This window comes from Ornithorhynchus anatinus, chromosome 16 (genome assembly GCF_004115215.2).
Source record: "Ornithorhynchus anatinus isolate Pmale09 chromosome 16, mOrnAna1.pri.v4, whole genome shotgun sequence".
Taxonomy (NCBI): domain Eukaryota; kingdom Metazoa; phylum Chordata; class Mammalia; order Monotremata; family Ornithorhynchidae; genus Ornithorhynchus; species Ornithorhynchus anatinus.
The window spans coordinates 34,983,199-35,258,476 of NC_041743.1; the positions used below are offsets into that span (position 1 = coordinate 34,983,199).

The following is a 275,278-nucleotide window of genomic DNA, read 5'->3' on the forward strand; positions in this document are numbered from 1 at the left end:
TTACAGACGAGGTACCTGAGGCCGAGAAGTTAAAGGACTTACCCGAGCTCCCCCATCAGGGGGGCAAAACGGGGATTAGAACTCAGGTCCTCTGACTCCCAGGCCCGTGCTCTTTCCATGAGGCCTGGCCGTTCCTCACAAACCCGTGGCAAGAAGGGCCTCTGCCCCCCCAAACGCCCGCCTGAAAGCCCCGCAGGGTGGGAAGGGGTCGAAGGTCGAGGCTCCACCTTGCTCCCCCCCCCAACAACCTCGGCCGCCCACGACAAAGATGGCGGCCGTCCCGGCTTCCCGGGCGGCCGCGTTGCCCTGATCCAAGATGGCGGCGCCGGCGGGCCTGGCGGGAGCCGCTCTGGCCCCCGCTTTGGTCTCGGTGGTGCGGCCGGGGGCGCGCGCGCGGGGCTGTACGAGACGAGGCGGCGCTGGCGCCCGGGAACGCAGGTGACGCCCCCTCCCCTCCCCTCCCCTCCCCTCCCCTCGCCCCATGGACCTGTTGCCCCCTGCCCGCCCCGGCTCCCTGGAGGCCTTTTGCCCTTGCTGGTCGACCCCCCTCCGCCTTGATGTGGTCCCGTTTGGACCGTGAGCCCGTCGTTGGGCAGGGATGGTCCCTCTCTGTTGCCCAATTGGACATTCCAAGCGCCTAGTCCAGTGCTCTGCACACGGTAAGCGCTCAATAAATTCATTCGATAGTATTTATTGAGCGCTTACCATGTGCAGAACACTGGACTGAGCGCTGATTGAATCCGCCTGACCAGCCCAGATCAACGGCCCACATCAGGTCCGACCCCCATCCTCCCCCCAAACCCTGAATTCTCCCGACCCTCATCCCTGCTGTCCCTGGCCTGACTCCCACCTCATGCCCAGGCCTGACTCCCACCCCCTAAGCTTCCCCCATCCTTCCAAAACGGTGAATTCTCCTGACTCTCATCTCTGCTCTCCCTGGCCTGACTCCCACCTCATGCCCAGACCTGACTCCCACCCCCTAAGTCTTCCCCATCCCCCCAAAAAACCCTGAATCCTCCTGACCCTCATCTCTGTTCTCCTTGGCCTGACTCCCACACCTTAAGCCTTCCCCATCCCCCCCAAAAACCCTGAATTCCCCTGACCCTCATCCCTGCTCTCCCTGGCCCGAATCCCACCTCATGCCCAGACCTGACTACCACACCTTAAGCCTCCCCCAAAAACCCTGAATTCCCCTGACCCTCATCCCTGTTCTCCCTGGCCCGACTCCCACCTCATGCCCAGGCCTGACTCCCACACCTTCAGCCTCCCCCATCTCCCCCCCAAACCCTGAATTCTCCTGAGCCTCATCTCTGCTCTCCCTGGCCGGATTCATTCATTCATTCAGTCGTATTTATCGAGTGCTTACTGTGTGCAGAGCTCTGTACTAAGCGCTTGGAATGTACAGTTCAGCAACAGATAGCGACAATCCTTGTCCAACAACGGGCTCGCAGTCTAAAAGGGGGAGACGGACAGCAAAACAGAACAAGTAGACAGGTATCAATACCATCAAAATAGATAAATAGAATCATAGCTATATCCACATCATGAATAAAATAGAATAATAAATAATATATACAAATATACACAAGTGCTGTGGGGAGGGGAAGGGAGTAGAGCAGAGGGAGGGAGTAGGGGCAAAGGGGAGGGGAGGAGGGACAGAGGGAAAGGGAGGGCTCAGTCTGGGAAGGCCTCCTGGAGGTGAGCTCTCAGTAGGGTTTTGAAGAGGGGAAGAGAGTTTGGTGGATGTGAAGAGGGAGGGCAATCCAGGTCAGTGGTAGGATGTGGGCCAGGGGTCGACGGCGGGACAGGCGAGAACGAGGCACAGTGAGGAGGTTAGTGGCAGAGGAGCGGACTGTAAGGGGTGGGCTGAGAAGGGAGGTGAGGTAGGAGGGGGCGAGGTGATGGAGAGCTTTGAAGCCAAGAGTGAGGAGCGATTCCCACCTCATGCCCAGGCCTGACCCCCACACCCTAAGCCTCTCCCAAAAAATGTGAATTCTCATGTCCCTCTTTTCTGCCGCACTCCGGCCTGACTCCTATCTCACGCCCAGGCCTGACCCCCACACCCTAAACTTCTCCCCGTCAAACCCTGAATCCCCTCACCCCCCAGGCCCCCTTCCTTTTCAGTCCTGGTTTTCTTCTATGCCCGTGCCTCTCCATCTCCCTCCAGCCTCTTCCCCGCCCCTGTGTTCATATCCTCCCCCGCCTCTGGGTTCCTGTTCACCTCTGCCTGCCGTGCCCTTTTCCCTGGCCCGTCCCATTGTCACGATGCTCCGCTGTCCCTGTTTCCGTAATAACTGTGGCTCACAGGCAGCAGCAAGGCTAGTCCTACTAAGAGGTGAGTGTCCTGCAGGCCCTGCAGTCTGCAACCGAGTTGTGGCTCTAGGACCTGACCCCCAGCCCAAATCATGGAGGCCTTTGAAGGCTTTATGAAACTATTAGTAGTAAGAGTATTTATCACTTCAATACTCACTGCGTGTCTAGGGCCGATCAGTCTACCAGCCCCTGAGGCGGACCGGGGAGGGCTGGGGTGGTGGTAGCCATGCGGGATGGGGACTGAATCGGGAGGTCCTGTATGTCACTGGCATTTAGGGGGAGGTGGCAAGAAGCTGCCAAGCCCCACCCCTGCTTCAGCCTTTGTCAGCTACCAAGGACAGCGTGATGTCTCTGGCCTGCCTAACCCCTCACCCTGCAGGCAGAATAATATGGGGACACTTACCTGGACACTTGGGTCACCCTTAGCCCACTCCTTTCACACTTGAGCCCCTTGGGCTTTTAGGGGCACTCCTCTGATTCGCCCCATTTTCCACCGACATGACTCCTTTTCTCCAGGGCCCCAAACACTAACAATCACCCATTACCGGAAGATGGTGATGGTATTTATTAAACCCTTACCAGGTGCCTAGAACAGTGCTCTGCACACACTCAGTGAATACCGTCGGCTGATTACCTTGTATCTACCACAGCTCTTGGCAGTCGATTTTACCCAGACAGTCCCTGCCCCTCCTAGGGCACATAAGTCTAAGATGATGGGAAAACAAAACTTTTATCCCCATTTTGCATATGAGGTAACTGAGGCACAGAGAGATGAAATGACTTGCCCAAGGTCACACAACAGGCAACTAGATTCCGACCTTCTGCTCCCTAGCCCAGCGCCCTTTCCACTAGACCCTACTCCCTGTCCAGCAACACTGTACTAGACAGCGTCAGCTCCCTTCCTTCCTGCCCTAGACTGACCCCAAAAGATCAATTCCTGCCCTAAACATTCATTCAATCGTATATCTTGAGCACTTACTGAGTGCAAAGCACTGTACTAAGTGCTTGGGAGGGTACAGTATATCAATAAACACACATTCCCTTGCCACAACGAGCTTACAAGTCTAAACGTGATCCCGTGAACCTGCTTCAACCCTAAAGATGTGGGCTCTCTCAAACCATGGATCTCTGCCCTGTGACATATAAACCTGTTCTAGGATCTGAATTGACGGATAAAGGGTGAAAACACCTGAACGAGAGGGAGATCTTTTCTCCTCTCTGGAGACTGGGTTTCGGCAACACCAACGTGTGGGTCCTCCACCCTGGTGAGGGTTGCTAGGCAACTAGCAACAGTCGGAATTTGGGGATAATCCAGCCTCCGGGGTTGATGTGCGTCAGTCCTGGAACTTTCCAGAGGAGCCGGTGTGATTCCGAATGAAGTAAATGGCGCCGCAGTATCCCCGGGTGGAGCTAACCCCACCCTGGCCCCCGTCCCTGAGCAAAGACCACAGTAGCGGGGGAAGGGATGGAGTAGAAAAGTAGGGTAAGGCTCAGTTGTCGTTGAATCGAGAGCTCTCCGTACAGTGGACTCTCGGTAAATATTGCTACAGGGCTGAGTGACTATTCAAAATCAAGGAAAGCTTTCTGGGGCATCAGTGAAGGTTTCCTCAGACCCGCTCTCCAGAGAAATTGATTTTTATCATTACCCAAACCTGTTCTCATGCCATCTTATCAGACCACAGTCACAGGGCTCGACAGCAAGCCTGCCTGATTAGATCTACCACCGTGCTTAGCACACTGTCGGCACGCCGACCAGAACCACCGGCCCTCTCTGCCGTCTGCCGCCCAGCCATATTGCACATGCAGCTTCTCGCGCTTCCTTTCTCTGCCAGGCGTAACTCTTCCTTCGTTCAAAACTGCTAAACACCAATCTGCACAAAACCTTCCCAGAATAACCCCATCTGTCCTTGGTTACTCTTACTCCTCCCAGTCCCCCGATCTGAGCTATTGTCACTCAAGAGAGCTCCTCTCTCTCTGTCTCCTCATGCAGTTCTGTTTGGGATCTTGGGTTTATTTTGTGCTTTTTGCTTCTCCCACTTGCACCTCATATTTTTCTATTTGCGCTTCATATTTAGCTGAATGTTTAGGTCTCTGTGGGCAGGAATCTTGTCTCTGCCTCTGTAGTACTATTGCTACTACTAGTGATGATAACTGTGGTTTTTGTTGAAGAGGTTCCTATGTGCCAAGCATTGGGCAGAACGCTGGGGTCGGTTCAAGACAATCAGGTTGGATGCAGTCCCCGTCCCAGATGGGGCGCAGGGCTGTATTACGCTGGGGGCTTTCGCTCTAGGCTAGTAACTGATGGGCTGTCTGACATTCCTTTTGCCCTTATCTAGAGCTCCAATGGGGCACGGGGGGCTGTGTATGGCCCCTGGTAGCCACGAGGCTACACCAGACCTAGAGGAATGAGGGGTTCCAGCCTCCACGCTGAGGGAAGGGCCCTGGGGATGAGAGCGACCGTTGGGAGAATTTGTGGAATATCGCTCTCGCCCTGGATCCAGCAAAGACCCTCTGTATGGGGTTGGGCGAGTGGGCAGCCTCCCACCTCCTGCCCATGGCGTGCAGGGGTCTGTGATTCTTAGGTCTCCCCCATCTGCCCAGAAAATGAAGTGGGTTGCGGTCTGGCCCTTGAGCCGGGGAAATCCCCGCCCTGGGGAGAGAACAAGGGGCCCCAGTGCCCACAGGATTCCACCAGCATTGAAGCATCGGACCCTGGGACCTTTCCTCTGTTGGCCGCGGGCCCTGCTGCCCCTGTGGTATGCCTTCCAGCTGGTTCGGAGCTAGAGGAGCTGCCCCTTCAGCCCACGCCTTAGCCACGCCTTAGCTGGGGCTCGGCGCCCCGCACCCAGCTCTCCTTTCTCCTGGCCAGCACTGGAGACACAGAGCCCCTTTCCCAACTCTTCCCCTTCTTCACGAAGGGTCTGGGCGGGGGGGGGCAGACGGCCTGAGGCCAGAGCCCTCCTGGGGAGTCTCAGCCCCAACCTCGACCCGTGAACCGCCGGTGAGGGTAAAACAGCGTCCCGCCCTGAGCTCCTCACCTAGAGGGAGAGGGAGGAGAGGCGACGGGCCGTCCATCTGGAACCAGAGTGAGGGGCCGAGCTACATTTCCAATCCCGGCCAGCTGCCAGGTGGCAGGTTGGTGGCAGGCGGTTTGATGCCAGGGGCTCTGGGTGAGGTTAGGCTGGCAGGCCCCCTCCCTTCCTGCGTACGGTAGAAGCTGGGGCCGGGCTGGGCTTTGGGAGCATCACGGTCCATTTTCCTTGTGCTCCAGGAGAGAGGAGAGAGCTGAGAGGCATGGAACTGGACAAGATCATCCGAGATACACTGACCAGCTTTATCCGGGCCCACGTCCCGGCAGCTGACCTGAGGTAGGCGATCGCTCTCCTGCCTCCCACTCCCCAGCCTCTCGCTCCCCGGACCTCAGATGTCTTACCGGTGTTCTTTCCTGTTTTGCCAAATCCGCAATCCGGCAGGAAGGAGGGAGACTGGCCGAGGTCCGGGATAGATTTCTCTTACGGATGAAGTAGTCTTTGGAAGGGGGAGCTGGGGCTCGAAACTCAGGACTCCTGGGTCCCATTCTCCTTCTAGAGGGACCCAGAGGGGCCTGAGAAGGCTGGCTGTTGGAAAGGCCAAGGAGGGGAAGACCATAAACGTCCAGCGTTTTCTGAAGGCAGGGGTGGGGTGGGGGCACAGATGAGTACAGACCTGCTACGCCCTGAGGGAAACGTGGGCTAAGGGCCAGCGGAAGCTGGAGGAGAGCTGGGGGCTCTGGGGGTCCTTCTGCAGTGGAGGGTCTCCCTGCTTCCCCACAGCGGCATGGATGAGGTTTTCTTCTCGTACATCACTGGGGTTTTGGAAGAGCTGGGCTCGCCAGGCGCGACCGAGGAGAGCTTTGACATGGAAGCCTTTGCCGAGGTGATGGAGGCCTTCGTCCCCGGCTTCGCCGAGATTAACAGGTACAGGATGGGACTGGTTTGAGGGGCTCCGGAGCTCTCCGCTCCAGGTAGGCGGTGGGAGGACCGGGCCTGGGCTCCTCCAGCCACGCCAAGTCCTGAGTTGGTGGGTCAGAGGGGAAGGTTGTCGGTGCCATTCACTGGATGGGCCCAGGATTGACACAGGTAACCTCCTGCTGCCCAGAGCCCGGGGCCGGATTCTCAGGGTGGGTGACCGCAGAGTCTCCCCGTCCTCCCGCTCGGGCAAGTTTCAGGGGCCGGGGTGCATACTGTGCTCCCACTGGACTTCCGAATGGGTCGTGCACGGCTGGGAAGGGAGAGATCAAAAGAGGGGGAACAGTTGTCCCCAGGAGCTGGGGGCAGGCTCTGTCTGGGCCGCCGCCCCTCCCCACCCCTCCTCCCGGGAAGCGGGCCCGGGTTCCGCGTGGCCCTGGCAGGTGGGATGGCCCCCTCAACTCCGCCTGTTTCCCTCACAGCGGGCAGGTGTGTGACATGATGTTTGTCCTCTCGGGCCAGCTCAGTGACGCACGCAACAAGGGTGAGTTCTCTGGTGGTGGGGACCCAGGACTGTGCCCCCTGCAACCGTGGCCCAGACCTCCCCCCCGCCCCCCGCAGACCAAAGCTCAGTGAGCCTGCCGGGGCAAGGGGCCCCTCGGGTCCGGCTTTGCCCGAGGGCTGGGAGAGGGCATCTCCATCCTTGAAACAGCCTCCAGGGCTGCTCCAGGGATATCGGGCTGCTCCCAACGTGCACGCTCTGCTTCTCCACACCCCTATCTGGGCTGCTAGTGAACTTGCCTGCCGTGTCCCTTTAAGAGAACGCTTGTCCCAAGACCCCGGAGGAGGCTCCGCTTGGCAATCCTCCAGCCACATCGGAGCTGAGCCCAGAGGAGGAAGCCAATGAGGCGGGGAGGCCTCGGGCACCCGCAGTTGAAGCCGCAGCTCAGGTAAAGGGCTCGGCTGTGGGCCGTCGGGGCCCGGGGAGGGGGCTTGAAGGAGGGGGCTCTCTAGTCTACCCCGCTTCGGCCTACCTGCTGTACTTGCACGGGAACCGGGGCGGGAGCGGAGGGGTGGGCAGCCCTACCCAGCCAGAGTGATCCCCTTGCCTCTCGGGGGTGCCGAGCAGGAGGCCGGTGGAGAGCTGCAGGACGGAGTGGAGCTGCTCCTGGAGATGTTCCCGGCTTGTACCGTGGGACAGGCCCGACGGGCGTTGACCAGGGCCCTGGGTGACCTGGAAGAAGCTGTGCAGCTGCTGGTAGAGGAGAACGTGGAGCCCCAGGCCTGCAGTGTCAACCCCAAGGTACCATCCTACTGCCCAGGGGGGCCACCGATCCAGTAACATAAGGAAGACCATGAAAATACTCACCTCCTGGCCCCTTGCCCCAGGCCCGGGCCCTGCCCTGCCGATTATGTCCCTGAAAAGCAATCCTGAATAGCACTTGGACCCTTCTCTTGGCAGTGGACAGGAGGCGATGGGATTGAAGAGGGAAAACCACCCAAGCTCACTCCAGGCCCTATCAGCCATCACTTCTGGTGACTCTGGCGGCCAAGTGTGTCTTTGGTTTTTGACGTTTATTTGGGTGCAGGCACTGGGCCAGGGAGGGGAGGGTTGGAGGGGAGCAAGCAGGCAGACTGGCCAGTTAGAAGATCACCTCTCCCCTCCTTCTTCTAGGATGGCCCCAAGCTGCAGGGAGCCCCCAGAAAGGAGGACCTGAAGCCCTTCATCTTACAGAAGTGAGTCATCAGAGGCAACAAGGACCTGTTCTGGGGGAGACCAGGGTGGAGGTGGGGAAGAGAAGGAGGGGAGGGGAGGAGGGCCAGGTGGAAAGATGGGGAGAGAGGTGAGGGAAAGGGGGTTGGAGAGGTGGAGGCACATTCCAAGAAAGGTGGAGACTGACCAGGCTTCCTACTGCGGCTGGAAGCTAGCTGAGCACTTTTCTCTGATGGTACTGACGGATTGGCAGGTACATGATGGTGGACAGCGAAGATGATCAGAAGACGCACAGGCCCGTGGCCCCAAAGGAGGTGAGGGAAGATGGGAGATGATCTTCCAGCCCCGCCTGCTCTGCTCTCCCTTTAGGAACCATTCTCTGCTCTTCTCACAGCCTCAACTGTTCTCCTCTTGGCCCAGGGAGTATGGGGGCAAGACGGATCCTTAGGTCCCGGCTCAATCCTAGGGCCCTGGAAGGGTGGGCAAATCCGGGCAGGATGGGAAGCGGGTGGGAGGGTTGGGTTGGGCTGGGAGAACCCCTCCGTGTTTTCTCCCCTCCGGTGGGGGTTGCCCTCTTGCTCAGCAGCACCCTGCTTGATCCCCAGGCCCCCAAGAAACTGATCCGCTATATAGACAACCAGATCGTGAGTACCAAAGGGGAGCGCTACAAAGACATGAGGAAGCCAGAGACGGAGGAGATGAAAAAAACCTACATCAACCTCAAGCCAGCCAGGAAGTACAAGTTCCATTGAGTACTGGCTCCTTGGACCCGCGCTGCAGGGATGGCGGAGGCCGGGCCGGGCCGGAGCTCGGACCTGCGACCAGAAGGCGGGTGGCGAGAGCCCACGTCTTCCTTACTCCACGGACAGGATGCCAGCAGCGGAGGGGAGAGAGATGCCGGGGGGCCGGCCAGGACACGCCAGGCGGCCTCCGTCTCCGGGCTCCTGGGCCCAGATCCGGGTTTGGGAGTTGGCCATGCGGCGGTCGGGCATGTTTTAAATCCTATCGGCTGTAGGTTACACAGCTGTCCTTGAGTAAAGCAGCTCTACTGAGGTAGTCCTTAGTGATGGTCTTTTGCAGCCGCTTAAAGAAACTTGCTCATGAATGATGGGATTTGGGAGCGGTCCTCCTGTCCTGAATTTGCAGGTCCTCCTCCTCCTCCTCTTCCTCCCTCACCCCACTAGCCTGGCTCGAGCCAGGAGCACGGCTTCCTCCGAGCGAGGCAGGCGATCCTGCCTGCCAGGAGCAGCAGGGAGCTACCTCCGCTCCCTGCTCTGCTCGGGGTTTAGGTCAGAGTCCAGCGTCCACACCCTGGCTCGCCCTAGACCAAGGGAAAGAGCAGGATCTCGGTACGTTGGGGTTGCCCTAGGCTCCTCGCGCCGTCCCTCCCCACAGGCCCACTGGGCGGGGAGGTCGCCAGGCAGGGGCCATTTAAGGGCAGCAGACCCTTGCAGAGAGCAGTCAGGCCAGGGTTGATTCAGCTGCTTTATTTCTCACTCACACATTCCTTGGGGTCGTGGCACACACGTCGCTGCCTCTCTCGCCTCCCCCTGCCCCGCAGGGCCCAGCCCCCGGATGGAGGTGGGGGACGGCACAGGCATTCTTGGGCCACCACGCAGGGCTCCTCGGGCCTGGGTCCGCAGCTCCACCGCCCCTGGCCGCCGGGGTGGGCCCCCGAGGAGGAGGGGAACGGAACCCAGGCCCCGGCCTGGGAGGAAGAGCAGCTGGAGGTTCCCTCGGAAACAGGAGAGTCCGGTTCCCCAGGAGCCAGGGTTTCGGCGGGGTCCCCTGGCTCCTCCCCGTCACCGCGCACGGATTCAGCTCCCCTCGGGGCCACCGTCCCCTGGCAGGGAGGGGACCGGCAGGCGGAAGGGAGACGGAGCCGACCCGGCCCGTCCCGAGATGGGGTAGGAGGGCAACCGAGGCTGCCTCCTCCCACCTTTCCTCCTCCTCCTCCGCGGCCTCCTTCCCTCCCTCCTCCCCCCGCCAAGTGGCCAGGCCCTTCAGATCTGCAGGTTGATGAAGGGGGGGATGCCAACTACGTCCTGCAGCAGCACCAGGGCGCGCTGCAGGGGGGGCTCCACGTCGACGTCCACACCGCGCTTGCGCAGGCCACTCAGGATCGACTCGGCCACGTCGTGACAGTGACGCACCCGCAGCGAGCGCAGCTGGGGGCAGTACTCGGCCAGGGTCCTGGGAGCGGGGAGGGAAGCGGAGCGCCCAGCCCGGCTCCAGCGTCACCTTCTCTCCTCCCCGCCCCCCAGCCCCCAGCAGCCTGACCGCCGGTACCCTGGGGCACGCCAGAGGCGGGGCGGCCAAGGGGTCTGCCCCCCTCCCGGCCCCCGCTTCCTCCCGCAGGGGACAACCCTGCCCCGCTCCTCCCTTGCCTTCCCTCGGCTCCAGTTCTTCCTCCACCTTCCTCGGCCCCCGCCGACTGCCACTGGGCCCCGCCTTCGCTCCCCGGCCCCCCTCTGGCTCTTCCCCCGCCCGCTCCCCGACCCTTCGTGAAGCTGCCCGGTTGGTTACCTGATGGCCTCGCTCTTGACCCTCAGGCAGCCCGTAAGGTCCAGGTGCTCCAGCCGAGGGCAGCTCTTGGCCACCTCTTCCACGGAGGCGTCCCCCACGTTGGTGTTGACGGCCAGCGAGAGGGAGCGGAGCCGGGAGCCTCGGCGCGCCAGGTAGCAGATGGCCTCATCCTTGAGCTGGCGGCAGGCGGTGAGGTCCAGGGCCTCGAGGGCCCGGCAGTGGTCGGCCAGGCTGCGCAGGGCCAGGCCGTCCACCCACTCGCAGTGGGCCAGGGAGAGGTGGCGCAGGCGGGGGCAGCTCAGGGAGATGGCCACCAGCGTCTGGCGGCTCAGCTGCCCACAGCCTCCCAGTCCGATGTGCTGCAGGTGGTGGTTCTGCCCGATGACCGGCAGCAAGTCCTGGTCGGTCAGCCAGTCCCGGCAACTTTCAAGCGCCAGGTGCTGCAGCACTTCTGTGTCCCGCAGCAGCTGCCGGAAGGCTATTTTAGGGACGTGAGGACCCACCTGGGGCAGACAGGAGAAGAGGAGCGGGAGGCAGAGTTAGGCCCGGGCACCTTGCTTCCTAATTCTCCCCCAGGCCCCAGGCCAAGCAGGCCCTCGCACCTTTCCCTCATCCCCAAGCTGCAGAGCGGCGGGGGCGCTTGCGGGGCCGTAGACCCCATCCCTCCACCTGCCTAGAGCCGGACCGTCACGCCCTGCACCCTTGAGGAAAATCGGATCTGCCTCGACTTGCCGGAGGCCATGGAGGACACCTCTCCTCTCCTATTTTCCAACCCCACGGGACCAGCCAGGACCGGACGGGTTTGGCAAGGCGAGGAGGGCGAGCCCGTTGTTGGGAAGGGATTGTCTCTATCCGCTGCCGAAATGTACCCTCCAAGCGCTTAGTGCTGTGCTCCGCACACAGTTTAGCGCTCGGTAAAGGCGAATGAATGAATGAACGCTCCACACACAGTAAGCGCTCAATAAATACGACGGAATGAATGAATGGAGCGTCTCCCACTCTCCTCCCATCCCCTGCTCCATAAAGGCGAATGAATGAATACACATAGTAAGCGCTCAATATATACGACGGAATGAATGAATGGAGCGTCTCCCACTCTCCTCCCATCCCCTGCTCCAAAAAGGCTAATGAATGAATGTTCTGCACATAGTAAGCGCTCAATAAAGACGATTGAATGAAAGGAGTGTCTTCCACTCTCCTCCCATCCCCTGCTCGACAAAGGCGAATGAATGCGCTGCACAGGGTAAGCGCTCAATAAATACGGCGGAATGAATGAATGGAGTGTCTTCCACTCTCCTCCATCCCCTGCTCGATAAAGGCGAATGAATAAGTGTGCTTCACGTAGTAAGTGCTCAGGAAATACGGTTGAATGGAGTGTCTTCCACACTCCTCCCATCCCCTGCTCCATAAAGGCGAATGAATGAATGCTCTGCACATAGTAAGCGCTCAATAAAGATGACTGAATGAAAGGAGTGTCTTCCACTCTCCCCCATCCCCTGCTCCATAAAGGCGAATGAATGCGCTGCACATAGTAAGCGCTCAGTAAATACGGTTGAATGGAGTGTCCTCCACCCTCCTCCCATCCCCTGCTCCATAAAGGCGAATGATTAAATGAATGCGCTGCACACGGTAAGTGCTCAATAAAGACGATTGAATGAAAGGAGTGTCTTCCACTCTCCTCCATCCCCTGCTCCATAAAGGCGAATGAATGAATGAATGCTCTGCACATAGTAAGCGCTCAATAAAGACGACTGAATGAAAGGAGTGTCTTCCACACTCCTCCCATCCCCTGCTCGATAAAAGCGAATGAATGCTCTGCACAGAGTAGGCGCTCAATGAATACGACGGAATGAATGGAGTGTCTTCCAGTCTCCTCCTATCCCCTGCTCCATAAAGGCGAATGCTCTGCACATTCTAAGTGCTCAATCGATACGATTGAATGGAGTGTCTTCCACTCTCCTCCCATCCCCCGCTCGATAAAGGCGAAGGAATGAATGAATCCTCTGCACACAGTAAGCGCTCAATAAATACGACAGAATGAATGGAGTGTCCTCCTCTCTCCTCCCATCCCCCGCTCGATAAAGGCGAAGGGATGAATGAATGCTCTGCACATAGTAAGCGCTCAATAAATACGACAGAATGAATGGAGTGTCCTCCTCTCTCCTCCCATCCCCCGCTCGATAAAGGCGAAGGGATGAATGAATGCTCTGCACACAGTAAGCGCTCAATAAATACGACAGAATGAATGGAGTGTCCTCCTCGCTCCTCCCATCCCCCGCTCGATAAAGGCGAAGGGATGCGCTGCATGTAGTAAGCGCTCAAAGACGCTTGAATGAAAGGAGTGTCTTCCACTGTCCCCCCATCCCCTGCCCGAGGTGGGGTGTGGCGAGTCCGGGCCGGGGTCCCCACCTGGGCGGAGTCGAAGCGGCGCAGGTTGGCCAGATGCAGCTGGACGAGGGCCTGGAAGGGCTTGCTGACCCTCTGCAGGCCGAGGAGCTGGCGCAGGGGCAGGCGGCTGAGGACGTGGGGCAGCAGGACGTCCTCCCACGGCAGGTCGAGCAGCTGGCCCCTGTGCGGGCCGGAGGAGGGGTGCTCAGCGGGGCCGGGGGGAGGCGGGAGGCCCGGCCCGGCCCGTCCTTCGCCGTACCTGGCGGGCCCGGGCGGCCGCTCCCCGCCGCCCCGCTCCATCCGCAGCTCCGCTGTCAATCACGGCGGCCGGCCCGCGCCTGCGCAGAACGGCCGGCCCGCCTCCCCCTCCCTCCTCCTCCCCCTCCCTCCTCCTCCCCCCTCCCTCCTCCTCCCCCTCCCTCCTCCTCCCTCCCTCCTCCTCCCTCCTCCTCCTCCCTCCCCCCCCAGACCCGCTCAATCGAGCGCCGTCCGCCCGAGCTCCGAGTCCCAGATCGATTCATTTATTGAGCGATTACTAGGTGCAGAGCAGCCCGGCTCCGGGGAAAGAGGCCGGGCTCGGGAGCCAGAGGTCATGGGTTCGAATCCCGCCTCTGCCCCCCCTTGTCAGCTGGGTGACTGTGGGCGAGTCCCTTCACTTCTCTGGGCCTCAGTGACCTCATCTGGAAAATGGGGATGAAGACTGGGAGCCTCCCGTGGGACAACCTGGTGACCCTGGATCTCCCCCAGCGCTTAGAACAGTGCTCTGCACATAGGAAGCGCTTAACAAATACCAACACTTCTCTGGGCCTCAGTGACCTCATCTGGAAAATGGGGATGAAGGCTGGGAGCCTCACGTGGGGCAGCCTGATGACCCTGTGTCTCTCCCAGCGCTTAGAACGGTGCTCGGCACAGAGTAAGCGCTTAACCAATACCAACTTTTTCTTTTTATTGAGCGCTTACTATGTGCGGAGCAGCCTGGCTCGGTGGAAAGAGCCCGGGCTCGGGAGTCCGAGGTCATGGGTTCGAATCCCGCCTCTGCCCCTTGGCAGCTGGGTGACTGTGGGCGAGTCACTTCACTTCTCTGGGCCTCAGTTCCCTCCTCTGGAAAATGGGGATGAAGACTGGGAGCCTCACGTGGGACCGCCTGATGACCCTGGATCTCCCCCAGCAGTGCTCTGCACATAGTAAGCGCTTAACAAATACCGACATTATTATTATTATTACTAAGCGCTTGGAATGTACAATTCGACAACAGATAGAGACCATCCCTGCCCAATGACGGGCTCACCGTCTAACCAGGGGAGAGAGACGGACAAAAACAAGACATCGTCACGATAAATAGAATCAAAGGGATGGACACCTCTTTGATAAAATAAATAGGGTAGCCGGGAGGGGTCTCGGCCCCGTCGGTGCCTTTCGCCCCCGCACCCTACGTCAAATAGGGCAAAGCCGCCTCTCAAACTGGAGGCCGAAACCCGCTTACCGCAGTCGCATTCATTCATTCATTCCCCATTCAGTAGTATTTTCTGAGCGCTTACTATGTGCAGGACACCGGACTAAGTGCTCGGAATGTACAATTCGGCAACAGAGACCATCCCCGCCCAATGACGGGCTCACACTCTAAACGGGGGAGACCGGCAGCAAAACAAAACAAAAGACATCATCGAGGTAAATGGGATCAAGAAGATGTACACGTCATTAACAAAATAAATAGGGCCATAAATAAAATATACAAATGAGCAAAGGGCTGAGGGGAAAGGAAAGGGGAAGAGCAGAGGGTGGGGGGGAGCAGAGAGAAAGGGGGGCTGAGTCTGGGAAGGCCTCCTGGAGGAGGTGAGCTCTCAATAGGGCTCTGAAGAGGGGAAGAGAGTTAGTTTGGCGGAGGTGAGGAGGGAGGGCATTCCAGGTCAGAGGGAGGACGTGGGCCAGGGGTCGATGGCGGGACAGGTTTGGTTTTGTTCTGTTTTCCTTTGCTGGCTCTCTCCCCCGTTTAGACTATGAGCCCCTCATTGGGCAGGGATTGTCTCTGTTGCCGAATTGTATTCATTCATTCAATAGTATTTATTGAGGTGCAGAGCACTGTACTAAGCGCTTGGAGTGTACAATTCGGCAACAGGTAGAGACAGTCACTGCCCAGTGACGGGCTCACAGGCTAAGCGCTTAGTACAGGGATGGTCCCTCTTTATTGCTGCATTTATTGTACTTTCCAAGCGCTTAGTACAAAGCAAAATACAGAGTAAGCGCTCAGTAAACGCGACTGAAGGAATAAGAGAACCTGCGGGAAGCTGGTTCTGGGGAGACAGAGACTTTTCTGCCTGGCCGTGGGAGAGACCCCATTCTGACCAGCAAAAGCAGCAAGGCTTGGTGGAAAGAGCATGGGCTAGGGAGTCAGAGGTCGTGGGTTCTAATCCCGGCTCGGCCACTTATCAGCTGTGTGACTTGGGGCAAGTCACCTAACTTCTCTGTTCCTCAGTGACCTCATCTGTAAAATGGGGATGAAGACCTTGAGCCCCAAATGGGACAACCTGATGACCTTGTATCTACTCCAGCGCTTAAAATAGTGGTTGGCACATAGTAAGCGCTTAACAAGTACCATCATTATAATTACGATGCCGGAGCCGAGCAGGGAGGGGCCTCCCTTCCCATACCCAAAGAGAGAGAGAGTGTGTGTGTGTGTGTGTGTGTGTGTGTGTGTGTGTGTTTGTGTCCCTCCCCTCCTCATCGCCCCGACTCGCTCTCTTTGCTCTACCCCCTGCCCCATGGCACTTGTGTATATATGCACATATTTATAATTCTACTTATATTAATGATTTGTGCATATATATCTATAATTCTCTTTATTCATTCAATCGATCAATCGTATTTATTAAGCGCTTACTAGGTGAAGAGCACTGTACTAAGCCCTTGGAATGTACAATTCGGCAACAGATAGAGTCAATCCCCACCCAACAAGGGGTTCACAGTCTAAAGGGGGGAGACAGACAACAAAACTAAACGAGTATTGATATTGATGCTATTGATGCCTCTTGTTCTGATGTCTGTCTCCCCCGTTCTAGACCCTGAGCCAGGTGTGGGCAGAGAAGCAGCGCGGCTCAGTGGCAAGAGCCCGGGCTTGGGAGTCAGAGGTCATGGGTTCGAATCCCGGCTCTGCCACTTGACAGCTGTGTGACTGTGGGCAAGTGACTTAACTTCTATGTGCCTCAGTTACCTCATCTGTAAAATGGGGATTAACAGTGAGCCTCACATGGGACAGCCTCATTACCCTGTATCTACCCCAGCGCTTAGAACAGTGCTCTGCACATAGGAAGCGCTTAACAAATACCAACGTTATCATTATCTGTTGCTGAATGGTACTTTTCATTCATTCAATTAATTCAATTGCAGAGCCCTGTACTAAGCGCTTGGCATGGACAATCCGGCTACAGACAGAGACCATCCCCGCCCAACGACGGGCTCTCATTCTAAAACGGGAAGACAGACAGCAGAGCGAAAGAGAACAAAACCAAAACAAGACAGCAGTATGGAGATAAACAGAACGAAGGGGCTGTACACCTTATTAACAAAATAAGTGGGGTCAAAATAACCAAGCGCTTAGTGCATTCATTCATTCACTAGTATTGATTGAGCGCTTACTATGGGAAGCAGCGTGGCTCAGTGGAAAGAACCTGGGCTTCGGAGTCAGAGGTCATGGGTTCGACTCCCAGCTCTGCCACTTGTCAGCTGGGTGACTGTGGGCAAGTCACTTCTCTGGGCCTCGGTGACCTCATCTGTAAAATGGGGATTAACTGGGAGCCTCACGTGGGACAACCTGATGACCCTGAATCTCCCCCCAGCGCTTCGAACAGTGCTCTGCACCTAGTCAGCGCTTAACAAATACCAACCATATTATTATTACCGTGTGCAGAGCACTGTACTAAGCGCTTGGAAAGGACAAAAGGGGAAGGGCTCAATCGATGCGATCGAATGAATGAGCAGGTGGGAGGGTCCCTCGCAGGGGGCCCGGTGGCGGGCCCTCCCTCTGTGGGCTGGGTTGCTCCCCGCCTTTCCTCCTCCCTCCTCCTCCTCCTCCCCCCTTTGTTCGGATCCGCCATTGCGCCTGCGCAGCGAGGCGGCCGGCGGGAGCTGTCCCTTCAGCACCACGCGGACCCCGCGCGCCCCCGGTGAGCCCCGCGCGCCCCCGCGGAGCCCCGCGCGCCCCCGGCCAGCCCCGCGCGCCCCCGCCCCCCCCATCCCCGTCCCCGGCCCCTCGTCCGCCCCGGACTCTGCCCCCCCCCCCCCTTTTCTCCATCCCTCTTGCGGAGGGCGGTTGCCATGGCGACGCGGGCCCGAGCTCCCTTAAAATAGACTCTTTCTCTCCCCTCCCCTCCCCCCCGCGCCCCCCCCCCCCGCCCCGAGCAGGTCCTGGGGAAGAGCGGAGGGGGCGGGGGGCGTCTCGCCCAGGACCGGCCGCCGCCCCGCGACCCCGCTTCCTCCTCGGCGCCTCACGACCCCCCGCTGGACGCGGCCTCGGCCCAACCCGGAGCGGGCACAGGGAAGAGGAGGAGGCGGCGCCCACCTGGGACGGACGGGGACAGGCCCCTGCCCCTGCCCCCCCCAGAACCCCTTAGGTCCCCCTCCTCTCCAAACCCCATTTCCTGCCCCTGCCCCCCCAGAACCCCTCAGCTCTCCCTCCTCTCCGAACCCCATTTCCTGCCCCTGACCCCCCCCCAGAACCCCTTAGGTCCCCCTGCTCTCTGAACCCCATTTCCTGCCCCTGACCCCTCCCCCAGAACCACCTCGGTCCCCCTTCTCTTGCCCCAAGCAAGAGGTCTGTGCCCCCTGCCCCTCCACACTGACAAGGCAGAGAGGCCACCCCAGTTCCCATCTCCAGCTCCGAGTTGTGGGCAACACCACCCTCTAAGGCAGCCGGGAGTCCCAGAGCAGGGGGTCCCTTGCGGATTTGGGGGAAGGGGGGAGGAGGCAGGAGCGCAGGCCACTTCAGTTTCACAGCCCCCCGCTCCTCTGGGCTGGGCAGAGACGAAGATGCCCCTCCAAACTGCCCGCTCTTACCTCGGCTTCCACCTCGGGCGGTTGGGAAGTTCCTGATGTCTAACCCTCATCCCTTCTGCTGCATTCCAGCCAATCTCCTGGGAAAGAGGTGAGGTGGTGGGGTGGACTTTTCTCGCCGGGCATCACAGCTCCATGGCAGGGGAATCCGATCGGATCTGGAGAGACTCCTCTGTTCACAGGAGTCCTGGGCTGGGTCAGAGGAGCGCTCTCTGGGATCAGGGCTTCTTGATTCCATTCTCAGCTCAACCCCCTGCAGCCCTCAAATCAAAACTGTGTCCCTTTCCACCCGGCTTGTTTCAGTTTCTCTCTTAGGAAACTGGAGGGGCCAGAGGAGCAGAACATATGTTTACGTGTGTAACTTAGAATGTGCCTTGCAGGTGGCATTATTAGCAAGGCACATGTGAGGGAATGGTGTATGAAATGGAATGGTACCTAACTCTTATATGTCAGTCATGTATGCACTTGAACTGGTTCATGTGTGCTGTAACTGGCCACGAGTATGATATCGAACTTATTTATTGAGTGTTTGTTGTGTGCAGAGCACTGTACAAAGCACTTGGGCGAGTACAATACAACAGAATTAGCAGACACGTTCCCTGCCCATAGCAAACTTACAGTCTAAAGGACTGTCAGCCCTTCATATGCGGTGAAACCTGTCACATCTAATCGGGCTTAGGAGTGTGGCATGTGGTGGGTCATGTGTGTGACCTACATCGAGATACATTTAACTTGGCCCTTGTATATGACAGTCTGGGGACTTGGTGCATGTGATGGGTATGAGGGCATGTGTGTGACTCATGAATGGCATGTTGTCAGCCACGTATACACTGGAAATACAGGAAGCTCTGGGGAAGAGGAGCCCCCATCCCAGTTCCCCTCCTCCCATCATGTCACTTACTGTTTCCCAGGCCCCCGGAGATCAGATTCCCCCACCCTGTAGGAGGGAAGCAGTCAGGGTGGGAGGGTGGGCAAAAAGGGATGACCCACAGATGGGCAGCCCAATTCCCATTAACTCTTCAGCACCCAGGCTGCACACTTACTGAACTCCCCCCAAAACAACTTGGAGTTGCTCTCCTCCTTTGCTCCTGGAAAAGACTAAAGGATCAGGGAAGGAGCAGAAAGAGATTTATTTACTTATTTATTGTGTCTGGGTGTTATATATATATATATATATACACACACACACACACACACACACACACATATATATACACATATATACATATGAGACAGGGAGAGAAAGAGATTAGTACTGTTGGAGGCTGAGCCAGAGTGTCGGGTGAGAAGGGGAGGGAGGAGAGTGGGGGAGGACGGGGGGAGGAGAGGAGGATGGGAAAGGGGAAAGAAAAGGAGGAGAGGCCAGGGAAAGAACCATTAAGAACTGAGACTCCAGCTCTGGTTCCAGTCCTCGAATGGAGCGGCAGTGAGTGGGGTCCACTGGAGGGGAAGGGGTGAGGGTTGAGGAGCCCAGAGAGTCATGGGGTCCTAACTCAGGGGCTAGAGGACAGAGTAGGGGGTGGCGGGAAGGATGTGATCAAGGAAGGGTGGCACCCCAGGGAAGGGCAGACAGCCTTGGAACCCCCCGACCTTTCCCCATAGAGGAGGGTGTTCTTTCTGAAGCCCAGCTTGTGTAAGGGGTGGGTGGGTGGGGGGATGGGACGGACTGGGGCTGGGGGCTTGTTTCCCCGTGTGTAGGCTCTGCTCTCTCTGAGCCGGATGGCTGTCATCTCCACTCAGCCCTGAGCCCCCATGAGCTGGGAGAATGGGGGCTGGGTAGAGGAGGAAGGAGCAGGGGGAGGAAAGGGGAATGCCAACCCCTTGTCAAGGCCCTAGGACAATGTATGTGTGTCTGGGTGTTCATTTTTAACCGGTGTGTGTGTACGCGTTTCCATCCTTCTGTGGCTCTAGGCTCTGGTACGTGTCCATGTGTGAAAGACTGCATGTGTATCCTTTTGAGTATGCTCTGTGTGAGTGTGTGTGTGTGTGTGTGTGTGTGTATGCGTTTCCGTCCTTTTGTGGCTCTAGGCTCTGGTACGTGTCCATGTGTGAAAGACTGCATGTGTATCCTTTTGAGTATGCTCTGAGGGGTGGGGGTGGGGGTGTGTGTGTGTGCGTGCAGATGAAGCAGAACCCCCACCTCACACCTTGGTGCTTTTGATCCCTTAGCTGTCCTCATGTCACCCTGCTTTCCCGGCCCAGCCTTCCCTCCTTCTCTCCTTACCTCCTTTCCTCCCTCCCTCCCTCCCTCCTTCCTTCCCTCCCAAGGCCTCCCGCTCCCACCCGGAGCCCCGCCTGACTCCCTCTCCCTCCCTCCTTCCCTCCCCTGGCCTCTAATGCTCTTCCCCGAGTTGGTGCCCTGGACTGGGAAGGACGGGAGGATGGGAGCAGCCGGGGTGCTGGAGGGGAGGCCTGGGGCAGGGTTGGGGCTGCGGGGATCTGGGTTTCCCACCCCGCCCCCAAGGGCCGGAGGTGGCGTACGGGGTTGGGGTTTGGAGGTCGGGTCTCTCAAGCAGGGCCGAGGCCAGAGCAGGGGCCAGAGCAGGCAGGGGACGGTCGGGGGCGGGGGGCGGCGGCTGTGGAGATTGCGGTGGGCTCCCCGCAAGGGAACCGGGCTTCTTCCTCACCCGAGCGGCTCTCCGGTTTCCATGGGTACCAACGGAGCACCCGAGATCCACATGATGCCCAAAATAGCAGCCCCGCCCTGACGGATGTAGGACCCTCCTCCCCGCCCCCCTCCGCCGAGCCTCTCTCTCAAGGGGACGAAGGCCAGGTTGGGCCCTGGCCGCCCGAGGCCCCCGCCCTCCCTCCCGAGCCCCGGACTCGGCTTCTCCTTTGCCTCTCTGACGACTCCAGGGACCCCGAGCCTCTAGTCCTCTATTTCGCCCGCAGACGGTGGGTAGCCGAGGGAGCCATCCCGACTCGTGGCGGAGAGGCGGGCGGGGGGCTCGGAGGAGAGAGCGCGTGGAGATCTCGCCCCTTTCCCCAGCCTCTCACCCTGCCATTCCGCTCATTCTCCAGCCTCCGGGCCCCCGGTTCCTCCCACCCGCCCTCGGCTTCCCCTTTTCCCCCCCAGACCCCCCACTCCGCCGCTCCCCGGTGTCCCTCCTGGCCCCCCGCCCTCGGCCGCTTACCCTTTGCTTTTCCCTCTCTTGCAGGCCCACGTGAAGAGCATGCCAGCCCAGTGGCCTTGACTTCGTCCTCCCGCTCCCCCGTGGCCTGTGCCCACCTTGTGCCCCCAGCATGGCTCAAGGGGCTCTGCGCTTCCGCTCGGAAGGCGACTGTGCCATCTCCCCCCCGCGCTGCCCCCGGCGCTGGCTGGCCGGTGGCCCGGTGCCCCAGAGTCCCCCGCAGGGCTTCGCGCGGGGCCCGGGGGCGGGACGGGCCCCGAGCCCCGACGGGCGCCGGGCCCAGCTGGGCATGTACGGGAGCACGGGGTCCCTGGTGCGCCAGCTTGGGGAGCCGGGGCCCTTCGGGCGGGACGCGGGGCGGGTGACGGCCCCCTGCACCCCGCTGCGGGGCCAGCCTGCTCCTCGGGGGCGCCCCTCGCCCCCCGTCACCCCCTCGCCCCCCGCCGCCTCCGCCGCGGGGCCCCGCTCCGTGGTGACCTTTCGCTTCGTGGAGAAGGCCAGCGTCAGGACGGCCAACGGGCTGCCCGAGGGCGGGGGGCAGCGGGGCGGGGGTCTGAGCCGCAGCCTGGACCTGGGGGGCCCCCCGGCTTCCCCGCCCCAGCGCCCGGCCGGGCAGTCCACCCCCACCCCCGCCGGGGCCTTGGGGCGCAAGCTGAGACTGGAGGCCTGCGCCTCTGACCCTTTCCCGGCTGGGGGCAACTCCCTGCCGGGCCCCGCCCGCCGCCCCAGGCCCCCCAGCCCGCCGCCCAATGGAGAGAGCCTCTTCTCGTCTCTCCCCAACGGGCTGGCCGGCCCCACCGATGACCTGGTGGCTTTGCTGAGACATCCTGGGGCCACGGAGCCCCCATATCAGGTTCGGACACACCCACTCCCCACTCCCCGGAACCCCCAAGCGGCAAGCCGGCATGAGACCGATTGGGTCCGGGAGGGGGTAGGGAGCGTTGGTGGACGCCCCCTCGAAGAACTCTGTCCGTCTCTCTCCTCGCTTCATTCAATCTCTGCCTCGTTCTCTGTCCCTCTCTTTCCTTTTCCTTTCTCTTCCGATCCTCATTTCCCTCTCCTTCTCTCTCTCTCGTGGTCTCTTTCTCCGTTCTCTATCTCTGGATCAGGGAGACTCCCGGTTCTCTCCCCGGGAGGCCTCTGCCCATGCCCAACGCATTGCCCGAGCCAAGTGGGAATTCTTCTACGGCTCGCTGGACCCTCCCAGCTCAGGTAACTATAGACTAGCCAAGTCTGGGAGAGGGACGGGAGAAGGTAGAGGAGGATGGGGGAGTGTCCGGTGACAGGGGGTGGGGGGCCTGGGTCCCAGGCTGGGAACTCGGGGTGGGGGTTGGGGTAGCCTCATCTAGCTTCTTCCTCTGTTAGGTTGGAAGGTAGGAGACCGGGGTGGACAGGGGTCTCAGGGGTAATAATGTTGGTATTTGTTAAGCGCTTACTATGTGCCGAGCACTGTTCTAAGCGCTGGTGAAAAGTGAAGGGAAATAAGATCAAGGTGCCTAGAAAAGAGGCGGCTGGGGGTGGGGAGAGGAGATGATTCAGATGGGCAAGTTTCCATAGGGTCATTAGGCGGAAGCCACTGGCTGGCTGGTCCCAGATCCTCTCCGGGCTAGAACAAAGGAATAGAGCTGATCTTGCAGCTGGAAGGGCCGCTGTTAGCAGGAAGAACTTCCCGGCTCAGGGCTGGGAGACCAAGGAACAGGGCAGAATGAGGGAGGCCAGGGGACTGAGGCCAGGGGACTGACCGCCTTCTCTGAAGATCTCTGAATGCTGGAGACCCCACCCGAGTGGGGCCGGGTTTGCAGAAGCAGAACTTCAGGACTCTCCTCTGCCCCTCACGCCCTCTCCCTCTCCCTCTCCCCTCTGTGTTGCAGGCTCCCGGCCCCCCAGCTCCCCTTCCCCGCCCCCAGGACGGAAGCGGCCGGCGGAGGTGGGAGGCTGGGGTGGGGGAGGGCCGGGCCGAGGGCAGCCGGTGGCCAAGTACTCGGAGACCGACCTGGACACTGTGCCACTGCGCTGCTACCGAGAGACCGACATTGATGAGATCCTGGCTGAGCGGGAGGAGGCTGACTCTGCTATTGAGAGCCAGCGGGACAGCGAGAGCCAGCCCAGCTCCGGGGTTCGGGTCGGGGGCTCCCCACCACGGGCAAGGCCCGCCCCCGCCCACGCCCCGGCCCATGTCCCCACGCCCCGCCCCAGCAGTCTTGGCAGTGCCAGTGAGGACGACGAGGAGGACGAGGAGGAGGAGGGGGAAGATGAGGTGTTTGAAGCCTCTGAGGTGGAGGAAAGGGCCAGGTGAGGGGGAGAGAGAGGTGGAGGTTTGGAGGCAGGTGGGGAGGGCAGTGGCGAGAGGTGGGAAGCAGGGAAGTTGGGGTGGGAAAGGCAGAGTCCTGGGGGTGGTGGGGCAGTGGGAGGACTGTGGGGGCAGAGAGGTGAGGGGTTGAGGGTGGGAGAGTGAAGGGAAACCGGGGGAACGGGGATAAGGTTGTATGGTATCGGTTCAGCACTTACTATGTATCAAACGTTGTTCAAAGCGCTAGGGTAGGTTCGAGTTACTTAGGTTGGACATAGTCCCTGTCAGCATGGGGCTTGAAGTCTAAATAGGAGGGAGAACAGGTATTTAATTCCCATTTTACAGTTGAGGGAATGGAGGAACAGAGAAGTTAAATGACTTCCCCAAAGTCACACAGTAAGCAATTGGCAGAGCCGGGATTCGAACCCAGCTCCTCTGACTCCCGGGCCCAGGTTCTCTCTGCTAGGCCGCGCTGCTTCTCCAGTTGAGAGCCGGAGAGCAAAGGTCAGGGAAGGTGGGGATGGAGAGAGAGGGTGGAATGGCACCCCCGAAACCCCAGGAAGGAGAGGAGCAGCACAGCTAGGGGCTGGGGCTGGGAGAGAAGCAGAGCAGAGTGCTTTGGTGATGGGGGGGGGGTCTTGGCTGGAGATCCAAACCAGGGGCTCCCTCCAGGGTGAGGAGGGGCTGGGGAGGTTGAGGGTAGGGCAGGATGGGAGAGGAGGGGCCTGGAGGAGGAGATGGGGTAGAAGGAGGCCAGAGAGGAGCTGATCCGGAGGGGTGAGTGTTGGCTCCTGCCCACTCCCCGACCCCCATCTCTCCCATTTCCCTGCAGGCCAATGGTCCCCCTCTGTGGCCCTCTCAAGTCTCCTGGGCCCTTCCTGCCAGGCAGCAGCCCCTCCCCAGAGGGCACCGATTCCTTCAGTCACCACTTTGAGAGCATTATGGAGTCGCACCGAGCCAAGGGCACCTCCTATACCAGCCTGGACTCCCTGGAGGGTTTGGGCTCCCCTGTCCCCACCCAGAGTCCCTATTTCACCTTTGAACTGCCTGCACCTGTTCCCACCCCCTGGCCTGCCCCTGCCCCCTGCCTCACCCCCACCCCCAGGCCTGCTTCCCCTGCTGCTCCTCTTGCCCCTCTGGAGCTGGACTCAGGGGCCAGCTCTGCGGCTGATGCCCCCTGGACCGAACAAGAGGAAGAGGAGAAGGTGGCGGAGGAGGAAGAGGAAGAGGAGGATGAGGGAGGGGAAAAGGTGGGGCTCTCCATGGGGGAGCCAACGAGCCCCTGCCACTCCGAGGACAGCTTTGGGCTGCCAGTGCCCCCTGAGAGCAGGTGAGTGACTCCTGTGGGTATGGGGGGATAGCTGTGGATCCTGCCCATGGTCCCTTCCCAGCTGGACCCAGGCCTTGGAAGGGTCTGAGCCTGAGCCTCATTGAGGTTTGCAGGGGTGGCGTCCCCATGGGCACTTTGGGGAGAGACCTGCCTGGGTCCAGCCCTGGGATGACTGGTGCAAGCCCTCTGGGGAGGGGAAGGGGGGTGTGGGGAGGTGGCAGCATCTGGAGGAAGAGGAGAGGAGAGTCGGCTTATTGGTTTATTCATCAATCACCTGGTTTCTGGTTTCTCTGCCTGGGTCTGGTTGCCAGCATTGTGACCCAGAGGGGAGAGGGAGTAAGAAGGGAAAGTGTGTTTTATTTTGTTTTGTTTTCTGGTATTCGTTAAGCGCTTACTATATGTCAAACACTGTTCTAAGCACTGGGGTAGATACAAGTGAATTAGGTTGGACACAGTCCCTGTCCCATATGAGGCTCTCAGTCCAAGTAGGAGGGAGAGCAGGAGAACTGAGGCACAGGTCACACAGCAAGCATTTGGCAGAGTCAGGATTAGACCCAGGTCCTCTGGCTCCCAGGCCCACGTTCTTTCCACTAGGCCATGCTTCTTCCCCCCGACCCATCTCAGCTCCATCTCCCCACACCAGGCTTGCTTCCCCCATCCTGAGACCCCCCTCCTGGAGCCAGGACAGCAGCCTCCCCATGATACTGGGAGGGGCCTGTCAGTGCTCTGGGGGGAATCCCACTCTTCTATCCTGTCACTAGACCATTAGGACTGCCCCCAGTGCATGGTAAAGACTCTTATCAGTCCCTCACAAGGTCACTGTGATTCCTTAAAGTCCCTGAACTAGGGAAGCTAAGAAGACATTGAGCTGTGGGGCTGCTATCCCTGTTCTCGTATCCCTGGGTGCTCGGAGAGAGAGAGAGAGTGTGTGTGTGTGTGTGTGTTGGCGGGGGAGGGGGTAGGAGGTGGTGAAAGGTTCAGCAGAGAGCCATGTCTATGTCTCCATCCTCTCTTCCTTCTGGCACAAGTCCAGGGAGATAGCGGGGAAGTGTGGGGTGGAGGCAAGGGTCGGGTAGAGGCAGTCAGGACCAGCCAACACCCTTTCTCAACTCATCTTCCAAAGAAACGGAGAGCGGTGAAGGAGCAGTTCTACATCTTTGTCCCATGTTAGCTAAGCTGACTTCCTGCCCACCCCGGGGTCTCCTCACTGGCCCCACAGCCCAGGGCAGGAGGCGGTAGGCCTGATCCCCTCCAGAGCTTCCTATCTGTCTGCAGGATGGCCATCTTTGTCCTTTGAAGTTAAGGGAGAAGCTAAGGCATTGAGGGGGAGGAGGGGAAAGAGGAGAGAGTGTGTGAGGAAGGGATAGAGGAAGCATCACTGAGGAAGAGAGAAGAGGGAGAACGGGGTTGATCTAGAACCCCTGAGAGAGGAAAAGATGGCGGGGGGGCAACCTTTGGATGAAGACTGAGGGACTCCCAGTTTCCTCACCAGGGCTAGTTATTTCTTTCCCCTGGTCCCTGTTTACCCACCCTTCCCCCTCCATCCCTTGCTCCCATGACAACAGAGAGGAGGTGGTCCAAGAGATGACATCGCTTAGCAACTGGGAGTTTCCGGGTTGCTCAGTTCCCAGGGTGACAGGTGGCATCATGAGTAGACTGCTGAGGGGAGAGGAGAAAAGGGAGAGGTGCCCTCCCCATTGTCCCCTTCCCTCCCCGTTTTGTCAGCTCCCTCCTCGGCCCGGGCCAGTGAGGTATGGGGAGAAATGGGAGGGGAGTTCGCTGCCTCACCTCCCTGAGCACAGCAGCCCCTGGTTCTCCTCTCCAGAGTGGGGTGGCAACCCAGCGGTTGGGTGTGGGGGGGGGGAGACCATTATTGCTGGTCCTCCTGCCCCAACCCTAGGTTGGGGCTCCTGTGCTGGTCTCCCCGAATGTCCTCCCTCAGCTTTCCCGCTATGACTGGAAACACCTATTCCTATCCTTTCTGGGGAACCAGAAGACTTGCTCTTCTAGAGAATTCCGGTGGCATCCCTGCTCCTTGGATGTCAGCCCCGATTAAGATCCGGGGGGCAGAGGAGGGCCGGAAGTGGCAGGGGTGGGGCACAGGGCCGATGGGGCTGGAGAACAGAACCGAGAGGGGAATGCTTCAAGAGGGCAAGAGGAAATGGACCGATGCAGCAGCAGGAAGAATTGAGGCTAGACATGAGGAAGAACTTCCAGTCAGGATGTGAGGTCCGGGGGCAGCCCGGGAGAGACCCAGCTGGCACAGGGGAGACGGCAGGAGGGCCTTGCTGGCTCCTTGAGAAGTTGGCCGCTCCCTGAGCCTCCTCCGCTCCCCGCCTCAGCACCCACCCCCCGGGCCAGCTGGTGTCCGACTCGGATTCGGAGCTGGACAGCACGGAACAGCTAGCCCTCGGCAGCACGGACACGCTGTCCAACGGGCACAAGGCCGACTTGGAGGCTGCCAAGCGGCTGGCCAAACGCCTCTACAACCTGGATGGCTTCAAGAAGGCAGATGTGGCCAGGCACCTGGGGAAGAAGTACGTTTGGCACCCGGGACCCGGGCGCCAATCGCCTTTGGGCCCCAAGCCTGGGGAAATGGGGGATGGGGCCGACGGGGGATGCTCACCTTCTGAGGGGGGAGTCACATGGGATGCTCACCCAGACCCGTGCCCGTGAGGTAACTGAAGCCGTGAGAAGACAGCCCCTCTGCCCTTGTCCACACCCAGCACCCATGACTGTCCTCAGAGAGTCAGCAAAACTCCTCCTTAATAAAAATCATGATGGTATTCCTTTGGCGCTTACAATGTGCCAAGCACCTTGCCGAGCCCTGGGGTAGATGTAGGATAACTGGGTCGGACACTCCTCACCCCCAACACACTCACCCCTATCTCCCCTTCAGCAACGACTTCAGCAAGCTGGTAGCCGGAGAGTACCTCAAGTTTTTTGTCTTCACGGGCATGAGCCTGGACCAGGCTCTCAGGTGGGTAGCAGCACTGACAAAGGGCTTGGCCAGCTGGAGCCCATGTGGAGGCTTCCCCAGCCTCCCTAAAGCCTCTCTCCATTGAGCCCAGAGATGGCCCCTTCCGAGCACCCAAGTCGGCACACTGTAGCAAGGGGACACTTCGGGGCCTTGAACGTGGGGCCCGGGGCCCCTCCGGCCCGGCGGTGAGAAAATTGAGGGTGGACGAGACAAGAGACTCCCTTCTCTGGATGACGTCCTCGTTCCCCTGCCGCAGGACCTTCCTGAAGGAGCTGGCACTGATGGGGGAGACCCAGGAACGGGAGCGGGTGCTGGCTCATTTCTCCCAACGCTTCTTTCAGTGCAACCCCAGCAGCACCCTGTCTTCAGAAGGTGAGGGCTGGGGGGCATGTGGTGGGGGGGAGAGGGAAGAGCCTGAGTGGGGCGATGCTGTCATCCCATCCCTGCCTGGATGGAGTCCACCATGTGCACGAGCATTGTGCTGGGCTCTGGGGAGGGGTTGGAGGGAGGAGGAGAAGGTCTAGTATCTGCTACAGCCCTATACAAGGTGGAAATCCAGTCTAGGGCAGAGTTGGGGTTGGACTAGGTAGTAGCCTTTTCGGGTATCCCCCTTGGCCTAGCAGTAGTGCCAGCCTGACTTGGCAAGTCCCTTAGCCTGGTGGTAGTGCCAGCCTGACTTGGTATCCCCCTCGGCCCAGTAGTAGGGTCAACCTGACTTGGCATTCCCCTTGGCCTGGTGGCAGGGCCAGCCTGGCCTAGCATTCCCCTCGGCCCGCTGGTGTTGCCAGCCTGGCCTGGTATCCCTCTTGACCCAGTGGTTGGGCCAGCCTGGCCTGGCACCTTCCTTGGCCTGGTGGCAGTATCAGCCTGGAAGTAGCCCCAGATTCATTTCCAGGGGCTCGGTTGGTTGCCCTGAGACACTTCCAGGTCGCTGTTGAGTGTTTTCTTTGGGGGCCGCCGAGCCAACACCTCCCATTTTACAGACGAGGAAGTCGAGGCACAGAGAGATTAAGTGACTTGTCCGAGGTCACGGAGCAGGCAACCGGCAGAGCCGGGAAGCAACGTGGCCTAGGGTCTACCCCTATAGGCTGTGAGCTCGTTGTGGGCAGGAATGTGTCTGTTTGTTGTTATATTGTGCTCTCCCAAGCGCTTAGTACAGTGCTTTGCACACAGTAAGTGCTCAATAAATATGATTGAATGAATGGATATAGCACAGGTCTGGGAGCCACATCTCTGCTGTGTGAAACTTAGTTCCACTACATCCCACTGATTATTTCTGTAGCGGATGCGCTAGAGTTTTGGGGGTTTGGGATCTGCAGCAGTTTTCAAAATGATATCGTTGCCCACAATTGTGACTCAACTTCCCAAGTGCAGGAAGCTGTTAAGATCTGCAATCCACACCTCTGGCGGCGGCCTTTCGGAAACCTCTCTCCCTCTCGATCGTGACTCGATTGCCAAATGCGTCCTGCCCTTAAAGGTGGGCTTCCTGTCCATGTTCCTTTCTGCTCAGTGCATAAATGGTCCCTTCCCAACTCACAGGCCTGGGCCTCCATGGTTTCTGTTGCTCTGCAGATCTGAGATCCTAACCGATCGTCGATCGATCGGTCGATAGATGATCTCAAGTTACGTCCCCTCGCTGCTGTCGCCTCTCTCGGAGGGCACCGCTGGGAGCCCACTTGAGAACTGTAAGCAGGGTTAACTCTGGGTCAGACCACGTGTCTCCATCTCAGCAACAGGAGGCTCATCGCACGGCTGATTAAATTGTTCTGGGCTTCTTCGGTTCTGTGACGTGCTTACAGCTTTCTCTGTTTTCAACGGCTCTTTGCGCACGCCTTGAAGTCCTTGAGCTGCTTGAATGCCTCATTCTTCTTAGATGACAAGAGCCTCCAAAGTTGGTCAATATTTCCTTTCGTTGCCAATTTTCACCTCTCAAGTTGAAAAGTGTTGAAGTCTCGGGTGCTTCCTCCCCCTCGAAGTGCAAGAAAATGGAGGATTTTCTTTCCTCGCTCCTGCCATCAGCCTGCCGGCGGCTGCTGCCTACAATTTGTCCTTTCACCTGAATTTTCTCCAGTTTTCTGGAAGACATTCTGAAAAGCGAAGGCTGGAGAGGGAAGACATTCAGACTTACTGTTCTTGCCCTTCCCCCTTCTCAGAGTCCTGTTGGGTGGCAAGAACTCTTCCTTCTCCCTGGGGGGTTCCTCTGGAGTCTGCTCTGCATGGGTCCCTGCCAGTGGGAGCGCTCAGGCTTCTTTGTCGTTCCCGTTTAGCACTCTGGGGTTTTTTGTTGTTGTTGTTTCTATGGTATTTGTTAAGTTCTTACTATGTTCCAGGCACTGTACTAAGTACTGGGTTAGATACAAGATAATTGAGTTGGATAGTCGGTCAATCTTATTTACTGAGAGCTTACTGCATATAGAGCACCAAGCACTTGGGAGAGTACAATACAACAATATTATAGATATATTCCCTGCCCACAACGAGTTTACGGTGACACAGTCCCTGTCCCACATGGGGCTCACAGTTTCTATCTCCATTTTACAGATGAGGTAATCCCCATTTTACAAACGAGGCAGCTGAGGCACAGAGAAGTTTTGTCCCCACGGGCTTCCCTGAGGGCTCTGGGATCCCAGACCCATAAGGACGGGCAAGAAAAACAACGTGGGCGGAGAGCTTGCTGGGCGGACCGATTTCCACTTCAAGTTAGGGTCCGGGGCCTCAATTCTGATTCAATCAATCAATCAGCCATATTTATTGAGCACTTAATGTGTGCAGAGCACTGTACTAAGCACGTGATTCGACTCGATCGGTCCCATCTAAGAGACACTTCTAAAGAAGAACTTCTTCGGGTCATCGGATCAGACCTGAGCGGACTCTCAGGTGAGGGGTGCTCTGGGCGCCCTGCCATGGCCCCTGCCCGGCCCCGGGGAGCCGATGGGCCCCAGGGCTGGGGAATGGTGGTCTGTGTGTGACCCCCTGGCCCCTATCTTTGTGGAACTGGCAGTCTGAGGGGGGAGTAGGGGTGGACACTCAGACACATCTGCACTCACAGGCAGTCAGACGTCAAGCCAAACCAACAAAACTTGTATCTGAGCACAAGGCAAAGCCCAGATTTACGACTTTAAGATTTACAACCTTAAGATTTTCAACCTTAAGATTTACTACCTTGAGAAGCAGCTTGGCCTAGCAGATAGAGCACAGGGCTGGGAGTCAGAAGGACCTGGGTCCTAATCTCAGCTCAGCCACATATCTGCTGTGTGACTTTGGGCAAGTTACTTAACTACTCTGGTGCCTTGGTTACCTCATCTGTACAATGGGGTTACGACTGAGCCCCATGTGGGACAGGGACTGTGTCCAACCTGAGTAGCTTGTATCTACCCCAGGGCTTAGGGCAGTGCATGGCATATAGTAAGGGCTTAACAAATACCATAAAAAAAGATAAATTACATCACCACAGAGATCCTGGGGATGGGAGGGGGCTGGAGCTGCCAGAGTGAAATGGGGTTAATCCGAGGAGGCTTTTTGAACAGGCTTAATGGAGTCGCCCAAGGTGTTGGAGCAAAGAGTGAAGGTGGGGTGTCTACATACATGGATATGTGGGGACACATGAGTTTAGGTACTTTGGGCTGCCCAAGCATATACCCGTGTCTCTGGGTGCAAAATGGTGAGCAACAGTGATCTCAAGACTGCAAAGGACAAGGTGTGTGTGTGGGGGGAGCATTTCTCTCCTTCAACTCCTCCCTGGGGCCTCCATTCCTTGCCTCCCCTTCCCTGGACTCAGGAGTTGGTGCCCCCTGGGGCAGAGCTGCAGCCTGAGGAGGCCATCAGGCCTGGAGGGGGTGAAGGGATGAGCCGGTCTGGGTCCCCGGCCTGGGTCCCCGGCCTGAGGCCGGCCCTGCTGACCACCACGACCCCCCCTCTATCCTTGCAGATGGAACCCACACATTGACCTGTGCCCTAATGCTGCTCAACACCGACTTGCATGGCCACGTGAGTGTGGGGTTGGGGGGAAGGGGAGCTGTTGCCCTGAACCCCCCTCCCCACCCCCCACAGGTTTGAGAGACCCTGCAGAGCAGGAGCCCAAGACCCAGGACCTGTTTCCCACCCCAGTGTCTGGGAAAGGGAAGGAGAGCAAGAGGAGGGGAGGGAAGTAGGGCAGGAAAGGGAGGGAAGTAGGGCAGGAAAGGGAGGGAAGTAGGGCAGGAAAGGGAGGGAGGGAGGGGAGGAGAGGGTGAGAGAGAAGGAAAGGGCAGACTGGGGAAGGGATGGGGGGGTGGGAAGAAAAGCAGAGAAGCAGCATGGCTTAGTGGAAAGAGCACGGGCTTGGGAGTCAGAGGTGATGGGTTCTAATCCCAGCTCCGGCTCTAATCAGCTGTGTGACTTTTAGCAAGTTCCTTCACTTCTCTGGGCCTCACTTCCCTCACCTGTAAAAGGGATTAAGACTATGAGCCCCACGTGGGACAACCCGATGACCTTGTATCTACCCCAGCTTTTAGAACAGTGTTTGGTATACGGTGAGCGCTTAGCAAATGCCACTATTATTATTAGAAAAGAGGAGAAGGGAGTAGCGAGCCAGCAGTGGAGGGGAAATAAGGAAGAGCAGAGAGTGTCAGTTGGCTGGGTCTCCCCTGCCCCCTCCCCCAGCTCACGCTCCCCCCAATCCCTCCCAGAACATCGGGAAGCGCATGACTTGTGCTGACTTCATTGGGAACCTAGAGGGACTCAACGGGGGCAGTGATTTCCCACGGGAACTGCTCAAGGTAACGATGGAAGAGGACCCCCTCCCCCTCCCGTTCTCCTGCCCCCTTTCCCCCTCCCCCCACCACGTCCTGCTGGCTCTGTGAGGGGCAGGGGGTTGGAGATGGGGGGGGAGGGAGAGAGGAGGGGAGCTGTGACGGCAGGGACTCACCACTCTGACTCAGGCTCCGAACCGGTTCCCTTCCAGCCGGTTCCCTTTTTCCTCCCCCTCCTCTCCGGCTCCGCACACACCCACCCCCTCAGCGCGTCCCCCTCGGGAACACGTGCGGCCTACGTGTACATGTGAGCGCAGAGAGACACGGGGAAATGTACACCGCTCAACACGCCCCACCTACCCACGGACACAGACACATTCCCGCAGGGCAGACCGATGCGGGCCTCCCCACCGGTGCCGGGAGAAGGGGTGGGGGGGAAGACCATGCCCGCCCCCCCCAGTCCCCTCTCCATCCAGCCCCCCGTTTCTCAGGGAGCTCCCGAGTCCGAACCTGCGGTGGTCGCTGCAGCGGTCAGTCCCGGGTGTCCCACGCCTGGACAGAGCTGGAGGCCGAGCTTCAGGGGACGGAGGGGGGCCTGGGGCAGCGGGCTGGGAGAAGGGGCACAGGAGGGTTGGGGGCTTCCCACTCCCTTAGGCCTCGCCTCCTCCTTCCCCTCTGCAGCTCAGGCTCAAACTTGCCAAACTGCCCTCCCGAGGAGCAGGGGAGCGGAGGAGGTCTCTGCGGAGACATGGGGCATCTGTCACCACTGGGAGAAAATGCCCTTTGACCCCTACCACCCCCTCCCCCCCACACAAACACACCTCACCATCAGCAGTACGTCGTTTGCCTGTGTCCAGCTGTGTGCCTGTGTGTGTTGGGGCGTGGCGAGGGTGTGGGTCTGTCTGGGAAAGCGGACACGAGAGGCTGGAGCTGGGAGCCCCTCCCTCGCCCCCCCTCACTCCTCTCACGTTGGAGAAGCAGCTGGGCCTAGCGGCAAGAGCCCGGGCCTGGCAGTCAGAGGTCATGGGTTCTAATCCCCTCCTCTGCCGCTTTGTCTGCTGGGTGACCTTGGGCCAGCCACTTCACTTCTCTGGGCCTCCGTCACCTCATCTGTAAAAGGGGGATGAAGACTGTGAGCCCCGCGTGGGACACCCTGATTAGCTCGTACCTACCCCCGGCGCTCAGAAGAGTGCTTGGCCCTCAGTCAGGGCTCTAACAGAAACCGTCGTCGTGCCTGAGTTCTCCTCCCCCCACGGCCGCCCCGCACTTCCTGGAGGGTCCCGGGCCCGGGAGCGCATGAGGTTGGCAGCAGTCGGGGGTGGGGAGGGGGCTCAGGGTGGCAGCATCGCGGGGGGGGGGGGGGCTCGTCCTTTTCCTGCCAGGAAGCCTTCCCTGGAGCTCTTTGCCAGGCTCAGGGACCCCTCTCCCCTCTCCCCCTCGCCGTCACCCTCCCTGGGTCCCTCCCACCCCCACTTTCTCTCCTTGAACCCCCCTCCCGCACCTGGGTCTCTGCCCGCCTCCTCCTCCGGGGAGCCCTCCCTGCCTGCCCCCCCGGGCCGGTGGTGCCCCCTGTGTGCCCGCCCCGTTGCCCCCCGGGCTTGGGTCACATGGCCGCGGCCCGGAGGAGCCCCCGCTCCTCCTCCTCCTCCTCCTCCTCCTCCTCCTCCTCCTCCTCCTTCTCCTCCTCCTCCTCCCTCCGTGTGTCCTTCCCCCTCCCCGAGCTGGCCCGGCTCCCCGCCCCGCCCCGCCCCCCCCCCCGGTGCTCGTGCCCGTGCCCGGCTCCCCGCCCCCCGTGCCCGCGCCCGTGCCCGGCTCCCCGCCTCCCTCCGCTTTTGCTGCAGAGCTGAGCGCGCCGCCGCCGCCGCCGTCCCCGCCGCCGCCCCCGGCGTCCCCGGCTCCCGGGCCGGCGGTCCGGAGGTCCGGAGGTCCGGAGGGTCGGTCCGGGGCTCCGCCCGCCTCGTCTCCCCGCCCCCCCGCTGACCCGCCTCCGGGCCGGGGGTGGGGGCCGGGGGCGGCCCAGCCTAGCCCGGGGACAGCGCCGGGGGCGGGGGGGCTCGGTCTTTGCTCCGGAACCCGCGCCCGTCCCTCTCCGGACAGCGCCGGTCCCTCCCCGGATAGCGCCGGTCCTCTCCGGACAGCGCCGGTCCTTCTCCGGACAGCGCGGGTCCCCTCCGGACAGCCCCGGTCCCTCCCCGGATAGCGCCGGTCCTCTCCGGACAGCGCCGGTCCTTCTCCGGACAGCGCCGGTCCCCTCCGGACAGCGCCGGTCCCCCTCCGGACAGCCCCGGTCCCTCCCCGGACAGCGCCGGTCCTTCCCCGGACAGCGCCGGTCCCCGCCAAGCATGGTCGGGCTCGCTCGCTGCTGAGAGCCGGGACCCCGGTCCGGGAGGAGGGAGGCGAGGGGGTCCCGGTCCCGGTCCCGGTCCCGGTCCCGGTCCCGGTCCCGGGGAGCCGCCGGCATGATCGGGGTCAACAGCATCCACAGCAGCGCGGGCCGCCTGCGCTCCCGCTCCATGTGCTCCGTGCGCTACGGGCGCAACTACCGCGGCGCCGAGACCTTCTGCTACGGTTGGCCCCAGCGCTCTCGCACGCTCAAGCCCGTGCTCTACACCGACCTGGTGGTCAGCCGTCTGCAGAACCGCAAGAAGAAGAAGAAGACGGTAAGGGGTGTCCGCCCAACCCCGCGCAACGCGCCCCGACCTGCCTCCCTCTCCGGGCCCGGCTCGGACCCCCCTCCCGCCCGCCCTCGGACCAGGCCGGACTCTGGGGGAAACTTTGGGGGGGCCGTCGGGGAGGGGAACTGGAGGTGGGGGGGGGGCTCCACCGGTGGCCACGGGTTGGACTTGGGGGTGTTGGGTGGGAGGGAGACAGCGGGGAGCTGTGTCTCGGGGCCTCTGTGTGTGTGTGCTTTCCGAGGGCCGTACGTGTGTGTGTAGAGGGGTGTTGTGAGAAGGCCCATCTGAGCAGACCGTGTTTGGTGGTAGAGGCTGTGCATGGGAGGAGAGGGTGTTGTGGGTCTGGGAGATGTTGGAGGCTGTGCGTATAGGGCGACGGGGATTTGTTTGTCTCCGAGGCGTCGGAGGCTGTCTGTCTAGAGTGACGGGGATTTGTTTGTTTGTGAGCTGTTGGAGGCTGTGGGTACAGGGCGATGGGGGTTGTGTGTCTGTGAGGTGTTGGAGGCTGCGTACACAGGGTGATGGGGGTTGTGTGTCTGCGAGGTGTTGGAGGCTGTGGGTATAGGGTGATGGGGGGTTGTGTGTCTGCGAGGTGTTGGAGGCTGTGTATACAGGGTGATGGGAACTTGTGTGTCTATGAGGTGTCGGTGGCTCTGTGTATAGGGTGATGGGGGTTGTGAATCTGTGAGATGCTGAGGCCACGCGTGTGTCTGTGGAGGATGTTGGAGTTGAATAGCATCACATACCATATACTCAGACGTCACAGAGGCACCGCACTCTGCGTACACACCACATCACGTGCGCACGCACCCCGCAACCCACACGGAGCATACGTATGACACAGAAGTGCACACAGGTGCGCACACCCCTGCCCAGATACACTCGCGATGAACACATATACACTCATGGACACACCCACTCACCACCTGACAGACGCTCTCTTACAGAAACCCCCACAGAACACACACACTCACTGACAGATGCTCCTCCACGAGTCCCTCATAGACACAGGCGCGCACAGAGAGAGCCAGGCTTAGGGACACAGATATAATCACATACACGTGCACACAGATCTTCTCGTGGAGGCACAGATGTACCTCTCGGACTGACCCCTCCACTCAGACTTCCAGGCACCTTTGTGAGCTCCCTCTCCGCTCCCCACTTTGGAGTCTGTGGCACTGCCCATTCAGGGCCTTCCCCCTTAGGGGAGTGATGCGTGTGTCCCAGGGAGACTAAGCCTCTGGGTGGGGGGAGTGGCACCTAGTCCTTGGTCTCTGCGTGCCAGGGTCGAGCCGGGTGAGAGCTGGCACAACAACAGCGTGGGGGACCCTCGGGCGGCACAGAGCGGCCTTGTTCTCCGACCCTCCCAGGCCCCTCCTGGTGCCGTGAGCCTAGGCCAGGCCGGGGAGTCCGGGGCACCCCTTCCTCCAGATCCCTGCCTCAGGAGGACCTCGGTTCTCTCCTCCCTTGGTCCCTGGCTCGATGGACCTCTCCCCCATCCTTCTCAGGGCCTTCTGGTGGCTGGGGAGGCTTGCCTGACTTCTTCAGCAGGTCTGAGAGAGCCTGGTGGAGGCACGGGAGCACCACCCCCAGCCCTCTCCCCTCCCGGCCTCTTCTTGCCCTCTCCCCAAACTTCCCACCTCTGCTCTGCTGTTGCTCCTTCTGCTGCAGTTCCTTTTTAGGCCCTAACCAGCCCTGGGTCCTAAATCCTGCATCCCTCCACCTACTCTCCTCTGCCCTCTCTTCTCTCCCCCATCCCACGACTGTTCTCCTTGTCCTGCTCCTCTATACTGTCAGTCCATACTCCCACAGCAGTATATTATTTTTATTATTATTTTCTATCTGCTCTTCTCCGCTTCCCCCTCCCTCCCGAGCCTGCTCAGATTCTCTGTGGGACATGGGGTTTGGGTTTTTGATGCCTATGGCCGGGTCCGTTTCTCCCCCACTGTTCGGCCCAGGCCTGACACTGCTCTCCACACGCTCTGACTGGAGACCCGAGGGAGGATGGACTGCTTTGGGTGGGTGGTGGGCACTGCCAGGTGGAGCCCAGTAACTGGTTTCGACACGGACCCCTCTCTGGGGGCCACCCTGACTTCTGACCTTCAACCCCATCTCCCCTCGTCTCCCCCCAGGCTCTCTACAGTTCCATCAAGAATGAGAAGCTGCAGTGGGCCATGTGAGTGCTGGGGGGAGGGGGCAGGGCTGGGGGTGGCCAGCGGCCAGGGCGAGAGGGAGGAGGAAAGGCACAGACTAAGGGAGCAGGGAGGACCAGGCAGCCAGGAGGAGATGGGGAGATGGGGAGGTGTGGGGAGGCAAGTGACTGCCGCTGCCTTTCTCCTTCTTTGGCAATGGCGTGGGGCCCGGTCCTGCCTCTCGTCTCCCTGGCTTGTTTTGACAGTGGCGGCTCCCGCTGCCCCCCCCCTCGCCCCCCCCGACTCCTTCTCCAGACCTGGGCCCCTCCCCCGGCACAGCAGGGAGCAGGAGTCTTAGGGTGGGCCGGGGGGGGCAGCAGCGGGTCCACCTCTGCTTGGACCCTCTGGGGCGGCGGAGCCGGGGGCAAGGGTCGGCAGTGTTGGAGGACGAGTCCGGCTGGTCCTCTAGGGTGGGTCCGTAGCCTGTGGCCTGGGAGTCCTGGGGCTGATCCAGACTGGGTGGTCTCGGCCCCGTAGTGACGAGGAAGAGCTGCGGCGCTCGCTGTCTGAGCTGGCCGACCCCAACCCCAAAGGCATCAAGCGGATGAGCAGCTGCTCCAACCCCTTCCTGGACTTCTCCCCCGAGCCTGGCTCCTGCACGTACAAGCATGGCCCGCTCGTGCGCAAGGTGCATGCCGACCCCGACTGCAAGAAGAGTACGTGGGGGCGGGGGCGGGGCTGGGGGGCGGGGGCGGGTCCCCCAAGAACCGGGGGCGGGGAGGCGGGGGGACTGAGGGCCAGCCGGTCCGGGGTTCCCCGGCCCTGGCCCCCTCGGGGCTCCCCAAGGTGACGTGGGAGGCCCAGAGAAGGCAGCCCCGGAGGCAGGGTATCGGGGGTGGGTCCGTCCGGGGGAGGGGGCCGAGGGCCGCCTGCTGGGGCCCCACTGATGGGTGTCCAACCACTGGGCTCCCCAGCACCGAGGGGCAAGCGGGGTTGGAAGGCTTTCCACGCTGTCCTGAAGGGGATGATCCTCTACTTGCAGAAGGTACCGGGCGGGTCGCGGCGCGGCGGGGCAGGACCAGATGGGGGGGTGGGGAGGGACGGGCGGGACAAAAGAGGCCATGGCAGGTCCAGAGGGGGGACAATGGGCACAGAGTCCACGACGGGTCTGGAGCAGGTCGAGGGGGTGGGTGGGTGTGGGAGGCTGTTCAGTTCCCCTAGAGCCAGAGCCGGTGGGGATGGAGGGAGGGGAGGAGGCTCTGGGGGCCGCGGTCCCTGCTGACAGGGTCCGGGGGGCGGGTGGGCACAGGAAGCCTATGAGCCAGGGAAGGGGCTGGCAGAGGAGGAGCTGAAGAACGCCGTCAGCCTCCACCATGCCCTGGCCACGCGGGCCAGCGACTACAGCAAGAGGCCCAACGTCTTCTACCTGCGTACGGCCGACTGGCGCATCTTCCTCTTCCAGGCGCCGTGAGTGATGGACTGCCCCTGCTGGGGCACAGCATCCTCCCCTAAGGCACCGGTGCCCTCCTCTAAGGGCACAGCACACTCCTCTAGGGCACAGCGCCCTCCTCTAGGGCATCAGTACCCTCCCCCTGGGGCACAGCGCCTTCCTCTAGGGCAAACTACCTGCCAGGCCGGGCCCAGGATGCCATTCCCCGCCAAACTGGGTCACAGCCTGTCTCCCCCCCCTTGATGGGAGGGTGGGGAGCCCAGATCCTGCCCCCTTCCCATGCCCCAACTCCTCACATCCTCAGCCATCCCCGGCCACACTCCCACGGCCCCAGCCCGGCCCCCGGGGCCCTGCCCTCTCCCCTCCTGCCCACAGGAGCCCGGAACAGATGCAATCCTGGATCACCCGCATCAACGTGGTGGCGGCCATGTTCTCCGCACCCCCTTTCCCCGCAGCCGTCAGCTCCCAGAAGAAGTTCAGCCGCCCCCTCCTGCCCAGCTCCACCACTCGCCTCTCCCAGGTACCCCCTGGCCCAGCACCTCCCCGTTCCCTGCCCTCCCCCCTTCCAGGGCCAGGAGCCGCAGGGTCTGGGGGGCGGCCCCCGGTCTCTCCCAGATGGGATGATTGATGCGGGGGCTGTGCCTCGCCAGGAGGAGCAGGTGCGCACCCACGAATCCAAGCTGAGGGCTGTGGCTTCCGAGCTGCAGGAGCACCGGGCTGCCCTGCCTGACAAGAAGGGCAAGGGCAAAGACAGCGAGGAGCAGCGGCAGAAAGAAGCCTACTTGGAGTTTGAGGTCAGTTCTGGGATTGGAAGGGGGAAGGGCGTGGACTGACCTCCAAATCCCCCCACTCTCAGGGCTAGGACCCCGTGCACAGTCCCCCCACCCCCTCAAATTACCAGGAGTTTGAGGTCAGATCTGGGGTTTGGCGGGGCGGGGGAGGCGTCCAAGTCCCAGGTCCAGGCCCGCGGTCATCCGCCGTCGTCGTCCCCCTTCCCCCGGCTGCCCACAGCTAAGGTTTCGGCGAGAGACGGGGGTCCAGGGATCCCTCCTTAGGGCCCCGCTCCGAGTTGTCGGGGGCCAAGCGGGGTCGAGAGGGAGGCGGGGGTGAGGGTGGGGGGGGTCTGAGGGGAACAGGGGAGGACAAGCGGCTTTGGGGAGAGGCCCAAAGTGGGGTCTCACCCCACTCTCTCTCCCCACACCCCCAGAAGTCCCGCTACGGCACCTACGCGGCCTTGCTACGAGCCAAGCTCAAGGCGGGCACGGAGGAGCTAGAAGCGGTGGAGGCCGCCCTGTGCCAGGCAGCGGGCAGGGTAGGCGAAGAGGGGCTCCGGCCCGGGGCCGCGGCCCCGACCAAGCCTCAGCGCCACGGCTCGGAGCGCCACAGCGCGGAGCACCGGGGCGGGGAGCACCGGAGCGGGGAGCACCGGGGCAGTGGCGGCAGCGGGCGCCAGAAGCCCTGAGTAGGTTGGGGCCGGGTCACTCACTGAATGCCCCCCGGTCAGGCACCCGGCGGTCCCCGGGGGTCGTGGAGTCGGCCGAGCCTGCCACCGACAGGAGGCGGCGGGCGCAGAAGCCAGTGTGGAGGGGCGCCATCCGCAAGCCATGGGCCTGACCGCGCCGGACGCGGGGTCCCCGAGGCCAGAGTCAGGGGGGAGAGGGGTGTCAGGGCTCCGGGGCCGGGGGAGGGGGAGCCAAACTCCCACCCTGGCCTGGGCATCTTCCCCCAGAAACCATTTTGTGATACCGTTTTGCACTTTTTCGTACGGGGTGGGTGCTGGGGGTGGGGAGGGGACTTTTTGATGCTTCGTGGGGAGCGGGCTGTGAGGGCGGGGGGGAGGGGGGGCGATGCACGGCCGGGGCCCTCGCTTTCCACCCTGCTGCCCTCGGCTCCTCCAGACACCAGCAGTGGCGGCCTGGCCGCCCTCCACCGGCGGGACCCTCCGCCTTCTCCCCGCTGCCTTCCCCTCCTCCCGCCCCGGTCGGGGCTCCTGAGCCCGGGGCTGCCGGCACCGTGGCCGGGGGCCTCGCAAGCCTGGCAGAGGGGTCGGGGCTTTGGCCCCGGAGGGGAAGGGTTACCAGAGGGGCCCTTGGCGCCAGGATCTGAATTTCCTTCTCTCTCTTCCTCCAAGGGCTCGCTCCCTTCCCAGAGCAGGGGCAGGACCTGAATCCAGGTGTAAACCCCACCCCGGGGGAGAGAGAGACAAAGGGAGAGGGCTCTGCCCCCCCTGGGCTCCACTTCTCCCTCCCCCTCCCCGCTGTCACCCCCTGGCTCCACCCCTCACCCCCGCCACCCCAAAGTGGATAGCAGTGCCATGGGCAGGTGGGCGAGGGGGCTCTCCCCAGCATGCAGGGGCAGCAGCGGTCAAGATAACCCCTTTAGAATCTGCTTGGCACTGCCCCTGAAGAGGGAGGCAGGCAGACCGGCAGGCAGAGCCCTGCTCCCCTTCCCCGCCAGCCGCAGCGGGCAGGCCCCGGCTCTGGGTGCCGCGTCTCCGCCCTGCCCTTTGTACACAGCCTCCGCCTCCGCCGCCGCCATTAAACCCTGCTCTGGAGCCCCCGCTTCTGTCCTGGTTCTTTCCCTGGGCCACAAGTTGGCCCGGGGGCAAGGGGGCAGGGAGGAGTGGTCACGCCCCAGGGCCCCACCAGTCACTGGCCTAGCAGGGCCTGCCCCCAAGGCAGGTGAGGCACAGGCCCTGGGCCAGCGGGTGAGGGGCAGGCAGTGAGCGCGGAGGCAGAGGAGTGCCGGCAGGGAAGGTGGGGGAGGCCGCATCCCTCCTCCCCCACCGCCACCTTTATTCACTCGATCTAAGACGCCCGCACTGGGGACATTAAATAACGTGGGCACAGGCAGAGGTATCTGTACAGCAGGGAAGGGAGTGTCTGTACAGCAGGGGTTGAGGGGATGGAGGGTGCGGGTCCGTCGGGGAGCCTGGAGTCGGGGGGCGCGGGAGGCTCCATCGACCCCGACCCGGCACCCCCCACCGAGTGGCACAAGAGCGCACGGGGCTGGGCTCAGTGCACCTGCTGCTGGGGGTGGCCGTGGGGAAGCGCCCCCGGCCCGGCCGATGATTTTCCCAGCTCCTCTTCCTCCTCTTCCACAGACTGGCTTCCATAGGCGCTGTCCTCTTTCAGCTCTAGATGGAGCAGGGGTGCAGGGGCACAGGGCCCGGGTCAGAGGGCCCAGGGCAGAGATGAAGGGTCAGAAACCTCAGGGCAGAGGGAGTAGGGGCAGAAGACCTGGGGTCTGAGGGGTGGGTTCGGGGCCCATTCCCCGTCCCCCAGGGCCGGCGGCCCCCTTACCTGTACTGGGCAGCTTGTCCCCAGACTCAGCCCCGTGCAGGAGCCGCACACCCTCCTCCAGGCCCATGGCCGCCAGCGCCTCCAGCAGCCCGGCCAGGTCTCCGCCGGCCAGCTGTGGACGCAGAGGCCGGGGTCGGGACTGGGCAATGGGACGAGGGAGGGGAGGCTGGGGGGGACGGAGGCAGTTCTGGACGTGGGGGTAGCGGGCGGGAGGGAAGGGCGGGGAGTGGGGGTCAGGGATCGGCGGGGGGCGGTACTGACCTCATAGCTGCGCAGGAGGCTCCCGCTGGGCGAGCTCGTGCCACGGTAGGTGGGGACCAGGCTGCGCAGGCCCAGCCGCTCGGCCAGCTCTGCCCAGTCCCCGCCCTCGGACCCGCCCGGTCCGTCCAGCAGTCGTTCCAGACCCTGCAGGGCCGCGCCCCCGAGAGACAGCACCGGTCCTGGGCCCCGACCCCAGACGGACAGACAGGCAGACACACACAGAGGGGGAGCTGTCAGCACCCTACCCTCAGGCTGCTTCCACCCCAGCCCAAGACCCGGGGTGGGGGGTGGTGTCGGAGAGGTGCCATCAGAAGCTGACACCTCCCCAACCCAAGACCCGGAAGGGGAGATGGAGAGATGCCATCAGGGGTGCCCCTGCACTGTACTTGGGGTCCAAAGCCAGAGGCAGTGGGAAGTGGTCAACTCTGAGGCCCGGGGGCCCCCAGCCGCAGGACATGTGCCCAGAGTGGGCGGGCAGGGAGAGGAGGTGAGTCAGAGCCCCTCTCCGTCTCCTCACAAGGGTGGGGTTTGGAAGTTGGGGGGGGGGGGTTCTCACCTGTGGGCAGTGGGGGCGTCGGGGGAGGTTCCTTGGTGGCTTTCAGCAGCAAAGACTTGACCTGGACAGAGCTTGGGGTCAGCAGGCCCAGCCCCCTACTCCCTCACCACCCCCCACCAACACTCCCCTGTCCCTCCACCTCTCCCAGCCCGTCCTTGCCAACCCCAATCATACTTTGGCGCTGCGGGTCAGGTCGAGGGGCTTATGTCCACAGCTGGGCCGGCGGGTTGCCCTCGGCCCTTCCCCTTCCGCTACTCCGTCAGGTCTGTCCAGGTCCGAGTCGCTGCCCGAGGTCGGGGGAGAAGGGGACGGGCACAGGGGCTCCTCGTTCTCTGCATGCACATCCGCGCCTGCAGACAACAGACAGGAAGTGGTCGCGGGCGCAAACCCAACAGCCAGCTCGCAAGGACTTGAGGCTGAGGGATGGTGGTGGCCGGCTGAGGCGGGGTTGGGGGGCGGTTGCGGGGAGACGTGTGTGAGTGTTTCTGTCTGCTTGTCCGATGGGGGTGGGAGGGGCAGTGAGAGGAGGGAGGATGGGGCAGTGTAGGGGACTCACCAGCCTTGAGCAGCAGACGGGTGAGGGTCGGAGAGCCCAGTCCTGCTGCCAGGTGCAGGGGGGTGTTTCCAGCGAAGGTGCGGGCATTCACGTTGGCGCCCAGCTGGGTGGGCAGGGGCTCAGTTGGAGCGGGGCCTAGACTGGCCCGGCTCCCCTGAACCCAGCCCCGGAGAGCCCTCCCCGCTCTCCCCTCAAGCCCGCACCCCCTCAAGCACCTTAGTGACGAGGTGGCTGACCAGCCCCAACTCCTCCATCTCGGTGGCCAAGTGCAGGGCCGTCCGCCCACCCTGTCGCTCCGCCGTCTCGATGCCCGCCCCGCTGGCCACCAGCAGGTCCAGGCACTCTGGGCTCCGGGCACGCACCGCCAGGTGCACTGGGTAAAACCCTACAGGGAAGGAGGGTGGAGGAGGAGGAGGCGTGGCTCAACCCAGAGGAGGGGTTCTGGGCCCCTTCCTCGGTGCCCATCTTTCCTCGCCCCCAGGCATCCCCAGCCTGATCAGAAAGGGCTTCCCCTCTACTACACCCTCTCTCCCTCCCTCCCTTCGCCTTGGGCACAGAGATGTGGGTGCTGAGGTCCCTCTCTACACCCCAGCCCCCGCAGGCATAGCGTCGGTACAGTCACGAGGGGCAGGGGCTCACCTTGGTAATCGGGCATGGTCAGCAGCTGGAGGAGGGCCGGGCCCGGGTGGCCCAGGAGGGTCCGCAGGAGATCGGGGCTGCCCGCCCGCAGCGCCAGATGCAAGGCCGAGTCTCCGTGCCGGTCCAGCAGGGTGGGGTCCGCGCCCACCTTGAGCAGGAAGCCGACCACAGCGCACTGCCCCGTGATCACTGCCAGGTGCAGGGGTGTCTGTGGGCACGGAGTGCGGGGGGTGGGGGTGGAAATCGAGGGTCAGAGCGAAACCCCGGTCCCCATAGAACTAGCCCTCCCCTCACCCCCCGGGCCCACCTGGTGCAGGTAGTTGGTGAGGTTAGCGATTCCCAGCTGAGGGGCCCTCAGGATGATGTGCGCCAGCTGTTCCATGACTCCCGTCTGCCCGTGAATGATGGCCAGGTGCAAGGGTCTGGCGGGGTGGGCAGGGGAGTGGAGAAGGAAGCGGAGGATAGGACGGGACTGTTCCCCAGGACACCCGTCCCCTCTGCCAGCCACTCAGTCCTACCCCCCACCGTGACTTCCGTCCTCCCCCGTCCCCCACAGCCCGGGCCCTCCCCACCATCGTCCCAGCCCCTGCCCGTACGTGTCTCCGTTCTCATCCTGGGCGGCCAGGAGGTGGTACTGCCCGGCCAGCAAGGTGCGGACGTCGGCGGTCACCCCGTAGTCCAGCAGGGACCGGGCGCTGCGCTGGGCGAGTGCAAACATCTGCAGGCTGTACCGCTGGGCTGCAACACAGGTCGCCCCGGGGAACTGAGCCCCCGGCAGGCGGACGCTCCACGGGCGCCGGGCCCGTCCACGGTCACGCGGCTACTCCCCGCCCCACCCCCACGGGGGTCCCGCTGGGCACGTCTCCGCCCGGCACCCCTCACCTTGGCTCAACATCTCCTGGCAGCGAGGCGGGGGTTGGGAAGGGTGGTCGGGGCAGGACGCGGGGTCCTTGTCTGCCTCCTGTTTCCCAGGCTCCTCTTCAGAGAGCGCCTCCCTGTGGGGCTGGGAGGCCCAGCTAGTCCGCGACCCCCCGGCCCCCGCGTAGCCACTCATAGGGTGAGGCTCTGCCGGGTACGGGCTGCTGTAGTTCAGGGCTGGGAAGTAGCCGAGACCACCACCTGGAGGGGGTGGGGGCGGGGGGGGGCAGAGGGGAGTCAGGGAGGAGCTGGAGGCGGGGGGGACTGGGGTGGGGGGAGTGGTGAGAGCCACAGTGGACGCTCTGCCCTCTTACCTCCCCCGCCGGCTCCTCCTGCTCCGAAGCCCCCCGCCGCTCCCCCGCCGGCCCCCCCCATGTGGGAGCCGCCCCCGAAGTGCTGGGAGAAGGCAGGGAGTGCCTTCTTGCGCTTCCGTTGCACCTCTTCCTTATCTGCAGGGGAATGGAGTTGGGGGTCAGGGTGTCCGGGTGCCCCAGGCCGCAGATCGCCGCTCCCAACTCCTCTCCACCCCCCACCCCCGCCACGCACAGACCCGGTGCCCCTCACCCCACCCTATCCACCCACCCACCTTCCACCAGCGGGTAGTACGTGAACTGCTTGGAGTCAGAAACATCCCCTCCACGCTTGCGCTTGAGCTGCAGGAACACGGTGACCGGCCGCTCGATCCGCATCTTGTGGTACGGTGGTGTCCGGAACACGATGGCGTACTGTGGGGGCGGGGGGAACGGATCAAGGTGGCCCCCCACCCAGTGCCTGGACCCACTAGGAGCGGAAAGGGACCCTCCCCAGACCCCAGCCTCTGCTCTCACCACATCCGCCCCCCCCACCTCCCGCCCTCGGTCGGATTCTGTCGTCGTCGTCGGGACTCCCGGCCTCGGGGGTACCTGCTTGTGCACATCGGTAGGAGAGAAGTCCCCAAACGCCTGCCAGCCATTCTCGTCGTCCTCATAGAAGCGAACTTCAATGTCATCTGGGGGCGGGCAGGGAGAACTCAGGACCCCCAGTTCCCTGCCCTTGGCCCCATCCCATCAGCCCCTTGACCTCCCCCTGCCCCGGCCTCACCTTTCTGCACCTTGTCACAGAGCAGGTAAACCTCATCCCCTCCTCGCACCGACCCGGCCGTCTTGTCCATACGTGAGATCTTCAGGTTGGAGGCCCCGGGAGATTCTGGGGAGGGAATGGGACAGGATGGGAAGGGCACAAGGGAAGGGGGAAGAGCTGCCCGGCCACTTGGCTGACCCTCGAGGCCCCACGCCTCCCTCCCCTCGACCCCAGCCCCCAGTTGGGGAGTGTGTGTGTGTGTGTGTGTGTGCACATGTACATGGCTGCAGGTGAGGGTCCCCACCCCGGGGGACCAGACCCACTCACTGCTGTCGTGGATGGGCTGGGAGATGACCGGGCACAGGGGCAGGGAGAAGCTACCATCACTGGCGCGCAGGAAGGCCGAAAAGCGGAGCCGTACGATGCTGAGATCCATAACCTTCTTCAGCTCCTTGGCCTCCTGCTCCAGCTCCCGGCGCTCGGCGTCTGCAGGGTCGGGGAAGGCTCAGAGAAGCGAGGCTGAGGGTGGCCGGACCACCCCCTGCTTCCCCACCCTGCAGCCTACGGTCCCAAGTGGCCCGGGTGTTCCGGCCTGGGACAACCCAGCCGGAGGGGAGAGAGAGGGGCTCGAGATGCTCTGCTCCTTCCCTCCTTTGGCCCCTGCTGACCGCAGCCGTCAGAGCCCTACAGGCCGGGGGCTACAGAAGGCGCCGGGTGTAGGGCCCAGGGAAATTAGCTCGACCGGCTCTCCCCAGCGTTGCAGCCCCTGACGCTCCCCAGTCTGCCCCTGCCCCGTGCCCCCGGCCCCGTACCCGTCAGCCCTTGGGGTCGCGTGCGGAGTCGCTGCCGCTGCAGTTTCTGCATCATGATCTCCATCATGTTCTTCTTGGTCACGTGTAGGACCCCCAGGTTGTTGAACCTGCACGTGGGGGAACAGTTAGAGGGTCGAGGGCGGGAGGGGTTACCGAGGTCAGTAAGGAGGGGAGTCCGGGAGAGCGGCAAGGGTGCCGAGGCAGGGGCGGGAAAGCACGGGACGGGAGCCGGGGGCTGGGGCAGGGGCAGATCCTCACGCACTGGGCGGTCATGTCCTTGGGCCCCACGGACACCACACAGACGCCCAACTCGGTGCACTGTTTGCCCACCAGGCTGTGGGCATGGGCCCGGGGGGGATCGCTGTGAGTCACCAGGTCCACCTCGATCTTGGCCAGGCCCACGTAATTACAGATCTGGGGAGGGCAGGGGACTGTCAGGAGGCGGCCTTCGGCCCCGCCCCCGGCCCCTCACCCGGCCCCGCCAGCCTCCCGGACCTCTCACCTTGACCGTAGGGTAGGTCTTGCGTCCCTTCTCGCTGGAGGCTCCGGGCAGTCCGCCGTGGGACGGGCCCTCGCAGCCATAGCGGAAGCGGAATCCACGCTGGGGACCAGAGCTCAGTGTGGACTGCCGTCTCCGGAGCCTCCCGCCCGCCGCCCAGGGCCCCGCCCACCCCACCCTGGGCGGGCCGAGGGACCTGGGTTCAGGGAGCGGGTGGGCTCATCGACATCACCACCGGTAGCATCGCTCCAGTGGGTGCCGAGCGCCGTACGGGACACTTGGGAACAAACGAGAGGAAGAAAACACAGCCCTGCCCTCACGGAATTTACAGCCTACTCCAAATGTACAGTGGGTAAGACGGTAAGAACACAGGCTCAAATGGGCAGACAAGTGAGTGGCACACTAGACGTGGACGTGAGGGCTGAGGACTCACCTGCTTGGGCTGCTCCACAATGACCAGGTAGGGGCCTTCTGCTGCAGGAGGAGATGGGGCTCAGCTCTTGCACCATCCCAGCCTCCCCAGCCCCTCTTCCAGACCTCCCTGACCCAGCTGTAGGATCAGTGGAAACTGCTCCCAACCAGGGCAACCTGGGGGCCACCCGCCGGCCCAGTCCTTCCCCGGGGCCCTCCCCCTAAACAAGCCCTGCCCCAGGGAGCCACCCCCTCTCCCCAGGCCCTGCCCAATCCTTCTCCGGGGCCCGCCCCCGATCCAAGTCCTGCCCCAGGGGGTCACCCCCTGACCGGCCCTGCCCCCGGGGGGGGGGGGGCGCGCCTATTCCCCAACCCAGCTCGGCTCCGGGGGACCCCCCCCCCGCCCACCGCAAAACAAGCCCTGCCCCAGGGGGCTACCCCTCACCCAGTCCTTTCCCAGGGGCTGCCCCCAACTGAGCCCTGCTCGAGAGCCACCCACTGCCCAAATAAGCTCTGCCCCAGAGAGCCACCCCTTCCCCAACCGAGCCCTGCCCCAGAGGGCCACCCCCTCCCCCCCCCAGGCCCATGCCCTGCCCCAGCGGGCCCCCGGCAGCCCGACGAGGCCCAAGCGAGGCGGGTGGAGGGGGTGGACCCACTGACCCGTCTCCATGGGAGGCTCCTTGGGCTCCATTATGGACGAGTGGATGTGGAAGTCATCGTAGTCAATGCCATCCAGGCCCTATGCGGGGCGGGGGGACAGGACGGGACCCTGAGCGGCCACCCGGGGGGACCCCCCACCTCTCCCCCAAACCCAGGGCCCCGAGTCCCCCGCACGGCCGCACCTGGGGCCGGGGCGGGCCGGCCCGGGCTCCGAGCGGCGGCCAGAATGACCGCAGGACGGGCCACCAGTTGGACGGGCCACCAGTTGGACGGGCCACCAGTTGGACGGGCCGGTGGCCCGAGCGTGGCGGCCAGACAAAGACGGACCCACAGGCGGTGCCCGGCGGGCGGGCAAGGGGGCGGCCCGGCGGCCCGGGCCCAGGGGGCACCGAGGGCCGGGCCGCCAGCCGGGGGACAACGAACGGAGGGGTCACTCACGGCGCCGTAGGGGTCCTCCATCTCCGCGGCGGGGAGGGGGGGGGGGGTCTCCTGGGGCCCGTCTGCTGCCGCCCCGGCGCCCACCTGCGCGGGGTCAGGGGCCTCTCAGTGCCGGCCGGGCCGGAGGGAGAGAGGGAGGAGAGGAGCGGGCGGCCCGAGCCGGGACCCCGGAGCCCGAGCCCGAGCCGGAGCCGGGGAAGGGGTGGGGGCCCGGGCGGCGCGGGCAGGAAAGTTAGCGCTGCTCAGGAAAGTCCCGAAAATACCAGCGGGGGGAGGGAGGAGGAGGAGGAGGAGGAGGAGGGAGGAGCAGGAGAGGCAGGAGGAGGAGCCTGCAGCGGGGAAGGGCGGGGGCAGGGGCTGGAAATGACGTGCCCCGGCCCGCCCAGCCCTCGGTCCGGCCAGCAGGGAGGGAGGAAGGGAGGAAGGGAGGCCCGGGCTGCCCTCCTCTCCCGTTCCCCTCCGCCCCCCTCCGGGCCTCTGGCCTTTCCCCTCCGCTCCCCCGGTGCCCGGCAGGACCCGGCGGCTGACTCAGCATCCTGGGGGATCTTGCCCGCTGGAAACCCCCTCCCCTCCCCTCCCTTCCCCCTGACGATCCCCCCCCACGGCAATTCCCGGGGCCGAGGGCAAGCGGGCCGGGGAGGGAGGGGGGAGGCTCTCGGCCCGGCTGTGCCGCTTGCCCGCCGGCTGACCTCGGGACGGGCCGCCCCATCCCTCCGGGCCTCCCTGCCTCCTCCGTGGAGTGGGGAGCGAGTGGCCATTCCCCCTCCCTCTTGGGGCCCGCCTTCGACCCGTGTCTCTTTGATCGAGCCCACAGCGAGCGCGTCGCGGGCCACCCTCCCTAGCGCCCTTGTTAGGGTCGCCGGGGTTAGGAAAGTGGACGGGGTGGGGTTGGGCCCGGCCCGGATCCCGGGGCCCAGGGCTTCCCGCTTCTTGGTGGTGGGCTGGGCGAGCCAAACGTGAGGCGGGGGCAGCCGGGGCGGGCAGTCCTCTCCTCCCCCTGTCCCCCCGCCCACCCCCCACCCGGCCTGTCGGTCCTCCGCCCCGAGATGCCGGGCCTGCGGAAACCCTGGGGTTTTCTCCAGAAGCCGGAGGCCGAGTCCCCCGGGTTGGGGTTTTTGAGGGTGGATTCCTTGAGCCCGGGGCTCTCCTCCCTCGGGGTCGCCGCCCGGATCTCCGGGCCCCGGAGTTTCCCGGGGTGGAGGCGCCCAGGCCCCGGGGCGACTCCTCCTCGCCCCCCTGCCCACCCGTCTGGCTCCCCGGCCCCGGGTCCTGGCCCTCGGGACCTCCGTCAGGCCCGCCCTCTGCTTCCTCCCGGGCGGTGTGTGCCCGGCTCTGCATATTCGTGTCATTGGCGTCCGCGTCCGGGTGACCGCTTAGGCACCTGCTCGCCTGACTGCGTGGAGCCGGCCGGAGCCCCGCGGACGTCCAAGGGCCCGGGGGGGTGCGTGGGCGCCCCCCGCCCCGCGTGTCTGTGCGGGTGCCCCTGCCCGTCTGGGCCGGGCTGCCCGTGGGCGAGGGCGCGGCCCCGGGCCCGAGTGGGGGGTCCCGCCCCCTCCCCCCCCGGGAGACGGGAAGCCCTTGGGCCCGGCGCGATGGGCACTCACCGCCTCCCTCGGCTGCAGCTCCCAACCGGTCCCGAGGCCCAGGCCCGACCCCGACCCCGGCCCCGTCCGGCCGCCCGGTGTCCCCTTCGGGAAAGCCCCTTTTCCGCCCCCCGAAGGGGGGAATTCCCATGACGTCACGTAGAGCGGCGCTCCCGACGCTTCCTCATTGGCTCCAAGTTGCAGTCGGAGGGCCAGCGCGGCCGGGGGCGGGCCGGGGGCCGGGCCCACGGGCTCCGGCTCTGCCCTCCAGGCCCCTCCGTGGGACAGGAGCCCTCCCCCAGCCCCCACTCCCTCACCCCTCCAAGCCCTGCCTTCGTTGTTCCTGCCCCCCCGCAACCGGCCCCCAGCCCCAGCGGTGCCCCCCGAGCCGCTCTTCCTCCCCTCCATCTTTTCCCCTCCGCCTGCTTTGCCCCAATAAACCCAACACTGCAGCCCCTCGTTCGCTTCCGCTGGATAGGACCCGTGTCCCGGGGGCGACGGGCCCGGGGGGAGCGGGCGGAGGGCGGGATTCTCATTGCCAGTTGCCCCACCGACCCCCGTGCTCCGGAGGGGAAAGGTCGGGCAGGGTCTGAGGTGGGAGTAGCCACGGGGGCATCTCGGGCTCTCGCCAACCGGCCCTCCCAGCTCCTCCCGGCCCATCCCACGGGAGAGGGGGGAAAAGAAGTGGAGGGAAGAGGGAGGGGCCGCGTGCAAGGTCCACGGGGACACAAGGAGCTGAGCGGAGATGGTCTCTGGGTGGCCCAAGGGGCTCCATCCTCCCGGCACGGGCTGGCCAGCGACTACTGGGGGATTGGCACTCTCCTCCCGCCCTGTGCACGAGAAAGCTGGCATCACCCCGTTCCTCTTGGGGGAGCAGGGCAGAGATGGGAGCACCTGCTCTGCCTCACCCCCGAGGACCAAGGATGGGGGACCGTACTATTAAAAACCGTGGAAGCCGTGAAGTACTTAATACGTGCAAAACACGGCCCTATGCACTGGGGTGGATACAAGAGAAGCAGATTGGATTGTCTCTCCTATTCCCACAGGGGGCTCACAGTCTTAAGAGAACAGAAGAGAGGTACTTTAACCCCAGTTTGCGGATGAGGAAACCGAGGCACAGAGAAATTAAGCATCAGAGCCAGGATGAGAGGTCAGGTCTCCTGTCTCACAGCCCCGTGACCTTAGGCGACGCTGTGGAAGTGGAGGGCTGGGCGACGAGACTGACGGCGGGGCCGGGCTCAGACCGGAGGGGGCAGGTGGTGAGGGGCAGTTAATACCGGCATAAGTCGGAGAGGCCCCCGCTGCCGCTCATTCCCTCCGCAGGGGTCGGGGAGGACATGGAAGAGAGGAGGGAGCGGCCACCACACACCACACACAGCATGGCCACGAAGAGGAGCCCACTGCCAGTGGCTTTGTGAGAGTGGATCTTAGGGCAGCAGGCCAGGGCCGGGACATTGGGGCTGAAGGTGGGTCGAGGGAGGAGCTCCAGGACACAGGATCAGCATTACCGAGTGTCTGTGCGCGGGACACTGGATTAGCTGCCTGGGAACGTGTACTCGATGTAAAGGCCGTGGGCGAAGTGATGGTCCACTGAGAGAGAGAGACAACCCAGACATGACAGGACCGGAATGGCCGGCACAGCAGTAACCGGGACAGCGCAGAGGGCAGCGGGGTGGGGATTGGGCACATCTAAGGCGTAGGGGAAAGCCGCTGAGGCTTATTCCTCTCATGTGGCCCGGGAAGAGGAGGGCATAGGAATTCCAGCTCCGGTCTGCCTTACTCTGGACTACAGCTTGGGAGTTGAATCCCCATCCCCCTGCCCAGTTCCCTCCCCCAAGCCTGGCTGTGAGGTAGTAGGGGGCATCAGCGTTGAGAAGCAGCGTGGCTCAGTGGAAAGCGCCCGGGCTTAGGAGTCAGAGGTCATGGGTTCTAATCCCAGCTCCGCCACTTGTCAGCTGTGTGACTTCGGGCAAGTCACTTCACTTCTCGGTGCCTCAGTCACCTCATCTGGAAAGTGGGGATTAAAAGCATGAGCCCCACAGGGGACAACCTAATTACCCTGTATCTACTCCAGCGCTTAGAACAGTGCTTGGCACATAGTAGGCGCTTAACAGGTACCAACATTATCATCATCAGACACAGCTGTGAGGCAATAGGGGGAGCCAGACCGAAAGAACAGACCCTGGAAGTGGGCGGGGTGGGGTGGGATAGAGGACGTTGGTTCTAGGACATTTATTTCATCGTAAAAAGTCAATTGTCATTGTCCCCATTTCTCTGTACGTACACGCTCGCGCCAACCCAATTAGCGCCCCCAATCGACTGCTAATCAATCAAAGAGGAATGCCCGGAGATGGTGGCGGCAGCAGCGGCTCGGGTCCGGGGGAAGGGGCGGGCGGAGAAAGGGAAGCAAAGTGCAACGTGGCTCTTGGAGCCGGGCCCGCTCCGGGGCGGGTGGGGCGGGAGGGCGATGGCCGCTCCGATCCTGGGCCCCCGCCGCCGAGGCCCCGGGCCCCGCAGGGTGGGCCCGGTCCCGCCCCGCGGCCGGTGGTCTCTTGGTGCGGCCCGGGCCAGAATTCCCAGGAAGTCGGGGGCGGGCGGGGGGCCCGGGCGGCGGGTCGGGGGACGGAGGCAGGCCCGTCCTTGTCGCTGAGGTGCGCTCGTCCCACCGCGGTGCCCTTCCCCCGACTGCAAGGAGAGAGGCGGGGGCGGCAGAGGCCAGGCCCAGGCTCGGGCTCCCGTGTAGTGTGAAGAACGGAGCCGCCTGCGGGGCAGGCGCCCGGGTTGGCGCGGGCAGGCGGGGCTCCACATTCAGGTCCGGCCGGGCCCTAGTTGACCTCGGAGGCGGGCATGGGGTCGGCAGGGCGCGGAGCGGCCAGCAGGGGCACAGGTGACGTGGCCTCGATGAGGGCAGGGTTGAGGATGATGGGCAGTGTCATGGGGGGCACGCCCACCTGCAGGGGGGAAGCCAGAGGCTGCAGGATCAACGGTGGCTGGGCCAGGGACGTGGGCCCGTCCGGGGAGGGGCTCAGCTTGCCAGGGGCTGGGGCGGCCAGCGTGGGCGAGCCGGGGAGGCTGTTGGAGGCCGAGTCCGAGCCGGCCGGCTTCTCCGGATCTGTAGAGGGAAAGGCACAGACGGTCAGATCCCGGTGTGTGCCCCTCCCTCTCCCCGGCCCCCACACATCTTGTCTTCGAAACAGAGTTCCCAGGTCATCCTGACCGTCATCCTGACCCTCCTCCTGCCTCCAACCAGCCCGGAGAGGCGGGAGTGTCCTCTGTTTACCGAAAAACGAAGGGTGAGCCAGACAGTCTGGGGCGGCTTCCTTTCCTTTCTAACCCCCCCAGCTCCCCTGGAGGGCAGCCCGGGTGGCCCCTGCCGCTTAAAGGCTCCTTGAGGATACACGGGGAGAAGGAGGCTCTGTTCTCTCAGGCATCATAATAATAAGAAGGATAATAATAACAACAACGGTACTTGTAAAGCGCTTACTATGTGCCAGGCACTGCTCTAAGTGCTGGGGTAGATACAAGTTAATCAGGTTGGACACAGTCCCTGTCCCACATGGGGCTCACACTCTTAATCCCCATTTTACAGATGAGGTAAGTGAAGCCCAGAGAAGTTAAGTGACTTGCCTAAGGTCACACAGCAGACATGTGGCAGAGCCAGGTTTTGAACCCAAGTCCTTCTGACTCCCAGGCCCACGCTGCCCCCATCCTTTCTGGGAGAACAGCAAGCACAGCCCACCCTGGGGGAGAGGATGACGCCGATCCGGACGGTCCCGGGCCTCCTCCCCATCAGCAGCACTTCTTGGGTGGCCGATTCCAGCTTGACCCTCTGGGCCCCCAATCCTCAGAGGCCACTGACCATACTGTCGGGGGGGCGGTAGCCCAGATGACTCACCACAAGGCCCCAGTTCTGCAGGCGTCTCAGGGGGCAGCGGGTGGTTGACGGCTCTGGTGTCTCCAGCAGCAGGCGCCAAGTGGGCAGAAGCCAGAACCTTCTGGGCATTGGGCTCCAGGGAAACACTGGGCACGGGGTCTGAGGGCCAAGAGACCCCGGGCCCTCAGCCACCAGGCCTCTGACCTTGGACCCTCAGCCAGCCCCAGCCCTTCTCCCTACCCCATGTTCCTCCGAGGAAGAGGGCTCAAGGCCCGCTCCGGGCCCCCCGATCTTGAGGTCGGTCACCAGGGGACCCTGGGCTGGGACACCGGGCTCTGGCTGCAGCGGGTGCTCCCCTTGGGGGGAGGTTCCAGCCTCCCGCCTCCCTCACTGCCCCCAGGCCTTCTGGCTCCCACCCTGGCCTCCCCGGCCGCCCGGCGGCTCCTGTCCCGTACCGGGGATGACGGTCTGCTTGAAGAGCTCGTCGCGCAGCCGGGGCAGGAAGCAGTCGATTCGCTCCCAGGTGATCTCCCAGAGGGCCGAGGAGCCACTGCGCGTGTCAGCACTGTGGAAGATCTCGGCCGTGTCCATCACCAGCAGCATGTTCTTCAGAGACTCAGGGATGGCCTCCGCCTACGCGGGGAGCCGGGGGAGGGAGGGAGAGAGGGACCACGTTAGACCGGAAGCCCCGCAAAAAGCAGGATCGCGTCTCTGGCTTCAGGTGCCAAAGCAGCCAACTTTCAGTACAGTGCTCTGCACCCAAAAGGCACTCAATAAATAGCGTCGATTGAGAATTAGTTGCCAGCTGTGGGGCCACGAAAACTCGGTCGTGCGGTGGGGGCGGGAATCAGAGCCACTGGAAGGTTGGACGATCCGTCAGAGCCTAGGTGTGGGTGTTTCTGAGCGGGGGCCGGGGGAGCTGGGGGGAAGGGGAGGCCAGTTCTCAGGGTGGAGGAGGAGGAGGAGAGGGAAGGGACATACCAGTAAGTCACTGGAGCCAGCATGCATGTACTTGTCCATGAAGTCTAGGATGGTGAGCCAGAGGGCGGCGAAGGTGGAGAGCGACAGCAACGGGGACAGGTGCTGCAGGAATACCTAGGGCCCGCCCCATCCCCCAACACCCGTCAAATTGCTGGGGAGACCCGCTCAGAGTCGGGTGGGACGGGGCAGGGGAGTGTCGGAGGCCCCAGCCTGGCCCACTTCGGGGCCTGAGTATGGCATCCCCTTCAGGTTCACAGCGATTCAGAAAACCTGCCCTTGGGACTCTAGGCGCTTCCTAGTAGGAGATGCCCGGGCGGGAGGCCCAGCAGGGGAAAAACCCTGAGAAGTGAGGAACTCTGCCCTTTGGAGGAAGGTGGGCACAAGGTTGGCGGGAAGCGAAGACCAAGAGGGGACTGGGAAGGAGAGGGGGCGGTGGGTGGAAAGGTTAAGTCGGGCCTACCGTGGACTAGAGAGAGCCGGGTGACAGGATGGCTCTGGGCCGGGGGCGGCGGGGTGGGGGTGGGGGGCCCGGGAGCGGGGGAAGGGGAGCAGGAGGCAGAGGAGGAAGAGGAGGTTGCTGTACCTTGGAGAGCAGCGTGGAGGCTCTCATCCGAGTCTCCTCCATGCCACCGACATCTGCGGGGCTGATGTTCTCCAGAAGCTTCGTGAGGAGGGGAAACAGCACCTGTCGGGGCCCAAGGGTGGGTCAGGGGGACGCCGGGGCCCCGAAGAAAGGGAGGACCCGAGGGGGGCCGAGGCCAACGGCGAGACGGGGCCGCGCGGGCGAGGTCGGGGCTCTCGATCTGTAACCGGGCCCTCGTCCCGGCCTCGACGGGGGCTTCCTCGGGCGGGTGGGGGGCGAGGGATGGGGCAAGGGGCCGGGGAAGCGACCTGCCCTCCCCGGCCTCGGAATCGTCACTTCTCCCTCGGGGCCTCCCCTCCGGACGGAGCCCGGGCCCGCCCCAGCCCCCGGGCTCCCCACCTTGTTGAAGCAAGACTCCCACTCCAGGGCGTCCAGCTTCTGCAGGTCGTGCACCAGCAGCGCCCTCTGCAGATAGGTCAGCGCCTGCATCCGCACTTGTCTCCGGGCATCACAGCACAGCCAGGCGATGCCTGGGGGACGAGGGGAGGAGGAGAGGGAAGACGGGGGAGAAAGGAGGGGTTTCGGTGCCCGGGGCGGGACCCCCTCGCGAGGCCCGCCCGAGGTCGGCTGCCCCCGCAGCTCCGCGGGGAGGGCTCCGGCCCCGGGCCCGTCCGGGGTCCCTTCGGCCCCCCCGTGCCCCCGTCCCTCGGGGTTACCCTGCAGCAGTGGGCACCAGCAGTGGGCCCAGAGGGTGCGAGAGTCGGCCTCGATCCGGCGGGCGCCGGTCTCTAGGTGGCGCTGCTCCTCTGCCCAGGAGCTGTAGATGGTAGCCGCCCGCGTGTGCAGAGTGTGCATCAGGTCCAGGAGCTGTGAGCCCGAGGAGGAGGAGGAGGACAGACAGGACAGGGACAGGGACCTTAGCAAGCCCTCCGGTCTTAGAGACCCAGGCCGCCCCGTATCCCCTCTCCGTCCCTGGCCCGGGATCCCGCCCGCCACCCCGGCCCCTCCGCCTCTCCCTGCACCGACCCCGCTCACCCTCCCGCACGCTCTTCCCCATCTCCCCGGCCCTGACCCTCCCAGCCCCGACACGCCCCGGGGCGACGTCGCTGAACGTGGAGGAGGAGGAGGAAACGACCATACTTACGTCCTGACTGACCTGTAAAGACACCGTGTGGTAGCTGGCGGGCACGCCCTCCTCCTCTTCCTCGTCGCTGTGCCCGTGGGCCGCGTGCTGGCTGGGGGCGCGCGAACGCCGGGGGGCCGCGCCCTCCTTGGTCTTCTTTCTGAAGCGGCCGGCTCGGCTGTCGTACTTGTGGCCCTTGCTCCGCTTCTCCTGTGACTTACACCCTGCCGAGACCCGGGCGAGGTCACGCTCCCCGCTCCCTCCCGCCGGCCCGCGCCCGGCCTCCCCGGGCCCCCTCTGCTCACCGCCGTTGAGGCTGGCCTCCACGAAGATGCGGATGGTCTTCACGCAGAGCTCGAAGTTGTCGGGGGTGATGTGGGCGGCGTCCCGCACGATGAAGGACAGCGACTCCACGCACTTAAGCAGGGACTTGGTGTCGTGGGGGCCCAGGTCCAGCCCCACCGTCAGGCTGTACTGGTTCACCAGAGGCGAGGGGCCCGCCCGGCCCGGGCCCGGCCCTGGCTTGGCGCTCTCCAGGTCATCCTTTCCCACCTGCCCAGCACACGGCGGGGAAATGGTCCGGCGGCATCGGCTCCTCCCTCCCTCCCTCCTCCGAACTCCGGAGCCGGCGGGTCCCACGGGGCGAATTGCCCCTGTTCAATTTCCCCGCCCGCCGACCACCACCAGCCCACTCACCACCAGCCAGCCGCTGTTGACCACGTCGGCGTCTGTCGCCGAGCGGTGTATCTTCCCCGGCTTGCTGTGGTCGGCGTAGACCTCCGAGTCTGAGGTGTAGCCCCGGTCCAGGCTGACGTCACTGGGGTGGCAGGAGGAGGACAGCTCGCTGTCTGACTGAGCACCTGGGCCAAGGGGAGGCGAGACGTAGAGTTGGTGGGGCGCGGGGCGGGCCGGGGGCGGGGGATGATAGAGGGGGAAGAGCCGGGGGGCTGGGAATCAGCGTGGCTCAGTGGAAAGAGCACGGGCTTTGGAGTCAGAGGTCATGGGTTCGAATCCCAGCTCGGCCACTTGTCAGCTGTGTGACTTTGGGCAAGTCACTTAACTTCTCGGTGCCTCAGTTCCCTCATCTGTAAAATGGGGATTAAGACTGTGAGCCCCACGTGGGACAACCTGATTCCCTTGTGTCTACCCCAGCGCTTAGAACAGTGCTCGGCACATAGTAAGCGCTTAACAAATACCAACATTATTATTATTATTATTAATCAGGGACTGACGGGTGTCAGTAGGCAGCTAGGCGGGCTCGGTGACCCCTCGAGGTCCCAGCGCTAACCCTCCTGACCCGGCCCCCCTCAGCCCGGCCTCTCTCGGACCACATGGGTTCCTGTCCACGCTCAGGGAGAAGACGAGTGACAGCTGCGGGCCCGGGGGGGGGGGGGGGCCCCCGGCAAAAAGGCACCGCCTAGGCGACAGCGACCCCAGCCCAGGGCCCTTCGCCCATCCTGCCCACAGTAGGCGCCTGCCTACACCAGCGGGGAGGGGCCGGTGGAGCCGAAGGCCACTCCACAGTGCAGCCGGGTAGGACGGGAGGGGAGAGAAGGGGCAGCAGGTGGTGGGGTTTAATTTGGCTAATGCAGCTGACTCCGAGCCTTGTTTTCCTGCCTCGGCTGGCTGGGGGACGGGGAGCCGGGGACGGCAGCTGCTTATCTGCGGGCGTCGGGTTTCCGGGGCGGGGGCGGGCGGGGGCGGGCAGGGGCTGACCGGCATCACTGTCGGCCCTGGCCGAGGCCTGCAGGGCAGCTGGGGGGGGCTTCACTCCCGAGCCGATGCACTCCAGCAGGGTGAAGAGCGTGGCCCAGTCGTCCCCCGAGTGGATGTTGGCCGCATTGGTCTTGAGCAGCTCGTGCAGTCCAAAGGCCACTTGGTGGCTGACACGTGACAGCACCCCTGGCTTCATCAGCAGCAGGATGCGCAGGGACAGGAGCACCTGGGAGAGAGAGGGGCAGGGAGGGAGGTGGAAGCGGCCGGCCGGGGTCTCCGTCCGCTTCCCCCATGGCCCGATGCGCGGGGAGGGGAGGTGAAGAAGGGCCGGTGGCTCAGGGATCTCGCTGAAGGCCATTAGGGGTTTCTGCTGCCTGGACCACGAGGCTCGAGAGTGGGACGGTGGTCCCTGGCCTCAGATCGGGCTTCTAAGAGCTGTTTCGGGACCAGGCGTGAGTTCTCTCCAGCACCAAGAGGAAGGCTCCCCGAGGTCTAAAAACGAACCAGACTTCCTGCCCTGGTCAGTTCCCCCCCACCCCGCCAGGACTTGGCACAGCTCTTGGGTTTGACTCCGCGTCTCCCCGAGAGGCTTTCTGCCCCTCCGCTCCCTGCATTCCCTTGCTCAACTCCCCGAGTTGGGGCTGGGCTCGAGGCCAGGGCTCCCCCCACCTGGGCACTGATCTCCTCCCGCCGCAGCAGCCGGATGGCCAGCCGTAGCAGCCCCACCACCGCCCGCTCCACCAGGAAGCAGAAGTCCAGGGCCTGGACGCAGAGGTGGTACAGGTGGTCGCGCACTGCCTGCCACACACAGCCGACACGGTCCCTGTGGGCCGCGAGAGGAAGAGGGATCAGTGAGGCAGTGAGGCAGAAGGGCCAGGCTCGGTCACGGAGGAAGCCAGCCACCCCAGGCCCCGGACCTGTAGCCTCCTCGGTCGGGATTCCTGAGCGCAGGACAGAGACATTAGCCTCTCCCGGGCCCTTCCCCGGCAGCAGGGCTGCCTAGGGCCTGGAGGGGCGGGGGAGGAGGTCCAGGGGGTGGCCGCCGCCTTCCCAGCCCCCTCCCCTTTCTCCCACCTCTCCCACCTGTTCTCCAGCACAATCCTCAGCAGCATCTCCAGGCAGAAGGCAGAGTCCTCTTCGTCATAAGTCTCTTCGTCCGGGGTCACGGAGATCAACGCCTAGTAGGAAGAGTGAGGGGGTGACGCAAGGAGCGAGGGTGAGGGTGAGGACAAGATCAAAAGCTGGCTTGGCAGCACTCCTCCCTGCCCCTCCGACTCTGGATGGACTCTTCCCTCATCCCCTTCGTGGCCCTCAGGCCACCCCAGCCCGTCCGTGGCCCTCACCTTCATGAGCTCTTGCAGGGATTCCAGCTGCAGAAACTTGCTTTCGGTGATCATCTTCTCCGGGTCGCATTGCTACAGGGAGAGGAGGTTAAGCCCTCTGAGAACTGGGGCTACCCCTCCTCCCCGGGCTCTGTGTCTCCCCAACCCCTCTCAGGGAGGGGAAGGTAGGATGAAGCTAGGCTGACTCAAAGCCACGCCTTGCCCCCTCCTGGACGGGCAGGCTGGGCACGCCCCAAGGGCCCCGGTGCCCGGAGAAGTGACGGGCAGAGACGCAGAGCGGGCCCCGAGACTGGAGAGGGAGGCCGGCCGGGCTGGGCCGGGTCGTCAGGCAGCAAGGGCTCTGGAGGGAGATGGAGGCCCCTCGGGGCTTCCTGAGCTTGGCTGCAAGAAGGGTGGCCTGGAGAAGGTCAGGCCTCAGTAGGCCTGGGGGGAGGGCAGGTTGGAGAGTTGTGGAGGAAGGGAGGGAAGAAGAGAGGCCAAGCTGGTCAGGGCCCCATGGGGTACCTTGATGCAGTCCAAGGCCATGCGTTTGGCCTCCTGGCTCTCAGTGGACGGGCCCCGCATGCTGGACTGCTCGGGACCACTCAGGGTCAGCCAGCTTACAAAACTCAGAACGGTTGATTCTCCCCTGCAGTGGGAAGGAGTGAGGAGGCCCACCTGGGTCACTTGAGCCCCTGGTCACTCCCCACCCCCTAGACCAGCAGCCTCAAGGTCACCTTTAGCCTCACGATCACCTTCCCGCCCCCAACCTTCCCTCCCGTACCGGTTGGATGGCATCTCCTCCCGCTGCAGAGAGATCTTGCCGTTTGGATCCACAAAGTCTTCCACCTGGTAACATAGCCGGGGTGGGGTTGGAGGGGGGCAGAGGCGTGCCAGGAACAGGGATGGGATATGCCTTTCAGCATGTCTCTCCTCCAGAGCCACCACTTCTTCGTGGCCCTCTGGCCTTCCTGCTCTTCTCTACCGGGTCCCCGCCTCCTCCCCTGTCCTTGGGACCAACTTCCTTATCCCTTAATCCTCCCTCCTGGGACTCTCGATCATCCTTGTTTCCAGAACCCCAAAGAAACTGGGAGAACTCAGAGTCAACTGTGGTTTTTGTACGACCGGGGTCTAGTGCAGTGAAAGCCTAATAACCAACCAGGAACCAGAGTGACAGCTGACCCTGCACATTGCACCCCCTTCCCCAAACCTCCTCTCTGTACCGGTCCACCCTTCCTCTTTCCCTTTCCCTCGATTGCCCACTCTGCCCCGGCTCCGCTCCCCGTCCCCATCCCCGCCTATTGTGTCCAGCCGGCCGGCAGGCCAGTACCTCCACCATGGCCTTGGGCAGCAGCTGGGCTCGGAAGAGCTGCAGCATGGCCTCCATGATGTTCTTCCAGCCCTCCCGCAGGATGTCACCGTGGCGATGGGCCAGGTGGAACACAGTCTTGGCTGCGATGTGGGCCTTGGGGTTGCTCCCAAACATGCTGGGCAAGTTCTCAATAGACTGTGGAGGGATGGAGAGGCTGAGCACCCGAAGTCCCCGAGGAACCTCCCTAACCCCAATTTCCCCCACCGGTTCAGGCAGCCCGGTGCCTGTTAGCCTGGATCTGTCCCCATTACCTCCCCATTTGTAGCATGGGAACCCCTCACCCACAAGGACTGCTAGAAAAATCACATAGGGCTTGGGGCAGACTGGGTGCCCAGCCTGGGAAGCTGCCTGGACTCCCCTGGGACAAGGCGCTCTGCCCTCCAACCTCCCCCAAGCCCCTTGACGGCAGAACCTGGTGACGGTCTGGTAACCAGAGTTCCCAGAATGCTGCCTGAGGCCACTGCAGACAGAACAGCAGGGCCACATACCACTGGCAGTTAGGAAACTCACCTTGGTCACCCTAAGGGGCTGGGGGCAAACACCAAGCCATGCTTCTTCTGCAGGTCTCATGCTGGGCCCAGAGGCTCAGGACCTCCAATTCCCACCCTCCCGCTGCCGCTGCTCACCTCACTGCTGAGAGCTGTGAATTTGCACAGCGAGATGATGAGATTGTCAAATACATCGCTCAGGCCGTAGTGAGCAGAAATCATGGCACACTTCCTGCGGAGTCAATCAGGGCAGAGAAACTGGAGAGGCTGACGTTCCCATAGTCCTGGTACTCGTCGGTGACCAGGATTCTCCCTTTGGTCAGCTGGGCGGACAGCTCCCCCAAGCCGCTGGGATTTCCCGGGCTCGGCCAAGCCTGTCCAGTCTCGGGAGGCTGGTTTGGAGTGGGCCGGGGGTACAATTGTGCACCGTGGTAGTTTTGCCTGGGTAGAGGGATCCCTCCGGGGAGCTGGACTGGCACAAAACCACCTGGCAGTATATGCTGCTGGGCGCCCCCAGAGCTGTATTTGTGAGGCCCAAGTTCAGACAGTTCTGCATGGACCCAGGCCAGATCCGGTCACTGTGGATTTAGGGCTCCCATTTGGTCTGGGACTGAAAGAGTCCTGGGCCGAGGGCTTTCAGCCCACAGGGCCGTACGTCCCCTGGCCTGGCTCCTAGTAGTCCCCATCTCCAGAATGGGTTGCGCCCAGGTCTGCTTGGCAGGGCCGGGCTCAGGATTTAGGAACTTAGCCATGCTGGCTGAGGGCCCTGTTCTGTCCCGTTCTGTCTGGCAGCCGAGGCTTGCAGCGGGTGAGGGGAACGGAAGAGTGTCAGTCAGTGGGGGCTTCGGAAATGGGGGCGTACCTGAAGCCCGAAATGGCCTTCTGGATGATCGTCTCCTCCAAGCTCTTGTCAAAAACATAGGAGAGGGCAGCGATGGTGGGGCCCCAGGTCATGGTGAAGAGATCAAGGTCGTAGCTGCCAGGGGGCACCCGAAGGAAGATCCCCTCGGGGGTGGCGCCTCGGTGCAACAGCACGTTCCACACGTAGTTCTCCCGCACGAGGCCTGTCTGCTCCTCGGGCATCACGATCTCATCGTTCCTGCCAGGATGGAGGTGGCGGGGAAGCCAACAGAGCTGACTCCTTGGCAGCCAGCTTCGACCTTTCTGCCACAACCATCCAGGGTATGCCCAAGCACCTGACCCTTGCAAGATGAACAAAAACAGCCCATCTCCTGCCTAGAATGTAGAATGAAGCTGGTGGGAGGGAGAGGCAGCCGAGGGCTGAAAGAGAGTGGCCTTAGGGAACCACCTCTCCAAGAAGGTCACAGAGCCTTTCACCTTCCCTCTCCCTTAATCTCATTCCTCTTCCAGGGCAGCTGTCCCGGCCCCCGGCTTCTGGCTTTTCCCAGGGACAAAATCGGTACTAGCCTCTATTCCTCAAGACGGGGTCATTGCCACCAAGAAGTGGGAGGTGGGGGTCGGGAGAAGAGGTGAGGGGGCCCGAGGGGTGAGTGGAACGGAAAATTTCTGAGGAGGCAACAGGAAGCCTGCAGGGCCAGGAATGGGGATAGCGAGAGGCCACTTCACCGTTCCTTCTAGCTCGAAGTCTCGCAGTTGGCCGGCCTGAGGAACATTGGAGCCCTTTTCCCCTATGAAGCCAAGCCCTACCCACTCACTTCATCCCACGTCACATCACGTCAGGCACGGGGCCCGGGGGGATTCCCATGGCCCGCCCTGCCACTCAGAGCTGCCTCCCTGGGTCTCCAAACTGGCTGGGCCTCAGGCTCAGCCTCTACGGCCCAGCCCAAACTCTGACCCAAGACTCTCCTCTCTCCATGCTCAGTCTTGGTGCGATGTGGTTGCCAGCCCCAGTGACCTCTACCTGTTTGGGAATCAGGACCAAACCTGATCCGGGATCGGTAGGGAAGGCCAACTCCACAGAGGAGAGAGACTCGGTCTGAGGCTGGGGCCTTGGGCCATTACAGGAAACAAACCCTTGAAGGCATTCCTTGCGAAGGGAGGTCAGGGAGCTGTCTCAAGTTCCAGGCTGGGCTGGCATGTTGAGGGTCAAAATTGGGAAGGGGACAGAGAGGGACTCCCACACTCCCGGAGCTCAGGGGAAATCACATCATGGAGGGGATCCAATCAGACAGGCCAGGCACAGCCGGAGCTGGGGGTGGCAGAGGCTGTGGGGAGGGCAGGCTCTTGGGGGCATAGTCCCACTCCAATCCCCGGTGGCACACTCACTTGATGGCATGGTACATGTCCTCCAGGATATCCTGCTCAAAGTCCTTGCCTCCATTCACCCCCTTCAGGTTTTTGCGGAACTCCTGGGGACAAGTACGTCAATTCTTAAGTATTCCCCCAAGTGCTCAGTACAGTGCTTTGCACACAGTAAAGCGCTCAATAAATATGACTGTAACTGAATTCCCTTCCACCTAGACCCCCTGTTGCTATACCCCTTCCAAAGCTTCCATGTCTCAGCCCTGGCAGCTGATTCAAGTTTTGCCTATGGCTCCTAAGATTCCTTTGATTTCTGCATTGCCACCCCTGCCCGGCCAGAGGGCAGCTCGGGTCAGTCCCCACTCTATTCTCCCTCCCTCCGGCCATCACCCATGGCCTTGAGCCCATAACCCATAAGGATTTAGGAACCCCTCCCATTCCCCTCACAGTACAGATGTCCATAGCCACTCCTACCTGTAATTTATCATTACGTCTACCGCTCCTGCTAGACTACAAGCTCCTCGAGGGCAGGGATGGGGTATACTTGCTCTCTTGTATTCTCCCAAGTGCTTAATACAGTGCTCCGCACATAGTCCGTGCTCAAAAAATATCACTGATTGGCGACTGATTAATTTGAATCCCCCAACCCCTTTCATCCTGTTTTCACCTGCTCCGATCCCCCTTCCCTCCCAAGCTGATGTTTCCCCGTCTCCTCCCGCTCAGGGAAGGACCCGGCAGGAGGAGCTGTGCAGACCGGACCGCAGAGGGGGCAGCCTCCATCTCACCTCCAGGGTCATGGGCACATTCTGTTTGCGGACATTGTGGTTATGCTGGTCGGTGTTGAGCATGATGACGGCGTAGGCCAAGGCGAAGCAGGCGTCGCTATTGGCGAATGGGGATCCGTTACACTTCTGAAAGGAAAAAAAAAAATCCCCCCCTTTCCTGGGTCAGTGCTCTTTTCTCACCAACAGAGAGCTGGGCTCACTGCCCCCCTCCCTCCATCCCCCCCACTCCCCAGCCTGCTGGCCCAGGAACTGGGATCCCCTGAACTAAGACCCTGCCCAGAGGCAGCACTGTGGACAGATGTCTGACCTCCCTCTCCACAACCCCAGGGGAACGGTAGTAGTAGCGGTGGCAGCGGCTGCTTTGCCGCTCCTCGGCTAACCGCGGGCACAAGAGGCAGAAGCTTAGCCCAAGCCAGCTGGGCTGTCGGGCACGCCCTGCTCTAGAACCCCACCAACAGCCCAGGCCCCGCGCTCCCCGACACACCCGCCAGTGCTCCGTGAAGGCCTCCAGAAGCCGCTGAATGACCGGCGCCTCTCCGGGCAAGCGGAAGGCCTCCAGGTAGAGGCGGAGAGCTTCGTCTAGTCGCAGACCCTGGAAGCTGAAGGTGCTGGAGTCCACGGAAAGAGGAAGAGAGGAAGCAGAGAGATGTGGAGGTGGTAACAGAGGGAGCAGGGCTACAGGTTCTTCAATAAAACAGCTGGGAACAAAAGCAGGGAGGCCTCCCTGGCCTGGCTGGGAGCAAGTCCTTAACCCCAGATCAAACTCCTTTGGCCATGGGCTCATTTGCCTCCCCCACCTACTGTCCAAAGACTTGGACTAGCAGAGAGCGAGCGAGCGAGCGAGCTATGCTCACCCTTTTACCCTCTCTCCTTCCCTCCCTCCCTCCCAGCAGCAGTGGGAGTGACTGTGGCCAATGACACCTCCCACCCACTCCTGGGTGGGGGTCCATGAGGAAGGTCTCCTTAGCAGCAGGGGTCCACAATGCCCATATTTCCCCTTCAGGGTCCAGAGGACACAAGAGGGAGCGGGAGGGAGAAAGCCCCGCTGGATACTGGCCAGCTGGAGTCAGAACTCTGAGCCTCTCGTCAGACCCGGAGGGCGCTGAGGGCTTGGCACATGCCCGGGAGCACAGACTTGTAGCCTAGAGGCCCTGGACCACTAGAGCGGGTGAGCACCAGGGCCGGGGGCTGCGGGCAACCAGCCGAGGCGAATCGGCCCCTCACCCCTCTAACCCCAACCGTCGCCCCTCTGTCAGAACCCTCAGAGGATCCCGCTTCTGCCGCTCACCCCACAAAGCTCTCCAGCAGGTCGATGTTCTTGCGGTCACTCACAAACTCCCCGATCATCTTCTTGTCCAGCCGGGGATTCTCCCGCAGCCACTGGGCCACCTCCTTGTTGTCCATGGGAATGGTCAAGAGGTTCTTCTCCTGCAGGAACTGGATCCCTTTCTTGGGTTTCTGATTGAACTGCTCTGTGCCTGCGATCAGGAGCTGAGAGACACCGCATATGACACACCTCAGTCCCACGACCCTACCCCGCCGTGCCCCGTTCTCGAGCCCGAGGTCAGCTTGGTGCTAGCCCAGAGCAGAGTCTGCCAGGCTTCAGAGAGTCAGCCTTGCTCACAAAATCCAAGGGGTTGGCATGGATCCCTGCCAAAGCTCCTCCCTGGGCTCTCCCTTTCCAGCCATGCCTACAGATAGAAAACTTCCCCACGACATCAAGAGTCTTCCCTGGCCAAAATTATGACAGTTTCCCATTTCCTGAGCCCTCCCCATTGGGCTGGCAATAAAGAGAACGGTCCCCAGACTGGCTCACGGCCTCCATGAGAAGCCAAACTAACACAGAGGTGAAATTAGAGAGGGGTCTGGGTGTGAAGGAAGCGCGACAGGAGATTGTGAGGCCTTCTCCAGGCAAGTGACAACATTCCAGTCTCCTTGCCGCCTTTGCTTCCCCACAGCATCCCATGTCCCAGCCCAACCTTAAGAGCCCACCCTCCCTTTCTCCCTATTTCTTTTTGGCCCTGGGCCCTAAGACCTGGGGCTCCAGTTGGAGGCTCGGCCGATTGCCAGTGAACCTGATTTGCTCCCCATGTGCCTGCACACGGCCCCAGAGCAGGGACCCTCACAAGCCCAGCACACTGCCTGCTCAGAGGTCCAGAGCGGGCCGGAGGAGGGGAGGGGGTTAAAGGACCATTTCCTTTGTGACAAGAAAACCCAAAGCACAAACAGCTACATGAACTTTACTAAAGCACCAGAATAAATGTCAATTCCGTGATCGTTCCCAGCACCACAGAGCCGGGGCGACCCGGTGAACCTCGTCTGTGACCAACACAATACCAACTATTCCCAGGGGCTCCAACTGCCTCCTCCGTTCCTCGGCCCTAGGTATCTGGGCTCAGCTCCAAGCCCAGGATCCCTGACATTTGGAAGGGTCCGGGAACTGCCTGGTGGGAAAGAGGGTTTGGGCTGGGGGTCTGAGGAAGTGAGGCCTTATCTCTGCTCTGCCCCAGCCCCCTTGTGTGTGGCTATAGGCTTCTCTACTTAATCAACAAATAGCCTCTGGGAAACCATTACTGAGCTGCCTGCCTTCCTCAAACCCCCCAGGGTTCTTCTCACTGCTGAAAGCTAGACAGTTTCTTCCTTACCTCACTATCCTCCAAACACAGATAAGAAATGTTGGAGAGCCAAACTAGAAACTTTGGGAAGCCACCATTCCCGTGTGAACTCCAACCCCGAGACCTTCTGGCCTCACCAAGCTGATTCACCTTCTCTCTGAGTTTCATGTCTCTGTTGTCCAGTGGAAAATGGGCAATGAGGAAACATCAGGTAGCCTTGGGCCCACTCGGCTGTCCAAGGGATCAGAGAAATAACTGGCAGAAGCTTCCCATCTCTTCCCTCGGTTGGGTGGGGTGGTGGGATGGTGGGAAGATGGGGTGAAGCGTTCCTCTAATCTTCACCTTCCCACCCCTGCTAACTCAGAGAGCACCTGTTGTTTCATAAAGTGGGCTAGTTCAAGATCAGAGCCCAGAGGCCCATCTGGACCATAGGATCGAAGGTGGGTCACTCAGTCGTCCCTCCGATCTTCTGCCCCCGCCTCCCCGGCCCCAAGCACCCAGGCCCTGGTCTAGGAAGGGGAAAATGAGTCTTGAAAAGAAGCCAGGTCTGAGAAGGAGGAACAAGAATGAGAGGCTTGTGCTGTCTGTACCTTCTTTTTGCTCTTAATTTCAATCAGCTCCTGTGGGTCTGGCAGGAGGCAGGAAAAGCGAGGAGGCTTCCGGGGAAACTTCTTATTAGCTAGAAAAGAGAACAAGATAGACTGTGAGTCAGCAGGTGCTTCCCCTCTTCCTTTTCTTGACCTGTTCGACCCTGGGTAAAGTAGGCGGGAACTTTCTCCCCCAGGGAAGCATGGGGCTCTTGCAGCCCTAATCCCTCAACTCCTCAGCTCTAAGGTCATGAATCCATCGGTGGTATTTACTGAGTATCTGCTATGGCCAGAGCCCTGCACTGAGAGTTTGGGACAGTAACACAAGAGGTAGTTGACACAACCCCTGCCCTCGGGAGTTTACAACCCAAATACTCCTTTTGGCCCCAGTGAAGCTCCCAACTTCCCTGGACAGAAATGGACCCTTCCTCTGGGTCAGCAGCCAAGCCTTTTTCCCTCTTCCAGAAGTCTCCGGAGTTCCCCATGCTTCCCCGAGGTTCTGAAGGGGGCCCTGGTTGGGGGTTACTACCTGCATCACTGCTGTCCTCCAGCTCCGGGCAGCCCTGCTTTCCTGGCTCAGGTGCCATCCTCCCACTTCCAAGGCAGTGCTGCCCTGGGAGATCCAGAGCCACTCCGGGCACCTTCCCATCGCTGGCCCCCAGCTCACTGCCTGCTGGCGCTGGTGGGGGAGACAGGAGAGAAGGGCAGAGCAGAATGAAGTTACATGGAGGACCTCTGAACCAAGGAGGCCAAGGTGATCCCTTAAAGAGCAATGGGAACCCTTCAAATCCAGAACCAGCTGCTCTGGCTATAAGCCAGACCAAAGGAAGAGTCATTCGGGAGAAGGAACGGGGTCTAGTGAACATTGGGACCCAGAGAGGCTGCTGGGGCTTGAGGTCTATACTGGGTGGAGCTTCCAAGGGGAAGGTCACGGGGTTTCACGCTCCAAACCCTAGATGTGTGGAGCTGTGCAACCTTGAGTGAGATGAAAGGGGAACGAGGGCCAATGGGAGCACAGCGTGGGCAGTCAATCAAATCTATTGAGTGCTTACCGTGTGCAGAGCACTGTACTAAGCACTTGGGAGAGTGCAAACAACAATATAACAGACACATTGCCTGACCACAATGAGCTTACAGTCTAGAGGGTGAGACAGACATTAATATAAATAAATTAATTACAGCTATGAATACAGGTGCTGTGGGGGTGGGGGTGGTGAATACATGGAGCAAGTCAAGGTTTCTCAGGAAGGAGTAGGAAAAGAGGAAACGAGGGCTTAGTCAGGAAAGGCCTCACAGGAGATATGCCTTCAATAACACTTTGAAGGTGGGGAGAGTAATTGTCTGTGGAACATGAAAAGTGAGGGTGTTCCAGACCAGAGGAAGGATGTCGGTGGCGAGGTAGACGAGACTGAGGTACAGTGCGGAGGTTGGCATTAGAGGAGCAAAGGTTGCAGGCTGGGTTGTAGCAGGAGAGCAACAAGGTGAGGTAGGAGTGGCGAAGGTGATTGAGTGCTTTTTAAGGCTGACGGTAAGGAGTTTCCGTTGGTTGCGGAGGTGGATGGGCAACCACTTAGAGGTTCTTGAGGAGTGAGGAAACATGGCCTGAATATTTCTGCAGAAAAATTATCTGGGTAGCAGAGTGAAGTATGAACTGGAGAGGAGAGAGACAGGAGGCAGGGAGGTCAGCAAGGGGAGACTGATACAGTAATCAAGGCGAGAGAGGTTAAGTGTTTGGATTAAAGGTTGAACGGACAGGATTTGGTGGGCAAGGCTGGGAACTCCTCTCACCACCGCTGGCTTCTTTGGTGGGGTCCATTGCCTCAAGGCCGGGCTTGCCAGCTTCCTTTTTCTCCTGCTGGCTGTGGCTGTTCAGGACCTTGGCCTGGCAGTGAGCTTCAGTGCTGTCAATTACTGTCAGCAAGGCATCAAGAGACAGCAGGTGTGTGGTATACAGCTGCCCAGAAACAGGAAAGGCATTCTGGGAAATAAACACAATGACGGGTAAGGGCCTTGGCTCTGAACTACCTTCCAAGAAAGTGACTTCTTTGGATCAAGGAAACCCACTCCATTCCAAATAGCTCAAACGCCACCTCCGCTCCCTGAATTCACCTTTCCCACAACTTGGAATCTCCCGGTTTCCTCACGACTCCGGAACGTGACCCAAGAGCCCTCTTCCTGTCCCTGGCTGGGTCACCTACCAAATCGGCTCCCCACCTCCCCCTGCCCCTTCCCCACTTTCCTGAGCCCCAACCAATCTGGCCCTGGGAGGTTGCCAGTCAGGCCCAACCTTGGACAAAAGTTTGGTGAGGTCCTCAAAGAGGTTGGAGCAGTAGTAGTCACAGTCATAATTGATGTAGAGCTCGGTGACAAAGCTGGGAATCCGCCACAGCTGGACCACAGCCTCTAGTGCCATCTCTTTCATCTCATAAGGCATCTTGGGGTTCTCCACAGTAATGATTTCCATCAGCTTCTTAATGTACATCTAGTGAAAATGGGTGAATCTGAGTAAAGGGGAGGTAGAGGGAGGAAGGAATTGCAAAGGACATGGGATGTCTGACCCACACAAGGTGGCACGAAAAGAGGGGAGGCCAAACACAGGGAGAAACCCACCCACTGGGGAAATCTGGGGACAATTCTCCCCCACGGCCCAGTTGTTCTGGCCCAAAAGCCCCTAGGCCCAAGCCTAGATAACTCACCTCCATCTGGAATTTGAGGTGTTCACGCATGCTCTCGAACAGCAAGAAGCACACACGCAGGGAGGCTGCGTACAGGTTCAGGCGCTCTACACTCAGAAGCTAAGGGGAGGAGAAGGGGAGGAGGCTGAGTGATTTCCCCTCATATTTCACCAAAGACATGAGTGACAGGGTCTACCTCTGGGGTCAGTGAGAGAGAGATGGTGAGGAAGGGATCGTTGACGGGCCTCGGGTGAGCCCAGGATGTGGCCATTCCCAGCCTAAGGTGCCCACTTCTCATCCCTCCGACTCCTATCCCATATAAGTAAGTCCTGCAGGGTCACCCATCAAGGAGTTGGGGTGGCGGCAACAGGCACCTGTTGGGGAGGCCCGAGGGTCCACTTCCTTACAGAAAAAGAGTGAACCTCTCCCACTCCCTCCAGGCCACCGTGTTCTGCAGATCATCGGGGCTCACCTGGAACAGGTGCCGGCACATCTCATCTTTGACGAGGCCCAGTAAGGTTTGGCACTGAGCCACGGGGGCTGACTCAAGGGCCACAGTCAACAGCTGCAGGCCCATGTGGATCATGACTTCAGAGTTGTGGCGATCGTGGGGATTGGTGAGAGAGATGAGAAAGCGGAAGAGCTCTCGGATGCAAGGAAGACCATAGGGGACCAGGGCTGTGCCTGGAGCGGGAGGTGAAGAGAGAAGTTTGAGACTTATTAAGAGAACCATGTCATTCCTGGCAAATCTCCATCCAACACAGGTTCATGCTAGTCAAACTGCAGCCAGGAGACAAAGGGTTTTCCCAAGAAGGCCAAGGGAGCAGCCTCACTTATCCTTCTTCCCTTCTCCCCAGCCCACTTACCCCCTCACTCTCCCAAATCTTTTGCAGCTCTTTCCTCCCCATGTCTGGGGGGGCAACCAGGAAGTCCCATTGAGCAGTGTAACCCACACAGTGCCGTCATGGTGACGGGCAACTGTGATGCCAGGGCAGGGTGTTGGGAGCAACTCTGCTTCTCCCATCACCGCCATCAGCTGAAGAAGAGTGGAGGTGTGCACAAGGAGGAACATGGAAGATAAAGGAACTTATGGGAAAACCCCAGGAGAAGGGGTCAGCCTCCGAGGAAGGGGGAGATTAAGTCGTGCCCACCCCCGGCCCCTAGTTCTGTTCTGACCCCCAACTGAAGCTGCTGGAGTCTGCACCAATGAAACTTCTAATGCCCTTGATCGACTGGGTTGCGGAGGACTCAAGTTTGTCCCCGTGGGCAGCTGTCACTTTATTCTTCGGACACAACCTGGGCAGAAGGAGCGTGGCAAACTCGGGGCGAGCAGCTCGCCTGACACTGCTCACCTTCTTTCTGGGAAGACTGCATGAAGCGCACGCCACGGGGGTTGACGTAATCCATGTCGTGAACAGAAGCTGAATCCAAGGGGTCGGTGGGGGTGGTGCACTCCTCTAGCACCTCTGGGATTGATTCCACTGATGTCGACTGGGGCTTCTCTACACGGGATCCTTCGGACTACGACGCGGCGCAGGGGTTGGGGGAGATGGCGTGGGGAAGGCGACCAGTAAGGGCAGAGAAGACCTGGGGACTCCCTCCTCCCCTCCTCCAAAGCCCTCTTGGAAAGCTATGGACCCTTCCCCAAGCTTCTCCAAGGTGACCAGAGGACAGACAGGAGGGAAAAGCTGATGGGGGTAGGCCCGCAGGGCTTCCAAGAGACAGACAAAATCTCTCTCCAGTGAGCCCTGGAAAACGGCCAACACCAGGAAGTGCTCTGGTTCCAGGCCTTCCATTCCCTCCTACAAGTGCTATATCCAGCTCCAGGCTATGACCCAGGGCCACCCCAGCCCAGCCATCCCTTTCCTTTGGTCTCCTCCTCCCCTGCCAGCGGCCCAGGCTGCAGGCTGGGGGAACCCACCATGGGCTGGAGGTACTGGTAGGGGAGGGGTGGAGGGGAGCCATCCTTCCAATCGTTCCCCGTAAATACAGCTCCGCACAGGGGCAGGACCAAAAAGAGGAGGCCCATTCCCCAGCTTGAGGCAGAGGTTGGTGGGCCCTTGTCAGTAGCTCAGGACACACCTGGGGGTCAGGCTGCTCAGGGGATCCCGGCTCACTGGTTGGTCCCAGAGTGCCACCGGGGACCAGGGAGCCAGCCTGCTCAAGGTCGGTGAGGTCTTCCTTAGAGGTGGTGTGGGAGGAGAGTTCCAGGCCGCTGTCGGTGGAAGGGCTGACAGTCACGGAGGCAGCTTCCGAATTCGCAGAAGGGATGGGCATGGGGGCTTCGATGAAGGGCACACCACCTGTTGGGTTGGGGGAGATGGGGAGTGATAGTGAGTTGAATAGATATGGCATAAGCAGCCCCACACTTGAGGGGAGATCATTCCCCCTGCCAAATCCCGGGGTCCCTATGTCACCTGGGTGGCTCAGAGAACCCCCGGGCCCCTTCGACATTTGATCCAAATGAGAATGTCTACCTCTGGCCCAAAGGCTAAAGCCAATCCAAACCCAATCTTACACTCCCTTGCCGGGAGAGGGGTGAGTTGGAGTTGCCATTTAATTTTTCCATTCTGAAAGCTCTGTTCCCACCTCAGTCAACCTTCGAGCCCAAGTACAGTGAGGGGCCCTACCCGAGGCGCTGGAGGTCACGGAGGCTCCGTTAGGAGTGGGAGGCTCAGATCCTGGCACGGTTTTGGTGGCATGGCGTGGGGGCCGGGGGGATCGCTTCTGTTTCTTCCATTTGGATGAGTCACTCATGCCTCCTGCTCGCATTTTCAGCTGTAAATACCACACCTGGTTAGTAGAGTAGCAGAGCGACCAAGTCCGGGCTCACATCCCACAGATCAGTGGCTGCCCTCTGTGCCGCCCATCCAAAGAAGTCCCATCTGTCTGCACGGAGCAGACTAAAGTGCACTTCTGTCCTCTGGCCATCACCCCTGCTCCCCCAGCAAAATTCTAAAACACTTGGGAACGGCCCACATCATTTTCCCCAACCAAGCCTCCCCACCCAACAACCCCAGGTCCGGGGTCTCCTGCCAGCCTAGTACCTACACCTGTGGGCCCAGAGGTCTCAGCTGTTAGCTCCCCTGCTCTGGCTGGGAAAGAAGTGGCCCTAATCCCCTTAAGACACCTATACCTCCCAGCTAGGACTACAGGAACTTCTTCCAGAAAAGTCTGCTCTATGGGCCAGTGGGATAAGTTCCTAGGTGTGGGGTGAGGAAGGCAAGAAGGAAAAAGCCAATGTCCTCATCAGAAGCAATGCTACCAGCCCTGAATCTACCTTTCCAACCTCTCCACAGAGCTAGTTAGTTCCTATCTGGCTTGCTGAGCCTAGCTCCTGCCCACCAAAACCCCAACCTCATGCACTTTTTCTCCCCCAGCCAACACTAGTGTCCTGTCCCCTCCCTGACCTTCCGACTGTAGCCTCACTACTCTAACTGTACATGTAAAAGGCGCAGTCACGGGACGTGGTCAGGACACATGAAACTCCTAGATCCAAATCCAACTCAGTGCCTCGAGGAAGGGACCCACTGCCTCTCTGGGTCACAGTCCCATCATCCTAAGAAGAACTGCGGGGTCGGGGAATTGGGGAACGTAACACAGCATCCCTTCCCTATGACCTCCCAGATTCTCTAGAGCTGCAACTCTTCTTAAAATTTCTATAGGAGCCAACAGAGCAAGGGCAGGACTCCTTCAGAGGGCTCCGAGACTCTCTCAGGAGCCTGCCCATATCAGACGTCGCCAGGCCCAACCTAGGTCTCCTGGTTCACCTGGTTCCAGATTGTGGGCAAAAAAAGGCATCAAGAGGGAGGAATCAGGCAGACTTCCCACAGTGAAAGATGTCTACGGAGATCAGCACGGGGAAAGAAAGAACGGGAAAAGAGCTGCGGCCAGGAGCTGTGTCGGGGATCTTGAAAGGCAGCAAGCAGCGAGGCCTAATACCTCACTCTGACATCCCCCTTCTTCTTTTGAGGACTCACCATACTCCCTTGGTTACCATTGAAACTTAGCACTCAAACAGAGCATGCTAGGTTTGCAGGTTAGACCGACAGCTCTGCGAAAGCAGGGGCCAAGACTTTTCCTTCCTACGAACAGGGTCGGGACACACGGTTAGTAACCATGGCAACATACTAGGCCTAGGCACCTGAAGGAGCAATAGTGATTCTTGTGTAAATATTCTTATACCCTATAATTTCTCCTATCCCTAAACAATTTTAATGTCAGCCTCCACTCCTGTAGACTGTAAACTTGTTATGGGGAGGAATCAGGTCTACCAACTTTGTTGTATCATATTTTCTCAAGCGCTTAGTACAGTGCTCTACACCCAGTAAGTGCTGAATAAATACCGCTGATTGATTAATCAACTGACTGATTAACTGACTGACGGATACCACAAAGAGCTCAAGACACAACAGGCAGAGAGAATGCAGGCGCTCAGTCCAGTCCCAGGACCACACACTGCGCAGAACCCAGTTCCACCCTCCCTCCGTTTTAATGGGCCTATCCTGAAACCTACAACAACATCTTCACTTCTGCCTGTGCCTGGGAGACCCCGGAGAACCTGCCCTCCCTAGCTTAGGTTCAGTGTTAGCCTCCACCAGGGCCTCTGTCTCTAGTAGGCCCAAGAGAGAGACTCTTTTCAGCAATTGGATCCAGGGGGTAGGGCCATCAGGACTCCTGCCCCTTTCCTTCCTGTCTCCTGCCGCAATCCAAAAGCCCCACTCTGGCGACTGCAAAGGTGGCAACGGGACCAGGAGTCCAGACCCTGGCCCCATGTCTCCTCTTGAATTGGCAGAGCTGATCAGAAGAGATGCAGGGAGCTCTGGGTCCATTTCTCTCCCTCAAAGTCTAGGGGAGGAAGAGGAGGAGGAGAGGAGGAGGAGGAGGAGGGCGACCATAATGTGGAAGCCTGCAGCTGCGATCCTCACCATTCAGCCAAGAAGGGCCCCGTGCCCTCGCCATGGGGAAGGGCCTCTCTGGGACCCTTCTGCTCTGCATACTGCCACTCGAGATAGCTTTGTTCTCCTGCCTCCAGCCGGACAGCCGGGACCATTCCTATTAAGCTTCAATTGCCTGCACCCCGCCAACCCCCGTAAGCCATGCTGTGGCCCAGGTCACCAGGGTGGGTGGGGAGAGTGGAAGGGTGGAAAGGGCGGGGGGCAAGGGGAAGGGGTCCAGCCACCCCAAACAACTGTGACCCGCGTGAAAACTGGAAAAGCGGGAGCTTGGGAAAGGGAGAGGGAGAGAGAGAGAGAGACCTTGAGGTTCTTAAAGAGCAGTACCCTCTCTAACTGGTTCAAGGCTTTGGGCTGCTCCCCATTACTTAGTTCCAGTTTGCTGAGGAGACATGGAGAGATCTGTGAAAGACAGGCAAATGTATGGTTTAAACAAAGGAAAATCGACCCGGAGAAACATCAAGAGGGGCAGCATGCGCCAAACACAAACAGGCAGAGCTTTGGGGCTGCATGGGATGAACCACCTCTCTCCTCCCTGAGGGAGAGGGCCCAGTGTGGGAGGACGAGGGAGGGGACACTGAGCTCTACAAAGCTGGACTTCTTACCCCAGATAGAAGGGGCTTGGGCAACTGCCAAGAACCGCAAGAGGCCCTGAACCTGACTCCAGAGCTACGCTCCCCAGGTGCCCTCCCTTATGAACCCCAAACTACTGAGGAGCCTGGGCCCACCATCCCTCGATAAACCCTCTAAGGAGAAGCCTAGTGTATTCATTTGGGCCAATACAATTCTCTCTCTCTAGCCCAGCCCTGGAGCTCTGTTGGGTCATGAGTTGGCCTCAATTCCTAGCCAGGGGGAGGGATGGCCTAGGAAGGGAAGGAAGGGAAGTGGTGTGTGCGTTGGGGTAGGATCGGGGGGTAGGAAGAGTGGATATGGGAAGCTGAGGGGGCAGGGACAGGGGAGGAGAAAGAGGCAGCTGGAGGCAGCAGTAAAGTTACCCCCGGAGTCTAGACCCTGTGTTTAGGAAGGAGAAACTCTAGAATCTAAGCTGCCTAGACTAGTCAACCAAAGTACATCGCTCTGGAGAGTGCAACAATCCAAGAAAACCATGGTCATAGAGCAGAGGAGCAAGCCTACGGGGTGGCAGGGGGCAAGTGGGCTGACTCAGGGGAGCCTTACCTTCTTCATGTTAGTCCCCACATAATTCTTGGGCTCTTCCTTAAACTGAGGTAACCTGAAAGACCAAGAACAACCTGGAATGAGGGGGGAGTTGGGGAGTGGGGGCTTCTCCCTTCTCAGTGCTGCCACAGGCCAGATCCTGCCTTGCTTCTGCTGCCATTCTGGGGTGGAGAGGAGAGGAAAAGCCTGGAGGAACCACAGCTGGAGGCCTCCCTGCCCCTTCCCCCATATCCCTCTATCCTGTGAACTCCCTCTTTCTAGGGGACCATAATCCACCCTTAGACTGGATGGGGCCCTCCCTTTCTAAGCTATTCAGATTTCCAAGTTTTGGGCAGTTGCAAAACAAACCCAGAAAAGTCACGGCATCAAAGATAAAACTCTGCCCTCCTGGCGCTCAGAGGCCCTTCTCTCCCCTGTGCTGACTCACGTCGCCATCCACAGAGCTGGCATGGCTGGTTCTGAGTGGAAGATAGGGGAGGAGCACATGAATACGAATGAATGGGCCCAAATCCTGGCAAGGCCATGAGACTATGAAGCTGGAAATGGACGGTGGGGCAGGAAGAGGGGGCTCTAGGGATTGAAAGCCTGAGGGTTGGTGGAGATTCTGAAAGGACCGAGAGGGAGGAAAAGGCTGGAGCTTGGCATTTCCCATTTCTGTGAATGAGTCTGGACACAGATGTGCTGGGCAGTGGTGCACAAAGACTTCAGGCAAATGTCTCTGGAGCTGGGAGAAGACAGGAATCCCCCTGAACATCCGAGAAGCTGGAGCAAGGCAAAGGAAGCGAGGAAGGTGGCAACCGACTGCAGCCCTGAAGGGTCAGGGAGTCAGAGGTGACTGACTAGGTTGGGCTTCACAGTCACCTCCTCTAGACATCAACTGGAGGCCCCAACCCTGGGTCTTCCCCCTCCCTCTTCTCCCCTCGGCTCCTCGCACTCCAGTTCCGATCCACCCCGCTGCCACTGCAGGTGGATTTTCTCAGCTGTCTCCGGCACAGGAACTGGGGCTGCTTTGAGAGTGGGAGGAGGAGGGGGCGGGGAGGCAGAATCGGCACTCTCTGCTCGTCTGAAATAACCCTCTCCCGGCCTCCTCTCAGAGGCTCCGAAATCACTCTGCCCATGCCAGCTTCCTCCCCCTATCCCACGCCCCCCCGGCTCCCCGCCACCCCTGACCCCGGCTCCCCGCTCCCTAAATCCCAGTGGCATCCGATGGGGCCGAAGAGCTGACTGGGTCCCAGAAGTGGGAGGGTGAAGCAGGCGGGCCTCGGGGAGGCTGGGTAGCCCTGCCGAGGCAAACACGAGCAGGTTTACCTTGTGAAGAGCAGCTGCACCATGTCGACAAGAGTGTGCTCTGCGGATTTTCTCAATAACTCTGCGAGGGCAAAAACAAATAACACAGGTGTCATTACTCGCGGTGATATTATCAGGAGGCTTCTCGGTGCAGATTCCCCTCCGAATCTTGTTTACCGAGGATTACGCCAAATTTATTAAAACCATCCCCAACTTGGCCTCACTGCAGCGCGTGAACACGAGGTGGCACCATGGAGTTTGAGAAAGGAAAAAACAAAAAAAAGAGAGACAGGGTAGTGGGCTCACTCCTTCTCCTTCCCTCCCCCCTCCGGGGCCCTCCCAAACACAGAGCCACGGAACAAGAAGTGAAATAGGGAAATCAGATCGGGGCTCACTGGCCTAGAGGAAGCCACTTCGGAACCCACCAAACCCCTTTCGCTGGTGATTTCCCTATTGGCCCCGGATCACACTCAGACCTGTCCTGGGCCCCAACCCCCCAAGCTCCAGAAAAGGGCTGAGGTGCTCCCCACTATCCCCAGCTTTGGGGAAGTTGAGCTGCAGACGGCTGCTGGAGGACTCCCCTCTTAGGGACTGGATTAACCTCCTTAAAGGCTTAGAAGGCACCTATCCTCTGAGAGGCCTTCCCTGACTAAGCCCTCGTTTCCTTTTCTCCTGCTCCCTTTTATGTTGCCCTGATTTGCTCCCTTTATTCCTCTCTAACCTCAGCCCCACAGCACTTTAGTATGCATCCATAATTTACTTATTTTAATGTCCATCTCCCCCCTACACTGTAAGCTCACTGTAGACAGGGAATATGTCTGTTATATTGTTACACTGTATTCTCCCAAGGGCTTAGTACAGTGCTGTGCACACAGTAAGTGCTCAGTAAATAAGATTGATTGACTGAGTGGAGAACTTGGCGATAAGACCACAGAATTTAGGTACGAATTCTTATAGTTGCTTGCTTTCCGTACCTGTAATTTATTTTATTTATATTAATTTATTTATATTAATGTCTGGTTCCCCTTCTAGACCATAAGCCCACTGCAGGGAGGAAAGGTGTCTACCAACTCTGTTGCATCATACTCTCCCAGGCACTTAGTACAGTGCTCTGCACACAGTAAGCGTTCAACAAATATGACTGAATTTAGTACCACTGATTGACATTTGTGTGTCCCCCTCTAGATTATCAGCTCCTTGAGGGCTGGGATGGTGCCTACATACTCAGTGGTACTCTCCCAGGTGCTTAGTATGGTTCTCTGAACCCCAGAAGTGCTCCATAAACACCTGACGGATCGAGTCCAGGGCCCTGCTAGGGACCAGGCACCTACCGCTGAGTCGCATCTCGAAGCAGATCCGGAAGCAGGACTGCATGATCTCACACACGGACTCGTTGGTCAAGTGGGCCCCCACTGGGGTCAGCAGCAAGGTCCGGAGAACCTACCAGAGGGAACCGGGAGCGTTCCTGATGGAGAAGGGTGGGGCAGACCACTGCCCAGTGGGCAGAACGGGGAAGCCTGGCCCGCCCTTACCAACTCCCCCACTCCACGGCTGCCTCCATGGAACAGAAAGCCAAGGCCGGGGCACGCGCAGCAGACAATGTGAGTGGGTTCCCTTTGGCCGAGCTTTGTCTCCCTAGCTGAGGGCAGCCGGGATTTAGAGCCATTTTTATTTCTCATTTCTGAAAAACGTTCCCAACTCTTACTGGAGCCCTTCACCGGGAAGGGGCATTCCTTCCCCACCCCCCATCCTGGGATAGCAGAGGCCCTCGGGTCCAAGAAGAAAGACAGCACAGATCCGGCTTCGGGGAGCCTATGGCTCATCAAGGGCTTCCGGTGCCTGAAATCCATTTGTTTAAAGCTTTTAATTATTTTTGTTTGAGAAAGCTTTTACCCCAGGTACCCGAGCTGCCTGTTTCAAAATAAAGTGGGTCACTAAGCTCCCCAGGAGTCAAAACACAGTCCTCTCCTGCCCGGGGCCCCGGGTAACCAGATCCGAGCGGCACTGGGGCCTACCCATTAGCTTAATTGCACTTCCCCGCCTCTGCTTACCTGCAGGATTTTCATCAGGACAACCTCGTCGCTGGCAGGATCCGTGCCCACGAATCGGGCATGGGTGACGGCATCTGCCATGTTCTCCATGCCCTCCGCGGTGCCCTCATGCGTAGGGTCTGCCCGTTGGAAAAAAAGAGAGATTGAGTGAAGCGCTGCAAAAGCAGGAGGAGGTGGTCTCCTTGGCAGTTCCCAGTCATCCCCTTTACCCATTCCCTTCCCTGTCCTCCCTCACACAACTCTAGCACCCTTTCCCAGTCCACCACCCCACAGCATCTTTGGGGTTCCCCAATAAGGTGAACCATTAATTTTGGCAAGATGCTTGGAGAACTGGGGTTGGGACAGAGGAGCGGCACAATGAATCCCTGCTCTCAGCCTTCCACCTCTCCCTCTGGACTGGAACTCCCTCCCCCTTACAACCCGACAGACCACTACTCTCCCCAACTTTGAAGCCCTACTAAAATCCCATCTCCTCCAAGAAGCCTTCCCTAACCTCTCACCCTCCCCGGTAATTCTCCTTCCCTTCTCTGGCACCTATGCCCTTGGGTCTGTATCCCCTCTGCATTCCCATACCTCCAGCCCCAGAGACCTCTACTCTATTCCTTCCTCTAGCTGTAATTTCCTTTAATGTCTAACTCCCTCTAGACTTTATTCTCCCTATAGGAACGTGTCTACAAACTCTGTTAAATACTGTACACTCCCATGCAGTTAGTAATAATAATAATAGTGGAATTTGTAAAGCGCTTACTATATGCCAGGCACTGTACTAAGCGCTGGGGTGGATTCAAGCAAATCGGGTTGGACACAGTCCATCCCACGTGGGGCTCACAGTTTCAATCCCCATTTTACAGATGAAGTAACTGAGGCCCAGAGAAGACCTGCCCAAGGTCCTACAGCAGCCAAGTGGCGTGGCCAAGTGGCACAGCCGGGATTAGAACCCATGACCTTCTGACTCCTAGGCCCATGCTCTATCCAGTATGTCATGCTGCTTCTCAAGCGTGTGTATGCAGTAAGCACTCAATAAATACCATTGATTGTATGCTTCTAGAGGGCAGGGACCAGGTCTACTCACTCTACTGTACTTTCCTAAGCACTTCAGTATAGTGCTCTGCACTCAGGAAGCACTCAAATACCACAGGTTGGTTGACTGATTGAACTGAGTGGGAGCTAGGCTCTCAATACCAGAGCAGCAGCAGCCTTCTCCCTTCTATCTTTCCATATGTCTCTCTCCTCTCTCTCTCTGGGTCCAGGAGCCCAGCAGCAGCTGCAGGGGGATAGGAGTGTGCTGTGGTTTGGTGTAGGTATATATATAAATAACAAGATTCAAATATATATATATATATATATATATATATATATGGGGGGGTGGCAGTCGGGGAATGCAGCAAGAGGCTGTGCTTGGAGAGGACAGAGACAGACACAGAGATTGATGCTGTAACTGTATCTGGGTCTATAGTACAGTGGCTTTAGGAAAGCTGTCCCTGGCTTCGGTTTCCTCTTCATTTCAAACAAACCGCGCCAAGCAAGAATCTTGTTACAGCCTTAACCAAACAGACTTTAGGAGGGAAGGGGGACAAACTAAACACGAGTTAAGACCTCACTAATTAGGGAAGGGGAGGAGAGTTCTTTAACTCAGATTGAGGGGAGGCTGGGTAACAAGCTGAGACTTCAGGAAAACCAGAAGAGGCTGGCCCTCCTTGGTGTTCCCCCGCCTATCTCCAATAGCCTTAAGGCCCAGGCAGGAGACAAAGGAAGAACCCTCATTAGGGCAATGGGGCAAAGCTGCCCCTGGGCCACAATTCCTATCCTGAGGGGTATTTATCAGGTTGGCAAGGGGGCTCCCTTACCCCACTGCTTGGGATACCCGACTGAAGATCAGGAGGGTTGGGAGCAGCAGGAGGAGCAGTGTGGCCTACTGGAAAGAGCACAGGCCTGGGACTCAGAGAAACTGGGTTCTAACCCCAGCTTTACCACTTGCCTGCTGGGGGATTTTGAGCAAGTCACTTCACTTCCCTGTGCCTCAGTTTCCCAAGCTGTAAAGTGAGTGTAAAGTCACTTTGCTTCCCTGTTCTCCTTCCTACTTGGACTGTGAGCCCCATGTGGAGCAGGGACTGCGTCTGATCTAACTTGTATCTATCCCAGCACTTAGAACAGTGTTTGACACATGGTAAGTGCTTAACAAAAACCACTATTGAAATAAAAGTACAAATCTCAGGGTCAGTATGAATTCGGGGAAGAGAAAACTTTTCAAGATTGTTACCAGCATTGTAAACCTAGGTAGAATCCTGTCTGACCCAAGACAGTCCATAAGGAGGGTCCGGGCCAGATTCTTGCCCAAGAACTCATTTACTGTTGGCCTTAGGTACAGTCTAGTCCTCCCTAGAAATCCAGAGCTCAGAGAAAAATGAAGAGATGACTCTCCACAGAAGGTACGTTGGAGGAAGCACTGCCAGACATCAGGGTGTGGATCTGATAGTTTGCTTCCACTTAACTCCATCCTGCTTAGTAGAGATCCTGCTTAGTAGAGATAAAAAACTCCAATAAAAAATTCAAAATGAGGCTGGGCAGAAAGATATTTGGGGGCCAGAGTTGACTACAGGCTAAATGGGTTAACAACTTATTGTCATTATTAAAGAATCCAAGAAGATTCTGGGATTCTGTGAAGCAGCATAGCCTAGTGGAAGGAGCATGGGCCTGGGAGTCAGAGGGCATTGGTTCTATTCCCAGCTGTGCCACTTGTCTGCTATGGACCCTGGACAAGTCACTTAACTTCTTTATGCCTCAATTATCTCATCTGTAAAATGGGGATTATATCTCTCTCCCTCTGACATAGACTGTGAGCATCATGAAGGACGGGGGCGATGTCCAACTTGGTAATCTTATATCTACCCCAGGGCATAGAGCAGTGCTTGACATGCAGTAAGCCCTTAACAAATATCATAATTATTATTATTTATTAAGGGGAGAGTGACCTGCAAAGACTGCCAAACTATCCTTGGCTCTCTACTCTGCAATGGCCAAACCCTTCTTGCTTCTTTGTGTCCTGTTTGGGTCACTGTATTTAAGCAGGCTGGGGAGAAACTGAAGAGCAACAAAAATGAATAAAGGAAAGGAAAATGAGTCCTTGACAGAAGGGATAAAGGAACTGCAGTTGCTTAGCCTGGAGAAGAAAAAGCTAAGGGGTGACTGCCTTGAGAGAAGGAAGCACTCGCCATGTTCTCAGACAGACAAACAGGAAGAATGAGTTTAAATCAGAGCAGGTGAGATTTTGGTCGACTGAAAAGTTGACTGTGGGGTGAGAAAGCCCTGGGACAGACGACCGTGGGAAACTGCCGAGTCTCCATTTCAGCAGGTCTAAGAAAAGAAAAGTCAGTTCCGGTCTGTCGTGGATGATTTAGGAAGACACCTGTCTGGAGGACGGGAGCTAGACCAGATGATTTGTAAAAGCCCTTCCAGCCCTGGATTCTCTAAGCCCAAAGGCTATTTGCATTGCTTCTTCATCCTTCTCCCCATAGGCCCCTTGGAGATGGGCAGACAGAGGCCAGAGTGAAGTATACCTTCCCCACCCCCTACCCAAAGAGGGGTAGAACGTGCTGCTGAGCGGGTCGCTGGGCAGGCCTCACCCAGCCTTGGACCAAGGACTAAAACTCCATTCCCCTTCCAACACTCTGCAGGGATACTAATTTTTTTTATGGCTCTTGTTAAGCACTTACTATATGCCAAGCACTGAACTAAGCACTGGGTAAGATACAAAATAGTGAGGCTGGACATAGTCCCTGTCCTACTAAGAAGGATGGGGATGAGCCCCATTTAAAGATGAGGTAACTGAGGCACAGAGAAGTTAAGTGTCTTGCCTAAGGTGACAGAGCAGGCAAGTGGTGGACCTCAAATTAGAACCCAGGCCCTTCGACCCCCAGACCTGTGCTCTTGCCACTAAGCCATGCTGCTTCTCTTTCCTTAGACTCTCTTTTTCTTAGATTTGCAGAGATGGAGGCTCCCCAGTTGCCCATAAGATACTGATTTGCTTTTGTCTCTACAGTGCTCCAGAAGGAGCTGATGCAGCAGTAGTATTTATTAAGTGTTCACTCTGTGCAAAGCACTGTTCTAAACTGCAGGCTCCGCCCCAGGAACCCTCCCCGCTACTCCCCTGGTGGCTTTTCTTCTTCCCTTCTTGGGGGTATAATCCCCTTATCGCTCTGGGGCATTCAGTACTCAAGCTTGAATGAAGCAGGAGAGTACATTTCCTCTAAAGGCAGGTAAGAGGGATAGGGTCTTAGCCCCCAGTGCCAGGAAGGCGAGACGGGTGGTCAACAGAGCACACCCAGCCTCACGGCTGTCTGGAATAAAGACCCAAGGTGGATCCTAGCCGGCTCAGGACCTTGGAGTTCTGGTGCATCTTCTTCTGCCTGGTCCTTCTTTCCCTCTCTCCAAGGGCCAGCAACTAGGCAGGAAGGCCACTCTTCTGTTCTCTCCAAACCCTTCAATCGGCTTGCCCAGGCCAAAGGAAAGAGTAGCTGTACCAAGTACAACGGTTCTTGGACTTTTGCTTATCACCCCTTGCCCAAATCCTCTCCTCCCAGCCTCGACCAGATGAGGGGCATAGCTGATGCCTGCTCCCCACGGAAACCTGAAGTGCCTCATCTCTGGCTCGACCAACTCGCTGCCCCTTTGAGCTCCGATGCTTCTTCATACCTTCACCCTTAGCTTCCTCACACAACCTCACTGTGACCATCGGCCAGTACCTTTCCAGGGTGGCTTAGAGGCAAGAGCCGGAGCTTGGGAGGTCGTGGGTTCTACAGGCTCCGCCACTTATCTGTGCGACTTTGGGCAAGTCACTTCACTTCTCTGTGCCTCACTTACCTCATCTGGAAAATGGGGATTAAGACCGTGAGCCCCACGTGGGACAGCCTGATGACCCTGCATCTACCCCAGCGCTTAGAACGGTGCTTGGCACAGAGTCAGCCCTTAACAGATACCATCATCATTACTGTCTACTCAGTGAGAGGTATCCTGGAGGCCACCAACGGCTTCTGTCCCCCAGCCACACGTGCCCCCTCTGCCCCGACGACCTCCATAGTTCGCATGCTCTTTCTCTTTCCGTATCCAGTGCTAGTGGGCTGGGGAAGAGCGGGCAGCAAACGGGCTCTTGGGCGTGAGAGGCAGCATCCTGCAACTGTGTAGAAAAATGGCCTGTAGATGGTGCTCCGTGCAAAGAGGCCACAGCTAAAGCCAGCTCTGGCCAGGAGAAGGGCTCCCCAGGGGGTCATTTCTTCAGTGGAGAGCTGCTAGAGGTCACTGAGAGAGGCGGCTGGCCCCACCAGTAGAGGCCTTAGACGACGGCAAACCGGGTTGCCGGCGGGGCTCAGGTCCCGGGGCTTCAAGAACCACGAACCCGAATTCCAACTCTGTTCTTTCTGAACTTCACAGATGGGGCAAAGTGAAATTGAAGTAGAAAGCCTGTGGTTTGCTTACAGGTCATCGAAATAATAATAATGGTGATATTTGTTAAGTGCTTACTATGTGCAAAGCGCTGTTCTAAGCACTGGGGGGATACAAGGTGATCAGGTTGTCCCATGTGGGGCTCACGGACTTAATTCCCATTTTACAGATGAGGTAACTGAGGCCCAGAGAAGTCAAGTGACTGGCCCAAAGTCACACAGCTGACAAGCGGCAGAGCCGGGATTAGAACCCATGACCTCTGACTCCTAAGCCCGGGCTCTTTCCACAGAGCCACGCTGCTTCTCCAAGTAAACCTCTAAGGAAATGCCCAGTGTCCCCCACTACTCCAAGGCCACTCACGACTGCCCCTGTCAGCACTCTGGGACGAGCACTCGGATCTCACCTCAGGAAGCCCCACACAGTGCTGGGCTGCCAGGAAGAGCCCTACTATTATGGGAGAACTCAACTCGGTCAGCTTTTTGAGGAGGGGCTGTCTCAAAGCTTGGGGCCTGCACTACACGACACCCATACCAGCTTGCGTCAAGTCTTCCCTCAGCCTGACCCTCTGGCCTGGGAACCCACGCTAGGCTGGCTTGGCTTTTCATCCCTAGGCTTAGTTCCCTTCTTTACTCCTGTGACCCCAAGATTGTGCCTCTCAGAGCTAGGCCACTGGCCAAGTAGCCGGCTGGGGGGGATGTGTGGGGGAAGGGAGTAGCCCTCTACTCCACCCCTAAGGGAATAAGAGTTCCAAAGTTCTTTAAGAAGCAGTTCCCTGTGGAGATACCCCGCTTTTCCCTATTTCTGTCGCTGCCCTTTCCCAAGCCCCAGGAGAGCCCAGTCCCCTCTGATGCACTGGAGAGGCAGCAGCTATGTTACAAAAGTCCATTAGTCTCTCCTAAATTCCCGGGCACTGGGATGATTTTTCTCCTCCCGTCCGCTCTTCTTTACCATCAGCTCAGGGCTCTGACTACATCTTTGCCCAAAGGCTAGGCAGGATGGAGTAAGGGCCTGCCTCTCTTTCTGCACTCCTACCCAGTGAGAGTAAAGCAAAGGAGCATTGTGGAAGAAAAAATGTCCAGTAAAATCCAGTAGCCTGGAGCAGATACAGTGGCTAACAGGATTAGGCTTGCAGACACTGTGAAAAGAGAGAGGGTCCTCCTGGTCTGGGCTTGCCTACAGAGGAAGGTCCCACCAACTCTTAGAGAAGCAGCATGCCCTAACGGATAGAGCATGGGCCTGGGAGTCAGAAGTCCTGGATTGTTATCCCGGCCCCACCACTTGTCTGCTGTGTGACCTTGTTCAAGTCACTCGATTTCTCTGTCCCTCAGGTTACCGCATCTGTAAAACGGGGATTAGGATGTGAGCTCCGTGTCGGGCATGGCCTGTGTCCAACCTGATTAATAATAATAATAATAATGATAATGATGGCATTTGTTAAGTGCTTACTATGTGCAAAGCACTGTTCCAAGCACTGAGTAGCTTCCATCTACCCCTGCACTTAGTAGAGGGCCTGGCTCACAGTAAGCGCCTAACAAATACCATAAAACAAACTCTTCTGACTCAGGCTGACAGGTCAGACCCTAGCCCTGACCTTCAAAGAGTCACAGGGGAAAGGAGAAAACTACTCCAAAGGGAGAAAAAGAAAGGGGAGATGAGGTCATGTCACGTCCAAGGGCTCGGTGGAGAAGGGGCTCTTACCTATGAGCGCGTAGGAGAGGAATTTGTTCACAGAGGTGAGTGCCAGGCCGGTGATGGGACCGGTTGTGTCCTCCGAGCGGATCACCTCCAAGAAGGGGCGAAGAAAGACATTGGGCTCGATCTCGGAGAGCTCTGAAAAATAAGATGCCAGCAGGTGAGGAAGGGACTACTCACCTGTCCTCAAGGCTCCTCGGGCTTCCCCAACAGTGTTCTTCTCGCTTTTGGTATACGTCCACAGAAGACCCCCGGCCACAGGTCAAATGTCGGAAGAGAGTTCCTCGATCCCTGAGCTCTCCTAGGAGAACCCTGCCTGTTCTTTCCAGCTGCTAGGCAGAGGGGCTGACCTCTGACCCAGCCCAAGGTGGCTAAATACCAACTGGCTGAGAAGCCTAATGCCGCTGATCCCCACCCAGTCCCCAACATCCCTGGCATCCCCGAGACGGGGAGAAGAGCTCCACACATTGGCATTTTGCCCTCTTGGCAGATCACAGGCCAAGCCAAAAGGGGAGGGAGAGGAGAGGTGGCCACTGACCACTTGGGGTTTTGATCCATGAGATCTGTACGCCTTAACCTAGGCCACGGGAACTAAAGCCTGTATTTCCGGAGAGAGGCTTTTAGGCTACTACCACCACGGGCCAGACTCCTCTTCCCCTCTATCCTGGGTTTTAACGCTGTTCCTCCCGATCTTAGCTCCAGATTGGTTTTCCAATCTGGCTCAGCCCTGATGTCAAGATCTAAAGCACGGGCCCAAGAGGCAGCCCATCGGGCTGTCAGACAAAAGGAAGATGGGTTTGTGAAGCGCCTTCATTCTCATGCAAATGTAGTGAGCATCCCTGTAGCCTTCTGGAGCCTCCTTTAGTGAGGGCACTGGGTAAATATGCCGCCACTGGCGGCTGCTCTTTAAATTAATGCTTTAATTAATTGGCAGGTTTTGCAGCATTTTCCAAGGTTTCCCGTACCACGCTCGCATCAGCTGTCAGAAACCTGCCTCTCCTCCCCCATTCCCTCCCACCTTCACTGACTCTCCACATCAGCCCTAGGCTGGACAACCAGCTCACTCTCTTCAAGAGGGGCATCTCTATTCCCTGGCAGGAGAGTGTGCTCAAGACTCATCCCTCATTCTTAAAATTAGGGAGTCACATGACTCCCCCGCCCCTCCAGAGGTTGGGGGTGGGAGGGAGATGACACTGGACAAGAGGACTGGATGACAGAGAACACTGGTTCTTGGTTTCCTGGGGATGCCCTAGAGGAGGCAGGGCAGTTCTTGCTTGGTCTAAGGTTTCTGGAGCCATGCCCAGACACATTGGACAAATGAAGCCCCAGCTTTTTAAGAAAGTGAAAGGAAGCCCTGAGCACCTACGGCACAAGAGTAGGCTCGAGTGACAGACTGTACAGGAGGACTGACTCTTTGAAGGCTGGGAATGGTGTTCAGCTCTGCTTTGCACACAGAAAGCCATCGATAAATACGACTGACTGACTGAATGAATGAATGAATGAATGAATGAGATCCAGGCAGGCATCAAAGCTGACACCCAGGGCTGGCTATCTGCAACCTGTTCCTCCGGACAACTGCTGGACATCTATAATTGTGGTATTTATTAAATGCTTACTCCAGGTCAAGCACTATATTAAGCACTGGGAAAGATACAAGTTAATCAGGGCTCACGGTCTAAGTAGGAGGGAGAACAGGTATTGAATCTCCATTTTGCAGACAAGGGAACTAAGGCACAGAGAAGTTCAATGACTTGCCCAAGTTCCCAGGGCAGAGAGTGGCAGATTCAGAAGAGTGCAATATAACAGAGTTGGAAGAAATGTTCCCTGTCCACAAGGAGCTTATAGTTTAGAGAGGGAAACAGACATTAAAATAAATTACAGGTAACTTCATTAAGTGCTTGTAGGGATGAGGGTGGAGTGAATAAAGGCCAACTGCAAGTGTGATGCAGAAGGGATAGGGAGTAGGGGAAATGAGGGCTTAGTCAGGGAAAGCCTCTTGGAGGAGATGGGATTTTAATATGGCTTTGAAGGTGAGGAAGGAGATAAGAAGCTAGTGGGAGTTTCAGGCTGGAAGGAGGACTTGGGGGAGGGTTCAGCGGCAAGACAGATGAGATTGAGGTAGAGGGAATAAATTGGTGTTAGAGAAAAGGGGAGTGAGCTTGCTGGGTTGAAAAAGGAAATCAGTGAGGTCGGATAGGAAGGGGATCATCAGTCCTCTGCAGATCTACTAGTCAGAGTTAAAACAGCAGGGTCACCTGGTGGGAGCAATGACTCTGGGCTGCTCATTTGGCCTCTGAGGACCACAGCTTTTCCAGACTGCAAGAAAATGGTCCATCTCTGTATAGTGTTCTGCACAAAGTAAGTGCTAAGTAAATACGACTGACTGATTGATTGATCTGTGTAACTGATATTTGAAAACCATCTTTCTCTCTGGGGCTCTGTATTTCTTTTGAGAATAGGAACTCCACCAGGGAGGGGATGCCATTTTTCTGGATGAACTTTCTACTCAAGAGCCTAGCACTGGGCCTTGCCCTTCTAGGGATTCGAAGCTCATATACTCCATCTTCCATGTGATAATGAGGAGGGAAGGAAGGAGGGAGGAGAGGAGAGATGGGGAGGAGGAGAGGGGAAGAGGGGATGAGGAGAGAAGAGGTGAGAGAAGGGGAGGCGAGGAGGGAAGGGGAAGAGAGGAGGGATCACATGGAGTCTGATTAGGGTCGAGGTACTGACTGGAGAGGTTTCAGGGTGCTGTCCACCGGGAGTGGCCCAGAATATTTCACAACACACAGGACACCTGACACCACCAGACAGCCAAATCCCTGGCTTGGAGCGCACTCAGCTGCAGGGCACAAACAGTCCAGTAAACAGAGAGCAGGTCGGGTGGAGGGGGCAGTGGAGGTGACCGCTCATGTTCTTGGTGGGAGGGGACAGGAGTAGAGGAAGAGAGCAAAGAAGGGGAAATCCAGCCTCCAGCTGGTGCAGGAGAAGGGGCAAGAAGAGGGGTATGAAGTACCTTCTCAATATTGGGTGACCTACTTCTGGTGCGGGCCCCAGCCCCACCTCCTAGCCACCCAATGACTAATAATAAGAAGAAGAGTAATAACCCAGACTCTTCCCTCCTGGAAGCCCAGCCTTCTTGCCGATGTTAAACAAGGAGTACAGCTCTCTAGAGGTTTCACAAGCAGCAGCAGCAGGAGTAACGGTATTCATTATGGATCTCCTGGGTGCAAAGCACTACACTAAGCATTAGGAAAGAAGGATACAGATGAGACATAGATATGGTCCCTGGTTCCCAAGGGGCTCACAATCTTAAGAGTAAAGAGGGGGAGGTGGGTCGGCCACAGACCCCTGAGGAATGAATGAAACAATTATATATATATATATATAATATATATTAAAAAAAGCGATAAAATACCATGAGGAATAAGGCATTGGGGGCTAGAAGAGCTGGGTTTCGGATTCCTCATGATGTTTTCTGACAGTCACAAGTTACAGACACAGCCTTCCCTCCCCATGTTGTAGAAGTTGAGGAGATCCGTCCTACCGGCCACGTTTGAGGCCCTTTTAGGTCTGCAGCAGGAGTCAGATGGGGGGGTCTGATGGCACAGAGGAGGGGGTGGGGCTGGGGAAACAGCTTCTCTCACACTAGGTAAGCCGTGGTGGTCTGCCACAAGGGTTCAGCCTGCTGTCCCCTCTTTGCCACCTGGGAAGGTAGGCGATCAGTAGGCCTCTCCTCCTTTCCTTGAAGGATTAAGTCGAGACAGCCCTGGGCTAGCTTGACCCATTGTCATCTTGAGGGTGAAGGGCAGAGCCAGAAATAGCCCCCACATCTCCTGATTCCTAAGGCCAGGGTCCTTAACTGAACCGGAGCCCTACAGGATGTTGTTTGTGGACGTGTGTGTGTGTGTGTGTATACACTGTGTCCCTCCCCTCTTCCCCACCGTCTCTCTTTTTACTTTCCAAGAAGTACAATAACAATAATAACAATAATAATAATAATAATAGTGATAATTGTTAATGGCTTACTATGCACCGAGCCCTTTACTAACCACTGGGGTAGATACAAAATAATCAGGGCCCAAACAGGGCTCGCAGTCTAAGTAGGAGGGAAAACAGTTATTGAATCCCCATTTTGCAGATGAGGAAACTGAGGCACAAAGAAGTTAAGTGGCTTGCCCAAGGCTGCACAGCAGACATGTGGAAGAGCCAGAATTAGAACCCAGGTCTTCTGACTCCCAGCCACATGCTCTATCCACTTGGCCTTGTTGCTTCTCTAAGGATGGAAGATTTCAACCTTGCCATTAGCCCAGAGGTACCATGGCCCATTCACCCAATCCCCTTCGTGGGGGTCGGGGCCCACCCTGTCCAGGGCCAACCTCTTCTCTTCTAGCTGAAACCCGGCTGGCACATTCCTGATCTAAAACGCTCACATAAGCTGCTTTTCCTAGTGGGGACACTCTTCACTCCTGAGTGATTCCTATCAGGGGCGGTTAGGCGTTCTCAATCGGATTAAATGGACAAGAAAAAATGGCCTGTGACGTGTTATTTCAACAGAGTTTAGCCCCAGGACAGGCAACTGTGACCCAGAATCACTCGCTTTAGCCCTTTCACACAGCAAGCTGTATGGCCTTTGACCTCCCCACCCTCACCCCATTCCAGTCAGCTCATTCTGTTACTGAAGGGCCCAGGCTTCAGGGACCCAACTAGGGGGTCTAGTCTCAACTGCCTCACCAATAATGGACCAACTAGTGGATGATCCTAAAGATGGGCTTGTTTTTGGTTTACTCTTCAGAAAGCTCTCCTTGCCCCCAGTCTTGAGATGCAGAGTGAAATTCTATTTGGGGACGAAAGGGTTATTTGATTTGTTTTTGTCAGGGGAGTGGGGGCTCTTCAGCCAGGGATTGTGCTTTCCAATCATCTCAATTGCGGTGAAGAAAGAAGTCCAGATCTCATGAGGTATAAGGACTGTTTCCCATGTGACTGTATTGCATCTCCCTCAGAGCTTAGCATATGGAAAATGCTTAAAAATCCAGTAATGAATTCCCTTGAACTTCAAATGCATGATCTCTAAGGCACTGGGGTTGATTAAAGTCAGGGACCCAAAAGCACTCGGCTACCCAGCCCAACTTCCCCCTGACCCTGTAAACACACCCTCCCTGGTACGCAGTACCTCCCCTGTTGGACAAAACTCTATTTATTTTGACATCGTCCTTCTTTTGCGGGGATCCTTGTACTGTGGGGCTGTTTTACGTGGAATTTCTATCCCTGTCCCAAGGCCTCCTTTCCCAAAACAGTCTCTTGGTGTCCCAAAAAGACCATGAAGAACACAATTCCTAAAAATCAGACCTCCAAAGATGTACAGCAAGCCCCCCTACCCTGTTTTCCAGATGATCACTCAGACCTTTTCAGGATGGAATCACATAGAAGAGTTGAGTTTTCTGAGATGCATGGTTGCTACAGAATGACTGGATCATGAATAGGAAGCTTACAACCCCCAAGGTGGCAGCTGGCAACATCTAACCCAAGACAAATCACACACCTGGGGTAGAGGCGTCTAATCCCAAACAAGAAGTTTACAGGGTGCCAAGGGAGGGCTGAAAGGTTCATCCCTAGCCTTTGGCAGTAACTGTATCACCCACCTTCTCCCATCCTGCTTGCCTAAGCATCAACAGAGGTGTTTTCTAGCTCCAGCCTGGGCCTAACCCTCTGTACTCCCCAAAGCGCTTAGTACAGTCCTCTGCACACAGTAAGTGTTCAATAAACACCACCGACTGATTACAAGAGCACAAGTTGGACGTTAATAACTGATACAGCTGCAGGCATCTGGTATAGTGGGGTCCATCCCAATTTGCCTCCTTTCCTGACAACTGCCCCAGAGCTTCCATCTCTCAGTCTTTCTTTCCCAAATGTCTGCTTCAATAGCAGCAGATCTTAAGGGACTCTGGAGCCATGACATGAGGTTCAGCTTTTGACACTTCGACTTCTAGAGTTCGGCTGCTTGTGATGGTTTGATCGCGACTGGCCGCATCCGAAGACTGGGTTCTCCTCGGGCCGAAGACTTACGCCGACACAAAACCAAGCTCTCAAACACCCCGGTCTCTAGAGATACTTTTAGAAGTCTTAAGTATTGAAAACAGCTTTATGGGACCACAGTCTGGATATTTATGTATCAGAAAGTAATAATGACAAAAGAATGAACAATTCCTAAACTGAAATTGATCTGGTTTGGCCCGGGGCACTCCAGTAATGGAGAATCGCTTAACACATAGTAAGCCCTTAACAAATGCCACAATTGTAATTAAACTGTCACAAACATATAATTAGCAAGAGGTGGTGTCCAGCAAATGCCAGTCAGTACTTGGGGTGACAATTCGTGTGTTGGCTGGTTGGAAGTTCTCACTTTACATCATCTCCTTAAGGTCTCGGGAGAGGAGCAGTTCTTTGCACTAGGTGAATTAATTATTAATAATGATTACAGTATTTAAGTTTTTATGTGTCACACACAGTACTAAGCACTAATAATAATAATTGTGGCATTTGTCATGAATTTACTAGGTGCCAAGTCCTGTAATAAGCACTAAGGAAGATAGAGTATATGTTAATTGGACATAGTCCAGGCTCAGTGTGGGGCTCATAATCTAAGCAGGAGGGAGAACAGATACTGAATCCCCATTTCACAGATAAAGAGGTCCAGAGAAGTTGTCTTGTTCAAGGTCACACAGCAAGCAAGGGGCAGAGCTGGGATGAGAACCCAGGTCCTCCGATTCCACTAGGCCACACTGCGTCCCCATAGACTAGGAAGCCTCTTCTAGTAGTTCTGGGGATGTTGCTTAAGAAGAGCCCATAAGGGCTCCGTTGGAGAGTGGGCTAGCTAGTTCCCAACAAGCAGGGGCAAAAAGGGATTAAGGCCACTCTCCATCACTTGTGCCTGGTTACAGAGAAAGGAAACAACTCACTTGAGAGTTGCTGGGAATTTAAATGCCCTCTCCTCTGAAACTCAGTCAAGTTCCCCATCCTCTCTCCCCAACACCTGCCCCATGAATCAAGCCTGGCACCACAATCAGCTCTAGTCACTCCAACTTCTAGCCACAGCAGCAACATGTGGACAGACCTAGGACCATAAATGAACTAATTAAATCCACCTAAATCAGAACAGAAAGAACTACCTCCTACCCAGTGGATCTGCCCAAGACTAAACACCGACAGTTACTGATTTCTGGGCATTAACGAATCACAGCCAGGTTTCCCTAGGTCCCTCCAAATCCAGGGAAGAGAAAAAGGCAGCTCTAACGAAGCAAGCCAGGCTAAATAAAACCCCCGGGAAATGGCCACATGCCCAACATCGGGGCCTGAGCACCAACTGATCCGCTCGTCTTACTGACTGTACAGTTTGACGTGTGTCAACTCTAAAGAAGTTTCTCAGTCTGCTCAAGAAAATTGGCACATGTTCGAGGGAAGGTGATTAGGTTGTAACCCGCTAGCAAACCCAAGACTCTTGTAATCATCCTTCTGCTGTGGTGTTTTACAAATGGCACAGACAATACCGGGTCTAAACTAAAGCAGGCAATTTGAAAGCCCAAGAGAAATTAAAGCTTCTGCCGCTACACTTTAAAGCAGAACTCCTCTCCACAGCTTTACATAGCCCCTGCTCTCAGAGTGCTTTCTCCCTGAAATTCTCCAGAGAGCCTGCAGGAAAAGACCTCCATTTCAGAGAGGCATATAGATTTTATTATCAACTACTTCCCGGCCCACTCCCCTCTTTGGTTTCCTCTTCTCTGCGAGAAGCAGCATGGCCTAGTGGAAAGAGGACGGACCTGGGAGTCAGAGGACCTGGGTTTTAGTTCTGGGTCCACCATTTTTCTGCTGTGTGACCTTGGGCAAGTCACTTAACTTCTCTGTGCCTCAGTTACCCCATCTGGAGAATGGGGATGAAGACTGTGAGCCACATGTGGGAAACAAACTGTGTCCAACCTGATTATCTCATATCTACCCAGAGCTTAGTAGAATGTCTGGCACAAAGAAGAGCTTAACAAATACCCCTTTTTTTTTAAAAAAAAAAAAGAGGAGAAAATCCAGTTAAGGGCAAGGCAGCACTCAAAGAAATGAAGATGCTGTGAGTTCTGATTCTGGATCAACTGCTTGTTTGCTATACGGCCTGAGTAAATGGCTCCATCTCTCTCTTTTTTCTCTAATAATAATAATGAATAATAATGTTGGTATTTGTTAAACGCTTACTATGTGCCGAGCACTGTTCTAAGCGCTGGGGTAGACATAGGGGAATCAGGTTGTCCCACGTGGGGCTCACAGTCTTAATCCCCATTTTACAGATGAGGGAATTGAGGCACAGAGAAGTTAAGTGACTTGCCCACAGTCACACAGCCGACAGGTGGCAGAGCTGGGATTCGAACTCATGAGCCCTGACTCCAAAGCCCGTGCTCTTTCCACTGAGCCACGCTGCTTCTCTAGGCTGTAAGCTAATTGTGGGCAGGGAATGTGTCTACCAACTCTGTTATACTGTACTCTCTCCAAGTGCTTACTACAGTGCTCTGCATAATAGTAAGTGCTAAATAAAGATGACTGATCGATTGCTTGCGCACCACAGCCTCCATCTAAAAATGGCAATGGCCCCTCCCAGGGCTGTTAGGGGGACATGTCTCAGACTTGTCAGTGAAATCTTTTGCAAACCCAATGGGCTCACCTTTCAATAGCTCCACTGCCAAAAGATGACCTTCTTACTGCTTGGGAAACTATATTTTAGGCAAGAGTTCCAGGGCCTAAGGTCTAATACCACCATTAACTTTGCTCTCTAAGAGCAATGCTCTGCGGGTCTCAAAAGACCCTAGAAGCTTTTGAAAGTTCCCAAGTTGCAGTTGGGTCTTAGTAGGCCCAGAGACAGGAAAAGGTTGACATGGTGGTGGTGGTTAAAGTGACACTCACAAAACCCTGAATGCCAAGATCTAATTTGGGGGGGGAGGGGGGGCGGTGTTTGGGGAGGGAAGGGATGACTCCCAAAGTCTTATGTTCCCATTTGGCCATCTGACCATCACTGAAGGCAGCATGGTCTTGTGAAGAGAATCCTGGGTTTGGAAGAGTCCTAGATCTGACACTCACTGAGGTGACTATGGTGAGACTTAACCTCTCTGCTTTAACTTCTTCTGTGAAACATAGATTTCTTATTCACTCCCTGATTCCCTAGGATTTGGCCATAAGTAAGAGAGCTAGAGCAAAGTGCTTTGAGCTCTTTAGAAGAAAATTCCAAGAAAAATCCAGGGAGTTATTTGCTTTAAGCTAGTACAAAGCTCTTCTGCAGAATAAAAAGCAACTCAGCAGTTCTCTAGGACTCGGCAAACATGAAGAATGGATTCATAGGATTTGAGAGTTCAAAACACTCAACACATTCTCTCTCTCTCTCTCTCTCCTCTTTCTCCCGAAGACAGGCTGAGCAAGGTGGAGAAAGCAAGACTCGAGTCGCCCTACCTTGAGGGTAGACCAGAGGGCTGAGCATGCTCCCTAGACTCACTCACCTAGGATCACTAAGGATCATTTTACGCCTCACCACTTGAATTTCAAGGAGGAACACTATTGGTGGCTAAGATTAACAGTGACAGCACAAAAGTCCAAGGAGAAAAGGATGCACGTTTCCTGGGGTCAGGATAGCTTTCACTTCCCTTCTGGCTCATTCCGAGCCCCACGCATGGAATACCTCGGGGAGATATTCCAAGCCATTGCAATCTATATATCTTCAGCTCTCCGGTGACAGGTGAGCGTGGACAATTGCAGCACGAGGGTCTGGGGCCAGGGAAAACTTCAGGGAGAAACAAGACAAGGGGGAAAAGAAGTCCAAACAAAAATTCTCATTGTTGTTTTTCTTGGATTCAGAACTCCGTTTCACTGGTTCCGGCAGCAATCTAACTTTTAGAAATTGATAACTGCCAGCCCATACCACTCTAAAGATTTGAACATCGGGGGATCAGGAGGGCTAAGAAGCTTGAGTCAAGTAAATTTAAACTTCCTTTTACTTCTCTTCAAATCCACCTCATAAGGCCATCGGTCTAGCAGTAGAATTATTGGCATTTATTGAGCTTCTAATGAATGCAATGCACTGTATTAAGCACTTGGCAAGTACAATAGAAATATGACAGGTACCTTGACCACAAGGAGTTTGCCCTCTACTGGGAAAAGTGGCCACAGAAATATTCACCAGCAGTGGGAGCAGGAATAAATAAAACTGAAGTTCAATTTAATATGCCTCTCTACACACAGGCAGGGAGATGGGGCATATATAAAGAAATGCACAAGTGCGAGAGGCAGCTAAGGGTTGATAAGATTCAGGATACCGGATAATTGCCCTGGAAGGCTTGTTGGAGGAGGTGGGATTTCAGCAGGGCTTTGAAAGCGGTAAAGGTTGAGGTGAACAAGGGGTCAGAGGTGAGGAGGACTCCCACGGCTTCCTCCGACCCCTCTCCCTACGGCCCTGAGCGGTTTCCGATCTCTTCTACCACAGCTTCCACAATCAGCTCCATGAGGTGGGGAGGAGCTGATGACAAAAGCCTCAAGGGGTTAACTAAAGATATGTTGTTGATTGCCTAGATTGCCACCCCAGGTAGCCCACTCGGCCCTTAAATTAAATTAATATCCACCCTCCCAAAATGCCTCGGGGCAGTCCCCCAGAGAATTGCCAAGTTTCAGAGCCACTATGCCAGGGGGATGTTACCACACTCCCTTGGAGCCTCACCAGGGTCCAGCAGCCCATCCCTGCCGGGGTAAGCCCAGGAGGGCTCTGAAGCGTGGGCTGGAACGGTGAAGGTTTGGGAATGAGGATCCAGCACCTGTTTCCCTCAACAGTCAATCTCCTCTTTTACTTTTTTTTTTTTTTTTTTTTTACAGACTTTATACAGAAGCTGCATTATTCCAGCAAAGCTGTACTCTTGCCCAGAGTGTGGAGTTAATGTTTTTCACAGCCTGTATCCCTCCCTGTGATGGATGGCCACTTTCTAATGAAATTCTTTATGCTCAATCAACTTCCAAATCAGAGCTGTTCATCATCCAGCTTTAAAACTCTGCCAAACTCAGAGGTATCCCCACAAAAACAGTAAGCGGAAAATCCTAGAAACGATGAAGTGGGATCCACTTTAAATCCTTTTCCCTCCTCCCTGCACTTCCTCATCAAGAAGACCAAACCTAAAGATGAGTTAGGACCTGTAAAGCCAGGGCCAGTCCTGGCCCAGCACTCTCTGAGAAGAAACCCTGGTTTCTAATCCTGGCTTCACCACTTGTCTGCTGTGTAACCTTGGGCACATCGCTTAACTTCTCTGTGCTTGTTACCTCACCTCTAAAATGGGGATTAAGACTGTGAGTTCCATGTGGGACAGGGACTGTCCCCAATCTGTTTAATATGTATCTAACCCAACGCTTAGTATAAGGCCTGGCATACAGTAAGCACTTAATAAATACCATTAAAAAACACACACACACACCATCTGATGAAATCTGACACTGTTACCTCGATCTTCAAGGCGGCTTCTGAAGAGACATTCAGATCTGGCTTAAAGTACATAACCATACAGGGGCAATGGATTCTTCCCCCCGCCTCCCAAGAATTTATGTATACGTATCAATAATTTATTTTTATTAATATCTGCCTCCCCCTCCAGACTGTAAACTGGAGGGGGGGAAAGTGTTTGTTATATTGTGCTGTATTCTCCCAAGTGCTTAGAACAGCGCTCTGCACACAGTACGTATTCAATAAATACAACTGATTGACTGATGTGCTTCCTTGCTGTACTGCCTTAGAAAATGACTCCACCTCTCTCTTTTTTTCTAGGCTGTAAGTTCACTGTGGCAGGGAATGTGTCTACCGACTCTGTCATTTGAATTCTCCCAACTGTTTAAGACAGGGCTCTGCATATAGTAAGTACTCAATAAACACCACTGATTGATAGACCAGCCTGGAGATGATTTCAGTTTGAACCAAGTAACGGTAGTTAAGATGAAGAGGATGGGGCAGATCCAAGAAATATTACAGAACATCTTACAGGGCAGAGAGAGACTGACCATGGAAGGCAAACAACACGACACGTTAAAAATGACAAGTGGTGATTTTCTGAGACCGGGAAAATATTCATTCATTCATTCATTCAATAGTATTTATTGAGCGCTTACTATGTGCAGAGCACTGTATTAAGCGCTTGGGATGAACAAGTCGGCAACAGATAGAGACAGTCCCTGCCGTTTGACGGGCTTACAGTCTAATCGGGGGAGATGGACAGACAAGAACAATGGCAATAAATAGAGTCAAGGGGAAGAACATCTCGTAAAAACAATGGCAACTAAATAGAATCAAGGCGATGTACAATTCATTAACAAAATAAATAGGGTAATGAAAATATATACAGTTGAGATTAGGCAATGATGGGAAAGATAGGAAGAGGAGCGATTTAGGAAGGAAGATGAATTTAGTTTGGGATATAGTGAGTTTGAAGTCCTGGCGGGTCTTCTAGGCCTACAGGCAAGAAGGGATTCAAGATTATAATGAGGGTGAAAGGACTGGAGTCACAGATATGTGAGTTATTCCCATTAAGGAGGGAGCTGAAAATTCCCGGCCTGTTCAGAACGTAAGAGAACCAGCAGGCACCTGGGCCCTGGAAATACCAGGATAAACGGCAAGGCCTAGTGGAAAGAGCTTGGGCCTGGGGGTCAGAGGACCTGGGTTTTAATCCCAGCTCTGCCATGTATCTGCTGTGTGACCCTGGACAAGTCACTTAACTTCTCTGTGCCTCAGTTACTTCATCTGTAAAATGGGGATTAAGACTGTGAGTCCCTCGTGAGACATGGACTGCATCCAATCTGATTAGCTTCTATGTACCCTACACTTAGAGGTACAGTGCCTGGCACAAAGTAAGTGCTTAACGGATACCACTAAAAAAAAAAAAAAGATATGGAGAGACTCTCTACCAAAGCTCCCCTCCCCTCCACAGCCCAAAGACACCTCAGGACCCCAGATCTTACCAGACCAGACCCCTGGAAAAATGGGGTGGGAAGCTGGCTGTCACTTCCCACAGTCATTCATCACCTTCCACATTAGCAGATGACACTACTCCACATGTGTAGGTGTGGCCGAAAAGACCGATGTGCAGCCAACAGTCCTTTCCATTCTGGGCACGCACAACTAACTCCTTCACTAGGACCTTTTCGGCATTTGCCATTTAGAGTGCTCGGCACTGCTTCTGACTTTCTCTGCTTGACTTCTGGAGCGAGCAGAGCCTCCTCATTTTTTATGGCTCTTCCCTCAGGCTGGTCTCTCTAGCGCTGATGCTTCCCAGCAATTTGGAGCAAAGCTGTTTTGCTTGAGGTCATGTTTTACTAAGCTTTCAGAGCCCTCAGCTCAACGTGGATCATGACAGCAGGCAAACCTTTAGACTCCAGCAACAACCTAAAGTCACCAAGGCACAGCACCTCACCCAGCCTGACTCGAGTTCTCCACAAGCCAGGCCATCTTCTATCAGTAATTCATTTTTTGGTTTGGGGCAGCGTGGAGTTTAATGAGATATGTTAAGTGCTTACTAGGAGCCAGGCACTGTACTGAACACTGGGGAAGATACAAGATAATCAAGTTGGATACAGTCCCTGTCCCACATAGAGGTTGCAGTCTTACTCCCCATTTTACAGATGAGGTAACTGAGGCACAGAAAAATCAAGTGACTTGCCCAAGGTCACACATCAGACAAGTGGTGGATTTGGGATTAGAACCCAGGTCCTCTTGACTCTCAGGCCTGTGTTCTTTCCACTAGGCCACACTGGTTTTCAATAGCTATTGTAATAGGTGCTTACTGGGTGTAGAACACTGTAGTAAGTGCTGGAAAAAAATACACAGGTGGAAATTAGACCCAGTCCCAATGATTTCCATTCTACAGGGCCACACAACACACCTGATGCAATATCCCAGGCACATCTTTGACCCACGCATGTCCCAATCCCTCACCCCCTAAACCCGTTCTGAATCTTCCAGGCCTGGCACACGTCAGGATGGTGGAGTAGGGTTTCTCGCACCTGCTCCAACTTTTAAAGTGTCTGATTCAGGCTGTTGTGATCTGGCAGTGGAGACCCTGCTGATGTGGTTCTCCCACTCTGCCAAAGCTCAGACTTAAGAATGGCTTTCTCCAGAGAAGCAAAGGGGACGGCAGGGGATTAGGGTACTGGGGCGGGGTGGGGGTGGGAAGGGGAGGATCACCCTCTGATGGCACCAACTATGGGGGAGGAACCCCGGAGGTAGGAAGTCCTGCCCCATGGGGACAGAACCAGAGGTTTTGCTTCCAGATTCTCCCTGCTGCTGGGCGGGGCTGACTGGTCCAGCACAGCTGCTGTGTTCCATCGCCACAGAGGCTCCGGCAGCCAGCTGGGCCTGCTGTCTCGGGGCTAATGTGGGATAGGAGAATTCTCCCCCAACAAAGCGGCGTGGCCCAGTGGAAAGAGCACAGGTCTTGGGGGGAGTCAGGGGACCTGGCTTCTAACCCCCGCTCTGCCACTTGTCTGCTGCAAGTCGCCTCACTTCTCTGTGCCTCTTACCTCATCTGTAAAGTGGGCTTAAATCCTTCTCCAACTAACTTGGACTGTGAGCTCCATGTGGAACAGAGCTTGTGTCCAATCTGATTATCTTGTAACTACTCCAGCACTTAGTAAACTGCCTGGTAAGTGGTCAACAAGTACCATTAAAAAAAAAAAAAGGCACTGCATTGCTCGGATCAAGCCTCTGTCAATTCCAAGATAAAAGTCAGGGCCAGGTGCCACCAAACTGCCCTTCTTCAAGTAGGGCCCAGACCCAGGGAGTGGAAGGATTAGGTACTGTCAATTCTAACAAGGTGCTAAGCAAATGTTCAGGAACTAAACAGCCCCTTGGGAATGGAAGGAAAGGGTACTGAAATTACTTAGAAACTCAAGTTACTTGGCATTCACGAAGGGACTCTTCAAACAACCACCTCCCCAAAAACTTCACCTCGTCAAGCTAGTGTAATTGAGAAACCGAGCAAACCTAATAGCTCAGGTTCTGGGTGAGCTGCTGGTCTGAAGAATATAAGTGAGGAATGCAAGAGAGGAGCCTATTGGAGTTATACAGCGCGGGCTGATAATAAGCTCCTAACTATCACAGACACCCATATCCAGATGACTTAGAGATGCTCGGAAAAATCAAGGAAAACCCAGTATCTCCTCCTGTTCTCCCACTGCCCTTTGGGTGTTAGCTCGCTCTTTCCAGGCATGCTAGGTGGCTAAGGGAGAAAGGGTTAACCCCACAGCTGGGGTAGAAAAGATTTCCTGGAAAATTGGAACACATGCTGCAGCTCTGACTAAATTTCACACTCGTTAGGTTGAGCAACATTTACCCAGGGTGTGTGAAAAGATGAGCCCCCCCCAACCCACCCACCCTTCAACACACACACATACATCCTTCCCCCCAGTCCCCTTCACCTGCTACTTTCCTTCAGTCCAACTCGGCCAGCTCTGGGAAGGAAAAAAACACTGCTCTGCTTGTTCCACTCTGAAAGCCAGGGGCCACCAAGGCTGAGAGCGGGTGAGGGTGCCCCTGCCTGAGACAGCACAGAAAGGATCTCTGCCCCTCTCTTTCTACAGCTGTGGAGGAGGAAGGAAATGGACTGTTTCTCTGGCAACGGTGTTTCCTAAAATGGCGTCTTAAACTTGGGGGTGAAGGGGGGGGGCCAACGAAGGGGGTCCTCAGAGGCTGGAATTGCAAAGTTCTAAATGGTTTCATTTGGTGAGAGTCAACGAGAAGTGCGGTCTGTATAAATGAGGTGAGCTGCCTTCTACCTCCCAAGTCCACTAAAATACTTGGGAAGGGCTGGACTGAAGGAGGTAGGGCCCAGAAGCCAACTAATAAGCCAACTGACTCAAAATCCCTAATTCTGGATAGATTTGGATGGGTTCACGGGTCCTATTTTGGACTGGGGACAAGTTAGGGAGAAGAGGAGCTGGCTATTATGGTTTCCAGTTGCAGGACAGGCAGCAGGCAGGGCTGTGACCTTAGACTGTGGTGCTCACGCTTAGGTTCTGGGGTCAGAGCTGCACCTCTGTCAAAAGTATTTGAGCACCAACTGTGTGCAGACCACTGTACTACACATTCAGGAGAGACCGACAGCTGACATGATTCCTGCCCTCAAGGAGCTTTTGGTTTCTGTTTCTTTTTTATGGCACATGTTAAGTGGTTACTATGTGCCAGGCACTGTACTAAGCGCTGGGGTAGATCAGGTCAGTCACAGTCCATGACCCATGTAGGGCCCACATCTCAATCCCCACTTTTACAGATGAGGTAACTGAGACCCAGGGAAGTGAAGTGACTTGCCCAAGATCACACAGCAGAGAAGTGGTGGAGTCGGCATTAGAACCCAGGTCGTTCTGACTCCCAGGCCCGTAGAGATAGAGATCCACTAGGCCACACTGCTTACAACCTAATGAGTCCTGCCCCTTTCTACTATCTTCACCCAGCACTGACCAAAGTCTTCCAAGGTCACCTCAGGTGCCTCCTCTCAGACATTAGAGCAGCACAGAATTCAGGAGTGGAGGCAGCCTTGGAGGCAGCTGCACCGCAGATCCAGCTGCCTCTGGGAGACGAGTAAATGCTCCCCTCTCTTCCCCTCTGCACTGGCACGCTGGGGAAAGAAGCAGGTGGAGGGGTGTAAAAAATTTTTAAAAATTAAGTTGTAGATGCCTAGCCAGCCAGGAAATGACTGAAATTGGGAAGAGTGTGTACAGCCCACTGTGTGCTCTTGGGGAAAAATACTAATAGGAGGTCTTCCAGACGTCAGCTGATTAAATGACTCCAGCAAGGTAGGTGTTTTTCAGACCCTGGCCATTCTCTCTCTGCTGAACAAGAGCACACTGGGGAAAAGGGAGAAAAAGGGAAGCAAACGCTCCTGGCTAAAGACATCTGAGTGAACCGTTACCACATGGGCCCAACACCCTGAACGAGGCAGGGGCGCTGCCGCCGCTTACTGGGCTGGTGGCTGAAATAGGAGGCGGGATTAGCTGACAGGACTGTCTGGCTGGTGGGGCTCCACGTGTAAAGCAGACTGCAATGTGGAAGCCGGTGTCCTGCAAGAGGAGGTTCCATCCCACCCCTTACTCGCCCCCCCCCCCCAACAATACCACCACCAAGACAGAGAAGAGCAAGGACATGACTTAGCCACCTTCTGAGCTGGCTGGGTCTGATGCCAGCAGATGGGAAAACTTCAATGAAACGGGGGAAGATAAACATCATAGAAAATGGAATTTGGGGGGTTACTTTGACTTCTTTAATATTATAATAATAATAGTGATAATAATGATATATGTTAAGCACTTACTCTGGCCAAGCACTATTCTAAGCACTGGGTATATATAATGTAATCAGATTGGGCACGGTTCCTGTCCCATATGGGGCTCACAGTCTTAATCCCTATTTTACAGAAGAGGTAACTGAGGCCCAAAGAAGTGAAATGACTCACCCAAGATCACTCAGCAGACATTTGGCAGAGCCAGGATTAGAACCCACAGCCTCTGACTCCCAGGAACCTGCTCTTTCTGCTAGGCCACAGAAAGGAAAGCCAACTGGGCAACAGATGGGTTTAAGGGACTTGCTCCTTCTCTCGTATGTACAAGTATCTTCAAACCCTTTACCCTAAAAGATACCAGACTACTAACAGTGGCTCAAACTCCGCTCTCCCAGCTTCTTCGCAGCCTGGCCTGCAATTGTGTCCCAATCTGCCAGCATTAACACAGATACACAGAGGTATTTATTTGATGCCTATTGCGCCTGGCTGTATTCAGGCTAAATCCTCCGTGTGTATTTAATAAATCACACTAGTTAGGTGGGCAGGATTAGTTCCAAGTCACCTAATGACTATATCATGAGCTGCAGTATTAAAGGGATTAATATTAATCTTGGCCGGGGCAGTTCAGCGGGAAAGGCCGGTGCTTGCTCTGACGGGCGCCGCGGCCGACGAGCGGGGGAAATCCTAACCGAGAGCAAGGAGATTAATGAGGGCTTCCGCATCCTGCCCGTGGATCTTCACCTAGCGGGGCGCGGGGTACGGAATCCTGGCCCAGGCGGGCTCATAAATAACGCACGATATCCTGAGCGTTTGGGGCAGCTGAGCCGTGGGGAGAGCCACCTCCCCCTTGGGTAACTCACACCACCGAGCTGACTCCGGAATCTTACAGGTCTGCCACAGGGACTGGTTCTGTTTTCTTTCACTTGAGGGCACGCATCTCGTAAATCACCTCCTGGATGTGAGAAAGGGAAAGCACTAATTGCTGCCCTGAGTTGCCTGGGCTCAGGGGAGGCCGGGGCTCCCTGTTCCTGGGCCGGCTGCTCTAGAGAACAGGGAAGAGGAGTTACCCCTCTGACATCACAGGGCTGGGTGGCCCACAGATGGACCATCAACTACCGTTTGACTTAAGACACATCAGCAATCTTTATCCACTTTTTTTTTTTTTAAACGGTGCTCGCTATGTGCCAAAGCGCCGGGATAGATACAAGTCAGACACAGTCCCTGTCCCTAATGGAGCTCAGTCTACTCGTCGATGGACGCATTGGCTCGACTCCTGCTTACTTCTAGACTGTAAGCTCGTTGTGGGCAGGGAATGTGTTTACCAGCTCTGTTACACTGATATATTGTACTGACCTGAGCACTTAGGACAGTGCTCCGCACATAATAAATATTCAATAAATTTGACTGATTGACTGAAAGGCTAAATGAGGTGACCAACCAGGAAAGCTCATTTCCTTTGATGTCTATGACCCCACTCTTCTCATTTGTAGTTCTACAAATCAAGCTCTACCTGGCTCCACTCCCTAGCTGGCAGAACCGTTCCAGTGGGAGCTGGACGGATAAGCAGAGCGGGAATGACTCTACCCTCAGTTCGACTGCTCCAACTGGAGACAGGGAGCTTCTCAGGAAGACAGCGAAGGACGGTCTCAAAGGTGTTTGCCGGGGCAGAACATCCCAGGAAAGAAGGATCAGAGTCACCAAGAGGGCCTTCCTGACTTTGAAGGCCCACGTTCCGGTTCTCTCTAGGGCCATGGAGTTCAGTCCCATGCCCTACCCACTAAGCCACGCTGAGAGCTCACGTGTCTGCTGTGTGAACTTGGGCAAGTCACCTAACTTCTCTGTCTCAGTTGCCTCATCTGTAAAATGGGGATTAAAAGTGTGAGCCCCATGGGGGACAGGGACTGCGTCCAACCTGATTAACTTGTATCTACCCCAGCGCTCAGAACGGTGTTTGGCACAGAGTGAGTGCTTAACGAGTACCGTAATAACAATATATATTATTTAGGAGAAGTAGAAGTATCGGTTCACCCCAGCTGATCAATAATCAAACGATGGGCCTCCCCCCAGCCCAGGGCGCAGGCACTGTCCATCAAGGCCTGACATCCAGAGCCTTGGCGAGCGCATGACTGCCAATTCATAGGCAGGGTGAAGGCCGCGGCGCTTGCTGAACAAAAGGTTGAACTTCGAGAACACGAAAACTTAAGTGAGCTGAGGGCCTGGTGCCAGGTTAGCCCAAGTTTATAAATGAAGTCTCGGCAGCCAGACTGAGCCCGGAGCTGCCGTGGCTGCAGCTGAGCAGCTGGGAAGGGATCCATTAGGTGCATTATCCTCCAGCCCGCGCAGCAGAACAGGGGTAGAGGAGGAGCTGACATTTGCTGTGTTTGTAAACATTCTGTGGCACCTTCACAGGAGAAATGTCTGGCGAGAAGCTGGGGGACAGCTCAAACTCTGTGACCTGGAGAGTGGGGAGAAGGAAGGAGCACTGTGTGTCAGGGCTGGGATCCTCTAGATCCCTTTGAGACACAGGGGAAGAAAACCCTCTCTGGGGTCTGTTGGGAATAGCTCCAGGGACCTCAGAGGAGTGTTAACACCTCACTTCCAGCTCCTGACCCTACTGGATTCTGCCGCCTACGTGGGAAGGAGGAAAATACCAGGTTTTCAATATTCAGCTCAGCCCCCTCGAAGGGTGAAGGAAACACTCCAGGCTGACAACGTCCTCACTGGATCTCGCACCTGCTGACCTCTTCTGCACCAGCCGGCTCAAGGAAACACGCTTTTTGGACTACCTGTCCGAGAGAGGACGGAAACGCTCATCGGTCCTCCCGGCTCGCAACCACGGTTCGCCGGGGCTTGCGACTATTCGATCCCCAGGTCAGACGCCTAGTCGATGAAGCTCTTTGCGATTCCCAATTCACCTTCCCTTTCTACCCTCTCCCGGAAACAATGGCAGGAAGTGATTCATGAGAGAAAGCTGAGAGATGGAACTTCTGCTCTAGCACAGTTGTGCGAGGCCCAGCCTTCTGAACTGCGCTTAGTAAAGTACCTGGTCACCTGGGTATTCTCTCCCAGCGCTCTGCACAAAGTAAGCACTGAATAAGTACTATAACTATTACGATAGGCAGTGTTTAATAAATATCAGAACTAACCTCTAACCCCATGCAGGAAACCTCTAAGAAAAGGAACAGCCATCTCCCCTCCCAAAGTTCTCAGCCTTCTCCTCTCCCTTTTTTTTTTGGTTGTTGTTGTTGCAATGTTTATTAAGCGCTTGCTATGTGTCAAGCACTGTTCTAAGTGCTGCGGTAGATTCAAGTTAATCAGGCCAGATACAGTCCCTCTCCCACGTGGGGCTCGCAGTAGGACGGAGAACAGAAATTGAATCCCTCTTTTGCAGTTGAGGAAACTGAGGCCCAGAGAAGTGAAAGGATTTGCCCAAGGTCACCAAGGGACTTGCAGGCAAGTGGCGGAGCCAGAATTTGAACCCGGTCTGTGCTTTAACCACTAGATCACAGTTGCTTCACCTCGGAGATGCACTAACTAGAATCTCGAGTCAAAGGACTCAGTCGGCTAGGTCATTAATCGGTAAGTTTACCATGTTAAGACAGTGTGTATTCATTATGGCAGTGTCCTTAAAGCTTCGACTCTGTTTCGGAGGGGCCAGAGTATTTATACTACTTTAGAGCTGAGCTGGCTCGCCCCGGACATTCCTCTCCCTCTACTACCAGGCTGCAACCCTACGAAAAGATGCTCTCCCACTCCAGGGAACCAGTGTGAGCCAGGCTGCAGGAGGGGACTTTCTGTGGATGGTAGCACATTTCTTTCTCTCTCTCCCGAAGCACTCTATAGAGGAAGCTCTCCTGTCCACTGCTGTGTCCACAGTCGTCCGGCGGGCAAACGCAGGGCTGGGCCCATCCAGCGGGAATGCATCAGGCTCCTGGAATGCTGAAGTCCACATATTTGCCATTCAACGCCAAAATGGCTTTTCAAGTTCAATCAGCTATAAATGTTGCTTTGTTTTAATTTTCCACTGAACTTCCTGGAACCTATTATCCAACTGTCAGGGATGTATATTTAGCAAGAGCAACACGGCCTCTTTGCCGCTGCCCCACTGCTCATGTCACCTCCAATAAATAGAAAACAATCCTACTCTCCCCCACACCCCTCACACCCCCAGCAAATGGGCTCTTTTTTTGCAAGCTTTTTACTAGTGGCCTGTGTGTGAAAGCGGGGGGCATCTAGCAGCGGGTCTTGCCATCTCAGGGTGCATTTTAGAAAAGCGCCTTGCTAGGCTGGGTACCGAGAGTTATCAGCCCCCTGCTAGATGGCGCTGAGGCCAGCTCTCCGGACTGCTCTCCCAGCCACAATTCAGAACGCTAACTTTTCTGCACAAGAGCAGCCTCCCCACCTCTGAGATCAATTTATTTTAATGTCTGTCTCCCAGACTAGACTGTAAAGCGCCTTGAGGGCAGGGTTCATGACTGCAAATTCTACTGTACCCTCCCGAGCACTCAGTACAGTCTCTGCACACGAGTTATGCGAGCCCTCCAGCACAATGAAGGCACATCTCCAGGAGGCCTTCCCTTATTAAGCCCTCATTTCCTCTTCTCCCACTCCCTTCTGCATCGCTCTATTTCTCCCTCAGCCCCACGGCACTTATGCACATATCCGTAATTTGTTCATTTATATTTATGTCTGTCTCCCTCTCTAGACTGTAAGCTTGTTGTCTACCAACTCTGCTATACTGTACTTCCCTGGTACTTAGTCAGTGCTCTGCAAACAGCAAGTGCTCAATAAATACATTTGATTGATTGAATAAACACCATTGATTGCCTGACCAGGACTCCAAGAATTGAGACATAAATGGAGGCAACGGCTCCAAAATGTTTTAAGTTTGCAAATGAATCGGTGAATAGAAGATCTGAAAAACCAAAGGTAGGGCAAAAAAAAAGAGATAGAGACAGAGAGTGCAAAGGCAATATTTTGGCTTCAAATTGGTGATGATTAGATAACTAATGGTCAGACACCAATATATTGATCAGTGAATAATAAAACCGGCAGTCTGGAATCTAGCAAAATTATCTTTGATATAACAAGCTAGGTACCACGACTGAATTTGTTGTCATGGGACATTTCATTTTGACATTTTGACATTGTTAATAATTCAGACCGGTTAATGATCGACCACTCTGTTCTTCAAAAATTTGTCACTCTACCTGATCCCCGCACTGGAAAATACTGTCCAAAGAAGAGCACTTCTCTGTACCTTCTGAGGACACATTCCTCCCTAAACCCGCAATGTATTCCAACCCTATGATGACTCTTCTAACACCAAGGATATCCAAACAAGCTGGAAGTAGAGAACAAAAGCATAAGCACACGTTCCCAGGGAAAAGACTTCTACCACAAAGCAATCAAAGTCTTTAAGCATTCAAGTAGCCTTGAACTGACTCCATGGTACCCAAAATGGCTCTTCCAACATTGGACCAGGATGCCTAGGTGCTTCTGTTAAACAACTGATTAATTATACTCATCCTCAACACTTTTTTTTTAATAGTATTTGTTAAGCACTTATTATGTGCCAGGCACTGTACTAAGAGCTGGGGTAGATACACAATAATATGATAATCAGGCTAGACACAGACCCGGCCCACATGAGGCTCACCAGTCTCAATCCCCATTGTATAGATGAGGTAACAAACACAGAAGTTAAGTGACTTGCCCAAGGAAACTCAACAGAACTTATGCATATACTGTTTTTCACTTATTTTGATTACTTTGTAAATACTTTTATGTCTGTCTCCCCCATTAGAGTGTAAGCTCCTTGCAGACAGGAAATGTGCCATTTGCCTATTTTGTACAACCCAACTGTTAGAACAGTGCATTGCACCAAGTGGGAGCTTCTCACACTCTATTACTACTCTTGTCCCAGGAACCAGATAACTGACTCCATTCAATGGAATTAATTCACTAGCCAATAAATCCCACCTCAAGTTCTTGTCTGAAAGCATTAACCTCTGACCAAATAGTCTCCACTGCTAGCAAGAGTCATTAGCGCTATTTTAATGCTTATTTTAAACCACCAACAGATTAAAGGCATCAACAACAGTATTTGAAAGAGAGAAAGCAGAGGGAGCTCAGCAGCCCTGAACCTTTGCAGGTCTTGAGTAAGGACTGGGAGCAAGAATGGGCCTCTAGATTCTAAATAGGAAGAACATTTCCTGAACCTCAAAAACACTCCAAGTTAATGGGAAAGAGAAAGGAAGTGGAGGCATGGAAAAGGCTAAATTTGGAAGGCCAGTCTTGTATGTACTTCAGTGCTTAGAAGAGTGCCTGGCACATTATACACTTAAATACCTTTAAAAAGGGGTGGGGGGCAAGAATTATCAAGAAAGAGGACCTCTCTAAACAAATACAGCCTGCTAGCAAGTTGATAAATTGCCTTCCTCCCCCAACTCCTATATGCTATTTGATAAACTTACCAGGTTGGGAATGAAATTGTATTCCTCTCATGAAACTAACTGATTTCTGCACTTACTAATGTAATTTTTCTGCAAATTTTCCTAAGCATTGCCAATATAAATCGAACAGTGAACACAAAGCAGAAGGGTATCTTCTGTCCTGAGGAGGAAGTGAAAGAACAGATCCATATATCTTGGGCCTGTTTAGTACACACGGGAAGGAGAAACCCAAATCCCATGGTAGATGAAAGAATCTGTTAAAGAAACTTCCCTAAGTCCTCTAATTCCCACTGTAAGGAGCTGGCTGACTGATACTTTCTCAGTTGTCTCCAGATACCCAGCAATGCATGTCAACCAATTATTTTAAAAAATTGGGCTCTACAGGGGTCACAGTAACTCAAAAGAGAATGGTTCCTTTAGGTCCCTGAGGACACCCCAGGAAGGTTGGGTATCCCTTGCTTCAATTATCAGAGGTAAAAACTCTCTCTCTAAAGGAGCAGCGTGTCTTAGTGGAAAAAGCACAAGTCTGGGAGTCAGAGTATCTGGGTTCTAATCCCCACCACCCAATGCTTGCTGTGTGACCTTGGGCCTCAGTTACCTCACTTGTAAAATGGGGATTCAATACCTGTTCTCCCTCCTACTTAGACTGGGAGTGCCTGTGAGGGACAGGGACTGTGTATGGCCTGATCCTGTTGTATCATCCCCAGTGCTAGGAAGAGTGCTTGATGTGGGTTGTGACTCTCCCCTTCTGGGCCTGGGTGGGGACAAGCGCTCCAGGCCTTATGGACCTCACCCCAGTGTGCTAAATGAACAACTGGCCTTGCTTTCCAAATTCTTCTCTCAGAAAAACAATAACAAAAACCCTCACCTCCAACCGATATCTTCTGCTATTTCAATAAGAAGCCTGAGTGTCTGGGATCATCATTCATTCATTCATTCAGTAGTAGTTATTGAGTGCTTACTATGTGCAGTGCACTGTACTAAGTGCTTGGAATGTACAAATCGGTAACAGAGACAGTCCCTGCCCTTTGACGGGCTTACAGTCTAATCGGGGGAGATCATCACCCCCAAGGGCTTCCGCTCCCAACAAATCTATGCACTGATGGCAGCAATGAAGGGTGGAGAGCATTAGGCCCTCCTGGTCCCTTAACATTCCCAGGCCAGCAAGGTCAGGTAGAGACTGTAATAAAGTTCTCGGACACGGAGCCCCTTAAGAGTCCAAACAGGCTCTAGTAAGCCTGATCAGCATACAGAAATTCTACCTGGACCCTGAATAGAACCTCTTTCAAATAATTTATAGCTGAATGTCAGCTAAACTTAGTCACCCCGCTCATTTGTCCATGGCAAGGAGATCTCTGGCTGGCTTTCCGCCTTCATTGCAGGCATTCTTGTCAATCCCATAAATGTGGTGTGGCCAATCAACGTGTCAGCACTTACCTGTTGCCCAACACCCCAGGCACGTGGCCCGTCACATTGGTTAGTGACTGACAAGGTGCAGAAATGAGACGGGACCCTTCTTTACTGCCCAGATTTGATTCAAGTCTGAGCCTGGCAAGCTCCGAGGCCTTGTTAACGGGGATCGGAATCAGTAAGGGACAGCCTGATCGTTTCGTCTGGACAGACGCCTTCCAAGGTGGCGGCTTTCCCCGGTACAGCAGCAAAAGCTGCCAGCAGCAGGGAGAAGCTTGAAGAGATGGGCTACGGTTTAAGATCTCCAGAAAATGCCATGGGAGTAACTGAGATGCTTCCTCAAGAGTGGCTGCTCAGGCAAAAGCAGACAGAGCTCTTCCAAAGACAAAGCCACCATCCAGGACTGAAAGAAGCATCGCTGGAAGTGGAAGGAGAACTGGACACGCAGATTCACTGCTGTTCCACTATCTGCTCACACAAAGGCCACTCTGCCCCTGGGATTTGGGCTACAGTTGTGGGGTCCGTCCAAGTGGACCAGTTCCCATGCAGAAAACTGGGGAAAGGCCCAGGAGTTTCTAGAGAAGCAGCATGACCTAACAGAAAGACCATGGGCCTGTGAGTCAGAAGGATCTGGGTTCTAATCCCTGCTCCACCACTTGTCTGCTGTGTGACCTTAGGCAAGTCACTTAACTTCTCTGCGTCTCCCTTAGCTTATCTGTAAAATGGGGATTAAGACTCTAAGTCCCATGTGGCTGATTAGCTTGTATCTACCCTAGTGCTTAGTGCAAAGCCTGGCACTATATTAAACGCTTAACAAATACCATTAAAAAATTAGAGCAGAGAAAAGGCTCATGCCTCAGGACTCCTCCAAGAGATGTCAATCACTAATCTAGACATAAACTGAAGCAGGGCCAATTATACTGGGAGATTTGGGTGAGAAGGAGGGGGGTAGCAGAGTCAGAGAGAAACTCTTGGGCCTCATTTCAGGTGACCAAAAGGGAAAAAACATGGGGAAACAGAGTCTCTGGAAGGCTTTCCAAAGGAAAGAAGCATGGAACTGTTGTCTGCCAGAAAGGCTCAAGGTCCAATAGGGTGATTTACCAGGCAACATCCTGAATAGCAGCAGATTTTAGAGGGGCAGTAACTTCTGGGTTAAAGTTAGGCAACCAGGGTAGGCAAAGATTCCATCGTACAATCGCTACAGCGGTGGAAATCCTTAACTAAGTAAATGTTGGTTATCCATTTATAACCAAAGATGTGCCTGTGTAATCTGAGAGAGTGGGACCTACTATTTTAAAATGTGCCATTTCTGAGAGGAGTGGGGTTTTGGCATTTCTCCCTATGTCAGCAGCCAGCCTTTAAGGTATAATATAGGCTGGCTTAATCTCAGGTGCTTCCCATGCCTTCTGGGGATTTCCAAATCTCAGAGTCACAGAAGGGTAGCAGGAAACAGCTGGGGCGATCTCAGGGTGAGCTAGTGTGGACCCCCAAGGAAGTCCCTACCCAGGCTGTAAGTGGTCATGGAAATTAGGGCCCTAGGGCTACCTGGGCAGCCCACCTCAAAACGAGTCTAGAAACATCACTGGCTGCTAATTCACTCATCTCAGACAACGAATAAGCATTAGGTAGTGATCATTTTCAGCTGCTGCTAAATTCAATAAGGATTTGAGCCCTACTGGGCCAGATTAAAATCTCATGGAATACAATTCACTGAGTAGAGTGATGCCAAAATTTTTAGAAGCTTCTGAATTCTGGGAGCTACCTTTACGAAAAAAACACACAAAACCCTCGAACCCCCGACATCTTTATTTCTTTAAATACACCCTTGGACAAAAGCCTTTACCATGTGATGGTCTTCCCTAAGTGATCTCACCTACAGTCTCTACTCTGGGATTTACATTTGAATGCTGGGAGATGACTGGGTATATTTTAAATTTCCACTCGATGCCATGGATTAGCTTCATCCCTACACTGAAGCTCCAGCAAATGGAATGGATCCTATAAATTACATAACTGATCATCCTAAATTGTGGAAAAAAACCACAGTGCTTGACTTTGGTCCTTGCTTCTAAGAGTACCAGCCAGCAAGTTCCCAGGGACTCTGGAGTTTGCCTGCTGGATTTTCAGCAGGACCAGACTATTTCTCATAACCTCACTCACACCATGCCTGGGGGCTGCCTTACCTTCAAAAGCAGTTGTATTATAAAAGGCACTTTTTACCATATCCCTAACTCCTCTTGCCCCATCCCATGCTCAGAGGGTCAAGCAGATCATTATGATGAATCTGAAAAACTCACTTAATCCCCTAATTACAGGTGAGGTAACTGAGGCAGAGAGAAGTGAAGTGACTTGTCCAAGCTAACACAACATACAAGAGGCAGAGCCTAGATTAGAACCCAGGTCCTTCTGACTCCCAGGCCCATGCTCTATCCACTAAGCCACGTTGCTTCTCCAATGGAAGAGAATTAGTAAACTTGTTCCCTACCCATAAGGAGTTTACAGTCTAGATCACTGGTTCTGAGATCCAGTTCTATTTCCTTCACTGGCTAGTAAGATTCTCCAGGTCCCACGTGCCCTGCACATCAGCTGTAACAGTAATGGGAGCAATGATTTTTATTTATTGAGAGCCTGCGTGTAATCCACTCTACCATACTCAATAAGACGAGACTAACCCCAAGACTCTGGAAGGTCCAAAAGCTAAATTAAAATAACATCCAATAGCAAGGCTGGCCCACCACCATTAGGGGACTCAATGAAAACTGGCAGCAAGTGCTACAACTAAGCTCACCCTTGGGATCTGCAGCCAGTTCTAATTCTTAAAGGGCTTTCCTTTAATGGCTCTTCAAGACTTCCATGTCCTTTCCCCCAAAAGTGGATTTTCTGGCTGGAGACTGAAGGGAGCTGTACAACACAGTAAAAAGCAGGCTCTGGACCAGCTTGCCTTCCACCTTCTTCGTTCTATAATGAGGCAGAATCTAGGAAATCTTCCCAGGAATTCTGTATTTGATGTGCAATCGCCATGAATGTGGTGGACGATGCCCAAAGAAGAGCCTTGGATCGGTTTGCCACCTTCTGGGCTGCTTGCTCTGGAGGAAGAAGAGTCTTGCCTTGAAAACCTCTTGTAGTTCAGTTACGACTCCAGATTATCCCTGCTGAAACCAGGGACTTTTATTTAATAAAAGACTGTTTTGAGATTCCCCACCTTTCCTCTACCCTTAGAGCTGCTAGCCAGCAGTAAAAGAGAACACGAGTCTAGCAATCCAAATGGGTGATTCTACTACTATCCTGCCTCCAAGAGATCCTCTGGAGACAAGGGATCTGGTTCAGGCCTTGAATTTGTCGTTGATCCTGCACTTTCATGCCTTCTGCTCCAAGTACTCCACTCCGCCTAACTTCCAGCGTTAGCTAACCAGAGACAAACATGTTGATCCTAATGATCTCCGACACCTAATAGGAATAAAGAAACACAATGGGCTCCAGCTCTGTGCCATTTGCCGGACGGTTATTTCGATAGGACTGCCTAACTCCACACAACCTTATCCTGGGCCCCTCACAAGTGCTCTTTGCCCAACAAATTATTCTTCATGTAGTACAAGATTCGTTGGCACTTTTGGAAAGGTATAAGAATCCATTTTAAACCTCAACTATAACTTTCGAGGGGTGAAAGGATTCGTTTGAAAGGCAGGGGTGTCAATGATTAAACAATACTGTAAAGAAATACAAAATAATTTACTTCTCATTCAGGGCACACCCCCTTCTAACCCACCCACCTCATTGCAAAAGCAACTACTCTCACACAACGATAACTTTACAAACCTTGTACCAGTGCCAAGAAATTTAACATTAGGTCTCTGAGGCTGCTCCCACTGTGCATTCAAGTTGAAGCCTAAGCAAAACCAAATCATCTATTATAGGCTCCGGCCTCCAGGTTCTCTTTCCTTAAAAAAAAAAAAAAGAATAGGGGACAGCCAAGTGCACCTCCATATCTGAGATTTTCTTGCACTGAATGAGCATTTTAAAGAGACCTGACCCAGCACCCCTCTTCAGGAATGTTTTTGCAGTTCACTTTCCGTGGTGGCTGGTAACTCATGAATCTAATTTCACTAGATTCCCCAATCCTCTTCACCTCCCAGAAATTTTCCATTATGGTCTACGGTGGGTTCTCGTCTCTTCTGATTTCCTGCAGCCTACCTTTTGGTCGTTTTACTACTTTTTAAGCAACCCCATCAGAGGGAGAAGTGGGGAAACAGAAGTCCTTTTGAGAAAATTTCTTATTAGGTACTCTGCTTAAAGGCCTGGAGATTGAAGATGCTGAAATTATTGGAGACTGTTGAAGAAATGGATTACCTTTTTGTGTACCTATATAAACTGGCAGACCCAGCTAACCACTGGATAACTGCTTTTTAGACCTCTACTAGCCCAGCTGGTGGAGACTCAATATAATGATGCCATCGTGGCTGTGTCTGAGAAATCATTTTTCTTAGTGTCATACACCCAGTTTCTGTCGGCACCTCGTTCTGATTAATTATCCTCATCTGGGACCCTTCATCCACTCAGCACATTGTTGAAAGTCACTAAAGCAGAATAATAGTTGTACTCCTCTTCATACCAGGTCTAAGTCAAAGCTGTCATTCCCTGTTTAAAGTGCTATCAACTGGCCAGATTTACAGCTCCTTCCCGGCAGTACCGAGGCAGGTCTTGACAATAGTCCCTATCCATCACTGCCTCTAACTTCAACCAGGGGACCTCCCCTCCCTGCAGCCGGAAATGAAGACATAGCACGCTTTCCCATGGTCAGCGGTCTCCTCGTACCGCTTTGGTTGAAAAAGTATCAGTAAACTGACTCCAGGCTCTTGCAGGGGAGAAGAAGCCATTCTCTCTCTCTAGCAGGAGTAGCTCCAGAGAAGATATTGTGGGGGAAACTAATAAGGAAGCAAACTGACCTTGTGGAAAGAGCCTGGGGTCTGGAGGTCAGAGGATCTGGGTTCTGATTCTGGCCCTGCAACTTGTCTGCTGTGTGACTTTGGACAAGCCACCTAACTTCTCTGGGTCTTAGTTTCCTTAACTGTAAAATGGAGATTCAATACCTGTTCTTCCTCCTATTTAGACTGTGAGCCCCATGTGGGACAGGGACTGCATGGCTCAGTGGAAAGAGCCTGGGCTTGGGAGCCAGAGGTCATGGGTTTGAATCCTGGCTTTGCCACTCATCAGCTGTGTGACCATGGGCAAGTCACTTCACTTCTCTGTGCCTCAGTTACCTCATCTGTAAAATGGCGATTAACTGTGCGCCTCAAGTGGGACAACCTGATTACCCTGTATCTACCCCAGTGCTTAGAACAGTGCTCTGCACATAGTAAGCGCTTAACAAATACCAAACAAATACCAACATTATTATCTGATTGATTTGTATCTACGCATCCCAGAGCCTAGAACGGTGTTTGATACATAGAAATGCTTAACACACACCATAAAAAAACTCCATAAAGAAATTCCGTCAGAGTTTCCCAGAAGGACTGATGGGGTCCCACTCTGGAAGCTCCCCTTAACTACCCTAACCCAGCCTGGAGAGGGTGGATTATGGGGAGAGAGGGACTGGGATTCAAGTACCTCCTCTAGACTATAAGATCGTCCTCTAGACTGTAAGCTCACTGAGGGCAGGGAATGTGTCTTGCTTGTTGTTATACTGTACTCTCTGAAGAGCTTAGTACACTTAGTACACTCTCTGCACTCAGCAAGGGCTCAATAAATATGACTGAATGAAAGAATGACAGTCTACTGGGGTGGGGAGGGAAGAAGGTGTTTGCATCATCCTTGATACTCACCTCACTCATAGCTCCACAGCAGTTATGCAAATATCTCTGTACTCTGTCCCCATCTTCCATGTGTAACTTCTTTAAATAGATTGTAAGTTCTTTAAGGTCAGGGATCATGTCTATAAACTCTATTATATTGTATTCTCCCAAGCATTTAGTCTGGTGCCCTGCACAAAGTAAGTGCTCAATAAATACCACTGATTAATCGATTAATTGATCCTTCTCTTCATCTTTCATTTTCCGGCCTCACATCTATCTATTCTCTTAATGGTCCTTTTCCTGCACGGTGGGAGACTCAAGTGGATTACTTACATCAGGTCCTCGATTTTGTTAGATTAAGTCAGGTGTTTGATGCAAAAATTAGCTTTCCAAAGCAAATAAAGATCTTGATGTTAGCTTTCCAAAGCAAATTAAGATCTTGATGATCTCCCACCCACCCATCTCAAATGGCCATTAAGAAACCCTCTCTCCTGGAGTCAAGACCAGAGAGGATCCATCAGTATCAAAAGCATTTGTTAGCTGCTTACTGGGTGCAGAGCACTGAACTAGATGCTTGGGAAAATACAATTAATGTGCAATACACGATCCCTGCCTTTAAGGAACCCAGGTCCAAGAGTACCAGAAGAAATTTAAGTGACCACGGACAAAACTGAAGCATGACTATTAAGGTGGCTAATGGGGTAGGCTGACTAGGAAGGCAGAGAAAACATACAACAGGTTCACTCCAGTCAACTCACGTTCCACGCAGCTGCTATCTGCCTTGCTAACTGGAAGAAGCAACCCTCTCTCCCCTTCCCCATCTCTCCCCTTCCCCATCTCTCTCTTTCTCTCCCTTTTCTCCTTTCCCTCTCACGACCGGATAAGCCAGAGGCCCAGGGAAAAAATGTTCCCTTGCTCGGGAATTAGACCTGTGCAAACAGTCGAGCTGGGACAGTTACTGAGCACCGTGTCAGGTAGGGCTCTTCAGGCTGCTGTGAGACTCCATCTGCCCCTGTTCCTGCAATTGTCCCTGTCCCTCCCACCTCTGTCAATTCAAGCCTGCTTGTGACAAGCAGGTGATGAGTAACATACTACTGCAAGTGGCTCTCAGCTCAGCACTTCATTCCGCAGTTTTCCATGGGACCTCATTTGGCGGGCTCACAAAAGCCTATTTTAGTCTTCAAGGGGAGACCACCCAATCCCCACCATTTCAGGGCCTCGGTTCGGAAAGAGCTAGAAACACTCTCATTTGGAAGATCAAGGAGTCTAGCAGCAGGGGATAAAGGAATCTGACCCAAATCTCTTAAACCAAGGAGTTAAAGTCTCTCCCTACTCCTGGCTCTGTACCCTTGGGGAAGGCTTTGGACCTTGGGGGTAACAAGGTCAAAGGAGAAGCAGCATGGCCTAGTGGAAAGACCACGGGTCTGGGAGTCAGGGGATCTAGGTTTTAATTCCAGCTCTGCCAATTATTTGTTGTGTGACTTTGGGCAAGTCATTTCGCTTTTCTAGGTCTCAATTCTCTCAACTGTAAAATGGGGATTAAATACCTGCTCTCCCTCCTACTTAGACTGTGAGCCCCACACAGGATGGGGACTGTGTCTGACCTAATTAACTTGTATCTACCCCAATGCTTAGAAGAGTGTTTGACACATTATAAGTGCTTAACAAATACAATTAAAAAAGGACTTCGGAGTGGCTGGCTGCCTGGATCCAGCATAAGACCTCAGTAAGGAAAGACCAGTTTGGTTTTCTTAGCTTAAAGATGAAAAAAAATGTGCTCTCTCTATCTGCTTTAGTAACATGGGAGGAAATGGGTAATTAGAAGCACTTAAAGGGGAAGCTTCATCACCCAGAGAAGCCTAGATAATACCAAGAGACATGGCAGAAACATGGTCCTTCATTCTCCTCATCAAAACCATTTACAGTATGAAGCAACTACATGCACATGGTGAATAATAGATTGAACGAGAGAGGAGTGAAAAGAGTTTTCCAGAAAGTTGAAGAGGGAAGAATTTTATCGGGAGAGGGAGTAGGTCAATCCAGAAACATAAGCATTATGTTAACTGAGCAACAGATGCTAGGATTTTCTGCTTCACTTCTTCAAGATCAAGCATCCTACAGGACAACAAACTATCCACCTGAACAATTATTCCAGGAAATCAAATCCCCTCAGGAGCACCAAAAACTCAGCCCTATTGGAGAGCAATCAATGGCATTTATTGAGCAGTTACTATGTGCAGAGCACTGTGCCAAATACTTAGGAGAGTACAATACAGAGTTGGTAGACAGGACCCCTGCCCACAAGGAACTTACAAACTAGAAGAGGAGTTTGCAGACTAGAAAAGCAGTGTGGTCTAGTGGAAGGAACACAGGCCTGGGAGTCAGAAGACCTGGGTTCTAATCTCTGTTCTGCAACATGACTGCTGTGTGACCTCCTCTAGACTTACGTTCTCTATGCCTCATTTACCTCATCTATAAAATAGGGATTAATCCTAATCCTTCCAATTTAGGCTGTAGCCCCTTATGCGACAGTGTCCAACCTGATTAACTTGTATCTGCTCCAGCACTCAGAACGGTGTTAGCACTTAACAAGTACTAGAATTATTATGAATTATTAGAGAATTGGCAAATGAACCAATTTTTGATCCAGAAAAGGGGCTATGAAGACATTCTTGAAGAAGTTCTTTTAGAAGGAGTGATCTGTCTTCCAGTTCTACCCCTAATTTCAGCATTTACAAAGCTGGACCCCACTGGATCAACTTAACTAGCTTAAGCCCCTCCACCCCGCCAGCCTTGGGCCTTGAACTGCTCTGGTTCAGCTTGAGAGAAAATGAAGAGCTCCCCACTTACCCTGAAAACCAGCCCCACAGTTAAAAAGACGAACCCTGCCCCACTGAAATGAGCCCTGTCCTGCATTGAGTTGGGGTCCCCAAGGCTCTCTGAAAGCTAGCTCCCTCCCCGAATCCTGGGGCGACTGACCCTCACTAAACGCCGATATTTGTATGAATAAAAATGAAAGGATTTAGCAAATCTTGTTCCTGCACACAGTTGTCAAAAAAAATCTGACCTTTACAACAGGAAAAAGAGGGGGGATTTAAAGCTTTAAAGAAGAGGCAGTGGATGCCTGATCTATAACAAACCTTTGAAAAATTACGAAGCAGTGAAAATCCCCTTCAGGTCCCAACAAAATGTGTCCAATTTGCATTCCGGCAAGCCTTCCATACATACCCCTCGGCTCCTGTGTGTACACTCACACAAATAAATCCCCAGGAATAATACAACTGGGACCTGAATCTGATCTCCGGTATATTACTGCTCCCGAGCTTCAGTCCAGCATCGGCAAACTGCCTTTTTGGTTCCAGATAACTAAATCAAAGCCGTCCTGATAAGCTTTGAAAACAGGGAATGTGAGGAGTGGTTTAATGAATGTTACAACTCAACCTATTACGGGCTACATGGCTTTACCAAAGGAGAGGAGAGAAAGAGAGAGAGGCGTCATGCTCCTATGTCCAAGGGTCTCATGGTCAAATCCAGACATACTTGGCATTCTCCACTTACCAAGCCCCAATTCAATGTGACAGAGAACATTTGGGAGCCCAGAAAAAAGCAGGGAATAGAGAAGAAACCCTACTCTGGTCCAAAGCTGTGTGAGGGAGGGTACCAGTAGAACAGGTGGAAAGTAGGGGCAGGAATGAGCACTGGGATGGAACAGAACTGAATCCTCCGAGAAGAATGAGGCCTTGACATCTAGGAGTGATCCCTAGGAAGTGTCTGGGAGTCAGGGAGTCCTGGATTCCAGGCTCGGCTCCATTATTTGCCCCCCCCCCCCCCCAAAGGACGGGCTTAGTCTTGAATTCCACTTTTGTCCCCTACCATTAGGAGACACGATACTCTCAAAGATGAGAACCAAAAGAAACCTTCTGTAGTTGAGAGGACAGCTGGGAAGACAACAAGGAATAGTGAAGAAACGGCAAAGAAAACAGACTCAGGAGCTAAGCACTTTGGGAAGGAGGATACTCGAGGCAGTATGTGATGTCAGAGGGAAAAGTCAGCAAAAAGAAAGCAGTGATCCACTTCTAGGGGTCTGCCCTTGGGCCAAGTCATCGGGAGGCCAGGGAGGTCTAGGGCAAATCCACCAGATCACCAGAATCCAGCACCGTTCTCTCCAGGGTGAGTGCATCTGTCATGGCCCTCTTCCACAGGTTTTATTTTTAATATCTGTGCAGCAGAGCACACAAGCGGTAACATTTGAAGTCGACCCAATGGCAGAGTTGTGGACAGGGCCACAAAGCTGCTTGGGATCTGACTCAAAACCTTAGTCCAGGAGGTAAATACGACAGCAGTCTGGAAGGAAGCTGAGCACCAGTTCAGAGCTGTGAGAAACATCCTACTCAGCTCATCTCTTCTGGTGGCTAATGACAAGAAGGAACGCTCAATCTACTCTCCACATACAGGCGGAAGCTAAATGATTTTTTCAGGCCGAGCGGGAATCCACCAATCCAGAGAGGGCCTTATGACACACCTGGGATTTCCGGATGAGCTGCAGATTGTCAAAGACAGTTGGTCACTCTTTAGTCAAGAGCCGGGCCACTGATACCTCATTTGGTCCAGATGAGTCCCGCGATACTTCAGGGGAGAAAGCCCCAAGCTCACAGAGCCAAAACACCCTGAGGGACTCTCTTACTATTAACAAGGACCGGTTCTATGTAAAATGTCACTTGAAAATTAAAGGAAAGGTGCTCCCGTACCTCCGATCTCATCTTTGTTTTTCTAAGGACTGTCACTAGGCCAAACTCAGTTATGCCTACAGAGTTCCCCTGTAGCTTCCTTCATCATGAAGGTACCTCTTGGGCAGTTCTCTGGTCTCCACTGAAGGGAAAGATCATTTAGGAGCTCGTCACTCTATAAGATGCAATATTAGCTGCTACTTGAGGGGCATGAAATGCACATTAGTACATCTTCTCCATCGGCAATTCTCACATGCCCCATTTCCCTAGGTCCTGTGAGTTAAAGCTTGGAGGAGTTCCACCTCTTCTTCCTACATGGTGCCAGCATCTACTGAAACCACACAAAAATCCCCTCCTCCCGTCAGCCTTTCGAGTCAAAGCTGGGCAGCAGTGTGGCCTAGTGGAAATGGCCTGGGAGTCAGAGGACCTGGGTTCTAGTTCCAGCTCTGCCACTTCATTCAATCGTATTTATTGGGCACTTACTGTGTACAGAGCACTGTACTAAGTGCTTAGTGCCACTTGCCTGCTGTGTAGCCTTGGACAAGTCAATTAACTTCCCCGGGCCTCAGTTACCCATCTGTAAAATGGGGATAAAGACTGTGTGACAATGTGGGACAAGGACTCTGTCCAACCTGATTATTTTGTATCTCCCCCAGCGCTTAGTAGAGTGCCAGGCACACAGTAAGCATTTAACAAATACTATTTTTAAAAAATAGTTGCCGAGAGACTTGGGTGCTCCATTTCCTCCTGGCCTGGGCAGTCTCTGGAATTGATCCTCTCACCTACAGTGGTCAAGAGCACAGATTCACTGGCTTGTCTGAACCACAGGACTGGGTTTGAGGGTGGGGGTTTCTCCCCCCCGAATGGAAAACGGTTGTTCTCTAAGTCCCTGTTTCAGATTTCTTCACTTTCATTTCCTTGGCATACCAATCCACCCGGATCTTTTCAGAGGGACTGCCGCAGTTTCACAACTGCACTCTGAACCCTGTTCGGTTGGCTTAACCCTGTGGAGTGCTCGCACAACTGTCCCCAGCACCAGCCTCTGAGAGCTTGTGATATCTCTCTGGCTTCTTAAGGAATTTTCAGCCTAACTCTGGGGTAATCAACAAGACTTTCCATCCAAGTACGGCGCTTGCAGCTCTTCCTCTTCATTCTGGAGTTGCCCAGCTCTCGGGGCCATCACTGAGCTGGCCAGCTTTCTTCCATCCCAAAGTTAACCTAAGCGGGCGGTAAGCGCTGAGCGCCAAGGACGTCGCACACTGGCCTCTGGATCCAGTTGCTGCATATCACAAGAGCCCGGGCAGAGAATCATCCTTTCTCTTGCCAATTCCAAAATAAACTCCTCTCAAGAAAAAAAAAAAGAGGCTGTTAATGGGATCAACAAATAGCTTTTTCCAACCAGGACCTCTTCGTTCTCTACTATACTGGCAGAATGTATATGACCGGTCGGTCCTCTCTGAACAAACCGGACACCTTATAAACCAATGCCAGGCAGGCTGTGCGACACGAGATACATTTGCTGATCTATAAGCTTTTGTGGTGAGACGCTTTCTATCCCACAGACTCCTTTCCTCTGAGATGATCTTTTAATAGCACTGAGGATCATCGTTAAGCACCCGCCTTCACCTCTCTTCACCTCTCATCCTCACTTATCCCTGTGGCTGGATTGTTCAGAGCCAGGAATTGCCACGTCCTGTTGATTTTTAATCACTCCACCACTTCTCAGCACTATCAATTCTGTCAATCTCCTGACCCTGAGGCAAAAATTCCAACGTGCCCATTTTAGCACCAGCATTAAGAGAGCTGGATATTTTATTCCTAGTTCCACCCACCCGGGGGAACAGCTTTGTTACACAAATACATGTCGGCTGGCTTGGCTCAACTCATGCTTTCGGCTAGGTCCCAGCCAGAGACTGGATCTCTGACACCGGGGTGTCATGAGATCAAGTGGAATAGAATGAGGGGCCCTTGGGCCGGTTAGGCCAGGCAGGGGCTCCAGATTTTTCAGAAGTGGCCAGTAGGTTTGGGGAGAGATTCACAGCGCTCCGCAGCAAAGATAGCAATGGAAGGGATTTCCCCGGGGCTCCCTGGTCTGGTTTACTGTTGAATCACTTGCATCCCAGAAGGCTAAAAATTCCCAGAACTGCAATTCCCTCTATACCCTAAGCTCGTCCTCTAGTTTATACACTCGTTGTGGGCAGGGAAAGTGTCAATCAAGTCCGTTTTATTGCACTCTCTCATGCACTCAGTACTCTTCATACTGTAAGCGCTCAATAAATACTTACTGATCAACTGAATGATTGAATTCCCATTTCCGCCTCTGCCCCCACTTCCTCTTCTACAAATGCCGGCATCTAAGAGACAGGGAGGATGTCAACCCTGCCTACCTCCCCTTTAAAAGCGAATAATCTTATTGCAAAGTGCTAGCTTTCCCAACAAGTATGAAAGTTGGGAGTACTAGAGTTCATAAAAGTTACAGACTAAACCATGATTTGAATATTCTACAGGTTCGGAATGCCTGTAGTTTGGGGTAAAGGGGAACCAGGAGCCTCCTATTGCCATTGTTCTTGTCCGTCCGTCTCCCCCGATTAGACCGTAAGCCCGTCAAACGGCAGGGACTGTCTCTGTTGACGACTTGTTCATCCCAAGCGCTTAGTACAGTGCTCTGCACAGAGTAAGCGCTCAATAAATACTAATGAATGAATGAATAATAATTATTACTATTATGGTACTTTTTAAGCGCTTACTCTGTGCCAAGCACTGTTCTAAACACTGGGTAGATAGAAGTTAATCAGGTTGGACACAGTCCCTGTCCCACATGGGGCTCACAGTCTTAATCCCCATTTCATAGATGAGGTAACTGAGGCCCAGAGAAGTTAAGTGACTTGCCCAAGGTCACAAAGCAGACACGTGGCGGAGCCGGGATTAGAATCCAGGACCCCCCCAGCCCTGTGCTCTAAGTAGGTTGGAGGTGGCTGAAGTCTGAGCTCTGGTGTGGTTGTAACCATAAATCTAATTCTTAGAGACACTATCACAGTTCTCTTTAGGCTAGCACCTTACACGCAACACTGACTAAAGCAAAACTTCCTTCGCAAAATCAGCTTCCTCTCCAATCCTGTTTGTCTCACCTCCTAAAGCAGTTCATTTTCTGAAGAAACTAAACTGATCTGTGCAGTAATTCAAGAACCTGCAGAATGGGCTGCAGGGCCCGGATACGGTTCTCTCTTTAGTCTGTCCCTAACAGACTGAAACAAATCTGATTTCTGCTCCCCACCCCAAATGCAGAAAAGAGACAGACACCCAGAGATGTAATACAGCAAATGTGCCCGGTCCCTGCCAACTCCTGTTCGGCCCTGAAAAAAAGAAGAAAGAAAGAGTCCCAGAAGTGCAGGAAATTGTTTCTCAGACGAAAGACAACACTTCCTTTCCCAGAACAATCCATCTCCCACTCTGACATCCTGCTCCTGCTATATTTACCCAACCCAAATTTGCCGATGATCTACATCCAGCTGCCCTCCCGCCACATGGTCCCGTCACTCAGTCCAGGCACACAGAGAGGAATCTGTACAGGGACCAGCTCCTAGAAATCACTACACGCTAATCCACGCTTCCTCTGCTGCTTGTCTTCAGAGTAAAACGAGACAAAATGTGGGCAGCATTACTCCCTGCTTATTTTGGAAGCAGAATGGGGGGTGGGGGTGAAAAGGGAGGTGGGGGGGTGGAGGTTGGGGAGAGGGGAGGAAACACGAGAGACGAGAGGACAAGAGGTACTTCATTTAATACAGCTGCTAATTTCAACTGCTCGCATGGAGGGCACTGGGGACACCTGAACAATGAGGGATTTGAGATGGGCAGTTAAAAATAACCCCGTTAATGCCAGCTGGCCAGAAAGCATCTCTTAATAGCTTCTCCCCAACCCAACACACTGGGACACTACGCTGAGAATGAGGCTATCGAGTCGCAAGGTGGACACCTTCTCCGGTGGGGAGAATCCCATGAGACGGAGGTCAAGCCCACTTCACTGACCCAACCAGAAAGGGTTGATAGCCAAAAGGCCACAGGGAAGAGTCTGACCACTGGACAAGTGCAGGATCTTTTGGATCTTACTTCCATTTCACTTACTGTCTGTGGTTGTGCGGCATTGGTATTTTCCCACTTCCTTAACAAATCTCCTCACCTGTCCCTCTCTCTCTCTGCACCATGACCTCCCCTTGCTTCTCTTTTCCCTTCCTAACTCGTTCAAATTTATCTTTTGTAGGAGAAGCGCCCCCTCAGCTAAGTGGTCGTGTTCTCTCTAATTCAGCTTTCATCAGCACTGGACAAGTCATCTGCCCCATCTCCAAAGCAATAGGCCCAGGGCTCAAGAGCTGCGGATAAAATTTTCCTGCTGAGGCAACCCCAAACCCTCCCTCCTCTTTTGTTCTTTTTAAAGATGCTTGGTCACGCAGAGGAACAAAAGAAAAGTCAAGGCCAAGAGAATGATGCAGAAAACCTGGGGGAGGGAGGGAGAGAGAATGGAAGAGTGAGTCGGGAGAAGAATGAGAAAGTAGCTATCTTGAACTTTTCCCTCTTTGGTTCCTTTCTCCTCTTGAAGCTCCTGGAAGGCAGTCACTTTCAGCCTTTTCAGATTCCATTTCAGAAGCTTAAGTGAGCATTCTCACAGCACAATTTAGCTTTTTAAATAAGACAGCAAAAGTTGAAATGTGCTGTAACGAATTCAAGGCCAACCCAACTTTATTAAAATTGAGGGCTGAAAAATCTTCTTCAGGAGGTATTAACAATAGGGTCCGAAACCAAGGACTGCTGCCCGTTATTGGTTATTACATCAGAGAACAAGCTCAGCTGAAAATTACACTAACTGTGGTATTTATTAAGCACTTACTATGGGCAAAGCTCCGTATTAAATTCTGGTTTAGATACAAGAAGTCAGGTTGGAAAGCCATTCATTCATTCAATCATATTTACTGAGTGCTTACTGTGTGCAGAGCACTGCACTAAGCGCTTAGAAAGTATAATTCAGCAATAGAGACAATCCATGCCCACAACAGGCTTACAGTCTAGAAGAGGGAAAGAGACATCACAGCAAGGAAACAGGCATCAATACCACCAATATAAATAGAATTATATATACTCATCAAAATGGGGATCACATTCTAAGTAGGAGGGAGAATTGGTAATGAATCCCCATTTTACAGTTGAGGAAACTGAGGGAACGAGGAGTGAAGCGACTTGCCTAAGGTCCCACAGCAAGTGAGTCGGGGAGCTGGGACTAGAACCCAGGTCCTCCGATTCCCAGCTCAGGCTCTTTCCACTAGGCTAGCTGCTTCGCCAAAAGCTCTCCACATCCTAGGAAATTAAGAAGCCAGGAGAAGAACCTGGACACTAAACCTCTCCCCTCCGTTTTAAAAAACTCTTTTTCAATTGCAGATCATTCTGCAACAAACGGGCTCCCCAAAGCCTCCATAAAATATAGATCCTCAGGGCGTGTAATTACATTTCTAACAGCGTGTGAAATTCTGTCAGCCTTAGCAAGCTGGAAAGACAGTTTGTGTACTCACCAACAGGGTTTCACACAGTATTTCGACAGTGTTAAGCAACCGTACAGAATTTACCATCGATTGATTTGATTAAATGGACTGAAGACTAATTAGAGGGAGCCATAGAAGTAAATCCATATCCTGGGATTCCAAGAGCCCAGTGAGAGGGCAAAGCCAACCTGCTCTTTCCCCTTCAGAATCCCTGATGCACAGTCAAATGTGAGCCAAACAGAGAGAAGGATTAACTGGTGAAATCTGAACACGGAAAGCTCAAGGATCAGTAGATCCAATCAACAAATATTCCCTCAATCAACTAGCTACGGGTCACACAAACCAATTCTGTATCCCTGATTCTGAACCAATTTCAGAGAAAGGGACGCTTGCCTGTGTGTTGGGAAAACACGTTACTACTGAAAATTTTTGAAAACTTCAGTTTTCTGTGGTCCGTGGATATCATCCGTGGATATCACATTTGAATTTCCAAGATTTGTCATCACACACCAAAAAATAAAATAATTTCCCAAACTATGACTTCACCAAAATTAATGACATAGTCCAATTCATTTTTCGGTCTTGATCCACTTTGGAACCCGGAACTGCACTTTCAATTCTTCAAATGGTCAAAAGAATTCTGCATTTTTTTTAAATCACGGTTACTGCTAAGGGAATAGAAAAGCTCGCTGAACTAAGGCTGATTAAGATGCTAATCTCGAGCATGCTCAGGAGGATTAATGAGACATATTTGGATTCGAGCAACAAAAATCCATTCCCTTTCCTTTCCTCTTCACAGTAGTTTCTGGACATGTAGGCTATACCAGGACTTTGGCCCTTCTCCACCCAGAGGAATGCCAGGATCGCCTGTTCGGGACACCAGGTTCTGATTGTGGAAAAGGTACCAAACGAAAGGAGAGCAATGCTGGCCTCTAATTCACCTTTTAGAGAAAGGACAAGGTCTGGGAAGAAGAATTACACTTGCAATTCAAAACAGAGTGGGGTGAAGGAAATGACAGTCCATGACTTCTCCTGTAAAAATCTCTCACTGCAACATCTTTTCCAAGTTCCTTTTAGACAAGCTCAACTACTTTTGGTTGCTTCCCTTCTCTCCTCTCCCTTTCTTTCCCTCTCTCCTCTCTAAATACCTGCACCACCTTCTAAGGACAAGCGCCTTCTAGAGAAGCAGTGTGGCCTAGTGGAAAGAACACAGGCCTGGGAATCCGAGGACCTGAGTTCTAATCCCAGCTCTCGTGTGACCTTGGGCAAGTCACTTACCTTCTCTGAGCCTCAATCGCCTCGTCTGTAAAATGGGGATTAAGGCACGATGGACTGCGTCCAACCTGATTATCTTGTATCTATCCTAGAATTTAGTACAGGGCTACTGGGAGATGAGGGCCACTTCCCCTTCCCCACCCACCCACACACCCCTGCTTGCCAGTGACTGAACCCGGGCAGGTGCAACATCTTTCACTTGTGTTTCTAGATTTACAATCTCTGAGTCAAAGAGTTGAATGTAAGCAGAAAACGAAGCCAACCTCAAAGGGCTTGAAGAGGGGAAAAAAAAAATACACAAGTTGGATCTGATTGTAAAGGGCAATCAGCCAGTGGTGTCTCCTTCTATGGCACGGCCACAACCACTCCAGTACCGATACCTTGGCGGCAGAGAATAATCAGAGGCCAATCTAAATGGACTAATCCAACCCAAAAGAACATCCAAGCTCCTCAGCGCAGTTAATGAAGCTGCTGAGTAAACAGCATTTCCACGGGCACTATCTAGCAGCCAGACTAGGACGACATCACCCTCACCCCCACCTCCTTCTCACCAGTCTCAGAGTCCCGGAATACTGAACACCGAGTGAGAACTGCACACAAATTTATCCTGGAAATTAAATGCACATTCAAATCCTACAGCTATTCAGCTCCTTAACCGCTCGGCCCAGGGGAAAGAGCAGGGTCCTGGGAGTCAGGACACCTGGATTCTAATCCTGACTCTGCCACTTGTCTGCCGTGTGAACTTGGACAAGTCACTTAATCTCCCTATGCTTCACTTTCTTCATCAATAAATGGGAGATGAAATACCTGTTCTCCCTTCTGCTTAGACTTGGTTACCCCAAGTATTGACCCGATTATCTTATATCCACTCCAGGTTTCAGTACTGTGCTTGGTACATAGTAAGTACTTAATGAATGCCACAGTTATAATTATCATTATTAATAATAATAAAACAATCACTCATATAATAAAAACCTCTACTCTGTAAATATGTCTTGAAGAGACCTCTGGGCAAGAGGCCCTCAGCATGCTGGAACAGATATTCGCCCCATGCCCAGCTGCACAGCACTTAGGTATATATCCTTACATTCTGCCCTTTCCCCTGTCAGTAATTTATTTCAATGGATGTCTCCCGCTGTAGACCGTAAGCTCCCTGTGGACGGGGAGAGACCGTAAGCTCCTTGTAGACAGGGATCGAGTCTACCAATTCTACTGCACTGCACTCTCCCATGAACTTGATACGGTGTCCGGCAAACAGCAAATACCATTGATTGCACGATTGAATCTCATCCTCCCCTCTTCCAGCTGTGTTTCATTTCCAACAGGATGGCTCCTTTGCCAGCCAATACACAGGGATAAGTCAGTCATGGTTAAGTCAGACTGTCCCTGCCCAACTGCTTCAGGAGGGAGGTTGCTCACCATGAACTCTCCCAGGGGCCAACAGGCCCAATCCCTGGAAGGCCAATTCATGTGTCGATTCCCGTGGGCCAATCTGCGGGAGAAGCCACCCCTTGTGATGGCCTGATGCGCTCAATTTGGAGGTGGGAGGAACCCCTGGGGTTTAGGAAGGGGCTGAATGCCCGAGGGTGTGTTCAGCTCACTTCCTCAGGGGACGCCAGGAGGGTCTGAAAAGAAACGCAGCCCAATTTAAAAGGTAGCCCAAAGGCAGAGCAAGGGCAAGAACCCAGGTCTCCTGAGGCCCAACTCCAGGTTCTTTCCACTAGGCCACATTGCCAGATCAGATCAATGGTCCAGCCAGGCCAGAATCCTGTCTCCAACGATGACAATGGGACTTTGGGACAAACCATGCAACGGCTGCCTTCTTTTGACATCCATCTTAATTTCACGCTCTTGGGCTCTCCCAGGGCAATTTTACCAATAAGTGCCTCGGACATCAATTCAGTTATTCCCGCTCCTAGAGAAATAAGAGGGCCCCTTCAGCTAAGGAGGAGAAAGTGGCTGCACGAGCACGACAGCCGGACTTCCAAAAAATTATCTCAGCCAACAGAAACCCCAAAATCTAACTGCTTTGATGATGATATTCTATACCCTGGGGGGGGGGGGGAGGAACACTTGCTGGAAAACTCAGGTTCCCACTGGAAGTCACAGAAATTTTACTGCCTGTCTCCTTGCAGAGGGTTCTCTGAGCCCTTCCCAGGAGACAGAGGAGACAAAAAGTCCCTATGAAACTGCTTTCCCCGGTCTCCGATGCCCAAGCTGCGGTCAGCACACAAACACCTGGAAGCAAGCAGTCCTGGCGGCCTATAGGGGAAGCTTGGCTCCCACGAAGCATCTGGCCTTGCCTTTCCACCAAATCCAAGAGCAATTTATCGCCCTCCGACGGACCTTCCAGCAGGCCGCTTTCCAGATGACCCCACTTCACAGAGGGGCGAGAGCTCAAGGAAATAATGGAGCGCCCCACGAATGGGCAAATCATTGCTAAACAAGCGTGGAACAAGAGAAGGTCAGTTGCGATCTTTGCACATGTGGCATCCCTTCAGAGCGCCCGGCCCTGCAGTGGTAACAGAGGGCTGGTGTTACAGCACAAGCACGCAGCGGGAACCCGGCCAACCGGCCAGGAGTGCTTGTCCGTCTAAATCTCCGGGATCTCTCAGGGGCAGAGGGCAAGAAGAAAGAGGCTTCCAACGGCTGCAGCCGCACCTTCTCTTCCTCCTCCACTCGGACTTACCGGCCGGTCACCTTCCACCCTCCTTTTCCCCACTAAAGTCGGCTGGGCAGTGGGGGGTGGGAGACAAACCTCTGCCCCGGGCATCAAAATCCCCTTGGAAAACTGGGAGGGTCAGCGGTGCTCTGAGCAAGACTTGGGAGTGTCGGGTAGTAGGAATGAAATCACAGTCGCATCGACTCTTCCTTCGCTAGCTCCGTCCCCATCTTCTTCACCCCTGCCACCCCAAACCCCAACTTCCCACGGAATCAGAAACAGTTGGCTTCTCCAGAAATGCTCTTGGCCCTCGCCCCTGACTTGAGTGGGTGGAAGGGGAGAGGGCCTCCCTCTGCCTTGTTGAAAACAAAGCAGCAGCTGGCTTTCCTGCTCCCCTTGCTCATCTTACTTGTTGCCATGGCAAGCCTGGCACACGACCATAGAAGCCCCAGGCCTCGAGAGGTCGACGTACCGAAGTGGGCACCGCCGAGGCTGGAGGCGGCATTGCCTCTGCCGGGAGAAGCCGGGATCCCTAGCTTTTAAGTTAATCCGCTCCCCTACAACTTCTTCCAGGCACAAACCACCCGATACTCAAATCCCAACCAACAGAGATCTAGGCTTCCGGTGGCTGAAGTTGAGTGGGTGTTGGAGAAGGGAGGGAGGGAAAAGGAACGGAGGAAGGGCTACGCCGGGAAGAAGTCGGACTATTCTGGGCTGCCTCCTGTCAGTTCAGCCTTCATCTACCAGCCTCAAGGGCACAGGGATCATCAGCCTAACCCCTCGGTTTAGAAACAAACCCAGAAAATCCCAGGATCACTTGGGAGAAAATCCCGGGAGAAAGAAACAGTACCAGTCATCAAGAAAAGCAGTGTGGCCTAGTGGAAAGAACATGGGCCTGGAAGTCAGAGGACCTGGGTCCTAGTGCCGGCTCTGCCACGTACCTTAACTTCTCTGTGCCTCGGTTCGCTCATCTGTAAAATGGCGATTCAATACCAGTTCCCCCTCCTATTTAGACTTAGTTCCTGATGATCTTGTGTCTATCCCAGTGCTTAGTTCAGTGCTTGGCACTTAGTAAGCGCTCGACAAATACCACAATTCTTATCAAACATTAGGTCCCCCGGGGCTGCCTCACTGAGTTTTTCCAGGCAGGGGAAGTGAATCCTCCGTCATCCGGCTACCGAAAGGCAGGGGAGTTCTAACCAGCCCCGGGCTCCATCTCAAGCCTCGGCCTCGGGAAACCCAGCTCGATGGTCTCCAACGTGAACTACTCCTGAACTTCATCTGAAAACAGGAAGGCCAGATTTGCTCTCGAGGGCAGACCCAGGTGCAACCTCGGACAGTCTGCCCCACTCGCAATCATCAGGTTTGCCTTCCGACTTCTCTCCCGCTTAATCTCCTGGCCTCCTCACTCCCCTCCGCTCCCTCGGTCCTCACACAGTGCACCTCCTGTTGTAAGAGGTCAAAGCGTTTATTGGCCTATTCATTAAATGGAGCTATTCACTTTTTGTACCTGTGGTACATATACATTCCTTTTGGTTCCCACTGCACATAAACTCTTTGAATCCGTCTTCCCCATTGGACTGTAAACCCCTCAAGGGCAGGGACTTAGCTACTTTTACTGCATGGTCCCAAGTGCTTTTTGGAACAGTGCTTGTGTCCCAGTCAGTGCTCAGTGAATACCGATTATAGTGATGATGATTTATCCCAAGGATTTTTGATGATGATTTATCCCAAGGATTTTGACTAGGCCTCAGTGTACCCCTAACAAAGACTCTTGGGGCATTGGCCCAGCTAAGGGTCAAAAGAGCAGGGAGAAATGGACATGACCCTGGAGGGCAGAGCCAAGGTGGCCAAACCTGGCCCAAAAGGGAGAGGCAAGAGGGTGACAGCAACACCAAAGCAGCAGAAAACCCAGAATTCCAGAGATTCCCAGAAACCTTACCCAGGTTTCTAGGGAGCCTCCTCCACCCTCTACATACAAGTGGATCCCGAGGCTCGTACTCTGAGGCCGTCCCGGTCCCTGCCTCGGAGTCAATCAACGCAGCTTCACCACGTAGGCCACTGGACGCTCTATGGGCCGCCCTGCCCAGGGTCCCACAAATGCTGGATTCTCCGCCTTCTGGACGCAGTCAAGCATCTCCCATCCTTTCCTCCCCAACCCTGCCAATCAGACCCTAGAGACAGAGTGGGAGAAGAGTGAGTGCCGGGGGATCTCTAGCAGGGGGGAATGCAATGGGCAAGCTGGACCCCCGCCTGAGACGGTCACTCCTGAAGCTGGGTTCGGGGAGGGAGGGGTTTTGCCGCCCCTTCTCACCCCGGGCCAGGGCACCCGAGCACTGCAGGCACAACAGAGTTAACTACCCATCAGCTCTGAGGAGCGCAAAGGTACTTCACTGCAACATGCCTAACATTTACATTGCCTCTCTCTGCTCATTAAACAGGTTTTGGTTAAATAATGAACAAACTGTATTACAGACTCCGATGAGAATTCCAAAATTATAAATCAACTGGGAAAGCCCAAAGGGGAAGGCAGAGAGGGAGGGGGGGAGAAGGATAATATTGACTAATATAAAGGGCGCAGCTTGACAGTGGATATTCCTGCCACACCTGATCAAACACTCTCCATGGGGGGAGGGGAAGGAGAGCAGGAGAGGGGAGACGGGACAAGGCTGCCTGAAATTTGCATCCGGAAAAGATTAAAACGGATTCTATGGGGATGGAGAAAATACATAATATATATTACTATAAATGCAAAACTGTACTAAAAGCTAACTTAAATGTCAAAGATTACAGCTTGAATAAATTTAAATAGAACAACCATGTGCTTCACTGAGTTAATGAGAGAGACATAAAAGGACAAAGTGGGCCCAGAGGCTGCGTCTGGCCTCACGGTGCCTGCACCTAGCAATGGGCTCAGAGAATGGTGGGGGGCAGAATGTGGCGGGCAGCAGCTGTGGCCAGAAGCTCTCCCAACACCCCTAGACCAGCTGGCAACTTGGGAATTGCTGTCTACCTCCCGACCTATGGCTACTTTGCAGGGCCGAAGCAAACACTGGGGCTACTGAGAGGAAAAACTGACTTTGGACCAATCAGGACCACAGTCTCAGCTCTCTCACTAAGGGGAAGCCAATAGCCTACTCCAAATTTCACTACTTATCCACCTCATGAGGATCTGGAACCTACTTAGACTGAAGGAATGGGCAACACCAAAATATCCCCAGAAGTCTTGCCAACCGCCGTGCCTTCAAGGAAACCATCTTGGCTTTGGGCAACTCTGACCGTGACCCTGGGGCTTCTTGGTCTGCCTCGTGTTCGTGAGCACACGGGTAACCTCTTGGACAGAGAGGAGACTAACAGGATAAGCTAGATTTCCTCACCACTTTGAGTCCCTCCCTCTAGGCCCGAAAGCCTGTTAGTGGTTCCCCCGTCTGATCACGTCAAAGGCAACTAGGCAAGCAGTCCCTGCTGACCCTGCCAGTCAGAGAAATCCGTTTGCTTCGCTGGAAGGAAAAAACATTCGTCATGGATTGTAAGAGTCCAGGACCACAGGGGCAGCTGAGCCATAAACCTCCTCCTGTAACTTTCCAGAGCTTGGGGGGGAGGCCAGAACAGCATGTTTTCCAGAAGACCATGAAACCCTCTTGGCTTCGCACGGTCGTTCACCCAGGCAGGTATGGCTCTAGAAGCCCCAACAGGGAAGTCTTGGCAGACTGAGCAGTTAACATCTGTTGCAGCTGCTGCCTCCCTCTCCCTTTGGCGGAGAACTTGGCTGCAACCAACAGCGTTCCCGTCGCCACCTGACAGAGCTGGCTCCTCACCCCATTTTGATTTTCATTAATTCCTAGCAGCAGGTGAGCAGACCTCCAGGCTGGGGATGGAGAAGAAACCCGGGAGAACGCTTGGCCCACTGCCTGGCTGCCTCCCACATAACTCAGGAACAAGAGCCCCCTGAGCTGCCACGCTGCGAACATGTTCTACGCTATAAGCTATGGTCTAGACTGTAAGCTCGTTGTGGGCAGGGAATGTGTCTGTTATATTGTACTCTCCCAAGCCCTTAGTACAGTGCTTTGCACATGGTAAGCACTCAATAAATACGACTGATGCAGCCCATAGAGTAGGAGGTTTATTATTTTAAATATCTTTAAGGAGCTGAAATGTGCAAAGAAGATGGGGAAAATAGGAAAAACTGCTGCCAGAAGATCAGCAGTGCAAGTGAGTGACCGGCCCCCAACAACGCTGTCTTGGATAGATAACGGTTTGAGAACCCTCAGAGGTCATGCCCTATTTGAAATGTATTTTAATATCTGTCTCCCCCTGTAGACTGTAAGCTCCTTGTGGGCAGGGATCGTGTCTACTAACTCTATTGTCTTCTCCCAGGTAATTATGAAAGTGCTCTGCACTCTGCAAGGGCTCAATAAATACCATTTATTGATTGAGTGATACCAGATCTAATCACTCTTCTGGTCATACAAACGTGGACCTCACCCACCCCTGGGAGAAGCCACTGTATTTTGGGATGGTTTCTTCCTCATCCAGGTAATTGTGCACATGACCTGGCACCGCAAAGGCAGTTCCAGGGGTTTGCCGGCCAATCAGACCAGCATCCAAAGCCCCAAATGCTAGCAACTCTCAGAATCGTTCCCCATCTTCTCTCTCCAACCGTCCAACTTTTCAAACTTTTCAACTCCAAGGAGATTTTGTTTCAGTGACTGGAAAAGTGAGAGGACAGACGGTTCTGAGGCAGTCCAATCCAAGTGCAAGAATAGGGGGGAAAAGAAATCATCCTTTCTTCAATACAATCATTCAATACCACTTCCAGGGAAGCACAAATCTCAGAACCTGGCTTTACTTCTCTTCCCCTTTTTTAAAGCACCTAAATGCACATCTAAACACTTCCTCTCTGAAAGGGAGACAGGAGCACAGATCACTTTACTGTATTCACCTTCCTTTGACTATGGAGATGGAAATCATCTCGGAAAACATGCAGGGCAACGGAAAAAGGGATTATGGAGTGGGTGGTGACTAGAGATGGCAGAGACTCTACTTCGGTACTACTTGGTACCTGGTTTACATATGAGGAGAAAGAAAGGCTACAGAAATCACAACAAAGATATAACTCACATGAGACTGATTCGGTGGCCTCCAACAATCGGAACATCCCTCTCTTACAGATTTTACTGAGGGGAAAGGGAAGAGTGGAATGAGGCAGCCTTTGAATGGACTTCACCTATAAATTAAGAAGCAACTCAGAAGGGCAGCGTGGAGCGTGACTTTCATACACCAACTAACGTACTGAAAGAACGAATAAGACATGACTCTGTGCCCTCTGGGAGCATGGCACTGTGTTATAGAGGCGTAAGGCAAGACATCAACCCCATAGCCTAGACGTATATTCATTAGAGTAGGGATCGTGCTGTGTGTCTGTGTGTGCATGTGTGTGAATGAGTGATTATAAGGCGGAAATTTACCTGTGATATTATTTAAAACTTCCTTTAGGTGGCTGAAGCTGTGCAGCAGAGGGTCCCGTTCTTCATCCTATGCAGTACACAGGGAGATTTTAAAAAAAATGATTATCTTGGCAAAAAGAAATGTGGAAAAATTCAGCAAGGAAGTCCATACTTTGGTCCCCTCCTCCAGGTATGGCACAAAACTCAGTGGAAAAGCTATATTCATTCTGAAGAAAAGTTACCTCTGGCCCAAGCCCACTTTTTTTCCTCCTCTCTCTGAACAGCCATGTAAGGAGAGAAAGGGTCAGACATTTTATGTGAGATATCAGGATAAGCAAGACTGGAGGGGAGTTGGCAGGCGGTTGGGGGAGGGCAAATCTGCTAAAGAAGCCTAAGGGATATTTATCTTAAGATTTTTCCCAATCTTCTTCAGAGGCCAGGAGGCCTTAGAGAACACACCACATTTTTAAATAATTCAGTAATTACACAGCTTAATGGCAAAATTATTGGTCCAAATCTAGCCATGAAAGTAAGCTACTCTCTGGGTGAAAGTGAGGCCCTCTGCAGGATACTGGCCTCTTAATAACCTTAAAGACTCACCTGGGCGCCAGAACTGAAGGCTCTCATAAGTACCTGGAGGGCCTTGGATGAGTTAATGCCCACTCGATTTTATGTCCAGGAAGAAGCTGACTCATAATGGAGAACTTGCACATTCTAAATGTAAAGTCTACAGACGTCAGAAATAAAGTGTGATCACAAAGTCCACTAGAGTTTATCCCATACCATGAGGAAAAAGAATTCTACATGCTACTCTCAACCCTTTCTTGGGTGCAGTGGAGAGCTCTTCTGCAAAGAATCCTGGGTGGCTTCTAAATGGAAAACTTGATTATCTTCTGAGAAAATATCTTTAGGTGGGGGACCGGGTGGGGAGGTAGGTAAAACCGCCAGGATAACTTGCCCAGGACCTATAACCTACCACCTGCTTCCTTGGAATGAGGGGACTGCACTAAGGCCCCCGCTGTCAGTGGCTCAGCATACAGAACTTGAGCTCACGGCAATTTCTGTCATTCTCGGATCCTGAGGGAGCCTCTTGGGGGAGGTCTAAACTCAGTGAGAGAGACTGCCTTCAATCAGGTTTTGCCACCAACTGAAACCATCCTTTAACTAAGAGGCAAATCTGATGACACTCTGGAAGTAAGATTCTCCCTCCCTAAGGCTTCAGGGCCCACTTTCAGACTTCTCCTGGTCTTCTGGTTTGACTACTAAGAGTTTGCCAGAGATGACGCTGGGGCAAAAGGAGAAGCATTAAAAGCCAAGCCATATTTTTTCTCCTAGTGAAAATTCTTCAGCCAAGCCCATGAACAGAAGTCCCTCGTGACAGGGACTCTTCACCTGCGTTTACATTCTGAACCGTACTCTGGGTCAGAAGATGCACTTTAAGTTATCCTACATACTCCAAATAGCTTGCATGTACAGCAAAAACCAGAGGGGAGATGGATTGTGGCAATCTTCTGCCCCCCGGAGCTGGAAGTAGAGAGGGGTAAGTGCCCTTCAGGTGAGTCACTTTTGAGAGAAAAAAACTCAAAAGTCTCCTACAGCAGAGACAACTCTGAACATGGGAAGCCACATTTACAAATCCCTCAGATAACCGAGGATTAGAAAAGCTCAAATGGGCCCGAATTACTGGTCTGCCACTTGTCTGCTGTGTGACCTGGGACAAGTCATTTCACTTTTGTGGGCCTCAGTTCCCTCAACTGTAAAATGAGGATTAACACTATGGACCCCAAGTGGGACAATCTGATTGTCTTACCTCTACCCCCGTGCTTAGTACAGTGCCTAGCACATAGCAAACACCATCAACACCTTAATAGATACCACTAAACAAATTCAAAATGGCATCCACTAAGTGGAGGAAGAGATACAGATGATGAGAATTACCTGGCCCCAGATTATCATCCACTCGACAGCATATGCCAGACTGATTTCTGGGGGCCTGAAACTTCTAAATTTCTTTTAGCCACAGACCAAGCTCCCAGCACTCTGTTACTAGAGACCCTATCCAACTGTAGAAGGTTTGCCAGCTCACGCTTTGGCACATTCCCCAGAGCAGACCAGTGACCAGCTTGGCTCAGCTTTCCCTGCCCGTCTCTCCACTTACCAGTGGGGTGTGAGTACTCCATCGCGCATTTCGTTTTATGGCCCCCACTACAATGTTGATTTCCCCTTGGATGATGTAAATGCTCTTATCCACCATCTTGGCGATCCTATCAAGAAAATCAAGAGAGAAGCTCAGTTAATGCCCAGCCATCCTGTTAGGTGCCCGCACGGCTCTCCGAAATCAGGTGGGGAAGTCACAAAAGCTCCAACCGAGTGGGGCAGGAAACACATGGGATGTGGCTTTCAAGGTGGAACAAATCCTCCAGCAGGATTGGAAGCTGCCTGCCTCGATGGAGGATGATGGCAAGGGTGTGGGGGGTTGGGGAGCGGTGAATTTGGAGAAAAGTTTGCCCTTTGTCTAAAACGAAGGAGAAATTGGATCTTTGGTGAGCTACACCCTGACTTCTAATTTATTTATCATTTACTGGCCTACTAAAGCCCTCTTGCGACCCATTTGGGGAAACTGCCTTCCAAACTGTATTGGCTGAGGTTTGCCATTATTCGGTTATTCCTTCACCATTCTTCGGACTTTACATGTCACCTCGGGGAAGGGAACCAGGGTGTGGTTTGGGTAAGAGACTCAAAAACAAGTAGGCCCTTCTCCACTTACTGGCACAGAAGCAAAGCCCAAATGAGATGGAGCCAAGACAGGAGAGTGACAGGAGGATCAGACAATAGGGGTGCAAAGTGACCTGGGGCCTAAGGAAGATACAGTCCCCATCTTTTGCCTCTCATAAAGAGCCAATGAGGAGGTGAAGGCAGGAGAAGAATATTAATGCCTCTCTCCCAATAGCTCTCCAAATTCAACCAGCACCATAATCCCAACTGCTTTGCTTCCCTCCCCACTTTACAAGCATCTGAATCACAGACAGTCCTAGAAAGGGAAGATAAGAGGGGATCCCCAACTTTCCAACTGAAAGTACTCTAATACCTAGAATTTTCTGAAGAACTTCCATTCACTTCTCATTTTCCCCTCCCAGGTGGCAGGGGAACAAAAAACAGATTATTATCCCCAATTTACCCAAGGAAACTGAGGCACAAAATGGTGGTGTGTCCAAGGACGTATCTACCAACTCTGCTGCATTGTGCTCTCCCAAGTGCTTAGTGCAAGTGCTCTGCACACAGTAAGTACTCAATATATACCCCTGATTGATCACAGCAGACCTGTTCCTCGACTGCCAAAAGTTTTCATTAGACCACGCCACTTCCCGATTAGCGTGGCGCAGTGGAAAGAGCACGGGCTTTGGAGTCAGGGCTCATGAGTTCAAATCCCAGCTCTGCCACTTGTCAGCTGTGTGACTGTGGGCAAGTCACTTAACTTCTCTGTGCCTCAGTTCCCTCATCTGTAAAATGGGGATTAAGACTGTGAGCCCCACGTGGGACAACCTGATTCCCCTGTGTCTACCCCAGCGCTTAGAACAGTGCTCTGCACATAGTAAGCGCTTAACAAATACCAACATTATTATTATTATTATTAAAATTCCCCCACGTCGGAAAAAACTCCACCACACATGAAGTCAGTCAGTCAACTGTATTTACTGAGCACTTACTGTGCGCAGGGCACTGTAGTAATCGCTTGGGAGAGTACTATATAACAATAAACATGAAGACTCTAGCACCTGCTCCAGGCACACCCCACCCAGCCTCCTGCCTCTTATCCCTGAATGCAGAGCAACCAGCATTTGGGTCAGTGGACTGAAAGCCAGCCTGATTTTCATGTTGCTTCAGTGAATGCCCCAGATCTGTGGCTGAAATACCATTTTACCCTTTCAAGTGTAACTCCTGAATGTTTCCTCCTAGGATTTCCTCTACTTAAGACTTTAAGCTCCTTGTGGGTAGGGATCGTATCTACTTACTCTATTATATGTACTTTCCCTAGGGCTTAGTACAGTACTCTACAATATGGGTTCAATAAATTTGATTGATTGATTAAACTCTGAAGGGTTCTTCTTGCTTTTGTCATAGGTGGAAGTACAAAAAGCAGACAGAGTTCATATTGAGGCCAAGGGAAACCCAGCAGGCGTACTGTTCTAACCTCTCAGTTACTTTTGCGTTCTTTAGAGGCCTCAGGCTAATTATCATACTAGATCAGCAAAGCAAAAGTGTAGCGCTAGGAAAGTTAAGAGAAAACTGCCAATTGAAAAGGGGAAAAGGAAGAGTTAGTTGCAGGCGGCCGAATTTTTGGTTTTGTTTTTGTTGCTTTTATGTATATGTAAAGTGCTTTGTTTGTGCCCGGCACTGTACTAAGCACTGAGGGAGATACAAGCTATTCAAGTTGGACATAGTCCATATCCCAAGGTGGGCTCACGATCCTGATCCCCATTTTCCATACGAGGTAACTGAGGCACAGAGAAGTTAAGTTCGAATCCCAGCTCTGCCACGTGTCAGCTGTGTGACTGGGGACAAGTCACTTAGCTTCTCTATGCCTCAGTTACCTCATCTGTAAAATGGGGATTAAGACTGTGAGCCCCACGTGGGACAACCTGATTCCCCTGTGTCTACCCCAGCGCTTAGAACAGTGCTCTGCACATAGTAAGCGCTTAACAAATACCAACATTATTAAGTAACTTGCCCGAGGTCATATAGCAGATGAGTGCCGGAGCCGGGATTAGAACCCAGGTCCTTCTGTCTCCCTGGCCCGTGCTCTATCCGGTAGGTCACGCTGCTTCTTGTGAGCTGGCCTTTGCTTTGAAAAAAGACCCTGCCGGAGCTAAGACTATAGCCCTGAGAGCCTCTGAGGGGAGAATCTCATGCCCATTTTGTCCATGAAAACACAACAGAGCACTTTTCTGGCCCCTCGCCAACTGGGTGGGCGAACATTGCTCAGACACCAATGGTTAAGGGGGAGAATGTGTGCCCTCCTGCCGGCAGGCCATGCGCTTGAGCTGTTTTTACAGGAGGGGTTAGGGTTCGCCCTGGGCCATCCACGCTGTCTCCAGGTCCTCTCTATGCCTAAGGGCTCGCCTTGCAAGATGGCTGGTAAGGAGAAGCGGTGCATTCTGTGTTCACGGGACAGAATAACTCTCGTGATTAGAACAGCAGCAGATGATTAGAACAGCAGCAGACATTACTGTGCCCTCACCTGTTTCGTAAATGACTGGTGAGTGGTTTAATCTGCTTATATACATGCTAATATACTCAATTATTCCCTCTAGCTGTTTGTTTATTTGGTGGTGTCTTGCTCCCCTGGTAGACGTACATTCCTTGAGAGTAAGGATTGCGCCTCTACTGTAGTCTCCTAAATACTTAATACAGAGCTCTGAACACTCAATAAAGCTATCGAGTAATTGATGATGGGGGGCTAGGGAAAATTTCTTTTCTACTTTCTTCCCGAAACTGGAGTAAGCAGTGTGACCTAGCGGATAGAGCATGGGCCTCAAGTCAGAAGGACCTGGGTTCCAATCCCGGATCCGTCACTTACCTGCCATGTGACCTTGGGCAAATCACTTAACTTCTCTGTGCCTCAGTTACCTCACCTGTAAAATGGGGATTAAGACTGTGAGCCCCATGTGGGACATGGACTGTGTCCAACCTGATTATTTTGTATCTACCCCAGTGCTTAGTACAGTGCCTGGCACCTAGTAAATACTTAACAAATACATTTAAAAAAATAAAATAATCAAAGAACCACCAATCAGTGGTATTTATTGAGCACTTACTATGTGCAGAGCATTGTACTAGGCACTTGAGGAAGTACAATCTAAGGGAGTTGGTCGACTCGTTCCCTGCCCCTAAGGAGCTTCAGTCTAGAGAGGCAGAAAAAGAAAAATCAAGCCAATCCTGGTTCCCACTTCCAGTCCCCACAAGCTCTAAGAAGCAAAGAATGCTGGCATAGTTGCCTGCCCAGCTCTGAAAGAATCAATGGAGGCAAAGCAATGGCCACCTTCATCTTTATAGAGCTGGAATTCGAAAGTTAAACTGCAGAACGTCTGGCAAGATGGGTATCTGTTATTAGACAAAGCCACTGTAGAGGAGGACTGACCAAATGTCAACGAAAACCCCAGCTAGAAGAATAAGAATTTTGGTATTTGTTAAGCACTTACCTGGTGCCAAGTACTGTTCTAAGAACTAGGGTAGATACAAGATAATGAGGTCAGACAGAGTCCCTGTCCCACCTGGAGCTCAATGTCCAAGAAGGAAGGAGGACAGCTATTGAATTCCCACTTTACAGGTGAGCAAACTGAGGCACAGATAAATTAAGTGACTAGCCCAAGGTCATAGAGGACACAGGTGGTGGAATCAGGATGAGAACCCAGGCCGCCTGACTCCCAGTCCTGTGCTCTTAAAAGGAGGCCATGCCGCTTCGGGAAATGCTCTGAAAGTGGCCTTGGAAATCAAGGATTAGTGAGGCTCACTTCTAAACCTAGCGATTTGGTAAAATCTAAATGAATGTTTTGACTAGCCCAACCTGCTAAGATAAAGACAACAAGATTTCTGAAAGAACAATCTACTAAATTTCTCTGCAGGAGACAGCCAGCACATGGATAAAAAAGAGCCAAAGGTCCTAGTCTTCAAATATAAAAAAAAATCTTTTCGAAAAGCTTTCCCAGAACGCCAAGTCATAAAATCCTCCACTCATCTCCAGCACTTTATACCCATCAGGAGCACCTCTGCCTGCATGCTATTCAATTGTACATTGTTACTTAGTTTGATGTCAGCTCCTTGAGGTCAGGGATCATGTGTCTACCAAGTTCATTGTATTTCCCAAGTGCTACGTCCAGTGCTCTGTACATAGTAAGCACTCAATAAATGCCACTAATTGATTACTCTATTTGCAAATACTGCTTATGTCCCTCTCCCCTTGTGGGCAAAGTTACTTCTCTGTCTTGTGCTTTCTAAGGGAACTGCACCCAGCTGGTGCTCAATAAATTCTCACTACTGCTGCTAAAAAGTTCATCCAGTTTTCTGGATAGACAAATATAAACAGTAGTGGGGGGGTCCCTCGGGATCACCACTCAAACTGGTTTTCGTCTACATTCTAAGTGAGACGAGAGTGCACGGTGAAGTCTTCAAGTTTAATAGACGACACTAACCTCTTCCAGATAGTGAAGTGCCATACTGATGGGGATAGATTGCAAGAAGCTATCGCAGAGATGGGTGAGTGAACAGAAAAGGGGCAGATGAGGCTTCAGTGTGAACAAGTGAGAGGTAATGCAGTTGGGGGAAAATAATCCCAACCACACCGCCTGGCTTTTGAGTTCGGAGTCAGGAGTTATGACTACAGAAAGGATTCTTGGAGTCACTGTTGATTTTTCCCTTGGCTACAATTCCCTCAAGTCAAACACACAGCGGCGGCTAAAAAGACCAGTAAAATGCTGGCCATGAACAGAAAGGTAATTGACAGCATAGTTTTACCTCTACATAAAACCATGGGATGACCATACTTGGAATTTGTGCAGTTCTGCTTGACATATCTTAGGCTGGAAAGGCCTAAGAGTGCTAGAAAAAGAACATCAAAAGACAACTGAATGAACAAGCGGCCAGAGCAGCTTCAGAATAAACCTAAAAGATTTAGGACTCCAGCTCAGAAGGATGAAGGCAGAGAGGGGATAGATTTAAGGCTACACAATCATGAAGGCTATGGCAGAGGGTGAAGACGACTGGGTCAAATTTGATTATCTTGTAACTATCCCAGTGGTCGGCACACAGTATGCATCGAATAAATACTCTACTAGAATCAGAGTGGCAGGCTCATGGCAAAATACTACGAGACAGTTCTCCACCCAGGTAGTAAAAAGCATTTAGAATTCATGACCCCCAAGAAGGTTTGCAAAAAGAAAGTATCAAATAATTCAGAAGGGTTTCTGGGGATGCACGGCACAATAGGTCCGTGATGGCTTATTACTATGATTATTTGTTATACTGTTCTCTCCCAAGCACTTAGTAGAGTGTTCTGCACACAGTAAGTATGCAATAAATACAAGTGACTGACTGACTACTAAAAAGAAATGACAGGTCCATGATGACTTCTTATTAGAAAGAAAAGTTAAGGAATGTAGAAAATGCTCCTTCTCACTTCAAGGACAGAGAACAAGGAGGGCAGTCATCATACTGTTCCTCCAAAAGAACCTTGGATTGACACTGTTGGAAGAGAGAGACAGAAAACTGGATGGACCATTGGACCTTATCCAGTTCTACCATTTTTATGATTGGTATGTGGAGTCTATCAATACTAACTACCTGAAAGACACTACAGAAGCAAAAATGTCCACACAAGTGCTCTGCTCCATGATGAGGAAGCAGGGAGATCTGGAGGAAAAGGAGTAGAAGATAGAAATGAGAAAGAAAGAAATAAGCCCAAAATGATCAAAGGAGACAAGTGACAACTAACTCCCGAGATTTAAACTAAAGTTACTTCTCAGATCTTTTTTTGGTTTAAGTGGGCCGGAATGGTACCAAGACAATGGCTGGCAGAGTGAGTAGCTTAGGAGAGTTTGCCTTTCAGCTTTCCAGCCTGGGAGCTCTAATCAGCATCTATCCATCCTCTGGCAACAGTAACTAAGCTGCAGGCAGGCAGTGATGACATAAGCCTGTAAGACCACAACCAGGGACGCACACAGCCTGCAAAGTTGTCGGAAATGCACGGCAGCAGGGAGCTCCCTTCAACTACGGCTTGCATCATCCTGCCTGATAGGATGAATGAGGGAGAAGAGCCCATTCTAGAGCCTTATCGCATCAATTACCTCATTTAACCCCACAACACCGCTCAGTGACAGGGACAGGCATTACTGCTCCCCAGCTACAGCTGGGGGAAACTGAGGAAACTCAAGACTAGTGGTCCAAGGTAACAAATAGATATGTGACAGAGAGGGCATCAGAAGCCTGGGCTTCTGATTTCCAGCCCAGCATTCTTCCCACTACAGCCTGCTGCCAAATGAATTATCCTGCTCCACCCTGGCTGGCAGGCCCTGAGCAGAGAAACTCCAGCAAGACAAAGTAGCTACAGCCTAGCACAATTTCCTCCTTCCAGTCAAGGCTGTCACCCCAGCTTATCGGAAGGACAACGAGAGGGGCCCGGGAGAGTTTCGGCCTCTGTAGGGGCATGGAACATCCAATGGGAAGGGTCCACAGGCCTTAGGATGAGTCTGCCACCTGTCATTCCCACAAGGAGCCCACAGTCGGCCTAACCTAAATGCCCTGAGAACTTCCAAGGACGAGGAGCATGTTTAATGTATATTCTTAGCCTTACAATTCCTTGGTCAGTGCTCTGCACCTACCAGCTACTCAATTAATCCTTGATGACATATTTGGAAATAAAAATCCCTTTAATAAACAATCAGCTCAGGCATTAGGCTCATTACTGCTCAGAGTCGGTAGGAAACACGTGCCTTACCCTCCTCAAAGAGGGGGGGAAGGACAATCAGGCTGAAGAATTCATTCATTCAATAGTATTTATTGAGCGCTTACTATGTGCAGAGCACTGTACTAAGCGCTTGGGATGAACAAGTCGGCAACAGATAGAGACAGTCCCTGCCATTTGACGGGCTTACAGTCTAATCGGGGGAGACGGACAGACAAGAACAATGGCACTAAACAGCGTCAAGGGGAAGAACATCTCGTAAAAACAATGGCAACTAAATAGAATCGAGGCGATGTACAATTCATTAACAAAATAAATAGGGTAACGAAAATATATACAGTTGAGCGGACGAGTACAGTGCTGTGGGGATGGGAAGGGAGAGGTGGAGGAGCAGAGGGAAAAGGGGAAAATGAGGCTTTAGCTGCGGAGAGGTAAAGGGGGGATGGCAGAGGGAGTAGAGGGGGAAGAGGAGCTCAGTCTGGGAACGCCTCTTGGAGGAGGTGATTTTTAAGTAAGGTTTTGAAGAGGGAAAGAGAATCAGTTTGGCGGAGGTGAGGAGGGAGGGCGTTCCAGGACCGCGGGAGGACGTGACCCAGGGGTCGACGGCGGGATAGGCGAGACCGAGGGACGGCGAGGAGGTGGGCGGCAGAACAGCAGAAGAGTGAGCTAGATTCTGAATGGGCCTAGCCCCCACCCGTCCCAAATTGTAAGCTCGTTGTGGCAGGGAATGTGCTTGTTTATCGTTGCATTGTACTCTCTCAAGCTCTTGGTACAGTGTTCGGCACACAGTAAGCGCTCAATAAATACAATTGACTAACTAGGCCTAGGCCTGGCCCACAAGCCTCCCCGTAAGGGATGGGGGAGGGTGGGGGCATCCCCACCACTCCCATTAGGCCCCCAGAAACCAGGAGAAGGGAAAGTGGACCGTGGGCCCAATAACTGCAATGACATCATGTAATCATGCATGCACAGGCATCCACATGCATCTGCTGGGTGGACAAAGGATGACCATGGTCTAGTGAAAAGAGCACTGGCTTGAGGGTCAGAGGACCCGAGTTCTAACCCTGGCTCCCCCACTTGCCTGCTATGTGATCGTCTCTGTGCCCCAGTCTCCTTATCTGTAAAATGGGGATGAGATACCTCCTGTTTCTCCCTCCTACACAAACCATGAGCCCCATGGGCGACAGGGACTGCATCCAACCTGCGTAAACTCTATCGACCTCGGTGCGAGTACAGAGCTTAACACATAGGAAGCACTTAACAGACACCACATCATCATCATCAGCATCGTTAGTGCATATATAATACTCTGTAATAATAATATTGGGGTATTTATTAAGTGTTCCCTGGGTGCCAAGTACTACATTTAGCACTGGAGGAGAGAGAAGATAAAAAGGTAATCTCATGCACATGCAATCTTATACCTATTCTAGACCAGCAATCTTATTCCACTTCTCCCAGACCTCTTAAAACTCAAGTCAGGCCCATCCAAACCAGTCAATCAACAATAGCTATTGAGGGCCTACTGTGTGCAAAGCACTGTACTTAACACTGTACTTGGAAAAGGACAACAGAGTTAGAAGACCTGGATCTTTGTCCTTAAGGAACTTAAAATCTACTGCTACCGTGTTAATCCAAGCACTTACCCTATCCCACCTTGATTACTGAAGCGTTGTGGGGCTGGGGGGTGGGGATTAAGGTTGGCAGGGGTGTGAATAAAGAGAGCAAATCAGGGTGATGCAGAAGGGAGTGGGAGAAGAGGAAATGAGGGCTTAGTCAGAGAAGGCCTCTTGGAGGAGATGTGTCTTCAGTAAGGCTTTGAAGTTGCAGGCCGGAGGGAGGATGTGATCAAGGGTTGGCAGCAAGACACAAGATCAAGGTACAGTGAACAGGTTGGCATTAGAGGAGCAAAGTATACGGGCTGGGTTGCAATAGGAGGTGAATGAGGTTAGATAGGAGGGAAAGAACTGATTGAGTGCCTTCAAAGCAAATGATCAGCTGGCTCCCGGGTCAGAGCTCTCTCTACTAGGCCATGCTCCCTTCCAGAGACAGGCCTGGGCCCCAGATTCCTGGCCCCGGGAAGCCCAACAAAAACAAGCACTAGGCCGAAGGAACACACGTTCGGGGTGGGGGTGAGTGAAAGTCCAGGCAGGGAACACATCTACCAACTCGGTTGTACCATACTACCCCAAGCACTTAGTACAGTGCTCTGTATGACAGTAAGAGGCTCAACAAATCAATGGTATTTATTGAGTGCTTACTGTTGTGAGAGTACAACAGAATTAGCAGACACATTCCCTGCCCTTCCCAAGCTTACAGTTTTTAGAGGATACCTCTGATTGACTGAAACAGCGGACCCCCAAAGATGAGAGCAGGAAAACCCTTCCCAACCTGATGACTGTTCAGGTGCCTGGCGCACCCCTCCTACTCTGCCGGTCCAACTTTCCCAGGCCGGAGGCTCAGCTACCAACTTGGAAACAAACTGGAACTCGAGCCACTTGGAGACTCCTTTCCAGGGCGGTACTCCAGAATAATAATAATGATGGTGTCTGTTAAATGTTTACTATGTGCCCCGCACTGTACTAAGCGCCGGAGTGAATACCAAATTCGGTTGGACGCAGTCCCTGTCCCACGTGGGGCTCAAAGTCTCAATCCCCATTTTACAGATGAGGGAACTGAGGTCTAGAGAAGTGATTTGCCCAAGATCACAGAGCAGTCAAAGACCAGACAGATGGGCCAGGATTAGAACCCATGACCTTCTGATTCCCAGGCCCATGCTCTATCCACTATGCCACAGCACACTTTCTTAGGGTATTTGTTAAGTACTTATGTCAATTTATTATATGTATTTATTATATGATGGATGGACTTAACGATGCTCTGTTCAGCACTGTCGTAGCTCCTGCCCCAGGAAAAATGGATTGAGCCCCTGCAGGGGAACTGCCCACCTCAATCAACCAACCCATCAATGGTATTTACTGACCGCTTCTGAGGTGACAAACGAGCCCTGTACTTGACACTTGGGAAAGTAACAATAGAGTTGGTAGACCCGACCCCTGCCTATAAGGAGCTTAAAGTCATTCTTCTTAACTAGTAATTCCTGCCAATACCGTACCTTTCTCCACTCTTTTTACCAAGTTTCCACAAAGAGAGCCAGACGAGGGTGAAGTAGTAAGCCTAAGCAAGCCAGGCCCTGGGGCACTGAGTCCTTCAACCACGTCCCCAATCCGGGTCATGCTGCCTTTGAAGAGGTGAAGCAAAAGCAACACAGCAAAACCACTCTCCCCTACCTCCAAAAAGACACCAGAGAATAAGATAATAGGGAGAAGAATGGTCCTGTGATACTGAAGTAGGTAAGGAAACTAGAAATTAATTACAGGGCTCCTTTCCCCTCCTTTATATCTTACTCAATAAAAGAATCTAATGAGAAGGTAATTCTGAATTGCTAAAAATTATACCTCTATACCTCTCATTTTCACCCAATTAAAAAAAGGCTTTGAGCACCCTGACACAGAGGAGAGGGATTGGTTTTCCCTTTATAAAATCCTTTTACTCTGAAGGATCTCGAGGCCTCATTCTCTGTACCTTCAGAGGTCCCTCTCTCTGTCTCTCTCTCTGGGGTGACAGGAGAGTGAGAGGTGGGCCAGACAACAGGGTGACACCATTCTGTGCCCGTCTTACTATGCCAGGAGGTAAGGAGCGAAGAATGAAAACTGGCATCTATCCCTGAAGAAATAAGAGGAATGGAGGGTGATAGGACAATCATCTGTGAGGGTATTCTGCCACGACAATAGGGCAAATTCCTCTTAAAAGAAAAGCCAAAATGAAGAGTAATGCTCAGAGGATCTGAAGATTTGTAAATCAAGCCAGGGCCCAACTACAAAGTGAAATGACTCTGATATGGGTATCTAACAGGCCAGATAGCTTGAGTTTAAATATTCTGTACATGTGCCACTGGTGTTTCGAAGGAAGCTCGAGCCCAGAGTAAAGAGGAGTAATCAGCCTTCTGCAGCAAGAAAAAGCATTATTCCCAATCTAGATTTTTCTGCAAAACACCACATACTTCCCTAGCCACTGCACCAGCCCTGCAAAAAAAGTCACCAGCTCCTCTAAAGTGGCTGCTAGACAATCTTGTAACATATGTCAGCCTAACTGGGTAATATCACGGCCAAACAATGAAGACTAGTTCATTCAACACACTGAACTAGCTGGTTGATTTCCTCTATCAATGCACTTTAATTCCTAAGAATTTCTGGAACTCAGAATACTGTATCTTCACTAATCGATTTCCTGCTGCCATTCACCCATTTCTCTTTAAAATCGCTGGATGTTATTTCTGCTGAGCCATGGGCTGAATGAGAAGCGAATTAACCCTTAAAATTTCCATAGAAAACATTCCTCTGTAATTGTTCAGTTCACTATTGTGTTTTATAGATACCCAGTCTCAGACTAGGAAATTTCCATCCTTGAAATCCCAGACCTGGACTGTGGCTATTAACTTCTGTTCTCCATCTGTTATTTCTAAGAAGAAATGATGTAGATGGGATACACGGAACTTCCAGCGATGTCTTTATATTCTCTGGGAAAAAAAAGTGTCTATTCCCTAACCCTCTCCATCACACACTATTTTGCCTGCTGCTCCAATCCTGTTAAGCCAGTTGCTGCTCTGAGCTGTGACAGCAATTCCACAAACATTTTCTTCCGAAGGACCAAACCTCCTGAAGGCATGCTTTTCGGAAGAGTGGCCTTCCGTTTATTCAATCCGATTTTCTTTCCACTGTCCTCCCCTCTCTGTTTAAACCCTCACAGATCTCTCCTTCGTAAATCACTGGAAAGGACAGATTGTTAGACCCCAAATCCACCAGCTCCCAGTTTCCCTCCTTCTCCTGGTTGTGCTTTCCCTTCTCTGGTAAGAGACAAGGTAGGGATGCGCCAAAGGTGACGGAGAAGAAGGAAGAGGCAGATGTGGATGGTACGTTAAAAGGAGCAGCATTCAGCCCTGCGGACAGAAACACTCACCAGAGAATTAAAAACCGGTTGTGGAGGGAAGGGGAGGGCACCTAATAGTCGTGTATACTCTGAATGATCACAGAGATACACCAGCTCAGTTCGGCCCAACCTCCGGCCCTGGTCCCCGAGGTTAGCTCCACAACTGCAGTGGGATGAGCAGGACAACTGGACAATGGACTCTGAGCAAAGACCCGGCTCCCAGGTCTCTGACATGCCCAGGGATAAGATGATCGAAGATCTGACCCTGGTTTATTAGGCGCTCAATCGATCGATCGTATTTCCTGGGCATTCAATAGTACTTATTGAGCGCTTACTATGTGCACAGCACTGGACTAGGCGCTTGGAATGTCCACTTCGGCAAGAGAGAGACCATCCCTGCCCAATGACGGGCTCAAAGTCTAAACGGGGCAAAGCAAAACCGAACAAAACAAGACCACATCAGCAAGATAAATAGAATCGAGGAGATGTACACCTCATTATCAAAATAAATAGGGTCATAAATAATATATACAAAGGAGCACAGCGCTGAGGGGAAGGGGGAAGAGCAGAGGGTGGGGGGAGGGGGAGCAGAGGGAAAGGGATTGTCTCTATCTGTTGCCGAATTGTATATTCCAAGGGCTTAGTACAGTGCTGTGCACATAGTAATTGCTCAATAAGTACTACTGAATGAATGAATGAATGAAAGGGGAGGCTCAGTCTGGGAAGGCCTCCTGGAAGAGGTGAGCTCTCAGGAGCGCTTTGAAGAGGGGAAGAGCACTGTACTAAGAGCTTGGGAGAGTTCAATATAACAACAATCCCGGTATTCGTTGAGGGCTTACTGTGTGCCGAGCACTGTTCTAAGCGCTGGGGTAGGTACGAGGCAAGAATATAATTGCGTTTAACAACGTGAGAGCTATTTCGGGGGAGGGGGGGAGCTGCACCAGGCCAAGAGGAGACCTGCTCCTCTGTGCGTCTGGTGTGTGGCCTACTCTCCCAAGCGCTCGGTACAATGCTCCGCACGTGTGGGACAACCTGATCACCTTGTATCCTCTCTAGTGCTTAGAACAGTGCTTTGCACATAGTCGGCGCTTAACAAATGCCATCATTATTAGTAGTAGTAACAAACAGTAGTAGTAACAAATGCCATCATTATTATTAGTAGTAGTAAGCAGGGTCAGCTGACCGGTCCTGCTTTCGGAGAGGAGCTCCAGGGGAGGGAAGCGCGTGTAGCAGTGTGGCTCAGTGGCAAGAACCCCGACTTGGGAATCAGGAGTCATGGGTTCTAATCCCGCCCCTGCCACTTGTCAGCTGGGTGACTTTGGGTGAGTCACTTCACTTCTCTGGGCCTCAGTTCCCTCATCTGGAAAATGGGGATGAAGCCTGTGCGCCTCATGAGGGACAACGTGATTCATTCATTGTATAGTATTTATTGAGCGCTTACTATGTGCAGAGCGCTGTACTAAGCGCTTGGAATGGACAATTTGGCAACAGATAGAGACAGTCCCTGCCCACTGATGGGCTTACAGTCTAATTGGGGGGGGGGGACAGACGGACAAAAACAAGACAACTTAATCACGATAAATAGAATCAAGGGGATGGACACCTTATTAACAAAATAGGGTAATAAGAATATTCATTCATTCAATAGTATTTATTGAGCGCTTACTATGTGCAGAGCACTGGCCTAAGCGCTTGGAATGGACAATTCACCAACAGAGAGAGACCGTCCCTGCCCATTGAGGGGCTTACAGTCTAATCGGGGGAGGCAGACGGACAAAAACAAGACAACATCATCACGATACATAGAATCAAGGGGATGGACAGCTCATTAACAAAATAAATAGGGCCATAAAAATATATCCAAATGAGCACCGAAGGGAGAGGGGGAGGAGCAGAGGGAAAGGGGGCTTAGCTGAAGGGAGGTGAAAGGGGACAGAGAGAGAAAATAATAATATAACTATAATAATAATAACAAAATAAAATAATATTTGTTAAGCGCTTACTATGTGCAGAGCACTGTTCTAAGCGCTGGGGGAGAGACAGGGTGAGGCTCCCAGTCTTCATCCCCATCTTCCAGATGAGGCCACTGAGGCCCAGAGAAGTGAAGTGACTCGCCCACAGTCACCCAGCTGCCAAGGGGGGCAGAGGCGGGATTCGAACCCAAGCCCTCGGACTGCCGGGCTCTTTGCACTGAGCCCCGCTGCTCCCTAAGCTCAGTCTGGGAAGGCCTCTGGGAGGAGGCGAGCCCTGATGGCTCAGTGGCAAGAGGCCGGGCTGGGGAGTCAGAGGTGGTGGGTTCGAATCCCGGCTCTGCCCCTTGGCAGCTGGGGGCCTGGGGGCCAGTCACTTCTCTGGGCCTCAGGTCCCTCATCTGGAAAATGGGGGTGGAGACTGGGAGCCTCATGGGGGGCCAGCTGATGATCCTGTCTCTCCCCCAGCGCTTAGAACAGTGCTCTGCACTGAATAAGCGCTGCACAAATACCACTCTAATGATGCTTATAAAAAGGGGCGGGAAGGGAAGGAGCGAGGGGGGCCTCCTCCTCTCCTCTCCTTCCCTTTCCGTCGGCCGCGCCTCCCCGTCCCCGCACCGACCTGTCACCGGATCCAAAATGGCGGGGGCTAGTCCCAGGGACGGCGGCCGTTGCTCATGTCCGGCCCAGGACCGGGCGGCGGCGGCTCCGAGCGGCTCCCGGCCCCCGACGGGACGGACAGCGGCACGGAGATGATGGCGGCGGCCGCGGCGAGTTGGGCCCCGGACCCAGGCGGGGGAAGCCGGCTCCTTCCCCTCACCTCACTGACGTGGTAACCGGCCGCAGCCTAGCCTGCTGCCTGGTAACTGCGCCAGCCCCCGCCCCCCCGCTCCGGCCGACCAATCGCCGCCCGATCCGGCCATGAGCGGCGGCCGGGAGGTCCAATAGGAGGAGAGGGAGCGGCCTCGGGAGGCGGGGCCGACGCCCCGAGGAAGCGGGCGGGGAAACGGAGCGGAAAGACGCGCCAGGACGGCCAATGGGGGCGAGGGATTCCCAAGTGGCAGCCGGGGCAGCCAATGGAAGGACAGAATCGCTGCCGGCCGCGTTGGGGCGGCGAGGCCGAGTTCGGTTGCGCGGTGCGGCTCAGCTGAGAGGACGCGGGGGATTGTGGGGAGGGAGGCGGGCTCGGGCCTTAAGGGGACCTGAGCTGACTTACTATGTGTCAAGCCCTGTTCTAAGCGCTGGGGATTGATACAGGGTCATCAGATGGTGCCACACGAGGCTCACAGTCTTCATCCCCATTTTACAGATGAGGGAACTGAGGCCCGGAGAAGTGAAGTCTTAAGAGGCCCCTTCACCCCCAGGGGCCACTTTAGGTCAGCCAGGCCTGAGGCCTGTAATAATAAAAATAATAAATATGTTGGTATTGGTTAATAATAATAATAATGTTGGTATTTGTTAAGCGCTTACTATGTGCAGAGCACTGTTCTAAGCGCTGGGGTGGACACAGGGGAATCAGGTTGTCCCACGTGGGGCTCACAGTCTTCATCCCCATTTTACAGATGAGGTCACTGAGGCCCAGAGAAGTGAAGTGACTTGCCCACAGTCACACAGCTGACAAGTGGCAGAGCTGGGATTTGAACTCATGACCTCTGACTCCAAAGCCCAGGCTCTTTCCACTGAGCCACGCTGCTTCTCTAGCGCTTATATGCAGAGCACTGTTCTAAGTGCTGGGCAGATACAAGGTCATCAGCTTGTCCCACCTGGGGCTCACAGTCTTCATCCCCATTTGACAGATGAAATCACTGAGGCCCAGAGAAGTTAATTATCATAATCATGTTGGTGTTTGTTAAGCACTTACTATGAGCACTGTTCTAAGCACTCGGGGAGATCATCAGGCTGTCCCATGTGAGGCTCACAGTCTTCATCCCTCTTTTACAGATGAGGTCACTGAGGCACAGAGAAGTGAAGTGACTTACCCACAGTCACCCAGCTGACAAGTGGCAGAGCCTGGATTTGAACCCATGCCCTCTGACTCCCAAGCCCCTGCTCTTTCCCCTGAGCCACGCTGTACTCTGTGTATATCCCATAAACAAACCCCCTCCTCACCCTCCATCTGACTCCCCATGAAGAGCACCAGCTCAGTCGCACACGTGCCTTGCCCCAGTTATTTAAACGACAATTATGGCATCAGTTATTATCATTAAGTGCCAGCGGGTCCTTTCCAATTCCTAGCGACTTCATGGATATACTTGCTCCAGAACATCCTGTCCTCTGCCATAATCATATAATTGATAAATTGTATTTATTTAGAGTTGCCTTTGGGCAGCACACGGTACCTGACGTATGGTACTCAAAGTACAGCTCGGGAGAGGATACGTTACAGGTAGGGGAAAGCAGTAGAGTGTAAAGAAATGTACTTGAGTATTATTTGGGACTGGAAACGGAGAATGGACCGGTACCCAGCGCTTAGTGGGTGATGGATTTGCTGAAATGGCAGGAGGTGGTAGAGGACCTGGGTTCTAATCCTGGCTCTGCCACTTTCCTGCTGTGTGACCTTGGACAATAAATCAGAGGAGGCCTCCTGGAAGAGATGTGATTTCAAAACGGGCTTGAAAGTGGGGAGAGAAATCAACTGGGGGATGTAAGGGGGAAGGGAGCAAGAGGCCGGCGATGAAGAAAGGCAAGAGTAAGGCACGCTAGGTAGGTTGGCTGGAAAGGAGCAAAGCAAGATGCTCTACTACTTATTAAGGGACACCAGGCAGGTGCTGTGTAAAATGGCAAAATAAAAGGAGCATAATATCAATCAGTGGGTGGTCTTTATTGAGTACTTTCAGTCATTCAATTGTATTTATTGAGCACTTACTGTGTGCAGAGCACTAAGTGCTTGGGAGAGTACAATATAACAATAAACAGACACATTCCCTGCTTAAAGTCTAGAGGGGGAGACAAACATTAATGTAAATAAGTAAATTACAGCTATGTACATAAATGTCGTGGGCCTGAGAGGGGGGATGAATAAAGGGAGCAAATTATGGCGAAACAGAAGGAAGTGGGGGAAGAAGAAAGGAGAGCTTAGTCAGGGAAGGCCTCTTGGAGGAGATGTGCCTTCAGAGGCAGGACATGGATGAGGGTTCGAAATAGATGAGATCGAGGTACAGTGAGAAGGTTAGCATTAGAGGAGCAAAGTATGCGGGCTGGGTTGTAGTAGGAGAGTAGCAAGGTGAGGTAGGAGGGGGTAAGGTGATTGAGTGCTTTAAAGCCAATGGTGAGGAGTTTTTGTCTGATGCAGAGGTGGATGGGCAATCACTGGAGTTTCTTGAGGAGTGGGGAAACACGGCCTGAACGTTTTTGTAGAAAAGTGAATCGGGCAGCAGAGTTTAAGTAGGGACTGGAGTGGGGAGACACAGGAGGCGGGGAGGTCAGCAAGAAGGCTGTCAGAGTAATCAAGAAGGGATAGGATAAGTGATTGTAACTATGTGTAGTACACTGCACTAAACATTTGGGAGAGTACAATGCAACAGAGTTGGTAGAAAGGTTTCTTGCCCACAGTGAGCATACAGTCTAGAGGATTTTTTAAATGGTATTTGTTAAGCGCTTACTCTGTTGTCAAGCAATGTTCTAAGTGCTGCGGTAGATACGAGTTAATCAGGTTAGTCAAAGTCCTTGTTCCACATGGGGCTTGTAGTCTAAGTAGAAGGGAGAGCAGGTTTTAAATCCCCATTTTTACAGTTGAGGAAACTGAGGCACAGAGAAGTTAAATGACCTGCCCAAGGTCAAACAGCAGGCAATTGACAGAGCCGGGATTATAACCCAGGTCCTCTGACTCCCAGGCTCGTGCTCTTTCCACTAGGCCATGCAACTTTCCAATTACCTAGACTATTATATTTATCTATTAGGGACCAGTAAGGAAAACTCCCTGAAACATAAATAATGGAAACGTAGGTAGCCAACTCCAAATAAGCACATGATTCCTAAAGCGTTCCTTTTAGTAGTTTGAAGAGACTACTAGTGTGACAGGAATCAGATAGGGTTAATCTGGGAAGGCTTCACGGAGGAAGGGGGTCTTTAGAAGAGTTTTGAAGGGGAAAGAGAAGTGATGGTTGAGAAAAGGAGTGGGGAGAGCAGTCCCAGTAGAAAGAATAGTCAGTGTCATGGCTTGGAACTGGGGCATTTGTGTTGAGAAGGTTTGCTAATCTGGGAAGAGCAGGAGGTAGGGTGCAGAGGAGATGACTGTAGTTAGATAATGGATGGAGAGGCTGCAAGCCCCCACATGTCTGATTGTCTGTGGATTCATCTGTTTCCAGCTAGAGCCTCCGAGGAGCAAGGACCAAGACAGCCCAGCCCCATGCTCAGAGAGGCACTTCCTCAAACTGGAATGTGAATTAGTGAGTATTTTGAGCTCCTATAAAAATCAATCGATCGATTGTATTTACCGAACACTTATTGTGTGCACAGCACTGTACTAAGTACCTGGGAGAGTACACTATAACAGACATATTCACTGCCCACAACAACCTTCCAGTGCAGCACTTCAGTAGGTGCTAGAAGTCCATGCACTCTAGGAATTCTGGGCTGGTGAAATGGAAAGCAAGAAGAAAGAGGTTGAAATAGCCCTAACGCTCTAGCATTTTACAAAGGAGGAAACTGAGGCCTTTCCATCGTGGGTTAGGGTTCTGAAGGTTTACATGGTGACCTCAAAGTTGGAACAAGATCAGACTGGACTGGGGGGGCCAGAGACCTAAAGCGTTCAGAATCTCTCAATAACCCCTTTTCCCTCCTAGCAAAGGACAGCGGTCAATAGGAGGAAAAGAGAAGGTGACTCTCCCCGCCACAAGCTACACCCTCTAAACACTGCTCACACCCACCCTCCCCACCTTCCTGCCTCTCTTCAGGGTCCCGGTGTGGGCCATCCAGCCATGACCCTGTCTGGTCCAACCAACCTGAAGCACATTAACCTCTGGCCCCAATCCTAGCCTGGATTCCAAGGACTAATGGGAATTGCAGACCCCACTGTACTGCAGAAGGGACCCTGGAAGTCAACCCCCGAGCAGGCCCCAGGTCTGTGCTCTGGTAAGCCCCAAGGTGGAAGGATCAGGCATGTGAGAATCATGTTTGCCCTTTGACCCCAGTTTTGAAGAGCAACCTGAGCTCTCTCACTCCCTGCCCCATGTATATTAACCAAGCAGCACAAGGTTTTCTCCTCTCCTGGAGGAGAGGGTTCTCCCGGGCTGGATGGCTTTCTGATTGCATTTATGAACTTACTGCTAATTTGTCCCCAGTCTCGTAGCCATCACACTCACCCCTGCTGGAGAAAATGAATTTTCCCTCGACTTTAGGGCTCTGCCGGGAAGAAAGAGACTGGAGCTGTCAGCCTAACCTGCGGGACAATCAATCATTGAAATGATGGTATTACAGAGCCTTTGCCTTCTGGACAGACAGATGGGTGCAGAGAAGCCCCAAGGAAGCATTGGACCACCACCTACTTGAGCGACAAAAGACCATCCATCTAGAGATGTGGGTTTTGTTCTTCTATTGTCCAATGCTGAGCTAGACAAGGACCTCCTCCAGGCTTGGAGAAGCCTGGAACCCAGATTGAAAGCAACTCTCTCTGTTTCCATATAGGCATGCCCAATTCCGTTATTTATTTATATTACTGTCTATCTCCCCCTCTAAACTGTAAGCTCGTTGTGGTCGGGGAACATATATATCAACTCCGTTACACTGTTAGACTGTCCTCTCCCAAGCACTGAAAAGACTGAGTGAGATTCAGTCCCAGACAGTATCATTCGATCGATCAGGAATATTTACTGAGCACTTACTCTGTGCGCAGCATTCTTCTAAATGCTTGGGAGAGAACAATAGAGTAAGTAGACATGACCTTTGCCCTCAAGGATCTCACTCTCTAGCAAGGTAGTAAATCTGCCTCCATCACTGAGAAAAAATTGGAGGTGAATGGTGGCGACTGCCACTGTCTGTGATAAGATGCTGAGGCCGGTCCCCAGCAGCATTCAATCAATGGTAGTTATTGAGCTTTACTGTGTGCAGAGCACTGTTCGAACAGTACAGTATAAGCGAGTCGGTAGACACAGTCCCTGCCCACAGTGAGCTCACAGCCTAGCAGGTGATCATAGGCCCTTTTGTCAAAGTAGAGGAACGTTTACAGGGGGCTGGGCCATCAATGGCGAAGGTTTATGATCAAAGAACCAAGAGGTGAACAGGCCCAGCAGGAATCCTAAAAGACAGCTGCCTTAGATGGGTAGTGAAGACTTCAGCGGCTACCAAGGTGACCACCAAATGATTTGTGAAGTTCTGGCACAGCATTGGCGCTATTCTGAGGGGACTTTGCGGGCACTTTTCAGTGGAATGCACTCCTGCCTGCCTGGTCCTTTGTAGCATTTGATGCCCCAGCAGGAACAGGACAAGGAGGGGCCAGAGAGTTTAAGTGGCACTACACAACCCACTAATGATAAATCATGATGGCATTAAGTAGTTACTATGTGCTAAAGGCTGGGGTATTGGACACCATCACTGTCCCCTATGGAGCTCACATTTTAAAGGCATTAGCACTAAAATCAATTCTCCCCTGCAGGTTTTCAGTCCTGAGTCTCGGGAGACTCTTCGGGAAATTCCAACACCATGCCCTTACATGACCTCCGCCTCCTGCCTTCGTGTCAGTCTCTCTCAGTGGTATTGATTGAGTGCTTACTTTGTGCAGAGCACTGTACAGTTGAAGAGTACACTTCTCCAAATAGCTCCAGGGAGGCGGGTCTCTCAGGGGACTGCCTCTATGTCTAAGGTCAGGAGACCTGACCACACTTAATTTAGTTCAGCCTTTTTACCAAATCTTGTTTGGCCCTGGGAAAACTGAGCCATCCTCTCTGTGCCTCTCCGCTAAACAGGAGTCGTGTGGCCTAGTAGAAAGAGCACAGCCCCGGAAGTCAGAAGACCTGGGTTCTAATCCCGGCTCCGCCACTTTCTGCTAATTGGCCTTGGGCAAGTCACTTAACTGCTCTAGGCCTCAATTACTTCATCTGTAAAATGGGGATTAAAACTGTGAGCCCCACGTGGAAGATGGACTGTATCCTATATCTGATCAGTGTGTATCTACCTCAGAGCTTAGTACAGTGCCTGGCAAATAGTAAGTTCTTAACAAATACCATTAAAAAAAAAAGAAAGAAAAAAGCATCCTGAAACTCCAGCTTCCCAGGGAGGTGAGAGGACAGTAACAAGTCTTCTACACAACTCAATTCCAGGGGGTGAATCACACCAACATTCACACTGTAAAACCGAGTCTTAGGACAGCCGTGATTTCTTCATTCAGCTGGGTCTCACAGCCCCTTCCATTTCTTCCTGTAGGCTTTTTTGTCCTTCTCATAAAGTGTGCCCAAAATTATCATCACAGTGCTTCACTAGGTGCCTTTCTTCACTCTTCTCCCACTCCTTATCACACATATAGCACAGGACTGGGCTTGACACAACGCAAATAACAGACTTGGACCCCACCCACGAAAGAGCTGACCCAATGAGCACATAAAGGATCCCCCAGAGGCAGATGACTCTACAATGGTTTGGGATCGAAAGTTCTTCAAGAGCACACTCTAGGGGTGTCTTGTTTACTCTCTCCAGCTCCATCCCCCACAGCATGTAGTAATCCTAGAAGATGCCTTCCCTGAGGAACGAGCAGCGTGGTTCAGTGGAAAGAGCACAGGCTTGGGTTCTGATCCCGGCTATGCCACTTGACTGCTGTGTGACCTTGAGCAAGTCACTTCACTTCTCTGTGCCTCATTTACCTCATCTCTAAAATGGGAAATGGGGATTAATAATGTTGGTATTTGTTAAGCGCTTACTATGTGCAGAGCACTGTTCTAAGCACTGGGGTAAACACAGGGGAAGCAGGTTGTCCCACGTGGGGCTCACAGTCTTCATCCCCATTTTACAGATGACGGAACTGAGGCACAGAGAAGTTAAGTGACTTGCCCACAGTCACACAGCTGACAGCTGATTAAGACTGTGAGCCCCTCGTGGGACAACTTGATTACCCTATATCTACCCCAGGGCTTAAAACAGTGTTTGCCACATAGGAAGCACTTGACAAATATCGTAATTATTATTATTATAACAAACTCCAAGAGGAGGAGGCTTTGCCAAAGCATATCTGGCCTGAAAAATGGGAGCATGATGCCGCCCCAAGCCCTCTTCCTTCTGCCAACTCCAGGGGCCAGCTCCATCCCTGCTCATTTGGTTCCCTTTCCATCTCCCTCTGATTTTTAAGGGCTTCAGGCCATGAGACGGACTGCTAATTCTCCCCTAGATCTGCACCGTACTCCCCCCAGGACCTGGGGGAAATTGTGTCTCCTGCCCAATAATTCCTAGGAGGGAAATGGGACCAGGACTAGGGAGCAGGAGGCTGGAGCCTTGGGCGGGGGGCTGCTGCCAACCTCTCCTGCTTCTTGGGCTTTGGGAACCATGGAGGAGCAGCATCGTCAAGTGGAAAGAGCATGGGCCTGGAAGTCAGAGGAGCTGGGTTCTATTCCAGGCTCTGCTTGTCGTGAGACCTCAGGCAAGTCGCTTAACTTCTCTGTGCCTCATTTCTCCTGTTCTCCCTCCTTCCTGGACTGTGAGCCCCACACGGGACAGGGACTGTCCAACCTAATTAACTTGTCTCTACCACAGTGCCTAGAACAGTGTTTAACACATAGTAAGCGCTTAAGAAATACCACTACTACTAAGAATAATAATAAACAGTGGGAACCCAAAACTCAACCTAGTTCCCACTGCAGCCTCACTGAGTGACAGGGCAGCTGAGAAGAGGCAGAGGACAGCTGGAAAGGGGAAGAGACTGAAGGGAACAGGAGAAAGAAATGAGGAGAAACAACACGGAGAGAAATCAAGGGTGGAAGAAGAGAAACCGGGGAAAGGAGAGAGGGGAGGGTTAGCAGGAAAGGGGGGAGAGAGAATAATAATAATGTTAATGATGCTCATAAGTTAAGCGCTTACTGTGTGCCAAGCACTGTTCTAAGCATTGGAGTAGATACAAAAAGAGAAGCAGCGTGGCTCCGTGGAAAGAGCCCGGGCTTGGAAGTGGAAAGAGCACGGTCATGGGTTCAAATCCAGGCTCAGCTGCTTGTCAGCTGTGTGACTTTAGGCAAGTCACTTAACTTCTCTGGGCCTACATTACCTCATCTGTAAAATGGGGATGAAGACTGGGAGCCCTGCGTGGGACAACCTGATCATCTTGTATCCTCCCCAGTGCTTAGAACAGTGCTTGGCACATAGTAAGTGCTTAAGAAGTGCCATCAATATTATTATTATTATACAAGGTAATCAGGTTGTCCCTCGTGGGGCTCACAGTCTTCATCCCCATTTTCCAGATGAGGTAAGTGAGGCACAGAGAAGTTAGCTGACTTGTCCAAAGTCACACAGCTGATACACAGAGGGGAGGGATGAGGTAGGTAACTGAGGCACAGAGAAGTTAACTGACTTGCCCAAAGTCACACAGCTGATATGTAGAGGAGTGGGGTGAGGTAACTAAGGCACAGAGAAGTTAACCGACTTGTCCAAAGACACACAGCTGATAAGTGGAGGAGCGGGATGAGGTTACAGAGGCACAGAGAAGTTAACCGACTTGTCCAAAGACACACAGCTAAGTGGAGGAGCCGGATGAGGTAACTGAGGCACAGAGAAGTTAACCGACTTGTCCAAAGACACACAGCTGATAAGTAGAGGAGCGGGATGAGGTAACAGAGGCACAGAGAAGTTAACCGACTAGCCCGGTGTTAAGTAGAGGGGCGAGATTAGAACCCAAGCCCCCGGCCTCCCAAGCCCGTGCTCTTTCCACTAAGCCACGCGACAAGCTGAGGCAAAGAGAGGGAAGGAGGGGAGAATCAAAGAAGAAAGGGGGGGGAGGGCTAGGGGGAAGCAGTGTGGCTCAGAGAAAAGAGCCTGAGCTTGGGAGTCAGCGTGGCTCAGTGGAAAGAACCCGGGCTTGGGAGTCAGAAGTCATGGGTTCGAATCCCAGCTCTTCCTCTTGGCAGCTGTGTGACTGTGGGCAAGTCACTTCACTTCTCTGTGCCTCAGTTTCCTCATCTGTAAAATGGGGATTAATAGGGATTAATCCTATCATAGTGAGCCTCATGTGGGACAACCTGATGACCCTGTATCTACCCTAGTGCTTAGAACAGTGCTCTGCACATAGTAAGCGCTTAACAAATACCAACATTATTGGGAGTCAGAGGCCATGGGTTCGATTCCCGGCTCTGCCACTTGCCAGCTGGGTGACTGTGGGCGAGTCACTTCACTTCTCTGGGCCTCAGTGGCCTCATCTGTAAAATGGGGATTAACTGTGAGCCTCACGCGGAGCCACCTGATTCCCCTGGATCTCCCCCAGCGCTTAGAACAGTGCTCTGCACAGAATAAGCGCTTCCCAAATACCAACATTATTATGAGATCTCTGGGTCTCTTCTCTCCGGGGGCGTCGCGCTCGACCCCTCGTTGCTCCGTCGCCTTCTTCTTCTTCCTCTTCTTCTTCCTCCTCCTCCTCCTCCTCCTCCTCCTCCTCTTCTCCCTCGTCCCGGGCTGGTCCTGCCGTCCCCGAGCCACGTGGGCGGGGTGGGCGGGGCCGAGGCTCCGGCCCCCGTCTCCCATTGGTCGTAGGCGGGGCGGGGGCGGGGCCGGGACCCCGGGGGTGGTCTCCCATTGGTCGGGGGGCGGGGGTCTCGGGCCCGGGGGGCGGGGCCTCGGCGGAGCAGCTGGGCGGGGGCGGGGCCGGGCGGGTGGCGGGCAGGGGCTGCCCGGGGCTGCCATAAAGTCAATGGTCTGGGGCGGCGGGGCGACAGTGCGGCTCCAAGCTCCTGCTGCGAGCCTGAGCCTCGGGCCGGGCCCCGCACAACGCACCGCGCAGCACCGCACACGACCCCCCCCGCCCCCGCCCCACGGAGCGAGGACCCCGCCCACGGGCCACGGCCCGGAGGGGCCCCGGGACCGGCCCCGACTGCGAGGACGGCTGCGACCCCCGGGGAGGCGGGAGAAGGCGCCGAGGACGCCGTCCAACGCTTACAGCAGTGCTCGGCACCTCGCGAGCGCTTAGCAAGTACCATCCTTCTTCTTCGTAGGAAGAGTTGGGAGGAGAGGGGACCCGCAGGGCAGAGCCGGGGCGGGACGAGAGCCAGAATAACGGAGCCGGACAAGACGGGGAGCGGGCGGTCGCGGGGTTGGAGCGGGGGCGTTGGGGAAGGGTGAGAAGAAGTCTTGTCCCCGGCCCTCCGAGCTCCCGCAGCGTTTTTCTCCCCCTTCGGGGTCCCGGGCCCCCGGAAAGTGAGGGTCCGCAGCTGGGTCCGGCCCGCTTGAACCCACTTGGACGGGTCGGGAGAGGAGACGAGGGACAGGACGAGGGAGGACAGCTAGGCCCAGCCGAGTCCCAAAGACAGGACGAGGAGGAGGAGGAGGAGGAGGAGGAGGAGAAGATAGAGCTGCGCTCTGGAGAGCCTCGAGGAAGGCCACAGGGAGGACGGACGGACAGATTGACCACAGGGAGGACGGACGGACAGATGGGCCACAGGGAGGACGGACGGACAGATTGATGGCAGAGGCTGCGGGTCCCACCCGCTTTCCCTCCCCTACCCCACCTCCCCCCGACCTGATGGAGAAACGTGGACTCAGAGACTGAGGAGAGCGGGAGAAGAGGAATTCGGAGAGGCAGTTGGGAAGGAAAGGCCGAGGACAGCGGGAGGAGAGAGAAAACAACTGGCGGAGGGAGCCCGCGGGGTCAGTCGAGGCTCCCTGGAACCCTGGAGGCTCCCTGCTCAATTGTGGGGGGCGGCTAATCCTGGGCCCGACCTCCCAAATTGCCTCTGCTGGGCCTGGCCTCTACCCCCTTTGGTTGGCTGGCCGTCCCGCTCGGCCTCGGCTTCCCCTCTCTTCGGTGTGTTGGGCCCTCCTTGCAAAAGCCTTCTCTCCTGACACGGCTTCCCTGCCTCCTCTCCTCCTCCCTCCACCACCTCCCCACACCCTCGGGCTGACCCGCAACCAGGCGGACAGATAGTTTATGGATACGTGGACACACTCTGGCTTGATTGACTACATGAGTAGGGAATATTCCTGTGGCGAGGTGAGGTGGAGAGGACAGTGGGGTGTTTCTGTGGGTTGGGGGGTGAATGCAGTTGGGATGGGTCCCCAGGTATCGGGGGACTGGGGTCCTGGGCCTCTGTACCTGCAGAAGCCTGTCTGAAGGCTGAGGGCCCACGACATATTCCTAAGAGAGCCCTCCTGCCCGCCTACCTGCCTCTTTGTGCTTGTCTAGCTGGCTGAGCTTGTGTGGTTGTGTGTTTGCAGCTGCATATGTCTCTGGATATAGATCTGTGTGCATGCATCTGTATTTATGTTTGTACGGGTCTGTGTCGGGTTGTGTGCTGGTCTCTGTATGTGGGCGTCTGGGTGCCGTCCCCACGGCAGTTTAGAACCTGAGCAAAGTTAGAAACTCCGTGTGCCTCCGGCCTCATTTCTCTTAACGACTGGATCCTCACAGCCGACCCACGGACACCCTCACTTCCGGGCCTCAGACACGCCAACGTACGTACACCCAGGCACGCCAACACAGGCTGAGACAGAGACACCCACTGACAGGCGGAGAGCTGCCCTAAGGAGCCTCCCCCTGACCCGGTATTCAGTTTAGTCCCCAGGCCCGGGGTCTGGCGTGGGTAGGAGTAGATGGGGGCGAGATTGTACGAGCATGTAAATCCCTGTCCTTTCTTCCCACTCCTATTCTCTCGGGTCAGGTTGAGCCCTGGGAGCTGGCCCCTCCTCCTTCCTCCTTGGCCCCTGCTTTGGTTGCCCCCTCACCCACCCACCTTAGAGTCTAGTGCCAAAACTGGGGCTCTCTGGGCAGCTGGCCACCTGGCCTGGTTCAACTGGGCAGCGTGGCTGGAGGCTAGGGGACTGGGGGAGCTAAATTGGGCACCGGAGGGGAAGCCCTCTCTGCCTCCTCGCTCCTCCCCCACCACCTTCGCCTCAGTTGGCACTAGCAAGGACCAGCCCTGGGGTTGCCGAAAGGCCAGGGGTCAAATCAGGGTTCCTCTTGCTCAGCCCCCAAGTCCCAACTTCTGCTCGCGTAGATATAACCAAGTTTCTCAAGCTCTCTTCCTTACCCTTTAGCCTCAGAGAAACTATGGCAAAAGATGGGAGGAGAGGGAGAGTTGGGAAGAGAGGAAGTTGAGAAGATGAGGAAGGAAGAAGGGGATGGATTGATGGGAAGAGAAAAACAGGGAGGGCATAAAGAGTGAGGGGATGGAGGGGGGAGGGAGATAGGGAAGGGGCAAGCCCACTCCCTCTTTCTTGGCGACTACTGTTTGCCACCTCCACTCCACATGCCAGGGAGCCCACCCTCTGCTGTTCTTGTTTTCACTCTGCCAGCCCAGTTGTGTTGGCACTCCACGGGACTGAACTCCGCTAGTGGGGACCCACCTGTCCCCATGCCTGACCTCACTGATGGGGCCTGAGGAACTGAGGTGGGATGGGGGAAGGAGGAAGCTGCAGGCTTAGGACCGGCGCTGGCAGCTGCCACTTTCATAGGGCAGGGGAGGGAAATGTGTGCTCTCTGCCAGCCTCTCTTCTCTCCTCCTCCCCCCAACCCCTGAGGTCACTGGGAGGAAAACTGAAGCTCAGTCAGGACTGGGGATAGTTGCACCTCCAAAGGCTTGTGCCAGAAAAGCCAATAGAACCCAACCCTGAGCCCTGATCCCAGACCTGGAGTCCTTAGATCTGAAGGAACAGAGCTGAGAACCGTGAACTGACTCCCTTGTCGGGGTTGGGGGAACTCAGCCCAGTCACTCCCTCTCCGCATGGAGATGCAGCCATCTCCAGGGCTGGGGATGACCCCAGGACTGGCAGCAGGTAAGGTGGGCAAAGAGAAGAAAAACGGCCTGAAAGGTCAAAACTTCCTACCCCTGGGGCCTCTGGCCCCTCTGTTGACCAATTCCTCCTCTTCCCCACCTGCTCCCCAGCTCCCATTGGCTCTGCGTCCAGAACGCTCCCCTTCTCAAGCCCCCCTACTGGGGATCCCATCTCAGAAGAAGAGTCTCTATTACCCTACCTTCTCTTCTATAACCCTGACTCTTTGATCTCCTTTGCTGCCCCTCTGGACTCATTCTCTGATTTCCCCTACCCCAGCCTGGAATCAGATTTTTCTGGACGCAAAAAGAAGGGCTGTGAACCAGCTTAAAACAGTGGGTCCTGTCTCAGCCTCTGGCCTTCAGTCCCCAGATCTGGCCCTGGCCCCAGCCTTGCCCCTGTTATCCTTTTGGATGGAAGGAGACAAGTAGGACTCTGGCAGATGCAATCATATGCAAATAGACGGAGAAGAGGGGAAATTATCCTGGACAAACATTGGGCTGAGATTCCATCTGCGCCTCCCGTAGAAGGAGCAACGCAGTGACACACATCTTAATCAAGACTTAATCCGCAGCATTAATGCCCCGTGCGCCACCACATAATTCCCAGAGTGATAGGGGCACAGGGGTGGGGAGGGAGCAGGCAGCAGCTGGCCCCGCCAGCTCCTGGTGGTAGCAGAGGAAGCCAAGCTATCCCCTACCTTGGCAGCATCTGCTGGTTGAGCCACTGGGCAAGGGAGAGGAGATTGGAATCGCCGCGTCCCCATGCCGTTCCCTCTTGCTGGGATCCTCTTTCCGCTGGGAGGGGCAAGATCAGATGTAGACAGCCCCCCAAACCCACCGTCAGCACCAGACCTCCCCCTGAGGGAGCTGTTCTGGAGCAGGAGGCTTCAGAAGGGTCTGAACTGGAAGCTTGGGGAAAGGGTAAGGGGGGATGATGGTTGAGAGACCCAACCTTGTCTGAATGGGCATCTCTGGGACTACCACCACCTTGCTGCTTCTCTGGAGTGACAGAAGGACCAGCGGGCAGGACCACGCCAACCATCTCCTGGCCGGCAAGCGTCTCAGTCAACCAGCAATCTTTCCCTCCCTTCTGATGGCCCAAGTGATGGGGGGGAAAGCAGAAAGTGGGGATAGGGACTTTTCCCGAAATGCCTCACCAGTCATCTCCACCTTTTGTGGACTGTTGCACCGGGCACTTATGGTGTTTGTCTTTTATCTGGTTTTTATGTCTTTATTGTTTCATCCTTCCTTTTGTGTCTTCACCCATTCCCCCTCTCTTGAATCCTTTGAGGGCAAGGGACAGTGTTTCATTTTCACCGGTGCATTTTTTCCAGGGCTTAGTAGCGCAGTACTGTGCACACAGTAGATACCTAATAATAAACACCACTGCTATGATGATGACGATGACTATTACTATTCTAAAAGGGAGAGGTCCCATTTAGAGCCCCTGTGACCCATCCCTTCGGGCCCTGCCCCCCACTAGGATCGAGACCAGGCTCCTCTCCGTGTGGGCACCCCTAGGTGAACCTGGGCAACCCCAAGGCCAAGCCAACAGTGGCTCATGATGCTGGTAAGGGTCATTTTCTGGCTTGGACCCAAAGAATGAAGCTGTGGTCTGTGGGGGAAGGTGGAGTTGGAGGAGGGGTGGATATGTGTCAGAATGGGGGCAGTATGGATCAAAAGTATTTATTGAGCTCTTACTGGGTGTAGAGCACTGTACTAAGCACTTGGGAGAGTACTGCACAGAGTTGATTGATACATTATCCGCCACAAGGAGTTCACAGTACCCAATACAAGGAGCTTAACAAAAACCGTCATCATCATCATCATCATCACTGTACCACTGGTTTAAGTGCGGGTAGGTCAAAGGAAGCGTGTAAAAAGTCGGAGCATTTTGGGGCATATATGGGAGGCCCTGGATTCCAGTTTCTGGATGTTCATGAGTGGTTGCCGCAGTGTCTAAACATGCGTGTGTTTCGAGGTGGTGTGTTGGGGTGTGCTGTGAGCTCGTGCAGTTCGGATTGGGGCATGGGTTGTTCAAACGTGTGTGTGTGTGTGTGTGTGTGTGTGTGTGTGTGTGTGTGTGTGTGTGTGTGTGTGTAGGGGGCAGAAGTGGGGTTCCAGTGTCCAGTTTCTGTTTCGAGGTAGTAGTCGGTCATGATTGACCCTCTCCGTGCGGCCAGTGCAGGAGCCTTAGAAAGGGGGGAGAAAGGGCTTCAGTGGACCCCGGGGAAGAGTGGGAGTGGGAGGAAAGTGTGTGTGCGGGGACTAGACGGACAGTCGGGTGTGGATGTCGAGGACGCAGGGCCCTCATCCTTCCCAAATAATCTCGAGATATCGGCTTCGATCCTCAAAATTCCGGGGGATCTGGGGGTTGAGCCTGTCCCCCCAGGGAAGGGAGGTTCCTCCGCCCCCCCGTCCCTGCCTCCCCTCACCCCATTTCCTCCCCCCTCCCCCCAGAGCCGCCGGCGCCCGATGGATTTCAACCTGCTGAGCGAGGCGGAGGCGCGCAGCCCGGCCCTGTCCCTCTCCGACGCCGGCACCCCCCACCCTGAACACGGCTGCAAAGGGCCGGAGCACAGCGGTAAGGGGGAAGGGGACGGGGGGGAAGGGGACGGAATGGCCGGGACCCCAGGACGGTCGGGAGGACCCGCCCCCGGGGGTGACCCTCGCCGGGCTCAGGGTGGGGCGGGATGGCCCACGGCAAACTCTCCACCCGGCCCCGAACTCTCCCCTGGGGGTGGCGAGGGGACTGGCCGGAATGACCCTCGCCCCCCGGCAGACACGGAGAAGTCGCAGCACAACCCGGCGGAGGAGGTGGCCCCCGAGGACGGGGCCCTGAAGAAGAAACAGCGGCGACAGCGGACACACTTCACCAGCCAGCAGCTGCAGGAGCTGGAGGCCACCTTCCAGCGCAACCGCTATCCGGACATGAGCACCCGCGAGGAGATCGCCGTCTGGACCAACCTCACCGAGGCCCGCGTCCGGGTACGGCCCCGACCCCCCACATCCCCAGCCCCCCGGGAGAACCGCCACCCCAAACCCTCCCTCCTTTATATATGTATTTTTTTCATTAACGGTATTTGTTAAGAGTTTACTACGTGCCAGGTGCTGCGCTAAGCACCCCGGTCCCACATGGACCTGTAAAATGAATCCCCATTTTACAGAGGAGGTAGCTGAGGCCCAAGAGAACTGAAGTGACTTGCTCAAGGTCACGCAGCAGACGAGTGGCAGAGTCGGGATAATAATAATAATGACATTTGTTAAGCGCTTACTATGTGCGAAGCACTGTTCTAAGCTCTGGGGAGGAGGGGGATACAAGGTGATCAGGTTTTGCCCCACATGGGGCTCACAGTCTGAATCCCCATTTTACAGACGAGATAACTGAGGCACAGAGAAGTTAAGTGACTTGCCCAGAGTGATATTAGAACCCAGGTCCTTCTGCCTCCCAGGCCCGGGCTCTATCCTTTATCTTTATCCTTTATCTATCCAGCTGCTGCTTCTTCCCGGCTTCTTCCCGGCTCTTTCGAGGCCGTCGCCGTCCAAGCTACTGCCCTCGATGCCCATTCTGCCTAACCCTGACACCCCCTCCCTCCTCCCTCGCTAAACCACCCCCAGTCCCCAACTCCTCCTGCCCTTCACTCCCCCTCAGTAATTCATTCAATCGTATTTATTGAGTGCTTACTGGGTGCAGAGCACTGCACTAGCGCTTAATCGTCATCATCATCATCATAATTATGGCATGTGTTAAGGGTTTACTGTGTGCCAAGCACTGTTCTAGGCACAAGGTAAACAGGTTATCCCACGTGGGGCTCACAGTCTTAATCCCCCTTTTCCAGCTGAGGTAGCTGAGGCACAGAGAAGTAGCGTGGCTCAGTGGAAAGAGCACGGGCTTGGGAGTCACAGGTCAGGAGTTACGATCCCGGCTCCGCCACTCGTCGGCTGTGTGACCTGGGGCAAGTCACTTCATTTGGGCTCAGTCACCTCATCTGTAAAATGGGGATGAAGATTGGGAGCCCCACGTGGGACAACTTTATCACCTTCTATTTTGTCCCAGCGCTTAGAACAGTGCTTTGCATATAGGAAGCGCTTAACAAATGCCATTATTATTAAGTGAGGCCTGGTCTCAAGGTCGCAGAGCAGACGAGGGCCGGGATCAGAACCCACATCGTCTGACTCCTAAAGCCGGGCTCTGTCCGCGGTGCCACGCGTCTTCGGGGGTCCCTCCCTCCTTTGGGGGCCCCACCCCCGCCAGGGCCCCTTCTCCCGATGCCAGGCCCCCCTCCCCCGGTGCCAGGCCTCCCCCCCCCGGTGCCAGGCCCCCCTCCCCCGATGCCAGCTAAGCGGGCTCCACCCTGTGCCCCTCCCGCAGGTGTGGTTCAAGAACCGGAGAGCCAAGTGGCGGAAGCGGGAGCGGAGCCAGCAGGCCGAGCTGTGCAAGGGCGGCTTCGGGGCGCAGTTCAGCGGGCTGGTGCCGCCCTACGAGGAGATGTACCCCGGCTACTCCTACGGCAACTGGGCGCCCAAGGGTCTGGCCGCCGGGCCCCTGGCGCCCAAGAGCTTCCCCTTCTTCAACTCGGTCAACGTCAGCCCGCTGGCCTCGCAGCCCATGTTCTCGCCCCCCAGCTCCATCGCCTCCGTGCCCATGCCCGCCTCCATGGTGCCCGCCGCGCCCGCCGCGCCCGGCCCGGCCTCGCTGCAGAACCTGGGCGGCTTGCAGAACCTGGGCGGCGGGCCCGGGCTGGCTCCGGCCGTGCCCTCGGGGGCGGGGTCGTGCCCCTACGCCTCGGCCGCCGCCGCCGCCGCCGCCGCCGCTGCCGCCGCCGCCGCCGCCCCCTACGTCTACCGGGACCCCTGTAACTCCAGCCTGGCCAGCCTCAGGCTCAAAGCCAAGCAGCACGCGTCCTTCAGCTACCCGGCCGTGCCCAACGCCGCCAGCGCCGCCGGCGCCAACCTCAGCCCCTGCCAGTACGCCGTGGAGCGGCCCGTATGAGGGCCCGAGGCAGGACTGGCCCGCGCCCCGCCCGGGGGGCGACGAGGCCCAACCGAGAACCCCCGTGACTCGTTGGCCCAGGACGGGCCGGGCCGGGACAGGGCCCCTCGGGAACCCGCCGCCGGCGGAGTTGCCTTCGGGCCTCCTCCATCGCGGCCCCTTGATGATGATGATGATGATGGTATTTGGTAGGCCCTGACTAGGTGCACAGCACTGTTCTAAGCGCTGGAGGGGGTTACGAGGCGAGCAGGCTGCCCCACGTGCCCCCTTCGCACCCCGCAGCGCGGGCTCCGGACCGGCCGAGTGTAGGGCCGGGCTGGAGGGCCCCTCAGGAGGAGGAGGAGCAGGAGGAGCAGGGCTCAAGACGAGCCCCTTTGGGCCACGGTTCCGAGGCTGAGGCTCCCTCCCTCCCTCCGCCCTCCCACTTTCTCCACACCAGGACTTTTCCAAGCATCCCCCTCCCCCTCGCCGCCCATCCCCATTTTCCAAGAAAAATCCAATAAACATCCGCGGATCGGCAGGGCAGGCAACGGCCTGGTCATTAAGCTTGGGGGGGGGGGGCGGTCCTCGAACCGTTCTCTCGCAGCCTCGCCCCCCAAGTCCCCCACCCCGGGAGCTGTAACCCTACAGTGATGAGGAAGGGAACAGTCAAGAGTCCGGAAGGGGGAGTGGGACTGGGATGGGGTAAGGGAGGTGGCCGGAGCCAGATTTGCCCTAAAAGGGGAAGGTTAACCATCCTTTCCCCACTCCACCTCGTCAAGTTTACCACGTGGGACAATCTGATCACCTTGTATCTACCCCAGCGCTTAGAAGAGTGCTCTGCCCATAGTAAGCGCTTAAATACCAACACTTATTACATTATTATTATGCTGTTCCCAGGGTGGGATGGTCTAGCTCTGGCAGGCTCTGGGGAGAAGGAAACGACCAGGGCCAGACCCCCTTGCCCTATGCGCTGCCCCCTCGGAGGAGCTCCAGCCAGGTGAGCGGCTAGCGGGGATCATCCGCAAGGGGTCAAGAGCAGAGGGCTGGGAACCAGGACTCCCGGGGCCCGGAGCATCTCCGCTCCTGGGGACCGTGGCCTGTAGCTTCCTCTTGTCTCGGAGCTGCGAGGCAACGGACTAGAAGGGACGAGGAGGAGAGGAATCGGGGCCTTTGGGGGAGGAGGGAAGGGAAGAGTAGGGGCAGAAGGGGAGCCGGGCCTCAGTTTCCCCTCGCTCGAAGCTCCAGAGGGAGCCTCGACTCGGCTGAGCGCTCCCGCTGCTGGAGCCAAACCTAGCAGTCGCCTGGCGCCACCTAGCGGCTTTCTCGGGTGGCTCACGGCTGGACAGAGAACAATAATGATTATGGTATTTGTTAAGCGCTTACTACGGGCCGGGCAGTGGACTAAACGCCGGGGCGGATACAAGGAAATAGGGTTGGACACGCTCTCTATCCCACCCATGGCTTAGTGGAAAGACCCCGGGCTTGGGAGTCAACAGGTCGTGGGTTCAAATGCCAGCTCTGCTGCCTGTCAGCTGTGTGACTTTGGGCCAGTCACTTCACTTCTCTGGGCCTCAGTTAAGGTAACTGAGGATTAGTTCTGTAAAATGAAAAATGTAAAATTAGTTCTGAGGATTAGAGGATCTGTAAAATGGGGATTAAGACTGTGAGCCCCATGGGGGACAACCTGATGACCTGGTATTTCCCCCAGCGCTTAAAACAGAGCTTGGCACACAGTAAGCACTTTAAATACCAACATTATTACTATTATTCCTCCCCATTTTACAGATGAGGTAACAGACACAGAGAAGTGGTCTGCCCAAGGCCACACAGCAGACAAGTGGCAGAGCCAGGATTAGAACCCGTGACCTTCTCCCAGACCCATGCTCTATCCCCTAAGCCATGCTGCTCCTCTGACAAAGCCATAAGGGGAGTGGGTGAGGGGACACGGAAGGTAAAGGGGAGGCAGCATCTCCTCCACTAGGCTGACCCTTCCAATTCAAATGGACAGGAGAGCGCTGAAAGGTGCTGTGCCCCCTCCCCCACCCAAGACCAGCTAGTCCCCTCCCACCTCGCTAGAGTGTAGGGTCATTGCATACAGGGAACACATTTACCAACTCTGTTATATTGTACTCTCCAAGGTGCTCAGTACAGTGCTGTGCACATAGCGCTCAATAAATACAATTGGTTGATTGGCCCTTGCCAGGGCCTGGAGGGAAGAGGACAGAGCAGGGGGAGGGCGGGGGCCGACTCTGTGAATCGTTTAAATTTTTTAAAAAGCGAGAAATGCCTCTGGATAAAAATATAAATAACTCAGGAGGGGCCTGGGGCTGTCCCCTCCTTACCCCAAGAATTGGGGTCACATGCTGAGAGTGGGGGATACCACTTGGGGGTTTCGCTGGTCCCTGATTTCCTCCACACCTCCTCACCCCCCAGACCCAGTGGGAGTGGGAAAGCGAGTAGGGCCTTCTCTCTCTTTCTGGTCTCTCCCTCAGCCCTTCACATTAAAAAGAGAAGCATTGAAGCGAGTATAGGGGGCCGGGGGAATGGGGAAGCCGAGGCCGCCGCTCCGCACCTGGTGGAGTGTTGTGGGAAAGAGTGGTTTTGCGGCATTCCGCTGTGGCTGCAGCGACCTTTTTCTGCCCCCTCCTCCCCGGGCACGCTGGGACCCCTCTTCCCCACCCCACAGTGGGATTCATACAGGACAGGTGAGAAGGAGGTGGGACTTGGGTCTCAGATAGGTGTCCACAAGCCGCTAGAGACCACGGTGAAGTAGGTGCCCGGGGAACACCAGTTGGCCCGTGTGATCCCAGCCCCGCTACCCACTTTAATACCTGTCCTGTCCCTTGCAACTGCCCCCGCCCCCCAAATCACCGAGTCGGGGCGGCTCCCTCCTACAGCTGTCGACGGCATGTGGAGAGTTGGGAAAGATGCAGGCAGGAGGCAAGGGGTGAGGGGAGGAGGGCTGGCGCCCTCCCTCACTCGCCCTTGGTCTTGCCAGCCCGGCCCCGGAAGTAGGCCTGGTGAAAGAAATGGAGAAAGAGGGCCAGGTAGGCCAGGTACATGGAGGAGGCCCAGAACAGTTGGTCCTGGGAGGTGTAGCAGTTCCGATCTTGCAACCAGAACCAGTTGAGGCCGTTGACGGTCATGCCTCCGGCCATCTGCAGGATCTGCAGCACCGTGATGAGCATGGCGCAGGGCCGGGGCACCCGCAGGCCGGCCGCCCGGGCCGTGTAGTAGGAGTACATGAAGGCGTGCACGCCGTAGTTCATGGTCATGAACCAGCCACCGCCAGCCACGCTGTCCTTGTAGGCGTACCAGGTGTAAATGAGCACCGTGCTGTGGTGGAACCAGTGCAGGAACAGCAGCCGCTGCTTACGCAGCACGATGAAGGCCGTGTCGCCTGGGGAGAGGGACGCAGGTGGGTCAGCGAGTCGAGCACGTGTGACGGAGTGGAGGCCGTGGGAGACCCCTCTCGGCTCTTCTTCGGCCTCCCCCTTTCCTCCTCTTTCATCAAAAAGTGATCGACAGCAGTGGGGGAAGGGGAACACAAGCTAGGAACGTCAGGGGAATCACCGAGTCACAGGGTGGCATCATCCCCCACATCTTCACCGGGCCTTTGGGTTCATTCCTTACTTTTATTCCGTCCCATCCCCTCACTTCTACAAAGATCCTACCTGGGCCGGGGTGCTACACCCCATTTCCACTTGGCCCCAGAGAAGGTCGGGGGCTGGAACCTCTCGGAGGGAGAGGCTCGGGGCCAGGCCAGGGGCGAGGGTGGGGAAAACAGGCGATGGGGGCTGCCGGACTTACCGAGCTCGATGACCTTGCTGGCTGCGAAGAGGAAGGACCAGAAGCGAATGACGGGGTCGTTGTGGAAGCGGGAGAAACAGACGCTCTGCTTCAACCCTCCCCAGAGCAGCACGGCTTTCATGAAGCCCCACGTCCTCACCATGCCCAAGATGCTGCGGGGGGTGGGGAGAATGGGATGCGTCACAGGCCGGGGGACAGGGGAGCGGTCAGACCCGGGGCAGCAGCGGGGCTTAGCGGAAAGACCACGGGCTTGGGTCAGATGGCCTGGGTTGTAATATCGGCTCTGCCGCCTGCCTGCTGTGTGACTTTGGGCAAGTCAATGAACTTCTGTGTCTCGGTTCCCACATCTGCAAAATGGGGGTTCAATATTCGGTCTCCTTCCCACTTAAACTGCCAGCCCCATGTGGGATGATTACTTTATATCTACTCCAGTGCTTAGTACTATGCTTGACATATAGTAACGGCTTAATACTACCATTATTACTATTAACAAAAGCCATTATTTTTATTATTATTATTGCTACCAGTAACTGTCGCCATAACTCCAAAGAAGCCTCCAGCTCTGGACATTAGGCAGCTGAAGCTGCCTCTCCACTTCACCCATCCCAAACAGGGCCTCTCTTTCTCTCTCTCTCTTCCCCAGATGGGTGAAGTTTGAACCCGATCTAATACCGAAGCTTCTTCTACTGCCCTTCTTCCCAGGTGCATTAGTGACAGTACCCCCTCCCTCAAAGCTCCGCCAAGATCCCTGTCACCCCAGGGCTGCAAAGAGCACAGCATGGAGTTCAACTCCGGGGCACCGCATCTCTTCCGTCTACTGTACTCTCCCAAATGTTTATAGAGTGCTCTTCAAACAGATACTCTGGACCGATGAACGAATTGAAAATAGCCAAGCCTTAGAGGGATGAAAGTGTGTGTGTGTGGGCGGGGGGGGCACGGCAGTCCCTGGAGAGGAAGGCCACAAGTGTCAGAGGGATTTGAAGAGCATCTTACCTGAAGATGGCCAGGCTGAGGGACCAGAGCATCAGGGGCAGGCGCAGGTTGTAGCCACTCCTGCCCTTCATGACTCGCTGCCCCATAAAAATGAGCAGCAGGTACACGACCACCATGGGAAATGACGTCCTCCTGATGGGGAGAGAGGGGAAAGGAGGGAAAAAGAGGAATCACACTGTGCAGGGGGAGGAGTGTCCCAAGGGTGCAGAGATGGGTTTTATGGACCCACGGCATACTCACACCAGCTTGGACAAAGGTCAAGTGTCTTGAGAACATCTACCAGGCCATTACTGGTTCAGACCAATGGCCCATCCTGCCCAGTCTTCCACCTCTGACAATGGCCACAGGAAACCTGGAGAAACTATGTGGTGGCTGTCTCTGACACCAACCCTAATCAAACCCAGGTATGAACGCGGAGACACAGCAGGGCCTAGTGCAAAGAGCACGGGCTGGGAGTCAGAGGATCTGGATTCTAGCCCTAGCTCCACCCCTTATTTGCTGTGTGACTTTGGGCAAGTCACTTAACTTCTATTTGCCTCAGTTACCTCATCTGCAAAAGTAGGATTAAGGCTGTGAGTCCTAAGTGGGACAGGGACTGTGTCCAACCTGATTAGCTTATATCTACCACTGAATTTAGTAAAGTGCCTGGCACACGGTACTTTATAATTTTTTTTTTTTTTAAAGAAGACTCTTGAGGCCCAACTACAAGGCCCTGGGATGGAAAGCCTCATTCTTCCCCTTCCTCTGCCTGGCAACCCAATGGGGGAGACTGGAATCAGTCTAGGAGGCTTGAGAAAGAGCAGTGATGCCCCTCTCTCACTATTCCCAACCATCCCTTGCCCAGGTGAAGCCTGGGCTGGGAAGGGAGAGAAGGGCAAAGGCATAAAGCCCTGGCCACAGCCTGGTATCAAGTCAGTAAGGCTCTGGACATTCACTTCTTTCTCACAACCATGGGAGCTGAAGGTTTGGTGCCAGCCCCCTCCACACTTTTAAACTATGAGCCCATTGTTGGGTAGGGATTGTCTATCTGTTGCCGAATTGTACTTTCAAGTGTTTAGTGCAGTGCTCTGCATACAGTAAGCACTTAATAAATACAAACGAATGAACTTCCCCAGTGGAAAGAGCAGAGGCCTGGGAGTCTTCTAGTTTCCAGATGCCCTCTCCCGGTGGAAAGGGGAGATTTGAGGGTAAGGGTGTGGTGGAGGGTGGGAGAGAGGCTGGTGGCTACTAAGAGTTAGTGGTGGTCAGCTTGAGAGAAAGGGTCTTCATCTTCAGAGAGAAACATGTCCTGCTCTCTGTCCTTCTCACAGACACACATACACACACACACACACACACAGAGTGTCCCAGGCTTTGAGGTCTCATTTGCTGATACAAAGAGTCCAGTTCCAAACTCCCATGCCATCTTTCTGGGCAGATGTGAGGACAAAAGGCCCAGAAGAGTAGTGCTGTCACTCACCCCCCTCACCCCAAAGGGCTCTGCCGACAATCCAATCCCAGAGATGGGAAGCCTGAGCTGGGCAGGGAATGATGAGAGGTGCGATGTCACAAGTCTAATTAACTCCCAACCCCACTCTGCCTCACTCCCTTGCTCACTGGCTTCCCCTAGGAACCTTGAGTCGAAGGGGTTAAGGACACCAAGACAGTGACTAGATGAGAAGCAGCATAACCTAGTGGAAAGAGCATGGGCCTGGGAGTCAGAGGACCTGGGTTCTAACTCCCAGCTCCACCACTTGTCTGTGTGACCTTGGACAAGTCACTTAACTTTTCTGTGCCTCGGCTTCCTCATCTATAAAATGGGAATAAAATCCTACTCCCTTCTACTTAAACTGTGAGCCCCATGTTAGACAGGGACCGTGTCCAACCTAGTTATCTAGTACCTACCCAGCACTTAGAACAGTGCTCAGCTCTTGGTAAATTCTTAACACGTATCCTAATTATCATCATTAGAGAGGAAGCAAGAGATTCCCCCACCCCACAGACCTAGAAAGGTGGCCCAGGTAGAGGAAACACAGATGGCTCTGCCACTTTTTTGTGTGACCTTGGGCAGGTCACTTAATTTCTCTATGCCCCAGTTACCTCATCTATAAAATGGGAATTAAGACTTTGAGCCCCATGTGGGGCATGGACTGTGTCCAATCTGATTAGCTTATATCTACCCCAATACTCAGAACAGCGCCTGGCTCGGAGTCAACATTTAATAACATTTTAAAAAAGAAGAAGAAGAAGAGTGGCTACAGGAGATACCTATGATCCCTCACTCCCAGTCGGTTAATACTTTCACCTTCCCTCCACCTTTTCTGCCCCTGCCCCCCTCCCAGTACTGGACTTTTACACCCCAGAGCTAGACACTTCTTCCCATATGTGTATCTGTAATTTTATTTGTATTAATGTCTATGTTCCCCTCTTAAACTGTAAGCTCACTGTGGGTAGGGAAGGTGCCTGTTTATTATTGTATTATACTCTCCCAAGCACTTAGAACAGTGCTCTGCACAGAGTAAGCACTCAATAAATATTCCACTAAATAAAGTGGAAAGGGCAGGTTCTAGGGGCTGGTGGGTAGTAAGAGGTAGTGATGGTCAGCTTGAGAGGAAAGGGTAGGCACTCTTAGACAGAGACACCATGTTCTCTGGGGAAGTGAGAGGGAGTGGGAGGAAGGGGCTAGGAGAGGGGCCTGGAACATCACTGCCTGTGACACGGAGAAACAATTGGGCATTCAGTGGCGTAGGAACACATACCAATTGTGCATGACAACCTCATTTGTCTAATCCAGCCGGCAGCTTGGGGGAAACCCACACTCTGGCCCCCCGGAGAAGCGTTAGGGGGCGGGGGAAACGCTTCTAAAGGGAGCCCTGTCACCAAAGGCCCAGGGGTGGGTTTGCCCCTGAGAATCACAGACTAGTGGTGGGAAGGAGGTCCAAGCACTCCAACCTCCATCACATCCTGACCAGGCCTGGGAAGAAGACCAGGGCCGGAAAAGCCTCCCCCCGCCCCCCCGGCATCACTGTGCTGGAGTCAGAGGGAGGAAAAGAGGGGAGGGAAAGAGGGAGTGGAGTGGAATTCCAGGGTTGGGTCGGGATCAGCTGGGCCAGCAGCTCCTCTCCAGGAGCTGCTTCCCTGCTTCTCCCCTTCCTCCCCACTTGGCTCCAAGTCAGGGATCTAATGAGGTCCGGCCACGGGTAGCCGGAGAGCAGGGAATTGAAGCTGTGGAGAAGGAAGGGTGGAGGAGAAGAGGTTTCTGGGGCCAACACGTGGTTGAGGGTGAGGCGGAGGGAAAGAGGGCGGGGGCAGGGACTCAAACTTGGGAAGAAACTAGCAAATCGGCGCGTCTCCTGCCCGTGCCCTTCAGGAGCCCGGCTGGGTGGCGCGGGGCAGGCCGAAGGTCCCCTGAGGGAGTGCAGCTCCCCGAGGGCATCCGTTCTGTCTGCCCGCCCGCGGCCCCTCTTTCTCTTCCTCCTCCTCCGGTCCCCGCCCGCCCACGTCCCCCTCCTTCCAATTATTGACCCGGAACCGGACTGTGCGGGCGGATTCGTCCCCAGGGTGGAGCGGGCGGCAGGAGGGAAGGGGTGGGCCTTGGGGCCCCGGGATGCGGCCGCCCCACCTTCCTCCTTCCCGGCAAGTCTCCGGCGAGGTTCCTCCTCGTCCCGGCTGGTTTCCGCCCGGCCCCGCCCATCCTCCCTCCGCCGAGGCTCCCCTCCGGGGCCTCCCCCAGACCCAAGATAGGCAGGGGGACCCCCGGGGCGGGCAGGAGATGGGGAGGGAGCGGGCCGGGGGCGCTCACCAGTAGTCCACGATCCAGGGCCGCAGGTCCAGCTGGTGCTCGAAGTCGTAGGCCTGCAGCAGCCGCAACGCCTCGCCGGAGCCGTTCATGCCGGCGGGCTGGGGGGGCCGGGGGGGCCGGGGAGAGCGAGCAGGGGGCGGGCAAGGCTGTGGGGGGGTCCCGGGAGCCGCGGGGGGCGAGGAGCGAGGGGCGGAGGGCACGTGCGCCGCCCGGCCGGACCGCCGCTAGCTGGGGACTGCGGTATATAGCTCCCGGACCCCCCCGCCCCGGCCCGCCCCCCGGGGCCCCGCCCCCTCTCCAAGGCCACGTCCAATCGCGGAGACCGGGCCCACCCCCTTCCCCCCCCAACCGGGCCCGGTCCCGCCCCGCCCCCCGGGGTCACCTTGCCCCTGACCCCGGCCCTGACCCCGCTGCTGCCCGGTCCTTCGGAGCCCCGCCGGGAAAGGCCTCGCCTGGGCAATGGGGTGGGACCGGAGGGGGGAATAGTCCCTGGGGGGGGGGGAAGGGGGACAGCCCCGGGCCGGGGTGGGGGCAGATCCGGAGGGGCAGGGCAGGCCCGCCCTCTCAGTGGAAAGAGCCCAGATCCCAGCTCCGCCGCTTGCCAGCTAGTCACTTAATAATGTTAAGCGCCTACTCTATGCACAGCACTGTTCTGAGCGCTGGGAGAGATACAGCGTCATCAGGGTGTCCCACGTGAGGCTCACACTCTTCATCCCCCTTTTCCAGATGAGGTTGATTACGCACAGTTCAAAATTCCCAGCAGCGTGCTCAGTGGAAAGAGCCCGGGCTTGGGAGTCAGCGATCATGGGTTCGAATCCCGGCTCTGCCACTTGTCAGCTGGGTGACTGTGGGCGAGTCACTTCATTTCTCTGTGCCTCAGCTACCTCATCTGTAAAATGGGGATGAAGACTGTGCGCCTCACGTGGGACACCTGATTACCCTGTATCTACCCCAGCGTTTAGAACAGTGCTCTGCACATAGTAAGCGCTTAACAAATACCAACATCATTATTATTATTCCTGGAGAACTCGGGGCTTCTCATAGCTGGATAACACTTGAAAGATATGGAACTCAAAGGGAGCAGTGAAGTAACTTGCCCACAGTCACCCAGCTGACAAGGGGCAGAGCCGAGATTCGAACCCATGACCTCTGACTCCCACGCCCGGGCTCTTTCCGCTGAGCCACGCTGCTTCAGTTACCTCATCTGTAAAATGGGGATTAAAACTGTGAGCCCCCACGTGGGACAACCTCATTACCTTGTATCCCCCCCCGGGGCTTAGAACAGTGCTTTGCACATAGTGAGTGCTTAACAAATGCCACCATGATTATTATTAGTATTAAGGACACCGAGGGCACCGCCCCGCCCTGGTCCCTCCTCCACTCCGGCCCCCGGGAGGGGGAGGGTGTTGACCCTTTCCGGAGTGGGAGTGGAAGGGGGGTGCGGGCCGGGGTCACCCCGGGGCCGCAGCAGCCCGGCCGGGCCCGCAAGGCAGAGCCGCCCTCTTGCCTCCCTCCCTCAGCTCCTCACCCCATCCGGCCTCCGGGTTGGGGCTGCGGTGGTGGTGGCGGTCACCTGACCCCGCCGGGAAGCCCTGCCGTTTTATTGTTGTTGATGTTTGGGTCGGTGTTGATATTTGGGGCCGCTGGCCGATGCCGACGCTGCTGTTGGCGTGGCTTTACTATTTCCTGAGTGCCCCTGCGTGCCAGACCTGGGGCAGCATGGCATGTGGTCTTTAACACCTGGGGCAGAGAGGGTGCCTCCTTCCCTCTGATCCCGGGGGGAGAAGGGCGAGGGGGAGGCTGCTTCTGTCACACCTTCTCCTCGGCTGCTGAGCCTAGAAACTCCCTGCCTCCGAAATCCTCCCTCCACTCTTCATCCCTTCGCCTCTCCTTTCTCCCCAAACCAAGGGCTCTGTACTGGACCCCCGGCCCCAACCCCCGGTCAAATTCTCCATCGTGAATGATGTTTCACCCTTTCTCTCCCCAGGGAATTCTCCACCAATTCATTCCTGCTCAGAGACTGAAGGCTGGGCAACAGATCCCTCCGCCTCTGGGCCCCTAACTGGCCGGCGGGAAACCGCAGTATCTTTGTCAACTCATAACCATCTTCTCACATAGACCCATCGTCCCACCCCCACCACCGTTCCCCAGCCAGGCCAGGGCCTAATCTCACCACTTTCCTTCCGGAGACCCATCTTCTCCTTCTTCACGGCTCCCCGCCCTGGGCTGGAAGAAACGGCACTGCCTAGCGGACCCAGCACGGGACCGGGAGTCGGAAGGCTTGGGTTCTAATCCTGCTCCGTCATTTGCTTGCCAAGTGATCTTGGGCAAATCAGTTAACTTCTACGGGCCTAGGATTAAATATCTATTCTCCTTCCTGTGCCCATTCTTATTATCCTCTACCTACCCCAGTGCCTGGCACTTACCGAGTAGGCACATATCAAATTCCACTATTATTATTCTTATCATCATTCATTCAATCGTATTTATTGAGCGCTTACTGTGTGCAGAGCACTGTACTAAGTGCTTGGAAAGTACAATTCGGCAACAGAGACAATCCCTACCCAAGTCACGGAATCCTCTGGAGTACTGCAGCCTCCTCTTCCCTGCGCTCCTCCAGCCCTGCTCCAGTTTTATTCATTCATTCATTCATTCAATAGTATTTATTGAGCGCTTACTATGTGCAGAGCACCGTACTAAGCGCTTGGAATGTCCAAATCGGTAACAGATAGAGACAGTCCCTGCCCTTTGACGGGCTTACAGCCTAATCGGGCGAGACAGACAAAAACAATAGCAATAAATAGAATCAAGGGAATGAACATCTCATTAAAACAGTAGCAAATAAATAGAATCAAGGTGATGTACATCTCATTAACAAAATAATAGAATCAAGATGATGTACATCTCATTAACAAAATAGGGTAATGAAAATATATACGGTATTCCTGCCGCTACCTCGTCACCCCTGATCTCCTTCCTCATCTTCCCAGGGCTCCACAAGGGATCTCATTGTTCTACGGACTAGCCCCTCTCCTCTTCCTTTTGCTCTGTGCTTCTACCGGGATTTGCCCATTCCCCTTCCCACACCCAGCCCCTCCCTGCTGCCAGAATTCTTCTCCCCAGCCTCCCTCTAGGACTTTTCTGGACAACTAGAGAAGCAGCGTGGCCTGGGAGTCAGAAGGGCCTGAGTTCTAATCCTGGCTCTGCTAGTTGCTTGCTGTGTGACCTTGGGCAAGTCACTTTACTTCTCTGTGCCTTGGTTTCCTCAATTGTAAAATGGGAATATCTGTTCTCCCTCCTCCTTAGACTGTCAGCCCCAGGTGGGACAAGGTCTGTGTCGGACCTAATTAACTTGTATCTATCCCAGCGCTTAGAACAGTGTCTTACATATAGTAACCGCTTAACAAATACCATTAAAAACAAAAGCCTTGAAAATGAACCCAACACACTCTGCATTCTCCAGATCTCAACAAGCCTTTAACCTGAGGTCTGAACTACTGAAAAATCAATTAACCCTTCCTTGGGTGCAAATATTTATTATCTTTTTCCCTCTTTTCCACCCCTCTAATCCATGCCTTTCTCCTGCTTCTCTTTTGTTGCCCATTGCTATTGTCCCAATCTCATCCCTTGCTGTGCTCTCTCACCCCTTTCCCAAGTCCTGCTTAGGAGTCACTTTTTTGTTATGGTATCGACTGAGCACTTACTATGTTCCAGGCACTGTACTATGCACAGGGGTAGATACAAGCTCACATGGGACTCACAGTCTTCATTCCCATTTTACAGATGTGGTAACTGAGGCACAGAGAAATGAAGTGACTTGACCAAGGTCACATAGCAGACAAGTGGCAGAACCGGGTTTAGATCTCGGGTCCTTCAGACTCCCAAGCACATGCTCCTTCCAAAACTTCCTTTGCCTTCAGCCTCATCTCTCCAAGCACCATGTAGCCTAACTCTGAACAGCTACAGTTGGTGAGCTTTAAATTTGTGTCTCCAGGCCTTGCAGCCTCCCCCATCAGATTGGTGATTCCTCTCCAACCCTAGGATCCCGTCTGTTTAACCGGAACCCAGCCAAGAGCAATGCAAATTGCTTAATAAAGATCTTATCACGAGGAGGAAGAGAGTGGGGGAGAGGAAGCAGAATATAGCAAAGGAAGATTGAGACAAGGGGCCTCTTCTCTCTGGTCCAAAATGACATGAGAATAAGATGGATTCAGAGGTCAACTGTGGCCATTTATCATTCCCCATGGGTCCTGGTTACCACTCAGAGACCAGAATGGTCTGGGCCTACCACCAGAAATGGGCTTGAGGAAGAAGGGGAATTGCAGAAGAATGAATGCTGGGGGAGGGGGGGAAAAGACTCTTTAATCCATCAATCAATCAATCAGTGGTATTTATTGAGCACACACTGTGTGCAGAATGGCAGCTACTGGAGGCCAGGAACAGATTATTTTTCTTTCCCTCTGGTATTGGGCACTTTCTCACTCTGAGCAATCAATCAATCAATCAGTGGTATTTATTGGGCCCTTCGAACAATTATTATTATTATTATTATTAATAATAATAATAACAATGGTACTTGTTAAGTGCTTACTATGTGCCAAGCACTGTTCTAAGCATTGCAGTAGATACAAGTCAATCAGGCTGGACACAGTCCCTCCCACATGGGGCTCACACTCTTAATCCCCATTTTAGATGAGGTAACTGAGGCCCAGAGAAATTAAGTGATTTGCCCAAGGTTGTTCTATCCACTAGGCCATGATGCTTCTGTGTGCACAGCATTATACTAAGCACTTGGGAAAATACAACATAGAGCCAGTAGAGGTGATCCTTGCCTCTCAAGGAGCTTACAGTCTACAGGGGCCTGGGGAGTGATGAGGCCATTCCCAGCCCCTTCTCTCTGGTCCAGAATGACCTGATAATAAGATGGATTCAGAGATCAACTGTGGCCATTTATAATGGCTGTCCATGGGTCCTGCATGGTCTGGGCCTACACCCAGAGGTGGGCTTGAGGAAGAATCGGATGGGAAACCCAGGGGACTGAAAGGCCAAGGATAGAAAAAGGCCAAGGTGCCCAGAGAGGGAGAGACGTGAGATGAGGGAGAGACAGAGAACTAGATTCAGAGAACAGGTGGGTAGGAGCTAATTAGGAGCTCAAGGAAAGATGGGGAGTGCAGAGAAAGGGGCAGATACTGTTGAAAGAGATAGCTAGGGATTCAGAACGAGCAAAAGAGAGACACAGAAACAGGAGAGACAAAGATTTAAAAGCAAAGAGAAGGAGTCCGTCAGAGAAAACTCCAACGCCAGCCTTCTGCTCCCCTCTCTGTCCTCTCTCTGTAAAGCCTCCCCGCAGGGATGGGGTAACATTCAGCTTTGAATCTGGCCAGCGGCTTGAATCTTACACCCTCAGCCCCTCCCTTGACAGGTCCAACTGGTCTCACCACCATCACCTGAGCAGCAACACTATAGCATATCCGCCCCCCCACCCATCTCCCAAAGGGCACCCCCATCCAGCTGTCTCTGAGAACTAGCCCCTAGCTCCTTTCCTGACTCCTCCCCCTACATGACCCCTCCACAGCTGGAGGCACTCTTCCTCGCTAGGATATGCTCCATTCCAGAGTCCCCCCCACCAGCACCACGTGTTTGCACTGGGACCAGTCTGGGCTATTACCCTATTTATTTTGTTAATGAGGTGTCTATCCCCTTGATTCTATTTATCGTGATTATGTTGTCTTGTTTTGTCCGTCTGTCTCCCCTGATTAGACTGTGAGCCCGTCATTGGGCAGGGATTGTCTCTATCTGTTGCCAAACTGTATATTCCAAGTGCTTAGTACAGTGCTGAGCACATAGTAATCAATACTATTGAATGAATGAATGAATGAATGAATGAATGAATGGAATTTGGGGGTAGAAAGGTGGAATTTTGGGGTAGAAAGGGAAAAGGACAGAGAGGGACCCACTTCCTGGCCTAGTGGATAGAGCATGGACCTGGGAGTCAGAAGGACCTGGGTTCTACTTCCGGCTCTGCCACTTGTCTGCTGTGGGACCCTGGGTAAGTCACTTCTCTGTGCCTCTGTTACCTCATCTGGAAAATGGGGATTAAGACTTTGAGCCTCATGTGGGACGGGACTATGTCCAATCTAATTACCTTGTATCTACCATAGTGCTTAGAACAGTACCTGGCACATAGTAAAGGCTTAACAAATACCTTTTTTTAAAAAAAATAAAAAATAAAGGACCCCAGAAAACTGACTGGCCAACTCCTAGGCCTTCAGACCCGTTTGTGTCCAGCTAATTTGTGAACCCCAGGAACCAAATCCAATCTGCATATGTTGAACCTATGCCAATGCTTCGAACAGTGCTTTGTTTTGGCACACAGTAAGCATATAACAGCAACTATTATAATAACCATCAACCCCAGAAAGTGAGATTCATCTGGGATTGACCCCCACAGAACTAGGGCATTCCAGGCCTGGGGGAGAACCCACACATTCTCTCCAGGCTCACTGAGAATGACTCAACACAATCAATCAGTGGTATTTATTGAGCCCTTACTGTGAAATTTCAGCCTTTTACTATTTTTACTACTTCAGCCTTCAGGGTCCCAGCCTGGGAAGCAAGCGATGGCTCCTCTGCCCTCTATCTGTATGTGTCCAATTTGCTAAAGAGCAAGCTGCATCATGTAAATATTAAGCTCTTCCCACGAGCGAGGGTTGAGAGAAGTCAGTAAGAGAGACAAAGGAACCTCCTCCCTCTGGGGTTATTGGGTCAAGAGGCAGAATGCGCAGGAGGACCATGGAGAGGTCGGAGTTAAGGAACACAGGGCCGTTGGCTGGCACTGGGTCCTTAGAAGTCAGAAAACCTTTCCTCAAGCCCAAGTTTCAGAACCTGAGTCCGCTTTGCCCTCGTCCTGAACTGAGCAGATTCCCTCAGGAGAGACCAGGCAGCAATTTTCATTTTATGTCACATTTCCATTACCTAAACCTCCTTCCTTGGCAGCCCTAATACTCCTTGCCCACTTCCCAATTCCCACTCTGTTCAAGCATTACTTGCTTCTGATTTTTTTTTGTCACGCATAGGACTCAGGGTCTTCATCTCCATTTTACAGAGAGGTTACTGAGGCACAGAAATTAAGTAACTTGCCTAAAGGTCACACAGCTGACAAGTGGTGGATCTAGGTTTAGAACCCAGGTCCTTCTGACTCCCAACCTTATGCTCTAGGCTACGCTTTTTTTCATACTCCCCTTCTGAGTGTCTCCTCTCCCACTGCCTCCAGCTTCCTCCTCAATTTCTGCTCCTTCCCCAATCTCCTCTCAGCAGCCCCAGCCTGGCCAAGCTGACAGACATGGGGGAGCCACAGACCTTGGCCCCAAAGGAAAATAGGTGCGATTGAGGAAACTTTCCCCAACCCAGGGACTACCTTTCTCTGGCTCTCAGCTCTGTCTCAGCCCACTGGCTCTTAAGAGAGGGAGAATAGGGAGGGACCTCAGGAGAATTTGAGAAGTCCTTAGGGAGGGCCTGGGAATCTAAGGACCGTCACACCTAGTGGAGCATGGGCCTGGGACTCTGAGGAAATGGGTTCTAATCCCAGTCCCACCACATACCTGCTGTGTGACTTTGGGCAAGTCACTTCATTTCTCTGTACCTCAGTTCACTCATCTGCAAATTGGGGATTCAATACCTGTTCTTCCTCCCACTTAGAGCGTGAACTCCACGCGGGACCTGATCATCTTGTATCAACCCCAGTGCTTAGTGTATAGTAAGTGCTTAACGATTATAATAAGTGCCATAATTATTATAGCACCTTGCGTGGGTCTGGGCAATGGGCTTTGGAGTCAGAGGTCATGAGTTTGAATCCCAGCTCTGCCACTTGTCAGCTGTGTGACTGTGGGCAAGTCACTTAACTTCTCTGGGCCTCAGTTACCCCATCTGTAAAATGGGGATTAAAACTGTGAGCCCCATGTGGGACAACCTGATTCCCCCGTGTCTCCCCCCATGCTTAGAACAGTGCTGTGCACATAGTAAGCGCTTAAGAAATACCAACATCATTATTATTATGAGCTTCTGTGTCCGGGATCACCATGACCAAGGGGCCCTTACAGCTGCGATAATCTTGAACCAGCTCGAGTCACACACTGACAGGAGGCTCAGAGAGCTGAAGAAATGGAAACAATTAACCAGTGGATTGCTCCAAGGGGGTACACTGGGGCAAGGGGACACTCACTGGTGAATGTGTTGTGAAAGGAGATACTGTAAGCTCACTGTGGGCAGGGATTGTGTCAACCGTTACATTGTACTCTCCCAAGTGTTTAGTACAGTGCTCTGCACCAAGTACTCATTAAATATAACAATTGATGGGAAAACACACAGGATCTTGCTTTCTCTCTCGCAGGCTCTCGCCCCTCCCCCTCTTCCCAGGACCAGGCTGCCCCTCCCTGCCCTGGCTGGGGTTCTGGCATTGAGCAGAGCCAAGTGGCCTGGTAACATGCCATGGGGAAGTCAGGGAGCCTTGCAAGTTGGGATTGGCTGGGAGCTGCTATGCTGTGGGGGTGGAAGAGGAGCCTGACCTAGTGAAGACATTCATATTGCTCCAGCCAGGCCAGCAGGCCAAACCAAACAAGTCCCAGTTATGCCATCGGAGCTGGGGGAAAGGGCCGAGCCTCCACCACAGTTGACCCGTTGGTGATCACGCCTGCAACTTCTCGGACAGGGCTGGGCTCGGGCACCATTCCCAATGGGCGTTCCCAGTCCCACCTGCCCATACACTCTTGAGGAAATGACGGTGGTGGGGAAAAAGGTTACTGGAAGCTGGACAGGGCAGCTTTCTATGTTGGCCACCTCCTCTCCCTCCCAGAAAGGAAGAGGAAAGAAGGAAGAGAGGTAAGAGTCTAACTTCCCCAACTAGGTAAGGGGTTGAGGCATTTCTTGGTGTGCCTGGGGCCCTGGCTCTCCTCTCCATGTGGAAACTCCCAGGGTCTGTGGGTCTGAGGGGCAGTGTGGAGGAGGGGATAATAACGATGGGTGGGGGTGCGGGGGAGACCAACAACACACGTCCCTCCTTCAGCTGTTCCGATCCATCCCATCCTGCATCAAACACAAACTCCTCACCCTCAGCTTTAAAACACGCAATCACCTTGCCCACTCCCTGCTACTGTCCTACAACCCAGGCTGCACACTTTGCTCAACTGACAATCTTCTTACTCTACCTTGATTTCATCTCTCCACTGATTTCTCACCCACCTCCAGCCTCTGACCAGAAACACCCTCCCTCCTCATAGTTTACTACTCTCCCTCTTTCAAAAGCTTAAGACCAATCTCCAAGAGGCCTTCCCTGACTCAGTCCTCCTTTCCTCTTCTCCCACTTCCTTCTGTGTTGCCTTGACTTGCTCCCTTTACTCATCCCCCCACTTCCAGCCCCACTGCACTTATGTAATTTACTAATAATTTATTTAATGTCTTCTCCCTCTAGACTATAAGCTCATTGTGGACAGGGAATGTCCATTTATTGTTACAGTGTACTTTCTCAAGCACTTAGCATAGTGTTCTGCTATATGGCCTAATGGATAGAACAGAGGCCCGAGAACCATAAGGAACTGGGTTACAATCCTGCCTCTGCCACTTTTCTGCTGTGTGACCTTGGGTAAGTCACTTCACTTCTTTGTTCCTGATACCTCACCTGTAAAGTGGGGATTAAGACTATGAGCGCCATGTGGCACAAGGACGGTGTCCAACCTCATTTGCTTGTACCTACCTCAGCATTTAGTGCAGTGCCAGGCACATGGTAAGCCCTTAATCTCGAGTGCATAACAAAGTACCATAATTATAGTATCTTAAGCCCTCAATATTAGTAAGTGCTCAAAAAATACGATTGACTGTGACAGTTCAGGTCCCACAACTCAAGTCCACTTGGGTTGCAATACAGGGCAAAGGCTGTACCTAGAACTGAGCGAGTCCCAGCCCCTGGGGTCCTCCCCTCAGAGGAGTGGCAGCTGAGGCTCCAGGGAAAAGAGAATCATGTAGTTTGGCTCAGGATTCCCTCCCATTCAGGGAAAAGGAAATCTACCACCCAGCACCTGAGGGCTCCTCTTCCACCCACCCCCCTGCAGCCAGCCAAGGGTGCACCCATTGCCCTGTCAGTGTGACATCCCGCTCCTGGTAGTGTCATTACCAGGGGATGAGCTGGTGGGGGGTGAGCAGTTCTCCTAAGGCACACAAGGAAAATGGGGCCTGCGGGATGACTGTGGGCTCCATGGGCAGAGAGGCAGGAGCCCCGACTCCGCTCTGTTCTTCAGTGCCCAGGGCCTGGCACTGAGCTGGGGGTTGTCCAAGACGGTGGCAATGGGCCCTAAGATTCCACAAGCAAAAACAACTCTGGTCTCTCTTCTGTCGTCCATGTGCCCCCACTGCAGACCCTGCCTCCAATGCAACTTCCCAGTAAACCTCTACTCTCCTTCCCGGAGCTCTTCTTCACTTCCTTCCTCTTGGGGGAGGCCAGGTGGGAAGATAGGGCCTCTGAGGAAGTGCCTGCATCTAAGCCACCACTGCTTTCACCCCCATGGGTCAGCAGAAAAATCTCAACTTCCTCGAGGAGATGAGGATGGAGAGCATTGGACACCCCTTGGTCCTTCTAGTGAGGGTTGACCATTAGCAGGGAAGATGACATGGGAAAAAGAGGGACCTAAGCAGTCAAGGCAGACTACAGTCCAAGGCCAGGTGTAGGAAGAGGAGAGAAAGTGTGGTTTCTTGTAATGATACGGCCTAGCGGGCAGGCTCCCGAAGGGGTGGTGGGGCTTTGTTCGCCCTGACCCCTGAAGGAGATGGGCCTCATCCAACCCCAGCCCTGCTCCAAGCAGCACAGGGGAGCCAGCCCCGAGCCTAGTAAAAAGCCAACGACAGTTTATTGTAACCGCACAGGGCAGGGAATCTGGCGCACACGAGCACACACACAGGAGAACAAGAGGAGCTTTGAGCCCCTTGCCTGCCAACTGGATCCCACAGACCCCCAACCTTCCCTGCCTAGGTCTGGGGCCATGGAGGGGAGCTTGACCCCTGACCACGGTGGCCAGCTCTCCAGCCCCTCTTCCAGGCTCCCTGGGACCATGCCCACTCAGGACAAGAAGGCCAGGCAGCTGAACAAGGACACCCGGCTTCCCGATTCCTTTCCCACTCCCAACCTCAATGTCCATGGGCGAGGGTGGCTACAGTACTAGGCTGTCGTAGGCCAAATGGGTGGGGGGGGAAGGACAGGGTCTGGCCCCACCATTCCCCACTCTCCTAACCCCTTTGGGATCACCCCAAATAATGACAGTCTCAAGGGGGACTCATCGAGAGTCCAGAGAGGTGGAAGGGGGGAGACAAGAGGAGCAGCCCTGGCTCCTGGGCAAATCCCAAGAGTCCGCCCCACCCCCACCCCAGTCGGAAGAGCCTTGGGGAGGGCCCTGGCCAGCCCTCCATCCGTGAGTCTCTTGGTGATGGGGCTGCAGTTCAGGGTGGTGGGGGGTGGGGGAAGGAGGGGTGAAGGTGCCGGTGGGTGGCTCAAGATCCCCGCTCAGTCGCTCTCAAACTTGACGGAGTTGACCTGAATGGAGATGGAACCGCCCCGGTAGCTGCCCCGCTTCTTCTTGGTCTTCTCGTGCCGGAATGATTTGCCTTTGGTGAACTTGAGGACGTCATTGGCTCGCTCACCCCAATCCCCCGCGGCGCCTCGCTGGAAGAGACACGCCATGGACTCCTTCGGTTACTTCCACTGCCCCCACTGAGGGAGCTCCTCCTTCCCACTCCCCCTCCCTTGCCAGCAGGCCCCGTTCACCTTGGCATCGAAGGAGTTGTTGGCCACGCGGGCATCGACCTCAATTTCCTCTTCCCGGACCCTTCGGAAGGGGGATGACGCCCTTCTCTCTGCCTGTCGGGACCAGGGGTGGAGGGACGGGTGAGCTGGTCCCCCTGACACCCTCAGGTCTCCCGGTCCGGCTGGGAGCCATGACCCGCTTCCACCTCCGCCTATCCCTTCCCTTCTGAGAACAGTTCTCGTGTCTTACCTTCTTAGTTTTGGGGAACGTGTTGGGGGCCTCGGGCTTCAGCTTCTTGCCCTGGGGGGTTTCTGTTTCCTGAGTTCCGTTCAGCTTCTGTTTCTGGCTGGGACCTATGGACCCATTCAGCCCCGAGTAAATCGACCCGCTGTCCCAGCCCTTCGTTCATTCAGCCCCGAGTAGATCGACCCGCTGTCCCAGCCCTTCGTTCTTCCCTCTTCTCCTCTTGCCTATTCCCGCCCTTTCCCCTGCCCCATGCCATGCCTGCGGCCACTCCAGTTAGTACAGTGATGGGTAGGAGTCAGGGACTGAATTCTATTCCACCATTTGGGGTTAACTCCCTGCAACCGCCCTCTCTCACTGTCCCCCGCCCAGGAGTAAGGACGGAGGACGGCAAGAGGGGGTTCCTCGCTTCTTCCGTGACCGCCTGCTGGCTCTTCTCCCAACCTGGGGCTTTAGAAGGAAGTGGATTTGGGACAAAACGATAGTAGGAGGGGGATGCACAACACAGCACCTTCTCCCCTGCTCCCTCCCTAGGTTCCGCCACGCCTGAGAGTTTGCTCTAGGACCCACACCTTTGCTGGCTGGCTGGTCCTCCTCTTCGGAGCTGCTGTCCTCACTGCTCTCACTATCATCCCCAGCGGGCTGGGCCTTCCCGTTCCGAGGAGCTGGCGTAGAGGTACCATTGAGCTTCTGGCTGGGGCGTCCTCCTGGGGTCCCTTTGTTGTTGTTTGGCCCCTTGTCCTCTTCCTCCTCACTGGAGTCAGAAGAAGAAGAAGAACTGCTCTCAGCCTTCTTTCCAGGAGTGGCTTTGGGGGTCACAGCCCCCGCTGCCTTCCCGACTTTGCTCTTCGGCTTCTTCTCCTCTTCTTCCTCCTCACTGCTGGAGCTGGAGCTGTCCGAGTCGGAGCTGCTGGCCTTGGGGGCCGGGGCTTTGGGCTTGGGCCCTGGAGCAGCTGCCTTGGCCCCCGGCTTGGGCTTTGGGGGACCTGCAGGGGCCTTCTTCTTCTGCTCCTCCTCCTCCTCACTACTGGAGCTGCTGTCCTCGCTGGAGCTGCTCTGCTCTTTCTTAGCCAAGGCCGGAGACTTTTTCACTGGTGCAGGCGGTTTCTTGGCCTTGGTGGCTGGGGCCGGCTTGGCCGGAGCCTCGTCCTCGGAGCTGTCTGAGTCTGAGCAGGGGAAGACCAAAGAGCATCACCATTGACTGGTCAGAGGGACTTGTCACCTCGGCTTCAGCCCCGAGGCTAGGTACTGCCCACTCCCCTCACCCCTCTCTCTCCCACCCTGCCCAATTTCATACCAGAGCTGCTTGAGGAACTGCTGGCCGCCTTCTGGGTCACCACCACTTTGGCTGCTGTCTTGCTCGGAGTTGGTTTGGCCAGGGGTTTGCCTGGAGTTTTCTTTTTCTCCTCCTCCTCCTCCTCCTCGGAACTTGAGTCTGAGAGTTGGCAGAGAAAGACTATTGGGTTAAGCCAGTTTCACGGCACCTCTACGAGTATTTGTGATGCTCAAAAATTACTACTACTTTCATTCATTCGATAGTATTTATAGTATTTACAAGTAGTGTTAGTAGCAGCAGGTGGAGAGATCAGAGTTGGCTGCATCAGACATCTTCCTTCTCAGGGGACGGTGGAAGTGCGTGCACACAAACACATCCCACCTCCCCCGCTACACCCACCTGAGTCACTATCAGAACTGGAGTCTCTGGTCTTGGCAGGTGCGGCCTTGGCCGGTGTAGCCTTAACTGCAGAAAAGACCAACAGCTGAGTGTCACTCCAGCCCCCAAGATTTAGAACACCCTAGGCGCTCCCCGATCCTCGGTTACAATCCTTAGATGAGAGGATCACCCCACAAGCTCTCTGTTGAGCTTCCAAATATTCAGGCAAGGTCAGCTCCCCAACGTCACCCACCAGGAGTCTTCTTGGGTGCTGTCGTCTTCTTTTCCTCCTCTTCCTCCTCCTCGCTGCTGTCTTCGCTGCTCTCGGCCTTCTTCTTAGGAGGCGGGGCGGCCGTCTTCTTCAGCTGGGGGCAGGAGGGTGGAGGCACTGAGCTGTAGGGACCTGTGCATCGACCGAGAAAAGGGAGCAGAACGGCGCTCAAGCCGGGAGCCCAGACTCAACCACTCTCCTGAGGTGACTAGTGGATTCTTTCCCGGGACTCACCCTCGGGGCTCTGCCAAGCCTCCACCTTCTCTCCTAGTCCCACCCTGAGGGAGGTAAGGGGTGGGGGGTGGCCAGCCCACCCACCTGACTAGAGAAGTCTCCAAGACACTAAGCATTACAGCCAGCACCCCCCACTCCCACTCCTAATCCCTGTCTGCCTACAGCTAAAGCGGAGGGGGAACCACAGAGCAGAGTTCGCCTCCCTCAAACCGGGGTCATCTGGCGGGTTATTTCTGAGCTGGGCCCAAGCTGCGACTCACTGCTGCCCTCTTTAGTGCAGAGGGAATCCTGGGAGCTACCACGGCCCGGGGCCTCTCACCCAATTCCACCTGATCGTGCCCTTCCCCGGGACGGATGGGGCCACCCTCTTGGGCAACTCACCCTGCCTGCCCTTGGCCGCCAGCTTTCTCTGCTGCTGCTCCTCCTCCTCCTCGCTGGAAGAGTCCTCACTGCTGGAGCTCTCCCGAGCCTTCCCTGGAGCCTTGGCCGGAGCGGCTTTCTTGGCGGCCGGAGCTGCGTTCTTGGCCGCAGCCTGAGTAGAGACCAGTCACTCGATGCCCCTCACCCAGAGCTGGACTCCTCCCACCCTCGGGCGAGTCGGGGCCTAGAGTTGCCGGAGGGGTCACCAGGTGGAGAGCGGACGGTTGTCTTACCTTCTTGGGGGCTGCCGCCTCCTCTTCCTCTGAGTCCTCGCTACTGCTGCTATCGCTACTACTGTCACTGCCGGCTTTGCCGTTGGTTAGTTTGGGGGCAGCCTTGGTGGCGGCTCCTGAAACCAGGGAGGAGAAACGGGGAGGTGAGGAGCCGGACGCTGAGCTCAACGGAACCCAGCTCCCCTTCAACCAGGACTCGGCACCCCCTGCCACTTTGAAGAACTTCCTGGCCTTCTCCGCTGCACCACCCTCTCCCCCATCTCCCAACACACCACTTGGCTCTCCACTCTAGCCAACCGAACCCACTCACGACTTCCACACAGAAGTCACCTTCTCCCCCACCAGAAACACTAGGTTCCTCCCCAACTTCGATAAAAGTAGTGATGCTAAAGTTCCCATTTGTTCAGCGCTTACTCTGCACCAGGCATCCCTAAGGGAAAGGGTAGGCACGAGGTAATCAGATCAGACACGGTCCCCATCCCATACAAGGCTCGCAGTCTAAGAGGTAGGGAGGGCAGATTTCTTACTTCACAGACAGGGATAAATGAGGCCCGGAGAGCTAAGGCCCTTCTTGTCTTGCGAAACTCTACCCCCCCAAGACGTGTTCTTATAAGAGCCCCCCTTTACTCCCCAATAGTGTCAAAACTCTGTGTGCAGGGAATGCCTCATTTTCCCAGTTGGCACTTCTCAAGTGCACAGAAGACTGGGTTCTGTTCAGTGGGAGCTCCATAAACACAACCCCCACCAGGTTCAGTTCTCCATCCTCTCTAAATCTCCAAACCTTTTATATTTCTTTATGGCTGTAACTGGCTGGGACTATCTCCTTATTTGCATTGCAGGGGATTTTTCTGGGCTCGCTCTTTCTCTTACTTCCCGACACCCAGTATGGGGGCCTGGATACCCACTGAGTCCCAAGGGTCCAGCTGCGTCACTCCCAAGTAAGGCCTGCTCCCCACTCTAGTCCTGGTCAGCAGGAAACTCAGCAGGAGACCTGCATTAACCCGCCAAGGCGTGGATCTCAGAAAGCCCCCAACCCTTCTCCTCCCTTGACCCCTCCCAATCACTACCGGGTCCCCCAAGAGAGCATGGTACCAGGTTTTGCTGGGGCTTTGGCCGCCACTGCCAGCGGCTTCTGCTTCTTGGGAGCTTCGTCTTCTGAGCTGGAGTCAGAGCTGCTGGAGTCGGAGCTGGAGCTCGCTGCCTTCTTGGGGGGTTGGGCTGCCTTGGCCGCAGGTGCCTTGGCTGGGGTTTTGCCTCCTTTCTGTTTGTTGGGAGCGGAGGGGGAGGAATTCAGCTGGGGCTTCATGGGTTAGGGAGTCCAGCGGAAGGGAGGGGAGGGAGGAGCTGCCCGATCATCAGGAAGAAGCCATGGGGAAAGACCCTAAACAAAAATCTGATGACATTTGGAATACCCCTCCCACGTTGGGTACCGTGGGGCAGCAGAGTCCTGCCATCAAGGGCCAACCAAAGAGCATTCAAGAACCCAGTCCGCTCTCCTCCCAGTCCCGTACTCGCTGTGCCACCCTGGCCTGGGGGGCTAGGACACTCCCCAATCCCAAATGAAGACTGACCTGGGCGGGTTTCTCCTCTTCTTCCTCACTACTACTACTGCTGCTGCTGCTGCTACTGCTGCTGCTGCTCTTCGCCGCCTGGGTTGTCTTCACAGGTTGCTTGGGCACACCGGTCTGCTTGGCGGCTGGAGTTGGAAAAGGGCCAGAATCGCTGAGAACCCAGCCAGAGAGGGGTGGGGAGAGCCAAGAAGGTGGGTAGACCAGGCGGTCACATAATGGGGGAAGGATGCAGGGGAGAGGTGGCATTTGGGATCTGGTTCAGGAAATCCAATCCCGTGTCTTCTGCACCTTTTATACCTACCTGTTTTTTTACCTGGAGGGGCAGCCGCCTTCTCCTCCTCCTCACTTGAGCTGTCCTCGCTGCTGCTGCTGCTGGAGGAAGACTCTTTCTTCGCTTTCTTTGCTGCAGGGCCATTGGTCACCACCTTCCTCTTCCGAGCCTCTGGGGACCTGCGGAGAGGGCCCAGAGACCATGGTTATCCCAACGGACAGACACTTTAGCACGTAACTTCCCTCTAGCATCACATCTGGGCAATGACCGGCCCCGAGCAGGGAAAACAGGTGGGTTCCCAACAGGAAATCCAGATTATCCGCCCACACCCTCCCGTAGGTCAACACGTGCCCTGTGGGGCAGAAAAGTGCTCAATGAAAGGGAAGTGAGGGGAAAGGCTGGTGCGTGGAACCAGAAATATGTGGCCTGGACCATGAAAGGGTGTCTGTGCCTTATTTCCAAGAGGTTTTAAGTTTAATTCCTCATAAACTTGTGGAAATGGTAGTCATGGCAGCCTTGGAACAGAGAAGCAGGGTAGCCTAATGGCAAAAGCAAGGGTCTGGGTGTCAGAGGACCTGGGTTCTAATAATCCTCGCAGGGTGACCCTGAGCAAGTCACTTAACTTCTGTATCGCAGTTTCCTCACCTGTAAATGGGGGTTCAATACCTGTTCTTCCACCAATTAGAATGTGAACCCTGTGTGGGATGGGGACACTGGCCAGTCTGATAATCTCCTATCTCCCCTGGTACTTAACAGAATGCTTGGCACAGACTAAGCACTTAATAAATATCACAATTATTATTACAACTCACCCCATACCCCAAACAAACAGTTGCGGGGTCACATGAATCATTCACTCGATCGTATTTACTGATCCCTTAGTATGTGCAGAGCACTGTATTAACCACTTGGGAGAGGATAACAGAGTTGGTAGACCCGTTCCCCGTTCATAAGGGGCTTACAGCCTAGAGGGGATGACATACATGAGTACTGATAAATGAATTCGGGATATGTACATAAGGGCTGTGTGGCTAAGTGAAGGAGGAAATCCAAATGCAACCCTGCCAGAAAAGAGTGGGAGATACCGGCCCAAACTAGACCCCTCTACCTCACCCACCCTGGGCTCTGGATACGATTGACCTCCTGCTAGGAGTCCCTGGGGCAACTGTCCATCGAACTCGGAGGCTAAATTACCTTGCTTAGCCTAGTTTGGACAGGAAACCAGCAACCCCCCAGAGGCAACGGACAAGATGGTAGAGGCACAACTTACTTGAGCCAGTAGCCGTAGATGTCCAGGAGGGAAGAGGCGTTGGGGTCTTGGCAAGTCTGCAGGAAACAAAGGTGAAGGGAGAAGAAGTGAGGAAGCCATTCAGGATCCAACACTTGAAATACTACAGATTGACTGATAGAATGCTTTCCCCCACTGGGTCCCCTCAGGAAAGTACACACTGGCCTTGCCCTCCACAGAACACTAGTCAAGCTCCTCAGGGTAGGAAGGGAAAGAGAATCAATGATAATTACTGAACACTTTATGCAGAGAACTGTTCTAAGCGCTTGGGAGAGTAGGTAGACATGATCCCTGCCCACAAGGAGCTTCAGACTGGATAGACATGAAAATAAATTCTAAAGGGACTTGTACATCAGTGTCGTGTACCAATTCTGTTGTATTGTACTTTCCCAAGCGCTTAGTACAGTGTTCTGCACATAGTACATGCTCAGTAAATACCACTGATTGATTTATTGATTGCTGTGGGAGTGGGAGAGAAATGAAAACAACACACTTAAGGGGTACAAATCCAAGCGCTTGGGTGACACAGACTGGAAGGAAGTGTGGGCCTTGTCAGGGAAGGCCTCTCTGAGGAGGTATTTTAGTAGGATTTTAAAGATTTTGAGAAGCAGCGTGGCTCAGTGGAAAGAGCACAGGCTTTGGAGTCAGGGCTCATGAGTTCGAATCCCAGCTCTGCCACTTGTCAGCTGTGTGTCTGTGGGCAAGTCACTTCTCTGTGCCTCAGTTCCCTCGTCTGTAAAATGGGGATTAAGACTGTGAGCCCCACGTGGAACAACCTGATTCCCCTGTGTTTATCCCAGTGCTTAGAACAGTGCTCGGCACATAGTAAGTGCTTAACAAATACCAACATCATTATTATTATTATTAAGATGGAAAGAGTGGTTGACTGTCCCCGACCACCCTGCTGAGGGAGCTGGATCAATCGTACTTACTAATCAACCAGATGTACTGAGCATTTACTGAGTGTGGAGCATGGTACTAAACACTTTGAGAGCACAATATAATAAAAGTCAGTAAACACATGCCCTACCCACAAGGAGTTTACAGTCTAGACCGACATTAAATTATGGATATGTATGTTCATTAATATATCAATAGTACTTATTGAGTGCTTAATGTGTGCAGAGCACTGTACTAAGCGTTTGGGAGAGTTCAGTATAGCAGGTAATGTCACTGTTTGTTGTACTGAACTTTCCAGTACAGTGCTCTGCACACAGCAATCGCTTGATAAATGTGACTGACTGAACTAGACTCTAAGCTCCTTGTGGGCAGGGAATGGTCAACCAACTCTTCATTCATTCACAGAGAAGCAGCGTGGCTCAGTGGAAAGAGCCAGGGCTTGGGAGTCAGAGATCATGGGTTCGAATCCTGGCTCTGCCACTTGTCAGCTGTGTGACTGTGGGCACATCACTTCACTTCTTTGTGCCTCAGTTACCTCATCTGTAAAATGGGAATTCACTGTGAGCCTCACGTGGGACAACGTGATGACCCTGTATCTCCCCCAGCGCTTAGAACAGTGCTCTGCACAGAGTAAGCGCTTAACAAATACCAACATTATTACCCCCATTTCACAGACGAGGTCACGGAGGCACAGAGCAAGCACGGGGGTAGGTAATAATGATAATGTTGGTAATTTGTTAAGCGCTTACTTCGTGCAAGGTCAGGAGGTGGCCCCACGTGGGGCTCACAGCCTTCAGCCCCATGTTCCAGATGAGGCGACTGAGGCCAGGAGGAGGGACTTGCCCACGGTCACGCGGCAGAGGCGGGACTGGAACCCAGGCCCTGGGTCTCCCAAGCCGGGGTTCTTTCCGCTGGCCCGGCAAGGGGAGCGCGGAGCACTGTGCTAAGCGTTCGGGGGAGCAACCTACCAACCAACAGACCGCTTGGAGCCAAACCTCCCCCCCCCCCCGCCCACCAACGGTCCCGGCGGCCTCCGCGCGCGCGGCTCGTCCTCGTGCCGCGCGCCGTCCTCGCGCCGCCCTCGTGCCGCGCGGCGCCCTCGTGCTTCTCCCCCCCCCTCCGCCCTCCACCGCGCGCGCCGCCCCGGGAACCTACGGAGCCGGCGGCCTTGGCAAACTTGCTGGCGGCCTCCGAGAACTGGTTGTCCCGCAGGAAACTGAGCACCAGCGGGAACAGGTCGCTGGGCACCACGCGGCGCGAAGCGGGATCCGCCATCCTCCGAGGAGACACGTTACTGGGCCCGGACGCACCCCCGTCACGTGCCGGGGGAGGGAGGGGGGAGAAGGAGGGCTGGCGTCACTGACCGGAAGGGGCGGGGCGTCCGGACACAACGTCGCCCGTGCCCCCGCCGGCGCCATCTTGGTAAAGGCGCGGCCGCCACTCGGAGGCCATCTTGGTGAAGGGCAGGTGGAGACCGCGCCCCCGCCGCCATCTTGGTAAAGGGAGAGTCTCGCGAGAGGAGAGGTCGAGGGCGCCCGTTTCGTTCCGCCGGGAAATGATCTTTATTCCGCCGGCTTTGCTGCTGCCGCGTGTGCAGCAGTCACACCCACATGGTCTGAAGTTTCCGGCCCTGAGCTGTGCTACAATATTGGATGAGGAAGAATATTTGGCTCGGGTAGCCATTTGCCCTGAATAGGGAAGCAGCGTGGCTCAGGGGAAAGAGCCCGGGCTTGGGACTCAGAGGTCATGGGTTCGAATCCCGGCTCTGCCACTTGTCAGCTGGGTGACTGTGGGCCAGTCACTTCACTTCTCAGTGACCTCATCTGTAAAATGGGGATGAAGACTGGGAGCCTCACGTCGGACAACCTCATGATCCTGAATCTACTCCAGCGCTTAGAACAGCGCTCTGCACATAGGAAGCTCTTAACTAATAACGTTGGCATTTATTGTAATAATAATAATAACAATACTAACATTATTATAATAAGAAGAATGGTGTTTATTAATCGTTTACTATGTACCAGGCATTGTTCTAAGCGCTGGAGCAGATACAAGATAATCGGGTTGGACACAGTCCCTGTCCCTCGTGGGGCTCACCGACTTAATCCCCATTTTACAGATGAGGGAACTGAGGTGAGAAGTGAGGTGACTTGCCCAAGGTCACACAGCAGACAAGCGGCCAAGTGGGGATTAGAACCCATGACCTTCTGACTCCAGGCCCGGGTTCCATCCATTAGGCTGTGCTGCTTCTCCGTGGATATAGCTAGCCATGAACAAATTAAGATGACATTAATTTTTCAATTTTTTTTATTTTTAATCTTGAGTGTATCGAGTGAGGTTAGGCATGGATTAATTGTTGGGGAAAGTGGTGATGGGGAGATTAGGAAAGGAACAAGGTGGTAACATTTGCCCGTCCTTCCGCTATTGTAATCATGCTATTCATTAGGTGTTTGCTAAGGGGCAGACATTGTGCTAATCACTGGGGTAGATAGACTTCATTCAATAGTATTTAGTACTTATTGAGCGCTTACTATGTGCAGAGCACTGTACTAAGCGCTTGGAATGTACAATTTGGCAACAGATAGAGACAATCCCTGCCCATTGACAGGCTTACAGTCTACTTCTCTGTACTTCGGTTACCTCATCTGAAAAGTGTAGACTAAAACCGTGAGCCCCATGAGGGACAGGGACTGTGTCCAACCTGATAAAACTGCATCTAGCCCAGCGCTTAGTACAATACCTGGTATAAGGTAAGCACTTTTTAAAAAAACAAAACAGGACACAGTCCTTGTCCCAAAGGGACAACCCACAGCGCTATAATTTTATGTTCCCATGTGCCCAGAGCAGTGCTCGACTCATAGATGGCAATCAATAAATGTTGTTAATTAACGGTGATGGTGATAACACTGATGACATTTTTTTCCCAGTATATAAAATAGCAGTAGAAGTACCATTTATTGAGTGCCCTCTTGGTGCTTGGGAAGTTCAGAATAACAGTGACACATTCCCTGACCACAGGAACTAACCCTTTAAATAGTGAGTGGACAGACATGCATGAGTGCTAAGGAGGTTGATAATAAATTCATAAGTGCTAGAGTTGGTCAAAAGGATTTGTGGGAAATTAATTGGGAAAAATCTGGGGATGTGAGATATTATTTGTTGAGCATATACTATGTGCCAATCACTGTGCAAGGTGCTGGGGTGGAATAAACGGATCAGGCACAATCCCTGTCCTACATGGGTATCTTCTGCCCATTTTTACAGATGAGGAAACTGGCTCAGAGAAGTTAAGTTACTTGCCCAAGGTCACACAACAGGCAAGTTGTGGAGCTGGGTTTAGAACTGGGAGTCTTCTGACTCCCAGTTCTGTGTGCTTTCCACTAGACCATACTGCCTCTGATTTGGGGAGGGAAGTCCCAAACCAAGGTAATAGCATAAAAATACCATTATTTTGTTTCGAGCCTATCAGGTCAAACTGCACTAAGCACCGGCGAGAGAACGGTGCAGTTGGTAGACACCACCTCTGCCTTAGTGAGCAATTTCTCCACTCACCTGCTCACCGGGTAACAACATCCAAGTGCTATGTCCTTCCTGAGTTGACAGCCACAGTACCTAATATTCCAGGATGAGGTGAGCCATGATTGCCTACACTGGCATAATGGTAACTTTTGTTTTGTTTTTTGTCTCTTTGCTGATCAGTGAGGCCCAACATTCGGTTGGCCTTTTTGGCTGTTGCTGCTCTTTCGAACAGTGACTTGAAAAAAGCAGTCAAGAATGATTCCAAACTCTCTTTCTTGATTTGTGACTCACGGCTTCATAGATGTATCTTGGATATTTTTCTTAGATGCATTACCTCACACGTTCTCATTGAAACTCATCTGTTATTTTTTAGCTCACTCACCCAGCTTTGCAAGATATTCTGTAGTTTATTACTATCTTCATGGCGTTTCCCACCCAAAAGAGCTTAGTGTCACCTACAAATTTTGTGATTTCACTGCACTGTCTTTCAGATCATTTATAAAGTTGTTAAACACATCCCTGGAGGATCTAATAATTTACATCTGTCCTGAAAAATGGTCATTCATCCCTACCCTTTATTCCTTCTCTTTCAAACAATTGCTACCTGAACAATACATCCCCTCCAATTCCACAGTTATTTATTTTTTTTTAAAGGCTTTGATGTAGAACCTTGTCAAAGCCCTTGGGAAAATCCAACTATATCCCCTTTAGCCCCTTAATCAAGCAGCCCCACTGAAGCCTTAGATGGCTTCTACCTTTCGACACAGGTAAGGGACCTTGTAAGCAGCATTGACAGCTCCCACGTGGTGTTCTTTCAAGTTGCCCCAGGCACCTAGAACTCTTCAACTCTCACTTATTTGGAACCATCTTGTGCACCCTCTGTCCCCTGTGCTTCATGTATACATTCTGAGAGGACGGCATCAGTACTCATGGTATCTGCTAAGCACTATGTACCAGGCAATGTACTAAGCACTGGGTGGACACAAGCAAATCAAGCTGGACACAGTCCCTGTCCCATGTGGGGCTCACAGTCTCAATCCCCATTTTATAGATGTGGCAACTGAGGCAGAGAAATGAAATGACTTGCCTAGGGTCACATGGCAGGCAAGTGGCAGAGTCAGGATTAGAACACATGACCTTCTGACTTCCAGGCCCGTGGTTTATCCACTATGCCATGCTGCTTCTCTGTTCGATGTTCCGCTTGGTTTGATTTTCCACCTTGCACAGAGCCTGGCTTGCTTTATCTGGTTCCCTTCTCGGTGCAGGGGGCACCCAGAGGCTCAAAGAACCAATGCTTCTCTATTCCCAAGGACTAAGTGTTACCAGGGCCAGATGTAGCCTCCTGGCACCGCTACAGCCCTCACTTCCACCAAAATTGAAGAGGGCTCCATTCAGCTAAGGACCGTGTCCTCTTAACTACCCACGGAGGTGACCTAGATGTGTAGCTGGGTATGACCTCTGGGCTTCCTGCCTGCACCCCTATGCTTACTGTGGGGAACATTTGTGGAGCTGTACCTGGGGAATCACAGCTTTTCACAGTTTGGGCCAGATCAGGAAGATATTAGCTTCTCTCTCTGGAACCACTGGCCCAACTCACCATCCCAACCTCCATCACCCTCTTCCAGGCCCCTTTGCCAATCTGTACAGAATCCAGAGGACAACAGCCCCAGTTCTAACTTCAACTTGGGCCAAGGGTCCATGGATCACTGATTCCGGCTGTGACGTCTCTACAGAATCTCACTCCGGGCCAGTGATGCTGGGAATTGTTCACTGGCCTCCATGGTGGAAAGCAGCACACGTGTAGCCATCAGCTGTAAAGGGAAAAAGTGCTACCTGAACATTACATCCCCTCCAATTCCACAGTTGGAACTGCCAACTGCTCTCTCACGATAGGACTGACTCAGGCAAAAATGCCTCCATTTTTGAAATATTTTTGAGGGGGTGAGCAGAGAGTACATGTCTGGAAGTCAGAAACCTGGGTTCTAATCTTCGTTTCGCTACTTGGCAGTTGTGGCCTTAGGCAAGTCACTTAACTTTTTTATTCCTCAGTTCCCTCATCTGCAAAATGGGGATTCAATATCTGTTCTTCCTCCTACTTAGACTGTGAACTCTATGTGGGATTCATCTTGTCTGATTACCCCAGCACTTAGTACAGTGCTTGATGCTTGACACCTGGTAATCACTTAATGAATACCATAATTATCAATCAATGGTATTGAGTGCTTACTGTGTGCAAAGCACTGTACTAAGCACGAGGGAAAATACAGTGTAATAGTTTGTAGATCCGATTCCTACCCAGGAGGAGCTTATAGTCGACAGACTGCCCGCTCCCCAACCCCCCGGGCACCCCGTGAATGACTAATCATTTTTGTACACGATCACCAAACCACGGTTCAAGGAAAAATTTTGGTCTCTCTCCTCTTAGACTGTGGGACAGGGGCTGAGCTGATGAACATGCATCTATCTACCCCAAGAGAGACTCCATTCCTGGCCCCAACCCTCGCCCATCTCCCCATCGTGTCTTAGAGCCACTTCCTTTGGGGCAGGGGGAGACGCTGCTGTTTGCCACACAGAAGGACCGGGTTTAAGAGCCAAGGGGTCTCTAGGAGCTCCTCATGGAGCAACCAGTTTCAAAGAGGAACAAATAGGCTCATTCCCTTCTCTTCCCTTTCCCACCCCTCCCGGCCACCGAGGTGGTGAGTTTTAACAAGAGAGAAAGCCCCTACTCCTTTCCCAGAGCCAACACAAATTCCTCATGCCAGGCTGAGAGCTCCTGGGCATTCGAGTGTTCACTCCCAGACTCTCTCCACATCCTACCCAGCCAGAATTTGCAGCAGCAGCAAGCAGTAGGTTTCAGCCCTCCAATCCTCAGGCTGGATGACAGAGGGAGGGAGGGAGGGAGGGAGGGCGGGAGGGAGGGAGAGAGCACCCGAGTGGCCGGAAAGAGAAGCAGACGGTAACACTAGAGATGTTCCTGGCATTTTGCGTTTATTAATCTGCAGTGACTCATAGAACGTCCCCACTGTGGGCCATGGCTGGAGCCATTTCCCCATCCACCTCACACGGGAATGCAAATTAAATACCTGCTATCAAAACAAATATTCTTTCTTAAAAAAATCTGATTTTACACGCCTTTTTATTGAATTTTTTCCATTTCCTTAAAAAAAAAAAAACGGCACCTCCTCACTAGCAGCTCTCCCCCCCTCATCCAGGGGCCTCAGAAGCCCCGAGGGGGGGAGGGGGGCGGAGGAGGCTGGGCACCTTTGGGGGGAGGGGCAGGAGCCCGGGGTTACCTCCGCAGGCTCTTCTGGGCCTGTTTCAATAACGTGTCAAAGTCGAGGGAGTCAAATTTGCTCTTCACGGGGGCAGGGTCAAAGTCCTCCCGATTGGAGTCTGCAAATGTGCAAATGGGGAGAAAAAGGGAACAATGATGCAGGGGCGTGCAGAGGCCTGTTGGCCCAGAACCACCCTGCCCCTGAGCCGGCTCTGTGGGAGGGACCTCCCAGCCCGGACCCTGCCTGGCAGCAACCCTTCAGGAAGGCAGAGAGGGCCGATCATCACCGCCCCAAACGCAAGGAGGGTGATCAAACATCCATGCCCACCCGCACCTCTACCCACCCGCACCTCTACCCACCCTTCTCCTGTGGCCTCTTCCTGCCCACAGCCACTGCACACCCCTGGCACTCCCTGCCAAGACACTTCTCGGAGAACCTAACCAACCTCCCAGTACGGCTGGGGGATGTTGGAGAGGGATGAGCACAGCCGGACGACAACCAACGGGTGGGAACGACCAGGGGAGCGGAGACTCCTCCCCTGCTACATAAACATTCCCCAGAGACAGAAACAGTCAGTCAGTCGTATTTACTGAGCGCTTACTGTGTGCAGAGCACTGCACTAAGCACTTGGGAGAGTACTATATAACAATATAACAGCTTGGCCTAGTGCAAAGAGACCAGGGATGGAAGCCAGCCAATTCTTTTTTTCTTACTGGTATTTGTTAAACACTTGATATGTACAGGCACCCTACTGAACGCCGGGTAGATACAAGCTGATCAGGTTGGACATGGTCCCTGCCCCACATGGGGCTCACAGTACTAATTCCCCATCTACATATGAGGTTACTGAGGCATAGAAAAGTTAAGTGCCTTGCCCAAGATCACACAACCGACAAGGGGCGGAGCTGGGATTAGAACCCAGGTCCTTCTGACTCCCAATCCTGTTTTCTATCCACTAGGCCACAACGCTTCTCTGGGTGACCTTGGGCAAGTCGCTTCACTGCCCTGTGCTTCCATTTCCTCATCTGTAAAGTGGGGATTCAATACCTGTTCTCACTCCTACTCAAACTGCAGGACAGGAACTGTGTCTGACCAGATTCTCTCATAAACCCTTCAGTACTTAGTACAGTGCCTGGCATGAAGTAAGTGCTTCACAAACACCACAACAATTACCACATTAAGGATGCTGGGGAAGAGCAGAGTGAGGTCCCCCACACTCACCCAAGTCTGCATAGTTCCTCTTGCAGAATTGGCGCCGGCCCCCGAAGCACAGGTCGAAGGGCTGCTCGTCCGCTCGCCTCAGCTTGTGGCCGCTCTCGATGGCGGCGAACGCCTCTTCGGCATAACGGTAGGTGACGAAGCCGTAGTTGTCGCTGCAGAGGAGACGGGGCATCGGGGGAGAGGGTGATGGGCGGGGGGAGACTGCTAAAAGGTCCTGAAGCCCCAACCCACCCGCACTTCGTTCTCGCTCCCCCAAATCCTGGGACTCCAGATCCGCCCCGAGCCAGGGCCCTTGCTCCCGGTCAGGACCCAGTCAGGAGGGCGGGTGCCACCCTGAGGGGCTGACTCACCCCTCAAAACGAAAATGGATGGTACACTCCTCGATCTCCCCGAACACGGAGAAGCGGTGCTTCAGCTCCGCCCGTGTCATGCGCCCTGGGATCTTGCCGACGAAGACGACCCGTCTCTCCTCCTACATGTGGACGAGCATCCGCGTGAGCCCGGGTCTTTCCGGGGACCCCCTACACGCTCACGTGCACCGCCCTCCTCCACACCCATGACCCGAGCTGCTCTGGGGTCACGGCGCCCACCACGGTGTGAGTTGCAGCCTCGTATCTTGCGGCTCAGGAATGCACCAAGCCCAGTCAATGCCCTGCCCACTGAAAGGCAATGTCCGCTCCTGGGGGAGAAAACTCCATACCGGGACAGGAGGTCTTGCCGTGGTACCCAGGGACCCCTCCTCCCCAAGGGAGACTGCCCCGCGACTTACTATTGCACGTTCCTTCTGCAGGATTCTCTGTCTTTGGTAGTGGTCCTGGGAGTCGTAGTATTCATACCTGACAGGGCAAAGGGCAGAGGAGACTCCCGTCAGAGCCGGCTGTGGGGGCGGCCTCCCCCAACCCCCACCAACTGGGCCAGACCTCCCCACACTCCACCAGGCAGTCCCTGCCAGCCAATGCCCCCGAACTTTCTCCGTCTTCAGTGCGGCCAGAGGATGAACACTCCCCGGCGCTGAGGCAGCGGCCTCCCCACCCCACCACCGCCCACCACGCAAATCCTCCCTTTCACTGACCTCCGCCTTCTGTTACTCCTCTGGCGGGGGGATGGGGAGCGGGAGCGGGAGCGGCTGCGAGAGCTGGATGAGGACGAGTAAGACAAGGAGGAAGCGGCAGAAGAGGAAGAGGAGGAGGAAGAGGAGGAGCGTCTCCGGGCTCGATCCCAGGAGCCGCAGCTGGAACGGGACGAGGAGCGGGAGGAACAGGAGCGGCGGGAGCGGTACCTGAAAGAGAGCACAAGGCCACCTGTCCCATCAGCTCGGTTCTGGGTCCGGCAACTCTCGTTCCCCCTTCCACTCAAAGACCACTCAGCCCTTGGTCTTTCTTTCTGCACCCCTGGTTATCCAAACCTCCCTGGGCCCCCCAACACCCAAAATCAGACAAGGTGGCACACTTGGTGTTAAGGGAGGGGAAGACCACGCAAGGCCCAGCCTCAAGAGCTGGTGTGCAAAGTCAGGGAAGGTGCTTGTGTTTTGGGCCCTGCTCACACACCCCTGCTGGGTTCACTAGGGAGGACAATTTCTGAGGTTTTACTTCTTTGCCCCTGAGCCTTCCTTCACAGCAGGGATTGGCCTAGGGCAGTTCTACTCCCAGCTTTGCCACATGTCTGCTGTGTGACCTTGTGCAAGTCGCTTCGCTTCCCTGGGTTTCAGTTTCCCTTAACTGTAAATTGGGGAATAAGACTGTGAGCCCCATGTGGAACAGGGACTGTGTCCAACCTGATTAAACTGTACCTACCCCAGTGCTTAGAATAGTGCTTGGCACACGGTAAGCACTTCAGTGACAGAATAGTAATGATGATTAATTAAGGAGGAGCCCTGGGCTGGCTCTGACCCAAATCCAAGGCCTGTATGGTTTGCAAGAGCCAGGCTAGGGAGAACCCAAAGGCCAAGAAGCGAGGCCGCGGCCCCCGGCCGACCGCTGAGCCATCGGCTCATCCCGTAAATCGTCCGGCCCGACAGCAGAGCTGAGCGCCGCCCTGCCCAGACCCACCTTCGCCACCGCTTGGGCGGCGGGGACAGCGACCGGGACCGGGATCTGGAAGAGGAGGAAGACGAGGACGAAGAGGCGGAGGAAGACACCGACGACGCCTCGCTGGCCCCGTTGGAGCAGGAGCCGAAGGAGCGGCTGCCACGGGCTCTGCGCCCCTGCCAGGCCGGGCCGGCGGGGCTGGTCGAGTCCCGGCGTCTCCGGTAGCAGCGCACGGGGCCCCTGGTCCCGGCCGGCAGACTGGGGTGAGTCCGGGGGTGGTCCTCCTCTCGGCCGGGCGAGGCCTCGGGGGACAGCAGCACGGACGGGGCAGGGGCCGGGGGCCCCGCCTCCCTCTTCTCACTAGTCCTGTGGTCCAGCTGCTCCTGACGAGTTTCCCCCGGCTGGGGCCCCGGGCGACCGAGGGACAGGATGGGCTTGATGGTGATGTCCTGGTGGTGTTTGACATTCCAGCGGGAGCCGACCCCCTGGGCGGGGGCAGTCCCCACGATGCAGTAGTCGTGGTCTCCGCTACCCACGTGGATGGGGGTGGGGGCCAGGAGTTTGCTGCGTGGTCTGCTGGGGGGCAGGCCCTTGGTCTCGGTGCCGGTGGGGTTTGAGGCTCCCTCCTGGGCGGCCGCGGGGCGTGGGGACTTGGGTTTGCCCAGCAGGGAGACTGCGGCCAAAGGTTTCCACAGTTGGTGGGGCGGAGTGGCTGGGGGCGTCAGCCCTGGGGAGAAAACAGAATCACTTGGGAGGGGGAGAGGTACCCATCTCTTCCTATCACTTCTGCAACTCTGGATCACAGACAACTGCTAACATCCTAAATTTCAGCCCCATACCTCTTCTCTCCCCTCTTCGTGACTCCCACTACCGTGGGCAAGACATAGAGGTGAAGGTACAGAGGGGTTATGGGGGCCAGGCCCCAGTACTGCCACCTGGTCAGTGGAGGAGATGGGGAGATGAGGTTACCAGCTATTTCCCATGACTTCCCCAGCCAGCCACCCGACCTCCTCCACATTTTACCTGCCACATTGGCCAGTTCAGGGGCCTGTAACCGGTCCAGGAGTCGCTTCTCCTGAGGGGTCTCAGCTCCACTGGAGAGAAAGTCTCAATTTACCCCCGAGCCAGGATCGCGACTGTCTCGAGCGACCCAGGCCCCGTTCCTCCCCTTCTCCGTTCAGCCCCACAGGAGGCTCCCATTCAGAGGGGAGGGTACTATCTCTTAGGGATGTCCAGGGCTGTACCCACAAGCCTTTTCCAAGGAACTCTACTATCAGGTTGAGGGCAGGAGGGCACCAGCAGCCTGGCCAGGAGAACACTGGGGAGGGGGTTGGGGCCCCCGCCCAGCAACCCCTGGCTCTCTGCCCTCCCTTCCTTAGAGCCTCTGCTTCCTGGCCAAGCTCAGCACAAAACCAACCTTGCGCGGGCCAGGCCTGGTTTTAGACTCGAGGCCCCCAGGCCCCCTCTATTTGGGTGTGTGTGTGTGGTGGACCATGGCATGGCAATGGGGGATTCTGAGAAAACAACGTCCAGCAGCCATGATGGCAACCTCAGTAGCACAGGCCTGGTACTCAGATCCAGCACAGTCCCAAGTCTCCCGGGCCAGGAGGGACGGACCAGCGAAAGATTGGATCGGGGACCTCAGACACAAAAGTGATTCGGCGGATGAGACCAGCCCCCCAAAAGGGCCAGGAGTCATCCGCAGGAGTCCGCGGGCACTCTGGCAATCAAAGCCTACATGTAGGCTATGGGTCTTGCACCGCCCGGCCGCCTTTGAGAAGAGAGGAAGCCACCCCTGGCTCTGCAGCCCAGGGGCATGGGTCCGGGAGCACCAGCCAGCCTGCTGCCGCTGCCGCCCGACAGCTGTAGGGTAACTCGCCTGCTTGCTCGGGCCTGCCTCTCCATACTCACCCAGAGTTTCCTACAGCCGGAGTGTCGGCAGCGCTGGCCAGGCAAGGTGCCTCCTTTTTGGCTGCAAGGAAACCGCACGTGTTAACGGCCACGACAGGAAGGGGGACGCGGAGGCAGGACGGGGAGGTGTGCCCCGATACGGTCCGGGACCAGTCGCACCTCGGCGACCGCTGCGGGGGTGAGGGGGTTGCCGAGCGGCAGAGAGGGGTCGGCCCCAGTTTACCCTGCTCTACTCAGGTGAGAAGAGGTCGAGCGAGGGTCATAATCTCACCTTCTGACTTTTCGAACTGTTCCAGGAGACTGGAGAGATCAGAAGCCTCGATTCCTGGTGGGGGCAGAGACACAGGGTCAGGAGTCCCAGGTACTCTCTCTCCCGGGAGATCTAGGCAGTTTAACCCCTTCTCCCTCTTTCCCCATCATCACTCCACCTCCCAAGTGGGAGAAGGGGACCCGGAGGCCCAGCCCCGATGCCTGGAGTCTGATGGAAACCAAGGCAGCGGCAAAAATGGTGGGAACCAAGCAGGGTGCCGTTCTACGACGACCCTCCCCCAGCTTCCACGGGTCCCTGGGTCAAGAGACAGGAAAAGAACGCGGGCCTCACTCACCGATCTCGCTGATGAAAGCCTGCACCACGTCCTCGGGGCCCCGGGCCTGCAGGGCTGGGGGAAAGACCAGCCTCCGCAGGTGAGCCGGGCGGACGCCAAGCGGCTTGGGGATTGGGCACTTCCCGGGCCTGGGCCCTGCCTTGCTCGTGGGCTGCGGGGATGGTTCCTCGGGGCCAGCTTCCTTGGTGCCAGCCTGCACTGCTCGCTCGGCTAATTGGGGTCCAGGCGCCTCAGCTACTGGCGCTTTTCTCTTGGGGCCAGGCACCTGAGTGGCCAGGTCTAACAGAGGCCCACCTGAAGTTGGCTTGGACCCACCTGACCACCCCCCGGGGGAAGACTGCTTGGGGGCTGGGGGCTCTGGTGGGACTGGATCCAGATTTATCTCGGCCCCGGGTGGTGTGGGGTGGGCAGCCTCCTGGGCGGTGGCCTCTGGGTTATGGCTGGGGCTGGCAGGAGCCAGCGGAGGGACCCCACTGGGCGTGAGTGGCTCTAACTGCGCAGGCAGGGCACTCTGAGGGGAGCCGTCCGGGAAGCCGTCCGGCCCCGGCCGGGGGGGAGGCACCCCGTGAACCATGGAGGGAGGGGGCACCGGGGGTGGGGGCATGGAGGCCCAGTAGGGCTGCTGCGGGCCCGGGGTCCAACCTGCCGGACCATAGGGTCCCCCGGAAACGTATGCTGGCCCGGGAGCAGGGGGTGGGACCCAAGGCACAGATGGGACTGGAGGCATGTGAAAGGTATTGGAGGTGCCGGCCGCCGGGGACAGCCCCGAGGGGGCGGGCAGGCAGGGGTAGCCCACAGTGGGTGGTGGTGGTGGATAGCAGGGCCAAGGAGGCGGTGGGGCATACAGCGAGTAGGGATCTGGAGCCAAGGGCATCATCGCCGGTGCTAGGGTCATCGGCAGTTGCGGGGGAGGGAGGTGGGCTGGAGGCAGACTCAGGACCCCCTGCTCAGCTGCAGGAGGGGGAACGAGAGGCACCTGGGAGGGCCCCACGGGTCTGGCTGCGGGCAAGGGATTAACCAAAGGTGGCGTCAGCCCAGAGGGGTCACCGGCCAGCCCGATGGGGGACAGAAGCTCCGGCCCATCCAGAGGCGGCGGCTCCTCGAGGGAAGGGGGACTGATGGACCTCTGGGGCGGGGACCCAACTGGTGGAGAGGCCTGGGGGGCCTTGGGTGGGGTTGGCTTCTCCACGTCCCGGCAGGGCTGAGCCAGGAGGCAGGGGATCTCGGCCAGCTCCGTGGGCGGCTCGGGCAGGCTGGGCCACTTCCCAACTACGGGCCGGGACTCGGCCCCCCGCTCGCTGGCCTGGCGCTGCCTCCTGCGCTGCCGGTACTCCGACAGGCTGAGAGGCCGGGGCTTCGCCTCGACCCTTGGCGCGTCCGGCTGGCTCTGGGGGCCGGGGAGCTCGGCGGGCGGCTGCTCGGGACTCCTGGGAGCTACCACCGGCGGTCCTTCCCCGGCCTCTGGAGGCTGCTGTTCCCCTCCGTTGGGTTGGAGCGGGCGGGCGGGGCTCTGGGGAGCGGGGCCGGGTTCAGGGACTCTCTCCATCCTCCCCGGGCTCGGTCTCCGGCCCCCCGCAGCTTCGGCGGGCCTGACTCGGGGTCGCCCCCTGGGCCGGGGAGCCCGGGCCTCACGCTGGGCCTCCTCCAGCTGCCGCTCTAGGAAGTCGGACACCTGCACCGAGGGGCGGGCGGGGGGCTGGTTCCTCGATGACGAGCGGAGCCTCCGGCCCGAAGTGCCCTCCTCCGTCGGCACCTGGGCCTCGCTCTTCTTCCTCCGGCCCCTCCTGGAACGTGGGGGCTTAGTGGTAGCCGGCGGGGCGGATGGGGCCGTCCCCCCGGGGCTGCCGGGAATCTCTCCGACTGATTCCGGTTCCCGGCTCGCCCCCGGGTCCTCCCTCTCCAGGGCCAGGACGGCTTGTGGGGGCCCCTGCTCGGCCTCGCCGGGTCCCGGCTCCGTGGTGCCCTCGCTCTCTAGAGCGGGCACCGGCAGGAGGGGGGCCGAGAAGGAGTCTTCGTCATCCAGGCCGCCCAGCATCAGGGGCCGCACCACCACGGGGATCTCCAGGGTGCCTCCCGAAGTGTCTCCATGCCCCACGATCTCCAGGACCACACCGCCGCCGCCGACCAGCAGCTCTTCGTCCGTGGAACCTGGCTCGGTGGCTAGAGCGGGCAGGCTGTAGGGATGCATGGCCCGCACCAACTCGCTGAGGGAGCAGATGCTCTCGTCGGCGGCTTCCGACCGCGGGGTGCTGCAGGGGGGTGGCCACACCGCCTCTTCGGCCTCGGGGGATGCCAGGTGCATGGGGAAGTCCTGGGCGCAGTCCAGCTCGGGCGCCCAGCTGGGGCTGCCGCAGGGCTCCAGGAAGGGCTCCAGGCAAGGCCCGGGGCTGGCTGCCTCCTCCTCCTCCCCGTCGCTACGCTGTAGGGGGGACGGCCCAGGGTGGCCCCGGCGGGGGCGAGGCCTCGCCGGCTTCCTGCCTGGCGTCTTCGGGGAGGAGCAGTCCGGGAAGAGGGGAGACGGCAGCTCCCAGGTGGTATCCGCGAGGCACATGTCTACCTGTAGGGAAGATGGTGAGGGAGAGGCAGGCTCAGCTCCCAGGCTTTGTACGGGGGCATAAGACCCTGGCGGGACTAACGTCTGGGGTGGGGAAGTGGGGAGAAAGCAGAGCAGGAAAGTTGAGGTCTGCAATGGCCACCACTGCCACTATATGCAGTTCATTAAAGCACAGGGCCCCTCTGCCAGGGGCCGTGGGAGGAGAGAGGGACACCAGCAGCCCTTTACTCTTCCCATTCTTCCTGCGGCCAGGGGCCGAGCAACATTGAGCCCCAGAGAGAACTGAGTCACTCCCAAAGGGGAGAGGCCATGTGGCCTCTTAGAAAAAGCTGGGAGTCAGAAGACCTGGATTCTTATTCCAGCATGCCACTTGCCTGCTGTGACTTTAGCCACTCTGTGCCTCAGTTTCCTCATTTATACAATGGGGATGTTTTTCCCTCCTACTCTTGACTGTAAGCCCCTTGTGGGTCAGGGACTGTGTCCAACCTGATCCCACCCCATCTCTTATTATTATACTATGTTTGTTAAGCCTTACTAGGAATCAGGCACTGTTTTAAGTGCTGGGGTAGATATAAATTAATCGGGCTGGACATAGTCCCTGTCCCACATAGAGCTAACAGTCTAAGTAGGAGGGAGAACAGGCATTTAATCCCCATTTACTAGCTGAGGAATCTAAGGCACAAAGAAGTTAAGTGACCTGCCCAAGGTCACACAGCAAGCAGATGTCGGAGGCAGGATTAGAACCTAGGTCCTCTGACTCCCAGGCACGTGTCCCCTCCGCTAGGCCATGCCACTTCTCCGGTATTTGTTGGGCGCTTAGTATAGGGTAAGTGCTTGACAAACAGCACTATTATTATTTCTCATAACCTTAACAGGCAACGGTGGTGTCGGGGCAGGCAGAAGGGCCCCAAGCACCCCATAAAAAGGTCTGCGAGGCCAGGGGAAGCCAGTGCCCAGGTGGTTTGGCTCCCAACCCCCTGCCCGAGGGTCAGGGCCTCCGGCTGCTCACTCACCTTGCCGTGGGTGGGGGGTCCGCTGCCACTGGTCTTGGGTCCCCAGGGCTCTTCGGGGGCCAGGTCGCCCTCTGTGGGGGCTCGGGTCAGGTTGAGCAATTTCTGTAACTGGTGGGGGAGGAGAATGATGTAGAATGGGGGTTGGTGGGGTCCAGCAGAAGCCCAGGAGTCCTTTCTCCCAGCTCCTCCCCGGACCCACAAGACTGGGGGTACAAAGGAACCTGGGGCCAGAAGGCCGGGGTCTGCCCAGGCATGCATTTCTTCTCTCCCGACCCCAATCCCCAACCAGCTCTCGCCACGGCCTGCAAAGGTGGCCACCCCCAACGCTGGAGAACATCTGGCAGCTTTTATTTAAAACGGTAATTAAGTGCTTACTAGGTGCCGGGCATTGTACTAAGCGCTGGGATAGACACAAGCTAATTGGGTTGGACACAGTCCCTGGCCCAAGTGGGGCTCACAGTCTTAATCCCCATTTTGCAGATGAGGGAACTGAGGCCCAGAGAAGTTAAGCGACTGCCCACGGTCACAGAGCAGACAAGTGGTGAAGTTGGGATTAGAACCCAGGTCCTTCCGACTCCCAGGCCCGTGCTCTATCCACTAGGCCACGCTGCTTGTCATAGCGGCTTTCCAGCTCTGCCCTCCGCAGCAAGGGCAGCGCTCACCTAGGCAAGCCCAGAGGGCTTAGGAGGGAGGGGCGGGGCTGGGCCGTACCGATGAGTTCTCCCGGGGAGAGACCAGGAGCTCTGAGTCAGGAAGGGAATCAAAAGGCGACAGGCTCTCATCATCAGTGTTGCCCAGGATCTCCGTCAGAGCTGTCAGCAGTGACACTTCGTTCTGCTCGTCCAACATCAGCTTGTTCTGGTTGGGGAGACAGGGCCAGTGAGCCTAGAGGACCCAGTCCCCCCGACGCCGGCCGCTGAGGAGCTCGCCAACCCCAGAGCTGCCAGCTGGAAACTCAGGGCTCAACTATGTGGGCCTGGTCCACCTCAACATGTCAGTGGGTGCCCGGGGCTGGACCATCTGCTGGGGGCTGGGATGCCTGGGTCTGGCTACTTGCCTCTGAATCATCCCATTTTGGAATAGAAGAGAAAGAGCGACAGAGAGAGAGTGGGAGTGGGGAGGGGAGGGGGAGAGAGAGAAAGTGTGTGTGTGTGTAGTAAGTGGACAGTTTAGAGTTGTATGCTGGGGGCTGGATCTTCGCACCCCAACCCCATCTCTGAAAGCTTCCGTTCCAGGAGATCTAGAGGGCTGCGGCTGGCTTGAAAGCACCTCAGCAGGATGAGGGGAACGCTTATAATGGTCCCCAACTCCTTAGCCGTTAAGGGACTCTGCAGGCCCCCACTCCCCCACCCCCACTTCTTTACCTCATTAAGGTTGCCAAAGTCTTCGATGATGGAGATGACCGTGGCATCCATGTAGCTTTGCATGGTCCCTAAGATCTCCTCCGAGTCCAGAGATGACAGGGCCAGGTCTGACACACTGACGTAGCTGGCATCCTCTTCCTTGGGCAGTGGGTCCTAGGGAGGGACACAAAGTGAGCTGGGCACAGTCCCCTCATCGCCACAATAACAACTACACTAATAGGAAGCGTCGTATTTGTTAAGCGCTTACCATGTACCAAGCATTATACTAAACAACGGAGAAGATTCGAGATAATCAGGTTGGTCCCAGTCCGTCTCACATGAGGCTCACAGTCTTAGTAGGCAGAACAGGAAGTGAATTCCCCATTTTACAGATGAGGACACTGAGCCTGCTATATTGTACTCACCCAAGCGCTTAGTGCAGTCCTCTGCACAATTAGCCCTCAATAAATAAAATTGATTCAACCAAGGCACAGAGAAGTCAAGTGTCTTGTCCAAAAATCACACAGCAGTCAAGTGGCAGAGTCAGGATCAGAACCCAGGTCCTCTGACCCATAGTTCTGTGCTCTTCCCATTAGGCCACGCTGTTTCTAATCTCTTACTCTGCTGCCTTCAGAGCTGTGACTCTCCCCTCCCCGGCTGGCCAGCCACCCCTCCACCCCACCCCAACCTGCTGAGCCCTGCCCTGAGCTGCGGCCCCAAAGGAAAGGACATCCAAGGCGGGAGCCAAACATGGCTTAGTGGATAGGTTGCGGGCCTGGGAGTCAGGAGGAACTGGTTCTAATCCCTCTGTGTGACCTTGGGTAAGTCACTGCCACAAAGTCTCTGGGCCTCAGTTACCTCATCAATAAGATGGAGATTAAGAGTGTGAGCCTCATATGGGACAGGCACTGTGTCCAACCTCATTGATTTGTATCCACCTCAGCGCATAGAACAGTGCTTGGTACACAGTAAGTGCTTAAACCATAAATAAGTACCTTAACTTTCTTTTTATTATTATCATTCCACCATTCCGGTGGAACCTAGGACCACGGCTCTGATGGGGAGCAGAGGGAGGGAAGGGGAGGGTCTGGGGGTCGGAGAACAGAAGTCGGAGAAGGCTGTAGGTCTGATGGCTTGGCTCCCAGAGCCACCACACCCTGCCCTTCTGGGAATGGCTTTAACAGGCAGAGAACAAGCACCATCATCTGCTCATTAGCCAGGAGGAGCCGCCTGGACAGGTTGTCCGTGGGCGTCCATCCTCCGGCTCCGCACGGCGCTGGCCGGGCCGGGGTCCGAGCAGGGGAGATCCACCGCGGCAGAACCCTACTTGGCCTGGCGGACCAGTTCCCGGGCTCGCTGGGGCTGGCCCCTGCCCCGCTCTACAATGTCAGGCAGCCCCTCCAAGCCACTCCCTTTACTCCCTTGGTCAGGCTTGGGCCTGGCTTCTGCATCGCAGAACTAAAGGCCACAGGGGCCGGAGGAGAAGCCAAAGGGCTAGCTGTCACCCAGGCCGAGCAGCTTGGGCAGCGAGGAGGTACGAGAGGGTGTCCTGGGGTAGAGTGAGGAGAATAATAATGGCAATGGAATTTAGTGAGCACTTACTCTACGCCCAAGCATGTGCTAAGAGCTGGGTGCCTACGGGAGACTCGGATTGGACCCAGAAGTTATGCCCAGGGCACAAGCGAAACGTGCAAGCGTGTTTTAAACCTCCCCAGCTCATCGCAGAGCTGTAATTACGGCCTCAGTCCCAACAGCCAGAATATCAGGTAGCAATCTCACCTCCCTCAGCAAATACTCCATGAACAACATCGTCCTTTCATTTCTGCAATGTCAGCTCTGCCCCCGCCCCCACCCCTACCCCCAACTCCTCTGCCCCTGCACTCTCCCCTGCCCGAGGGGTCAGCTGAGTCCCTGGTCAGGGCATGAGCATCTTCTACCCCCCTCGACTCTGGCCAGAGCTGTCCTCAAGCTTTCCGTATAGGCCCTCTGGCCACGAGAGAGCCAGACCCCTTGCTCATCCTCTCACCTGCGAACGGAAGACCCTTTTCTCCCCATGAACTCAGCTGGCCCCAGGAATCTGGGAATGCCCCAGTGCAGCTCTCTCCCTTGGAATTCCAAGCTTCCTCATCTTCCATCCATCCATCCACCCCCAAGGCTCCCCTCCCATTAAGCATCCTGCCACTCCCAAATGCTCTCCTGCCCCATCCAGCTGTCTTTGGCTTTGACAATGACCAAAAAGCTGACAGAACTGGGGAGGGCTAAGGCAGGCAGGGGGTGACAGACACCCTAGGTTATATCCACATTCCCCTCTTTAGTTTCTTCAGCTGTAAATGGGGGCCTCCAGCAAGGCAGGAATTTGGGGAGAAATTGGATGCCCGCAATCTGAGCAGTCCTGGGATCCAAAGGTCAGAAGTGAGTTTTCTTTCTTGGCCCTGGGAAGCGGGGAGAGGCAGGACAGACTCGGTTCCTCAAACAGGCTGGAAAACTGAGGCAGAGTTTATCCCAGCTATACCAAGCTAAAGGCAGAGACTACTGAATCCGGACCCAAGAGTCCTGCCACTGGGAGTCCTGCGTTAGATGGTGAGTTCCTTGAGTCCAGGGGTCACGACGTTTTTTAATATGTTCCCTGGGCACGGGGGGTAGGGGAGAAGAGAGCCCTGCACCCAGAGGGTGCTCACCCAACACTTAACAGCAATACAGCCCAGGAGGCTTCATCACCAAACCAAGAAAGGAATCCGAGTCCGTGGACCCCACAGGAGGGACCCCAGGCCGGGCAGAGCAAAGGGGAGTTGCTAAGAAGCGCAAAAGACAATTCTGGGCCTCAAAAGAGGAACCGTTCTTCCTGTCAGATGTCAGAAGAATCATAGAAGGTCTGCCCCCTCTCCGTCCCACGTCCAACATTTCGGGGCCCGTGTCTGCACCAGGTCCTCGGCACTCGGCTCCCGGCTACAAGGGGTCAAGTGTCAGCAGCAGGAGATGGGCCCAGGAGCGATCTGAAGCTCCGTCCAGGCCTTCCCGGCAGGGCACGCTCACTGGGGAGGAGTTATCTGGAGGAGGTGCTCGGCTTTGTACCGCTCCCTGGACGCCACCCCACTCACCCCTAAGCTTCTGGGCCTCGCTGGCCTTTGTCTGAGTCACTTGGGCGCAGATCTCCACAGCCCATGAGTCACTACCGGCAGTTCCCCACCAAACTTTTCTCACGACCCCCCCTACTCCCAAACCACACACACTCTCACTCACTCACTGGCTACCTCTCCCCAAAGCCGGTTTGACAGAATCTCCCCATCCCAGCCTGGCACTGCTTTCATGACCTGCCAAGCTGCATCCTCGGATGGCAGTCACCGCTTGTGCCCGGGCATCCCTCCCTCCCCTCCTCCCTTCCGGTGGAGCAGCATGGTGTACTGGATAGAGCAAGGGCCTGGGAGTCTATCAAGTACTTAAAGGGTACAGATCTAAAAGAAGCGGTGTGGCCTAGTGGAAAGAGCAAGGGCCTGGGAGTCTACCAAGTGCTTAAAGGGTACAGATCTAAGAGAAGCAGTGTGGCCTAGTGGAAAGTGCACGAGCCTGGGAGTCTATCAAGTACTTAAAGGGTACAGATCTAAGAGAAGCGGTGTGGCCTAGTGGAAAGTGCACGAGCCTGGGAGTCTATCAAGTGCTTAAAGGGTACAGATCTAAGAGAAGCAGTATGGCCTTGTGGAAAGAGCACGAGCCTGGGAGTCAGAGGACCTGAGTTCTAATCCCGGCTCCGCCACTCGTCTGCTGTGGGGCCTTGGGCAAGCCACTTCCCTTCTCTGTGCCTCAGTTCCCTCATCTATAAAACGGGAAAGAAGACCGCGAGCCCCGTGCGGGACAGGGACGGTGTCCAACCCGCTTTGCTTGTACCCACCCCGGCGCTTAGTACGGTGCCTGTCACTTAGCGAGCGCTTAACAAAGACCATAATTATTACTACGAATCCGCCTCCACAGGTGCCCACCGGCCTCCCTTCCCAACTCCACCGGTGCTTGGCCGCAGCCTTCGTGCATTCCTATTTGGTGAGCGCCTCCGGGGAGCAGGGCACTGTACCGAGCGTTGGGGCAGTGCAATTCGGCAATAAAGGGGGGGGGGGGGGGGGCGTGCCCGCCCACGCCGGGTTTCCAGGCTAGGAGGAGGAGCAGGGCGGGCTGCAGTCGTTGCCGCGCTGGCGGAGCTCCCTCCTCCTCCTCCTCCTCCTCCGTCCCTCCCAGCTGGCCGGCGGGAGCCCCGCCAAAGACGGCACGGGAGAAAGGATCCCAATGAATGGAAACCAGCCGGGGAGGGCAGGGGACCGGAGGGGTGTCGAGGGACCGCCACACCCTGCCCGATAAGCCTCAGGAGCAGCGTGGCTCCGTGCAAAGAGCCCGGGAGTCCGAGGTCATGGGTTCCAATCCCGCTCTGCCCCCTGGCAGCCGGGGGACCGCGGCTAAGTCACTTCTCCGGGCCTCAGTGACCTCCTCTGGAAAGGGGAGGTTAACCGGGAGCCTCCCGGGGGACCGCCTGATGCCCCCGTATCTCCCCCGGCGCTTAGCACGGTGCTGAGCACCTAGTAAGTGCTTAGCAAATACGGCGCGATGGTAAGGGCGTCCGGGCCCGGGCAGCCACGTGGGGCCCTGCCCCGCCGCCGGGCCTCCTCGGCCGCGCTCCCCCGGCCAGCTCGTCCGTCCACGTGGCCCCGGGCGGCGGCCTCCCGGAGGAGCGGGAGTCCGGGCGCCTCCCTCCGCCACTGCGGGCTGAAAACCGGTCCTGCGTTCGTCCCGGCCCGCGCCGCCCCGCACACGCAGCCTCCACGTGTCACCGCCCGGCATGTGCCCGTGCCGCCCCCCGCTCTCACCCGGACCAGCTCGGCCGCAGCCTCCCGGGGTCTCGGCATGGCGGGCTCCCGCTCTTCTTTTTTTCCTCCTCCTCCTCCTCCTCCTCCGCCCGGGCCGGGCCCCGGACCCCCTCCCGGAGGCGGCTGGGCCCCATCACCCCGCGCCCGGCGCGCCGCCATCTTGGCCTCTCAGCGCGGCTCTGGCCGGCGGCGCCGCCTGGGCCGGGAAGGGGCGGGGCCGGCGGCGGCCGAACTACAACTCCCGGCAGCGCCCGCGCGCCCGCGCGCCCGCCGGCTCCGTCCGCCCTCGCCCGCCACGCCCCCGGGCCCGCGCGCGAGGCAGCCTGGGACTTGTAGTCGGCCGCCGGCGGCTCCCGCCTCGACACGTGTTAAATGCCCGCTGCCTCCCCCGCTTAGGACCCCCCTCCTCGGCCCACCTTCACACCCTCCCACCCCAAAATAGACAGACCTACGGCAAAAAAACCCCGTCATCTCCGTCACCGACAGCCTCAGGCGACAGAAACCTCTGCAGAATTTAGCCGGGACGTTAGCGACCTGGGAGGAGCTAAGCAACGAGGCCCAGTGGGAAGGTCAGGGGCCCGGGAGGCGGAGGACCTGGGTTCTAATCCCCGCCCTCCGTTTGCCTGCTGGGTGACCTTGGGCACATCACCTCACTTTTCCGGGCCTCAGTTCCCTCATCTGCAAAACGGGAGTCTGTTGCCAGGGCCCCTGCTGTGCCACTTGTCAGCTGTGTGACTGTGGGCAAGTCATTTTACTTCTCTGTGCCTCAGTTACCCCATCTGTAAAATGGGGGTTGACCGGGAGTCTCACGTGGGACAACCTGATTATCCTGTATCTACCCCAGCGCTTAGAACAGTGCTCTGCACGTAGTAAGCGCTTAACAAATACCAACATTATTATTTTTGCCCAATTGTACTTTCCAAGCGCTTAGTACAGTGCCCTGTGCACAGTAAGCACTCAATAAATACGATTGAAAGAATGAAAGGAATTCAATACCGGTGTCTCCCTTCTACTTTGCCTGTGAGCCCCACTTTGGACCTAATTATCTCGTATCCGCCCCGGTGCTTAATAAGGTGCTCGACACACTGTAAGCACTTGAATACCAGTTATTATTACTGCTAATATACAATAATATACAAACCAGATACAATAATATTCAATATTCACTCATTCAATTGTATTTATTGAGCGCTAACTGTATGCAGAGCACTGTACTAAGTGCTTGGGAAGTACAGTTCAGCAACAAATAGAGACAATCCCTGCCCACAATGGGCTCACGGTCTAGAAGAGGGGAGACAGACATCAAAACAAGGAGACAGGCATCAGTAGCATCAATACAAATAAATAGAATTATAGATATATATACATCATTAATAAAAATAGAATTATAATTATATATACAAGTGCTGTGGGGCAGGGATTGGGGGCAGAGCAAAGGGAGCGGGTTGGGGCAATGTGGGGGGAGCAGAGGAAAAGGGGGGCTTAGTCTGGGAAGGTCTACAATATAATAATATACAAACCAAACAGGGGATTTGAATGAAATTGTTCAGGTGGGGTTAATCTGCGAAGGTTTGCCAGAAAGAATGTGTCTTTAATAGCTTTTGAAGGAGGCGATGGACAAGATTAAAAGGAGGGTAGGAAGCATTCCATGAGGGCTAGGAGAACTGTGTAGAAGATCAACCAATCAATCAATGGTATTTATTTTAATGGTATTTATTAAGTGCTTACTATGTGCCAGTCACTATACTAAGCACTGGGGTAGATACAAGCTAATCAGATGGGTCTCTGTCCATGTCCCACATGGGGCTCACAGTCTTAAATCCCATTTTACAGATGAGGTAACTAAGGAACAGAAAAGTGAAGTGAATTGCCCAAAGTCACACAGCAGACAAGTGGCAGAGCTAAGATTTTAACTATCTATTAGTGGAAAGAGCAAACAATCAAAGGCCAGTGAAATAAAAGCAATCCTGGTCAAACTTTCTGGCTTGCTATTAGACTTTCCTGGTCTCTCAGCCTGTAGACCTGCCTTTATCTTCCCCTCAGTTAACAGATCAGGAGGCAGAAAAGTCCTGAAAGGATTTTAGTCCTGTGTTTTGCTTCTGTAGAATCAATGGTATTCATTTATTGAAAACATACTCATGAACTAAGCAAGTGGGAGAGTACAAAAGTTAGTAGTTATGATCCCTGCCCTCAAGGAACTTATAGCCTAGAGGAGAAATTTACAACCTAGCATTCATTCATTCATTCAATAGTATTTATTGAGCGCTTACCATGTGCAGAGCACAGTACTAAGCGCTTGGAATGAAGTCGGCAGTATTTGCTCTAGTCTGTGGTACTTTCCCAAGTGCTTAGTACAATATACTAAGCATACCTAGTACAGTGATCAATATAAATCGATTGATTTTAACAGTTCTGAACAAAAATTCCTTGACCTCACCATTACCTTCAACTTTCACCCCATTTCCCTTCACCCCTCCCTTATCTAAAGTCCCCCCGTAGCTCCCCTTTGCCTTCAGTCCCTCCATTCTCTCTTCTGAATCATCCCTTTTTTTAATGGTATTTGTTAAGCGCTTACTATATGCGCTTAACTAAGTGCTGGGGTAGATGCAAGCTAATCAAGTTCAATACAGTCCATGTCCCACATGGGGCTCATAGTCTTAATCCCCATTTTACAGATGAGGTAAGTGAGGCACAGAGAATTTAAGTGACTTGCCCAAGGTCACCCAGATGACAAGTGGCAGAGCAGAGATTAGAACTCAGGTCCTTCTGATGCCCAGGCCTATGCTGTATCAGTCAGTCCAGACTGCTTCTCATAACCTGATTTTGCCCTCTCTGGTCCACAGCATCTGAGATCAAAGAGGTGTCCTATGGCCTCCTTCTGACCAAATCTTTTGATCTCTCAAAAATCATAATGATAATAATGGAAATAATTGTAGTCCTTTTGAAGCGTTTACTTTGTGTCAAGCACCATACTAAGCGAAGGGGTAGATACTGTCTAAGCGGACGGGACACAGTCCCTGTCCCAAAAGAGCATGGGCCTGAGAGTAAGAAGACCTGGGTTCTAATCCCAGCTCTGCCACTTGTCTACAGTCTGAAGTCAACCCCATCTTGCCGAATTCCCTGCAAAACCCACCTGCTGGCCAAACTGATACTTCTTGACAAATACAACCGATTTGGTGATGTTTGAACTGTTTGAGAGACTTGCGTTTGGACTCTTAAAAGTGTCATTTTGAGATTCCAGAAGGGCTATGGCTTGCTGGCACATCAGCAAAGCCCAACCAAATCGCCACTAAGAAACTCACCGACAGCTGAGCCCCAGCTTTCTGCCCAGCTCCCCGGCTGGAGCCTGCACTGAAATGGGGGAGAGGGAGCGAGATGGAACAAGGAGGAATTGAAGGCAGCTAAGCCGCCTGGACCCCTGCAGAATTTGGAGGCTCCCAACCCAATCTAGCCAAGGGTCAGGCAGACTCAAAACCCGTGGGCCTGTCCTGGCAGCCCAACGGGCACCTGGAATGGGAGGAGCAGAGGGAAGTGGCTGGGGGAATTTGGCAACCTGGGAAAGGCCAAGAGGCGACAGGTGTTTGGAGCGGCCCGCCAGTCCAGGCCGGGCCACAGGCCCATTTCCTGAAGCGAGGAGAGGAACCTGCGGCCTGGAGTTTTGTGTTCTTTATGTTCTTCAACCTTACTTATCATTTCATTTAATCAGCCAGTCAAGGGAGAATATTCCGGGAGCCTTCCCCTCTTCTTTTATGGTATTTCTTAAGAGTTTACTATGTGCCGGGCACTGTGCTAAGCTCTGGGGTAGATACAAGCTAATCAGGTTGGACATAGTCCATGTCCCACATGGGGCTCATAGTCTTAATCCCCCTTTTACAGATGAAGGAACTGAGGCACAGAGAAGTGAAGTGACTTTCCCAAGGTCACAGGGCAGACATGTGGCACAGCAGGGATTAGAACCAACTCTATCCACTAGGTCATGCCGCTTCCCCTCCTTCCACTGGGAAAGAAGCAGATTGTTTTTCAGGCAGGGTGATAGTCCAAAATGACTTCCATAGGACCTTGCCAGAGAAAGCAAAGTGGGGAGGGCAGAAGGGGAGACTATTTTCTCATTCCAGAATTCAGAAGAGGCTGAGGCAGCATTAAAAGAGCACCCATCTGGAAGTCAGAGGACCTGGGCTCGAGTCCAAGCTCCACCACCAGTCTGCTGTGTGACCTTGGGTGAGTCACTTAAACTCTCTGTACCTCTATTTCCTCATCTGCAAAATGGAGATAATAATACCTGTCTTTCCACTTACCTCACCTGGTTGTGATGAGGGCGACAATGAGATAATATGAAAATACTTTGGAGATAAGAGTGCTGTTCCAAAACTAAGGTATTATTCATTCATTCACTGAATCATATTTATTGAGTGCTTACTGTGTGCAGAGCACTGTACTAGGCTCTTGGAAAACAGTGTGGCCTAATGGAATCATGGGACCTGGGTCCCAGCTCCACCACTTGTCTGCTGTGTGACCTTGGACAAGTCACTTAACTTCTTTGTGCCTCAGTCAACTCATCTGGAAAATGGGGACATGGACTGTGTCCAACCTGATCAGCTTGTATCTACCCCAGCGTTTAGTATAATACCTGGTACAGGGGCAAATGCTTAACAAAGACCATTAAAAAAAAAGGAGTCAAAAGAGAAAATAAATGGCATGGCTCCTGACCTCAAAGAGTATACAGTCTTACTGGGAAGACAAGTGGACATAAGCTGCCAAATATTCAATAGGTAAATTGAAACAGAGACAAATGATCAAAATGAAAGTAAGGAATTATTAAATAAATAGATATACATGAGCACAGTGCCTGGTATATAGTAAGCACTTAGCAAATACCATTAGTATTGTTATTATTAAATAATGGGGAGGCAGGACCAAGAAGATGGGCAATTTAGTTAAGGAATGTCTCAGAATGTTAAGGAATGTTAAGATGCAGTGGAAAGTGGCCCAGTGGAAAGAGCATAGGCTTGGGAGTCGGAGGACCTGGATTCTAACCCTGGGCTTCACCATTTGTCTGCTATGTGACCTGGGGCAAGTCATTGATCTTCTCTGTGCCTCAGTTTCTGCATCTATAAAATGGGGTTTCAGTACCTGTTCTCCCTCTTAGACTGGGAATCGCATGTAGGACAGGGACTATGATAGGTCAGATTACCTTGAATCTATCCCAGTCCTTAGTACAGTGCTTGGTTTAATACAGTATATAGTATAGTTTAAGGGATTTATTATTATTATCATTATTATTACTGACTTGGAAGTGGGGCAAGATATGGTTTGCTTGATTTGAGGATGGAGCTGGGTGGGGAGAGTTCCATACTGGGGGAAAGGCGTAAGTAATGGGTTGGAGAAGGGAGCATCACAAGTGTGGTACAGACCCAATCAGAGAGGGAGGAGTGTGAGCTGAGGTGATTCAAGAGAAGAAAGTAGGTAGGTAAGAGGGAGATCACTGGTGGAGAGTCTTGGAGTCAGTGGTTAAGAGTTTTTATTTCACGCAAGAAGAAATTGTAAAGAACCAATGAAGGACTTTAAGGAGGGAAGCAATGTATTCCAAATGCCATTTTAAGAAGATAATACGTGCAACTGCACATGCAGTAGACCAAAGAAGGGAAGAGGCCGGAGGCAAGGAGACCTGTAAAGGGCCTGATAGAGTAATCTATCCAGGATGTATTGTATTGAACTAAATGGTGGTCAAAAAGTTGGAAAGGAAGGACCCGATGGGCGAACTGTTATAGAGGAAGAACTGGCAGGATTTAGAGTGCAAAAAAATATTACAAGTGGTAACTGACAAAGAAGAATCAAAGAGGATGTCAACGTTGACGGAGAGTGGTGGTGATGTCAACAGTAATGAGAAAGTTAGCAAGAGGAGAAAGTTTAGGAGGAGGATGAATTCTATTTTGGATCTCCTGATCATCCAGGTGGAGCTGTCCTGGAGGCAGGAGGAGATATGAGATCAAAAAGCAGGTGAGAGATCAGGGATGGGGTGTGGATTTGGGAGCCATCTACACAGAGCTGGAAGCTGAAATCCACAGATAGGCTCCCAGGGAGAATGCAAGTAGAGGGAAAAGAGTAGAGCCCTTAGGGGACAACCCCACGAAAAAGATGAGGAAGGGATGAGAGGCTAGCAAAGAGAACAGAGAAAGAGCAGCCAGAGAGGCAGGAGGAAAGAGATCCTGGTGAGAAGCGGCTAAAGCTAAGAGGCCAATGGGGAGACCTTGGCCCAATTTCAGGAACCTGGAAGATTACAAGTTGAGCTGGGTACCTTGGACTTGAGTCCTGAGAGTGTAGCCTGGTAGAACCGTGCTGGCATCAGCCCCGGACCACGCACACCTAGGCTCTGCCTCTGCTCTTCTGTTCCCTGAAGGAGTATGTGTGTATGGGAGTGGCAGGGAAGCAGTCAGAAAGGAGGCTTCCCCTTCTAGATTGCAAGCTCGTTATGGGCAGGGAAGGTGCCTGCTAATTCTGTTGTACTGGACTCTCCCAAGTGCTTAGTACAGTGCCTGGCCAGAGTAAGCACTTAACAAATACTATTATTATTATTATTATGTGGGACGTGGACTCTTTCCAACTGGATTAGTTTGTATTTACCCCAGTACTTAGTACAGTCCCTGGCACATAGTAAGTGATTAACAAATACCATGGTAAGTATACAATAAATACCACTAATTGATTAACTGATTCTGCCGCTGCTTCTCTCCTTCTCTCCTGTCCCTTCCCAGCCCCAGGTGTCTGGCTTTTCTTAGAATCGCCCCTAGGAGGTGCCTCTGCCCTGACTGTGGTCCCTTGTTCTTTTTACGCTGCGGCATCCAGGACAGGGGAGGGGGAAATGCAAGGAAGGCCCTGAATTTGGTCGGCAGCTCCTCCCCGTGGCCCAGCTCAGAAACCGAGATCCCTTTCGGTGGGGTCCCATGGCAGACCCACCCAACCCTTTCAAGGTCTACCTGCAGGGCCCAGGGTTCTCCCTTGCCTCCCTGCCAACCCCCGAGAAAAGGTGAACAATAGCCAGTCGATGCGCAGAGCTCCAGGCTGCCAAGCCCACCTACTTCATCCGCTCAACCTGCCCCTCTCTGCAAACCTAGTAGCTGCTTCTATTTCCCAGACTGAAAGGGAATATAGGGACAGGGGAAGGAAGCTTCTGAACCCGCTCCCCACTGCAGAAGGGGCAAGAGAGAGAGGGCATTTCCTCTTCAGTAAGAGGGATTGGGCTGAAACATCTGGAAGAACTCCCAGAGGGAGTTCCTGCAATAAGAGGTCCAGTGAGTGCAGTGAAGCGGTGTGGCCTAATGGAAAGAGCACAGCCCTAGGAATCAGGGGACCTGGGTTCCAATCTTAGCTCAGTCACATGCCTGCTACCTGACCTTGGGCAAGTCACTTAATGTCTCTGTGCTTCAGTTTCCTCATCTGAAATTGGGGATAGAATTCCTGTTCTCCATCCCTCGACTGTGAGTCTCATGAGGACAGGGACTGATTATCTTTTAACTGCCTTGGTGCTTAATACAGTGCTTAGCATAGACTAAGCACTTAATAAATGGCATAATTATTATTTATTATTAGGGAAGCTGAGACATTCCTTTTCCCAGTGTTCTCAGGATAGCAAAGACTTCCATCTATCTGTGTTGGGAGCGGGGTTATCCTTCTCAGACCAAAGGGGCTAGCAAAATGACCTTAAGGAAGCTCAAGGTAGGTGAGGCGAGATTCGGAGGTAGTAGGTGGGATTCGGACAAAGCCCAAGATCTCTAGTGCCTCCCAGGACCCTTGAGGACTGCTAACGTGTGCACCTCCTCTTCTCCCAGTCTTCCCTGGGACAGACTGGCGAGCTCCCTGGAATCTGGCCAGGCTAGTTACCTGGAACGTATAACCTGAGGGAGCAGGGACGAGAGTTCGGGGGGAAGAGCAGGGGCCAGAGGGGTAAGGGGCTAGGGTTAGGAGAGTCAGGAGAAGGCAGAGTCAGGTGCCCAATCAAACTGGTTTCTCCAAGTTCATTATACAAAATGGGGTGGGAATGGGAGCTCAAGCAGGGACCCCGTCTTGGCCCCACAACCTCCATCCCAGTCCTGGAATCATCCCAAAAGTCCATGTCAACCTTCTCCTTGAGGCTGTCAGCTCAATCTTTCCTCCTTTCTCTACCATCTCCTCCTCCTTTTCTTTCTTCTCTTCCTCCTCTTCCCTTTTTTGTGGGCAGAGTTCTGTGCTATGCAGTGGGGAGGAGGGAAGACTGGTCAGAGGGTGAGCCTGCCAAAAGAAACACAAGGATTGTTTGGTGGCAGGGGGTGGTGACAGGCTGTGCTCTGTGTTGGAGGGAGGGTGGGGGGCTGGGGAAGCAGGGAGGCTGAAGAGCTCCTAGGCCACTTTCTTTCCCAGTCTGGATGCTTGGCTAGAGAGAGAATAGGGAAGTAAGGGAAGTAGCTGCTTGGGAATGTTCTGCAGGTCTGGAAATGTGAAAAGGAAGAGGGTGGGGGCACGTGTGGGAGAGAGGGTTGGATGTGAATGAGTGTGACTTAGTGTGTATTTATGCCAGTGAACATGTGTTACTTGGCATACGTGTTACCCTGTGTGTAGGTCTCTGTAACTAGCTGTGTGTGTTTGCCTATGAGCCTGAGTCTGGAATTGTGTATGGTGACAAAATAAATGCTCCTCCTCCCTGCCCCACTGTGATCCTCTGGCCTTCTTTCCACATTGGGGTTGTAGCTGTGGAATATAGGGAAGGGAGAACTGGGTTGCTGGGTCCCACTAAGGGATTCATTTTCTTGGATTCCAGGACTCACCCAGACCCTCCCCCAGGTCTGCCTGGATCCCCTCAGAGAGATGGGGAATTGGGTAAGGGGCTAAGGAATGCAGAGCTGCGGCAGGACTAATTGATTGATTGATGATTGAGATGGGATCCAGAAGCTCCATGTGGTCCCTTCCTGCCTCTTCCTCCCCTGCATCCTTTCTAATGGGCAAGGTAGTGCCAGGGAAGGGTAGGTCCTGGAGCCTGGTCACTCATTCTTCCCGGCTTCCAGCCGTGGGTACTTGGGGAGGCTCAGAAGGCAGTGGAAGAAAAAGCCATCTTTAAAAGTCCTCCCCTCTTTTCAAGGAAAGGCTATTGAGGTGTAGGGGGAATCATCTAGAACCCCAAAGGAAGAGCGAAGGGGAAGGGGAGGGCTGAGCCCCCTGCCTGGGCCCCAGCCCCCAGCCCGGCCCCCTCTCTCCTCCCTAGTAAGAGGTATTTCCTGTTTATGAGACTCGAACAGCAGCTAAGCCCACAGGCTTTGGGGGTTGGGTCTCCCCCCCCAACTCTCCATAGCTTCTGAGAAGGAGGGAGGTGGGGCAGGATCTTAGGTTCGTTCCTGGGCAGCCTCCATACTGGACTCCTCCCCCTGGCACAAGTCTGGCCACAGGCTTTAGGCCTGAGGGGGCGTGGGAGGGTGGGAGTCAGGGGAAACCTGGGAGGTAGGGGACCAGGGAGGAGCCAGGCTGCTTTTAGTAGCTGGGCCTGCAGTGGGGGATGGATGGGGAGGGGACCTCAAGCCTACGAGGGAGGAGCCAGGGCTACCAAGTGGGGGCTGGGTGTGAGGCATGTGGGCAGCAGCAGTAGGTATCTGCCCACCAGCCAGGGCTAAACTCCAGCCTGGGTTAAGGAGGCCTGGTTCTGGGGAGGGGCTTTCTGGCCAGAGCCTTCCTAAGACCTGGTTTCCCCTCCTCTCCATCCCGGAGGGCATCCCCCTACCTCCCGCCCACCGCAACCCGCTGTGGCATAGGAGGATGGGGGGGGAGGAGGAGGGAGTGCACAGTGGCTCCCAACCCTGCCTCTTTTGCACACACGGTGTCCACCGCACCTCCCGAATCCCCCAGGCCGGCCTCGTGTGTTTCCTTTAATCCCTGGGCCCTCTGCAGACAGGAGGAGGGGGCAGCCTGGGTCAGTGGGATCGAGGGTGGTCTCAGGAGGTCGGGATGGGGAGGGGGATCCTTTTTCCGGGCCTGGAATTGGGGAGATGCAGTGGAGGGGGGCGGTGGTCTAAAAGCCCCCTCCCAGAGCGGTTCCAGTCCGGGATTTCCGCGCTGCTGTGAGCCTGCAGTGCTGAAGAAGAGGGAAGGGGGGGAGGTTGGGGGATGGGGGGGGTCTGGGTGCTCCCTCCGCTCCCCAGGAAATGCACGTGGATCCTAGGCCCTTGGGGAGGGGGGAGGGGGAAGGGAGGGAATGGGGAGGGGGGGTCGGGGGCCCCTGCAGACTGCTCTCCTTAACCCCTTCAGCCCCGGGCCCCGCCAAGCCAGCTTCCCCTTCTCGCTTAGGCCAGAGGGGGAGGAGGTCGGGGTTGTGTTGAGGTTCTGCACCAAGGAGCCCCTTCTTCGTGCGGGGATTCGGTGGCAGAGGGTCCCCCAGGGTCCCTTCCCCTTAGCTCTACCCTCACGGTTAACGGGGCAGGCTGGGGAGGGGGGAGAAGAAGGGACCCCAGATCCCCTCACAAAAGGGGAGGAGGGACCACCCCCCAGGCCTCCCTGTGCCAGCCGGGCCCCTCGGGGAGGCCTCCCCCGCCTCTCCCCCTCCTGTCCCTCCCCCGCCTTTCTGGGGTAGCCGCCAACAGAGGGAGGGGGCGGCTGTCCCCTACCGCAACCCGCCCCCCTCCTCGGTCCCTAATCACAGCGTTTAGCGCGGGGCTCCGGACGGCCCGGCCCTCCTCCCGGTTTACGGGGGCAATCACCAGGTCCCAGTTTGGGCCTCTCCCCTCCCTCCCTCTCTCCCTCTCTCCCTCCCTCCCTCTCTCTCTCTCTCTTTTTTTTTTTCTAAAAAATCTGCGTCACACGCTTGTTGTTCCCCGGCTTCTCCCTCGCTCGGGTCACTTTGACACGAAATTTCCTCCGCCCACCGGCGCCGCAATTAACATATTAATAAAGCGGGGAGGGTGGGGAGGAGGAGGAGGAGGAGGAGGCTCAGACGGACAGGCAGGGACACACGGACGGGCCTCGGGCGCGCGCACGCGCGCACACACACACACACACACACAGGGGCGGTCACGCACACGCGCGCACACACAAACACGCGCGCACACGCACCCAGACAGACAGACAGACACAAGCACACACACACACAGAGACGCCCTCTCGCCTCCCGACTGCTCCCCCGCTGCCTGGCCGGGGCCTTTGCCCCTCCCGCTGGTGGGGGTCGGGGGGTCGGGGGTTGCGGGGGGCGAGCTGATGCCCGGACCCTCGGCTGCAGGCTCGGTGACTGTGCGGGGCGGCGGCGGCCGGCCGGGGATGTGAAGATGTCAGTGGGCTGTGCCTGTCCCGGTGAGTCGACCCCCTCGGGTCCCCGATCCGCTCTCCCCCCCTCGTCCCTGCCCCCCCCCATCTCCCCCCTTTGCAAGGATTGGGGGGGTCTTCTTGGGAGCGGGGCTTGCGGGGCGGGGGGCAGGTAAGGGCTCCCTTTGGGAAATACGCAGCCGCCGCTATGGGCTGGATAAATTGGGGAGGGGGGGCAGCAGAGGGGCTGGAGGGGGAGAAAGGAGGGGAGGGGGGATGGATTCCCAGATTCCCAAAACGTAAGCCAATCAGAAGTGCCTCTGGACTTTTGACCCCCCCCCCCCACACACACACCTTCCCCCCCCTTCGGGTCAGGGGAGAGTTCTGATTGGCTGATTTAGATTATTTTCCCTCCCCCCCCCCCACTCCTCCTCATACCTGGAGCACCCCCGGAACTGGAGGGTGACCCCTGGGGCCGGGAGACTGGGCCAAGCCTGGGGGGCTGCCTGTGTCTCTGTTCTCACCCAGGTGACCCCCCACACACTTCCTTGGCTGGGGGCTCCCACCCAGGTAGTTTAGGTGGTTGGAGAGAGTCCCAAGGGCTCTGGGGTGAGTCCTCCCTCATCTGTCTGCCAGCCCTCCAGACCCCATGGGCAACCATTTCCCTATCTGTTGCTTGGCACGACTCCCGCCCCCGGGAGGGGGGCACTGCAAACTGGTGTCTTCTCCCCATACCTGCTGGGGATGGGGCTAATTGGACCCCTGGGTAGCTGGCTCCCCCATCCTATCTGGGTCCCTGGGTAGCAGACTCCCCCTTTCCTTATGGGAAGTGGGGCTGTATGGGACAGGAGGGTGGAAGGCCAAGGGAGGGGAGCCGTAATGACGTGGGAGCTGGCACCCAAGACCCCAATTCGTAGCCCCCCAATGAGTTGAGGAGGGCCTAAATGGGAGTTTAGGAACTAGGGGAAGGAGAAGAAAGAGGAGTGGATGGCAAAACAGAACTGATTGATAGGCATGGACATTTTTGAAGGGCAAGAAGGAGGGACCCTGGTCCCAGATTTATCTCTCTCCTTCCTCTAGGCTGTTGGCTCTATAGCTCTGGTTGCGCCTCCCCCCCCCAAAAACCCAACAAAAACAAAACAACCCAAAACATGATTTCCTCTTGATGTTCAAGGGATCTGTACCCAGTCTCTGTTGGGCAGGAGATGGTCCAGAGTTAGAAGAAAGCCTTGATTCCTTGAGGGTGTGAGGTTGCTGGTCTATTTAGAAGCAGGGAGTGAAAGGACAGCCCCTTCACAGGGGATGAAGGAGGGACGTACTGTAACCTCTGCCCAGGCCAGCTGCCCGCTGCTGTCGAGGAAGGTCCAGGGAAGAATCTGGTTTTGAGAGTGGGGCACTTGGGTAGCTTAAGTCTCAGGAGGTGCATTTTAAGGGAGTCCTGTGGCTTCCCTCCAACTATTCAATAAGTCTCAGACACTGGAAGTGGAGAATCTTCCACCCCAGGAGAAAGTCTTGTTGGGCAGGAGTTGGAGGTGAATGGGGGCCGGAGGGGGTGAGGGGGCACACAGCATGGCCTAGTGGAAAGAGCATGGGTCTGAGAGTCAGAGGACCTGGGGTCTGTCACTTGCCTGCTGTGTGACTTTGGGTCTATCACTTAACTTCTCTGTGTGTCAATTTCCTCATCTCTAAAATGGGGATTACATACCTGTTATCCCTCTCCTCTAGACTGTGAGCCTCATGTGGGATAGGAACTGTGTCCAACTGATTATCTTGTATACCACATAGGCACTTAATTTCTACTGTTATTATTATTATTATTACTATGTTGCCTGAGATAGAGACTTCCAGCAACTGGATAGGGCTAGGGGTGTGTGGGTCAGTGAGGGGCTTTGGAGGGTCTCAAGACTCCTCCCCCTGTCCATGGATGTCTATTGATAAATCCATCAAATGGGTCCTGGGGTCTATGCTGGGATGGGGCCAGGATGGCATTCTTGGGGAGGGTGTCTGGGGACATGTGAAGCTGAGTAATTGCCCTCTAGGGGGTGGGGGCTAGCAGACCTGTGTCTGGGGAAGAAATAAGGGGCGGAACCCCTCCCTCTCTCCCCATCCCTCCTCCTCCTTCCCTTTCCCTCTCCCTCTCCCTGGCCTCTTAGAGAAGTGGGGGTGAGCAGCTGTTCCCAGCTCTGGCCCTCTGAATCTCCCCATCCCTTATGCCCCTGTGAACTTTGAGGATGGGTTAAGGTCCTAAGAGCCTCTCCCCACCCCTCCTAAACTGTCTCTACCTCTAAGGTGTCCCGTCCCCCGCCCCCAATCCTTTCCCAGCCCCTCTGCCGTCTCCCAGTGCCTCTCCCTCAGTCCCCTCCTCCTCTGTCTCCTCCTCCATCTCCCTCTGGAAGCTGCCAGCTCGATGCTTCCTCAAGCAGAAAGTCATGTGACTCTACTCCAAGCCAGGCCAAACATTTAAAGCGCCCGTGTGCCTGCCTGCCTGCCTGCCTACCCAAGCGGGGTTGGGAGGTCTAGGGGAGGAAAGGGCAGAGGGACTGGACCCTTAGAGGGCAGGGAGGCCAACGGAAATGCTTGATTGTGATTTGGGGATTTGAGGGGCCGAAGGGGACAGTGACAAGGCTGTTAGGATGAGAGGAGGAGGAGGGGCTGGAGTCAAGGGAGGGCAGAAGAACTGGGGTACACTAGATGGAGGGGAATGGACTTTAGGAGGACTGGGGTTTTGCGGGGGGAGGAGAGAGGATCCTGGGAAGAATGGTGTGGGGAGTTAGGTGCTAAAAGGAGAGGGCCAGCGATACAGTTCATTGGAGGGAGAGAAATAGCAGTTGAGGGTCCTGGGGTGAAACGCGGGGACTGGGTATGTGGGCGGTGAGGAGCAGGGGCTGTCTCCCCCCACCCCCGGGAAATGAGGGAGGACTGTGATGGTTCGGGGGGACAGAGACCAAGAGGAAGGTCAGTTTGAACCTGGTGGGGTCAGAGGGGCATAAGTGAGGGTGGCGAGAGATTGAAAGATCGAGAGATTCGAAATGCAGAATCTGTTTGCCTCCCAACTCCCTTGACACTACCCCCGGCTCACTCCGCTCCCCTCAACCAGGCTCAAGCCCTTCCCTTGTGGTGGAGGGGAGGAGGGGTTGCCCTCTCTGCCCGGGTATCCAGAGATGGCCCCCTCCCCAACCCCCGTCTTCCACCCTCTTGCCTGTTTATCAGAAAACATAGCACACAGGCCCCTTGGCTGCCTGCCAGGCCCTGCCTAGCCTGCTACCGTTGCTCTAACCTGGAGGCGTGCCCCCCCCGCCACCCCTCCTTGCTCCATGCCCCCCTTTCCAAACACTGTGGCAGTTGGCACCAACATGCCCTCATCCCAGCTGGGGAGTCCAAGCTCCCCATTCTCCTTCCAGGCCCAGGCCCGGAGGAGGGGTTGAAGGGTCTCCCAGATTCCTTCCCAGTTCTCTGGGCTCACCGCCAGCCTACTCCTCAGCCTGGGTCAGCCTGGGCTCCCCTCCCCCACCCGAACGACCCGGCCCCTGCAGTTCCCTTTCTACTCTCCATCTTCATCCCCCCACTAACATCATTTGGGGAAAAATGAAACTCAGAACAGAGTAGAGGGGTTGGGACAGGGAAAGGGATAAATCTAGGACTCTGAGCTCCCATTCGGAGCTTGATCTGCTGGGCCTCAAAGTACGATCTGGGGATTGGATGGAGGGAGTGGGGGAGGGAGGGAAGAAGGGAGAGAAGGAGGAAGCTTTTATGGCATCTCAGGTTTAAAGGCTAGTGCTGGGGGGCCTGGGTGTAGAAGATGGACTGGCCTGGACTGGCTGGATTGGAGGGTGGGCTGTCCTCAGTCTCTTTCCTGATGCCAAGCCCCTCACTTCTTACATCCTGGTCCTGAGTATGCATTTATTTATAAATTATATATTATACATTATTTATTTTAATGTCTGTCTCCCCATCTAGACTGTAAGCTTGTCATAGGCAGGGAATTTGTCTACCAACTTGAATGTATTGTCCTCTCCCAAGCGTTTGGTACAGTGCTCTGCACACAGTAAGCTCTCCGTAAACAGCATTGATGATGATGATGGTCCCCTCTTGATCTCTTCCTTCCCTCCCCGTCTTCCACCTCTATCTCTCCCAGCCCCCAAGGTAGGAGAACTTGGAGGAAAAGTCTGCAGGAGCCTGAGCCTGAGGGGATGGTAGGGCCGGGGCAGGGGGAGGGAAATGGAATAGTTCCCAGGTAAGTTCTCAGGCTGAGGGGTCCAGATTCCTGTTTGGTCCGGCTCATCTCTGGAACGGAACAGGGGACTCCCTGCCCCATGGCTATTCTCTTTGGAGCCTCAGTGCTGGTGGCAGGCTCTTACCCACTGCTTGGTTTGGTGCCCAGAATGGAAAGCCACATCTCATCCATGAGCATATTTGGCAAGTCCATGTGGCACTCCTGTGGGGGTTGGGGGTGATGAACTGTAGAGACACCTCATCTTAGGGATTCTTCATTCACCCTCCCCACCACTCAGGACAGGAGGGGTCAAGAGTGACCATCTTCCTGCCAGCACTGCCTTCAATCAATCAATCAATCAATAGGTTCTTGGGAGAATATAACAGAGTAAATAGACAAAATCCCTGTCCTCAAAGAGTTTACAATCTAGCCGGAGCTCCCGATCTAGCAGGATTTTACAATCTGGCGGGACTACCTGGACTTCCAGGTCAACAGCTCCTCTCCAAGGCTGGGCAGCCTCTGCCCCAGGATCACTTGGGTCCCCTTCCGCAGGAGACTGTCCCACTCTCAGAAGGAATGGGTCCTTCCTTGCACAGGGAGGGAGAGACATCAGATGCGTCATCAGCATCTGGGGCCTGGAGGAAGGCCGGTATTAAGCTGAGACTGCAGCAGAAGTAATGGGGTTTAGATTTTCCATAGAGAAAAGGAGATGTTGGCATGGACAAGCCAGAGTGTCTCCATCCCTGGAGATCTCTTAAAGGCAGGACACAATTCTGACTGGGCTAGAGTGAGGCCTCTTTGGATCAGCCACTTGTGTTTATTGAGTACTTACTGTGTGCAGAGCACTGTGCTAAGCACTTGGGAGTGTACGATATAACAGTATAACAGACACATTCATCGTCCACAATGAGTTTACAGTCTAGAGGGCCTGGCACAGGGGGATGGATGAGTTGACCTGGAAAGGATCCTCATCTTGTCGAATGAGGGCAGCAGTGGTTCCAGGTGAGAGAGTTAGTTTCCCCCTTTCTATTTGGGATTGGGGGAGATGGTGGGGTGGGGGACTCTGTGCCCAGTCCCATTTGAAATGCTGCCTCCGTTGCTCGGTGGCTCAGTTCCTGGGGTGGAGCAGAGAGGGACTTGGTGGAGAGCATGCTGGCTGAAGGCTGGGAGATGCCGGGAGGTGTTGGGGGATGCTGGGGGCAAGTTCAGAGCAGGAGCAGCAACTACCAACAGTGGGCCCTGGGTCAGTGCCCACATGGTTAAAGGGGTGGGATGGGGAAGAGTCTCCCTTGAGGCCAATTGGGATTAGCAGAAAGCCACAGGTGGGATTGGGGGTGCCAGTTAGATGTTGGGGACCACTAGCCTTGGTCTGGGTGTGTTCTTCTCCCTTGGATGCCTAAGGATTAGGAGATCAGGGTGTTAAACAAGGACAGGGTGGGGGTCAGGGGGCAAACTTGCCCCTGGGAAGGATGGGAAGGTGGTTTGGCACTTCAAGAAGGGGAGAAGGAGGGCAGTTGGGGTGGAGGGTTTTCTATAGAAACGTTAAGACCTTGTTTCCCCTCTCCTCAAGAACCTCCAGTGGTTGCCCATCCACCTCTGTAGCAAACAGAAACTCCTCACCATTGCCTTTAAAGCACTTAGTCGCCTTGTCCCCTCCTAACTCACTTGGGTATTCTCCTACTACAGGCCAGCCCCCACACTTTGCTCCTCTAATGTTAACCTTCTCATTGTGCCTCGATTTCGTCTATCTCCTCACCAACCTCCTGCTTCTGCTTCGCCCACGTCCTGCTTCTGGCCTGGCATGCCCTCCCTCCTCATATCCGACAGACACTGACTTCCCCCCACCTCTTCAAAGCCTTATTGAAGGGACATCTCCTCCAAGAAGCCTTCCCTGACTAAGCCCTCCTTTCCTCTTTCCCTACTTGCTTCTGCATCACCCTGACTTGCTCGCTTTAATCATTCCCCCCTCCCAGCCCCACAGTACTTATGTCCAAACCTGCAATTTATTTGTTAATGTCTGTCTCACCCTCTAGACCGTGAGCTCGTTGTGGACAGCGAATGTGTCTGTTAGATTGTACTCTCCCAAGCACTCAGTACAGTGCTTTGCACTCAGTAAGTGCTCAGTAAATACAACTGACTGACTGAGTGATTGACTGGAAGGGGGAAGCCTGGCCGCCCAGACAACCCATGTGTTCTCCAAGAGAGAGGAGGAGCGGGGATGAGCCTGAGCTGGGCAAGTGGGAAAGGGAACTGAGGTGGGCTGTGTGATGGATAGATGGAGTGCCTGACGGATAGATGGGGTGGAGGGCCCGGCCAGGAAGTCGGTGGCTGGTAACGAGTGGTCTTCCTGGCTGGAAACCGTCTTCCTGGCTGGAAACGAGTGGTCGCAAGGAATCGGCTAGGCAGGGAAAGGGTTAAGCAGGGAGGTGATTAAGAAGGAGGTGGATTGGATCAGGCAGGGAGGAGGGAGAGGGCACAGCGGGGAGGAGGGAGAGGGCACAGCGGGGAGGAGGGAGAGGGCACAGCATCTACGCATGGTGGCCGTGGTGGCAGGATGCCAGGGGTAGGGGGAGGCCGTGCGAAGACAAAGGAGAGGTGTGTGAGAGCACTGAGGAAGTGGCATCAGGGCTGCCCAGGGGGCTGGGTAGGAGCTCACTCCGGTGGGGGACATAGTCCCCCAAGCCTTTGTGTGGGTGCAGGAGGGGCGTCAACACAGATGCCTAGGAGTCCTCCTGCATGTGTGGACAGCACTGCCTCCTGCTGGGTCGGACTGGTTGCTGCCACTCGTTTGCTGGCCCTTTCAGAGCCCCCCCCTGCTCCCATGGCTGCCCTGGGCCTCTCCTGACCAGTGGCTGGATCAGCATCATCCCAACAGCCCCCATCACCGCTCCCCTTGGGTTCATCTCAGACTCCCTTCTCCTCCTCCTCGTCTCTATTGCTCTCGGCCTCCCTGTCCCTCTGACTCTCTAGTGCTCTTGGCTTCCCTGTGTCTCTGCCTCTCTGTTGCTCTGAGGCCCCCCCGAACCTCGGCCTCTTGCCTGTCTTCCCCAAGCTTGGTGTCTGTGATTGTGCTCCCAGCCCGCCGTCACCCCTCCCCTGATCTGTGACTAGCAGGGCATCGCTGCCGGCGGGGGCAGGAGGAGGGCAAGGCGGAGGATCCTGCTTCCCAGCTGCCCACGGTACCATGTGCTGCCCTCCCCAGGGGCTGGACCAGTGCGTCACAGCTCGACGGAGAGTGTTTTGCTGCCATGTTCTCCCTGGGCTACGGAGCAAGGACTCCTTTGCCCCGGAGACATCCGCATATAGGGACAGTGAAGCTGGTGGGGAAGGAGGGGGTCCCCAGGGCCCCAAAACAGAGAACTGAATCCCCAGAGGAGAATTGCCCCAATCTACCTCCCCTGGCTTCTTCACCCTGTGGCGGCTAGGACCAAGGCCAATCCTTTTGGGCCACTACCTATGGGACCATGCACACCAGGGGAGCCCGAAGTCCAGTCGTTCCCAAACCAAGTCTGAGGGGTGACGGGTGTCCCCACCTGCTCTGGGGCTGCTGGGAGGAAAGAGGCGTCTAATAGCCGTTTGTCTTCTTGACTTCCAGACCTCTGGCACTGGTCAAGGGCCAGGTGATCTCTCTCTCTCCTTTTCTTTCTTGCTCTTTTCAGCTACTGCTGAGTTCACGCCCAGCCCACTACATTCTCCTCAGACCCAGGCCCCCTCAACCTTCCTACTTAGCCAAAGCCCACCTCCTCCTAGCATTATTCCAAGATTAACCCTACAGGGCTCTGGTTTTGAGTGTCCAATGCAATAGATGGGAGGTTTCTGTTTTCCTACTTTTTAATTTTTTTTTTATATGTTTAAGTGATATTGGCCATTTGTATCCTGATCTTTGGCCTGTGTATTAGAGGCCTACACTCAGGGCGCTGTTGGCCTGGTTTTACAATTGACGGTTCAGCTTTCAGCTCATCTATCCCCTGTTACACATGTGGTACTGGATGCTTTTACAACTGCTTTAAAAATTTTCAACACCAAGCCTTTCTCCACTGCGGCTCCTGCCACCAAGTTCCGTGACTTTGACGTGATGCCCCAATTCACCCAGATCTGGGAAGGGGTCGCACAGGTTCTGGAACACGTAGGGGTGGAAGGGACCCCCAGACCAGGCAAATGTTCTAGGATTGGGTGAAATCACGTTATGCTACTTGCCCGGCATGATGCATTTGATGTCACATAGATCTTCTTGTCTGGAATTCTTAAGTGCTGTTGGTGGCTACCCTGCCTACCCATACTGGATGGTGGAAGAGCCAGGTGGGCTGAGCCCTAGGTGGGAGTCAGTGCCTGTGTTCTCCCTGTGCTGGGCCACAGATCTAGAGCCTGGCCACTCCATCCCAGCACCAGCTCTTGTCAGAGCCCTGAACCAGGCTGGAAGGCAGCAGGGGCCAAATCAGAAGTGGGGCCGACCAGCTTCTAGGGGCACAACCACACCTGCAGGATGTCTCCCAGGGCTGTTGAGAGGGAAACAGTCGAAACTTGGGTAGATGGAGCGGGGTAAGGTAAGTGTACTATAGGCTCTCTGTAGACTGTAAGGTCATGTGGGCAGGGAATGAATCTACCAACTCTGTACTCCCCCAAACGCTTAGTAAAATACTCTGCACACAGTAAGTGCTCAGTAAATACGATTGATGGATTGATTGATTCATTTCTTGGCCTGGACCCTCTAACAGCTTGGGGGAGGCTTTTGGGGACCTCTCCAAACCAGGCTGGCTTTGGCTCGATGCCTAGGACAAGTGGTTCCAGCCCCCACAAAGCTCTGCCTCTGGGCACTTGCCCCACACCTGTGCCCAGAGTCCATCTCTGCACATTGGACAGCCCAAGGCACACGCTCACATTTACACCTATACAATACCTGGAAATTCTTTCTTTCTTTTTTTTTTTTTTGGATGGTATTTGTTAAGCATTTACTGTGTGTCAAGCATTCTTCTAAACAATGAGGTAAATATAAGTTAATCAGACTGGATACGCTACCTGTCCCACTTGGAGCTCACAGCCTAAGTAGGAGAGAGAAAAGGTATTGAATCCCCATTTTGCAGTTGAGGAAACTGAGGCACAGAGAAATTATGTAACTTGCTTAAGGTCACATCACAGGCAAATGGCGGAGCTGGGATTAGAACCCGGGTCCTCTGGCTCCCAGACCTCTGTTTTATCCAGTGAGCCACACTGCTTCCCCCAGAGGGATAACATATGGGCATCATATGGGAAGCACATCGTCAATGGTATTTATTGAGCACTTACTGTCTACAAAGCACTGAACTAAGTGTCTGGGAGAATTCAGTACAATAGAGTTGGTAGTCACGTTCCCTGCTCATGGTTGTGTTTGCTTGGATTCGAACAATGGAGAGAAGGATGCTGGGCTGGACCCAGTCTTCACTTTGGGCTAGGTCTGGTGGGGGACTGCAGGATGGCAGCCAGCCTGCTGATGGACAAGAAATGTTCTGGACCTAAACTGAAAGTGAGACTGGGCCTCGCCTTTCAGGGCGCTGCTAGGGATGCAAGCTCATTATTGGCAGGGGATCGTGTCTACTAGTTCTGTTGTATTGTACTCTCCCAAGCGCTTAGAATAGCGCTCCGCACGTAGTAAGTGATCAATAGTTGATTGATTTTTTTCCCCCTAACACATGTTTCTGGGCTACTGGGACTACCAGTCCTAGCAGTCGGTGGAGCGGGTATGAAGGAACGCCCAGGCTCACATCTGGTTTGGGCACATCTGGTCCAGCTTGGACCAGGACAAGACTCAGATCTCACGGACTTGGGCTCTTCTCAGGCTGGGCCTTGGCCAGTACCAGGGTGGGGCCAGGCTGTGAGTTTCGAGTGCATGTAAAACTTTCTTTTGCATCCAATGAGCTCTACTGATTGAGTGACAGCCTGGATTAATCCGATATGGTCAGGGTGTAGACTGCGTGGTGAGGATTGTAGTGGACAGTTGAGGTGGGCTGCATGCAGTTGGAGTGTTTATTATATGATCATGGTGTGCTGACTATAGTGTTGGGAGTACAGTGTAATGGGGGGGGGGGGCATACTCCATTGTCAAGGTATATATTATGCAGTTGAGGAGCATATAGTGGTCAAGTTGGGTTTACTGTGTGGTTGGGTGTGTATTTAACTGATGGGGTGTGAGTCATATGGTTGCCTGCTGTATGACCTTAGGCAAGTCACTTAACTTCTCTGTGCCTCAGTTCCCTCATTTGCAAAATGAGAATTCCATACATATTCTCCCTCCTACTTAGACTGTGAGCCCTATGTGGGACCTCATTATGTTGTTTCTACCCCAACACTTAGTACAGTACTTGAGATACATAGTAAGCACTTAGTAATGCCACAGTGATGATGATTATATTGTTTCAGTGATGTAAATGAGTGAAAGTTTACTGTGAGCCATGTCATCTTTGTAAACTCCCCTCTGGTCTGTAAGCTCCATATAGGCAGGGATCATGTCTACCAACTCTATGATTTTGTATTCTTCCAAGTGCTTAATATAGTGTTCCACATACAGTAAACACTCCATAAATGCCATTGATTGGTTAACTATATTGGACATATTTATATTTGTGATATAGTCTAATGTGTACTGTATAGATGGAGAAGTATTACTCTCTGACTGGAATGTATATTGAATGACTGGGGGAGGAAACTATGTGGGGAGCACATATGGTAGGATGCATAGTACATAAGAGAATGTGGTTTGGTGTGGGGGTGAAGGGGTGGGCTGGATTGAAGGTGCTTTCTGTCCTGCTGCAGAGATCTGTGTGTGTTCAGGTGCACATGCATGTGCAGTGTGTGCATATGCTCCCTCATCTGTGCATATGTATATGAGCATACAGTATTTGCGTATGTGCTTAGAAGCTCAAAGATTCCACCTTCTTTCTGCCCCCAGGGGCTGGTCCAGCCCTTTCCAGCTGCTGGGGGAGTGGGTAGGGGAGGCAGTGTAAGAGTGTCTGCCTGAGGCTTCAGCCACAAGAGCCTGCTTCTCTGTTCCCCAGTTTAGTTTGGGAGGGGATGGGGGGGATTTTTAATTCATTCAGTTATATTTATTGAGTGCTCATGGTGTGCAGAGCATTGTATTAAGAGCTTGGGAGAGTCCAATACAACAATAAACAGACACATTCCCTGCCCACAACGAACTTACAGTCTAGAGGGGGAGAGGCAGATGTTAATATAAATAAATTACAGATATGTATCTAAGTGCTGTGGGGCTGGGAGGGGGTAAGAACAAAGGGAGCAAGTCAGGGCCACGCAAAAGAGAGTGGGAGAAGAGGAAAGGGGGGTGCTTATCCAGTCCAGAGCTCTTTCCACTCCAGCTGCACCCCCACCTTGTCTGTGGTCAGAAGGGAGAACTGATTGGGGGGGTGGGGGAGAGAGTGTGAGGGGTTTAAATCCCTTCCTCAAATAGGAAAACTGGGGAAAGGCAAAAGCAGAACTTAGGACCCTGATTCCCAGCTCTTAGCTAACCCCCCCCCCCAAGTCAAGGTGGTATTTATGCAGAGTTGTCTTTGCAAATGTCTCTCTTGGAGAATCCAGGGAGAGTTTCTCCAGCTCCCCTCAGAGCCCTCTAACCTCCCTCCCCCCGAACCCAGAAGATAGTAGAGAGTCAGTTTTGTAACAGATTCACTCTCAGTGCTTCTGGATTTCCCAGACTCTAAACAGAGCAAGAGTAAGTGACACTGTCCAATTGCAGGAGGATCTGGGGGTCGGGTTCCAGGCCCAGCAAATTTAAGCTCCCTGGGGTAAGGCCTAGGGTGGACATGTCCAGTCTAGGCCCCAGGAGCGTCTGGATCATTCCCGGGATGGGCCCTCGGACGCCAGGAATGGCTGGATCATTCCCAGGATGGGGCATTCCCAGGATGGGGCCTCAGACCCTGGGATCTGCTGGATCATCCCCGGGATGGGCCCTCAGATCCCAGGAATGGCCAGACCATTACCAGGATGGGCCCGCAGGTCCCAGTCCCAGGAATGGCCGGATCATTCCCGGGACAGGCCCTCAGACCCCGGAAAACAGGCAGCTCCCTCACCCTGGCCACCTGCCTGAGTCCAGCGGAGTCCGGGGATGGGGGAGGAGTCAGGAGTCCGTCCGCCTTCGCCCCTCACACCCGGGGACCCAACCCATCCCAACCCACCCACCCACCCCGCTCCCTACCTGCCGGACCCCTCCGGCCTTCTGCCCACCTCCTTCTCCCACCCCCTCCGTCCCGTCTCCTCCCGACTCTTGTTTCTCCCTCTCCGGTCCTCTCTTTGTCGCCGCGCTGTCCTCCCCTCCCCGCTGTCTCTCTCTTTTGTTTTTCTCAGCCCCGTAGGTAGGTCCCTCCCCCTTCCTCTTTCATGTGAGAGGAGGCCGAGCCCGGGGAGCCCGAGGGGAGGGGAAAGGACCGGAGGGCGTTGCAGAGGCGGGCCCAGCTCGGAGGGAGAGACGGAGAAAGAGAAATAGGAGAGAGAAGGGAGGGAGAGAAACAGGAGAGAGAGACAAGGGAGGGAGAGAAACAGAAGAGGGAGACGGGGGAGAGAAGGGAAGGGAGAGAGAGAGAGTGAGGCGGGCGTGTGTGAGAGTGTTGTGTGTGTGTTGTGTGTGTGTGTGTTGTGTGTACAGAAGCTGTGAGACTCCTACCCCTACCGAGGCCTGCAGACACTATCGGCGGCGGGCGCGAGGAGGAGGGGAGGAGGAGGAGGAGAGCAAGAGAAGAAGGAGGAGGAGAGGAGGAGGAGAGCAAGAGAAGGAGGAGGAGGAGAGCAGGAGGAGGAGGAGAGCAAGAGGAGGAGAAGAGGAGCGGAGTGGGGAGAGCAGAGCAGAGCAGAAGAGGAGCGGAGCAGCCATTGTTCAGGGGAAACCCTGCAAACAAAGAGAGCGCTTCTCTCCCCTTCGGCCGCCCTGCCGCCCCCGCCCCTCCCCGGCCCCCGGCCCGCGGCCCCCGGCCCAAGCTCCCGGCCCCCATTTTAACTTTTCCACCTCCTCCTCCGCCGCCGCTTTTGTGATCTCTCTTCCCCCCTCTCTGTGTGTCTCTTCCCCCCATGGGTGGGTGGGCGCCGGGCCCGGGAGGGAAATGAGACTGTGAGTTAGGCGCCCCCCGCCCAGGGCCCCGGCCCCCTCCCCGCGGAGCCCCCCTCCTCCCCGGCGCCCGGCCCGCGCCCCGCTTCTCCCAGGTAAGGCCCTGCGCGAGGGGCTGTGCGGGGCTGGAGGGGGGCGGACTTGGGGGGACCCTCAACCGGGGAGGAGGGGGGGAGACTGTGTGGGCCGTGCTGGGGCGGCCGCCCGGAGGAAAGTCCGGCCTGTCCGGCCCGGCCAGCTGGGGGTGAGGGCCCGGCCGGGAACGGCCTGCTACTGTTGCTGTGCTGTTGCTGCTGCTGCCCTGTGCAGGACAGCGGGCAAGCAGCTGGGGCTCAGGCCACCCACCAGGTGGGGGAGGCCCGGTGGGTCCCCACTGTCAGCCCTCCTGCTGCCCTTCCCGTGGATCCGGGTCTAGACACCCCCCCATACACCCCGCGGGACACCCCTTTCTCCTCGCCCCTCTCCTCCCCACCCTCCCTGCAGATTTCTGGAGCCACCGTGCAGGGCCCCGGCAGCGGCAAAGTTTTCCGGTCTTTGCGCTGCTCTCTCTCCCTCACTTCCTCTGCCTCCCTTGGGGCCTAACCCGCCCCCCCTAGACTCACTCTTTTCCTCCCTGAAGCCCCCGGGGACAGGCTCCCCCCCCCTTATGTTCCCCCCCATCTCCTACTGTGGGGTGGGTTGTGTTGAGGAGGGTGGTGATTGGGGTAGGGGGATGCTTTGGATTGAGTTTGGCAAGTGAGACAAGACCCCCTGACAGGTGTCCAGAAGGCTTCCCCAACTCCCCAGCAGTTCCATTCTCCCCGATACCTCTATCTCCTACCCTAGCCCGCCCTGCCCTGTCTCCAGCCGAAGGCTCTATTTGTTGGCACAAAAATGTGGTCTTCGGGTCAGTTTGGGTTTAGGTCCCCATCACACCAGTCTCTCTGTGTCACCTGCCCCTGCCTCTCCCAAAGCCCTCTCTGAAGAGATTTCCCTGTTCTTGTAGAGAGCATATACCCCAGTTTGGCTGTGCTCAACCTGGAGTTGTGAATGGGGTAGAAAGGCAAGAGGCAGGGACTACTTGTGGAACTCCTCACTGGGTGGCTCCAGAACCCTGGTGGACTGAGAGTATCTGGCAGGGGATAGACACCTGCTTTGCTGAGCTGGGGCAATGGGCTTTTTTCCCCCAGACAGCCCAGAGGCGAGGGAGGGGCCCTGAGGACCCCACCAGAGGTTGGGCAGAGTGGACAGAGCCAGGAGACACCCAGTAGTTACATAGCTTAAAGAATCAGAGTTCGGGATGGGTTTGGATGTTAATGTCCTATAGAGTGGGGGAGCGGGGGGGAGGGATAGATTTCAGACTTGCTCTGTTCCCCAACCTCAAGAGCCCTGCTTATTGCACTGAAAGGGAAATGAAGGCCCAGAGGTAACCGGGGACCCTGGAGCCCAGTTCTTCCTCTTCCTGCATTTTCCCCACAGCCCCTGTGCAACTGAATCCCATTGAAAGGGACCCTTACCCGCACACTCCATCTGCCCAGGGAGGGAGTAGCTGGGTGGTGGGGAGAAACCAATGAGGTTTTTTTTATTTGTTTTATGGTGTTTGTTAAGCCCTTACTGTGTGCCGGGCACTGTACTAAGCACTTGGGTAGATGCAAGTTGATCAGGTTGGACACAGTCCCTCTCTCACAGTCTCTGTAATCCCCATTTTACAGATGACGTAACTGAGGCCCAGAGAAATGAAGTGACATGCCCAAGGTCACACAGCAGACAAATGGGCTGAGCTGGGATTAGGACCCAGGTCCTTCTGACTCCCAGGCCCATGATCTATCCTCTAGGCCATGCTTCCTACTCCCCCTTTCCCTGTCGAACCTAGGCTCCCGGAACCAGCTTTGGAATGGGAGGATGAGGAGAGACCTGGCCTGCCCTTGTTGCACCCCGTCAGTCTCTGCCTAGGTGGGCTCACCACAAGACCCCTGGGGAGGGGAGTTAGAAGGCCTCCAAGGGACCCAGGACCTCCTCTGCCTCTGAATGAGGAGCGTGGGGGGCAGCCCTGCAGTGCCATGTCTTTGCTCCGGCAGAGGGCCCAGAAGTGAGGGCCTGGGTTGTCTACAGGCTGCTGGGGGGAGGTTAGAGTGGCTCCCTGCCCTCTCTTCTCTCAGTGTCCCGGGGCCTTGGAAAGACAAGGGGCTGGGAAACAGTGAAAATCCCAGCAAGAGGTGCTGGGGCCTTTTCCCTGCCCTGCTCCATTACACCGAGGGCCCATATGGGGCAGAGAAAACTGGGAATCCAGGCCCCCCACTGACCAGTTCTGCCAGGCAGGCAGGTGGTTGGGTCACTGACCTTGTTACTCCTAGGCTGGGCTGGTTTCTAACACTTGTAACCCAACTTCTGCGGAGAAGTCAGGAGTCCTGGGCGGGAATTGGCATGTGGGAGCGTGTAAGTAGGGTATGTGTGCGGGGGCGGCCCCTTCCCCCACCCCCCCATGCCATGCTTCCTCCCTGAGGGACCCGGTTCCACCCCTCGTGTGGGTCAGGCACATGGGCGGGCATGTTGGGGCGAGCTGGAGGAAGGGAGGGGAGGAGGAGGAGGAGGAGTGGCAGGGCGGGTTCTCTGGGCACTGTGGAGACGGAGGGACCTGGAATGGATGGGACCTGCTTCTGCCTGTTCCTGGGGGAGAGGTAGAGTTCACATTAGAGTGGCCTCTCCCTGGGCATCAGGCATTCAGCCTCTGGAGAGGGCCTGAGGGGACGGGGAGGAGAAGGGGAAAGAACCTAGATGCAGAACACTCCTGCCACCCACCCCCCACCTCCAGAAATGGGGGTAACTGGGAAGGAGGGGGCGGGGGCTGGGAGAGCTAGGGCCGAAGTGAGGAAGGCCACAGACCTTCCCCTGTCTCCAGAAGGGCCGTCAGGGAGGACGAGGAAATCAGGAGAGGGGGATCCCTCCTTGGGGAGGTTGCCTCTGGGCCTCAGTTTCTCCCTCTGCCCTTCCCGAGTGCACAGATAGTCGTCGGAACCCCCAGCCCAATTCTGGGACAGCAGAAGTGGGTGGAGGGCTCAGGCCAGGGCAGAGGGACTGACCTTTGGCCACTGCTCTCCAAGCTCTGGTCTGTTCAGACTGTAGGAGCCCTCAGCCTTGGCCAGGACCAGTGGCTGTGAGAACGCAAGTCCAGCAGACCAGAGAGCTGGAACTGCACGTGTAAGAGCCTGGCCCACATAGGGCATTCAGGCCTAGACACAGGCCCACACTCTGAGGGTTTGGCAGGGCCAAGCTAAGCTCCAGATTTTCCACCCCTATGGGGCTGGGAGGAGAGGAAGCTGGGGAGCTCTCCGCTGCTGGTCCGCTCTCCAACATGGAGGGGTGGGTTGTGTCTCTCCCCCCGCAACCCCCACCGCCGTGTAGGAAGCTCGAAGCTCCTCCTTTCCCCTGGCTCACTTCTTCACCAGGTCGGAAAGGGACTGGGCCCAGGATGAGGGGCTGGGTTGGGAAGAAAGGCAGCTCTCAACACCTGCTTCCCTTCCCTATTTCCTCTGAGAAATAAGGAGTGGAACTGACTCCCTTCCCTCCTTTACCTCCCAGCACTGTTCCCTGGGCTCCCAGGCAGGGCCCTGGGGCTGAGCCAGGTGAGTCAGTTTCCCCTCTTTGGCAGGGGCCCTCCTTTGTCTGCTTTGCCCCTACGACCCCTCTCCCGGGGCCAGGGATTTGGCAGAGTTCACTAAAGGGTGCTACCTCTTCCCTCCCACTTACTTCCCCCCTTCCTTCCTCCCTCCCTCCATCCCTCTCCCCAGGCTGGGAATCAGTGGCCCCAGGGTCTCTGTCCAGGAGAGGAGAGGGGATTCCCTGCCCCAAAGGTATATGGGGGAGGAGAGTGGGGAGGCCAGGGAGGGAACTTGTGGGAGAAATTCAGATTAATTTGCTCTTCTCCCTCAACTGCACGGAGATTTACAGACCCTGGTTCCCCTCCCCTTCTCTCTCCCAGCTGTGACCCTCACCCAAGAGGGAGCAGGAGCTGGGAAAGGCCCCCGAGGTGGGGAGGAGGCAGGGGAGAGTTTCCTCACTCCTTGTCTCCCTCCTTCTTCCTTCTGCCTGTCTTCACAGCCCCAGACAGCCATTTCCTGGGCCATGGCAGAGTGGGATGGGGGGACAGAAGGTGGGGCCCAACATACATGTCCAAGGCAGTTCTGGGGCCAGGCTGGGAACCCAGTCTCTGTCTCCCCCGCACCCTAATTCCCTGTACTGTCTCAATATGCCTCCTTCTCATGCCGGCTCTTGCCCCCGACCCCGCCTTGCCCAACTGCCAGGTGATTGTGTTGCTCCTCAGTGCTTGCCCCCTGCCTGCCCCTTCTCCCTCTTCCGGTAAGTCGATAGCTATTTGATGGCTACTAGAGGGGACCAGAGGTCCAGGCAGAGTTTGGTTTGGACTCTGGAGAGCCCCCAGGCCCCACCACCAGGGGCGAGGCTGCTGGGGATGGGCGGGTGGTGGGCCTGCGGTTCTGGGAGCCAGAGTTCTGGGCACAAGCTCCTGCTGCTTGGGGGAGGGGGACCCTCCCCACTTGCCCCCCACCCCCTGCCTGGCCACCTCCTCCCTCTTCACCCCTCATGGGATTTTCCGAGGGAGATCTTTATTGCTCCCTGGGAGAAGGGGAATGGACTAACTTCTGTTGTGGTGATGGGGGGTTGGGGGCAGGGAGAGGGGCCCGGCAGGACTGATAAGGAAAAGGTCCCTCGTGGGTGGTTGGGGGAGGGGGCTAGGCTCTGAGTATCTCAAAGCTGGAGCGCAGGGACTGGGTTGGGCCGGGCCTTCCTCAGACCCCTCCCTGAGCCTGCCTTTCGCCCACTCACCCCTGGTATCTGATGGGGAGGACCCTGGGAGAGGCTCCTGGACTGCTGCTTATCATTGTCCCCTTCCTCACCAGCAGCCCGCCACCTCCGCCCCTGGGGGCAGAGGGCCAGGGGCGGATTCCCTGCCCCTCCAAACTCTGAGCTGGTGCCACTGGGGAAGGCGGGCGGCTTCCTCCCCCTTGGACCCACCTCTCTGCCGGAGCCATACCGAAAGGAGCTGTGACTTTTTCAGGCATGGCTGTGCCAGGGGAAAGAAGAGAAAGTTTGGGGGGCGGTGTTGGAGCTGAAAATTTTCTCCTTTTTCATTTGTGAATATTTATATAAGATCATAGGGAGAGTGGGAAATACGCAGACATGAATGTCGCCTCTCTGTCTTCCCTCCTCTCTCTATCTCTCACCCACCCCTCCCCTCTCTGCTCCCTTCCTCCCCCCACATTCTCCGCCCTCCCCGGAAACACCTCAGCCACGTTCCCCTCCTCCCCACAGGACTTGTGCTCTGGGCTATTGGGGGTGGGGAGGGGGGCTGACACACACCGGAAGTAAGGGGAGGTCGAGCCCGTGTGGGTATCCGTGTGGGTGCTCATGTGGGGGCCCGTGTCGGATGATGAGCATGACGGGCCTCAGCTCTTCCTGGCTGATTCTCTCCCCACCTTCCCCCCTTCCTCCCATGCCCACCACCCTGTGCGGTTGGGGGAAGTGACCCCACTCCTTGGGGGTGAGGGGGTGGCATCTGGCCAAACCTCACCCAAATTCCCCTCCTGCTCCCTCTTTTCTGCCCCCACAGGAGCTCCCAATGCAGGGGAGGGAGGAGTAGGTGGTCCTGGGTCCCCTCCCTGGGGATGGGAGTTGGGGGAGAGGGGGATGTTGAGCTGCTTGGGGAGGTGGCGGCTCTTGGGCTAGAAACAGAGGCAGCAGATGGGGCCCGTGGGGGAGGGGAGCCGGGCAGACCCCGTCCATCAGGCACCTGTCATAGGAAGGGGGAGGGGAGGCATTAGGAGGGTCAGCTGGACCCTCCCCCATGCTGTTGCTTTTGCTGCCGTGCAAGGTTGGGATTGTAGGGGGAAGGGCTGTCTCGGGGTGGGAGGGAAGAAGAGTGGAAAGGTCACGGTTTGGCCAGAGTCCCAGCCAGAGCATTGGCTGGGGGGGGAGGGTTGCCTGGGTTCTCCCCCTGCCCAGAGTGGGAGGGCTGCCCGGCTGGGGCCCCATCTTTATGTGCGCTGGGCATTGAGGGACTGGGGTCCATCTACAGTCCCCAGAGGTGTGGGAGGGTGGAGAAAGGATTCTGGAGGGGATGGGCTCGACAGCAGCTCAGCCCGACCCCCTCCCCACTCCCCCCTTTTCTCCCAGGCTGTTCCTCCAAGTCGTTCAAGCTGTACTCTCCAAAGGAGCCCCCCAACGGCAACGCCTTCCCCCCCTTCCACCCCGGCACCATGCTGGATCGGGATGTGGGGTGAGTCTGCTGGGAGCCCCCGGACTCTTTTCGTGGCCCAATCTGTTCCCCGTTGTTCCCAAGCGCCCAAGTCCCCCACCACCCATCATCCCCTGACCCAGTCCTGACTGGTGGGCTCCCCTGGCTCAACCACCTGCAGTAATTCCACCTCAGCCCCGGTGGGGAAAGGAGGTGTGTGTGTGTGTGTGGAGGGATATGGGTCAAGAGTGGGAGAAGCAAGCCCCACCTCTTCCTTCTTTCATCCATTCTCTCTTAACCTCCTCACTGACTCCCTCTCTCCTCAGCCCAACCCCCATGTACCCGCCGACCTACCTGGAGCCTGGGATCGGGTAAGCGGCCTGTGAGGGGGCATGCAGAGAGCGGTAACAGATATGGGGGGCAGCGGGCATGGGAGCAGAATGGGGCCGGTTTGGTCTGAGACGTCCAGGCTTCCCCTCAGCTCTCCCACCACTCCCTTGCCTTAGAGCTAATCAAGGTGGAGTAGAGAGGAAGCTGCTCCCGGCCCACTGGGAGGGAGGGAGGAAGGAGCTCCTTGTGGGCAGGGAACGTGTCTACCCACTGTGTTGTACTTCGCAAGTGCTTAGTACAGTGTTCTGCCCACAGTAAGTGCTCAATAAATATGATCTATCAGTTGATTAATTGAGACAACACTGACTCCGTGCAGTCTGGAGATTCGGGTTGGAGTGAACTCTGGGAACCGAGGGCAGAAGAACCCTGGGAATCCAGGGTACTCTCCCCCTCCCTTCCTTCACCGCCATCCTCCCTATCTGTTGCCCCTCCCTCCCATCTCCGTGACCCCCCAATGGCCCCATTCTACCTGCAGGAGGCACACGCCGTATGGTAACCAGACCGACTACAGGATATTTGAACTCAACAAGCGGCTGCAAAACTGGACAGAGGTGTGTGGCGAGGTGCTCCGGGAGGTTGGAGGGGAAATGGAGTCACCTGGGGAGGACCCCTGGGGACAGAATCAGTTTGCAGGGACAAGAAGAGGCGACTCTACACCTTGGGCCACATGGGGAGTCCCCTGGACTCCTCCCCCAGGGAATTGGATGATCATCTTCCATTTCCTTGACCTTCCTACCGTTCTTCCCCCCAACCAGGAGTGTGACAATCTGTGGTGGGATGCCTTCACAACTGAGTTCTTTGAGGATGATGCCATGTTGACCATCACCTTCTGCCTGGAGGATGGACCAAAGAGATATAGTGAGTGCTGTCCCACCTTCCCCACCCCCCGCCCCATGCACATACACTCATTCACTCTCTTTCCCCGCCCCTTGCATCTGGGCTACTTGGTTGGGTAGTTTGCAGGGGTGTGTGGCCAGTCCCTGCAGGGAGGAAGCCAAGAGGGAGAAGGGCCTAGTTGTAGATGGGGCGTCCCTTGGTGACCCAAACATACCTGTGTTCTGTTGAGTCCAAGGACCCAGGGATGGAGGGAAGTTCTGGGTCCTTCCCCTCACAGGTCCTGATGACAGGGATCCCCTGGGGGCTCGAAGCGTGACCAAACCCCAGGCCCATGGCATTACTACCTGGGCCTCTGGGCTGCTGTGGGAATCCAGAGTCCACCTGTCAGGAGCTCTGACAGGATTCCCTGCCTTTGCTGCCCTTGGGACTAGACCCTTCCATGGAGCCCAGGTCTGTTTTTCTCCAACTGGATCCGGTGAGCTAACACTGGGGCAGGACCGGCCGGAGGCAAAGGTGACAAGATGTGGGGGTGGTCGGGTTCCTCCACTTCCCGCAACTGGTTGTCCTCTGAACTACTGTCTGGTCTTCCCCCAACAGCGATTGGCCGGACCCTGATCCCACGCTACTTCCGCAGCATCTTTGAAGGAGGCGCCACAGAACTCTACTATGTGCTGAAACACCCCAAGGAGGCTTTCCACAGCAATTTTGTGTCCCTGGACTGTGACCAGTGCAGCATGGTGACCCAGCATGGCAAGCCCATGTTCACCCAGGTAGCCGGATTGGGGGCTAAAGGGAGGCACAGGGCTGATGGTGGGCACTGAAGGTGTGCGGAGGTAGGCTGAGTGGAGCCTGGGAGGGAAGAGCAGGTCTTTTATCCCCATTTTACAGATGAGGAAACTGAGGCCCAGAGAAGTCAAGTGACACTTCCCTGAGGGGTCACACAACCGGCCAGTGGCCTAACTGAGGACTAGGACCTGGGTCTCCTGACCCCCAGACCCAGGCTCTTTCCAGGAGGCTATGCTGCCTCTGAGGGAGTAGTAGGCCATGTTGCTGCCAAGGGGACTCGGAGGGTAAAAGGAGTGTCTGTCTGTGGGAGAGTGCAAAGCACCCTATCGGACTCCAAGCACGCCTGCTTGGCCTCCAGTAGCTTAGAGTGTACCTGGAAAGACAGGGTCAACAAAAATGGAAAACACAAGAGGATAAAATCAGTAATGCCAATCTAAACAGATAGATCCGAAGGTGGGCTGAGGTGGCTGACAGAATGGCATAAGAAAGTGGTGAGGGGTTAATCGGGGCAGGCTTCCTGCAGGAGGTAGCTTTTAAGGAAGGGTTTGAAGAAGGGGAAAGCTGTGGTTTAACAGAGGTAAATGAGCCTGAGATGGGAAAGGAGAGACAGACACAGACAGGAGGTGGAAGAGTTGGAGCTGGGGGGTAGCAGGAGAAGGGAGCAGATGGATAAGAGGGAGCCCACCGATGGGAAGCCTCTAAGCTGACGGTCGGGGCCTTTGTCCCCCACAAGCAGGTGTGCGTGGAGGGCCGGCTGTACTTGGAGTTCCTGTTTGACGACATGATGCGGATAAAGACCTGGCACTTCAGTATCCGGCAGCACCGCGAGCTCATCCCCCGTAGCATCCTGGCCATGCACGTGCGTGCCCAGTGGAGGACTGGGGGGATGCCTGGGGGGGGGCCCATGCTAGGCCCAGAGAGTGCCACAAAGGAAGCTGGGCCCCAGGTTATGGGCCAGGGATGGTGGCCAGGAACTGGTTGTTTCTCCTTGAGGTCACAATTCTTCCTCTCCCCTTCTCCTAGTCCTGACTTGGGAGTGGGAAGGGGGGTGTAGGGAGGGAGGGAAACAGTGTGTTGGGGGGCGGTTTCTATGTTGTATTCTGTGTTGCGTGGGGGTTCTGGGGTCTGAAGAGCAATTTCTCTCCCGTCAGCAGGCCCAGGATCCCCAGATGCTGGACCAGTTATCCAAGAATATCACACGGTGCGGACTCTCCAACTCCACACTCAACTACCTCCGAGTGAGTCTTCCCGGTCCCTCCCCTGGGCAGGGTGTCTCCCCACCCCCTTGATTGAGTCCCCAGAGAGAAACCTGGGGAGGGGATCTTCAGGCCTTTGTTCCAATCTCCATATTTCTCAGCTGAGTTGGGGGGTTTCGTTGGGGAGCAAGGCCGTCTATCCAGGAGGTGTCTAGGAGGCCCTCTGCCCTGATCAATCAATGGTATTTGAGTGCTTACTGTGTGCAGGGCACTGTACTAAGTACTTGGAAGGGTACAATACAATACAATAAGCTAGTAGACACTTTCTCTGCCCACAACGAACTTACAGCCTAGAGGATGACCTTTTACCTCCTTCCCCCCCCCCCCAGCTCTGTGTAATCCTAGAGCCCATGCAAGAGCTCATGTCCCGGCACAAGACATACAGCCTCAGCCCCCGCGACTGCCTCAAGACCTGCCTGTTCCAGAAGTGGCAGCGCATGGTCGCTCCCCCTGGTGAGACGCCCCTTCTGGGACCCCGATCCTTCCCTCGGGCCATCCTTTGGGCTAACGGGGGCGGGGGTCAAGGCCGGGGGCGGAGTCAGAGTCAAGGTTGACGTTGAGGTTGAAGTCAGTGTTGGGGCTGAGGTTGGGGGGTTAGGGTCGGTGTCAGGGTCAGGGTTGATGTTGGGGGTTGAAGTCAATGTTGGGGCTGAGCTCGGGGGTCAGACTCAGTGTCGGGGTGGGATCGGGGTTGAAGTTGGGGTTGAAGTCAGCGTGGGGACTGAGGTTGGGGGTTGGGGTTGAAGCTGGGTTTGGAGTCAGTGTCAGGTCTACGGTTGGGGTCAGGGGTCGGGGTGGAGTCTGGTTTGGGACTGGGGATGGGGCCGCCTCCGGGGTTGGGGATGGGCTTCCAGCCAGGGGCCAGAGCCCGGGACCACCTGGCTGGGGGGCCGGGGGAAGCAGGGCAGCAGCCAGCGGGAAAGGTGGTCTGTCCTGAGGCGCAACATCCCAGACCGGACAGAGCGCTGATGCTTCCCCTCCCCCCTTAACCCTGAGTCACGGCCTCTCCCTCCCCTCCTGCTTCCTCCCCGTCCCCCTCCCTTCCCCCCTCCCCCAGCCGAGCCCGCCCGGCAGCAGCCCAGCAAGCGCCGGAAACGGAAGATGTCGGGAGGCAGCACCATGAGCTCCGGGGGCGGCAACGCCAACAACAGCAACAGTAAGAAGAAAAGTCCAGCCAGCACCTTCGCGCTCTCCAGTCAGGTACCTGTAAGCATCCCGTCTTCCTTCTCTCTTCTTGCTGACGTGCCCCCGCCACCACCGTGGCCACCACGCCTCCCCCCTGCCACCTGCCCAGGTTCCCAGCCACCCCTTCTCAGCCCCAGTCGGCCAGCTCGGTCAGGGCCGCCTCTGCCTCATGCTCTTTCCCCTGGTCCACCCAAAGCCACCCAGCTGCTTCAGGGAGAGGTGGCCGACTGCCAGAGGTAGTCAGCTACCCTCTAGTCCACCCACTCCCGAAGCTCATGAAGTTCTCCCTCATCCCAGTGCAGACACTGGTGGGTGGACATTGGGGAGGGGAGAGGCACAGGCTGGAGGAGGCCAGAAAGGTCGCACTAGTTACCGTCTCTCCTGGATTGGGAAAACTTCCCGCCAGGTGACGTCTCGTGGGGTCCCCTGTGTTGGTGGGGGTGGGGAGGCTGTGGAGGGGTTGGCGGGGTGGGGGGTCACCACTGCCTGGATTATGTTCCCGGCCCTCCTCCTCTTTCAGGATGTGATGGTGGTGGGGGAGCCGACCCTGATGGGGGGGGAGTTCGGGGACGAGGACGAACGGCTGATCACCCGCTTGGAGAACACGCAATTCGACGCGGCCAACGGGCTGGACGATGAGGACAGCTTCAACAACTCGCCCGCCCTGGGCGCCAACAGCCCCTGGAACAGCAAGCCGCCCTCCAGCCAGGAAAGCAAGTCCGAGAACCCCACGTCGCAGGCTTCGCAGTGAGGCCGCCCCCGGCCCCGGCGAGCCCGCGGGAGAGAGGAAGAGGAATCAAAAGAACTGAGCGGAAACCGATCTACCTGGAAACAGGAGGGGGAGTCGGGACTGAAAGGTGCCAGGGGGTGGCCGGGTGGGTCCCTGGGGGGCCCTGAGGGACCCCCGGTGCCCCCGACCGTGGGGCCGCTGTGGCTGCCAGGGCCTGGCTTCTCCCGGTCCTCTGCCGCCACTGCTGCCAGCCCTGGAGAGAGGTTGCCACAGCTGAGCTCCAGCAGCCCTGAGCCCCCAGCGGCTTCTCCACCAAGGGGCCCGGCCCCCCACGCCCCCTACATCCTGCTCTCCTGCCCCCCTAGCCAGAGCCCACGGGCGCCACCCACAGAGGGGCTGCCCATTGAGACTTGGGTCAGGGGCGGGCGGGGCTGAGCCTCTGCTGCCCTCTCACCTCTTCCCCTCCCACAGGGACTCTGAGCTTCTCTCCCCCCTTTTGCAGTTCCTGTCAGGAGGGTAGAGGGTGATCCAGGTCAAACTGCGGCGGGGAGGGTATGGGAGACCCCTTCTTGGTGTTGGCAGCTGAGGAGCTAAGTTCCCCTTCGCATCTCCCTCCCCAGGTTCCCAGCTCCTGAAACCTCTGACTTCTCTCTCTCTCTCTCTCTCTCTCTCTCTCTCTCTCTCTCTCCCCTCCCTCTCTCTTTTTTAAAATAATAATAATAAAAACATAAGTTTAAAAAAAAAATCTACCCCCACTCCACCCGCCCTGCATTCCTCCTGCCCCCTCCTTCCTCCCACCCGTTTGGGTTTCCTGTGGCCCCTGGTGGGCGGGTTGGGGGGAGGGGGTGGGCCAGGTCCCTGTTTTCTACAATTCAGAGCTTCAGACCATTTTCCTTTTTGGTCCACGGGAAGGGGGCGGGGGCAGACGCCGGGATGGGGTAGGGCTGGTGGAGTCCCCCTCTGACCACCCACTCCCCGCCCCCGCCCCAGTGTAAAACTTGTGTGCTGTTACCCCCCTCCCTCCCCCAGCCCCCAGCTCTACCCTCCTCCCACCACCGCTTGGGTTTGTGTCCCTCGTGCTTGTAAATCTCCACACCGTAGAAGACCATGTGTATTATACTGACCTCTGACCTTTCAATGTGTTCCGCTAGAGCAGCTGTGTTCGGGGAGCCCTCCACCCCCCCACCCCCCCAGGGCCTCAGTGGGGAAGGGGCATTGATTGCCGGTCACACGGTAGGAGCGGGCCTGGCTCCCCTGCCCCTCTGGCCCCGGCCCTGCAATGCGGGGGGTGGGCCGGGGCGGTGGGGGTCCACTCGTGTTTGTCTCCGTATTTCTTTTTGAGTTGAGTTTCATCCCCCGTGTGTTAGGGCTAGTGGAGAAGGGGCTCTGTGTGGCTTCTCCCCACAGGGTCAAGAGGTGTTGTTCGTGGGCCTCCCACTTGCCTAGCCACCCCCTCCGGGGCAGAAATAGGGCCGGTGGGCCTGGTGCCGTCCCTCGTTGTGCCCGCCCATAGGCTGCAAGGGACCCAGGGAGCCTCATTCCGGGTGGCCTCTTGTGACCACTAGGGGGAGCCCCGGCATCGCCTCTCTGCCCGCGGTTCCTGTGTCCAGGCAAATGGAGCTACTGGGAGATTTGGGGGAGAGGTGAGGAGGGGTCTAGGTGTATCCCCAAGGAGAAGACAATGGAAAGTCGTTGCCCTTGGGTTCCGGTTAGGGCTTGCAGGACCCCTTGTTGCTCCAGAACTTCCTTCTGTAGCGCTCAGAGCCAGGTGGGGGAGAGAGGGAGGGGAAGGAGTGGGATCCTGGTGGCTTCCCAGGCCGAGGCTCTGCGTCCTTCTCTGAACTGGGGCTAGTCCCTGATGCCAGCACCTTCCTCTGCCCTGTTTCAGGACTCTTCTCCACACTGCCCCTCCCCGCCATCCCATTCCCACCCCCGTCCTCTCCTCTGCTCTCTCCCAGAGCCCAGGAGAGACCCTCAGCTAAACGGTCCACCACCCTCCCCCGGCTCCACATCACCCCTCCCCAGCTCCCCAGGCAATGTAAGGTGGACTAGGGGGCTCATTTCCCTGGTCTCCCCCAGTCCCATCAGGGCCAGAATGAGCAGGGGTTGGAAGGTACAGGCAGGCAGAGGTAGTTGGAGGGTGCTCCCCCCACCCCCCTGTGATGCCTCTTTTTTTTTTTTTTGCATAGTTTGTGCCATTTCGGAGTCATGTATGGTACCAATAAATGACTTTTTGGTTTGACGCTGTCCCTGTCTGCTTATTTGGGTTCATGACTTGCCCTCCACCAACTTCCTAATGCAGCCCCAATCCTTTCACTGGTAGTCCGAGGCCCAGCCGGTAACATAGCGGGTAAGTGTGATTCATGGGATGGAGACAAGGGCTTTGCTTGGGTGAGAGGGTCAATTCTCCGGCCTAGGAGGGCCGCCTTGCTGTCTCTCCAGCTTCTGCCTTGCTGTATTGGCTGTTGAGATCTTGGAGACAGCTTCATCCTGCTCCCTTCACCCCCCGCCCTCTATGGAAATTAAATCCCGGGGCCAGTACGGGCCCACTTTCCACAGCCACCATCCAGCAGCCACAGGCTAGCTCAGCTCTGCTGCTTCAGGCTGTTGGGGGAGGTCAGGAGGCCTTAGGTGGTGCCAATTAGGGGACACAGAAGACCTGAAAACCAAGGCTGGCACAGGGACTAGTGAGTCTCTGTCCCCCATCCCTTCCTGCCCTCTCCAAGTCTGCACCTGAGCCTGCGTGACTGAGAGCAGGAGAGTCCGACTAGCAGGGGTCTCAGCAATTGGGGTTGATGTGAGGTGGGGGGTAGCAGGGTGGTTGTGCTGCCAGTCCCTTACAGAACTGCAGGAAGCCGCTCGGCTGGTCTGCGATTCTCATGTCTCTTGGCAGGAGAACCAGGATATGGAAATCTGAATGTGGGAACCAGGATGTGGGGCCGCTTCAAAGGGCGGAGGAGTCTTGAGGGAGGGGGATCAGGGATCCCTCAGAGTGTTGTCATGGGGATGCGGTGCGAGGCTTTGCTGTGTCTTAGAGACAGCAGCAGGCAGGGAGAGAGGGAGGGAGGGAGGGAGGGATCAGCTATTAGGGCTCAGTCTCCCACCACCACCCCCAACTTCATATTTGCCTGGGCTGCCACTCCCTGCCCTGCCCTAGCCTCAGCTCCTTCCCGGGGCCTTTCCCCTAAAGGGAAATGTCAAAAGGAACAGGAAGTCTAGGGCCTTGATGCCCCTTTTCAGGTAGCTGAGCCACAAGTTTGAGGGTCACTCCTCTCCCTGACTCTTTGCTCCCTCTTGCAGAGCTGTGCCTGAGGCCTGATGGCAATGCCTCCTCCCCAGAGCCAGACAGTCCAGTCACTCTGACTGGAGCCTGGTTCCTCCAAGACCAGTGCCCCTCCGAGGACCAGTCAGGCCCCTGTACCCCCACTCTGGGCTATCAGCCCCTTATTATCCCTCTCCCAGCCCTGTCATTCAACAAGAAGCAGAGAACTGGGGCCAGGGAATCAGGGGGGTCTGGGCCCACCAGCTGTGACCTCAGGGCAAGGAGGCGGGGCGTTGGTGGAAAATGCTGCTTGTGAGACCTGGGTCTTGGCCAGCAGGAAGGAGCAGAGAGGGGAGGGGCAAATGAGGGAATGTCGGTTGGGAGGAGGGGGTGTCAATTTAGTGGCGGTCTGACCCCTCCTCCCTGCCCTTCCCCAGCTCTCCCGTCCGTCCACCTGTGGCACTCTGCGCTGGCCTGGTCCTGCCCAAACAGTCGGACTGCCCTTGGATTTCTCTGCCTGCCCTCTCCTTCCCAGGCTCACCTGCTGCCTCTGTTCACCGCGCTTGGGCCCACCTGCTGCCTCCTGTCCCACCCAGGGGCTTCTGCCCCTCTAGAGAGGTACAGATCTGGGGGGAAGGAGAAAGGGGCAGAAAGGGAAGGGGAGAGAGGCTAGCCTGGGGGGGAGGGGTGGTTAGGCATGATCAATCACTCCAGGTGCAAAACAGACACTGGGAGTCACCACACTTAGTGTGCAAGGCATTACAGCTGTGGGATTTTGGATCTTTCTTACTATTCTGGTTACCTCTGTAGCACTCTAGGCAGTTCTCTGATCCGGGCAAGAACCCCATTGCTGGGAGCCTGATCGTCCCTCTTTATGGCTAGGCCAGCTCTGAAGTGTCTGTCTCATTGTCCCATTTCCTTCTCTCAGGGCAGCTTCTCTGAGACAGACCTTGTCCCCAAGCATGTGTGTATGTGTGCACACAAGTCCACCATCCTACTGGGGGGGGGTCTGCTAGAGCCGAGCGAGAGCTGCTCAGGAAGCTAGGCCCCACCAGGATAGAAGAGATCTCCCCTGCCCCCCAAACACCCCATGCCTGGGATTTCCCAGTGTCAGGGTGTGTGAGGGCTTCACAGGTATCCATTGACTCCCACTAAAGATCCTTCTCTCCTCATCCTCCAGGGATCAGGAGTCCCCTGCTTCCCCAGCATGAGTGAAGCCCTGGCCTGGCGGGGAGAGAGTTTGGCTTCTGGGGCCTGACCACTCCCAGCTGCCCTCTCATCTCTGCTCCTCTCAGCTGGCCCCTGAGCTCTCCGCAGCCGGAAGGCAGATCTTCAACATGGAGCTGGGGAACCTGACTGAGCCGGTCTATGAGCTCATCCCGGGCCTGGCACCTGAGGACCTAGGGGGGCTTAGGGGGCTTCATGCTATGGTGCAAGGCTTCCTGGGACTGGTGCAGCCCAACCCCTTCCCCCAAGGTAAGAACTTTCCCCTGGACAGTGTCCCTTTCCTCTCCCCATCTGCCTCCAGACCCCTTCAGGGCCCCCACTTCCACCCTGCACTCTTGTGACTTCCCTCTCCACCAGATTCTGTCTCCATCTCCTTCTCCTGGCAATCCAACTCCCCCTACACCACTCCACTCAACTTCCAACCTGTGGGAGCCCGAAAAGAAACATACTGACATTTAATTTTTTTATTTTTCCTCAAATGGTCTTTGTGAAGCATTTACTATGTGTCGAGCACTGTACTAAACGCTAGGGTAGATACAGGCTAATCAGGTTGGATCCGGTCCATGTCCCACATAGTGTTCACAGTCAATCCCCATTTTACAGATGAGGTAACTGAGGCACAGAGAATTTAAGTGACTTACCCCAGGTCAGACAGCAGGCAAATGGTGGGACAGAGATTAAAGCCCATGTTCTTCAGACTCCCCTCTAGACTGGAAGCTTATTGTGGGCAGGGAATGCGTTTGTTGTATTGTACTCTCCCAAGTGCTTAGCATAGTGCTCTGCATACAGTAAATGTTCAATAAATACTATTGACTGACTCCCAGGCCCATGTTCCATCCACTAGACCATGCTGCTGACCTATTCACACCATGGCATACAAAGAGTTACACGTAAACACATCCTTCCCCTCACCTCTTATATATTAATTCCCTGACTGCCTCTCCCAAAGACTCAAGTGCCCAGGGGTATTCATTCAATATTGAGCGCTTACTCTGTGCAGAGCACTGTACTAAGCGCTGGGAATGTACAATTCGGCAGCAGAGACGGCAGCGTGGCTCAGTGGAAAGAGCCTGGGCTTCGGAGTCAGAGGTCATGGGTTCGACTCCCAGCTCTGCCGCTTGTCAGCTGTGTGGCTGTGGGCAAGTCACTTAACTTCTCTGTGCCTCAGTTACCTCATCTGTAAAATGGGGATTAACTGTGAGCCTCATGTGGGACAACCTGATTACCCTGTATCTCCCCCAGCACTTAGAACAGTGCTCTGCACATAGTAAGAGCTTAACAAATACCAACATTATTATTATTATTCTTATCTCTGCCCAGTAACGTGCTCCCAGTCTAAACAGAGGTACTCAAAACACTACCCATGTTCATTCATTCAATCACATTTACTGAGCTATTACTGGGTGCAGAGCACTCTACTAAGCACTTGGGAGAATACAATGTTCCCACCCATGTTGATATCAGTTGGGTCTTCAGGGAGACCAGGGCAGAGGAAACCTGGGGGTGAGTGGGAAGGTTTAGAGGTGGCCAGAGACCCCTAGCTATGGGGAACCTGGCAGGAAATGCACAAATGGTAGAGAATTTGGGGACCTGCCTGAAAAGGTTATAGGGTTGGAGAAGGAACGGGAAACCGATCTTCTCAGTTTAATGCTGCCTGTTATTGTTTAACCAGGCTATGGTGCTCCTGTTTACAGAAGCAACTAGCACCCCTGCCCCTCCTATTTCCTACTAACCTGTGGCCTCTGACTCAATCCTTTCCCCTGCTCCTCAGGCAGCTCTCACAAGTGTGCCCCTCACCTAGGAAGTTTCACAGCCGGGTCTATTACCTTGACCCCCGTCTCCCCTGGCCCCAAGAACCTGCTGGCACCATCAGGCAATGGTTCCTTCTCAAGATTAGGTGCTGGGGCCCACCAGAGTCAGAGCCAGGTTGGGGAGGGCCCCTCCTTCCCTGCTCTCTCTCCCTCCTGCCTCTCTCCCAGAGCTGGGGCCCAGTTTCTGGATGCTATCAGGTTGGAGAGTAGAAATTCCAGGTGTTGTGGAGAAATGAGAGCTGGAGAAAAGAGGGAAAGAAGGGTCTCTGGACTGACTGCCTGGGGGTTCCAAGGCCCAGAGAGCTACCCTCCTCTCCTCCCACTGGAGAATTAAATAGATTAATCCAGTGTGACTTTACTAAAGGGTGTAGTGGGGAGGGGGCCTAAGGGGAAGGGGAGAGGCAATGTGGGGAGCAGAGAGTGAAGAGGGGAAGAGAGGGGATGTGGGTGCTGGGGTGGTGATTCAGTTAAGGGAAAAGCAAAGTACACATCCCTGTCAGGGAAGCCTTCCTGGAGGAGGCTCTTACCCTGGTCTCCACTCAGTTTTCAACTGACACGATGAGCTCTCCTTTGGGGAGATCTCACCATGCTTGATGTGGAGGGATAGGAGAAGCCTGTGAAGGATATTAAAGAATGGAGAAATGTGTTCTGAGTGATGCTTCAAAAAGATGATCAGTGCAGCAGTATGTAGTAAAGATTGAAGTGGGGAGAAGCTGAAGATAGGGAAACTAAGAAAATGGGAATGTGGCCTAGTGGAAAGAGCACACAACTAGGAATCAAGAAGACCCAGATTTGAGTCTAAGGTCTGCCACTGGGATCTACTGAATGACCTTAGGCAAGGGATTTAGCCTCTTTAGGCCTCATATTCCTCATCTGTAAAATGGGCATAAAATAGACTGTGAGCCCCATGGTGTCAGGGTGTGTGGCCAGTCTCACAACCTTGGATCAAGTGTGAAGAGAGGTAGCGAGAAGAACCAGGAGAGAACTTTGTTGGTAAACAAAGTTAGAGAGCATTTCTGGGAGGAGGGAATAGTTACCTTATCAATTTCACCAGGATCAAATACACCAACATCAAAGTTGAAAGGTCAAGATTGTTCAGTGTTGTAGAGATAACCTGTCTGTCTGGGCTGAAGGCGAGGCTGCCCTGCCCAGAGAGAGGGGGAGAGACAAGGTGTTACCTGAGAGCTCCCAGAAACCACTAAAATTTTATATATGATCCCGAACTGGAAAGAAGAATTGGGGGGGAGGGGCAGTTAAAACAGAACCATGGAGTAACTGCCATCCTGAAGGCGGTGGACAGTGGGCCCCGCTGGAAGGAGCAGTAGCGAGCTTGGAAGAAGGGAAAAGTGGGATACAGGTAGAGGCTGAGGGATGGGCAGGCCATAGGGGTCCAGAGGCAGTAAGGAGTAATCAGCCAGGCCCAAGGGAACTAGCCTGCCCCAACTTCTAAAGCTACTCTGACATCTGTGCCTTTCCACGAACTGTGGCATGTGCCAGGAAGAAGAGGATAAATGTAAGCTCACAAGTGGGGCATTACTGGGTCAGATCACTGACCCAACCAGCCCAGGCTTCTACCCCCATGAGTGTCACTAGAGCACTCAGAGGAGCAGGGTGATGGGGGCAGACTCCAGAAAGCAGGGTGAGAAGGCACATAGGGCATGCTAGGGAGGGAGGATGTCAATCACCACCCTCTCTCTGGGGGCAAGAGGGCACCCCACCTCACACTGAGAACATTTTTGCAATGTTTTGTTTCTCCCCAATGGCCTGAGAAAATTCCTCCAGTTTCTGCTGGGAACAGTGTGGTGACTGGGAGCTCCAGCCCAGTCCTTGGCGCTGGGCACGGTGTCGTAGCCAAAGGCTTCCTGTGTCCCGCTGTCAGGATAAAAAAGAATATGTGGATATGAAAGGATGTAAGATACCCAGGACATGGGACACCAGGCTATTTTCTTTTTCTCTTTTTCACAGAAGCATAAAAATCCTAGACTAAGAACTAAGGGAGATTAGCAAAACCCAATAGCAAACATCTTACAGTTAAATGAAGCGGCATCCAAACAATTCTCCAAAACACTGGTATGAGAATGGAAAAAAAAAGTATAAAATTAAATCCAAGTACATAGCATAATCTTCCCCTTCTCTAGACATTCACAAAACAGAGTTAAACAGTCTCAGAATTCCCGAAAGTTATCTAGAGGGCCTAGTTCCCTGGCACATCTTTTTTCTGGGATGTGCTTCAGCCCCCTTGTGTCTCTGGTTCCACTCCCTCCCTTCCACCCACTCTTCTCTGGGTCCTGAGGGCCCAACCAAAGACAGAAATGTCCTGGGCATTTCCTGGGCAGATGCTGGGCAGGTGCAGGGCAGTAGTCTAAGCCTGTGAGGGACAGAGGAAAGGACAGGGAGATTAGAGAATGGGAGACAGAGACAGAGGGACTCAGAGTCATAGAGAGCTGGAATTAGAGAAAAAGGACAGAAACACATACACACAGGCCAGGTGACATGCCCGTGCACTTATTACAGAGGAACACACATTCATACCCACAGATATACACATTTGATAGGTTGCCGAATGGGCAGAGCCAGTAAAGGTAAGAAGCAGCTGCATCGGGGAGATAGATGAGATTGAAGTATAGTGAGCAGGTTGGCTTTGGAGGAGTGAAGTGTCTAGGTTGGGTTGTAGTAGGAAATGAGTGCGCTAATATAACTAGGGGGCAAGCTGGTTGAGTGTTTAAAAGAGAGTGGTAGGGAATGGTTAGGTGGATAGGCAACCACTGGAGTTGTTTGAGAAGTGGGGACCCATGAATTGAAGGGGTTTTTTTAGAAAAATGATCCGGGCAGAAGAGTGAAGTATGATCTGGAGTGGGGAAAGACAGGAGGGGCGGAGATCAGCGAGAAGGCTGATGCAGTAAAGGCAGGTTAGGATAAGTGCTTTGATCAGAGTAGTAGCAGTTTGGATTTAGAGGAAAGGAAGAATTTTAGCGGTGTTGTGAAGGTTGAACTGACAGGATTTGGTGACAGATTGACTCTGTGGGTTGAATGAGAGAAGAGGTAATGCCAAGGTAACGGGTTCAAGAGACTGGAAGGATAGTGGTGTTGTCTAAAGTTATAGGAAAGACATGGGGTGGACAGGTTTAGGTGAGAATATGAGGAGGTCTGTTTTAGACATATTAAGTTGGAAGGGTCTGCAGGACATCTAAGAAGAGAGGTCCAGAAGCCAGGAGGAAATGCAAGACTGCAGAGAAGAAAAGAGGTCAGGGCTGGAGAAAGAGATTTAGGAATCATTCACATAGATTGTAGTTGAAGCTGGGGGAGCGAATGGGTTCTTCAAGGGAGGTGTAGATGGAAAATAGAAAGGAATTAAGAACTGAACCTTGAGGGACTCCCACAGCTACGAGGTGGGAGGCAGAGGACGAGCCCATGAAAGAGACGGAGAATGAGCAGCCAGAGAGATAGAAGGAGAACCAGGAGAGTACAGTGTCAGTGAAGCCAAGGTTGGATAATGTTTCCAGAAGGCAGTGGTCCACAATATTATTATTACTATTATCATTATTGTTATATAGTCACTCAAGTTCTGTGGTGTCATCTACTTGAACTCTTGAATGAATGGGCAAAATTGGAATTCCAGGGTCATTTTCTTGCCCTACCCCTGGGTCACTACCCTCTCTCCTGTGGCCACTTGCTTGTGACTAGCCCTTCCTAGCTCTCAGGTCTAGAACACCAGTGTTTTCTTCCAGTGGCCCTACCCAGACCTGAACAGCAATTATCAGTTACATTCTTACCAGAAATCATTTACTCATTTGTTACAAGAGATCAGAGTCATTCAGAAGGTAGGGTGGGAACAGCATATCAATCAATGGTATTTACTGAGGGCTTACTGTTTGCAAAGCACTGTATTAAACACTTGGGAGAGTACAATATAACAGTATAACAGAATTGGTAGACATAGACCCTGCTCAAAATGAGCTTAGAATTTTGGGGGGTGGGGAGACAGACATGAATATAAATACATTATGGATATGTACTAAAGTGTGTGGTTTGTGCCAAAAAGGCCATGTCCTGGGGTTGTAAGCAGGTGCACAGGGGACCAGACACTATCAATATTTCCCTCCTCTTCCCCTCCTCTCTGTGCTCAGGGCTACCTCTCTGGTCTGCTGGGCAGCAGCAGCAGTTGAAAAACCTATTAGGTAGTGGGGAGTCAGGAAGTATATGTTAAAGGGGTTAAATGACTAGGCACAGTCCAGGGGGTGGGGGTTGGTCAGCCTTCTCCCCAAAGTCTATCAGTTATTCAATCATATTGAGTGCTTACTGTGTGCAGAGCACTGTACTAAGCACTTGGGAGAATACAGTATAGCGGACATATTCCCTGCCCATAGTGAGCTTACAGTCTAAAGGGGGAAAGCATTCCCACTGCCTCCCTCTCCTGCCCCAACTCCTTTCACCGACCCCGGCCTTGACTAGTCTCCCTGACCTCTCTTTTTTCCCTTCCTCAGACTTGATCCGGAGTCTGATCCAGGGCCAAGAGGACTCCAGCACTTTGATCAAGGAGGTGTGAGGGGTTGGAGAAATGGGAGAGAAACCGCAGGAGTCTCGGGGCCTCTGCTTAGGGCCTCTGCCGTCTTGCTTCTCAGGCTTTAGTCTTCCCCATCCCCTTCCTGCCACCAAACCAATCCCCACCCACCACCATAGGATCTATCTTTTCTCCAGACAGGTTGGCAGGAGCCATCGTTCTCTACTCTGTCAGCCCCTCACCCCCAACACAAGTCCAGAGGTGCTAGTGGTTGTCCCATGGTTGTGCTTGGGGAAATAGAGGGGTGGGCAAGGGAGGAGCAGCCAGGAGATCTGTAGCTGGGTGGGTCTCCAAGGGGGAGCTCTGGAAGGGTCTTGGGACTGGGAGGTTGAGAAGACAGAAGGACCTGAGATACCAAAGGTTGGGGAGTGGGGATCACAAGAATCTGGATGGAACCCAGTCAGTTTGGTGTTGGGATGGCCCAACCCTCTCCCTGGGGCAGGAGGTGGTTGAGGGCTTGTGGGGGTTGGGGAGTCACAAGGGGGAGGGGAAAGGGGAGACTCAATCCCCTGCTCCAGCCTGACCTCCGACGTGCCAGGTGCTGGCGTATGAGGCTGGGTTCCTCGTCTGCCTCCTGCTGGGGCTGCTGTTTGTGGTGCTCGTGCCCCTGGTAGGACTCTGCTTCTGTTGCTGCCGCCTGTGTGGAAACTGCGGGGGGAGACTCCATCAGAACCAGGACAAGGGCTCCACCGGCCGCCGCCAGACCCTTGCCATCCTCCTGCTGCTGCTCTCCATCCTCCTCTTGTATGTATGCTCCCGCTCCCTGCTCCCACACCCTCTGAGGGCCCCTTGACTCATGAGACTCCTCCACCTCCAGCCTGAATGCATGTGCCCTTCCCTGCCACAGCCTCTTGACTGGTTGTAGGGGCCGGGGGAGGGTGGCACATGCTCCTGGTGGTGTCTGACTCACAACCTCTGCCCTCTGACCCCTCCTCTCCTCTCCAGGGCCGGGAACAGCCTCATCTTTGTCAGCAACCAGCAGATGTCTGAGTCTGTGTCGAGTGGCCCCGGCTCCCTCAACAGCTCTCTCGGGAACATGCAGATCTTCCTCTATTCCATCCCTCAGGTCAGCTCAGCTCTGACCCCTGCTGCCGTCCCCATTCCAGTATTCACCACTTCCAGCCTCTATCTCTTCTCATCCCAGTCTGATACTTATTGAGCGCTTACTATGTGCAAAGCACTGTATTAAGCATTTCCTGCCCACAATGAGGTTACAGCCTAGAGGGTCCCAAGTCACTTTCTGCACATTTTCCCCTCTCCTACCAGGACTTTGACAAGATCATAAAAGCCAGCAGCGAACCGGTTGGCAATGTCAATGCCAGCCTGCAGGGTGAGTAGTCCCACCTTTGCCCCGTCCACCCACTCCGGTCCCAGATCCGGCTCAGCAAATGGTACCAGACTTGGGTGTGGGGTGTGATGTGGGTTGGTCGGCGGTGTCCGGGGGGTGACGGGACCTGGGCTGGAGGCGACCTCAGGTGGGGAGACCCTGGGCAAAGAGCAGTGCCTATGTCTCCACAGACATCGGGCAGCAGCTGGGGGGCAAGGTCCTTGTTCAAGTGCAGGGGGAGGTGTACCCAGCGCTGGGCAACATGTCCGAGCTGCTGTCAGGTCAGTGATGGAAGTCTTTTCTCCCTTAGATTATTCCCGTTTACCTGCTCCTGCCCCGGCCTGAACAGACTGGAGGGGTGGAGGGATTAGGCTGGTGGGGAGGGGGCAGCAAGCAGCGGGAGAGAGGGTAAAGGAACAACCAAGCAGCGATTTTTATGACTCAAGCCATCCCGCCGTGCCCCTTCCACCACAGACCATCCCGCCCCCTTCACGCCTTCATCACTGCCCAGCTCCCCTGGCCCAGCTCCCCTGGTCCTGTTCCCATGGCTCAGCTCCCCCAGCCCAGTTTCTGCTCTCCCACCTGGCAGAGGCCCAGGAGATGGAGAAGGAGCTGCAGGTGATGACGAATTCTTCGGAGAAGCTGCAGGACCAGTGGGAGGTGCTGAAGCAAAACCTCTCGGCCGTGCAGACAGAGCTCAGAGATATAAAGCAGGATTGCGGGGACCCCTGCAAGAGTCTGGAGCTCAACGATCTTGATATCAACTTTAACATCAGTGAGGTGTGAACCCCGAGTCCACTACCGGGTCTCAAGGCACCCCCCCGCAAACCTTCCCCCGCCAAACCTGCTCTTCCTCCTTTACTTCCTCTGCCCACCCAGCTCTGCTCCCTCCAACTCAGCCTCCCCTTCTTGTTCCAAGCCACCTTGCCCTGCCCCTGTCCCTCCCAAGCACACCCCCAACCCTCTGCCCCCCCGATCTCCTCACTTCTTCCACTTCCCTGCCCCACATCCCCGGCCCCTACTTTTCCTCTTGTTCAGTTGTGCGCCCTGGCTCCTCTGAACTAGCCTTTTCCCCCCAGATCCCTAATGTTGATCCTGAAATTGAGCTGCTCAGCAACCTGTTGAACACCAACCCCCAAGCCCATGTTCAGCAGGTGAGATCTCCCCATCCCTGCCTTCCTCTCCCCCAGCCCGGCTGCTCCCCAGAGGCAGCTGAGCCTAAGCCATCTGTCCTGGACCAACTCCTGACACTGAGGTCCTATCTGGCCCCCACCTCGGCCCCCTGCTCTCTATGTGCCCAACTTTCACATCACTCAGTCAAACAATGGTATTTATTGAGCACTGACCATGAACAGAGCACTGTACTAAATACTTGGGAGAGTATAATGCAACAGAGTTGGTTGAATAATTCCCTGGCTGGGGCATCCAGGGTCCCTATCCTGTTCTATTTGGGGCCCATCTCTCCTCCCTCTCTCCTACTGCTCCACACATCCTCCCTGACCCCTGATACTTCTCCAACATGGAAGAGCTAGGCTGGCAGGGAGAAGGCAACAAGAGTAGGGAGGATCTACACAGGAGCAGGTGGTCCAGGGACACAAACATTGGGTTTGACCAGGGGCATCCAAAACAGAGGGCAGGGGGCTTCCAGAGGGAGTGGAACCAAAGTGTGGGGAGTCCTGCAGAGAGGAGGGGGCAGGGGGAAGCCCAAATGAAGTAGGGGAGGCACAAGGGGCTGCGGAAGACCCAAAGAATTGCTCCTATTGGAGTCTCCAGGGCTGATGCAGCAGCATGACGTAGTGGTTAGAGCATGAGCCTGGGAGTCAGAAGGTCATAGGTTCTAATCTGGCTCTGCCACTTGTCTGCGGTGAGACCTTGGGCAAGTCACCTCACTTCTCTGTGTTTCAGTTTCCTCATCTGTAAAATAGGATTAAAACTGTGAGCCCTAGGTGGGAAAGAGATTGTGTACAGCCCGATTAACTTGTATCTACCCCAGGGCTTATGCCTGGCACATAGTAAGTGCTTAAAGAATACAATTAATTATTTATGTTGAGAAGGGGGAAGAAAAAGGTCCCAAACCCACTTCATTCCAAACCTCCTCACTGCAATGAGGGGAGTGGGAGCAAGCTGGCTGGTTTGGCCTCCGGGAGGGAGGATTGAAGGAAGAGTGGGGCTACTAGGCTGAGATGAGTAGCATAAGTGTCTGCTTTCTCCCTCAGGCCTACCAGATTCTAAACAGCACCCCCGAGGCAGTGCATAACCAGACACGGGACTTCGTGGCAGGTACTTGGGAAGGGGGTCCCCACCTCTCTCGATCTCAGCTCCCCTTAGCCTCCACCCTCCCATACTGACCCCTCTCCTTCCCTCTGCTTCTTCATTTCCTACCCTCTAGAGGCTCAGGGCCTGTTGGAGAGCATTCTGAAGCAACTGGACAGTATTGGAAAGGAGAACCAGCTGAAGGAAGTCTTGGAGAATGTTGATGAGATGCTGGGCTTGTTTGGAAACCAGATCAAGGCTGTTGAACCCTATCTCTCCCAGGCTGATCAGTACAGGTATGGCTGGGATGGGGGTGGGGCCAACAGGTGGAGAAGTAGTGTGGTCTAGTGGGTAGACCATGGGCCTGGAAGTTGGAAGGACCTGGGTTCTAATTCCCACTCTGCCACTTACCTGCTGTGTGACCCTGGGCAAGTCACTTCACTTCTGTGTGCCTCAGTTGCCTCATTTGTAAAATGAGGCTGAAGACCGAGCACCATGTGGGCCATGGACTGTCCAACCTGATTAATTTGTATCTACCCCATAGTTTAGTGGAGTGCCTGACTCATACTAAGCACTTACAAATGCCATGTTTCTATTTTTTAAAAGGTGGGAGGGATAACCAGAACAGTCCCGGGGGCTGACCTGGACCCTGTTGGTGAGGGTACATGGTTGAGCATGTAAGATGTCACGTGTTAGGGCGTGTGAGTGTCGGCTTCTCCTGGAGCCTGACTCTTCTGCCCGTGTCCCGCTGGCTTCTCAGTTCTCCATGCTTCCCATGGACAGTGCGCCCCGCTTGTGCCCCCTGTCCCATCCCAACAGGTGGGCGGTCGGCGTATGTCTGGGCTGCGTGGTGCTCCTGGTGGTGCTGTGCTTCATGCTGGGGCTGCTGCTCGGCTCCCTGGGGCTGCAGCCCCACACCCTGCCCACCCAGCGTGGCTGCCTGTCCAACAGCGGCGGAAACCTCCTCATGGCGTAAGGAAGGGGGTGAACAGGGGATTATAGGAACGGGGGGGGGGGGGGGAGTCCCAGGGTGGGGGAAGGGGAAGCCCCTTCCTGGACTGTGGTTGGAGTGATGTGGGGACGGGACTCCCCCCAGAAGTAAGGTCAGAGGCAGGAGCTTCCACTTGACAGTCTGGATGGAAGGTTGGGGGAGGTAGGATGAGGGAGCAAGGGAACTTGGTCTGGGAGAGAGGCAGGGTATGAGTCCTTGGAGCCACCTGGAGGTGTGTGCTTCCTACCCGGAGCAGAAGTGGAGGCATTGGAGGGAACAGCTCTGCTGCTGTGCCCCCTCCCAACCCCCAGTTGCTTTCGGCTTGCCCCTCTCTGCAGGGGCCAGGAGTTGGTTGCAAAGTTCCCATCTTGGGAGAGGATCACCAGCACCCCCTGCCCACCACCAGCTGTCATGGGCTTTGATCCCTCCCTCGGGCACTCGTTGGTAGTGGGGAGCATTGTGCCTCAGGTCATGGTAGAGGGGAGGGTAGAGTCGGGGCTCACTATTATTATTATTATTACCAACATTAATTATTACCAACATTATTATTATTATTATTATTATTACCCCTGCCCTCCCCCTCCCACGGCCCCGATGTGTGCAGGGGCGCTGGCTTCAGCTTCCTGTTCTCCTGGTTGCTCATGCTGCTGGTGATGGGGCTCTTCCTGCTGGGTGGCCAAGGCTACACGCTGGTCTGTCAACCCTGGCACCGAGGGGAGCTCTTCCAGGTGAGACAGAAGGAAGGAAGCACATGGCCCCGGGACTGGGGAGCAGGGGCAGGGCCTGGGTCCAGGGAGCATGGGCCCAGCTGGGAAGCAGGGACAAGGACCAGGCCTGGGTCCAAAGGGCTGGGGGCTAGGGGGCCAGGGCTGAGGAAGTGGTAGGGGACGGATGGGGGATGGGAGCCATAAGCACTTCCAGCCACAGA

The 275,278-nt window shown here is 55.1% G+C and overlaps 11 protein-coding genes across 27 annotated transcripts in view; 5 read left to right on the plus strand and 6 right to left on the minus strand.

Moving 5' to 3' along the window:
- The first annotated feature begins 338 nt into the window (after positions 1–338).
- Positions 339–9,030, plus strand: CUEDC2 (CUE domain containing 2). Of its 5 annotated transcripts, none has more exons than XM_029080243.2 (9): positions 339–438; positions 5,585–5,681; positions 6,126–6,269; positions 6,743–6,804; positions 7,080–7,210; positions 7,390–7,563; positions 7,936–7,997; positions 8,228–8,288; positions 8,580–9,030. In XM_029080243.2, exons 2-9 carry the CDS (start codon positions 5,608–5,610, stop codon positions 8,724–8,726), a joined length of 855 nt encoding a protein of 284 aa, XP_028936076.1. In that variant the 5' UTR covers positions 339–438; positions 5,585–5,607; the 3' UTR covers positions 8,727–9,030. The 5 variants fall into 5 exon arrangements, with proteins under 5 accessions (XP_028936076.1, XP_039770331.1, XP_007654105.3 ...); XM_007655915.4 differs by lacking the exon at positions 339–438 and adding an exon at positions 2,220–2,335; XM_007655916.4 differs by lacking the exon at positions 339–438 and adding an exon at positions 3,667–3,796.
- A 416-nt stretch (positions 9,031–9,446) lies between these two features.
- FBXL15 (F-box and leucine rich repeat protein 15) lies at positions 9,447–13,221 on the minus strand. Its single transcript, XM_029080250.1, has 3 exons — positions 12,910–13,221; positions 10,501–11,003; positions 9,447–10,167 (listed from the first exon to the last, which is right to left on the minus strand). Exons 1-3 carry the CDS (start codon positions 13,186–13,188, stop codon positions 9,978–9,980), a joined length of 972 nt encoding a protein of 323 aa, XP_028936083.1. The 5' UTR covers positions 13,189–13,221; the 3' UTR covers positions 9,447–9,977.
- A 4,376-nt stretch (positions 13,222–17,597) lies between these two features.
- On the plus strand, positions 17,598–40,451 carry PSD (pleckstrin and Sec7 domain containing). Of its 2 annotated transcripts, XM_039914296.1 has the most exons (18): positions 17,598–18,025; positions 20,567–20,829; positions 21,093–21,918; positions 22,175–22,277; positions 22,937–23,357; positions 24,188–24,685; positions 27,028–27,222; positions 27,585–27,665; positions 27,922–28,037; positions 31,594–31,652; positions 32,333–32,422; positions 37,203–37,246; positions 37,740–37,918; positions 38,177–38,247; positions 38,512–38,669; positions 39,028–39,172; positions 39,303–39,446; positions 39,860–40,451. In XM_039914296.1, the coding sequence occupies exons 3-18, from the start codon at positions 21,178–21,180 to the stop codon at positions 40,112–40,114; spliced, it is 3,300 nt and encodes a 1,099-aa protein (XP_039770230.1). In that variant the 5' UTR covers positions 17,598–18,025; positions 20,567–20,829; positions 21,093–21,177; the 3' UTR covers positions 40,115–40,451. The 2 variants fall into 2 exon arrangements, with proteins under 2 accessions (XP_039770230.1, XP_028936624.1); XM_029080791.2 differs by lacking the exon at positions 20,567–20,829.
- A 933-nt stretch (positions 40,452–41,384) lies between these two features.
- NFKB2 (nuclear factor kappa B subunit 2) lies at positions 41,385–50,594 on the minus strand. 2 transcript variants are annotated; one of them, XM_029080793.1, is made up of 23 exons: positions 50,368–50,594; positions 48,764–48,847; positions 48,326–48,404; positions 47,688–47,728; positions 47,258–47,356; positions 47,018–47,169; positions 46,756–46,862; positions 46,271–46,429; positions 45,965–46,069; positions 45,787–45,872; positions 45,471–45,609; positions 45,199–45,333; positions 44,849–45,085; positions 44,563–44,704; positions 44,274–44,388; positions 43,967–44,174; positions 43,543–43,712; positions 43,328–43,430; positions 42,946–43,121; positions 42,772–42,832; positions 42,216–42,394; positions 41,955–42,066; positions 41,385–41,788 (listed from the first exon to the last, which is right to left on the minus strand). In XM_029080793.1, exons 2-23 carry the CDS (start codon positions 48,782–48,784, stop codon positions 41,667–41,669), a joined length of 2,748 nt encoding a protein of 915 aa, XP_028936626.1. In that variant the 5' UTR covers positions 48,785–48,847; positions 50,368–50,594; the 3' UTR covers positions 41,385–41,666. The 2 variants fall into 2 exon arrangements, with proteins under 2 accessions (XP_028936626.1, XP_028936627.1); XM_029080794.2 differs by lacking the exon at positions 50,368–50,594 and having other exon boundaries at positions 47,688–47,725; positions 48,764–48,973.
- A 1,950-nt stretch (positions 50,595–52,544) lies between these two features.
- GBF1 (golgi brefeldin A resistant guanine nucleotide exchange factor 1) lies at positions 52,545–155,167 on the minus strand. 5 transcript variants are annotated; one of them, XM_029080735.2, is made up of 41 exons: positions 154,943–155,167; positions 140,063–140,168; positions 137,926–137,992; positions 87,297–87,428; positions 80,160–80,278; positions 79,440–79,548; positions 78,130–78,190; positions 76,822–76,876; positions 75,973–76,047; positions 73,321–73,468; positions 72,773–72,993; positions 72,043–72,211; positions 71,163–71,374; positions 70,712–70,810; positions 70,303–70,497; positions 69,804–69,993; positions 68,545–68,694; positions 68,019–68,107; positions 66,102–66,304; positions 65,298–65,421; positions 64,814–64,939; positions 64,053–64,135; positions 62,668–62,904; positions 61,944–62,037; positions 61,276–61,452; positions 60,730–60,794; positions 60,471–60,594; positions 59,967–60,038; positions 59,707–59,801; positions 59,293–59,446; positions 58,624–58,849; positions 57,604–57,767; positions 57,213–57,459; positions 56,929–57,131; positions 56,501–56,651; positions 56,184–56,314; positions 55,785–55,886; positions 55,202–55,315; positions 54,676–54,853; positions 54,242–54,379; positions 52,545–53,458 (listed from the first exon to the last, which is right to left on the minus strand). In XM_029080735.2, exons 2-41 carry the CDS (start codon positions 140,156–140,158, stop codon positions 53,172–53,174), a joined length of 5,682 nt encoding a protein of 1,893 aa, XP_028936568.1. In that variant the 5' UTR covers positions 140,159–140,168; positions 154,943–155,167; the 3' UTR covers positions 52,545–53,171. The 5 variants fall into 5 exon arrangements, with proteins under 5 accessions (XP_028936568.1, XP_028936566.1, XP_028936567.1 ...); XM_029080733.2 differs by having other exon boundaries at positions 75,949–76,047; XM_029080734.2 differs by having other exon boundaries at positions 56,941–57,131; positions 75,949–76,047; positions 154,943–155,166.
- Positions 155,168–170,684: 15,517 nt separating this feature from the next.
- On the plus strand, positions 170,685–173,260 carry PITX3 (paired like homeodomain 3). The gene is made up of 3 exons (XM_029081133.2): positions 170,685–170,793; positions 170,992–171,197; positions 172,582–173,260. Exons 1-3 carry the CDS (start codon positions 170,685–170,687, stop codon positions 173,200–173,202), a joined length of 936 nt encoding a protein of 311 aa, XP_028936966.1. The 3' UTR covers positions 173,203–173,260.
- A 2,158-nt stretch (positions 173,261–175,418) lies between these two features.
- On the minus strand, positions 175,419–181,908 carry ELOVL3 (ELOVL fatty acid elongase 3). Its single transcript, XM_029080352.2, has 4 exons — positions 181,769–181,908; positions 177,988–178,119; positions 176,995–177,146; positions 175,419–176,584 (listed from the first exon to the last, which is right to left on the minus strand). Exons 1-4 carry the CDS (start codon positions 181,855–181,857, stop codon positions 176,160–176,162), a joined length of 798 nt encoding a protein of 265 aa, XP_028936185.1. The 5' UTR covers positions 181,858–181,908; the 3' UTR covers positions 175,419–176,159.
- Positions 181,909–192,639: 10,731 nt separating this feature from the next.
- Positions 192,640–201,952, minus strand: NOLC1 (nucleolar and coiled-body phosphoprotein 1). Of its 2 annotated transcripts, none has more exons than XM_029081204.1 (14): positions 201,795–201,952; positions 199,722–199,777; positions 198,494–198,630; positions 198,181–198,305; positions 197,702–197,870; positions 196,610–196,725; positions 196,338–196,488; positions 195,705–195,854; positions 195,473–195,538; positions 195,095–195,232; positions 194,370–194,963; positions 193,804–193,907; positions 193,575–193,667; positions 192,640–193,472 (listed from the first exon to the last, which is right to left on the minus strand). In XM_029081204.1, the coding sequence occupies exons 1-14, from the start codon at positions 201,912–201,914 to the stop codon at positions 193,314–193,316; spliced, it is 2,178 nt and encodes a 725-aa protein (XP_028937037.1). In that variant the 5' UTR covers positions 201,915–201,952; the 3' UTR covers positions 192,640–193,313. The 2 variants fall into 2 exon arrangements, with proteins under 2 accessions (XP_028937037.1, XP_028937036.1); XM_029081203.1 differs by having other exon boundaries at positions 198,482–198,630.
- Positions 201,953–207,123: 5,171 nt separating this feature from the next.
- Positions 207,124–223,484, minus strand: PPRC1 (PPARG related coactivator 1). 2 transcript variants are annotated; one of them, XM_029081288.1, is made up of 14 exons: positions 223,403–223,484; positions 218,129–218,281; positions 217,476–217,622; positions 216,765–216,872; positions 213,198–215,754; positions 212,864–212,917; positions 212,593–212,653; positions 211,705–211,775; positions 210,703–211,408; positions 209,727–209,933; positions 209,424–209,490; positions 209,005–209,126; positions 208,655–208,806; positions 207,124–207,551 (listed from the first exon to the last, which is right to left on the minus strand). In XM_029081288.1, exons 2-14 carry the CDS (start codon positions 218,189–218,191, stop codon positions 207,448–207,450), a joined length of 4,419 nt encoding a protein of 1,472 aa, XP_028937121.1. In that variant the 5' UTR covers positions 218,192–218,281; positions 223,403–223,484; the 3' UTR covers positions 207,124–207,447. The 2 variants fall into 2 exon arrangements, with proteins under 2 accessions (XP_028937121.1, XP_028937120.1); XM_029081287.1 differs by lacking the exon at positions 223,403–223,484 and adding an exon at positions 222,955–223,113.
- Positions 223,485–233,882: 10,398 nt separating this feature from the next.
- On the plus strand, positions 233,883–261,165 carry LDB1 (LIM domain binding 1). 4 transcript variants are annotated; one of them, XM_029080975.1, is made up of 11 exons: positions 233,883–234,255; positions 253,674–253,776; positions 254,061–254,105; positions 254,600–254,675; positions 254,880–254,982; positions 255,559–255,731; positions 256,484–256,606; positions 256,899–256,985; positions 257,333–257,456; positions 258,061–258,209; positions 258,709–261,165. In XM_029080975.1, the coding sequence occupies exons 1-11, from the start codon at positions 234,231–234,233 to the stop codon at positions 258,937–258,939; spliced, it is 1,239 nt and encodes a 412-aa protein (XP_028936808.1). In that variant the 5' UTR covers positions 233,883–234,230; the 3' UTR covers positions 258,940–261,165. The 4 variants fall into 4 exon arrangements, with proteins under 4 accessions (XP_028936808.1, XP_028936810.1, XP_028936809.1 ...); XM_029080977.1 differs by having other exon boundaries at positions 258,061–258,203; XM_029080976.1 differs by having other exon boundaries at positions 233,884–234,255; positions 256,902–256,985.
- A 1,430-nt stretch (positions 261,166–262,595) lies between these two features.
- The window catches only part of LOC103171467 (prominin-1-A-like), a 20,215-nt gene continuing 7,532 nt past the window's right edge, over positions 262,596–275,278 (plus strand). For both annotated transcript variants that reach the window (XM_029080311.2, XM_029080312.2), the window contains exons 1-13: positions 262,596–262,798; positions 263,361–263,656; positions 269,703–269,758; positions 270,318–270,523; positions 270,725–270,845; positions 271,046–271,109; positions 271,298–271,387; positions 271,696–271,886; positions 272,186–272,260; positions 273,323–273,386; positions 273,496–273,655; positions 274,179–274,331; positions 274,955–275,078. In XM_029080311.2, coding sequence (XP_028936144.1) covers positions 263,518–263,656; positions 269,703–269,758; positions 270,318–270,523; positions 270,725–270,845; positions 271,046–271,109; positions 271,298–271,387; positions 271,696–271,886; positions 272,186–272,260; positions 273,323–273,386; positions 273,496–273,655; positions 274,179–274,331; positions 274,955–275,078 — 1,443 coding nt within the window. In that variant the 5' untranslated portion in view covers positions 262,596–262,798; positions 263,361–263,517. The remainder of the gene's footprint in view (positions 262,799–263,360; positions 263,657–269,702; positions 269,759–270,317; positions 270,524–270,724; positions 270,846–271,045; positions 271,110–271,297; positions 271,388–271,695; positions 271,887–272,185; positions 272,261–273,322; positions 273,387–273,495; positions 273,656–274,178; positions 274,332–274,954; positions 275,079–275,278) is intronic.

Coding starts and splice junctions, on each gene's coding strand:
- NOLC1 (XM_029081203.1), bottom strand. CDS start 201,914: ATGGCGGATCCCGCTTCGCGCCGCGTGGTGCCCAGCGACCTGTTCCCG. Junction 196,726..197,701: donor CAAAGCCCCAGCAAAACCTG/GTACCATGCTCT, acceptor CCCTGGTTTCAG/GAGCCGCCACCAAGGCTGCC. Junction 193,473..193,574: donor ACAACTCCTTCGATGCCAAG/GTGAACGGGGCC, acceptor TGTCTCTTCCAG/CGAGGCGCCGCGGGGGATTG.
- GBF1 (XM_029080733.2), bottom strand. CDS start 140,158: ATGGTGGATAAGAGCATTTACATCATCCAAGGGGAAATCAACATTGTA. Junction 69,994..70,302: donor TCACCAAACTTTTGTCCAAG/GTTGGGCCTGAC, acceptor TTTATTTCCCAG/AATGCCTTTCCTGTTTCTGG. Junction 57,460..57,603: donor TCAACAGCGGCTGGCTGGTG/GTGAGTGGGCTG, acceptor TGTGCTGGGCAG/GTGGGAAAGGATGACCTGGA.
- CUEDC2 (XM_007655915.4), top strand. CDS start 2,266: ATGCTCCGCTGTCCCTGTTTCCGTAATAACTGTGGCTCACAGGCAGCA. Junction 6,805..7,079: donor CAGTGACGCACGCAACAAGG/GTGAGTTCTCTG, acceptor TGTCCCTTTAAG/AGAACGCTTGTCCCAAGACC. Junction 7,211..7,389: donor CAGTTGAAGCCGCAGCTCAG/GTAAAGGGCTCG, acceptor GGTGCCGAGCAG/GAGGCCGGTGGAGAGCTGCA.
- PPRC1 (XM_029081287.1), bottom strand. CDS start 223,113: ATGGCGGCGCGCCGGGCGCGGGGTGATGGGGCCCAGCCGCCTCCGGGA. Junction 212,918..213,197: donor GGCTTTCATCAGCGAGATCG/GTGAGTGAGGCC, acceptor TGCCCCCACCAG/GAATCGAGGCTTCTGATCTC. Junction 209,491..209,726: donor AGGAGTAACAGAAGGCGGAG/GTCAGTGAAAGG, acceptor TTGCCCTGTCAG/GTATGAATACTACGACTCCC.
- ELOVL3 (XM_029080352.2), bottom strand. CDS start 181,857: ATGAACGGCTCCGGCGAGGCGTTGCGGCTGCTGCAGGCCTACGACTTC. Junction 178,120..181,768: donor CCCTGGATCGTGGACTACTG/GTGAGCGCCCCC, acceptor TCTCCCCATCAG/GAGGACGTCATTTCCCATGG. Junction 176,585..176,994: donor CAGCAAGGTCATCGAGCTCG/GTAAGTCCGGCA, acceptor CCCTCTCCCCAG/GCGACACGGCCTTCATCGTG.
- LDB1 (XM_029080975.1), top strand. CDS start 234,231: ATGTCAGTGGGCTGTGCCTGTCCCG. Junction 234,256..253,673: donor AGTGGGCTGTGCCTGTCCCG/GTGAGTCGACCC, acceptor CTTTTCTCCCAG/GCTGTTCCTCCAAGTCGTTC. Junction 256,607..256,898: donor GTAGCATCCTGGCCATGCAC/GTGCGTGCCCAG, acceptor CTCTCCCGTCAG/CAGGCCCAGGATCCCCAGAT.
- NFKB2 (XM_029080793.1), bottom strand. CDS start 48,784: ATGGAGGACCCCTACGGCGCC. Junction 45,086..45,198: donor AGGAGGAGCCGGCGGGGGAG/GTAAGAGGGCAG, acceptor CACCCCCTCCAG/GTGGTGGTCTCGGCTACTTC. Junction 41,789..41,954: donor GGACAAGCTGCCCAGTACAG/GTAAGGGGGCCG, acceptor TGCTCCATCTAG/AGCTGAAAGAGGACAGCGCC.
- PSD (XM_039914296.1), top strand. CDS start 21,178: ATGGCTCAAGGGGCTCTGCGCTTCCGCTCGGAAGGCGACTGTGCCATC. Junction 27,223..27,584: donor GCCAGGCACCTGGGGAAGAA/GTACGTTTGGCA, acceptor TCTCCCCTTCAG/CAACGACTTCAGCAAGCTGG. Junction 38,248..38,511: donor TGATCCTCTACTTGCAGAAG/GTACCGGGCGGG, acceptor GGGTGGGCACAG/GAAGCCTATGAGCCAGGGAA.
- FBXL15 (XM_029080250.1), bottom strand. CDS start 13,188: ATGGAGCGGGGCGGCGGGGAGCGGCCGCCCGGGCCCGCCAGGTACGGC. Junction 11,004..12,909: donor GCCGCTTCGACTCCGCCCAG/GTGGGGACCCCG, acceptor TGTCTGCCCCAG/GTGGGTCCTCACGTCCCTAA. Junction 10,168..10,500: donor GTCAAGAGCGAGGCCATCAG/GTAACCAACCGG, acceptor CCCCGCTCCCAG/GACCCTGGCCGAGTACTGCC.
- PITX3 (XM_029081133.2), top strand. CDS start 170,685: ATGGATTTCAACCTGCTGAGCGAGGCGGAGGCGCGCAGCCCGGCCCTG. Junction 170,794..170,991: donor CAAAGGGCCGGAGCACAGCG/GTAAGGGGGAAG, acceptor GCCCCCCGGCAG/ACACGGAGAAGTCGCAGCAC. Junction 171,198..172,581: donor TCACCGAGGCCCGCGTCCGG/GTACGGCCCCGA, acceptor CCCCTCCCGCAG/GTGTGGTTCAAGAACCGGAG.